Source organism: Symphalangus syndactylus, chromosome 5, assembly GCF_028878055.3.
Source record: "Symphalangus syndactylus isolate Jambi chromosome 5, NHGRI_mSymSyn1-v2.1_pri, whole genome shotgun sequence".
In the NCBI taxonomy this organism is placed as follows: domain Eukaryota; kingdom Metazoa; phylum Chordata; class Mammalia; order Primates; family Hylobatidae; genus Symphalangus; species Symphalangus syndactylus.
In genome coordinates, this window is record NC_072427.2 from 87,832,599 (window position 1) to 88,115,703 (window position 283,105).

Below are 283,105 nucleotides of genomic sequence, written 5' to 3' on the forward strand. Positions count from 1 at the left end.
TTGCTTTCTGAAAACACAAGCAAACAGACCCAAAGCACCCCTCCCCAAGCGTGTGTAAGATAATATTTCGCAGATTGCAGGATGACAGAAAACTGAGTTCTTTATCGGGCACAGTGGCTCACGCCTGTAATCCCAGCACTTTGGGAGGCCAAGGTGGGTGGACCACCTGAGGTCAGGAGTTCGAGACCAGCCTGGCCAACATGGTGAAACCCCGTCTCTACTAAAAATACAAAAATTAGCTGGACATGGTGGTGCGCACCTATAATCGTAGCTACATGGGAGGCTGAGGCAGGAGAATTGCTTGAACCTGGGAGGCAGAGGCTGCAGTGAGCTGAGATCGCACCATGGCACTCCAGCTTGGGCAACAGGATAAGACTCTGTCTAAGAAAAAAAAGAAAACCAAGTTCTTAACAGGCAGGAAAATTCTGTTCCTTTATTTTTCTTAGCAGTGGAGCCCTTGCTGGCATTTTCTCATTTGGGTAATTTGGATCTGAGAGCCCGGTGGAGTGAGGAACGCCCAGTGCCTTCACCTGGACATGGTCTCCAGTGGCTCAGCTGCAGGCGCCTCCCCTCAGAAGGGTCCCTCTCTGAGGTTGCAGCTGCCTGGGAATGGCTGTTGTCAAGATCCCCAGCTTTGAGGGACCATTTCCTTTCTCTTCTTCTGTTCTCTCATTCCCTTTGGATTTGCTTTCTAGGCACCGTCTAACCTGCGGCCTGCACAGTCGTGTGCCTTCCCCTCCTCTGGTATGCGTGGGGTGGGACAGGGGTCTCTGGAGTTCAGTCCTGGATGCCCCAGTCCTCAGGGGCAGGCCCATTCTCACCACCACCTCGACGTTCTTAAATGAGGGGAAACACTGTTCTGGACCAGTTTAGACCAGGAGAGGCTGCAGTGTTTCAAAGAAGCGTCTACTGAAAAATCACATAAGGTGGGAGATGGGGAAATCTCAAGGATTTGCCAAGGCGAGGAAGCATGAGGAGGAGACAACCTGTGCCTGGCCAGGACTCCACCAAGGCCAAGCTGAGTGAGGGGTCTTCCAGCCCCTGGGCCCCACCCAAATTCAGACAATAGCAAAAACACTCAGTGAGTCTGGATCAGGGTGAGGCATTGGCTCAGAAGCTGGGAGTCGGGATCAGGAGCTGGGGCTACATGCAGCCGGGCCTTAGCTCCGAGGAGCTTACTGGCAGACAGAGGAGGGAGGTATGTAAATGAGAGAAAATACCCTAGCCCCTGGCCACCCAACCCTGCACAGCCGCAGGACATGACAAATGCTATCTCCAAAAGAGGTGTGCAAAAACTCCATCAGTAAATAAGACAAGCCCAGCTCTACCAACCTGGGACTTATATTTTGGTGGGGAGATCAATTGATAGATGTCTAATGTCAGGGCAGAGATAAGAGCTCTAAAGGAAAAAAACAAAGCAGAGAAAGGGGATAGAGAATTTCTGGAGCTGCTAGTTTAGATACTGCGGTCAGGGCACGCATCGTGGAGATGACATTTGAGCAGAGAGGTGAGTCAAGTGAATGAGGAGGAGACTCTGGAAGAGAAGGGCCAGAGGCAGCGGGTGCTGGGCAGGGAGACGGTTGAGAAGAACAGCCAGGGACCACAGCGGGTCAGTTTTCTCCGGGTTGGGGTTCTGTTCTAGGCATGACAGAAGCCATTGGAAGTGGCAAAGGCATGGAGTGAGTGGAGCCCACTTAGATGCAGGTGCACAGAGAGGTCTGTGGGGTGGCTGCGCCAGCCCGCCCTGGGGTCTGAATCCAGCTCTTACCTGCTCGGGACACTGGATACACCCCTTAGCCTTCCTGTGCCTCAGTTTTCTTCTCTGTAAAATGGAGCAGTAGGGCCCTGGCAGGGATGATCTGGTATAAAGTGTGGAGAGCATTTTGCCCCCACAAATGATGCTGTTATCCCGCCTTTGCTCCCTTCTCCCTGCCTCCTTTCCTGCTTTCTAACATATGAATAGAATCTGGGCTGCTTTGTGGTGGCCCTGTGAGGTCCGCATTCTGTGTAACAAGCACTAGATCACTGTTGCCATGGCAGTTGCAATTTCTTTCCCCCTCAGCAGCGTAGGTTTACGAATTGCTGAAGAGGCCCCTTTAGAGTGAGTCGAGCACTCTAGAGAAAATTTCTGCTCCCTATCAGGGGAATTGCAATCATTTCTGGAGCTAATTCCACGTCAGGCATCTGGCTGTTGGGAGGAGGATACTCCGGGGGCAGCTGAAATCTCTGAGAAGAATTGCAGAGGCCTGGAGCGCCCTCCCCCCATGTCATTCCTTGCAGCCTTCATGGGTCCTGATCACCCCACAGCCAAAGCGTGCACTGGGCTGCCCTGTGGGCACAGAACGAGCACCCTTCCAAGGCTGTCTTCCTGGCAACCCCAGTCTACATTTATTTGACATTTGTTCGGGAGTAGCTCTGTGACTGTGCTTCTGAGACACATCGGGGCGGGGGGCGGTCACGGCCATTGCTGCTTTCATACAAACTCCCTTTCAAAGCACAGTGGTAGGAGCAAATCTAATAACCCACCAGCAAAACGTTAGTTATTTTAAGGCAAGCCGGTCCTCAACCATCGTAATAAACAAAGAACAAGGAGCTTTGGCCACTGCACACAGGGAAGGCCGGTGCTTCAGAAACAAACTGATTTGAGCTTTTCACCGATGAGGTGCCCGATACAAATTTCAGTTCGTTATTGGATGACACCATACATGGCTCTCCAAAGCTTTTTTCTTTTCCTTTCTAAAACACAGGACTAGCAAATCTTGCTGGTCCCTCAGGTGTGTGAGAATGCTTTCAGCTACAGAAGAAGGAAGCTCAGGTCAAATAAACTTAAGCAAAGGCAATGTTTTGACTCATAACTAAATAGTCCAGAGATTGATCTGGCTTTAGATGCAAGTAGAATCAGGGACTCAATTTCCCTCTCTCTCCTCCCCTCCCCCAAAGGCCTTCCCCTCCCATATGGCCAGTATCAAGGTTGGCTGGCTGCCCAGAGCTCACACCCTACCAGCCTCGTAACCTTGGTAGAAAGAGAGTAACTTCCCGAAAACTTGATGTTCTGGAAAGAACCCTGAGGGCTGAGCTGAGTCCCCCGTGAGCCATTTCAGTGGGGGGACTGGGTGCCCTGACTGATATGCTGGGGTCCCCTCTGAGCAGTAATACCCAGGAGTTGCAGGTTTAATTCGCTAATTATATTTTTAAAATCAAATTTTTATTTTAGAACTATTTTAGATCTACAGAAAACTTGCAAGGATAGTGCATGGAGTTCCCACAGACCCCACCTCAGTTTTACCACCTTCCTTCAGGAGGGTACACTTGTTAAAATAAATGAACCAATACTGATGCTTTATTATTAACTAAAGCCCATGTTTATTCAGATTTCCTGTTTGTTAAAGATGTCCTTTCTCTGTCTCAGGATCCCATCCAGGACCCCACATGACATTTAGTCATCCTGTCTCCTCAGGTTCCCTTTGGCTGTGACAATTTCCTGGACTTTCCTTGTTTTGATGATATTGACAGTGTTGAGGAAGCCTAGTCAGGTACTTTGTAGACTGTCCCTTAGTTAGTATCTTCCTGATGTTTTTCTCATGATTAGACTGGGGTTAAGGGTGTTTGAGGGGGAAGACCACAAAGGTGCAGGGCCATTGTGGCCAAATCATGTCAAAGGCACACACTTCCAAAGGAGTCATTCCTGTTAACGTTGACCTTGGCCACCTGGCTGAGGTGCTGTGAGTCAGGCTTCCCCACTGTAAGGTCACCCTCTCTCTCCCTATCTCCAGGCCGTGTGCTTGGAAGGGAGTCACCGTGCACAGCCCACGCTTAGGGCGGGGGGTCCACAGCACCTCCTCGAGGGGGCGTCTGCCCAAGTCATTTGGAATCTGGCATGGGACATTTGTTTCTTCTCCCCCATGTATTTGTCTCTTCCACCATTTTTGTTTATTCCGTATGGACTCATACTTTGGGCTACAATTCCATACAACTTTACCAAATGTTGCTCCCCGTGTTCCAGCATTGGCCGTTGGGAGCTCCTTCGGTTGGCTCCTGTGGCTCTGTGACACACCCCATCAGTGAGCCTCTGCTTCCGTTCCTGTTTTTTTGAGCACTTCTTTTTATTCTGGTACTTACAGGGCATTCCAGGCTCATCTTGTATATTTCCTGCCCCAATTGTAGAATCAGCCATTTCTCCAAGGAGCCCAGGTTCCTGTTCCTGGAGAGGGTATTAAAAACCAAGGCCTGGGCACTAGGTGTGCTTGTTGCTACTGGGTGTCCCTGCTTCTAGGCCCTCTCGGCTGACAGAGCAAGAAAGCATTGCATGTACACTGACAAGGGTATGTACACATATCCATAACCAATTCCACATATGGCCTCCGTGTATGTATATATATATTATTTTTTGAGACGGAGTCTCGCTCTGTCGCCCAGGCTAGAGTGCAGTGGCACAATCTTGGCTCACTGCCACCTCTGCCTCCCGGATTCAAGAAATTCTCCTGCCTCAGCCTCCTGAGTAGCCGGGATTACAGGCGCCCGCCACCACGCCAGGCTAATTTTTCTATTTTTAGTAAAGACGGGGGTTTCACCATGTTGGTCAGGCTGGTCTCGAACTCCTGACCTCATGATCCGCGCACCTCGGCCTCCCAAAGTGCTGGGATTACAGGTATGAGCTGCCATGCCCAGCCTCTGTGTGTATATTAAGTCAGATGTGAGTTCATATTGGTCCCTTCAATTCTAATCCATTGCCACATGGACCATCCCAGCCTCCTCTTCCTCATCTGTTACTGCCCACCCAGAAGTGAAGCTGCTGACCAAGCCACCTGCCATGCGGTGCTGAATTGTTTGGTTCCAACTTTCATGTGCATGGAAGTTTGGAGAGCCAGCCAGCCGGGGGGTAGGCTCACAGGACCTAGCCACCTGGATGTGGCGGTGAGGGAGGGTCGGGGGAGGGGCACATCGGATGTGACTGCTTCCAGCTGGGGAGTCTGGGTGGGACCCTGTTCCCGGCTCCAAGGCCATGGCTGCAGAACAGTCCCTCCTCCCTGACCAGGAGGCTAAGCCCCAGCAGTGTTGGAGGGGCTAAACACTCCATGAAATTCACGGACAATTGAGCCACTCCTCTGCAGAATGTTCCATAAGGGGCCCGGAGAGATGCTCATTTCCTCCTCTCAGCCCAGGCTGCACGCCGCGGGTCTGCTTCGAGGCTCAGATGATAGGAAGGATGTTTTCACGTGTGGGAGGCGAGGAGCGTGCCCAGCTCCACAAGCCCGCAAAGGCTGCGAGAAAACACATAAAGACACTGGAAGGGGCTGTCAGATCAGCCAGAGAGAATCTTTAACCCAGAGGGGGCATGAAAAGAACAGAGACCCTCCATGAGCTGGAAGAGGAACACGCGTTAATTTTGAGTTAAGCTGTGAGCCTCTTGACGAGAAGCCCAGGGTTAAAACGGCACTTGCAGGCACAATGTTGAAAGGCACCTTGTCCTGCCTCTCATCCAAAGTGACTGCCTCTTTGAAAAGCCCCCAAACCAGACTGAGGGAGCCTGGTCAGGGCCCCCGGAAGTTCAGCCGGTAACACTGGTGCATTATTAAAGTATTGGGGGCCGGGTCCGCTCCTGGAACAGGGTTCCCTCTGGGGTAGCGCTGAGGCTCTTCCTGTTCGCTTTGTCCTCCTGCAGTGGGGCTGGGCGGGTGAACGTGGGGACAGGCTGCCCTATTGGCTGGGGTGGTCCTGCACCGTCAGCTGCAGCTGTAGCCAGGAGCCCCTCTGCCTGAGGCTTGAGAGTCAGTGGAGCTGGCCTGGGTATTTTGGTCAAAAGTTGCCCAGCACGATCCATCAGGGAACATGTGACATCCTCGTGCTATGTGACCCTCAGCATCAGTTGTCTGTTGACATCCAAGCTGTCCTCTGCCGATTGCTGAAGGGTGAAGAAACCGTCTGCCTCCTGCATTCCCTATGCCTCTCCCCTGCAGCCAAGACGCTACGTCGCCTCATGGTCACACGCCCCCTTCCCATCTAGGAGACGTCGCTTCTTATCAGAATTCGCAAGTGAGATCAGAGCTCAGTGCTGTGGTACTTCTGAGAAGGAGGTGTGGGTCACTGGAGTCAGCTTTCCTCATGTGTGTGCACACACGTGTGTGTATGTGTGTGCATGTGTGTGCGTGTGTGCATGTGTGTATGTGCATGTGTGCATGTGTGTGTTTGCGTGTGTGCATGTATGTGTGCGTGTGTGTGTGCCTGGGTGTATGTGTCTGTGTGTGCGTGTGTATGTGTGTGTATGTGTCTGCTGGTGTGTGGGTGCGTATGTGCGTGTTTGTGTCTGTGTGTGTGCATGTGTATATTTGCGTGTGTGTGCATGTGTGCGTGTGTGTGTGCATGTGTGAGTGTGTGTGCGTGTGTATGTGTCTGTGTGTGTGCATGTGTGTGCTGTGGAATGCCATGAACGAGCTGGTTTAGCACCAGTGGGAACTCGACACGAGTGTCTTATTCTGGCTGAGGCTGATTAAACTAATCCCACCTACAAAACACATACAGCCTCCGAGGCTTACTCCATGAAAATCTCGTAATTGTGGCTTAAGAAAATGCATAGTCCGTTAATACTTTAGAAATATTCCTTTGTCTTATTTTGCAACTTAGATTGATCCTTTTAAGAGATGCTGTGATCGGGCACATGGGCCTGATGTAATTATGTGCATGGGCTGCATGGTAAAAAAATGATACCAACCCATGCTCACAATAAATGCCATTATTTGTCCTGCTTGACAGGTTGGTTTAATACGCTGGCCTTGTGCTTTAGAAAAGAAAAGACAATGGTGTCTGAAATGGCACAAAACTGAAAAGGCAAAAACGTCTTTGGAAAATTGTGCAAGGCTTCTTTAGCTGGGTTATGCTGTTTGTAGGCTGTAATTAATATATTACACAATAGTACATTGTTACACTATTAGTGTTACAGAACATGAAAACAACCATTTGCTTCAGTGGAAAAGCTACTCACCGTTGGGAATTTATCACTCTGTGGAGGAAATATCTAGTGATTTGACTCGATGTAAACCTTTCCACTGACTGATCTGATGATCTGTAGACAGAGCTTTAATGAATCACTGTTAAATATACTTAGCTGCCTCATGGAGGAAGGAAAAGAACTGTCTTTAAATAAACAAAATGAAAACCAGGGAATATGCACTAAGGTTCCCTGTGTTCTAATCTCTGCTTTAACTGAGGGGCAAATAAGAAACACTGCTGTGGCCAGCGAGGGTTGCCCTGCCTGCCTGCCCCTGGGGGATGATGTGAGGATGGTCCCCTCGGCCCCTCTGGCCAGGGAGCTGTTTTGCCCCGGGTGAGGAGGCGATCTGCGCAGACCTCAACAGGAGGCAAGACTTTCTCAGTCTCAGCATTTGCAGCTCAGTGCCACTCTGTGTGTTTCTGCATGAGCCTCTGGGAGAAGAAGCCAGGGAGAAGTTGAAGAGGAGGTTAATGTTACAAGCCACAGGCATCTGATGGGAGGATGCTGGTGCTGAAAGAAATAGGAGAACTTATTAATTTATCTTAAATGGGCAGGTTAATGGATTGATGGACTCATGGATGAACGACTCATGGATGCATGAGTGATGGATAGGTGGATGGATGCTCAGATGGATGGACACATGCATAGATGTGTGCATGAATGCTTAGATCTGTGCATATATGAATGTATATATGTAGCTTGGGTGGATGCATGGGTGGGTGGACAAATAGATGGACAATGGATGGATGGAGAGATGGATGTGTGTATGAATGCTTAGATCTGTGTATATATGGATGTATATATCTGTGCTTGGGTGAATGCGTGGGTGGGTGAATGAATAGATGAACAACAGATGGATGGAGAGAAGGATGATGAATGGATGTGTATATGAATACTTAGGTCTGTATATATGTATGCTTAGATCAGTATATGTATATTTGTGTGCTTGGATAGATGCACACGTGGATGGAGGTGTGCACGAATGCTAAGATCTGTGCATATATGTGTGCTTGGATGGATGCAGGGGTGGGTGGGTGAATAGATGGACAATGGATGGAAAGAAGGATCATGGATGGATGGATGTGTGCATACGTGGGTAGATCTGTGTATACATCTATGCTTGGATGGATGCATAGGTGGGTGGATGAAAAGATGGACAATGGATGGATAGAAGGATGATGGATGTATGTGTACATGAATGCTTAGATCTGCGTATATGTCTATGCTTGGATGGATGCATAGGTGGGTGGATGAAAAGATAGACAACAGATGGATGGAGAGGAGAATGATGGGTGGATGGATGTGTGCATGAGTGCTTAGATCTGCCTATATATGTGTGCTTGGATGGATGCATGGTTGGGTGGATGAACAGATGGACAATAGACGGATGGAGAGAAGGATGATGGATGGATGAATGTGTGCATACGTGGTTAGATCTGTGTATATGTCTATGCTTGAATAGATGCATAGGTGGGTGGATGAAAAGACGGACAATGGATGGCTAGAAGGATGATGGATGGATGTGTGCATGAATGCTTAGATCTATGTATATGTCTATGCTTGGATGGATGCATAGGTGGGTGGATGAATAGATGGACAATGGATGGAGAGAAGGATGATGGATGGATGGATGCATGAATGCTTAGATCTGAGTATATATGGATGTACATGTGTGTGCTTGGAAGGATGCATGGGTGGGTCGGTGAGCAGATGGACAATGGATGGAGGAATAGAAGGATGATGGATGGATAGATGTGTGCATGAGTGCTTAGACCTATGTATATGTGTATGTATATATGCGTATGCTTGGATAGATGCATGGAGGCATACAAGTCTGGGTGGATGAATTAATACATGACGATGCAGCTTTGGGTCAGGTAAATGTCAATACATTCAGTCACAGAAGTCAGCAGGCAGGCAGACACACACCTGTCAAGCACTTATTTTATGACCGGCACCATTTCTGATGTTAGGAGCACAAGGCTTCTACCTGTATGAGGCTTCCCTGCTGGGGGATGGGAGTCACTGCTGGTGGTAAAGGGTCAGGAAAGCCACCAGGGAGATGGCTTCTGACCTGAGCCTGCTTGAGAAGGCAGCAGCCTTGAACAGGTAAGCAGAGCACCCCAGCAGAAGGAAGAACTGCTGTCGAAGCTGCTGGTAATGGGGTTAGACTTCAGGAAGGCCTGCAGGCTGCAGCACTGTAATATATATAGATGGCATGCACCTGTAGTTCCAGCTACTATCTATCTATCTATCTATCTATCTATCTATCTATCTATCTATCTATCATCTATCTATCATCTGTCTATCATCTACCTCATCCATTCATCTATCTAGCCATCTATGCTATCTATGCTATCTATCTATCTATCTATCTATCTATCTATCTATCTATCTATCATCTATCTCATCCATTCATCTATCTATCTAGCCATCTATCTCATCCATCCATCCACCCATCCACTTATCCATCTATGCATCTATGTATCTATCTATCATCTATCTATCATCTATCTATCTATCTATCTATCCATCCATGCATCTCTCTCTCATCCTTCCATTATCTATCTATCATCTATCTATCTATCTATATCTCATCCATCCATCCATGCATCTATCTATCTATCTATCTATCTATCTATCTATCTATCTATCTATCATCATCTATCTGTCTATCAAAATGGTCATAAGAAACACTTGAAAATCCTAAAGAAGGCAAGAAAGGAGAAAAACTGTACAGAGAATAGCGGACAAGTGGAAAACAAATAGTAAAATGGTAGGCATAAGCCCAAATATATCAGAAATGATTAAATTAGATGAAAAAAGTTCTAAAATCTTAACAGAAAAAAATGCACTCTGTGGGCATTTTTGACGTGAGCCTGAAGTTAGAGGTTCTGCTTCCGGCTTTGCGCCAGTCCTTCCTTGTTCCACACAATGTTATGTCTCAGTGGGAGTCAGTGGGATGAGGATCGCCCACCTGTCTCAGCCCCAGCCTGGTCTAGGTTCCCTCTGAGAAGAGCCTGAGTTGACGTGAACTCAGTGGCGCTTGTCAGTGCTGGCAGGTGTGGGCCAGAGACAGGCAGCCAAGCACTTTGAATAGCATGTTCAGGAGGAGCGCCAGGCTCACAGCTGAGTGTGAAATGTGTCTAAATGTCTATTCTTCCTGCCTGCATCTGACAAATAATGCTGTACTGAAGAAGTAAAGACAAGGCAGAAAAAGAGGAGTTCAGAGCTGAAGGAACCAGCGCTCACCTCCAGCAATTGTTTTCAGGAAAAGAGGAAAACTTTCATGCCCAATGGCAAACAGGGCTCGTGTGTGTCTCCTCAGTGATTGGCCCACCTGAAGTCATGGCTGGCATTCTCTTCAAACCCAGTTCCCGTCCACTGAGGTTGAACTGGGACACTTCTCCCTGCGTCTCCTTCTTCGAATGATTCAGGTTTCACAGCCTTCAACAGCACCTGCCTCTGCACTGTGACTTCTGCAGCTCAGATCTCATTGCAAGGAGCTTTCAAGTACAATGGGGAAAGTTGGCTTTGCCAGCCTTTCAGGAACAGCCCTTGGAAGATAAGGTAGATCTGTGTGTGCTTCAGAACTGCCACCATGACTACGATCACACCGGCATTGGGGCTTGCTTTGGATAAAACCTTAGGAAGACAGAAAAGCCTTCTTTCTAAAGGTTGTTCCACTTTGCTTGTCCACCTGCATTTATTTCATTATTGTATTGACCATTGGACCCCAGGTTCCAAGAGACGGGGACTCACTCTGCCTTGCCCAAGCCTGGACCTGGCATCCCGGACAGCAACCTTTCAATAAATGCTGGATAATGAAATAAAACAAAAAACGATTGAAGACCTCAGGGACCTAGAGAGCAATGTACAACTCTAATGGAAACCTGAACTCCACAGAGGAGACAGTGATGTCCAAGACCCTTCTCATTAGGAACCTATGGCACATATACAACTTTCTGCAGGCACCATTCACTTAAAGAAGAGAGCAGAGAGAGCGCGCTCTGGGTAGTGAGCAGCCTGTGGGCTAAGTGCTAGCACTCCAGGAGCTGAGGGCCCCCTGTGTGTGGCTGCACCCCTCTGGCCCCTCTGCATTGCTGGAAAAGGCATGAAATGTCCCCAGGACTTCCCATGCATCTGGGTTCATCCATGAATCGATCCACAATGTGGGTCAGCTTGGCCTGACGTTGGGTTTTGAAGATGGGGTTGGGGTGATAACACCAGGAAGTTACTGGAGCCAGACCTGGGAAAGCGCTAATTACCTGACCAATGGCTGACCTTCACTACACAGCAAAAGAGAAGCATTGCTAGGGAGAGAAGAGCATGGCCAAGGTGTGTCTCAGTGTGCTCTGGCTGCCATAACGAAAACCACACAGCGGGGGCTTAAGCAACAGAAGTGAACTTGCTCACAGAGCTGGAGCCTGGCAGCATAAGACTCAGGGCCCCCCTCCTGGCTTGCAGACGGCCGCCTTCTCACTGTGTCCTCACGAGGCAGAGAAAGGAGGAGAGCTTCTCCCATTTCTTCTCATGAGGGCCGCATCTTATCATGAGGGCTCCGCCCTCAGGGCACCATTTAATCTTAATGACCTCCTTACTACAAATGCAGACACACTGGGGGCTAGGGTGTCAACGTATGAATTTGGGGAGAGAAGATACAATTTAGTCGGTACCAGGGATGACGTGCTCTGTGTTCCGAAAGCTCCTGCCACAGAAGGCACAGCCGTGTCTTGGACCTGACCCCGAGGCTGTGCTGGTCTGTGACTTACCTCGTAGAATTGGAAGGGCTGATCCCTGGGCCAGGTGTTTGTGGGGTATGTGGGAGCTTAGCCTGTTTGTGTCCAAACCAGGCTCCTCAATGTGGAGCAGAGTTCCTTCCACCACCTGTGGTGGAGCCCACACCTGGGAAGAGCGTGTGCACACTCATTGCTTCACAGATGCTGAGAATGTCACTAGGCACACAAACAACCTTGGCTGGTGTTACATGACTAGTGTGTATGACTATTTTACACAAAATTTCACCTTAGAAATTGGTGGATATGAAAAACAGCCATTTTACTAAATTGTTTTGGAAAAGAAATAGTGGCTTCTCCTGTGAAATAAGCTAAATTATTTCAAACATTTCAGAAAAAGTCAGTTTCTGAGGAAAGATGTTTGCGGAATGTGCTCCAGAGCTGGGTAAAAGCGGAGCCCCGGAGAAGAAAACTGTCTAGGGCTCCGAGTCCCCTGTTTAGAAAGTGCTTCAGCAGAGCAGGGACTCCTGCAGGACTCTGGATGCCTGTATCTGCCGGGGAGTGTTAAAAATGCTGATGCCTGGGCCCCAGCCTGGACCAAATGGATCAGAATCTCTGAGGGTGGGCCTGGGAATCTGCATTCTAAAGAACCCACAGGCTCTTCTCCCCTTATATTGAACTTCCTGCTTGCTGCAAATTCAGGATACAGCTGGGGGCCAAGAGTGTTGTGGCTGGGGCTAGGGTGGGGCTGCTGCTGCAGGGTGAGACCTCCTGCAATGTGGGTCCAGCCGCCACTTCAAGGCCCCGGGGAAAGCCCCCATTCTCTTTGCCGCCTGATCAGGATAATCCGGGATGCTGACAACCACAGGAAGGCATGAGGGGTGCTGAAAGGAAGGTTATAAACCTGGGGAACGCTTACAACCAGTCCATCTCCTCAGCATCTCAACGTCACAGGCTCTCATTAGCTCCTCATTAATATCAGTCATGTATCCAGCTGTCCCTAGATTAGCCTGTGCATCTCCACGTGCATTTCAGGGAGACAGTGACTGACAGCTTGTCCCAGGATGGCAATGCAGATAACAGAAGCCTGATCAAAATAGAATGGGCAGGATTTTTAAGACCCCACACACTTCAAAGCACAGCTTGTTCAGGAAAAAAAAAGCCAAGTGGTCTTGGATGGCTGAGCGAGTCGAGCTGTAGAAAGTGACTTGGCCCTGCTGGGAGTGCTTCGTCCCCTTGAACCTCTTTTTCTGGCTGTCCCCTGACTCTGCTGGTACAGCAGGGTTGTAGACCCAGAAAATCTAAGGCAGGTCTCAGTTAATTTAGAAACTTTATTTTGCCAAGGCTGAGAACGCACGCCCGTGACACAGCCTCAGGACGTCCTGGGAACATGTTCCCAAGGTAGTCGGGATGCAGCTTGGCTTTATACATTTTAGAGAGGCATGAGACATCAATCAAGTACATTTGAGAAAGACATTGGTTTGGTCCAGAAAGGTGGGGCAACTCAAAATGGGGGGCTTCCAGGCTATAGGTGAATTTAAACATTTTCTGGATGACAATTGGTTGAGTTTGTCTAAGGACCTGGGATCAATAGAAAGGAATGTTTGGGCTGCAATAAGACACTGTGAAGACCAAAGTTTGATCATGCAGGTGAAGCTTTTAGCTGTCAGGCTTCAGGGAGAACACGCTGTGAAATGGTTCTTCAAGTCTGTGTTGAAGTTAATGCTGGAAAGGTAAACATAATCAGGCATGTCTGACCCCTACTTCCTTCATGGCCTGAACCAGGCTTTCAGGTTAAATTTAAGACTGCCCTGCCTGAGGAGGGAGTCCGTTTAGATGGTTGGGTGGGGGTGGGGGTGGGGGAGGGCCTTAGGATTTTATTTTTGGTTTACAGGATCTAGATGTGGTTTTTCCCCTACTGGACCACAAACTCCTTGAGGACTGGGAGTATATAAGATATATAAGATATAAGATTTCCCTCTGTAATTGCCGCAGCACCCAGCATGATGCCAGACAGACCATAGAAATTCATTTGTTTTAAAGGAAGGCATGAATAAAGGCAGCAGTGTCTGGGCGGTAGATGGGCTCAGCCTTCTAATGAGAGGCACATGGCGCCAGACGCTGACGGATTCCTCCTGCTCTGCGGGATGACCAGGGAGACAGGGGAGGCCAGCTGGCATCTCCGATATGGCAGTGACCCACCCTGCACCAAGTTCAGTCACTGGCAGGCCGGTACAAGAGTGGAGCGAAGTGATGCCTTCAAGTTCACCAGCAGTGGATATATGACAGTGGCTAAATCTTGAACCCAAGAGCTCTATGCAATGCCCTTGTGAAGAATAATAGCAAATAGGTTGATGCACCATCTGTTCACTCATTCATTCAGCAGTATGATTTTGAATGTTGATATGTATTGGGCACTGAGCTGGGGCCTCGAGATCCAGGTTGAGAAACCACAGCTCGTCCTCATAGAGTCCTGGTGTGGAGACGGACACGGAGCAAAGAACTCCAGGGAGGGACTGGACTGCATGAGGGCACCAGGGCTTAGGGAAGAAGCACAGACCCTGTCTGGGGAAGAAGAGCAGCCCCCATTGGTGGACATCACTCATCTAGAGGAATGTGGGCAAGCACCGGGGTGTTCTTTCTGCTCTCTGGTGTTCTGACCACTTGTCATTCTGGCTAAATGGTGTTGATGTTAAAGGAAAGTAGAGAAGGATTGAAGTGGGAACTGTCTATACTTTCAGAGCATCTGTGCAGCCCGAATGGAACGGCCAAACAAGAGTGTTGGACTCACAGTTTATTTTATTTTTTATTTTTCTTGAGATGGAGTTTCAGTCTGTTGCCCAGGCTGGAGTGCAGTAGTGTGATCTTGGCTCACTGCAACCTCTGCCTCCTGGGTTCCAGTGATTCTCCTGCCTCAGCCTCCTGAGTAGCTGAGACTACAGGTGCCCACCACCACAACCGGCTAATTTTTGGATATTTAGTAGAGATGGAGTTTTGTCATATTGGCCAGGCTGGTCTTGAACTCCTGACCTCAGGTGATCCGCCCTTCTTGGCCTCCCAAAGTGCTGGGATTACAAGTGTGAGCCACTGCACCCAGCCTTGGATTCACAGTTTATAAGGCAGAATAAAACATCTACCTTCTACAAAGCTATTTAGAAGGCTGCTAAATCACTCATCTTGGGTAACAAGAACAAGTGCATTTTTCCTGATTCCTGACAGTCAACTATAGCATAAGCTGCTTGAGGATGGAGATCAGGTGTTTCATAACCTATCTGGCACCTTTACTATTTAACCCATTTCTTGTTTACAATAAGTTCCCAATAAATTGCTGACAATGGACAGATGAGCTTAATGCCCACGCTTACCCTATGCTGTGACAGGGGCAGCTGTCTTTGTAAATGTCTTTGTGTTTTAATAGTAGATGTTTTCTTATTTTTAGCTTTTAATTGCATTTCTTTCATATACTAATACAAAAAATGGTATAAATTTCTGGATGTGCTTTAACTCATCCATATAGAAGATGGGATGTCTTGGACAGATGTTTACATTTATTCCTGAAATCTATGATTTCTGCCAGCTTTCTATTGCCAGAGCCAGTCCCTTATAAGTTTTTGAAGCAGGAATGAATATCACGTTTTACACTCGCATCACACACAACATAAAAGTACTGAGGGGAAAAAGATGATTTGACTTAAAGGGCTTACCTGTGCCTGCTGGCACCATTTTCAACCTTTTCAACTTTTGTCAAGTTGACAATAATTCCTGTGAGCCACGCCTTAATTCACCTTCACCTTTAGACCGTTTTGGACAAAGATTGTAGCTCTCTAGAGTTTCTGCGTTGAATGAATCATATTCATGTTAGGAATTTCCACTGCAGGCCACCCCATGGTGACAACAGGTCAAATCTGAGCATTGTCCTAAGAGAACACGAGACAGTGTGCCCTGCCAGCAATGAGGACAAGAGGAGGGCTTATTCCTCATAGGGGTATGAGTAGATTTTTCCTATTTCAGAAATCTCAGTAAGTACATACACCAGTTTGAGATTTGTGTCTGTATACGCGCTCAAGAATTCTCCGTGAGGTCCTGTCTGGGTATAAGTTCCCATTGTTTTAAAGACAGCAACTTATAATAACTTAAAATGTTTGTTTTGCCTGGGCCCACCATGGAAAGAATTGAATTAACCTAAAGAGAGTGTTGCCGTGAGTGGTGTGAAGTATAAATTGCTCCCTGAGAAAGGGATTTGGAAGCCCCTGAAGATCTTTTCAAATAGGATCATTGTGTGAAACCCACTTTCCATGCCACTTAAGCCCTCATGTCTTCTTTGTAAAAGTTTTTCAAGAGGTAATGGCTCATGGAGAAAATACAAGCCTTCGGAAGATGCTGGGGGAGTAATGTGCTGCGAGGGAGTCGTTGGCACTGAGATGTCCTGGGAAACAAGCGGTGATTTGTATGTGGGAAGCAGTTAAGGACATGGTCTGTTTCCCTCATTTCTGGCAGGCAATGGTGGGTTACCTCTTTCAGATGCAAAAATAATCATTGAAAGAAGGCCCCTATGTGACAACAATCTCTCTTGGGGAGTAAGAGAAATTGGCCATGGCCTTACGATGGGTCTGAAACTAGAAATAAAAGCAGAGATAATTGTTTCAGCATGTCAGTAAGACTGGACCTACAAAGACTGTGTGCCAGCCAGGGTACCAGCTCAGGTACCAGTCACATGTTAGCTCAGGGGTATGTGCCGGGAGTACAGTCAGGGATGCCTGCCTGGTATATGGTCGGGGGTATGTGCCGGGTGTACAGTCATGGGTGAGAAAGACAAACCCCTAAGTCCACCAACTGACTGAACAGACTTCTCTCGGCCCAGAGGAACTCCAGGGAAATCAAGTTCCTGGCCCTGATGGGATGGGAGGTCAGATATAACTCATTATGCCCCCTCCCATGTTAACTTCCCTTGTTTCTTTCCTCAAGGCTAAACAGAAACCAGCCTTTTCAACAGACTCCACCTGATACCCACCCACCGCTGGACTCCGCCCCTCCCTTGTGTGCTTTCAACAAGCAACCGACCAGCATTCGTGCCTGACGAGAGGCCGTGGAGTGGATCTAGATGGTCTACAGGGGATGCCCAGTGAAGGTTCATGCACTCAGCTTCACCTTTTGATGTCAGAGGGCCAAACACTCCACCCTTGGATGGTGCTAATGCTGCCATTTTTTTTGTTTTTCTTTTCTTTTCTTTCTTTTTTTGAGACGGAGTCTTGCTCTGTCACCAGGCTGGAGTGCAGTGGCGTGATCTCAGCTCACTGCAACCTCCGACTCCCTGGTTCAAGTGATTCTCCTCCCTCAGCCTCCTGAGTAGCTGGGATTACAGGCACGTGCCACCATATCCAGCTAATTTTTGTATTATTAGTAGAGACATGGTTTTGCCATGTTGGCCAGGCTGGTCTTGAACTCCTGACCTCGTGATCCACCCGCCTTGGCCTCCCAAAGTGCTGGGATTACAGGTGTGAACCACCGCACCCGGCCTGTTTTTCTTTCTTGTTGTCACCCAGGCTGGAGTGCAATGCTGCGATCTTGGCTCACTACAACCTCCGCCTCCTAGGTTCAAGCAATTCTCCTGCCTCAGCCTCCCAAGTAGCTGGAATTACAGACGGCCACCACCATGCCCAATTAATTTTTGTATTTTTAGTAGAGACAGGGTTTTGCCATGTTGGCCAGTCTGGTCTTGAACTCCTGACCTCAGGTGATCTGCCTGTCTCGACCTCCCAAAGTGCTGGAATTACAGACGTGAGCCACCGTGCCTAGCTTAATGCTGCCATTTTTTTTTTAACATGCGCCCCATGGAGAGGCCTGAAGCTCAGTTGCACATACATGTGTTTCTCCTTGTATAAATAAATATTCATGGCTTTACTAGAGCTAATTGAATATATATATTTAGCCACGCCACTAGCATAAATTCCTCTTCCCTTTGCTCCTCCCTTGAGGTGCCTGTTTGTGTCTTCTGGCTGGAGGCTACGCTTCCCAGCCTGTCATTATGGCCACCGTGCAGGCTGCAACTCTATGAGAAATAAAACTCTCCTTCCCAAATTCATGAACCTCATCATTTGTCAGTTAACAGAGGTACCTGCCTGGAGTACAGCCAGGGATCCCATCCTAGTTTACAGTCAGAGGGTACCTGTCTGGCGTACGGTCAGGGTTTCCATCCCGGGGTAGAGTCAGGGGTCCCAGCCTCCTGTATAGTCATGGGAACTGGCCTGGGGTACTAGTGAGGGCCACCATCCCTACCTACAGCCAGAGGTACTTGCCCAGTGTACAGTTGGGGGTGCCAGCCCTGTGCACCAGTCAGCAGCACCTGTCAGGAGAGCAGTCAGGGAATCCTCCCTGGTGAGGGGCGTGGGCCTGTATTCCTGTTTTGAAACGACAGAAACCAGCCTCCCTTGAATAACCAACAGTCATGGGATTGAGGAAAAGCCAGAGAGCTGGCTGAGGAAAGGACAGGGACCCAGGCAGGTCCAGCATCTGAGAGCATGGTCAGATCACCCACGGCCATCTGCGACAACATTATTGCCTGCAGACACCGTCACAGCACAGCCACCTCTGAAGACAGCCCCGGCCCCTCTCCCGTTCCTGCAGTGCAGTCATGGATACCCCTCGCCCTTGCTTTGCTTTGCTCTCAGCAATTTATACATCACAGAACTCCCTGCAACACACTTCAGGTTAATTCAATTCTTTCCATGGTGGGTCCAGGCAAAACAGATATTTTAAGTTATTGTAAGTTGCTGTCTTTAAAACACTGGGGCCTTATACCCAGACAGGACCTCACAGAGAATTCATGAGCGGGTATACAGGCAAACATCTCAAACAGACGTGTGTACTTACTGACGTTTCAGCAAGTTGTCTGGCCGAGAGCCACAACTCCACATCTAAGCTTACAGGGAGAAGGGAAGAACTTCGTCTTTTCCTGCTCTTGTGGCAAAACTTGGGGGCCTTGCTCCCCAACTTGACGAGATTCCTCACCACAGGAAAAGTGTTGGGATACTGCCTGGTCAGCCGCATTTTAATAAAGATCACAGAATATCTGATGAAGAACCACCAGGTTAATGAGACATTATTAAATTGTGCATTGGTTTATTTCTTTGGAAGCTTGCTTCGTTCCTTTTATCTTCAACTCTATTATTGGTAATATTGCTTACATAAGGAGCCGGGATAAAGATCACTATGTCTATAATACTGTCTGAAATATCAGTGATAAGTACTTAACGAATGTTCAAAGAATGAATGAATTACAGTGTTGGGCAGTGAACAACCAGTTAATTATTTTGGATACCAAATATAGACCCTGAGATCAGCACCATCAAAGGTCCTTCCACCACCTGGTGACGCTCTACTCCAGCACTGGTTTAATTCTCTAAGGGTGGAGGGTGGCAGGCGCTGTTGGCTGCAAGCCCTTTGCTGTTGCTAATGAACCGCTGTTTTATTTAAGCAGTGATTTCCCGAGCCCCAGGATTAACTATTTTCTGGTGCAAGCCAACCATGGCTGTCCAGTCCACCTGTCCCTGTGAACAAGCCAGAAGTCTGCAGGTCACCCAGTTCTGACCGAGGAGACACGTGGAGAAGCCACCTAGAACATTTCTGGGAAGTATTTTCTTCCCTGATAGGAAAAGCAAGTTTTGTGAAAACGTCCTTTTGCATCTTCGTCCTTCCTGCTGTGGATTCTGTTGTGGGAGAACTGGAGGTTGGATGTGTGGCTTTTTGTTGTTGTTGTTTTGTGATGGAGTCTCGCTCTCTCGCCAGGCTGGAGTGCAGTGGTGCGATCTTGGCTCACTGCAACCTCCACCTCCTGGGTTCAAGCAATTCTTCGGCCTCAGCCCTCTGAGTAGCTGGAACTACAGGCACCCGCCACCACGCCCAGCTAATTTTTGTATTTTTAGTAGAGACGGCGTTTCACTGTGTTAGCCCGGATGGTCTCAATCTCCTGACCTTGTGATCCACCCACCCCGGCCTCCCGAAGTGCTGGGATTACAGGCGTGAGCCTCCACGCCCAGCCAGATGCGTGAAATCTTTTGGAAACTGTGTGGGGGGCACATTCTGACACCCTGGGGGTGGCAGAGCAGGAGTGCAGAGGGAGCAGAGCTCTGTAATCTGTCAGTCCCGGCAACGCTTGCGGGGAGGTGAGGAGGCGGGGTGGTTCGTGCTGGTTTTAACATCAGTGTTGGGTGCTTTGCTGGAAGCTTCTCAGGTCATCGACTCCTAAGGCCTCCCTATGCTAGGGCTTGACATCTGGGCTTTCTCTGCACCTGGAATGATTGAGGCCGTGCAAGACTTCACTAGCCACAGCTGTTTTAAACATATTTGCACCTTAGAGGAAGCAGTAGAAAGATATGGCAAGATCAACATAAATCCATCCCTATTTCAGGAAAAATGGCTGAGTGCGCGTCCACCGCCACTGTGGCTCAGGCTGCCTTCTCTAGACGTGGGGATTCCGCAGCGAGCAGCTCCCTATGGACGTGCTCAGCAGAGGCGCGGGGGAGGCAGGCGAGGCAGGGCAGGACAGGCAAGGGGGACACGGTCTCAGCTGAGGCTCGCCCCCAGCCTGGCCCACAGGCAAGCCCCGGAGTGAGGGAATCAGGAGCTGGTCCCCTACCTCGGCTGGGGACTGTCGTCAGTCACTGGGGACATCACCCGGGGGCGGGTGGCTCCCTTCCCACGGAGAGTGACCCCTTTGGAGAAGACTGCAGCTTAGCGGGCGCCATGGGATGTGCACACCGACCTGTGGAAGGGCTGGGGGCAGATACAGCACCCACCACAGTCTGCCCCCACACCATGCTGGGATCTCACATCAAGGGCCTCTGGCTTACCGTCGGGTGCTGTCAGATTTTTGTGGGTCACAATTTCTGGGAACACTTAAAAGAACAGAGCTGGAGTGATGGCTACGGCTCCGGGCGGCGGCGCCTTCCGGGCTCAGCAGGGCTCCCATCGCGCCTTCCTCTGCCATGTGCCGCAGGGCCTTGGCCGGCATCTCCGCGGGTGTGGGCGGCTGGCTGTGGTGCAGCCCAGATGCGTCCTGGCACCGCTGTGCCTTCACCGGGCTGCGCTTGTGCACTTGTCTGTTTACAACCAGAGCCGGCCGTGGGAGAGGCGAGGTGCCCAGGGGTCACACGGCTGCCAAACACGTCCCTTCCTCTACCTGCAGGCAGCAGCAGCCCCCAACTCCGTGTGACCAGGACACCCATCCCCGCCAGGGGGCCCGTGCCCGTATGAGGAGTTCAAAGCGCTGCTGCCACTGGCCTCTATCTCTGGGATCCCATCACCCTATTGTTCCTATGGCTGCTTGGGAGCCCAGGACTGCAAGAGCCCCCCCTCCAGCCCCACGGAGGACCCTGGCACTCTCAAGTGGAGCCCTTCATGGGTGCACGTCGAGGACATCTGGAGAAAAACATCACCAGTAACTGTGATAAAGACTTCGGAACAGTCGCACTAGGTGCACACAGAGGCTCTTTCAAATCAATGAAAGAGCTCTCCAAGGGCGGGGCGGATTCCACGGAGCTGCCGGCAAGCCAGCGAGCGTGGACCTCACTGAAGTCCCACACATGCAACTGAAAAGAACGATGCGACACCGTCTTTCTCTATCAGGGGCAAAGATTGAAAAGAACTTTGGGTCTTTTCGTCCACAGGTTGCCTGAGGCTCCAGTGGGTCTGCAGACGGTGTCTCTGCACCTGTCTTTGCACCGGGTTTCTGTTTCCTGGAGGGCGTTTTCTCCTTTCTTCTTGATTGTTCTGTTTCTTAACTGCACCCATTAGTGAGCTTTGCTGCTTCACGTTCACAAATCGCTCTTCATTCCTTCTCTACACACAGGACGTAGGGTGGCCAATATTACCACCCCCGACATGATACCTACAGAACAACTTTGAAATAGAAAAATGCAGACACTTCCCTGATCAGAGCAGTAAATATTGGTAGAACCAGAAAAATTATTAGTGACCAATGCAAAGTTGGGCATGGCTAGGGGTCATGTCCGTGTGTGTGTGTGTGTGTGTGTGTGATGTGTGTGCTCGTCTGTGTAGTGTGTGTACTTGTGTGTGTCTGTGTGTATGTATGTGTGCAACTGTGTGTATGTATATGTGGTGTGTATGTGTGTGTGTGTATATGTGTGTGTGGTGTGTGTGGTGTCTGTGTATATGGTTGTGTGGTGTGTATGTGTGTATAAGTATGTATGTGTGTGTGGTATGTGTATGGTGTCTGTGTGGTGTGTATGTGTAAGTATGTATGTGTGTGTGGTATGTGTATGGTGTGATATGTGTGTGGTGTATGTGTGTTTGCATGGTGTGTGTATGTCTGCATGTGTGCATCTATGATACGTTTGTGTGTGTGGTGTGTATATGCCCCAACATATTTCTTAAATATACTTGATTGATGTCTCATGTCTCCCTAAAATGTATAAAACGAAGCTGCACCCTGACTACCTTGGGCACATGTTCTCAGGATTTCCCAAGGGCTGCGTCACGGACCACTGGTCACTCATATTTGGCTCAGAATAAATCTCTTCAAATATTTTACAGAGTTTGACTCCTTTTGTCCACCAGTTCTATCAGTAATGCCAAAAGGGAGGAGGGGATAATAAGGTATGTCTGGCTCTTGATTCCCATCACAGCCTGAACTAGCTTTTCAGGTTAACTTTGGAATGTCCTTGGCCAAGAGGAGGCATTCATTCAGATGGTTGGGGGGGCTTAGAACTTTATTTTTGGTTTACATTGGCTTATGATTAACATTCTGGGGAGGCCTCTAAGATTTCCAGTTTATCTACCACTCCCTGTGTAAGAACAGCTGCTTACTGTAGGTCCTGGCCTTAGGTCAAACAACCTTGACATCATTCTTCAATCATCCTGCACATTCCTCTGAACCACTCCTCCCTGTGCTATATAAGCTCTGGGTCTGGGGCTGAGGGGCAGGGATCCACCATCTCATCTCGCTGCCACCTGAGACACGGACATGGCTTCTCTTTGTGAGTCCCTATGAAACATTTCTTTCTAAGAAACTCAATGTGTCAGCCTCTCAGCTTCTTTGGACTTTGGGGCTGGTTTGCATAGACCTGCCCACTGTAAAACGTGGGCTGAGAGACCAAGAAATGTGCAAAGCGAATGAGGCATCTGTGGGAGAAATCCCAGGCAGCAGCCACTTCCACGTGGAGCAGCATGGTTCGCTTTTTAGATGCATGTGTGTGAGTGCAGTGATGCCCCTAAAATGCTGGCATGTTTAGAGCAATCATTAGCTGAGAGCCGTCCATCACACAGTGGTAAGGAAGGGCGGTGAGCAGCTACTGCTGTGGAGAGCTGCTTCTAGGGGCTGCCTGTTTGGTGATGGAGCCCAGCCGGCAGCAGAGGCAAAGTAAAATGGCTTTGGTAGGAATTACAATTGGGAAAAGGTTTTTAAAAGAGCTCGGCAGTCAAAAGGTAACTTGGTTCAATCTGCCATGTGGGTTGTATATGTGTGCACGCCTATTGCTTATTGCTTTTTTTTTTGAGACGGAGTCTTGCTCCGTCATCCAGGCTGGAGTACAGTGGTGAGATCTTGGCTCACTGCACCTCCATCTCCCAAGTTCAAGCAATTCTCCCGCCTCAGCCTCCAGGGTAGCTGGGACTACAGGTGTCTGCCGCCATACCCAGCTAATTTTTGTATTTTTAGTAGAGTCGGAGTTTCACCATGTTGGCCAGGCTCGTCTCAAACCCCTGACCTCAGGTGATTCACCCACCTCACCCTCCCAAAGTGCTGGGATTACAGGCTTGCACCACTGCGCCCGGCTTGCTTATTGCTTTACGGCCTCTGCTCTCTGTAAAACTTCTCAGTTGAGAACCCTGTCTGTTTCTCTGTTTGCTTCTGTCTGTCCCTCTTTCCTCTTGCAACCCTCAATGACACATGAGGGACCTAAACAAGGAAATTTCTGACAGCCTAGGATCCTTGGGGAACAGGGAAAAGGCACCAGTCTCCTCTCTTTGGGAGGAACCTGTTTTTCCTCACGGTATCTTAGGTTGTAAGCAGACAGGTTCCCCTCAGGTCTAGGGCTCTGCTCTCTTGTACTGTTACTGGGCTGGTTGGCTGTTTGTAGGGCACTAGAGACTGCTCGGCACTGTGAGAGGACTTGACCTCGATGTGTGTGATGGCTGGTGGTTGATGGTGGGTCAAAGCCACAGTGTTGGAGGCGGCTCAGGACAGTCGTGCAATGGAAACGATCATTGATACGGGGGTACGTGGGTCTTTGCACGTTTGAATAAGAAAGTCGTGGTTTAGGTCCTAAAACCTGCATGCTTTCTTGGTCCTGGTCCTTAAAGGGCTCTACCTTAAAGCTAGTAATCTAATTAAAAAACAAGCTAAATTGAAAAGACCGCCTATCGAACGAATCAGCCTTCAAAACGCTTTGTAAAGGAAATGTACATCTTTAGGGGAATCTCCGTTTGTAAGGGCATCTCTGTCTCCATACTGAAACCACCAGAAACCTTCTCTACGGAAAAGACAATGGCATAAAATTTACATAACAGACCTTGCTTTTGCTTAGATTGAAGTTCTGTTCCTTTCTACCTGTTTCCCCAGAGTCCTGTCTTGGGAGATGCAGATTTAGAATTTTCTCCCTAACATTTGTTTAGGGCATGAAACAGGAAATCAAAAGATTAATAGTCTAAAGTGAGGGAGAATCTTTAAAAAATGGCAAAAGAAAAATCTTATTAAATGTGTAAGATCTGCTGCTGTGTCTGCTACATCTACATATGTGTCATGCGTATGTGATACTTCACTACTGTAGAAAGTAAAAAGTTTCCTCTTCAAAGTTTCCCTTCCTGTTAAAGAATAAGTCATAAGTGTTAGAAATAATAGTTTCTTTTAAAGACTGACTTTCTTCAAGCCTCCTTGCTTTGTGCTAATAACTCTTTGTTAAGCCCTATCCTATGTAGCTGTTGGACATGCTCGCAGGCACGTTCCAGCTCGCAGCCTATGCCCCTTCCTTATTTGGAAATGTTATTGCTTCTTTAAATCTTTTGTAAGCAACTTCCTCCTTTCCTTTGTTCTCCCTTTGCCTTTACCTATTTAAGAAAGTTTTAGGTTGTTAGCAAGTCGAGTGTCAGTTTAGACTGTGAGGTTCGGCTCCAGCCAATGGATGCAGGACACAGCAGTAAGGATGACCCAAATACGTAAGGGATAAATACATCTGCTTTTCCTTTGTTCAGTGTACTCCTGTGGCAAGACTGCTGGTGAGTGCACCCTTTCTGCAGAAAGTGAAAATTGCCTTGCTGAGAGAATTAAATTTATGTTCAAGTGCTATTTCTTTTTTTTTTTTTTTTTGAGACGGAGTCTCACTCTGTTGCCCAGGCTGGAGTGCAGTGGTGCGATCTTGGCTCACTGCAAACTCTGCCTCCTGGGTTCACGCCATTCTCCTGACTCAGCCTCCTGAGTAGCTGGGACTACAGGCGCCCACCACCACGCCCAGCTAATTTTTTGTATTTTTAGTAGAGACAGGTTTCACCGTGTTAGCCAGGATGGTCTCAATCTCCTGACCTCATGATCCTCCCCCCTTGGCTTCCCAAAGTGCTGGGATTACAGGCATGAGCCACCGCGCCCGGCCCTCAAGTGCTATTTCTTTACGGCACCAGGGAACAAGCATTTTGCATTCCTAACACTACCAAAACATGTGAAAGAGAACATTTACATGCTTAAATCACATATTGTATCAGAAAAATAGATGGTAGCTCAAATGCCTTTTGGCACATGTGATTTTGGTAATCTTTGGTAAATAAAACCAGTTTCAAAATTCTCTTCAGGAATTTAAGATCTTGAAGTCATGTTATGTTAAATTAATCCTAAGGTTTTCAGCAGAAATTGGGATTACTCAGAGTGTGTTTGGTAAAGGTTATAAAAACGTGGTTTTTGCTGAAAGGAAAAGCAATTTTATCTAGAACAGAGGATATTTAAAGATTGTTTCAAAATGAAAGGAAGAGAATGCTGCGTTGGGCCTTGGGGCTGGACCAAGCTCAGATCCGGGTCTGTCTGAGCTCAGATGTGAGTCTGTCTGAGCTCAGATCACCAGCCTCAAAGCTACCCACAAAGGGGAAAATTATGCCAGGAACAGAAGAAATTACCTTTGAGACCTGTAGTTATCAAGAAGATAGTCAATGCTGGGGAAGGGAAAAACCAAGCAACTATTGAAACTAGAGGGGAGTGTGAAGGAATTGTTCCATTTTGTAGATCTGGATCATCAGCTCCCTGAAGAACCTTTATGAAAATGGATTGCGAGAGCGACTAATTTGGGAGCAGTGTCTCTGGTTTAAAATGCTGCAGAGGGAAAGAGCATGTTTGGGTTGATGCAGGACCCACACTCACCACTGAACAATTGCACCTGGGTATACACAATCCAGACACACAGGAGAGTATTCCTGAGGGAGCAGCCAGCTTGGGGGACCGGATAAAAGGCACTGGAAGGTCTGTTTACCCTGAGAAGGGACAGTCTGACTCCACTATAAATGCCAAGTGCAGCACCTCAGATGAAGCAGCTGACTTCTTCTCATGGGTCTTACAGATGCTGATAAAAACATGAGGCTAGTTAAGAGCAGGGGAAAGGCAAAAGGAAGAGTCAGAATCCATCAAAGGGAAGTGGACATTTTTAAATGGTTATTTAAAAATAAGGTAAATAGGCTGGGTACCATGGTGGCTCACGCCTGTAATCCTAGTACTCTGGGAGGCCAAGGCAGGTGGATCACCTGAGGTCAGGAATTCAAGACCAGCCTGGCCAACATGGAGAAACCCCATCTCTACTAAAAATACACACGCACACACAAATCAGCCGGGCATGTTGGCGGGTGCCTATAATCCCAGCTACTCTGGAGGCTGAGGCAGAAGAATCACTTGAACCCGGGGAGACGGACGTTGTAGTGAGCCGAGATCGCACCACTTCCCTCCAGCCTGGGCGAAAGAGCAAAACTCTGTCTCAAAAAAATAAAAAATATAATAAAAGTAAGGTAAATAAATTTTTAAAAATTGATAGATGAGGCTAAGAGGAAAGACGAGAGAGTCCTGGGGCTTATCCAAGGGTGGCAATCTTTAGATAATTACTAAGAAATGGAATGAATTGAGGACTTATTTTTTCTTATTTTTTATCTTGCCCAAATTCCTACTTAAGGGGTCTGGGGAATCATGCCCTACAAACCATAAATCCTCATCAGATGGGTTTTATTTAACCCTATATATTGTGACTTACTTTCAATCTGACTCTGGCATAACATTATGAGACAAGGAAAAAATAACCCCAAAATATATTTCCTTGCCATACCTTGAAATTGCCCTGCAAAGTCTCTTGTGGGAAAAATGCGCATTCTATAGAGAATACTCTTCTCACTTTGTTTTCCTTCCTTTTTTTTTCCAGATCCCAGAGATAATCAACTAGGAATCAGGCACCCTTTTAGGTCTGAAAAGAAACATTTTACAACCTGCTCTCTCTCTCTGAAGTCTGCTATCTGAGTGATTCCTCTGCACAATAAAACTTGGTCTCCACGATCCTTTACCTTAACCTAAACATTCCCTGCCATTGATCCCAGGTCTTCAGATAAACTCAACCAATTGTCAACCAGAAAATGTTTAAATTTACCTGTAGCCTGGAAGGCCCCGCTTTGAGTTGTCCCGTCTCTCTGAACCAAACCAATGTATTTCTTTTTTTTTTTTTGAGACGGAGTCCTGCTCTGTCTCCCAGGCTGGAGTGCGGTGGCGTGATCTCGGCTCACTGCAAGCTCTGCCTCCCGGGTTCACGCCATTCTCCTGCCTCAGCCTCCCGAGTAGCTGGGACTACAGGCACCCGACACCACGCCTAATTTTTTGTATTTTTTAGTAGAGACGGGGTTTCACTGTGGTCTCGATCTCCTGACCTCGTGATCCGCCTGCCTCGGCCTCCCAAAGTGCTGGGATTACAAGCGTGAGCCACCGCGCCCGGCCCAATGTATTTCTTAAATGTATTTGATTGATGTCTCATGCCTCCCTAAAATAGATAAAAACAAGCTGTGCCCCAACCACCTTGGGCACATGTTCTCAGGACCTCCTGAGGGCTGTGTCACAGGCCATGGTCACTCAGATTTGGCACAGAATAAATCTCTTCAAATATTTTATAGCAGCAACAGAATAAAATGGAAATTGATGGAGTTAAAAGTTTTTTTTGTTGTTGAGATTTAGTCTTGCTCTGTTGCCCAGGCTGGCACTGCACAATCTTGGCTGCTCACTGCAACCTCAGCCTCCCAGGTTCAAGCAATTCTTTTGCCTCAGCCTCTCGAGTAGCTGGGACTATAAGCATGCACTACCATGCCCTGCTATTTTTTTTGTATTTTTTAGTAGAGACAGGGTTTTGCCATGTTGGCCAGGCTGGTCTCAAACTCCTGACCTTAAATGATTCACCCACCTCAGCCTTCCAAAGTGTTAGGTAACATGGGGTACCTTAAAATGGCACCGTACCTTAAGATGGGGCTGGTTCCGGGTTCTTCTCCCCTCCTTGACCGGGCACTGTCTGAACCCGCCAAAGGAGGGCCAATCAGAAAGAAGCATCTCCCGCCTTCCCTTGGGCCCACCCCAGCCCAATCCACGTAGGCCCAAGGGATATAAAACCCAGCACACCAGCAGCCCTCTCTCTCTTCTCCTTGCGTGGTGCCGCTCGATACCTCCAATAAAGATCTCTTGACCGCGACCGGTGTAGTTTGGTCTCCACCCAGCCCCTTTCATTGGTGCCATGACTCGGATTGGGACTCCCCACCCCCCTCGGTGGGACCCCGATCCCTTTCGGGCTCAGTCCAGACCCTGGCCGGTCTTCGCTCATTCTCCTGTTCGCCAAGCTGTTCGCCCAACACCGGCCTCATCTCGGTAAGTCTTCCCCTCCGGGGTCTACCTCTCTAGGCAGGCAAGAGACCCCACGAAGTGCCTCGCCTCAAGCCCCGAAGGCCACGGTAGACCCCAAATAGCAAAACTGGCCCACATATTCCCTAGACAACCAAAGCAAATGGCCCACTTATGGGTCTCTCGATCCTAACATTCTCCAGGATCTCTACAATTATTGCGAGCGAACAGGAAAATGGGTAGAGATCCCATATATCCACGGCTGCTTTCTCCTACGGGATAGACCTAACCTTTATCTCCCTTGCAAACCGCAGCAGCTCCTTGCCGCTCTTAAACCGCCAACCTCTCCCTCTGCCCCTGACTTCAACCCAGCCGACGAACACCCCACATACCACCACCCTCCGCCGCACCCTCCAGCCACCACCCAACCGGAAGTCGCCCAGCCTCCCGCTGCCCCCCTCCTCCACGCCCTCAACCGCCTATCCCGTCAGCCCCGGCCTTCAGCCCCCCCCACTCGCTCAAAGTCACACCCCCCCGCCCCCCTTAGAGAGGTGGCAGGAGCCGAAGGTATTGTCCGAGTCCACGTCCCCTTTTCTATGGCTGACTTATCACAAATAGAAAAACGCCTAGGCTCCTACACTTCCAATTCTGCTTTATGTATCAAAGAATTCCAATACCTCATCCAAGCTTATAGCATTACCTTCCATGACATCTATATGATTCTCTCTAACACCCTCCTCCCCGAGGAGCGTAGGCGAGTCTAGGAACAAGCTCGAACTTATGCAGATGAGGTTCATCAAACAACCCCAGCCCTACCGCTAGGAGTGCAGGCAGTACCTGAGCATGAGCCCAATTGGGATTATGACACCCAAAATGGAGTATCAGCCCGAGACCATTTCGCTACTTGCATCATAGCCGGTCTACGGAGGGCAGCTCAAAAGGCAGTTAACTTTGAAAGACTTCATGAAGTCATACAGGATAAAAATGAAAACCCGTCCGCTTTTCTAGACCGCCTTACACAGGCACTCCAACAATACACCAACATAGATCCCGAAACCTCAGACGGTAGGCAACTCCACATATCCCATTTTTTTTGCTCAGAGTTTTCCTGATATCAAAGGTAAACTAAAAAAACTGGACAAAGGCCCCCTCACCCCTCAAACCGAGATCTTAGCAACGGCATTTAAGGTGTATCACAATCGAGATGAGAAGGCAAAGAGGCAAAAGTACCAGTTACCGGCACAAGCCCTTCAAGCCTCCCCTCGATCACACGGCCATAAGTTGTTGTCTGCCCATCCATCCCAACGTCAGCCCCCAGGGCCCTGTTTCAAATGCGGAAAGGAAGGGCACTGGGTCCGAGAGTGCCTAAATCCCAGGCCCCCAACCGGCCATGTCCTAAATGCCACCAATCTGGCCATTGGGGCGTAGACTGCCCCGGCTCCCGAAGGGGGGCCGGGCCGGCCACCATCCCAGCTCCCGATCTTCTAGGCAAGACTGACGGGGCCTTGGGACTTCCTTCCCGACACAAATCATCACCACACAGGAGCCCAGGGTCTCTTTAACAGTGGATGGACGTCCCATCACCTTTACCTCCATCACCTTCAACCCAATCACCCTCCTGTAATCCACCTCACTCATTGCCTTGGTGGCGAGTTCCATAGATTCGCTCCCAGCCAGCGTCCTTAAAACCCACACCACTTCCCCAGCCAACCCCAATATCCTCTCCCCGTCTCCAGCCTGAAAGGATTACAACCAACCTCTTAAGAAAAGGGTTCCCCAGGCCAATCCATTCTCCATTTAACACCCCTAAAAAAACCCAATGGTAAGTTCCGCCTCATCCAAGACTTCAGCTCTTATCCTCTATTCCTCCTAGTGCCACACATTTCTCAGTCATAGATCTTAAAGATGACTTTTTCACCATTCCCCTCTCCCCTCAGTCACAAGACCTGTTCGCCTTCACTTGGACTGACCCAGACACTAAACAGTCACAGCAGCTCACGTGGACAGTGCTTCCCCAAGGGTTCAGAGATAGCCCCCATATCTTTGGTCAAACTCTTGCCTCAGACCTACAAGAATTACACTTTCCCCAGTCCACCCTCCTACAATACGTTAGTGACCTCCTCCTATGCAGTCCCTCTCTAACTGTCTCACAAACTGACACCACTTCTCTTCTCAACTTCCTTGCTGACCGAGGCTACCGAGTATCCCCCCAAAAGGTCCAGCTCTCCCTCACTCAAGTCACCTATCTAGGAGTCCTCCTTGCCCATGACCCAAAGGCCATCATCCTAGACCGAAAGTGCTTCATTAGAAGTCTTCCCATCCCAAAAACCAAACAAGAGATACTCTCCTTCTTAGGACTAGCAGGCTACTTTAGAACTTGGATCCCCAACTACTCTTTATTAGCAAAGCCGCTATATGATCTCTCCCGAGGTACCCCATCTGAGCCTGTAGAGGCCATAGTCAAGCAGCCCTTCCTGTCACTCCAACAGGCACTACTCAAAGCCCCAGCCCTACATCTTCCAGACTTACAACAACCTTTCATTCTATATGTACATGAGCACAATGGCTTGGCTCTTGGAGTCCTAGGTCAGATGCACGGACCTACCTTTGCAGCAGTTGCATACCTATCCAAACAATTCTGAGAGCGAACTCGGCCCACAGGGAACTGAGTTTTCTCCTTTCCCTCTTCACTCATCCGGCCTGGGTTTCCTCCCTTCTCTCGCTCAAAAAGTCCTGGTACCAGGTAACCCATGGCCCTCAGCCTTACAGAGGCCCATCAGTTCTTTCATTTCGGTGACGACCGGCTCAACGGTTCTGACTCGCAACATGGCCATTGGCTACTAGGGGACTCCCTGTCCAGCCAGGCGCTGTATACATATACCCCTCCCTCTCTCACCATGGGAGGCTCTGCATCCCTGCCGGCTGACTAGACCCCACTGTGCGAGGGTGGGCCCCCTGCCTTTGTGCCCTGGCTGCAGCCTACCTACTACTTCAAGAGTCAAAGAAATTAATGTTTAGGGCAGCTGTTGTCATTACCTCCCCCCATCAACTCAAGGAACTCCTGACCTACAAAAGTCTCCACTGTAACTTTCCAAACATGTGCACCCCTCAATCCCACCACCCTCCTGCCTGTCTCTCCTTAAACACAAACCCACAAACCCCTCTAAAGCCAGGCATGCCCCGTACCCCACAACCCTCTCAAAGTTTGCATTTCTGAAACGCCCTCCTTTCCTACTATTCCTAAGGCGTAAGCTGCCGCCCTCATGCCTGCTTCAAGCCTGCTCTTCTGGCTCTCCGCCTCTTACATCTTCTTCTATGGACCCTCCTCCGCCAACAGGCCCCCTTCACAACCCTACTACCTGTTCACCCTCAAAGAAATCTACAACGCTAACCGGAGGTCACACACCAATGTCATCAGTTACACCCGATGCTCCATCGATGCATCCTCAGTAAACCTTCCCCTCCCTAAACTCACCATAACAAATAGCGGTTAGGACCCTTATTTCCACATGTTCCACTTTGCCGTTTGCTTTCCACACCAACAATCCTGCAGCGCCTGTAAAACTGAATGGCCCCAAAACTATGGGTGTCCCTGGACCAGCTGTGTTATGAATTAAATCACCAAAAAAAAAAAAACAGACAGACAGACCCCATTCATATATTAAACACCTCTCAGGTCCCTACTTCTGATTGTTTCTTATGCGCAAACGTCAACAAACCCCCTCTTGCTGCGGTTCCACTATCTAGCTCCATAAACACAAGCAACTCCTCCCCGCCGACCACCGGCTTTGTAATCTCCCATGTCCCCCTCCTTGCCAACCTCAGCATCCCTATTCCTACCTGTTACAACACCAGCTACCACCCCCCATCGCCCCACAATGTAACATGCAAACAAACTGTCACCCCCCCCAACTTTCCAGCTCCAGACGGCCTTTTCTTTTGGTGTAACGGCCATTAATTCCTCTATCCCTGGCCCCTGCATACCCACCACACCAGTCCCTCAACTCACATTGCTCTCCTTCTCTGAAGGCCTTCAGGCCTATCAGTTTAATCACCCTAAACCCAACTCTCCTGAGGACCATCTCTAACAACCTCTCTCATAGGTATACAGCGTATCCCAATTTTCAGACGGCCATTGAGGAAATGGCTCAGTCTCTAGCCGCCCTCCAACGACAAATCACATCTCTAGCTGGTATCACCCTTCAAAACTGCCGCGCCATCGACCTACTCACAGCTGAAAAAGGCGGTACTTGCATCTTCTTACAGGAGAACTGTTGTTATTACATTAATGAGTCCCAAGTAATCGAAACTAGCATTAAAACCTACATCAGATAAAACGTAAACTAATGAATGCTAGCACTACTCCCTCCCTTTGGGAAACCCTCAAAACCCCCCTCTTAGCTTGGCTCCTTCCCTTTTTAGGCCCCCTAATGGGTAACCTCTCTTTCTGCACACTACTTCCCTGCCTCATTAAGTTTCTCTTCCATATCTAACCAAACATTTAACCAGCTTCTCCTCAGAAACTACCAACTTTTAGCCACCAGCGAGGATGGGACAGATTCCACAGACGGGCTCACAACCTGCTAACCCAAGCCAGTCATGACAACCGCCAACCGATTCCACAAATTTCTCAACCATCTCCGTGCCGACAGCTGGCTCATTGCCAACCCATCCCTGCCCCTCAACTGGCTCATGGCACTGGAGGATCTATACCTACAAGGAACATTACCCCATGCACAACCCTGACAGTTCTCCTGTGCCCTCTCCCCACAGCGCCCCCCACTCAGCAGGAAGCAGCCAGATGAACCACGACACCCATTTTCCCCCATTTAAGAAAACAAAAAGGGAGGAATGTTAGGTAACATGGGGTACCTTAAAATGGCGCCGTACCTTGAGATGGGGCCGGTTCCGGGTTCTTCTCCCCTCCTTGACCGGGCACTGTCTGAACCCGCCAAAGGAGGGCCAATCAGAAAGAACCATCTCCCACCTTCCCTTGGGCCCGCCCCTAGCCCAATCCACTTAGGCCCAAGGGATATAAAACCCAGCACACCAGCAGCCCTCTCTCTCTTCTCTTCCTTCTCCTTGCGTGGTGCCGCTCGATACCTCCAATAAAGATCTCTTAACCGCGACTGGTGTAGTTTGGTCTCCGCCCGGCTCCTTTCACAAAGTGCTGGGATTACAGGCGTGAGCCATCACGCCCAGCCAAAACAAAGGTCTTAATTAACACTGTCAAAAGTTGGGTGAACCAAAGGAAGCCTCCACTGGCCCCACAATGTTAAAGGGCCCCAAACCAGTTTTCTGTATTTATCCCAGATTGGATAAATTAAAAAAAAAAAAATCAGGCGGCAAAGATTGCAATGAGAAAGCTGAGCAATACTTGCCTAGGGCAATGCTGATGCAGATAAGTCCAGATTAAAGTTTGGCAAGAGAGACCCTTGGCTCAACCCCTGCTGGGAACCTAAATCTTTTTTACAAGAGAGGGAAAAATGGTCTGGGGGTTGAAAAAAGAAGTTCCTGGTGCTGTTACAGGTGTAGTTAGACACTCATGAGCAGAGGGAGGAGAGAGCTCTTCTCCCACCCACTAGGAATGTCAGGTGATAGTTTGGCAATGATCGCATTGTCTCTCTAAAAGGGATAAATTGGCAGCCGGCACCAGCGAGAGGCCATTTCCTGATGGTCTACACCTGTTGCACTAAAGTGTTCATTGAATGCAGGCGCCAGGGAGAAGCACCTTCCCGGCCACGTGCATTAAGAGACAAAATGGCAGAATGTGACCTTCCAGGGGCACACCACAGGAAAAGGGAAGAAAGCCTCAGAGGGGCATGCGTACCACTTCCTAAATACACTATGTGTGCTCACCTCCCAAGGGTAAGGAGGGCATGTGCATGCGGGCAGCCCATCCTAAGAGAAGAACCATGGGAAATGGGCCATCCTGTAAAGCCCTAGGATCACGGTTAAACACTGCACTTGACCTTCATGTGCCCACTTGGGTCTCTTCCAAGTGTGTTTTCTTTCTTTCCTGTCCTAAAGCCTTTTAAAAGAAACTTCCATTCCTTTTCTGAAAGTCGCCTCGGTGTCTTTTTTTGCCTTATGCCCCTCAGACTAATTCTTTCTTCTGAGGAGGCAAGAATTGAGGTTGTTGCAGACCCATAAGGATTCACTGCCAATAACTCAGATACTTCCACTGGTAGCATATTTGGTACCATGAGACTCAGATGTTTTTCACCCCAATAGGACCACAGCATACAAATGAAAAGTTGACAGGATTATGTAAGTTGAAATGTTTAAACAGGATTTATGCAAGCTGTTGTGACTCAGTTTTGCTCTTAAGGAGCTGACGGATAGGGGTGGGGGTCTTCAATGTATCTCTAATTTACCAGGCTGGCCTCTGCAGAAATAGGAGACTCCTGGAGGAATAGAGTGGACTTCAGCAAGCTGCACCAAGGAGAATCCACAGTGGCAGCTGCCCTGCCAGGCGTGGGATCTTGGTCAAGGTGGATCAACACAGCCTCAGGTGTGTGCTCTGCCCCACTGAGATGGCAAGTGCATTCTTTTCTATTCCTATGAGGAAAGAGCATCAGAAAGAGCCTGTATTCACATAGGATGAATAACAGTGGACCTTGGCTCTGCCTCAGTTTTATGTGCTAATAAACCATGTGTTCTATGCCCTAAGGAAGCCCAGAGAGAGCTGGACAAGCTGGATATCCCAAAGAGCATGACGCTGGCCTACCACATTGATTACATTGCGCTGGCAGGGTGCTAACCAAGAAGCGGCTAACACACTGGGAGTCTTGGTAAGATGCCTGAGTGCCTGCAGCTGGCAGACAAATCCTACAAAGATTCTGAGAACTGCCACTAATAACACTCTTGGTGGGGAGGTCCCATAACCAGGAGGATACTGGGTCTCCCGTCCACAGCAAAGAGCCAATTATTGCATCTTGCATCTCCCACGACCAAGAGAGACAGACAATGCCAGTACGCCTTCTGGAGGCAGCACATTCCACACACATGAAGACCACTCCAGCCTACGTACCATTGATACGAGAAGCTGTCAGCCTTCCCTGAGCCTGCAGCAGGTCGAGGCTGCAGTGCAGGCAGCCCTGTGACTCAGGCCCTGCAGCTGGTCAGACCCTGTGTTATGAGAGGTATCAGACATGAGAAAGCAATGCTGTGTGCTTATGGCAAGCCACTATGCCAGAATCACACTGCAGGCCTCTGGGATTCAGGAACAAAGCCATGCCATCTGTGGCAGAGGATTCTGCAAAAAATTCTGAAAAGTCCCTGCTGATGTGCTCCTGGGGCCTGGGGTGATGGCATACCTGATTGTGCATGTAGACCTGCTCAGATGAGCTGGATTCTGTCACACCCCTGGGTCATGAGGTTGGGGACTCAGAAATAACCCATCACAGGTGGGAGTGTGTGTGTGGCAGCAGCAGAAGCAGGAGCAGGAGGCCAAGCAGCGGCAGCTGCCCGGTACCCCGCCACCCTCCACAGCAATCCTCACAGCCCCAGTGGAGGAACCTTCCGGTGAACTGAGGAAGGAGGGACAAGCCCGGCCTCAGTTCATGGAGGTGTCTGCTCTGCCTGTGGGGCCAGCCCAAATCACCTGGCTGCCATACGCCAGCCTCAGCAAGCTGCCCTTTAAAGAGGGTGATATGGTTTGGCTCTGTGTCCCCACCCAAATCTCATCTTGAACTGTAATCCCCAGGTGATGAGGGTGAGACCTGATGGGAAGTGATTGGATCATGGGGGCGGTTTCCCCCATGCTGTTCTCGTGTCGGTGAGGGAGTTCTCATGAGATCTGATGGTTTTATAAGTGTCTGGCAATTCCCCTGCTTGCACTTATCTTTCTCGCCCGCCACCACGTAAGACGTGCCTGCTTCCCCTTCTGCCATTATTGTAAGTTTCCTGAGGTGTCCCCAACCATGCAGAACTGTGAGCCAACGAAACCTCTTTTCTTGATAAATTACCGAGTCTTGGGTAGTATCTTTATAGCAATGTGAGAATGGACTAACACAGAGGGTGATGAGGGAACATTTTCCCAGTGGTCATCCCCTCTATGTAAGTGGCTGTGAGGTTAGAAGATCTCTGAACCCATGGGCAATGGCCGACTTTGCCAGCTGTACCCAGAATGGGAGCGATGTGGAGAGTGGGGATGGGCAGTCAGGGCTGAGGCATGGGGTAGACATGGGGCAGTGGGCAGGAGGTGCAAAGATCTTTGTGTAAGGTCAGGCATGGCTGTTTGGGCCAAGTGTGATGGGCCGGTTCTCTCTCTCCATGGGGGTTCAAGGCTGCCATCCTCTCTCCCTGTGCCATCCTCTGCTGCCTCCTTTCCACGACCCTTGACCACAAGGGAACTTCACGATGAGCCTCCTGCCTGCTAGGTTCCGAATCTGAGTCTGTTTCCTGGGGACCCGCCTACCACACTGCCACCCTCCCAGAGTAGAGAAACCAGAAGTAACTGAGCAGTGCTGGCGTCACATGGCCATCCCAAGGTCAAGCTTCTTCCCCTCACGTATGAAGAACATTCTCTCTCTCCCACCTGAAGTTCCCGCCAGTCCTACCTGAAGTTCCCGCCAGTCCTGCCCAAAGTGCTGTGGCTGCCCTGGCGATCTAGGTGGTCTCTCCATTGTGGGTGGTGCCCAGTGGTCCTCAGTGGGTCTGGACAGGCCGTTTCTGGACTGGAGACCTATGAAGTGGAAAGACAAGTCATTCACTTTTCCTACCTGTTTACTATGAAATGCAAGAGCAGAGACAATAGCAACCAGCCCCCATTCAGAGAGGGGCAGAGTGGCAAGCACATGGCAATCGTGGAGTGTGGCCAGCCTGAGATCCCGGTATGGTAGAGGACACTCCTCGATGTGGCCCCAGCTCTCCTCCCTAGGCAGGCCCCAGTCCATGTTCTCGGTGGCAGTGACTGGCTCTTCCTTTGGTCTGTCCCCTGGGCCACCTGCATCCCAGGCACTGGAGAGTCCCCACTTTCTCAGCCTCTTCTGCCACTCCTCAAAGAATGGGAGCCCTGGGTTATTCTCAAGTTCTCAAACAACCACAAATACAGTCTGTGAATTCACCCGCTGGGGAAAATGCATTTGTAACCCCCACATCAATACTAGGGGCACTCCGGGTCACTGGACACACACAGGGAGGGGGAAGTTTGAGACATAGGATGTGCACGCTCCCAGCTGAGGTCGCACACAGTGACATTCTGCCTTCTCGTTCTAGCTCATCCTGTAAACACGGGTCTTTCCATGGTCTCCTTAGTGACATTTTTTAATTTTTTTTGGTGGTTTTGCTGTCTAAGTTGGCCCAAGCATAGTGCTGAAGTGGTCCTAAGCACAGGGAAGCCACGTGCCCTGGGCCAGACAGAGAAAAAAGGCATCTTAGAGAAAGCTTCAATGTTAATGAGTCAACAATATTACACAGGTGTCTTTAAACAGAAATACACATAAAACAAGATCGTGTGTGGACTGATGAAAATCTAGTGACCAGAGCTCTCAGGAATCTTAACCCTGTCTTTCTCCTAGAAGCATGGCTCATTCATCTCTAATTCTGCATTTACAGTGACTTTTTAGAACACGAACTGCTGCCGATAATGATAATCGATGATTTTCTTCTGGGTTTATAGGTCCTTTGGTGTTACCATCCTCTTAAAAATGCGTTTGTTTGGCTTCTTACTGAAATTATGGAGAGAGACGATTACAGGCCTCTCAAGGCGACAGAGCTTACATGAGAATGCCATACCCTTTATCTGTTTTTCCCGAGCCATTGTGTCCACCTGACATGATTCACTTTGGTCCATTCAGACATTGTAATATTATATATAAAAAATATATATATATAAAAATGTGGACAAAACCCCATATAGATGTATATACATATACGTATACGTATACGTATATGTATATATACATATACCTATACGTATACGTATATGTATATATACATATATACACATATGGCTTAATATATGCATATATGATTGTATATATATGTGTGTGTATATATATGTGTGTGTATATATATATATGGGGTTTTGTCCACAGTTCCTGGCTCATAACTCCCACAGCCCTAACAAACAGAATCTCTCTCCTTGACCTTCTTCTGCCCTCTTTTCACCTGCCTTGGGGAGGTGGAACCCTAATCTGCTTGTGGGTCATAAGCCCCTCATTCCAGAGGGGGTCCTACCCCACACCCTGGAGGAGGGAATGCTGCCCAGAAAAGCCAAGAAGAATGTGACCAGACAGCCTCGCCGGGTTTAGACCATATCCCTTTGGGCCAATCACATTTCTACATGGTTGTCAATCATGCCCACCCCATGCATCTCCATGAAAGGCCCAAGAGGACAGGGCTCTTCAGGATGGCTGGACACTGACCACACAGAGGCTCCTGGAGGAGGGTGGCCCCTGGGGAGGGCATGGAAGCTCTGCACCCTTTCCCCCATACTTTGTCCTATGTGTTTCTTCATCTGTATCTTTTGCAATGTCTTTTATAACAAACTGGTAAACATAAGTGTTTTCCTGAATTGTATGAGCTGCTCCAGCAAATTAATTGAACCCAAAGATGGGGTTGTGGGAACCCTGATTTATAGCCAGTTGGTCAGAAGTTCCAGAGGCACCGGCTTGCAACTGGTGTCTGAGGTGGGAGAGGGGCAGTCTTGGGGATGGAGCCCCCATCCTGTGGGATACCAGCTCTCTCCAGGTAGAGTGTCAGGATGGAATTACAGGACAACCAGATGGTGTCTGCTGTAGTGCTGACTGACTGCTTGCTTGCTGGTAGGGAGAAATCTCCACATATTTTGGGGTCACAGAGGTCTCCTGTGTGTGAGAGCAGAGAAAAAAAGATTTGAGTATTTTCTTAAGAGACGTGGTGGAAGTGGACATGAGGCCATGGCTTGATTTCCCTGTTGAAGACGTTGAGCTTTTGTGGCAGCTGTTGCTTCAGGCATCTTTCCATTTTACCATTTTGCTGTTGGTATTTGAGGAGCTTCTGTCTAGTCCTGAATGTTCCTGAATTGAACTCTCCATTCCCTTTCATCCTGGCTTACAAACCACATAATTATTTTCTGAGTGCATCATTTCCTTATAATGTCTTTCTAATGAAATCCAAAGGCAACCAACACCCATTACTACTAACATCGTTTCCAGGCCCCTCCTCCGGAGTTGCGATTTTGTTAGGTGTGAGGTCGGCTTCCCACAGCGTCACAGGCACAGTGTTGTAAATGAGCCACCTCTGCCCACTGAGCACCACCCCAGCCTCCCCATGGCCGTCCTGTCACATTGGTTACCCAGTTACTGGGGGGCTACTGGGCGGGGGACTGTGCCTCACACTGCCACGCCTGGACTAGGCTCACTGAGCAGCCGACGTGTTGGACATTGCCAGTCCCCATGGCTGAGGGGAAAGGGCTCTGCCACATGACCCATGCCCAGCCCAGAAGGTTCACGTGTCAAAATGTTGGCCAACATGGTAGGAAGCTGGGTGTGGAATTGCTGCAGGAGCCTAGAAGGGGCGAGAATTGGAAATACTTGGCAGAAAGCATTAGTGACTGTTACAGAGGACTACAGAGATGGGGCATTCTTAGAGGACTTGAGGGGACAGGGCTGCTTGATCCATGCCCCAGGGTGAGGCAGACTGAGCCTGACAGCATGGGCCTGCAAGGTGGTCTGGAGGGCAAACGCCGTCTCTCAGTCCTGCCCTGCCCCACTCTGCTGCACAGGGTGGTGTCTGGATGGTGGCAACTCTCAGCTCATGGGCAGCATGCAGCAAGCCTTGGCGTGGACGTGGTCATAGACCTGAGAGGCCTCAGCATTCCCTCCAGCACCCCGCTCCGAGGATCCCAATTCAGGTGGGAGTCCTGGATTTCGGCTCCAGTGTAGTTTGGGAGCCCTGGACGTGCTCAGCCCGGCCTGCTTCCCACGCTGTGCTTGCAAATGGCTGGGAAGGCTTCGGAAGAGAGCCGGGTCTTTCCTGCAAGGTGACAGCAGTGCCATCAACTTGCCGCCCAGTTGAAGGGCCTCCAGGAGTTCCCTATCCTGATTGAATCCCACCCCAGCTCCTGTGAGTCATTGGCACTTGGGTGGTTTTCTTGCATTTCATATAATTTGGAGGCATGGATTTATCATTTCCCCCACTCGGCAGTCTGGAGGCATTCATTTTTTTTCATTTCATACTGCGGTTTCTAAAAATAACGTTAGTGGTAACTTCAATTTCTTACTCATTTCTCTCCTTCTTCCGTAGGAGGCGAGGGGATTTAGAGAGTCCTGCTGCTGAGGGGACGCCAGGGGACAGAGCACCCGTGGCTTGTTCCTCTCACAAGGGTCCACCCTCCTGCCTCATCCCGGTGGCATGCGTGTGATCACCTGGGGACAGTCCAGGCAGGGCTCATTCCCTCCTGCCATGCCACCAGGCACAACCAGCATCCCCAGAGGGCTCTGATCAGACCCTGATCCTGGGGGCTGCGCTGTGCCAAGTCACACGGCCTGTAGGGGCGTCAGTGGCTTCGTTCGTCTGGAAAGTGGAGAAGCCTGGCGATCTTCATCCACAGAACAGGAGGCTGGACAAATGGCTGTGTAACACAGCAGCATTGTTTGGGTGCAATGGTATGATCCAATAATTTGCTTAAAAATACATAATGAGGCCGGGCGTGGTGGCTCACCCCTGTAATCCCAGCACTTTGGGAGGCTGAGGTGGGCAGATTACTTGAGTCCAGGAGTTTGAGACCAGCTTGGCCAACATTGTGAAACCAACATCGTGAAACCCCATCTTTACAAAAATACAAAAATTAGCCAGATGTGGCGGTGTGAGCCTGTAATCCCAGCTGCTCAGGAGGCTGAGGCAGGAGAATCGCTGGAACCCGGGAGGCAGAGTTTGCAGTGAGCCGAGATGGCGCCACTGCACTCCAGCCTGGGTAACAGAGTGAGACACCAGCTCAAAAAAAAAAAAAAAAAAAAAAAGCAAACCATATGAGATAAAATGAAGGCTTACATGGTGGGATAGATTTGAAGCAGGAAAGGCAGGCTGTTGACAACTGTCAAGGCTGGGGGATAGGAAGTGGCACTTATTACGCTGTCTATTTTTATGTACCCACGAGAATTCCCATAGTAAGAAAATGTGAAAAGAAAATCATAAAATGAAATTACAAGGAAGGCTGGTTTGTTGCAGCCTTTTTTGGGTGGGATTTGGGTTGAGTCTAGGCTTCCCAGCAAGCTCGAGGAAAGCACAAAGGTCGGGCTTGTGGCCTGGGTCCTGGCCCTGAGCGTGGAGTCGAGTGAGGCTGGCTCCCACCCCTGAGCCATGGACGTGGTGCCTGGGTCCTGACCCCGGTCAGCCACAGCATGGCTTTGGGAGCTGAAGCAGGTCACCCTCTGTGAGGCTGTTTCTCCACTTTTTACTAAAAGGTGGGGACAGCAAGGCCTCGGAAGGAGTGCTGGGAGGAAGGGGTGGCAGATGGGTGGGGAGTGGGTGCCCCACGAATGTCCTCTTGCCCCCATCCTCCCTCCTCGGCCAGCCCGTCCCCAGAGCCCCCACTCCTGCCCTCCCCTTCTATCCTAAAGCCCAGGCTGGCTCTGGATACATTTGATTTCTGATTCGTCATTAAATGTGACAAGCGAAGCCAGAGGACCCTCTGACACCCAGGACTGAGTGCAGCCCCAGGAGGGGCTTGCCGGGGTGTGGTGGAGGGGGCAGCGTGGCCCAGCTGGGGCAGGGGTGGGGCCAGGGCCGGGGTCTCCGGAGCTCTGGATATCTGAGCTGCGGACGGGACAAGATACGCTCCTCCTCGGGGAGGGCCTCAGTAAGCCGGGGCTGGGGGGCCCTCTTGTGGCAACAGAGGGCCTGGGTTCTATGTAACAAAGCAAAATCAAAACGCAGCTCGCCGGTCCCCTGAGGCCACCAGCCCAGCAGGCTGCAGGGAGCCTGGATCTGCAGGCGGTGGCCGAGGCCGTGGTACAGCCCACCCAGCGTTCACCCTGCGGTCCGTGGCGATGGCCAAGGTCCTGGAGTACTGGAGGTGCCCTCCTCCCAGGTGCCAAAAGGAGCCTCCGCAGACACAGTTCCGTGTGCAGGGCTCCTGGCAATCGAAGCGCAGGGCCGGCCTGGGCCAGAGCACAGGTGAGTGCAGACATAGGCTGCCTTTACAGAAGGCACAGAGCCGTGGCTGGAACCCCTGGGTATGGTCTCCACCGCAGCTTTTGGGGCCTTAGTTTCCTTATCTGTCACATGGCCTCTGAAGCTGCTGTCGGCTCTAAATTGTGATTATTGGACCAAAGTTGAACCTGTTACTCTTCTCTGAGAAGTGGCTTTCCTTCTGGTCCTCCCATTTCTGACTCTTCTCACTACAATTTTCCGAGGGCACCTCCCTCCAACCCCTTCAGTATCCATTGTGAGAGTCACGCCCTAGGGCTCGTCATTGGCCACGCCCGCCGGTCTCCAGAACCTCCGCTCCCAGGACCTCACCCACCTCCCATCTGGCCAGATCAGCCCCCAGCGAGCCTTCCAGCCACTGGGACCACTCATTCCCCACTCGCTCCATCATCCACCTCTTCACCAGCCTGAGACCAGGCTTGGGTTTCCTGGGGCACCAGCCTCGCCTCTCCTTTCACGCTCCTGTCCTTGCCCCTCCAGCCTTACTGGTATGGAAAACCCTGATCCTGGTGAAATTGGTGAAATCAGTGACCCTCTGTGGCCTGTGCTCCTGAACTTCCTTCCTGGACCTCCTCCAGGGTCTGGAATGGCCTTTCCCTAGATCTGCAGGGTTCATTCCATCACGCCCTTATCCCATCCTCGAAGACGACCGTCAATACACAATCACACACCCCCCGCTCCTGCCCTGGACTGTTTACTGTTCCTTTGTTAGTCGTCTATTGCTTCTCCTAGACTCGACTCCATGGGGCCGATTTGGCTTTTCCGGTTTATTACTGTATCCCTGCGCTTATTCTCAGGGATTGGCGATACGAGTGTGCTGAATGAATGAACAAGCAAATGAATGCCGCTCTTCTACCGTCAGGTTTGGAATCATGGCTCTGGATTTGGGTAAATTTTACAACACCAGGCACCCAAGAGGTGTCTTCATGGGGCTGGCTGCAGAGTGGGCCGTTCTGAAGGCAGAGCTTCTAGAGCTGGTGACCTTGCTGTCCCTAAGGCTGTGGTAGGATGCGGGGCTCACACAGAGTGGCTGCAGCAACTGTTGGGAAAATGTGTTAAAAACACAACTGTCCCAGGAAGAAACAGCCCCGGAATAGAGTGTTTACATTCTTTTTGGTACTCACCTTGACTTTTAAAATGAACTTAATTACTTCTGATTTTAAAGATAAGACAGGTCCCTGTAAAACAGGTAGACAATGCAGAAAGACGATGCATCCTCCAGGTTCAGCCAGAGGAACATAACCAGTCGGAGATCACACACACACACGCACACACACATACACACACATGCATGCACACGTGCACACACACACATGGATGCACACACACGCATGCACATGTGCATGCACACATGGATGCACACACATGGACACACATGTATGCATACACACGTGCACACACATGCATGGACACACACATGCGCACACACGCACACACACATGCACATGTGCACACACAGATTCACTTCAAGGAACTGACTTATGTAACTGTGGGGGCTGGCTAGGCAAGTCTGAAATCCAGGGCAGGTGTCAGGCTGGAAAGTCTCAGGCCGGAGCTGAGGCTGAGTCCACGGGTGGAATATTCTCCTTCCTGGGGGAAGCCTCAGGTTTGCTCTCAAACCCTTCAACTGACTGAACCAGGCCCACCCAAGTTATGGAGGATAAATCTCCTTCAGTTAAAGTTGATGGATTGACGGTGTTAAGCACATTTATAAAATGCCTTCACGACAACATCCTAAGTAGTGTTCACTTGAATAACTGGGTCCTAAGGCCTGGCCAAGAGGGTGCAGAAAACTAACCCTCACAGACGTGAACGGAGCTCAGAAGGTACTGACACAAATTAGTTAGAAAGAGACAAATGGCCCAGTAGGACAGTGGGCAAAGGCTGTAAAGGGGAGAGGCGTGGCTGAGGGGATCCACATGGCCCACCAGGTAAAGTCAGTTAAAACCCCCGGGGCCAGACTGCCGTTTCCTCATAAGGGCTGTTTCCGGAGTGCTGGTGACATCTGATTTCCTGCCCGGGAGAGCGGTTGCATGGGTGTGCAGTCACAGCTAGTTATTAAACTGTGCGTAAAGGCTCTCGGGGCCCTGGGGGCAGGCTCTGAGTTCTCAGTAAGCGAGTAGGGGGACCACAATGCTGGCACTGGATCCTCAGGGTCTGACCACAACAGGCTGTGGGGGCGTCCTGCAGCCTCACCCTCCTGAGCAGGATGCCTGCCTCTCAGGTGTCCACCAAAGTACCCCGCGCTTGTGACACGGCGCCCTCAAGTCACACTGGTGATTGCTGCTGCTGCCCAAACCCACTAGCCGGCCAGAGACACCTTTGGCAAGGCACGTCTAGGCCAGGATAATCGGCAAGTTTCAAGGCCATAAGCTTTTTTTGCCTAAAAGCAGTCAAATTAGTCTAAGGCAGTCCATCTGAATTCCAGGGAATTCCTGCACACTCACACACACGTGTGAATGCCTCAGAGCCCTAGGGGAGCCATTTGGTGCTATCAGGAAGTCATCAATAAAATACCCGAAGAGAAGACAAGGAGAAAGGATGACTAGGCCAAAGCTAGCGAGGCCTCTGGATTGAAAAGGCAAGAGGAAAATGCAGGCGTAGATATAAACACGGTGGCAGGCCCGATGCAGGTAAGGGGAAACGCATGCATAGATATAAACACGGTGGCAGGCCCGATGCAGGTAAGGGGAAACGCATGCATAGATATAAACACGGTGGCAGGCCCGATGCAGGTAAGGGGAAACGCATGCATAGATATAAACACGGTGGCAGGCCCGATGCAGGTAAGGGGAAACGCATGCATGGATACAAACACGGTGGCAGGCCCGATGCAGGTAAGTGGAAACGCATGCATGGATATAAACACGGTGGCAGGCCCGATGCAGGTAAGGGGAAACGCATGCATGGATATAAACACGGTGGCAGGCCCGATGCAGGTAAGGGGAAATGCATGCATGGATATAAACACGGTGGCAGGCCCGATGCAGGTAAGGGGAAATGCATGCATGGATATAAACACGGTGGCAGGCCCGATGCAGGTAAGGGGAAATGCATGCATGGAGATAAACAGGGTGGCAGGCCCGATGCAGGTAAGGGGAAATGCATGCATGGATGTAAACAGGGTGGGAGGCTCGATGCAGGTAAGGGGAAACGCATGCGTGGATGTAAACGGGGCGGGAGGCTCGATGCAGGTAAGGGGAAACCCATGCGTGGATATAAACGGGGCGGGAGGCTCGATGCAGGTAAGGGGAAACGCATGCGTGGACATAAAAGGGGCGGAAGGCTTGATGTTGGTACCCGCTTCTCAGTTCTGTCCTGTGGCTACTCGGCCCTGATATTGGTCAACGTGCTGAGCTTGGCACTTCTTTTCCCCACTGCTTCTCCTCAGGTGCTGACTGCAAGGGGCAGAATGAGTAAGGTCCTTCCCACGGGGTTCCCTTCCCTTCCTGTGTCTCGGGCCTGTTTCCCGGAAAGCTGTTATTCTGCCCACTAAGTGGTGCCGAAAGCGTCTGATGGACTCCAAACTCCTCTTCAGGCTTATCGTGAGCTGGTGTAGACAGAGGTGTTTCCATCCTTTAACCCAACCCTTCTACTCATGTACCATTCCCAGCAGCTCCAAGAGCAGCCAAGGCCCCAGCTAAGGTTTTTGTTCTTACCAGAAGTAAATACAAAGAAATGTTGGTAACTTGCTGAGACACAGAAAGTGTGATGAGAGTCAGATATGCTGCATCCTGCTGCCCCAGGAGGCTGGGGTGACTCCTTCCCGTCTGCGGACATTTGGGGACACACCACAAGAGCCTCAAGGCTTCGCTGCCAATAGCAGGTGGACGATCAAGGGGTCATGGGGATGTGGAAGAAGAAAGCCTTATTGAAAGCTGGTGCAAAAGGGAAAGAGAGGCCAAAGCAGCCCCAACCATGGCCTGCCTGCCGGGGACCCTGCTATGGCCTGGTGGCTTCCGGACCGTGGCCTGCCTGCCGGGGCCCCTGCTGTGGCCTGGTGGCTTCCGGACCGTGGCCTGCCTGCCGGGGCCCCTGCTGTGGCCTGGTGGCTTCCGGACCGTGGCCTGCCTGCCGGGGCCCCTGCTGTGGCCTGGTGGCTTCCGGACCGTGGCCTGCCTGCCGGGGCCCCTGCTGTGGCCTGGTGGCTTCCGGACCGTGGCCTGCCTGCCGGGGCCCCTGCTGTGGCCTGGTGGCTTCCTGCTGGACATTTGTTTCCTGGGAGAATTCTTGGAGGTCTGGTCCCTGGTCCGTAAGGACGCATAATTCTCAAGCCATGTTTCCACTGGAGATGCTAATTGTGAGTGTAGGCTCCTTCCCTGCGTTTCTTTAATGCATCAATGGCTTAGCATGGAAGGAGAAGTGGGGTCTATTTTTCCACCTTGCTCCAGAATTGTAGTGCTCACAGGCACCCTGGGCCCAATCTCCTTGAAAACTCTCATTTTTAATGGGAGGGAAAGGGAGTGATCACTTACCAGGTTCGAGTGACCTTCTGGAGTGATGAGACGTGTTGACCTCGAGAGAGCTGGTGGCTGCACAACACTGTGGATGCACCAAATGCCACCAACCGTACGCTTTGAAATGATTATTTGCATGTCATGTAAATGTCACCTCAGTTCCAAAAAAATTAATAATAATAGCCCTTGAGACCGGGAGAGGCTGCCCCTCCAGAGCCACTAGCTCCTGCTTTTGGGCTCCAGGATGCCTGGGTGTGGCTGCCACTTCGCCGTGGGGTGCAGGGACTCCTTAAATGCACATGCCATTTTTCTGCATCTCCACTCCAAGTTCCTTTTAGAGGCAGGCAGGGTGTGGATTTTAACAGTAACAGAATGTCCAATGCCTGCCTCATTTTAGAATTTCAAAGAGAGACAGAACCGTCTTGGTTATTACCAAGTCAAGGAAGAAGGGAATGGAATATTCAGGATCAAGATGCCTTCAAAGTCCGTGTTCACTGTTGGCCCAAATGACACATGACATCCACTCACCGATCCTGTTTTGGTCAAAAATTGGCCTGGCTGGTCGGGCTCAGTGGCTGATGCCTGTAATCCCAGCACTTTGGGAGGTCGAGGCGCTTGGATCATGAGATCAGGAGTTTGAGACCAGCCTGGCCAACATGGTGAAACCCTGTCCCTACTAAAAATACAAAAATTAGCTGGGCATGGTGGCTCGTGCCTGTAATCCCAGCCACTTGGGAGGCTGAGGGATGACAACTGCTTGAACCCAGGAGGCAGAGGTTGCAGTGAGCTGAGATGGTGCCACTGCACTCCAGCCTGGTGACAGAGCGAGATTCCGTCTCAAAAAAAAAAGTGGCTGTGGGCGTAAAAATCACAGGATGCCCAAACTTCTTATGCCAAAGGGAAGATTAAGCCTGGAGTGAGAGTCATGCAACACTGCATCCATATGGACAGCTGTCATGAGTAGGATGCATCAGCCAGGTCCCCATAGAAAGGTGGAGGCCACAGCCGTCTTCAAGCGCTCCCACAGACCTTTCATCAGTACATTCTTTGCTGGGCTCCCATAAACAAGGACAATCGTAACTTTAGGTGTGCAATCTAAGTCCAGCTCCTAAAACGAGAGTCTGTTCCATTCCATGCTGATAATGTCCTTTACAAGCTTGTCTTCCCAGGGGCAGGCTAAAGATGAGATCAAGTGTTCCTCCACCTACCCAGAGAAGTCTGCAGAATGGATTCCTCCTTTGCTCCCTTCTCCTCTTCAAATATTTACCTATGTGAAATGCAGATTTACTGGGTGCTAACTGAAGTCTCACAAGAATGTCACCATTCACCTCACCTCAGTGTCTAAATACCAAACCTCCTGTAAGCCTCTTTAGGAAAACAGCCACAGATGTGTCTCGCACCTGCGCCCGAGGGTGGGTTGAGTGCTCCACCGTGGCTGTGTGGAGATTCTGAGAAGTGCTCTCTTTGCATCTGTGGTTTGTAAGGGAAGTCCAGGGGACAAATGGAGCCGGCACTGAGGGACTGGAACTTTGGCTCTTACGTGATTCTGACTTCACCACCTCCCCAGGAGGGGCCTAGGTTGTGCTCCCACCTCAGCCCCCCTCCCCACCCTGGGAAGTGACCTGCCTACTGCCCGTGGTGGGCCTGGCAGCTGCCCCTGCCTTGGCAGCCAGTGCTACAGCCTCTTCTACTGCCCTCCAGGGACCTGGGGTGTCCTGTGCAGAGACTGTGGGTCAATGCGGAGCCTTGGGAAGGGAGGTGGCCTGGCGCATCGGAGCCCTGTGGGGGACAGCCTGGGTGCCTTGTGGGCACAGCCTGCAAGGGACACAGTGCCCTCACACCTGCTTCTCACCTGGCCCAGCTGTGCTCTGCTGAGTCAAGACTGGAGTGGTCCTGTGGCCATTTAGCAGAGTGGTTTTTGTGTCTGTTGAATGATAAAAAATCAGGGCTCATTTTTTTTCAGTTCGTAGTTTATCAAGCAATTTAGTTTTCTTGGATTTTACAAGCTGGCGATGGGAAAGCTGGCTCTGGTCTGACTGAGACGCACCGTATAGGAGCCACCAGGCATCTGTACTCGCGGCAGCTCTTGGACTCTGAGGTGCGTTCACTGAGGTGAGCTTCCAGGAGTAGTTTTTCCTGCCTACAGACAGGCTGGAGAGCTGGAGTCCCACCCTGAGCTCTTTCGTTGGCCCTGTCACCAGCTTGTGTTTCCATCATCTGGCATTTGTCAACATGAATAGGAGAGTCTTAAGTGATGTGCCATGCTTCCACATGATGGCAAGTGCAGACATGCGTGACAGGCAGAGCCATGCTTCCACAGGACGGCAAGTGCAGACGTGCTTGACAGGCAGAGCCATGCTTCCTCATGACGGCAAATGCACACGTGCGTGACAGGCAGAGCCACGCTTCCACAGGATGGCAAGTGCACATGTGCATAACAGGCAGAGCCACACTTCCACATGACAGCAAGTGCAGACGTGCGTGACAGGCAGAGCCACGCTTCCACATGACGGCAAGTGCACATGCGTGACAGGCAGAGCCATGCTTCCACATGACAGCAAACTCAGACGTGCATGACAGGCAGAGCCACACTTCCACATGACAGCAAGTGCACATGTGCGTGACAGGCAGAGCCATGCTTCCACATGACAGCAAGTGCACATGTGCGTGACAGGCAAAGCCATGCTTCCACATCACGGCAAGTGTAGACGTGCGTGACAGGCAGAGCCACGCTTCCACATGATGGCAAGTGTGTGTGTCTCCGAGCTGGCTGTTTGCAGATGGAAAATACCTCAGCTATGCCCAAATGAAGATGTATTTTTATATTGAAATCATGTACTTTTTTCCTTAAAAGTCATGATGAAATCTTCCATCCATGAATCAAGGTGAATTTCCACTAAATTGCTTTAAAGAAATAGCTGTGTGTATACTCTTCGTTTTAAAAAAAAGGATCGACTCTCCATTTCCAAAGGTTCTCAGGGTTTAGCTCAGAGGGTTCAGAAATCGGAAACTGCTCTCCCTTTGTGAGTTGTGGGAGATTTTCTTCTAGTACTTTAGTTCATTGAGTTGGGGAAATAGCGATCGCCACCTCAAAGCTGCTGTGCTGAATGCTGGCTGGTGGCTATGGGCTGAGGAGGGTCTGCTCCGGCCCACCAGTCTGGGCCTCTGACTAGATGAGGCCTCAGAGGGGACAGTTCTGGAGAGGCAGGGGGCAGTGAACGCAAAGAATTTTGTTTATGGAAAAAGCCCTCTGTGCATTCTGTAATGATACTGTGCCATCTGCCTCATCCCTCACTTGTTCACCCCACGGATACGAGTGCTGCACACCCGGAGGGAAGAGGTGCCCTGTGGTCAGCACGGGGCTGGTGCCCGTCCTCAGGGATGGCAGCCAGCAGGGACTCAGGGCAGCCCAGGCCACTGTGACACCAGCAGGAGAGGGCTGGATTGGTGCCTGGAGCCCGGTCAGGGAGAGAGGGAAGGTGGGAGGCTCCCGGGAGCGTGCGCCCGGGCGGGGGAAGCACTGGGTGGGGGACCGGGAAAGGCCAGCGCAAGCTGAGTGCGCTGCATGTGTGGGAAACACACTCCATCCATTTGGTGTTTAGGGAATTTCTTTTTTAGCAGAAAGCTTTTAAATGTATAAATAACTTGCCATTAAAAAGAGAGGGAGCCAATCTGGTGGGGCAGCTGGCATGCAGAGGCCGCCACAGCCAGGTCTGTTGCTCCTTGGGCTTCTCTGCAGAGCTCGGGCAGGAGGCCCCTGAGAACCGAGGGGCACACAGTGTGTTGCTTCTGACCTTTGCCCTGCTGCTGTAAGAGGTCTTCAAGTGAACTTCCACAGCACTCCATCCGGAGGAAGCCCGCACCATGCACACCTGGACGGTCAGCATTCTGAGGACGTTTGAAAGCCTGGACCCCACCATGTAGTTCCCAAGGTCAGCACCTTCCCCCACTGCCACGGGGTGTGACATCTCCTCGTCAAGGACAAATCTTAGGATATTCTTTAAACTGTGTGATTTATAAAATATCCAGATGGCTGTTTACTTCAGCTTGGCCTTCTGTGCAAACAAGGGACCGAGAGGTAGACCCCTTTTCTGCTGGAAATGGTCTTTTCCCAATATGTGTCCAAACCTGAGAAACCTGAATGTGTCCAAACCTGAGAAAACCCAAAACACACAACACGATTTGGAAGTTCCCTTTTTTAGCATAATGGAAATGTGGGCAGAAATCATCACCATTCTCTGAGTGTTCTGAGATTTTTTTAACAAAAACATTTTATTTCAAAGGGCAGGTAAGTATTTTGCTAGACACAACTGAAAACAACGGCCAGAGAACAATCGGAGTTTGTCTTAATAACAAAATGCCATTTCTGTTTCTTACACTTCATATGACACAATACACATCTTAAATAAATAACCCACTCTGTTGCTATGTATTAAAAACAGTCCCAGGTGTGGTGTGTGTTGTGGAGCGAAGCCAGTTGCTGGGCTTGGACCCGCCAATCCCAGTGCTGGTGGGGAGGCCGCTTCCCAAGCCTCCGCCGTGCCCCTGTGCCTGAGCTGAACAGCAGCGCCGTGGCCCCGGAGGGCAGCAGGAAGGCCAGGGGCTGGGATGACGGTGACTTCGGGGCGCTCTGTGGCTAGCACGCCTGGGTGCCTCCAACCAGAGGTGCTTCCTGCCTCCTCACCCCTGGCTTCTCGACAATTAGTTTTCAGGTCAGTCCGGAACATCGTGGGTGCTGGAAAAGCCTCTGGGTTGATGTGGTGGGTCTGAGCTCCGGCTTGGTTTCCGACCTGGTTGTCGGCCTTCTTGATGTCGTGTGGCACTGGCTCTCTGCTTCTCTGCTGGCCGGCACTGTCTCGTGGGCTCTGGTGTCCTGTTTTTCCACACGGCACATACAGGTTCTCTGAAGCCACAGCAAGTGTGGCCCTCGCTCACGTTGATGTTCTGTGGCTGAAATGCCTGAGAGGGTCGGGGCTACCTGTGCACCCCCCACTCTCCCGGCCTTGCTGTCACACATGCATTTGGGTGGCTGCATGCGCACACGCCTGCGAGGCCAGGGCCAGCCGGGTCTTCCGTCCTCTGGCTCGGCTCAGGCAGCAGTTCCTGCAGACTTTTCTCACTGCTGTTCAGCTCTATGTATCCTTTAAAATAGCACCAGGAGTTCTCAGGTTGGCTTCTGTGTCTTTTCCAGGTGCATGTGCAAAAGGCAAAGGGAGGTCGCTCTTTCCATGCAGGGTCCTTTGTCTGAACTGTCCTTGAAAGGCAGTTGTGAAGGGAGGGCCCAGACCCCCTCCACGGGACTGGGGGTGGGGTGTCACTGTTCCTTAAATCTGAAAGGATGAAAGAAGAGCTGCTCTAACAGCCAGCAGTGGCTCCGCAAGAGATGCTGAACCTCACACACCATGCGCAAATCCCATGGGGAGCCAGCTGCCCTCCCGGCCCAGCGGGGAGCCACCTCCTCTCCTGCAGGGGTGCTGGACACTGGATAAACCCTTGCACCTTTCCCACAGCCTCCTGGGGGCCAGGAAGGAGTGAGAGGGAGAACCAAGGAGGGGAGGGAAAAGAGGAGGGAGGGAGAAGGGGGCGAGCAGGAAGGCAAGGAGAGCTCGAGGGGCTGCAGCTCCAACAGAATGCCAAAGACGGCAATTCCTTCACATCTTCCACTGACGGTTTGAGGAGAGATTACCACTAACCCATCCAAACAGAGGTATTTATTAGAAAAGAAAAAGCAAGACTGAAGGTGGCGTGCCGTGAAACGATAAGCCACACGTTTTCTTTCTTTTAGGGAAAGCCAGGTGGGGAAGGCAGATAGGACAGAAGGCGCCCTGGAGCCGGCTTTCACGCACGGAGACAGGGCCCAAGTGGGACTTACGGAACTTGGTCCCCCGTAGCCGACCCTGGGCAGCTCAGCTCCTTGTGTATGAGGCGGATCAGGAACTGCACCAAAACAAAGGTGAGCCCACCTGTTACTGGAGCAGGCACAGGGCGGCCCGCGCTGTGGGCACCGTGAGGACCTGGCCTGCAAGGCCTGGGCAGGTGGCTCTCTCCCCACAGCACCTTCCCTGGGGTCACCTCCCTGCAAGAGCAGTGGGGCCGGCATGCTCAGCCCGAGGCCGTGGCTCCTGTGGGCAGGGCTGTCTGATGAGGGCCCACGAAGAACCAGGAGTTGCCCTGAGAACAAGGCTTTTGGGAAAGATGCAGCCTGAAACACTTCTGGGTTCAAGTCATGTTTAGAATAAAATTAATCCAATCATAAAGTGTCCACAGGGGGAAAAAGAAAATAAAGACAAGAGGACCATAATGCTGGTGGCCCAGGGGGTGGACCTGTGAGCTTCTCAGGCGACTCTAAAGCCAGGTTAGCGTCTCCTCTGATGCCACCCCGGGGTCTGAAGAGGCTGTCATAGGACAGCTGCACCCCACTGGGAGCCCCTTGGAGGCCAGGCCTGGCCAGGGCCCAGGGCTTTCCACCAACATCACTGCCTCAGCCTTGGCTCCTCTCTGGACCTAGAGCTTTAACTCCGTGCCCTTCACATGTTCGAGGGCTCAACGCCAGCCCGCAAATCCAGACAAATGATTGTGCTACCTCCAGTTTAACTAGTGCATTTTCCAGTGTGGATCCACTCTCTCCCCAAGTGTGACATCAGCCCACAGGAGGGCTCTCCCTGGACGTGGCCCCTCATTCTTAGAGGCAGCAGATGCCCTCAGACCCAGGGTGGATCACTGGTCCAGGGGAGGCAGGGAAGGGGTGCTGGAGGGTCTCGAGGGGCTACTTAAAAACCAAACACATGGCCCCACCCCCAAGCCTCAGGTCAGAGCTCTAGAAGGCAGAAACTCTTCTATTTCCTTAGGTGCTTATGGTTCAAGTAGGAGCTTAGGAGTCCCTTGTATGAAGTGAGTTCAAGCTGGAGAGAACAGGGGCCCCTCCTACAGATAAGATGAATCCAGCTGCTCTGCTTGGTGCATGAAAGGTGTTTGCGACAATTAGGTGGTAAAGGTCGTGGGAACACGGCAGGTACTAACAATAGTGCTGGTGGCAATAGCAAGATTTTTGTTAAATAAATCCATCTGTGTGAATCTGAACCTCTAGCTCCAACTATCGGCACAGGCTTGTTGTTTGAGCCGGTACCTTACCCACATCTACATCCTGCCAAGTGTGATGTATGAAAAGTGCTAGCCCGAAGAGGCCTATGATTATGAAAAGCCGATCATTAAGAGAGAGAAAAAGATGAAGAATGTAGTAGCAAGTGTTATCTGTGGGTATGGGATGAACTGTAAATGATAACAGTTCTGAAGAACAGAGATCCAATTTCAAAACATGCCCACGTGTTTGGCTCACGCATGCAAGAATGACCAACAAGGAGGGGCCCTGCCAACTCCAGGAGCCCAGGCGACACGCACTGGAGACCTGAGTCTCCAGGGCATGGAGTTAAAGCTCTGGGTCCGGAGAGGAGCCAAGGCTGAGGCAGTGATGTTGGCAGTCCTGCAGGCCCCGGAGCTGGCCATCAGTGTGCGTTGTGAGGCAGGAAGCATGGTGCCCTCCGGCCCCCCAGGACACCTGCTCAGATCATGGAGGTTCTCAGCCCCAGAATTGGGAGGAAACACTTGTCTATTTTGGTGAAAAGATACCAAAAAGCATGTTGATCAGTGAAGAGAAAAAGGTATGTCTAGTTCTTAGGTTTGAAAAGCCCAACTCAAGCTCACGGGCCTGCTGCACATCCTGGTACAGTTCCTTCTCCACTGCAACAAGCCCCCATCTCCCAAGTGCTTCAACTTTAGGTCTCTTTCTTCCAATGCAGCAAATCCAGCTTCCTCTGGTTATTATTTACCTGTCGTGTACTTTCCCATTCTTTTACTTTTGTCTTTTCGGAATTCCAGCGTAGCAGGTGTGTTTCTTGTAAATAACCAGTGCCTGTATTTTTAAAAGCAACCTGACAATCTCTGCTCCTAACTGATGAGTTTAGTTCATTTATTGTTCCTGTGTTGCTGGTTTGCTGGGATCATTTTCATCCATGTTGCTCTGTATTTCTGTATTTACCCTGTTTTTTCTATGCTTCCCCTGACCCTAGGTTCTCTTAGATTAAGTCTTCATTTCCCTGTATTGCCTTGAAGGTTATACATGCTCTTGCTATTGGCTTGACAATATAAGAACTGCAGTGTGCTGGAACTCTCATTGTCCCACTTGTACCTTACATTTTCAGTATTTCAGTTCTTTTTTTATATTGCCCAAATTCGTCATTATTGCTGTTGTTTTAAACTAAGAGTCAGAAAGCTTTTTCTGTAAAGGTCTAGATAGTAAATATTTCAGGCTTTGCAGCCATATGGTCTCTGTTGCACATTCTTTTGTTGATTTTTTAAAGACATATTTAAAAATATAAACCATTCCCAGCTGGAGCATCATACAAAAATAGGCCACAGTTAGCTGGCCCCTATTTTATATGGTCAATACTCATTTAGATTCATCCTTAGGAATATCACTTTTTTTTGCTTGCATTTCTCCTTGCATCTCAGACTTTCCTTCTGGATCTATCTTCCTTCTTTAAATACATTGTTTAGCAATTTTTGCTGGGAGCATCTTTCGTTAAAAATGTTTTCACTTCACCCTTACTCTTGCATGCAAGTTTATCTAGGTACAGAATTCTAAGTCATTTGATTTCTGAATCTAAGAATGTTTGTCTTTCATGTATCTGGAAAATTCTCAGCTATTTTCACTTAAAATATTGCTTCAAATCCAGTCTATTATCTTCCTCTGGAATTACTTTCAGATAATATTAGGCCATCTCATTTGGTCCTCCATTTTATATTTAATTTCTCTTTAATATTTTCCATCTTTTTGTGCTGAATTCTGGATAATTTCTTCATATCTATATTTCACTTCAGTAATCTTCTCTTCAGCTGTATCTAATTTGCTTTTCTAACCCATCCATTGAGTCTTTTTCCAGGCTAAAGATCACATTTTTCATTTCTATAACTCCTGTTTGGTTGTTTTTGAAGCCTGCTCTGTCTTTTTGATAGTGTCTTGTTCTTTTTTCATGAGGTCAGTTCCTTTTTCTTATATCATTAGTAACATTGCATAAATTTATTTTTAGTTTATATAACTCTTTTATCTGCAGTTTTGGGGGAGTCCAAGTCCACCATTTTTTTATGTCTGTTACTGTCATTCAAAGTGGATTGCTTCCTTATGTTTCATGATTTTGGATTGTGAGCTCATCTTTAGTAGGGTGTTAGCTACAGAAATCCTATGCTGCAGGGTTGAGATTTGTCCCTATTTGCTTCTGCATTATCACTGCCTAAGGACCAACTTTGCTCATTTAAAATATATTTATATAAGCTCAAAGATTAAAGCTGACTGTGCAGAGGTCTATGGCTAAATATGTTCAAGGGAGATTTTTTCCCCATAATCTGGCTAAGATGGGCAGATTCCCATTATCTTCCTGTGCCAGTGTGCAGATATCATCTAGTACACTCCTTCACTGCAAGCATGGCTCTTTGAGGGTCCTGGCTCTATGACGAAGTCTCCAGTTCCAAATCTTCATCTTGTGCCAACCTAACGCCTTGTCTCTTACCCAGTGTGGACACAACCACCCCAACCCGTTGATTCCTGAGATTGTGTATTTATATTGCCTTTACAATTCTGGCTCCTGGGGAATTCCTTTACTTTCTTATGAGTTTGGCTAAGCATCAAAACAATTTTCAATATATATTACCAGATATTTCTGAAGAAGATATTTCAGATTCTCTGAACAGTTGTAATGACAGGAATTTTACTGCTACTTAGTGGAAATCCATCTGGAGGCTTCATTAGAACATTCAGGCATTAAAAAAACCCACAGATGATCCAAAGAACAGCCATTGAAACCTAGTAAATTCATAGGTTGACAGTTGGTATTTGATTTTGTATGTGGTGGGGAAGTTGAGTTTTAGAATTTCCTGGAATTAAAATATAAGACTTTAATTGAGTTGATATTTCTAAAATTCTCAACTCATTTTTATTGGGATCAGCCTAAGGTTTTGTCTGCTGAAGTGAGAGGAGAGGCATGGCTGTGGGTCTGGGGACTTTGTGGCCAGGTGACTTGTAAAGATGTGTATGCGCCCCTCACAAGTGCACATCTATGTGACTGTGACATCATCACTGGTCTTCCCTACCTAGGGGAAAACCTCAAACTTTCTCAACACAGGAGGGCACAGAAGCAGGAGCCCAGAGAAAAGGCGGCAGAAGCCAGAAGGCAACTCGGCGTCTGCACTGGCAACCTCTTCCCTCCTTTATTCTCTCCCATCCCTTCAGGTGAAAGAAGTTGGGGCCACTCCCGCCGTCTGACAGCATGGCTGCAGGAGGGACACCAGGACACTGATGACCACTGGGAGGCCGGGCTCTATGTATCATCTGCTTTAATTCCACAACAATCTTGTCACTGGGTGCCATTATCATGCCCATTTTAAAGCTGTGGAAGCTGTGGAGCAGAGGTTATGAAACCTGCCCAAGTCACACACATGACAGGTGACAGGCAGGATCCAGAGCCACAGAGCTCTGTGCTCCTGGCCTTTGTGCTATCCCGCCCAAGGCTGCAGAGCAAGACTGTCCTGCTTCTGTTTCTGACCTTTTCTAATCAGAGAGAGAAGGAGCTTTAGACCATGCATATTTAGAAAAGATGGGAAGACCCACACCTCTCTGACAACTCAGGAATGCATGGGAGAAAGTTCCACCAGTGTTTGGCCACAACCACAGAGATCTGCATTCAAGGTGGATTGGACTAAAAATAGGCCGACTTACCAGTAAGGCACAGGCATCTGCACACATCAGCATGTAAAACACATTGCTCCAGCCGGACGGGGAGAGGAGCCCAGCCAGCAGGGGGCCCAGGGCTGCTCCTGAAATCAGGCAAATGGACACACATGGTGCTGTTTAGAGACCACACAGAATGGGGCTCAACACCTCACTCACAATGAAAGGAAAACATGGAACTACACTACCTCGTCCTGACCTATCAGATTGGGAGCGGGTAAAAGGCCTAGTGTAGGGTGAGCCTTTCAAATCTGAAAACCTGAAATCCAAAATGCTCCAGAATTCGTAACTTTTTGAGTGCCGACACTCAAAGGAAATGCTCGCTGGGGCATTTCAGAATTGGGATTTGAGATGCTCAACCAGTATAATGCAAATATCCCACAATCTGAAAAAATAAAAAGACATAACCACTTCTGGTCCCAAGCACTTCAGATAAGGGTACTCCACCTGTACGCCTCAGTACTGGGAAGGCAAAGCTGGTACAGCCTTTTCCCAGAACCATCCTAAAAATGTGGGTTGACATTGCAATGTTCATTCTTTTCATCCAACACTCCCATTATTTTCTTGAGTACATGTAAGGAAATCTGAATTCAGTGCACAATCTTAGATATTCTTACGCCATAAAAACGTAACTGGGTAAAATTTGAATAAGATTTGTAGATACTAATATTCTTTCAATGCTCACTTTCTGATTCTGATCATTGCACTGTGGTCTGTCATGGAATTCCTTGTTTTTAGGAAGTACGTGAATAGTTATGAGTAAAGGGGCAGCATGTGTGCATCTTACTCTTAAGTGGTTCAGAAAAATTATGCATGTATGTGTGCATATATGTGTGTGTGTGTAAAAACACGAGGGGTGCATGATGAACCACATGTACTAAAATGTCTGAATTCTTTGAACTATTTCTGCAACTTTCTTGAAGTCTGAAATTATGTCAAAATGTTTTTTTAAAAGATGAAAAAAAAATAAAGTATCCCCCTAAATGCCCAAGGACTGCTGTTTAAGAATGTGTTTTGTAGCATCTGATGCATTTTACCAAGAGGGACTGAAATTAATTCTGATACACATGTAGGATGGCCTGTTTTGGTAGATGCATGGGAAAAAGCATGAAGAATGCACCAAGCTATAAACTGACATTCGACTCTGAGAGGTAAGATAACCAGGGTCTTTCATGCCCTAGGCACTCATTTTTTTCAAGTGTTCACAAAGTGCACTTCCTATTTTATAATCCCAGGAGCAATTGTATGGTTTTTTTTTTTTTTATTCTCAGAACTTCCAGGTAAACATGGTCGGCTACTCATGTGTTATCTCCACACCCCCCAAGCAACATGAACTGCACCATCACTAACTTCTAAAGGTGATAAATCCTCCCACCGAAGGGCACATAGTTTTGGAAGATGGACACAGAAGGGCTGACAGCTAACACAGCCTCCAGTGTTCCCTGCTCCACTGAGCATCCTCAGAGGGAGACAGCACAGGGACACCTGGAGCAGAGCGAGGCCCAGCGGAGCACAAGAGACAGGAAGAAGGAAGGAGGAAGGCAGGGGGAAGGGAAGGGGGTCAGCAAGAGAAAAAGGGTGCATGGGTTGAGTCTTTTATCACAAAGTGTGAGCTACATTCCCTCTGCCGCACCTCGGATCCCAGGTCTCTTTTCTCATCCTCACTAATAAAGAGACTCCTCCTGACGCCCCGTGCAGGAGAGCGCAGCTTAACCCGTGGGGACACTAAGCCCAGTGCAGGACAGGGATGCTCACCTAACAGGCAACGGGGGATCTGGGGAAAGACACCAGCTTCCACCAAGCAGCCACCCATGGTTCCATGCCATGGCAAGGATGTCGGCAGCTGGACCCAGGCTCCCCTGGGCACTGAAGGAGTCTCCTCCTCCAGGTTCCGCAGGGTCCCACTGCCTGGAGACCAGCAGCCAGCACACCGTCCCCACAGAAAGACTTCAAACCACTATGCAGGGCCCCTTCTTCCATGGGAAGTGATGAAGGGGCAACCAAGGTCTGCCCTGTGTCTGGGGAACGCCCCAATGCGAAAGCAAGCAAGCTGGGAGGAGGGAGCCTGGAGGAGAAGAACATTCCCAGAGCTCATAGCACCCCCAGAGAGCCAACAGAAGACTAAGTTGAACCTCAGGACACTCCCCCCTCCCCCTTTTTTTTGTGGCTGAAAACCTGTTATCAATTTCACATGATTCAGTCTAACATGAAATAAAACAGGACGCACTGAAAGGGCAGAGAAACATCAGTAAACATTGAAAATATGGCAGGAAAAGTAAAATGGTCGATACAAAGGTGGAAAATACAGTCAAGAATCTCCCTGAGAAAGTATGAGAAAGAACAGGGAGACAGGCAGGAAGGGAAAGAAAGAAAGGAAAGTTGAAGGATTAATCCAGAAAAGCCTACATCTGACTAATACATTTTCCAGAAAGAAAAAACAAATCAGAAAATGGTAGGAAAACTTATCAAACGAATAGGGGCCCAATTCCCCTAAAGTGAAGGGCAGTTGTTTCCAGACTGAAGGCGCCACCAGGTGCCCAGGACAGTGGATGAAGAAAGGCTCCAGGGGTAAGGAAGGGAACCTGGAGATTTCTAAGAGAAAAAAGAGAGGGTCAGAAAGCAAGGCTGGGGTCAGAATGTCTGTGAACGTGTCAGTGATGGCAATGGGGGCTGGAAGACGGGGGTTCTGAAGAGAAGGTGTTTCCACGTCCACATTGCCTCAGGCGAGAGCAGAATCCAGCCATGACGCACTTGTAAGCTTGCAGAACCCACCTCCCCTGACTCAGGAAGCTGCGGAGACAGTTTCCACCACAGGAATGGTAAACAGGGGTCTAGACTGCTAGGGCTGTGTCGCAGGCAAGAGAGGAGGGACTCCCAGCACCGTGGTGACAGGTGCTCTGGGGCCAAGCTGCGCAGTGGGCGGAGTGAGGCTGATGGTGTGAAAGGGGTGGGGCAGGGCAGGATGGCGACCACGGTGCAGGGAAGGAAGAACTTTGTCGGAAATGTAGAAAAGATGAGATGTTTACTTACCTGGGAGAAAACAAGATGTATCTATTGAGGGTGCATAACTAAAGTTTCTTTCTTGGCTGGAAAGTGAAGGGCAGAAGCATGGCCAGTATAACTGAGGAGGGGGGGTAGGCAATGTCGGGGTGGAAGGGAGCCAGGTCCCCTCTTCCGTAAGAGAAGCACAGCTGATGATGTTAAGATGATGAACCAAGAAACATGCAAATACGGAGGTAAGCGGAGAGAGGCAGCTGAAATTGGCTGCCTCTAGAAAGAGAGGGCTGGGGAGGGGGACGGAACGCCGCTGTACAACATAATAAGCTTGTAGGACTGTCTGGCTTCTAAGGTACATTATATTTTACTTTAATAAATAAAAATTAACTTAAAAAAATGCAGTGCTCTATTTAATTGCTCTGCATGAAATGTACAGAAACGGCAACCTCTGCGATTCTAAGCACTGCGAAGGTCCCAGGCGCACACCGTGTCAACCAACCGTGTGGCACTTGGGAGAAGGCAGGGGTGATTTACGATTAGTCATGCTTTGCCTCCACCCGAGTCACTGCCAAGGAGTGGACAGTGGCACTAAATAAGCATGCGGCAACTCCCTCGGGAAGGGACTTGGCTGACATGGTGGCCTTCCCACTGGAGCCTGTACTTTGTCTTGCTGGGCAGCACTCATGGAAGGAATCATGACCGAGGCGTGGTGGTGGGGGTGGGCAGGCCTGAGCGCCGTTTCCATGGTGACCATTTACTGAGCAGGCAGCAGGCACTGATGGGCAGTGGAGCCTGGAGGAGTCGGGTCCTGGTCCTGCCTCTGGTGTAACGCAGCAGCCATCAAGGTGGGCCCGGCAGCTCCACGGACAGTCAGGACTTGGTGCAGGTTAACAGAAGGCCAGAGGGGGTCCGGTGTGTGTGCCACCTTCCTTGTGAGGGGCCGAAGGCATTCAGAACTGCGCCTCCCTCCACCTGCTCGGGGGCAGTGGTGGGCAGTGGCCTCTGTTCACAGATGCAGGGTCTCCACCCTTAGCCACACACTTCTGCTTCCCTCTCATTTTGAGAATATGAAGAAAAATGTGTTTTTTCACCTAGCTCATGATTTCCTTCTCTCTTTTTACGCTGATCCTCTGCTTTTAAAAACAGCCATTGGGGTTGCCAGTAGAGCGCCAAGTTAGCTTTAAGAACAGGGTTTCACAGCGGAGTCAGACTGAATCACAGACCGCAGGCCACTGGGGCACAAGGCCAAGAGAACGCTGCGTAGTCACAACGTCAATCAGAAATGAGCTCAGCCCCGCAGTGCCCCGACTTCCTACCGAGATGCCCAAGACAGAAGATCAGAGGGGTGACCACTGCTGCCACCCAATACACTCAAAGCCCCTCTGGATCCAGTGAAAGGAAGGAACCAACATGAAGGGCAGAGACGAGGCTGGTCTGGTCTCACTTTGGTGAACAGCAAAAGCCAAAGCGTGGCTTTCTGAGCGACAGCCACCCTGCCCACCGCTTCTCAGAACCAGGCTGTGTGTCACATGACAACGGCCACCCTGCCCGCCACTTCTTAGAACCAGGCTGTGTATCACACAAAGCCAGCCCTGGCAATGCAGCAGCAGCCCTGCCCGCCGCTTCCCAGAACAAGGCCAGAACAAGGAAACGCAGAACAAGGAAACGCAGCAGCAGTGTGGAGCTGGGGTTCCCACCACCCAGGGCTGGGCAGGGGCGCCTGGGGCCTGTCCGGCCTGGCTCCTCACTGTGCAGTCAGCTGCCTGGGCCCTGGCTGCGATTCTAACTGTCTGGGAGCAGCTCATTCAGTTCACTGGGATACAGCAAAGAAGCAGGCAAATCCCGTCCTCCTGGAGCTTCCGTTCCAGTGTCAGGAGACAGAGGAGACAAAGCAGAGGAGTGTACCAAATCCCACTGCGGATGGGGAGAGCGCTCCGGAGAACAGACCTGGGAGAGGGGCCTGGAGGCCAGGTTAGAAGGGTTCACGTGTTCTCAGCAGGGTGGTCCCAGGAAGTCTCGCTGAGAGGATATCTGGGCAAAGACTCAAGGCAAGAGGGAGTGCGGCTCGAGGTCACCTGTGGGGACCTTCCCAGGCACGGGGCGTGGCCAGAGCAAAGCGCCCGCACAGGGGCCAGCCTGGCCTTCGGAGGAGCAGCAGGGAGGCCATGTGGCGGGAGGGCTTTGCATTCTGCATCACTGAAACAGCAGTGGGCACCCAGAAACGTGCTGTGATGTTGCCACCTGCTGGCACCAAGGCCAGGGGCAGCCAAGAGCAACATCAGCTCCCTGCACGAGCCAGCAGGAAGGCTCCAGCACCAGGTTCTGGCTGACCTGGGTTTACTGAGCCACCTTCATCTAGCAAACACTCGGCTTTACTGGAGACCCCCACGCAGCAAGTGACACACCAGGTTGGCACCCCAGACCCTCCTTATTAGCTGTGAGAGCCACACCAGGCAGCCCCCCATTACGTCCCCTATGTAGGAAGGACCCTCCTGATCTTTACCTGGCAGGTGTGGCAGCTCCTGATCTTCGCCTGGCAGGCACAGCCACTGTGGGTGCTCCCCATACAAGGGCTCAGGGAAGGCCACGGCCGTGCTGTCAGGCTGCACATGGGCGAGGAGACTGGCGCTCTGCCAGCTCCCACCTGCCTGCTCCCTAAGGGGATGGCTTGCTTATTCTGCCACCTTTTTAAATTCCAGAATATGCCACTGAATTATCTTCAAGAGCTTCGATGATGCTGGTAACACTCAGAACCCTGTATGCTTTTGGACCAATTAGTTTTTCTGTAATTTAAATAAGATTCTGCCTTTCTTGAGATGAAGGCAATAAATAATGAGTGGACTTGAGTTAGCCCATGGGCTGTAGTTTGCCAACCACTGCCTCGGGTGAAAACCTGGACACACACAGCTAGTCACACACCCATCTCTTTGAAGCCACCCAGGCATGCATGACCATCTCTGTGTGCCGATGTCCCCTGCTCATCTGCTCGTATAGTAAGAAGCCGGCCCACCCAATGTTATAGATGCAATTGGAACCCTGGGCACCTGTTCACAAGCATGTGACAATGTGATTTCCCCCAAGACACCAAACCTCCCAGAGCTAAAACTCTCGGCGCACCTACAGAGCCGGTCCCGTCGATGATGGCCGTCACGGTGGAGAGGGCGTGCGCGTTGCCTTTCAGACTTTTATGAGTCCCCTAGAAGAGAGGAAAAACAGATGTGCAGCTTGTCGCTGCAGCATGAGAAGTAAACCCAAGCCTCTGTATGATCATTTACTCAAACTGCTCTGCAGAACAACTCATCATGAGGGTGTTTCCCATTATTTAAACTCCACCCCAAGCTTGCCTTGGAGAGTTAAAACATCAAGGGGTTTTAAGAGTCAAAAATCATCAGAAATGCTTGGTTCTAGTAACAAGAACTCTTAGGATTCTCTTCAAATAAAAAGTTTGTTCAGCACAGTCCTGCTCCTCCCTGAGGCCCCAGAGCAGCGAGCGTGAGAGGCATGAAGATGCGTGACGCACGACACCGCCCTGAGCTGCGCCGGCCTTCCTTCCCAGACACATCCACGTGTCTGCTGGATTCCTCGACAGCCGGGGCCTTCCTGGGACCCCTGTCAGATGTCTCTGCAGGACCTAAAATTCAACCTGATCGATAGCAAACGCCAGGGGAAGAAGGGAGGAGGGGAGAGCTGAGAAACCAAGGCTGGTGCAGGTCCTCAGTGAGCAGCCGCCAGGAGCTCTGGTTTTGAAAATGTTGCATGGATAACGGGAAAAAAGCACAAATTGAGGACAACGGGAGGGGAAAAAGATCAGGGGAAACAGTGCCTGGAAGCCTAAAACTATAAAAATGAACCAGCGTCCAAAAAAAAAATGCTTGTATATGCATGTAATATGTATATAAAATAAAGAACACACAATATGAAAATCATACAGAACCTATGTATTTTGAAGTCTAAAAAATAAGTGAAAGTCTCTCCTCTGCCTCTACCCCGTGAAGGCTGACCATTGCTAATGGTCTGATGTGGATCCTTCCAGAATTTTCCATGCCCATGCAGACACAAGTCTGCATGCTCACGCACACTCAGGCAGTTTCAGGACACGCCCAACACAAAGGTGACCAAGGCAGGGCATGGTACCTGGATGAGGAGGGCCAAATCCCCCAGCGCCTCTTCGTGGCCCCTCTCTCTCTGCAGAGGCGTCCAGGACAGGACCCCCTCCCCTGCCCCCTTGGATTGAAAAGGCACCTGAGTCATGAGGATGGCGCCCAAGAGCCTTTTGTTGTGCTGAACGGTGAGTTTCGCACCAACCTGCCCATGATTCTAGGAGAAGGGTGAACGGGGGGCAGGTGCAGGAAGGCTGGAGACCACAGGTGTAGGTGAGCTGCCAAACATGTGCTTCTGCAAATGCGGTTTTACTAACGGTAATGGAGGCCACTTTTGTCATGAATGGCACAGGCACATGGCAGGGTGCCCACAGGGCTAGTGTCTCTCCTGGTTCTACTCACCAGGTCGGCGGAGACGGCGGTGGTGATGAGTGCGTAGGGCCCGCTGACCAGGGCTCCGCTGAGCAGCAGCATGGCTGTGGGAGGCAGAGAGGCAGAGAATGGAAATGCCCTCCGGAGAGCCCCGCATGCATAGGAGCAGCCTGAGGTGGGCACCTGGGGAGCACAGGGAGGGGGTGCAGCAGAAACAGCTTCCTCTAAACTTGTCTAGTGAGGAGCTAAAGCAAATCGTACCCTCCCTAAGACTCAGGCTCATCTACCCTCGAAGGGCAGCAGCTGCCGCCACGAGGGAGTGAGCACAGGCCGGACCGTGGGCCTGACCCTGGGCCTGGGCTGACCCCTGCTTCATCTGCAGCAGAAAGGCCTTCCTCTCCTCACCCACAGCTGCTGCAGTACTCGCTGAGGGCAGACCCCCACCCTCTCTCTGGACCAGGTCACTTCCTAAACTCTCCTCTAGGTTCACACTCAGGTGAGGAAGCTTCTGGCCTGAGGGGTCACAGGAATTTCCGCTTCCTCTCCTGTGGGCAAGTTGCCTTCTGGGTAACGTTTAAGGGGACCACACACATCCCCACTGCTGGCTCATTAGGACAGAAAGCATACTTCTAAGTGCTGGAGGCAAAATTTGATAGCACTGCCTGCAGGGTGTTCAAAATCGTCCTTCAAGGTTATGCAACTGCTCCTGGAGGGGCAGCTGACAAAGCTGGGAGGAGGTGGCTGGGGGGGCCGCTTGCCCTGGCTCCTGGCGGGACCCTGTTCAGGTCACACCACCAGGTTCCTGGCTACCTGATGCGGCCCAAGAGCCAGCCTGGGCTGCTCTCACCACCAGGGGTGCAGGGTGCAGGTGGCAGGTCGCAGGCTGCTGCAGCCCCACCAGCCCCGCCAAGGCCCCAGGAGGGGCTGCCCTCAAGGTCACATCTGGCTTCTCCACTGAGCGCCCAGGGCCACTGCCCCAGACCAGGCTTGCACTCTCCCAGCTCACACTGAAACCCACAGACTGGCAAGCCTCGCACTGGGGAGAGGAGACCCCGGCCTCTGCAGATGGCTGTGCCCAAAGGAGGACATGGGACAATTTTAGCCACACCATGTGCTCCAGTTAAACCAGCTCAATGCACCTGTTGATTTTAATATTTCATCTGGCCAGTTGTGTGAACTTTAAAAACGTGTGTGAAAGAAAAGCAGGAAGGCCTCCATACTCACCGATGGTGGCCTCAAGCCCCATCTTGCTGATGGTGGAGAAGATGTAGAGCTGTGGACATCAAGACACAAGGTCAAAGCCATGGCTGGCTGCAAGCAGTGCGAGATTGCTGGAAATCTACTTCTCAAAAGCTTGGCGGGTGATTCTCAGGCAGCCATCCCAAGAGTGGAAACCCCTAAAAAAGAGTGACGGCCACACCCCCTCCCATCTCAGGCACTGAGCCTTGTCCCCACCACGAGAGCTTTGGACCAAGCACCCCAGGCGACCTGGGCAAGTCTGCAGGGTGCTCCCACTCTACACCCCCAGCCAAGGGCAGCCTTCCTGAGCTCCTGCCCAGCCAAGGGGCTGCCTTCTTGAGCTCCTGATTTGTGAGTCTGACTGCCAAGTCCTCAGGATGCCCACCCCCAGTGGCAGCAAGGGGCCCACCCAGGCATTTCTTCACTCAGCATTCTTTCAGGTTCTGTGTTGGGCCATGTCCAGGACCCCAAGATGGCTGAAAGCCAGGCCTTGTTCTGGGGCTAGTGGAGAGGCTGACGTGCACAGAGCTACACCGTCCACTGACAAGCCTGTTACCTCTAAAGTTACGATGATAAAAACAGTGATGATGTGCATTGTTTCTAACCCACTGCAAGGTGGTGATACTGACATCCCATTTTCCAGATGAGGGAACTGGGGCATAGATGGGGGTGTCACAGCCCAAGGTCAGGAGCTACGAAATGCTTGAAAAGTACTATGCACCATGCATCATGATGGGAGGGGTCAACGATGCCTAAGAGGTGGGGGAGGTGTTGCGGATCCCAAAGGATGGGCAGGAGCTTGTCTGGGGCAAGGGGGCACCCCAAAGAGAGGAGCAGCTTGCGCGCAGCCCATGCTAAACCAGCAGCAGCTGTGCATGTACGGGAGGGAGCCTGGTGGAGACCTGCAGGTGCCAAGGGAGGGGTCGGGGGGACAGGAGGCATGAGAGGGAATGAAGTGGGCTTGTCAGGAAAGTGGAGCATGGGCCAGATGGAAGGATGCTGGCTGGTGGGGAGCACAGTGGGGGACTGTCCGCAGGCTTTGGGGCCCAGGGAAGGCAGCAGGGCTGACCGTGGGGGCCGCGAGCAGCAGCATCAGGCCGCAGGTGGAGGCCCTTTTCTCCAGTCGGTCTGAGATCACACCTGCCAGGATCCCACCTGCAATGGAGAGGCGGGCTTCAGGCGCTGACGTCCCGGGGTATGAGCCCACAGGGAGGAAGTAGAACTGCAGGAGCTCGGAGAACGGCCTCCTCCTTTCCCAAGCCCCTCTCTCCATGCATCACGGGCAGGCAGCCTTCTCAGAGCCCTGACCTCCCCACAGGCCTCCATTGGTTGTGGTCAGATGTGAGAGTCTTGGAGACATCTGCAGGTTCAGGTTTTAGGCCAGCCTCGAAGCCCCTTTACCTATCAAGGTACTAAGGTGGCCAGTCTGTCACCTGCCCAGGAGGCAAGCTGCTGCTTTTTTTTGTTTTAGTTTTGAGATGGGGTCTCACTCTGTCACCCAGGCTGGAGTGCAATGGCATGATCACGGCTCACTGCAGCCTCAACCTCCCAGGCTCAAGCCATTCTCCCATCCCAGCCTCCCAAGGCTGGAACCACAGGCTCGAGCCACCACGCCCAGCTATGTTTTTTTTTTTTTTTTTTTTTTTTTTGTAGAGAGGGGTCTTGTGTTGTCCAGGTTGGTCTTCATAACAAGAAGACCTCAAGCGATCCTCCCAACTGGGCATCCCACAGTGCTGGGATAACCGGCATGAGCCCCTGAGCCCAGCTGGCATGCTATTTCTAAGGGAAGCTGTTCAAGTGCAGTCAGGGCCCTGGGGAGGGAGGCAGACCATAAGACCACCCCCAGGTGACGGCCTGACCCTTTTGGGCTGGGTCCACTCAGGGGATATGAGACCTTGGGGAACCCTGTTCCCTCTGAGCAGTGAATCAACTCAGAGATCACGCGCCTTGCGAAATTATTGTTGCAGCAGAACAAGTCTTAATGAACTCACCGAAGATTCCGCCCACGTCAAACAGGGTGGAGAGCTCCCCCGCTTTTTTGGCATCAAGGTGATCTATTAAAATGACAACGGAGTGTGAAACAATGAGGATCTCTTTCATGCATCACAGCGACACACCATGGCAGAACAGGACCCATGCACGAGACTCTGGTTCCATAGCTTGATTTATACCAAGGAGCAATTAGTGGTTAACTCAATTTAAAAAACAACACAGAAAGGATGAAAACACTCTTAACCAAAATCCGTGGCCTTCCTCTGCTCAGTCTAATTATCCCACCTTTGGTTCAGAGGCCCCCCAGGGGCCCCTCTGCCATGAAGTTAGATGAACGTAGGACAGAAGTGGGGTGTGGAAGGCGCCTGGATGCTCGAGCATCCTGTCACACGTGCTGTCTGACCACATGGCTTTAGAGCTGCAGATGAGGACACAGAGGCCTCCCGGCACCAGCTCAGGGTGCCCTCCACGAGGTTTTGTACAAGTTCTGGGCTTTAAGGTGGACTGAGCCGGCCACGGCGTGAGAAAGGAGACTGGGCTTAAAGGTGGACTGAGCCGGCCGGGCGTAGGAGAGGAGACTGCGAAGCATCTGGGGCGTGGGTCAAACCCAGCCGTTCCGAATCATCAATGGCATGGACAGGAAACTTTGCTTTTTTCAAACAGACTGGAAATGTCAGCAGTTCAAGACTCAAGTCCTGAGAACGTCACCCCTTTTGCAACCACAGGGGAAGAAGGGAGAAAGAAGGCCCAGCTGTGTGCAGCTCACTGGCCGAAGTGAGGCGGGGGTCACGAGGCAGGGAAGGAACCTCAGGATCCAAGGGTGCTCCTTGCTGCCTCCCCAGTCACTGGCCCTTGGGCAGGCCCTGTCCCTGCTAGGCTGTGGGGCAGTCCCCAGACCACCTCCCCAACTTCCCTCCTGGGGTATTCAGCCTCCAGCCTCGTGCTGCCAGCATTCTCCTCTGGTGGGATCTGCATCCCCAGAATAGGTGGTCTGTGCTCCTCAGCCTCCCGCATTCTCAAAGGCCTCCTCTTTGAGACATCGCCGGATCCTGCCCCTCCCTGACGGCCCAGTGTGTGTCTTCTCCTTCCTCTCGCTCTCTCTGGCTCCCTGGGCGAAGAGCCCTCCACGTGCTCCTGGACCATCCCCGCTTCCTCTCAGCCAGGGTTCGGGTTTCCCCACTCAACGGCCCCTTCCCTTAAGCACTGTTCATGCCCTCTTGTCTGTCCTGTGGTCACACATGACATGGGGGGCATGTTACTATTTCACTGGCACATTTTCTGATAATCTATAGCTGTGGCCACTGCGGGGCTTCTGAAACATAAAGCAAACTGTCGGCCCTGCCAAAAATGAGAAGCTATCTCCCAGAAGCCATTTCCAGGTCAGAGTATCAGAGATTTCTTCTCTCAGGTCTCCAGAGGCTTTGCTTCTGCTCACTGGCTGCTATGATCCAAAGTTCAGTGTAGCCCACATTTAAACGCAGGCTGCCCCAGAACAGGAAGTACCTCATGAACTGGTAGACCTAGCTGGGATAGAACGTGTCAAACGTTAAGCCCCATAAAGTTTACCATTATGGCAATACAATTTGCATATCTGAATTCTTTTTAGCCTACGTTTCATCATAGTACTTTATTCAAAAGTGTGCCTCTCAAATCACCTTTCGTGACCTTGTGTTTCCAAGACTCTAGAAGCCAGCAGATAGAAGAGTTCAGACCCCCGTCACTGTGCGGAATTTAATGTGTTCTAGCGGTGGATACTCACCCACATTCGTGATGTACAGGGGCAGCCAGAAGAGGAAAGTATAGCTGACCAGCTTGGCGAACAGCAGACACAGCGAGAACTCTATCACGCCCTGAAAGACAGAGCAGTCGGGCGTCTCCTCCAAATGTGGAGTCAGCAGGTGTGTAAATACGCAACAGAGTTAAATACGACTTCGCTCCCATAAAGACATCCTGTCTCTGGGCTGGCTTTATCACCTCCAGACACGTACTGGGGAGGGTGCTGCACCGCTGTGTGGTGTAGTGAGGACCCGGGAACAGTGGAGGGCTCACCCCAGCAGGGGCACCAGGGAGGGGCGGGGCCCCTGAGAAGGGTGGGGCCGTAGCTGCAGCTCCTTGGCCACTGTCACATGGGGTGCAGGACCAGCATGGCCAGATTTTCTGCTTTCCAAGTGAAGACAGGAAGCCCTATTTATCTATGAAACTTCTGAATTTCAAAATGGAGACTACCTTTTAGGAACAAAACCCAGTGTCTTTACATCAATGAAAACATGTACGGGTTTGATTTTCATACTACATCGCCTGGAAAACTTAGCTATTAAAGGAGTTCTCGTATAGCCGGGTGCAGTGGCCTGAGTATTGAATGGCTCTTTCTTCTTCCCTGGAACTGAAATTGTAAATTATCAAGCCACCTGGAAACACACAGATCAAACAATTCCGACCATTCTGTCAGCACACAGGCGTACAGGCTACTGAATCCCGCCTTGTGAGTACTACAAACCAGTCCATATCAGGGAAAACAATGAAAAGAGACACGTAGGTATGAGTGAGGAAATCGAGTGGTGGGTTCTGTAAAATGCCTGTTTGTGTTTGTTTTACATCTACTTTTAAAAAGAGGTGGCACTTGTGAGATAAAAATTCCAGATGCCATCTGAAAATTCAGAGTGAGAAATCCAGTAACTCTGTGGCACTGAATCCCCCAGCCGTCTGTGCACTGAAAATCAATCAAAATGGGGGCTGGGGGAACCCAGCGCTCTACTTCGCCAAGTCATTCTAAAATGAAACGAGTTGATGTCTTCACAGTTCATGAGGATGTGTACGTGTAATTTACCATATGCCTTTCACGGGCCTGGCATTGTGTTTAGTTGTCATTAAATGACCTCACTTCATCCTCAGAACAACGAGTGGTATTACCCCAGGGATGGAACCCGTGTGACAGATGAGGACATGGAGGCTCAGAGTGTGCCACACTTGCCTGGAACACTCAGCTTGGCGGTGGCAGGGGGAGGCTTGAGTGGGACCTCTGAAGCCCATACTGTCTATACCTCCACTATATAAACACCTGTATTTTTATACTAGTGTGCACCCTACTTTTAGTACAAGTATTTGGGGGTAGCTACAGAGGAAGGTATAGCAGAAAAGGTCACTAGTATTAAGGACACAATTAAAAACAAATCTTTTTACTTAAACCCAGCAGCTTCCACAGGCCGGCATGCACAGCCCTTTCCCCATGAGCTGGTGCCCAGCCTGGGCTGGGACGTTCTCCTCTGGCTGAACACTGGCTCCAGGGTCCGCCTCTGCAGGCCCAGTTTCTCCTGGGCACTGGAAGACTTTCTGTTCTGAAGCCGAGGTTCTCCCCAGTCTTTAATTTCCGTGATAGGATTCTGAGGTCTGGGTTGCATTGTTTATACTTCCAGCCCTGACCTGCTGAGGGGCCTCAGGCCTGTGCCCCTGACCCTCTGCCTTTCTCTAGGTCGTGTCAACAAGCGAGAGCTGTGTCTGCTCCCTGGTGCTGTGGCTGTCAGTGCTGGAGGGCACGGCCTGGACAGCTCCCCCTGGACAGCACTCCCTGGACAGTGCCCCCTGGACAGCGCCCCCTGGACAGCGCTCCCTGGACAGCACTCCCTGGACAGCGCCCCCTGGACAGCGCTCCCTGGACAGCGCTCCCTGGACGGCCCCCCCTGGACAGCACTCCCTGGACGGCCCCCCCTGGACAGCACTCCCTGGACAGCGCCCCCTGGACAGCACTCCCTGGACAGCGCCTCCTGGACAGCACTCCCTGGACAGCCTGGCCAGCCCACACAGCAGGGTCTGGTCTCCCTCCCACGCCCCTGCTCTCAGCTCTCTGCCCCCATCAGAAGAATACAGTGTCTCCACACCCTGTGCACGGCTCCTTAGATTCTCTGCTGAGGGAGTCCATGAATGTAATAAAAACTGAAAGCAGCAAGAAATCTCCCTACAGTGCCCCTCCCGCTCATCTGCTCCAAGTCACCTTGTTCCTGATACTGATCACCCACTGAGGGGCACAGTGGCGCCCTTCTAGTCTGGAGGCAAGGCCAGCAGCACCACCGAGGACCAGCCCGGTCCAGATTCTGAGGGCCCCAAGGCTTCTCCCGCCTGTGCTGCTCGTTCTTCCCTTGGTCCCCGCATCCTCCCCCTCACTCTTGGCATCCTCTGCTCACATGCAGGGGCAATCAGACCATGGGCTGTGGCACTGAAGGCACTTTTTTTTTTTTTTTTGAGACAGAGTCTTGCTCTGTCGCCCAGGCTGGAGTGCAGTGGCACAATCTTGGCTCACTGCAACCTCTGCCTCCCGGGTTCAAGTGATTCTCCCGCCTCAGCCTCCTGAGTAGCTGGGACTACAGGCGCCTGCCACCACGCTCAGCTAATTTTTGTATTTTTAGTAGAGACGGGGTTTTGCCATGTTGGCCAGGCTGGTTTTGAACTCCTGACCTCAGGTGATCTGCCTGCCTCGGCCTTCCAAAGTGCTGGGATTATAGGCGTGAGCCACTGCGCCTGGCCTAAAGTCACTTTAAAGGGAAAGAGAATCCAGCCGGGCTCGCGAAGGCCACGGCACGGCACTCAGTGACAGCGCCTCCCATGGGCTCATGCTCAAGGCCTGTGGGAGGGCAAGTGCACCGGGGAGGGGCCGGGACACAGGGGCCAGGTGGCAAAGTAGTCAGGGCCTCAGTTCCCCAACCTGTCACGTGGGGGCAGGCCCAGGGCGCCAGGCTTTCTGTTTTTCCAGTGAAGGCAGGGAGCCCCATTTTTCTATGAACCTTCTGAATTTCTACATGGAGAAAACGAATTTCAAAGAACATTTAAATATGGTATGAGGCAAACCAAATATCACTGCAGACATATTCAGTCCCGAAGCTACCACTGTGCAGCGTCTAGCTTTGGCTATGGATTCGAATCCCCTGGTTCTATAACCACAGATTTCTTTTTAAGCTTAATCATCAACCGACCAGACTTCCTACAGCCAGCACACCAGCCCTTTCTGAAACTCCTCCTGGGCACGTTTACTTACTGGAATTTTCAAGGCCCCTGTGAAGCTGATGGCGGCTGTGCCACTCCCACCGTCCCCGGGGAGAATGACGACGTGGTTCGGGTGGATGGAGCCTTTCCCATCTGAGAGCAGCAGGCACTGCATCTCTGGGTCCTGGAGGCAAATCCATTGGGAACAAAAAGGAAAGGTGTTACCAGCCGGGCAGTCTGGGTGAAGTGGGGCCAGGCTTCCTAACGACGAGGGTGCCTGGCGGCTCTCTCTTCCACTGCCTTGGAGACATCCTGGGTGACATTCCCACCTGGCCACTGCGTTAGAATGATTAGCATTCATGCATTTTCATGAACGGCTAGGTACACAGATCCTCTGATCCAGAAATTCTAGGAATCTATTTGCAAAAAATAATTTGAAAAGTAAAAAGATACTTATAAAGTAAAATGGACATCACATCATCGAGAAAAATTAGAAAATTCAAATACATCCATACGAATGACATCTTGTAAAAAAAAGGTTGGGAGATTTTAATGACAGGAAAATGCTTACGACACATTAAATAACACATCATTCAAAACTGCATGTCACTGTAACCTCAAAGAATGTATAAATATCTACATATATAACTAGGCAACTATAGGATCTATTTCTAGAAAGAAAGAAGCTAAAATCTAAGCCAACAATGGTTGTCACCAAGTGGTAGAATTACGTGTAATTTTTATCGAAATGCTAATAAGAAATTCTTTACATGATCCTGTATTTTTTAGGAGTTCACAATGGCCATATATGACCAGAAACAACATTATTTTAAAATACACCAACATTATTTTAAAATACACCTATTCTGATATTTAGGAATTCTGATTGTCTATAGACGTTCCTAAAGGACAAAGTGTACATTCATTAAAGCAAAGAAGAGTGATTCCCCAACCTAGAGTGGGATTTCAAGTCAGAGCAAGGATAACATAAAAATAATCTTAGCCTGGGCCACACAGTAAGACCTAAAAAAAAAATAGTGGAATGTGGTGGTATGCGCTTGTAGTCCTAGCTGCTCTGGAGGCTGAGGCAGGAGGATCACCTGAGCCCAGGAGGTTGAGGCTGCAGTGAGCTGTGATTGTGCGGCTGTACTTCAGCCTGGGCAAGACCCTGTCTCAAAAAAGAATGAAAATAAAATAAAAATGCTCTTCATGAGTGAGCTATGAGGTTCAAGGTCTTACAAAGAAATGCTTCTAGGTATCTCAGACCTTTCACAAAATCAAACAGGCTTTGTGGTATTCATCTCACTATAACCTGTTATAAGTTGGACTAAAAATGTAGTTTAATATAAAAAAAAAGAAAATTGTAATGTATTCCACATTCCCCTGCCCCTTGATATTCAGAATATTTAGAATTCTCTTCCAGTGGAAAACGGACATTTGGAAACTGAGTGGCAGGTGGCACCGAGTGCAGCCCAGTGTGGGCACCCAGTGGGTGGCCTCGGGGGCAGCCCAGCATCTACATCCCCCAGGAAGCCTGGCTTCACGGCTAGGACTCTGGCATGGAGAGTGGGTCTCTGATGAAGATATTAATATGTGGCCACACAGTCAGGTGCTCTGGAATGAAGATGACAAGCCTGAGTGCAGATGCCTAACATGCTCCCGATGATAATTCCATCACGGCCCTTTGTGAAAGCAAAGAACAGCGACTCGAGTTTCGGAATAAACTTTTCTCTCATGAATTCTGCTAATCGTCCAGTTTAGGAAACTAAATCAGTAATGCTCTACTGTGGCTAAGCACTGGAATCTCCTCGGGGGGCTTTGAGAAGCCCCGAATTCCCCCAGCCCCGCGGAAGCAGTCCCTGGGGCAGCCCCAGGCAAGTTCCACTCATAGCAAGCTGAGGGCTACAGGACTTCACAGGCTGTTCCGCAGGAAACAGGCTAAGCAGTGGGTGAAATGCAGCCAGCTGGAGAAAAGTCAAGTGGAACGAGGCCGCTTAGCCAGGAGAAGCGCACCCTCCGACCCACAGAGAAGTGACCACAGGTGGACACAGAAGACCTACTTGGCCTCAGGTAGGACCCAGATGCCCAAGGGCCACCCACAGTCCTTGCAGGATTTGTAAAGTGCTCCAGGGTCCACTTGCTGGGCTGGTTTAAAGCCACAGACACAGATCCTCTGCTCCTTATCTAAGCAGCAAGGAGCCCCCTAGACAGACAGAAGGCTCTGTCTCTGCTGAGAACAGGCCCTGTGCTCAGAGCCACTCATCTTAAACAGGGCTGGCAGCCACCACACCCCAGTTGTTTGCTCCTGGAGGAGATGGGAAAAAGTGTGAGGCCATGGCTGGTTTTCCAAAACAAACAGGGGGCTGCTGCTGCCTCCTCCTTACGCAGCAAACAAGAAGCCACTGGGTGGACCAAGACAAGGCTGGAGGCCAAGAGGCACCTCTGCCTCTAAACAAGCAGTTTCCAGTCTGTGTCCCAAGAGCCCCAAATGGGATCTGTGGAGCCCCTGGTGGGTGTGGGGGCTTCTGTGGCCAGTGCGCTCCACGCTTACGGCTTACACTTTCAAAGAGAAAAGGGCTCCCTCTACTAAAACACACACACACAACAAAAATACACACAGAGGCATGTGGGGGGACTGTGTAATAATGATCGCTCTATCTAAAAATGCTAAGCTCACCCCGCTACCCGATGGTGTCTGCAGCTTCCCTTTGGGAAAAGCCATCACAGAGAGATTTGTGGAGCCCCACTTGGCGTGCAAAGTGCATGGTAGAGTCACATTCAACCTCCAAATACCCACTCCGCGCTCATGCCGTGTTTGGTGGGCCCAGCAGTTCTTGAGCCACAGCCAGTCAGAAGGATCCTCAGAGATGTCAAGGAGGAAAAGTGACAAGTGACTACAGGGAAGGCAAGCGCGACCATCCCCAAGACAATCCTCTAAAATGCCCATGGGGACTTGCGGGCGTGCCACGTGGCCAAGTGACAGCAGAGCCTCCTTCTCTTTCCCACATTTGCTCCCCGCCCTCCCAGCTTTCTTTACATGTCTCTTCAAGAGGCCACTCAGAAAGTGCCTGCTACGTGACATAATGTAGCAGCTCTGTCTGAAAAGGAGTGGAGGTCAGGGGCTGGGTGACACCCCACTGAGCCCAGCGGTCACTCTGGGAAAGGGGACATCCAGAGTGTGCAGCCAACCTCATGGGGCACTCTCCCCGCCTACCTGATCCAAGAGCAATGGCAAGCCTGCCGAAAGGGGATGCCACATAAGCGAGGCCAGCATGCGCCTGGTCGTGGTCATCTGAAGCATCACCCTCGGCCTGAAACCAGGCCTGCCAGTGCCTTTACTTACGTAACTGGCTCCTTGATGGCAAGTTTGTAAATAGCCTTTCTTAGAGGGCCGGAAAAGGAAAGAGAGAAGCTATACTCAGAAGCCAAGGCTAGTTCTATGGGTCAGTTACTACACCAGAAGAAAGGGCCTGTGGTCTTGATTCAGAGCAAGTGGCAGGCTTCAGTATCATCAGAGAGGGGTGACAGCCTTTTGGACACTGATTGGGACATGATTTGTTTAAATGTGAATTCAGAAGTAAGTACAGATTTTAAAGCATTTTGGTTGAATTAGTCACTGCCTACGGTCTCCCTAAAATCCAAGAACCCAGATGCATGAGACATCATTTTTCCCTTTACTAATATTTCAGCCACTACAAATAAATTTCTCCAGTCAATAAAAAAGTGAGATGCATGTTTAGTACATTAATCCTTTAAGCTATTTAATTTACAATGATAGGAAGAGCAACCCCTCACACATGCCAGAGGGGTCTTTCTCGCAGAGGAGAAGCCCTGTGTCTGCTATAGAAGGTTAAACCTGATTTAGAGGCTGGGTGCGGTGGCTAAAGCCTGTAATTCCAGCACTTTGGGAGGCTGAGGCGGGTGGGTCACCTGAGGTCAGGAGTTCAAGACTAGCCTGGCCAACATGGTGAAACCCCATCTCTACTAAAAAAATACAAAATTCAGCCAGATGTGGTGGTGGGTGCCTGTAACCCCAGCTACTAGGGAGGCTGAGGCAGGAGAATCACTTGAACCCAGGAGGCGGAGGTTGCAGTGAGCTGAGATCATGCCACTGCACTCCAGACTGGGCGACAGAGTAAGATCTTGTCTCAAAAAAAAAACCCCAAAAAAACCTGATTTAAAAAAAGAACAGCTTATAACTTCAATGATTAAACTCAAATCTAAAATGCCCGCTGCAGCTCGGTGTGGTCAGCTAAGCAGCAGCAATGTGAGGAGCTTCTACAAGGATCGAGGATGGGAAGGGTAGGGGACAGGAGGCCTGATCAGGTGCTAGGGGTGGGCCAGACCTGCACTGAGGCCTCCCTGCTACCGCGGATGACAAGGCAGATTAACTTAGCATTTCTGTGTCCCGAATTCCTCATCTGTGACATGGGGGAGGGGGAGATGCCTCCTTCTGTTACCTGCTTCTCCCTTACCTTTTCTTGGTCCCATGATGTCAGTTTTCTGTGTGCACCTCACGTGGCCAGCCCACCGTGTGCCCCTCACCCTGACACCCTCTGTGCTCAGGCACCTGCAGACTCTCCCTCCAGTCCCGCACAGCTCTGTTCCAACACTGCCTGCCTAGGGAAGCCTCCCAAGGCCAGCTGAAAATACAGCCTGCTCAGCCTGTCTTCCTGGCCCTTGGCACCGCTTGGGGGATGTCTCTGCCTGCTTTCTGTCTATGCCAGCACCGCCCCCAACACCTGGAATAGTGCCTGGGACATTGAAAGCTGCGGAGCTGCTGAATGAATGAATTGGTTAAGTATAAAATCCAAAGAGAGCCAATAAGGGCAAACTCAAACTTTACTGAAGAAATAAAATGAGACACAATTTTTTTAAGACCTGGATGTTTGTGACACATGTCACATAGGCAGAGGGACAGAGAGCCAGCATGGCTCAAAGGAGTTTTCCTGCAGCTCCGACATTCTAGGAAGTGGAAGTTGTGTGTGACTTACCAGAGGCTTGTTCTTTTCGCTCTTCAAGATTTGCTTCTGGAGTCTCAATCTGTTTGTACCATTCTCATAGCCTTTTGAGTGCTGGGGAAAAAAAAGTTTCATTAGAGCAATACTGATTGAACAGCTAGAAATTAAACCTGGCTTTACTGTAGCAAGGATACTTACTATCGTCCCAAAAAAGCTACCAAGAGGACATAAGACAACTGATTTAAACAGAATAATGGTTGATCTCAACACTCCAGACTCTCAGATAATAGAATGTGAAAATAAAATCCTCTCTTGAAGAAAGAGCTAAGACAGAGGTGTAACCAAATGTAAAAATACCCATTAAGCCAACTTAACTTTTCTGAATGGCTGTGAGATTGTTTCAACGGTTTTGAAATGAAAAGGCACAGACCAATCTTTCCCTTTAACCTGTGAGGAACACCTGCCCTCCCTAGGTCAGCCGGATGCTTCTGAAGGAAAAAGCCCGTCTCTACGGAAGGAGAGTGTGGCTTGCTCAACAGCCCCAGAATGTGGACCTGCCGCTAGGGGGCAGGGAGGTGGAAGGACTGCACTGATACGCTCCAAAACTCAAAATCCTTTCAAAATGATCTCCTGTTACCAAGTGAAAAGTGAAGAAATGAAGGCAGTTTCTTGGGCACTGGAATAAAGGTACCATTTCCTAATCATTATTTCTATAGGGCTCTATGTAGAACCCCTTTTGAAGATAATTAATGGTATAAAAATAATTGTTGAAATTCTCTAATGGTAAAATGTCATTGTTGTTGATGAAATAGTCCAAACAAACTTCCTTTAGAATAAGGAATCAGTCTGTACTTAGAAAGATGTTATTCATCCACTCTAGTATAAATCATAACAAAACAATTTCTGAGGCTTAGAGGGGCCCAGACGATTTAGATTTCTGGCACTAGTGCTGGATGCATTTGAGAAGAAAAACCACCAGGCTTGCACGCTACCTATGAGATCTGCAAGTAGAGATCTATGGGGCCTCCAAACGGTGGGAAACACGGGGAAGACAGAGCATGGGTTAAACTCCGTTCAGATGGACAGTTGGATCCCACCCTTTACATTTCGAGGCATTTCCCCTGAAAAGGTTTCTGAAGGTTAAGAAAAACTATTGATCTTATTACCTGAAAATGTAACAAAATACCTTTAAAAATACATTTGCTTTGTGCTCAGAGGGAGGGCAAAGCCTGCCAGGCTAGGGGCGATTATCTTGCCAGTTTATCACCCGATCATTCCAGGCAGAAGCAGAGATGGGTTCCTGCTCCCCAGCACTCGGGCCCCCCACGGTGTGCAGAGGCTGCCAGCATCACCGGGGCCCTCTTCTTCCTGCTTTTCAGCCAGGAACGTGGGTGCTCAGGCAAAGCCTATCTTACAATTCCTTTTCAGCTTGATATGGTCAGCTAAGCACAAATGATGTTAGGAAATGCTAGGAAGTCTCCTGAAAGAGAAGGGGCCTGTCCCTGATGTCCTTTCCCTCCTTCCTGATGGCTGGAATACAGATGTAATGGCTGGAGCTCCAGCAGCCACTGACCAATCATTCACTCACTCATTCAACAAATAATTATTAAGCATCAACTCTGTGCCCAGCACTGTTCTAATTGGTTGGAATATATCACCTTTGGCATGAAGCCACGCACAGGGGAAGAACGAAAAGACAAGAGGAGTCTGTGTCCCTGACACTCAACACACACACCCCACATCATCCTGGGCTGGCTCTCTCCAGATTTCCTGAATAGAAGACAGAAATACCTTCCCATCTTGTTTTAGTCACTGCTTGTGGGCTTTTCTATTGCTTGCTGCTGAACACAACCCCAACTAATCTGAAGATATTAATAAAAAGCATTAATTCTGACACAACTGATACAGGGTTTTGAACCCAATGAGGTCCTAGATTAGGGCACAAAATAGATATCCTAAACCTAAGTAACCTAGGAATCAAATACAAATCAAAAGAACAGGTTCCCATGGCTCTTCAATAGCACAGGGCAGAAGCATAAAGAGACATTCTTATTAGCACCCTCAGACTCAAGGCAAATGGTAAAGAATTGAATACTCTCTTTCATATTAATTGTGATTCATTTGAAACAAAAACTAATTAGAAAAATCAAATCTGGATCAGATCAAGGTTTCCAGTTTCCAGGAGATACAGGGGATAGAGGAACACGTGAAACACACCCCAGGTACAAGGTCAGCAAAGCCTCAAATGTGGGAAACTTCGTAGAAAAAATGACCATTTTTTATTTTGACAAAAGCAATTCAAAGGAGAATAACACCACACCAAAAAAACAAAAACAAAAACAAAAACACTGAGGTCCTATAAATTAGAAGAGGCTTAAGAGGCATATTAAATTAACCAATCAGAAGGAGTGGACCTTGCCTAGGCCTTGCTTAAACACCGTGCAAAATCATTTATAAAACAATCAGCAGATCTGACCATTGAGTAGTTGTGTGATAATAGAAAGGATTATAGATTTAAAAAATTTGTAATAGCATTGTTGAGACAGAATTCACATACTGTACCGTTCACTCATTTAATGTTCACAGTTCAGTGGTTTTTAAATTCAGAGTTTTGCAACCATCACTACAATTTGAGAACATTTTCATCACCTCCAAAAAGAAACCCCATACCTGTTAGCAGTCATCCCCCCTTTCTTCCCACCCTAGTCCCTGACAACCACTCATCTCCTTTCTGTCTCTAGGTTTGCCTATTCTGGACATTTCATATGAATGAAATCATATAATATGTGACCTTTTGTGACTGGTTTCTTCTGCTTCGCATAATGTTTTTTGATGCTATTGTAAATGAAACGGCCTTAATTTCATCTTCGGATTGTTGATTGCTAGTGTATAGAAATACAGTTGATTTTTGTATACTGGTCTTGTTTCCTCAACCTTGCTAACTTGTTAATTCACTCTAACCATTTTTTTGAGGACTCCTTATGATTTTCTGTATAAAAGATCATGTCATCTCCAAAGAGAAGTAGTCTCACTTCTTGTCCAATCTGCATGCCGTTTATATCCTTTTCTTGCCTAACTGGCCTGCCTGCATTACAACGGTAAATAGAAATGGCAAGAGCAGGCCTCCTAGTCTTGTTCCTGATCTCAGGGGGAAAGCACCCAGTCTTTCACCATTAAGCAATGCTGTGAGGTGTGGGTTTTATTAGATGCCCTTTGTCAGGTTAAGGAAGTTGCTTTCTATTCCTAGTTTGTTGAGTGTTTTCACATGAAAGGGTGTTGGATTTTGTCCAGTGCTTTTCCTGCTTCTCCTGAGATGATCATGCAGCTTTTGTCCTTTATCCATTCATATGGTGTATTACATTAACATTACCTGTTAAGCCAACTGTGTATTCCTGGGATAAATCCCACTTGATCATGGTATATAATCCTTTTGTAGGTGGCTGAATTCAGGTTGCTGCTATTGAGTTTTGCATCTACATTCATAAAAGATACTGTTGTACAGTTTTCTTAAGAGGTTTTAGTCTTCTTTTGTTATCACGATAACACCTCATAGAATGAATTAGGAAGTTTCCCCCCACTTTTATTTTTTGGAAGAGTTTGTGAGTAATTAGTATTAACTCTTCTTTCCATGTTTGGCAGAATTTACCAGTAAAGCCATCTGGTCCTGGGATTTTCTTTGAGTGAAATTTTTAAATTAACAATTTAATTTCTTTACTTGTTTTAGATCTATTCAGATTTCCTCCTCTCTTGAGTCAGTTTTGGTAGTTTCTGTCCTTCTATGAATTTTTCCATTTATTCTAAGTTTTCTAATTGGTTGGCATATAGTTCCCTCATAATCCATTTTATTTCAGTAAAGGTGGCAGAAATGCCACCTTTCCTGGTCCTGATTTTGGTAATTTGAGTCTTCCTTTATTCTTGGTCAGTCTAGGTGCAGGATGATCAATTTTGTTGATCTTTCCAAAGAACCAACTTTTGGTTTCATTGATTTTCTCTACTGTTTTTCTATTCTTTGCCATTGGTTTTTAAGTGTGATAATGGTATATTACATTTTGTTTCACATAAAAGAGTCCTTATATTTTGGAAACATGCTGAAGTAGTCAGAGACAAAATATTAAGATGATTGCAATTTGCTTGCAAAATACATCAGCAGGAGGTGGGAAGGGACAGTATTAGAAGGGGCGTTCATAGAGTCAGATTGGCCAACTGTTGGAAACTTGGGTAATGGGTACACAGGGGTTCATTATACTGTTATTTTTACCTTTTTATATGTTTAAAGTCTCCATAACAAAAACTTTAAAATATTGGAAAAAATTAGAACTTTATCCTAAAAATAACACTTCCACATGGGAACTTCCCAGAACAAGTCAGCACATCTGAAATCTCTTACAAATGCATTTTGCTTTGCCCCAAAGCTCCCATTTGTGATAAAGGGAAGATACTACAGAAGGACAGCAGCTGATGGGACATTGGCCAAACTGCCCTCGGCTTCCTCGGGAAGGCCCGTGACAAGGGTCTTGTCGGTGTCCTGCACAGAGCAGGTAACATTCCTGCAGGAAAAAGAACTTTGGGGCTGTTTGCAGAAGATCCCCAGATATCAGCCATCTCTCCTTCTGTGACCAGCCAACATGGAGAGGAAAGAGGACAAGAAGCTGTTTCTCTGGACCACCTGCCTCATGGCACATTGGGGACACCTGGGCACCATTAGATCTCAGTGAACTGCTTGGAGAGGATTTGAACAAAAAGAATGAGACACAGGCTTCAGCCCCAAACTCATACACACAAGGAGCAGAAGCAATGACTCTCGCTTAGATCTCAGTGAACTGCTTGGAGAGGATTTGAACAGGGAGAATGAAACACATGCTTCAGCCCCAAACTCGTACACACAAACAGCAGAAGCAATGCCTCTCGCTTAGAAGTGCTCTCATATTCCTAAAAGCTGTGTTGAGGAAGACCTGCCCCTCCCCAAAACCTCCTGCACGCCTGCTTCCTATCCTCAGGCCTGGCCGCCCCTGGGTGGGAAAAGCTCTTCTTAGAGGACAGAAGATGTTCCAGGGCGGAAGGTGTGTGCCGAAGTTCTCCCCAGTCTCAAGATGGGTGGTCCAGGCAGCTTTAAGCTACTTCACAGCACGACTGTACAAGCTTGGAAATTGAAATTCATGCTCATAGCAGGAACACGGCTTTTTAAAACACTTTAAAATATCAACCATAGTTTTAAAAACATCATATGGTGCTTGACCTTCCTGAAGGCACTGGTTTTCAAACTTCATTTTGTTTCTTTGTTTTTGTCATCAAGTATCAGAACCCTTCTTTCCACATGAATCACACCCAGGAGCCCGATGGATTAAAAGACAGAAAAAGGACTCTGGCGCCCTCTCCTGCACGAGGCCAGGTGGTGCTCCAGGCGCAGGGACCCAGTGATGATCCAGGCCCGAGGGGCTCGCACCCTTCTGTGAGGGTGACCAGAGATCAACCAGATAAACTGGTGAGGATTTCACATGGGGTGACATGGAGCCACTGGACTGTGTTATGCAAGGGCTGATGTGCTCTGACGTCTGTTTCAATGCAGTCTCTGCAAGTGAGGTGTGAAGAAGAGATTCTGGGGAGCAAAAGTGGATCGTTCTAGGAAGCTGATGAGCAGTGGCTCGGAGGAGAGCTGATGGTGGTGACGGGGACCAGGGGGTAGAGGTGGAGGAGGTGAGAGGGTTTCCATTCCACACCCCCTCACAGAACAGAGCAGAACTGACAGAACACGGCCAAGGAGGGGGTGCGGGGCTGAAGGGAGGCGGTGTTGGGCTGGCTCCTCAGGTCTGGCCTGTCCACAGCGTGGACAGCAGCTTCCTGACCGAGGTGGGGGATGATGGGGGATCGGCGTGTTTAGGGGTAAAATCAAGAGATCTTCTCTGGTTGTGTTAAGTCTGAAGGACACTCAGACATCTCCGTGGGAAGGTTGAGTGGTGGTGAGATCTCAGATTGTGGAGCTCAGGGGAGGGGTCACTCTGGGGACAGCATGGTGACTCGACATCAATGCACCTGGGGGCGCTGAAAGGCTCGAGCGCGCTCTCCTGCAGTGAGCGGGCAGACAAGGAGAGAGGAGGCCGCAGAGCAGCCTGGGGGCACCCCCACATCTGGGGTCTGACACTCGGCACAGACGTGACTAACATGTTAGCCCAGGGAGGGGAGCCTTTCCCAGAGGGAGGGAAGCCTCGGGTCAGATGCGAGTGACAGGTCCAGCAGGGTGAGGCCAGAGAGCTGACCACCCTATGTGTCCAGGTGACGTTGCTGGGACCTGGATGGGCTGTTCCCATGAGGTGGTGGTGGCCTGCAGACAGGAGGGGTGTCATGCCAGTGGACATGCGGAGCGGGGCGGCTGGGAGCAGGCATGAGGGCCAGAGGGACTTTCTTCCAGGACAGCCATCAATACTACATGAGTGTGCCAGGAATGGTATTTGGGGCAGGGGTGTGTCTGCGGGAGTCAAGCCCTGGGCCATGAGAGGGAGGGGACCGGTACCACGGGAGGGCTGGCCTTAGCCAGATGGGGAAGTGGCCAGTGGTGACTGGCTGTGGGTGGAGGCAGCTAGGGCAGGGCTCGTTCATGGCAGCCAACGTGGTCAGCAATCCTGCCTGCAGGGCCTACGCTGGCTGGGCTAGGCAGGGGTACAGAAGAGAAGGAATCGCGTGCTGGGCAGACCTCTCGGCCACCTGAGACATGCAGCCACCAACTTAAGTGATGGCAGCCAGCTGACACATGCATTTTTCCCCAGGCACGCTGAGGCCCCTGGGGAAACCAGGAGGTCTCCACTCCTGAGGAGGCCTGGCCAGGACCCAGCCTTTGGTTCCCCTTAGCATGAAGTCCTTCATCTGGACAGCATTGAACCTCTTGTCTGGGTTTTGTTGATAAGGTTATTATCAGCAAAACCCAAAACAGAATATTCTCTATTCTTAGAACTGCCAATATTTTGAGGGTGGGACTTCTGTCTACCCTGTGTGTTTCTGTCTGACAGTGCACAGGCAGGAGCAGGCTGGGGAAGTGGTCAGAACTGCACACTGTTCTAGAAAAAGACAAGAAAACAGGGTCCTTACCGTCACCAGGGTGGAGGAGCACCTGACATCCTTCGGATCTGAAAGAGCAAACACGAGTCCAGGCTGAGCAGGTCTACCACCATGGCAATGCCAAGTGAGCTACGTGACCCGAGGGCAGGGCAACACGGGGGCACCGGCGGTGAAACTGGACTGTGTGCAGGAGTCACGTTAAATGAGTGGATTTGAGCTGCTCTTGCCACAAAAACAAAAGCGGCAGCTGTGAGTTGCGATGGCTATGTTAACTTGCTTCACTTTACTAGTAACCTTTTTACTATCTCTATGTATCTGTAACACCATGTTGCATACCTTAAATATACACAATAAAATTTATTTAATAAAACACAAGATGCCCTCTTATACCTTTACTAAATCGGCATTCGTTTCAGAAAAAAGCCATCGCCATAGCATGCCAGGTAAGGGCAAGGGCACAGCTTGGCTGGCCCACCAGTGACTCCCACACACACCCCTGCCTGTCCCCAGTCACTCGGCCTGGCAGCCCACTTGTGTGCAAGGGGGGTATGGCAGATCACCGCCAGCCAATGCCAACACTGTGAACGTGAACGCTACTTTAAATATGGAAAATACTTCCCGGCGTGGCCAATAATCACAAGCAGAGCACGCGGATGCTGTGCGGACAAGCCCGTGACTCTCATTCAGAGGACAAGCTTTTCAGAAGAAAAGCAAAACCAGGAAAAGCACATCAGGGGAGCGAGGCTGGAAGAATGTCTGTAATGAGGTATTTCATGTTATGAAATTCATTAGAAATAAAAATGAGTGGAGACAAAACATCTATCTTGATATGGAACAAACATCTTTGTGTAAACGCAAGGAAGGGAGGAAACTTGAAAAGGAACAGAACCAGAAGTGAGGCTTCAGCGTGTCCTTTACAGACGCCAGCAACCTGCCCCGAGCAATGCGGGAACCCAGAGCCAGACCCCAGGCCTCTAGGCGCTGCGGGAAACCAGCCCTACTGCTTCTCGCTCCATCTCTGCAGCCCCCTCTGACTACCCAGCACCTTGGTCTCTTTATCACCTTGGATGAAACTGGTTACTGCCTTGCAACCCAAACGAGCTACAGGGCTGCAGGCTCCCCCCGGCCAAGTCCATTCCCACACAACACAGGGTGACATCATAGTGGGGCGTGCAGCTACCGAGCACACTCCTGCTGGCCTTGAGGCCAGCATCGAACCTCTTGTCTGGGTTTTGTTGATAAGGTTATTATTGACACGCTGTAGGGCCAGGTGGGTCTGCACCCAGAGGTCCGTGGCTGGCTGCGGGGTGCGTCGCCCTCCTGTCCTGGGCACAGCCCATAGGGCAAGGCCACTGACCAAGGACACATGGTTGGCATGTTGGGCAGTCCCAATGGTCCACCTGTGATGTATGGTCACCAATTTAAAGGACATGAGCCAACTCGCCCCATTGGTATCCACTCACAGTGTGATGCCCCCAGGGGCAAGCCAGGGGGTTCCCCTGATATGGCTCTTCCTGGACTTTCACCTTCAGGGACTTGAGCACACACGTCCCTTGGCTGGGACACATTTGAGAACAGCTTCAGAAAGGAGACTCAGAGAGGCCTGAGAAAGGAGCAGGGGATGCCTTGTCCTTTGGGGCTCACCCTGGGCAGGAGACAGGAGTGAAGGAGCAGCAGAGAAAGCCACATCCTCTGTTGACTGCAAGAATGGCACATCTGATGCCTTTAGTACCTGCCCAGGGTCAGTGATTCGGGACAAGGAGGGGGCAGAAACAAACCAAGGGGCACTTGATGTTTCCTCCCTATCTGCAAAGAGCTCCTGTCCTCAGACTCAGCATCCAGCCATTGTTGTCACAGCTGGGTCTCATCATTCAGACACAGTGCACCTCCCAGGCACAAGGGGAAAGAGTGTCAGAAGGATTCCCTGGGCAGAAGGTTCTGGTAGTTTGGTTTTGTTTGGCTAGAGATGAAGCATGCAGCCCTCCTGTAGGTGAGTGGGCCTGTGGCCAGAGAGCACCCAGGGACAGGGGGCATCTGGCTCATTGCTATCTGCCTAAATTGGATCAGGGAGGCTTATTCACAAGAGCTGAGCTCTCTCTGCTTACAGAGACAAGCATCAACATAGGGCCCTGAATGCCTGGAGCGGGTGCCGAGGTCCCAGCCATAGAGCAAGCTCCTTTCCCTTCCACATGTCCTCTTCTCCCCAGAGCCAGCCCCTTTCCAGTTACGGAAGAGAAGAGAAGACCCCATGGACTCTACCCTCAGGCAGGAGACACCCAGGGGCCCCTGTGTGCTAACAAAGAGAGGCACATTGTTCTCTGGATGGCTGGTGTCTCAAACACCTGGAGAGCAGGGGCACAGAACTCCAGGTTCTAGGAACCAGAGCGGAAGAAAACAGGTGGTGGAAACGGCCTTTCTCAGAACTGCACTGACACACGAGCCAGAGCTGAAAGCCACATGTTGGCCCACTGGTGAGGGAGCCAGAGCCCCACCCATCCCACGAGGTCTCTGCTCAGGCTATTTGGGGTGTGGCCGAAGGCTTACTCAGCCTCTGCAGAAGAGGGGAAAGGGGAGCTGAGTGCAGCCCGGGGCCCCCACTTTTTGCTCACACCAATGGGTGTGTCTGGACGTTCCTCATGTGAATGTTTATTTCCATTTTCACCACATAGAAGCGTGGGGTGAGAGTCTTCAAACTCACAGCGTGGCCAGATGATGGTTATCTTAAAAATTAAAAGGTTAGCTTTTGCAAGACAAAAAAAGTGAGTGACTAAATGGAATATGGATTAACTTCTGCATGCAGAGCTGAAGTGATCTGCAATGCCCAGCGTGACTGGAGGGAGCTGGCTCTGAGTGTCCCTACCTGACAGGCAGCAGGGGGGAGCTGTCTCCTGCCATGTGGTTTCACTGTGGTTTAAACTCAATCAAAGAACTAAGTGTTGAGTACAGCTTATCAGAATGGCCTGCGGGATTCGAGCCCCTGTCGTGTGACCGCCAGGGCCACCAGGGTATCTCTATTCTTGCTGTAACTGTCCTGAATCTTCTCAGCACCAGAGCCTGCTGGATCTCTACTTCAGAAATGAATTTCAAATTCAATTAAATAAAAAGTTTGCTATTGAATCTGAAATGGAATAAGAGATTTGATTTTCCAAGAGATACTTTTTACCCAGTTAAGATATTAAGAAAGTCTTTTATAACCAAGATATATCTTATCAAAGGCAAAGAGCTGACTGGATCCAATTCAGGTTGTGGTGGCAAGATGGGCATGAGAAGGAACAGCCTGTGGGAAGATGGAAGACTCCCAAGCACAAACGCCTGATGCTGGGGCAAGGGAGGGCAGGAGGACAGGAGGAAGGAATGTGGACATGGGTCACTCCAGAATCAGGGGAGAGTAGAAAATCCAGCAAAACCAGGAGAGAACCGGCTCCCCGGAGAAGTCTCCCTGGTAAGAAGAGCGCTGAGGCAGCCACGGGCAAACAGGGCACTAGGCCACGCAGCTCTCACACTCACCCCCAAGGCCCACCCGGGCAGGGAAACCCGAGGCCTCCCTTGGTGGGTGGTCTCCAAGGCCACGTGCACTTACGTTCAATGAGGAAGAGAAAGCACACTATCCCCATGGCTGCCACGATGGCTCCAGGCACGACGAAGGACAGGCCCCAGCACGTGGACACCCAGTAGCCAGCGATCAATGACCCCAAGATGTTGCCCACAGAGGTGTGGGAGTTCCAGACCCCCATAATCAAACCTCTCCTGCAACACAACAAAACAGAAGACAGAAGATGGAGCTGAGAAGCTGAAACGAGTCCAGCAGTGCAGGGCGCAGCAGTGCCTGTAAAGTAGGGAGTCGGCGCAGAATCAACGAGGGCCGTGCAGACTCTGCTTCTGTGCCGTGCAGGACTCGAGATGCTCATGAGAGCTGATGTGTTTATGTGGCCTCAGGCTGTGCCAGCACCCATGCCACCTCTCCCTCTGAGCGCATTCTGTACTCAAGAAGAAGAAGAAAGAGGCCCTTTCCCTGAAAGTCTTGGAAGGCCTGAAATTAAAATTTGTGCCTCTACAATCAATTAATACATACAGTCACCTGATGAACTGTCATTTGAACAAAACTCATGGACGCACACACCAGGTGAATAAGGCACAGTATCTAAGACTTAAGACCTGATGACGCTGGTGTTCCTGTTTTAGCTTCCGCATCTTGTTTGTGATCTTCCACCATAAATAAGCCTTTGGCCTGGCTGAGCTGAATTTTACACAGCCATTTACAAATAAATCTGGACTCGCCAGGCTGGGTCCCAGCTCTGCTACTTTGGTGCTGTGCGCTGGGTGATCCAGGTCGGGACTTCCCAAACTCCCATGTTAACATGTAGCTTCGGCTTCAAAAGGCCTGGGGCAGGGTCCTGGATTCTGCATCTCCCACAACACCTGGAAGGCCAGATGCAGCTGTCAGAGGAGCCGTCAAGTGACACAGACTCCACTGGGCCCACAGTGGGAGGGCGGAGCTCCCCTGTCTCATGGGACACAGGCCATCTGAATTTCAGCAATTCAAGCCCCAGAGGTTTCAGCCATCTTATTTTAAAGAGAATACTAAAGTGTTTTTGCTGTAATCAGTCTACAGAAAAACTAAAAGTAAAATGGTCTAGTTTTCATCTGCTATTGGAAACAGGGCTGCTTTTTCTCACCTTCCTTTTCCAAACCAGTTGCCGAGGCAGGTGACGACGCTGGGCCAGCCGGTGGTCTGCACCAGCCCGTTGATGACCTGCAGGAGAGGCCAAAGGAGAGACTGACCCATGGGAAGCAAGCCCGGGACAGTGCCACAGGGAGGTGCACAGAGCTTGTTCCGCTTACACAAAGCAGGGGGCACGACAGCCAGAGATGGACTGTCAATTGTATTATTTATATACAGTTTAAACTACATATGTATTTTTAAACCGTGTATACAGGTATCTATATATTTTTCAAAATAAAAGCAATGCATGCTTATTGTGGAAATTTTAAAAGAAGTAGAGAAAAGCAAGAAAAAAAAGCCAGCCAGAACCCCACCACCAGGAGGTCACACCTCATAACAGTGTGGGGCCAAGCTTCCCGGTCTCTTCTGAATCCAAAAACTTCATAGAAAGAGGCTAGGGCAGTGGCTCATGCCTGTAATTCTAGCACTTTGGGAGACCAAGGTAGGAGGGTCTCTTGAGTTCAGGAATTTGAGACCAGCCTGGGCAATATAGAGAGACCCCCTTGTCTACAAAAAATTAATAATTAGCCAGGTGTGGTGGTGCACACCTGTGGTCCAAGCTACTCAAGAAGTTGAGGTGGGAGGATTGCTTGAGCCTGGGAGGTCAAGGCTGTAGTGAGTTGTGACTGCATTGCTGCACTCCAGCCTGGGCAACACAGTAAGACCCCATCTCAAAAAATAAATAAATACAAACTTTTTAAAGAGAGAAAACCTTTCTTCTCTTTATGAACTGTTTATAGAATTGTATGATAAACATGGCTTGTGAATTGCATGTTTCCCTTGCCATGCCATGGAGAAGTTACCGTTGTTAATCATTCTCTGGAATGAACACAAACTTAACTTTGTGCCTGGACAAAGTATCCCCGCACTTTTGAAGAATCCCTGACTTGAGTTTCATGAAGGGACTTGGGGAATGTATTGCTGAGGATGCTCTAGCGTTTTGAGACTCGGGGGTGGCTCTATGAGACTGCAGGAAACCAGGGCCAGCCTGGCAGCTCCGACCACCTCACTGCAGTAAGCCAGCTCTCTAGAGCAGGGTCCCCAACCCCAGGCACAGACTAGTCCTGATCCGTGGCCTATTAGGAACTGGGCCACACAGCAGGAGGTGAGTAGTGGGAGAGCGAGCATTGCCGCCTGAGCTCCACCTCCTGTCAGATCAGCGGGGGCATTAGATTCTCACAGGAGCGCGAACCCTACTGTGAACTGCACATGTGAGGGATCTAGGTTGTATGCTCCTTATGAGAATCGAATGCCTGATGACCTGAGGGGGAACAGTTTCATCCCCAAACCATCCTCCTCTCCCCAACCCTGGTCCCCAGTGGAAAGATTGTCTTCCACAAAACTGGTGCCTGGTGCCAAAAAGGTTGGGAACTGCTGCTCTAGAAGACACCTGGGAGCCGCTGGTCTACCTGTTGCTGCCTCTGGGCTGGCCGGGCTGGGCCTCCACTCCAGAAACATGCTGGGACTCTCGAAAATTGTTTTCTCCTCCCTTCTAATTTTCTATATTACTACACAAGTGTGAATTGCTTTTGTAATTAAAATAGCCAAACTTTTTCAAGTGTTATGGCAAAATCTTGAAAAGCAAAATTAAACACAATCTGCTTGATGGTTTTATAGAATTCCCCTGAGCTATCTGGGGAGCCCCAGAAGCAGCACAAAGCCCGAGATGAGCATCATTATTTCAGCAGCTTTCCTCAGCTGCTGAATACTGATCCACAGGACTGCTGGGAAGGGCAGAAGCCAGGAGATTCCAGAAGGGCTCCAGCTCCAAGGGCAAAGCCAGCGCGGGCTGTCCTCAGGCCTTCTCCCCTTCTGGCACCTTCATGATCTCTCCTGTTCTCTCCACTGACTGCCTCACACCCCCTCCTGCTGACCGACTCCGAAGTCGGCCCTTCCTTCCACGCTTGCATCCCTCTGTAGAGTCCTCAGGTCTCCCCCTTTTTCCTCTCACTGTGACCCACCAGCTGCAGGTTTTCCTTTGTAGGCTTGGACCCAAGTTGGTCCCTGAATACTCCTAGGCACTGATAAAGGTGTTTCAGTTGTTGACCCAAAACTTGGAAAGAAACTAACCCTGGCCCTGAGCCAAATTCCTTAAACCCTCATATAAACTCCATATGCCAATCCCTCACTGTGGACAGACCTAGGTGGAACGCCCTGTCCCGCTGTTGTGTTGAGACTATACGCTGCAGCCCTCAGTATGTAAGTTCCCCTAATACATGCTTTAAACTGATCACCCAGCATTTGCTGCTTTGTTCTTTGGAATCCCAGCCAGCCCCATCTTGGGATGGTTTGGGGCGCTCCCTGGTGGGAACTCCCTGCCACTGCTGTCAGGGTGACTGCAGCTGGGGCTTCAGCTGGAGGACACACCCTCCAACCCTTGAGTGGTCAAATCTTTCGCAAGATAAAACATCTCAAACTTATCCACATGAAGACACAGTGACTCCCAAGGGCTCTGCATGCCAGTCTCCCTGCCGGGGCACTGACAGACAGCATTCTTTACAAGGCAACTCCTGAAATTAAGGAAAACCTCCTGGTTGCTGGAATTTCTGAGCAGCAGAGAAAGGAAGGACTTTGTTACGTCAGCTGACCCTGACTTCCGACAGGACGCACTTCTGCCCCTTCCCAACATCTTGACAGAGGTGACGTGACATAAACACTCCACCCTATTCACCAAGGAGACCCCATACATGGTGAGCCACGGACCCAAACCCTTACCTGAGTTACCACGTAGAATCCAAAACTGTGGATGTTGCAGAAATACCCTAAGCCGAACAGGGCGGTGAAGACTCCACTGGCGAGCATCCCGAAGGTTAGGTAATACCTAATCGGCAGGCGTTCCCCAATTATGCCACTGCGGTGGAGAGAAGGAAAGACAAATAGGAATAACAAACACACCTGAATGTTAACAACCTGGTGGCTGTTTCTTGCCGGATGCTTTCACGCTGCTCTCTGAGCTTGGGGAACTCTCAAGCCTTACCATTTCCAGGAAGATTTCATACACCTATTTCCCTATGGGGCGTTTACTCACCAGAAACCAGAGACTGGCAACATCTTAGAAGATTTTATTTCTCGTAAAAGTCCTACCTGTCAAATAATAAAATTCAAACACTATGACTTATCTATGATAGTTGCCAACGAAAGGAAACAGGAACTTGTCTTGCTAGTTAATCCTGCTTTCACATAAACCATATCCAGTAAATGTATATAGTGTCTTAAAATTCCAATTGTCAAACTACACCAAATGTCATGAAAAGAGATCACTTATGACCCTGAGCAAGTCATTCGACCCCACAAGCTGTAATTAAGTCACCTGTGTTAACACACCTGGCTGGCTGGGCTCAGTGGGGAAGTGGCTTTCAGCTGCTTTGCCACTACCGCTTCCTGCCACACCGCTTTGACCTGATTTAAAGGCAGAAGATTTGTTCTATGGTAAGGTCTGAAGTGCTGGGGTGGCATCTCTCTGATCCTTCTGAACAGCAATGCGATTCATTAAACAGCTACCCTCTTTGGTGTCTTATCTTCTAGAGCTGTCTGGGGACCTGGTGGCATAAGGGATGCTTAGTGCCTCACTAAAACAGCCTCAAGGCAGGTGGTAAAGCACGTCTCCAGCTTCACAGCAGGGAACAGACTTAACAGTCTTTAGCTGCCATCACAGGACAATACCTAATGCCATCCAAAACATCCCTTACTGTTTTATGGGAAATGTCACTATGGACCAACTTAACATTGTGACTTATTAAGTAAACAGAAAAGCTGTAGAGTGTCACGGATGGACATGAGCCCTTCGCAAGCATTAGAGACTCTCTGGGTCTCACTTTCTTCTGTAGGGTCATTCTAGGAGTCAGATAAACAGGAAACCTAACACACAGTGACACCTGCCTGCCATGAACCCCACTCCGGGAGTCAGCTCCAATGTTCTCAGCTTTCATCTCAAAAACCTATGCCAGAGAGCTTTTCCTTCTGAATTCACCAAGTAAAACAGATCTACCTTGGATCATGCAAATGACCTTTTAAACACTAAAGCAGAAGAAAGTAACTTAAAATTATAGACAACATCCAGGTGAAAATTTCAGCTAAAACCTCACCACACACAGACTCAAGAGCATTCTAGAGCTAGAGAGTTACCAACTTCAACCTGCCCACTTCAGAGACCAGGAGATAGGTCCCTGAGAGGCTGGCTGACCTGCCCAGGTCACAGCACAGCTGGCAGAACCAGATGGGCTCCTGAGAGCTGGTGCTGCTGGCTAGGCTTAGAAGTATTCTCTAATCTTGCTACATGATTTGGGCCTACTTTGATCTCTACTGAAAAGCTTTAAAGAAAAGGTCTAATTGAACAAACACCATTTCACATTATATGGGACTCATACAGGGATTCAAGTCCACGCTGCACCTGCTTGATCCCACCAGGCAGTACCTGGGCTGAATGGCTGTACCCTCTCATATCTGATTTCATCTGACATAGCAAACAAAACACCACCCATCACTGAGACCTCAGGTAGGGACTGTCACACAAAAAGGCCCCTTCAATGCAGCAGCATGTGCCCTTGTTTTCAGTCATGAGTTTACTGTGTAGATGTCACATTAGACCAAATTTTGTTTTAATAACCTTACTGACAAGTTGCATAAGAATTATCTTTACCGATAAATAAGCAACAATAAACCAGTTTATTTACTTAGAGCAGGCTTTCTGAACCTCAGCACTATTGATACTTTGGCTCTGGTAATTCTGTGGCATTAGGGGCTGTCCTGTGTGTTGTAGGATGTTTAGCAACACCCTGGTTTCCAGCCACTAGATGCCAGCAACATCCCTTCCCTGGCCGTGACACCCACAAATGTCTCTAGACATTACTAAATGTCCCCTAGGAGACAAAACTGCCCCCAGCTGAGAACCAGATTTAAATACAGTTTTCTAGTAACTGAGAAAAACACACTCCCACTTTGGGTCTTTTTATACCACAGATTATTTGTGTTCAGTAAGACTGCAGTGTGGGGAATATAAACATTTGACCTCAAAATGGAGAAGGTCTGGCAGCCTGGCTGAGACCTAGGCCCTAAGGAAGCCCAAGGTACACACCACACTCTCTCCAGCTAGGTTCATGGTCTGCTGCACACCACACACTCTGGGATTCCAAATCTTTATTATTCATTTGTTCACTCAGACAAGTTCTGCAGCAGGAGGCAAATACACACGTTCAATACAGGGAGAGCTATGCACTCTCCTCCAACAGCAGACACTGCCTGACTGGGCACCAACCACCCACCAGGGCTCTGAGCGGGGTAGGGGGGCCCAGGTCTTGATGATCCCACACTCTGGGCGGGTCTCAGGGAAGCAGCTAAACATTTATGGGGATCCCTGGGGTTCTCCAGGCTGTAAAGACCTCTGTCTCTGAACAAGAGCCTCTTGGGACCACGTGCCTCGGTCCCTGGCTGTGGTTTGACTATGGTTGGTCTCCATCAAAACGTGTGTTGAGGCTTGGCCCCCAGTATAACTGCGTTGAGAGGTGCAGGGAGCTTTGAAGGGCATTTAGGTCATGAGGGATCCGCCTTGACGAAGGAATGAATCCGCAGGAGTGAGTGGCCGCACTCTCAGGACTGATAAGCTATCGTGAGAGGTGAGAGCTGGTTGCTATAAAGCAACGTCACCCCTGTGCTGTGTCTGTTTTGTATGCCCTGCTCACTGCTAACCCATCTCACAGGGGCCTCTGCTAGGTGACGCCCTCCACTACATTACAATGTGGCACAAGGCTCTTGCCAGATGCAGCTGCCCAATCTTGAACTTCCCAGTTAGATAAGAGCTAAATACACCTTTTTTCATTATAAATTACTCAATCTCAGATATTGTGCCAATAGCAACAGAAAATGGGCTAGAACATCCCTATACTGCCTTTAAAAAAAACCTGGCTGGACTGACACAATAGCAGTTTTTAATCGGCCAATCATATGTCCTATGACCCATATAATATTCACCACCTGTCTTGGTCAGTTCAAAGTGGGATCAAGAATGGGCTGGGCTGGCAGCACAGGCCAGGCACCATTCTGAGCTTCTACATACATTAACTCAATCTTTGCCCCAATCCTATGACATAAGAACTATTATCTTCTCTATGCTGCAAAGGGGAAACTGAGGCCCAAAGAGTTATAGTAACTTGCTCAAGGCCACATCCTAGCAGGTGGTAGAGCTGGGATTCAGATCCGAGCCAGTCTCTCTCTGGAGTTCCCCGCCCACCACGCAGAGCTGCCTCTGCTGCACTCAGAGCTGGGACTCAGATCCGAGCTGGTCTCTCTCTGGAGTTCCCCGCCCGCCATGCATGGCTGCCTCTGCTGTGCTCAGAGTTCCAGGTAGAGCTGTTCCGCACATCCTGTGTCAACTGTTCCGATCATCAGGTGAAATTCATTATTTGGGGCATGTAAACAGATGGCAACCTCTGAACCACAGGAGAGGTCGGGCTCTGCTGAACAGGAAACTAGTCCTCTGTTCCTGAATGACCACGTCCCAGGATCGGCAGGGCCAGGAAAGCTGAGGGCAGCCTGTGTCAATTGGCACAGCGCCCAGGACACGGAAATCCTCTGCCTCGAGGCCCTGTGTTGTGGGCACAGCACACGCACTTGCTCTCTCCTAAGCTTGGCCTCATCTTTGGGAAGGGAACAGCAGGGAAGCCAGTGGCAAGCGGGGGCCTCAATCCCGCGCGCCTGTGCGCTTGGGCATAGCGGATGTCTTCTCTGCACGGAGGGGCCAGGTAACCAGGCAGGGTCTGGAAAACTGAAGCAGACCTACCTGAGGTACATCCCCACGGCATAGGCGCACAGGAAGGAGTAGTCCAGGGCCCCAAGCAGCTGCTGATAGTTGTTCTTATCTATATGAATTTGAAAATCAACAGGAAAAGGTCAGTATTGTTTAGTTTATGTTCTAGAGTGCGGCTATAAAACACGAGCATCTGTTCCCGAAATCTGGGTGTACTTAGTGAAATGCGTGGTTTTCCACACAGAAAACAAGGCGGTGCATTTTCCGTTCAGTTTCTTGCAAAGGAAAAGGAAGTCACCGCAGTTTCAAATAATCACTAAATATAATACAGGCGTCATTCAGATGAGATAAAATCCCCATTGTGCATGGTGGCTGCACATTGGATTGATGCCTTTTGTTTTACGTGTCCACTGGCTTTTCTGCAGCACGCCTGCCTAGGCCAGCACCCACACCAGCCCCTCGTGTCTCTCTCTTTTTCCCACCCACAGAACTATGCCCTGCAAGTCCAAAATACAAAATACAAATGATCTTCAGCACATTTCCCCATAAAGAACCTTCTTTCAGGAGGAATAGCTCTGCACACAGGTGCTGTGGACACAGCGGCGGTGAAGTCATGTGCTTTTTGGCAGGAGAGGGCTGTCATGGAAATGCAGTTACATCTGGGAACAGCATTACTGCTGCTAAAATTATTAATAGCAAGGCTGGAAGGACCCTGGAAGGACAGCCGCTTCAGCTCCTGGACGACTGATGATCGACTTACCAAACGGTGCCCAGCCACAGTCGGTCTCATTGTCAGGGAGCTGGTGGGGGGCAACGGACCCAGACTTGCTGCTCTGGCTGCTGAATCTGACGTCAGCTTCATCCCAAGCAGTGCAATACTTGTGGAGCTCACCCTGGGACGTGATGGGAGGGCAGAAGCAAGGAGAGGAAGAGCCCTCAGTGAGGCTCAGCATGCGGCACAGAGAGGAACAGTCACCCCTCCTCTCCCAGCAGCCTGCCCAGGGCACCCGCACCCTGCCTTCTAAGAGGGACATGAGGCGCTGCTGGCGGTGTGTCTGCAGGACCCACAAGAATGCCTGCTGGTGCCGTTTCAACAGGACTCTCCAGCAACCCCACGCCTGAGCACACAACGAACATAAGCCGTCTTCATACGCCACCGGAAGACGAGCCTCGGGAGCAGTTTGAGTTCTAAGAGCTCCAAGCTGAAGGCCGACTGCCTGTCATCCTTGATCACCTGTCCACAAGGAAGAAGGGGTACATTTTCCTAGATTCACACAACTGAATGCTACACACCAGTGAAAAAGAACAAGTTACAGGTCCAGGCAACAATGAGGATGAACCTCACAAACACAACATGAAGTAGAAGAAGCCAGACACGAAAGAGTACAGACTGCAGCATTCTACTCATAGGAAGTCCAAGGATGGGCAACGAATCCATGCGGCTAGAGGTGAGAGTCACGGTTACCTAAAGGGGGACAGTGTGGGACAGGGGATGGGGAGCTGTCTGGGAGCTAGAAAGGGTCCATCCCTTAACCTAGAGGATGACTACCCCTATGGGCATGTACAGATCTGCCAAACTGTACACTGAAGATTTGTATACTTTACTAAAGTGTAAATCATACCTCAATTTAAAAATATCCCTGGGGCAGGGAACCACCCACCCACCAAACTGTCCACAGAACTAGCAAGCAGGGCCAGGGTTGGAGGCACTTGTCTGGGAGGTGGGAGGAGGGGAAAGCCATCGCCCTGGAGTTTGGTGACTGGCTGTGTGTGCATGTTACTTGCTGCCCCTGCCTCGGTCTCCCCCTCTGCAGACAAGGCTGCTGCCCAGTTACAGAAGTCATTGGGACCCGTGACGCTTTTTGCACAGAGCTTAGGATGGCACGGCTCTTGTGAAACAAACCCTGGGCAGAGAGGAAAGCTCATGTGTCGGGAGGCAGAGGGGCCTGAGTGGGTGCTTCTCATTGGGAGGCAGAGGCGCCTGAGTGGGCTCTTCCTCAGCGCATTCCTTGGGAAGAGGAACAACACTTCCAGGACAGCGCCACATGTGGCAGGGGCCCATCTCGTTGCAGGGGAAACTGAGGAAGACAGAATGTGCTCTGTGACTGTGTGTCCCTCCCTGGTGGCCTCTGTCGCTCCCATGCCTCTCTTCTCAGGGGGCCCTGTAGTGATCATTCTGCACTATTCAAGACTCAAAGGAGCTGCCCCATCAAGCGTGAGTGATGGCGGAAAGTGGAGTCCTTGTGGTCAGAGGGGTGTCCCTTAGGGGGATCGAGTGCCCATTCAGTGCCCATGATAACAGAGGGGTGTCCTCGTGAGCTGGAACCTGAGAGAGGCCAGGGGTCTGGAGGGCAGTGCACAAAGCTGGCTCCAGGTCAGGGCACAGAACGCTGGGCAGGGAGCCACCCCAGTCACCAGGCAGGCAGCAGCCGGAAGTCCTGTCCCCCTCTCTTCAGGAGGGAGTGGCCAACAAGGCTGGCCACTTTCAAAAGGCCAGGGCTTTTGAATCGGGGCTAGACACCCTGATTTACAGCTGGCAGCACGTGGGCCACGTCACTGAGTCCTGGCATGGCACACGGGATGCAGCTGCTCCACGGTCACGTGACTCTGTCGTCATCACTGGGCTGTTCTGCTATAATTAAACACTGTCCCCCAAAACTAGCCAGGGCTCTACTTTACAATAATGCAGAGTCATCGTCTGCCCAGCAGCTCCCTTGGCAGAGCTGGTCCTCCCTGGAGGCGCCATGCTGACCTCCCGGCATCTCAGGAAGAGAGCGCTGTCATCTGCTCGGGGCCCCCTGGCTGCTCCTGCTTGTGTTTTAAATTCTCCACCCAAGGTGGACGTGAGGGGCTGGGAGTGTGACCGTGAGACCCAGGGCGGGTGCCTGCAGCCCTTCGTCTCTGTATCAAGCTGGTATCTGCGGCCTTTCTCCATTCACCTGCCGCCTTGTTGGACACTTCTCCTCTTTGGAGCCAGGTGTTTCTGCCCACCTTTCCCTGCTGCCTCTCATGGAAGCCAATCTGGCCACACCCAAAGGGCCTAAGCATCGCCACTACCGTTCACCTCTGACTGAAGAAAGCCACAGCTAGGACAGGAGTACAGGACATTCCCCAGCTGAGGGAGAATCATGTGCAGGGAGAAGCTGAAGTTTCTAACATTAACCTGGCACAGAAGAAAGGAAAAAGAGATTCTGCAGGCCGCTGCTTAAAACAGAATTTTATATCCTTTGTGATTTAATATTTCTGGGGAGGAACCACCTGTGGAAAACATATTCGATTAGAAATGCTCCCTTTCTTTTATAAATAGGCAGAAAAGATTTTCTAGTTTTGTTATGTAATGAGTGGGGCCTCACATCCTGGTCAGGGATATAGGCTTCGGCAGCAGACAGGCCTGAGCTGGGATCTTGGTGCCTCTCTGTGGCTTCTGACCTTGGTGACATCACTTACACTCCCTGGCCATCAGTTATGGAGTTGGCATGACAATGCCTGTGTCCCAGGGTTACTATAAAGATGGACCATAATCGGAGCGTGCCTCTCTGGCCCTCCGCCCCTGGGAAGGGTCCAGGAAAGGGCCGCTGTGAGTCCGGGTACCTCTCTGGCCCTTCTCCTTGATGTTGGAAAGGTCACCTCCACCCGCACCCCGCAGCCCTGTTGGAAGGCTGCCGCCAAAGCCATCGAGATTTCATATTACTCCAGCACAAAGAGTGCTGAGGATATTTACACAACCACAGGCTTTCAACAACATTGCTATATTTCAGTATTTCTATGAGTTTTATCCCCCAAACCTGGTGTTCCAGAGACGATGCAAACTTAATTAGGTTAAGATGAACTGGTAAGCACACCCCTCGCCAGGTGAGCAAATTCTCACCAAAGCGCTTCAGGGAAGCACCCTCACCTCTGCATAGCCACACCATCCCTGCAGAAATACTTGGGGAGGGGGTCAAGTCCTTTGGGAAACGTCTGCTTTCATAAAAGCAGCTTTCTTCACACATTTTTACACAAGTGCCTTTCAACAAGTTACATACAAACTCAGTCAACCTGTGACATCGGGTAGCTATTAAAAACTGATCGGGCAAACGCCTCTGCAGCAACTGAACTCAACACTTACGCGAGGCGGGAGGCTGAGTGGGCCCTGTGAACACGCGGGCGTCACGGCTGCTAAAGCGTCCATGCAACACACAGAACAGCAACAAAAATAAACAGCAGACGCCATCGCGGGTGGAGGGTGGGGGTGGGAGAAGAAAGGTGCCAATCTTCTGGAAGAACACAGGAAACTGCCAGGAATCACAGCACGACAAGTGTGCGGGGAAGGCGACGGGGCCGGGAGTCACAGCGCGACGAGCGTGCGGGGAAGGCGGCGGGGCCGGGAGTCACAGCGCGACGAGTGTGCGGGGAAGGCGGCGGGGCCGGGAATCACAGCGCGACGAGTGTGCAGGGAAGGTGGTGGGGCCGGGAGCTGGCAATGTCTTCTGTCTACAGACGCCCTCGCCACATCCCGCCCTCCCCACCCCTCCCACTGGCAGCGAGAGTAAATCCCGTCCAGGGAGCAGCAGGCAGCTGCAGCGGGAATTTCATGACACTAGAAAAGACTGGACTCCTCAGCCTACACCTGCAGAGACCCACGCGGTCATTTAGGCACACACATTCACTGTATTAGCCTGCATTCCACGAAGGCTCCATTCTTTCCATGCTGAATTTGAGCCACTTCGCAGACAGAAACCACTCATTCCTGCCCTGGGTTCTCAGCCCCACCTAAGCTGCCTAAGACTACAGCCACGCGACACATTCTCTGCAGGAGGCACGTGGCCTCCAATAGAGGAGATTATCAGGCAGTCTGAAGGGTTCAGGAGCCACTGAAAGGCAACAGTGAGAGGACGGGACAGGAGCAGGGGATTTGGGCCTCACTGAATCCCCCTGGAGGACAGTGGGGTTTAGGTCAATTTTACTCCACCTTCAGCCAACACAGAGGGTGTGTGTGTGTGTGTGTGTGTGTGTGTGTGTGTACCATCTGCATTTGATGATCTGTCTAGTCAACTTTACGTGGCTCATTAGGCTGTGTGGGTGCACTGATTCTAACTAGTCCTTCACATTCTTTTTATAAGGCTACAAGAATTCTCCAAAGCATTATCTAAGTCCTGGAAGAGCAATTAAAGTTTTGGTACCAAAAGTAGGAGCGACCAGCCAGGGTCTCCCCCATGGACAACAGCACCTGCCCATGGCCAGCCTCCTGCGATGAGTCACAGGTGCCATGTGAAATGCATTATACACACTCGGGCACAGACACGCAAATGCTCCACTCATGAAGGATACAGAAATAGATGGAGGAGCTTCTTGGTCATTGTTTACTTCTCAAAAATGGAATCATTCTATACATCCTTATGCACATGTTAACTTCTTGCTCAAAATACCTCCTGGAAATGTTTCTGAGTCAACTGGTTTGCCTCTGATAAATTCTTTTAGGGACCTGCACATTTCATAATATGGACTTGTCATAATTTATTCAAACTTTTACCTACTTATTAGGTTCCCTTGATATCCAGCACGGGTTTTTTTCCTTTTTGCTTTTTTTGGTCACTACGAAGCTGCCATAAAGATACTTATGAAGATATTCCTAAGTAAGGTGCTTTTATTTTTAGGGTAAAATTCCCAGAAGTATGTCTGAAGGCTGTAGTATTTTTTATTTCACTGGGTGTCACCAAAAGGTGCTAACACTTGACATCCCATCAAGAACGCATGAAAAGTCCTCTCCCCTCACGACCAGTGAACAGCACCTACTGCCGTGGGCAACGCTGTGCCAGCCCTTACTGCCCTGGGCAACGCTGTGCCAGCCCTTACTGCCCTGGGCAACGCTGTGCCAGCCCTTACTGCCCTGGGCAACGCTGTGCCAGCCCTTACTGCCCTGGGCAACGCTGTGCCAGCCCTTACTGCCCTGGGCAACGCTGTGCCAGCCCTTACTGCCCTGGGCAACGCTGTGCCAGCCCTTACTGCCCTGGGCAATGCTGTGCCAGCCCTTACTGCCCTGGGCAATGCTGTGCCAGCCCTTACTGCCCTGGGCAATGCTGTGCCAGCCCTTACTGCCCTGGGCAATGTTGTGCCAGCCCTTACTGCCCTGGGCAATGTTGTGCCAGCCACTGAGCAGTGTTGCCTTAATTTGCTTATGGAATACCGGCAGACTTGAACACCATTCAAGTATTTCCCAGTGATCTGAATTCCATGTCTGTGAACTGCCTGTTCATCCCCCTTGCCCGTTGTTTCTTTGGGTTTCCTAACTTCACACTCGCTCCTATGATAAACATAATTTTCTTCTTGGATTTTTACTTTTTGTGTTTTACATTCATGTTTTTAATCTATTTATTTTCTTTTATTTTTTTGAGATGGAGTCTCACTCATGTCACCCAGGCTGGAGTGCAGTGGTGTGGTCTCGGCTCACTGCAACCTTTGCATCCCAGGTTCAAGCGATTCTCATGCGTCAGTCTCCCAAGTAGCTGGGATTACAGGTGCCTGCCACCATGCCCAGCTCATTTTTGTACATTTAGTAGAGATGGGGTTTCAAAATGTTGGCCAGGCTGGTCTCGAACTCTTGACCTCAGGTGATCCACCTGCCTCAGCCTCCCAAAGTGCTGGGATTACAGGCGTGAGCCACAGTGCCCGGGCCATTTGTTTTTATAAAATAGGGATTCAATATTTATTTCTTCCTGACGAATAACCAGCTGTGCCGACACCATTTATTAAATTTATTAAATAAGCTCTGTCAAATATTCCATATTTTCTAATCTATTCTACTGACCTTTTTGTCTATTCTCATGCAATATTATAATTTGATTATGGTATTAAAATATGTTAATCTTTTGCATATTTTCATATCATAAAATGTTATCTTTACACTTTTCTTGATAATTCCTGGACATTCTTTCATACAAACTTTAAGATTATTTTATTCAATTAAAAAAAACCCTGCTAAGATTTTCACTGGAGTTGCATTTTATTTAAATATTAACACTGGGAGAATTGGAACTTTCCAAATAACAAGTTTCCCATCCATGGTACATACTTCCAGCTTATCAGACTTTGTTTTCTGTCTACCACTGAGGATTATTTTATTTCATTTTTTTTGAGATGGAGTTTCACTTTGTCGCCCAGGCTGGAGTGCAATGGTGCGATCTCGGCTCACTCGCCTCCCGGATTCAAGTGATTCTCCTGCCTCAGCCTCCCCAGTAGCTGGGATTACAGGCGCCTGTCACCATGCCTGGTTAATTTTTTTTTGTATTTTTAGTAGAGATAGGGTTTCACTATGTTGGCCAGGTTGGTCTTGAACTCCTGAGCTCAGGTGATCCGCCCACCTCGGCCTCCCAAAGTGCTGGGATTACAGGCGTGAGTCACTGCGCCCAGCCAGTTTTCTCCTTTTAAGTCCTGTGTGTCCAGAAAGGGGTGGGCACACTCACATCCAAATCAATGCTGCCATCCCCCTGGCTCCAGGGACCCCTGCAGTTTAAGCTTCTCTGGGAAGCATCTGCTTTCAGGTTTCTTTTCTGGCCCAGTCCAGGGGGAAAGAGTTCCCACTAAGATCTCTGCTGGGAGAGTGCAGACCCACCTGTCTACCAGCTTGGGCAGACGCTTGCCTTGAGTCCTGAGGCTGGGCCACAGCTGGAGCAGCAGGTAGAAGGGACAGGGTTGCATTTATAACACCACTATCCTCCCAGCCCTGGTTTTATCATCATCATTGAGAAAAATACAATTAATCAGCAGTGATCAAAGGTAAGTCTAAACATTCCATTTAACTAACTTACATGTGACCTGGTGTGCCGTGTCATTTTATAAATGACATAACAGAATGAGAATCACTTTCTAATTCACAGCCTCTGGTTCGATTTCAAGTAAGCAAATATATTTTGCTTTGGTTTTGCTTACAATATTCTAGGAAATGCGGGCTATGAATAATCACTCAACTGTTTTGTGGGTCAACAGAATCACTACTACTTTTGGTTTCGTTGATGCCATTTATATCATGAGCTCAAGCACCCGGGCGCTTCAGAAGGCACTATAAAGTTTAGTTCTGATGTGGTGTGATGTTCTGATCTATCTTGAAAGGTAAAGAAACCCACAGGATTCAGCATCAAGCCAATCCATGCCCAGGCACATCACAGCTGCTAGGTCAGGAAATCTGTGCATTTAGGAGGCTCTGAGGGTGATGCTGGGACTGTACTCAGGTAATTAAACCCGGACAGACCCTGGGACAAACCCGGACAAAAGCACAGAGAGGAAGAGTGGGGGCCCTGGAGGCAGCCTGACCCACAGGGAATTCTCGAGTGCATGGCAGCCCTGCCTATGGAACGAAGCCCCGAGCCTCAGTTTCCTCACAGGGGCACTCGCAGGGTTGTTGTGAGGGTCACGGGGGTAATGTATGTGGCACTTTGTCATACCCCAGGGCTCTGTAAGCGGCAGTTATTTATACTGTTACTTATGACACTGAACTAAGAGCTGACCCTGACGCCGCCTCCTTGGAAGCCCTAAGCCCTGAGTGGCCTGGACACCACCACACACAGGAGTCAGGGGCGGGGGCTTTGAGATGGACTACCAGGGAAGCTGGGAGAGGGACCGGGACAGGGCTCCCACTTGCTCCTGGCTCACAGGGGCCCTCATAGTCATCAGGTGGACCCTAACAGCTGCGGCCTGACAAAGATTCCCCCAAGGGCCAGCCCACCTTACACGCTACATCTGCCCCAACAGCCCCCCAGCCCATCAGTTGGTGGCTTCATGGAGATGCCCATCCCTGCACATAGTACTCAAGGCAGTTCTCCCACCTGCAAAGCTGTTTTTCTTCCCCTACAATCCACACCCAACCTTTCCAGGTCAATCCTGAAACCCCACGCAGGCTCCCCGACTACACCAGATCCTTCAACTCCAACACGCTCACCAAGTCTCTTTAATAGTCACTTCCATCTTTATAATTTACCATTTTCTTGAGCTGTTTGTATACTTCTCTAACCAGAAAGACAAGAAGTAGTAATATTCAGATTTATAATGACTGGTTATTGGTACCGATTTACAGCGGCTGGTTATTGGTACTGATATGAGAGTCTCTTGTCAAGCGGATGAGTATTTCTTAAGGCCCACCACCTCTTTTCACATTCTTCTCTCTTAAAAACCACATTTTTAAAGGTCTGCAAACGTTTTCCACAGTCAACAACTTGAGAGGCATGGAAGTTTCTTTCTTACCAGGGGCCAAGGGGGAATTTTAGAATCTTTTGGGTAAATAAATGTTTAACAGCCCCTGAAAGCTGCTGGAGAGTGGGGAACCTAGGACTGTCACAAAAGAACCAGCCTCTGCATCGCCTCTGCCGACCGGGGCTGCAGAGGGCAGCCACCCAGCACTCAGCCACCGGCAGGAGTGGAGGAAGCACAGCTCCAAAGGTCACAGAATTGCAGTCCTGGAGCTGGGTCCCTGCCAGCTCTTGGAGAGTGAGCGAGGGGCCATCGGGCTGTGAGTGTGCTGCCTCTGGCAGTGGATGATTTCCTCATTCCTTCTACGATAGAGACTCAAATGCCTCTCAGGCCCCTGATGGTCTATAGGCAGGGTGACGTAATCCCAATGAGGGTAAGAAAATTATTCCTGCTTTTCTCCAGGTTGTAACTGGTGATTATGTAGGCTTGTCTGCTTTAATCTTCTTTTCTCAAAGTCTAGTAGAACACCTGCTTAACAACTTCCTGCCCACCCATCACTCAGACAAAAATGCAGTGTTCCAAGAACAACAGAGAGCCACCTCCGTGGCTAGACCTGGGGTCGGATCGAAACAAAAACGCAGCATTCCAAGAACAACGGAGAGCCACCTCCACAGCCAGACCCAGGGCTGGATCACACGAAGAGCTGGAATTTGGGGAACCACTTAAGACTGGATACATTTGGAAGGAACAGTCACATAAGATAAAATAAATATTTAGCTAAGCTTTCAAATTCTGGAACTGTCAACTAATAAAACTAAAAGTCTACTACCTCTGAAAGTAGAAATCCGAAAAACATTTAAAAGACTTTAATTTTAGAAAAGGGAAACTGAAAAGCCAAAGCAGCAGACTAACTTGTTTCTACATAATCTGTTTCCCCATGTACCTGCTACCATCCCCACCCTCTGCCCCACAAGCTCTTCAAGTGACGAACTCCTCACAGAGATGACAGGCAGTGCTTTCCATGATTCTTACCTTAACTATGCTGATAGGCTTTCGAGATAAGTGAAAACTTGCATACAGCAGAAATGTCAAAATAAAAATGAAGGCTCTGTACCTGAAACACAAAACAGTGGGAGAGGATGACATGAAATAAGAGAAGTTGTGTTAGGAATACATATCACTGTGTTCTGAAACGTTCTTATGCTGTGTATTATTCATTCAGTTCTACAGCCATTACCAATATTACTTATGTCACTATAATATTGGAACATTAAAAAATATTGCCACTTTTGCTTTGTCCAAATGGAAACTAAACACTGTAAGAGACAGGAGAAACCAGACTGCTTTTCCTACCCTCATGCACAACACACAACATACCACACTTCTAACATCACATGTGTAGGGGTTTTCCCCATATACCAAGCAATTCTCCAGCTGACACTGGATGGCCTCTGAGTGAATTCAATTATCACACTGTCTTCCAGGAGTCAGCATCAGCTCCCACAGGGTGGGGCTCCGGCCGAGGCTGCCCCGCTTCACATGCCAGTGGCAAGCCCCAGGTTGTGACCTGCTCCTCCGACCAACTGGCTCTCAGGGCGGTTCCCAAGAACCCCTTCTCAGGTTCGATTAATTTGCCAGAGCAGCTTGCAGAACTCAGGGAAACACATTTACTGCTTTATTATAAAGGATGTTACAAAGAATACATACAGATGAAGAGATGCACAGGGCGAGGTATGGGGCAGGGAGCTCGGAGCTGCTGTGCCCTCCCCAGGGCTCCACCCTCCGGGAACCTCCCCGTGCTCAGCAGCCTGCAAGCCCTCAAACCCTGTCGTTGAGGGAGTCTGTGGAGGCCTCATTACACAGGCATGATCGAGCAGATCACCGGCCACTGGTGATCCACTCCACCTCTGCGGGCTCCCTCCCCTCCCCAGAGGTCCACGGGTGGAGTCCCAACCTCTAATCACGTGGTTGGTTGCCCTGGCAACCAGTCCCCCAGGAGGCTGTCCTGGAGCCCCAGCCACAGTCACCTCATTAGCAAACAAAAAGACACTCAGCACTAAAGGTTGTAGGAGCTGTGTGCCCAGAGCCAGGGTCAGAGACCAAAGTATGTTTCTTATTATTATGTCACAATATCAAAAACATTCATTTATTTAAAGAAATCATAACCAAAGGGAAACCTGGGACTCGAGAGGCACACTTGAGTTTACAAAGCAGAACAAGCATGGTGAAATGTTTAGTTTACAACAAAACTAACCACAAGTTTCTTGCGTAGCTGCTATCCTGGGCAATCAAGATCATATTTATTTTTGGCTCTTTGGTTTCTATGCAACTTTTCAGAACCACACAAGCAAGGCAGACATATAAATATTTCATGGCCCTCAAAGAGAAAAAGTCAGTGACGCTGGCAGGCTCTCAATAGGCCAATGACAGAAACACTGGCACACAGCCCCTCGCTCAGTTTGGCTGGGAGAAAAGCAGCCGTAAGAGTAAGCATGAGTGTGAGGAAGAAAGAAGAAAAGAAGGTGCCTTAGAAAGAAGATAAAGGGCAACTCCAGTCTAAAAGTCTCAACCACCGCATAGAAAAATACTTTTCAGGGCAACAAAATGGGTTGGGAGAAAGAAGTATTTGACAGGAGTGGAAGGCGAGGGGCAGCTCTTCTGTGTCCTAGGCACACCTCCCTACCCTGGAGAACCTGTCCTGCTTGTGGCCTGGGAAGAGACTTCAAATGGTGCCACCAACAACCTGAATCAATAATTACCTAAGGCGGTGTCCTACACAGGACAAAGAAAGGCAGCGTTTCCGGGAGGCCCTGGGATAAGGGGTCGCTTCTCCCAGCTGTGCATCTACATTTTTAATGTTGTGATTTACTCCGAGGGAAGCTTTCCGTGAGTAACTAAAATCGTAACACCCCAGAGCTGCCTTCTTCTCTGGTCAACAGCTAAAGTAGGGGTCAAATAAATATTTCCAGATTTTTCTTAAAAAAAAAAAAATGACCATATTTCAGGTGGGAAAGAAAGGTTGGGTGGCTCCGTGTGACTCAAAACTACAACCTTTGGAATGCCTGTGCCTTTGGGGAAGGAACCAAACCAAACCAATTCACAGAATACCTGCTGACTGAAGACAGAAATTCCCTAGCGCTCTCTTCTTCATCAGGGAACTATCTTCCAATGGCCTTTCTCCAATTCTTCCTCTGCAAGCCCATGGCAAGGGCCAACTGGGAAAAAAGTGAAACTCTAAAAGGCGAGCCTATCATTTATCCCAAAGCCCAAAGAACAAAGGCTATGTGGGTACAGCGGATCTGCTCCAGAAGCCCTGGCCTCTGTCCTCTTGTTTCTGAAAACCACCCTTTCCGGCAAGGAAAGAAAGTCTCAGCGCTTTGGATGAAGCTCTCTGTTAGGCCACCGCTGCTTCTCGCGCCTTCAACTGCCGGTACAGGAAGATTCCAGGCCACTGGGCTGCATCGGCCCTCAGTGCTCACTTGTCCAGCCCACAGCTTGACAAACTGTCACTTCCACCCCACCTGCTGCAGCTGACTAGGGTGAGTAAGGCTGATGGGTGACCCTGATCGGCCCTCATTGGAGTACAGGGGTTTCCTTCTCCAATCTCCTCAAAACAGGTGAACAAAGTTCTCAGGCCAAATTCCCTCCAGCACCTCCCCAGTCAGTCTCAGACAAGTCCATGGACCATCTCTCCTGCTCCATGCAGGAGGATTCTCCATCCACAGTGCCAGTTCTACAGGTGTTATCACCCAGCTAGGAAGGATTTTGAGAAGAGCAGCTCTGTCCTATGGGCTGTGGGTTCATATCTCCACTCTCCACCCAGACAGCCCAGAAGGAAGGCTGTCTCCCTTTGTCGGGCTAAGGTCTGAAGAGTGCTGAGGCCCCAACACACACCGCATTCCCGATGGTCAGGGCTGCTTGGGTGATCAGGCCCTGGCAATGAGTTCTGGGCTCCTGCCATCCTCTGAGGGGTGACTCCCGGCTGGTGCTCACAGCACACACCCAGAGATGCCCTGAGAACACTGAGGAGCACACAAGGGGCAGCACATGCCTCTGGAACCTTCAGTTCAGCCTTGTGTGCAGGGAGACGCCTTAATGAGTGAGCCCCTTTGGGAAGAGTCACTGCCACGGTGTAGCCGGGCTGAGAGAAGCTGTCCTGTAGAATTGGGTGGAGGGTCCATTTACACAGCAAACTGGAATGTTCCTAAAGACTGAAGAGGAAAACGCTGTATTTATTTAGCTGTTGTCAGGCCAACTCTACTTCCATTTCCAAATTCGTCTTTCCTCTCTCATTTCTTCACCTTCTGTACTTAGGACTTGGGGCTTGGGGACGGGGGAGGCAGTGGCTGGAGGCTGGACTTTCCTCTTTGAAAGGTCTGACTTCAGCTCCCATGACTATTGCTAAACCGCGGCAGCCACACTCGGGCCGCTGCCTTGCTGGTGGTCACCCTGACACACCTGGCCTCTGGGTAGGCAGACGCTTCACTCTGCAGCATGGATGGGCTCAAACCCCCAGAAACCAAACAGCCCTCCCGAAGTCCTTTCTTATTTCGTAATTCTATCTACGTTTTCTTTATCATTTATAAAGCAGATGTTTTGGATGATATTTGTTTCCTTTTATTCATTTTGTACTGGGTTGAATAACGTCCCCCATAATTTCATGTCCATCCAAAACCTCAGAATGTGACTTTATTTGGAAATAGGGTCATGTAGACATGATTAGCTAAGGTGAGGTCATATTAGATAGAGTGAGCCCTAATTTCAATGACTGGCGTCCTCACCAGAAGGCCACGCAAAGACTCAGAGACAGGAAGGGAGGCCATGTGGCCACACAGGCAGAGACTGGTGTGATGCAGCCACCAGCCAAGAACGGCGGCAGCAGCAGGAGCTGGAAGAGGCAAGGAAGGGTCTGTCCCCGGAGCCTGCACAGGAAGCGTGGCCCTGCTGACACTTTGACTTTGGACTTCTGACCTCCAGGGATGTGACAGGGTAAATTCCTGTTGTTTCAAGACACCCAGCTTGTGGTACCTTGTTACAGCAGCCCCAGGAGGCTAATATAATCCTTTCATTTTTGTTTTGTGTTACGTTTAGACTTACGAATATAAAACAAATACAATAAAAAATGATCTAATCTATCTGTTCCTCTGTGTTCCGCTTACTTATTGCAGTTATGACTACTTATAGCATGCTTGGCTTCCACCGATACGAAAAATCCCACATTTCTAGCAAAAAAGCAGGTCTCAGCAACGACAGCATCAGATGGGGGTGCCCCTCTGGGCCTCCTCAGAGATGTTCTGGAAGATCACGTGTCCTCAGGTGAACGGCAGCCTGCTTAGGGTGAGAGGATCCATGCAAAATATCTGTCTCCTTGTTTGAGTGTTATTACCTCAATCATATGCAAATAAGGAATAAAGAAACACTTTTGAGAATTACTGAGTGATATGATTTGGTGCAGAAATTAGTCCAAAGACATCCTCTGCTTCACTCTGCAGCATGGATGGGCTCAAACCCCCAGAAGCCAAACAGCCCTCCCAAAAACCTTTCTTATTTTGTAATTCTATCTACGTTTTCTGAGACAGAGAAGCGATGCCACGTCCTGTTCAGAGTATCCTGTCAGAAGGCACAGGATGGCAGTGACACTGATGTTGGTCATTGGTTAAAGTGCTGTCTGCCTCATAGTTCCTCAGTGAAACCACTACGTTTCCCTCTAAGTAATGAATATGGAATTTCTGGGAACCTGCTTTGAGATAATGTAGATATCCTGTTCCTCAAGCTGCTGCCCCACGGGGTGCATCCATGGCGTTCTGTGCCTGCGCTGGGTACCCTGCAGCGGCTCCACATCCCCGCTCCACCTAGCGGCCAGCTTCCACTGTACGGAGAGCGTGCATTTCTCCTACTTATTTAGTTATATCAGTAGGACTCGCCAGAATCTTACGCTATTTAACGGGCTATCATTCATGAGTCTCATTTATTGTAAATCTCAGATTGTCCTAGATTTGACAAGTCAGAGTCCCTTTGTTTGTAAGCACTTCCTTATTTTCTGGCACAAGACGTTCCGGGCTCTTTTCCTTGCCCTGCCCCAGTCCTGGCACTGGCCAGGTCTCCAAGGACTCCTGGCTCCTTTTAGTGGGAGATGCCACGCAGAAAGCAAGATCCCGGACCAAAGTGTGCTCACTTTGGTGCTCTTACTGTTCCCAGGACCTCCTAGCGGGGTGCATTTTACACATACACACCCACACACACGCACACGCGCACCCTTCTCTATTTCTATATCGACCATCACCAGTTTATCCCGAGACCTTTCATTCCAATCCAACCTCACTCAGTTCCTTCCAGTTCCCCTCCCTCTTCCCATGTCTGTAGCTCCTTCTCCATTAAAGAGAAAGCTGCCTCATTTCTATAGGATTTCCATCAAAAATGCATAATCTGAATCTAATCATGAGGATGAGGAAATAACAAAGTTAAACTGTGGCACATTCTATAAAATAAGTGGCTTGAACTCTTCAAACATAACAAGGCCATTGTCTCAGAAGAAGAAGAAAAAAAAGCCAAGGTCAGAAAAGATGAAAAAAGGCCGAGGAACAGTGCTGGATGAAGAGACGAGACCCACAGGATAATTAAGTGCAATGTATGAACCTGAACTAGATCTTGAACAGAAGAAGAAATGCTATCACAGATACTTGACATTGATATCGTTTTTAACATGGACTGTGGGTTAGATAACAGTATCTTATCAGTGTTAAATTTCCTGATTTTGATCTTTTTGCTGTGGTTTTATGAGAATGTCTTATTTATAGGAAATACACACAGAAGTATTCACAAATAAAAGGGTATGATGTCTGCAACTTACTCTCAAGTGGTTCAGAAAAGTGTGTGTGTACAAACATACATCTACACACATGCACACACACACACACACACAAACACTGTGGAGGGGCAGGGAGAGAAGCAGATGAGGCTAAATATTAATCTTTGACATACAGCGGTTCTACAGGAACATTCTTACAGATGTTAGTAAGTTACGTGAGTTTGAAATTGTATCAAAATAAACTTACAAAATGAAGAAGCTACACATTCACTAAATAAAACCTAAGTGTTCAGGCACTTGTGGCTAGACTCACAGCAGACATGAAATAAGTCAAGAAGAGAAGCAATCTGGCTGAAGAACACAGATGCCCTCAAATCAAACCTGAGACACCCTGTGGATGCTCCACCAACCAGCAGGGCTGAGAAGCTGCACAGGGCTGGGGGCTGCCAGGGGGTTGGCGTGGAGGAGATGAATGGGCCCAGAATCCGCCGCTGTGGCATCAAAATCATTTTGAGCAGAAGGCATTTGCGCTCCTGAATTCTCTTAGCTACTGAAAAGCAGAGTTCCCCAAAAGAATTCGAAAGAATCCATCTGCTATAAACCCTGCCCCTTAGGAGCAGCCAGGGAGACTGGACTCTTACCACTGGAGGTGAGAAGCCTCCACGCAGCACTGAAACAGGAATGAGCACAAAACTACCACGTCGCCCATCTGTTCTCTGTTCTCTTGAGGGCCCACTTGTCTTTCCAAAAACCCATTTGTTTGCCCACAGGTGCCTTTCTCTCACTCCCCTTCCCTGTGAAGGACGGACGGCGCACAAGCCCAGAATTCTAAATGCCCCTTTGAGGGACACTTTTCTATGACCTCTCGTACATAAGTGGTGAAATCTGTCTCTTCTCTTGCTAGTCTGTCTTTTGTCTGTTTAACTCCCAGGTCCCCCAAAACAGAACCTACGAGGGTAGAAGCAAAGTTTTTCCTCTCCCAGAAGAGGTGAGCAGGTTAGAGGCCAGGGAGCCCAGCTTCAGACTCTGGGCTCGTCAACTGTTTCCTTCAAGGAGAGCGGAATTATTGAGGCCACCTAAGAGAAGGAGTCTCAGAATATGCAAGCGGAGGCGCTCTCTGAACGGAAAGCAGCATTCTGGGCTGCACCAGAACATTTCATTTTCTCTCTGAAAGTTGTGCCCCGGCGAGGCCACTCACCTGATCTCAGAGTTGTGTAACTTATATATAAGTTATGTGCTTATTTCACCACAGCCGTCTGCTAACCCTGCTGGTAGTCAGGGGTCATTTTTCTGTAGGGACCATGGTTCTTAGAGAAACCACTGGAGACCACGCGGAAGCCCAAACACTATCTGACAATGCCAGCACCAAGGACAAACGACACCTCAGCGCTGTTCCGGGTCACGGCTTCCACCACCAATAAGCAATTCAACGGTTATGGGCGAGGTCAGTGATTCAAGTTTTACGTGTTTTATAATGAAACTGGGGCAACACAACTACCTGCATGGTAGCCCTCACCTATACACAGCTCCATGCCAAGGGCCTGCCCCACCAGGACTCACCACTGATCCCTGGAGAATGAGATGATGAAGCGAATGCCAGCGGGGAGTCGAGCCATTTACGTCGCCACTGACCACCGAGCCTTGGTCGCAGAATAAGATGCTTCATAAACGGGTCATTAATCCCGGCTCCAGGTTCCCTCTCTGTTGCCCCTGCCGCTCCCACAGGCTGGAAAGCATGGAAAGAAGGTGTCCTGCTGGGTCTTGTCCCCTTCCTTCTGGCAGTGGCTCTGCTCTCTATAAGGAGGAGGAGAGGCATTCAGAGTCCTGTGTCGTGACATTCACACCTTCAGCATTACTGGCAGAAGTAACCACACACATGTACAGTAGCAGTACCCAGTCCTGATCAAAGCTGCATGTCTGATACAAGCAGGGGCCCCCACCACGAGTGTTACTAGGAAGAGGGGGAGTGAGGTGGAGTATCTACCCTCGAGGCGGTTTGTTCTGAGAACCCTGAAATGAATTTCGAATAATGTTCTGATGGTGGATAAAAAGGAACCAAGGACTCATCTCTACCTGGGAGGCATCTAGAGATCAACCCATTCACAAAACCAAATATGTGTCCAGCAGCCACACTATGTGCCCAGATATCAGGGCAGGCCAGGGCACTGGACTGCCTCAGTTCCACCCCTATGGACCAGGCCACCTTTGAACCGTAGTGACAGAGAAATGTGGGCCTAGACAAGAGGGCAGATCAAACCAATCATTTAATTGTGACTTTGCCATTTGAATCCAAAGGAGGAATGAATTTGCCTCTGTCTGACTCTTCATTTTTCATCTCCTGTGGTCACCTCAGAGGTCACAGAAAATGATCTGATTATGAAGTCAGGGCTGAAAGCAGAGCAATATAGGAAGGAATGGGGAGGGAGGCCTGAGAACTGAGAAGGGGCCCAGCACAGCAGGCAGGCCTGATCTCCCATCCCAACGTCAAACTCATGACATTCCTGAGTCACTGCATCCTCCAAAGCCAATCGGTTCCCCACATTCACTTTTGCCTCCCTCGAGAGTGAGCTTCCAAAAATGCACATTCTCCAAGAATTTTCCCTTATACCATCTTTTACAAAAAGATTCAAAATGCCTGCTGAGCTTTCATCCCAGGAGCCGCCCCTCATCTCTTCTATCTGCTCCAGCCAGAACTACACCTTTCTCCTAAGTCCTCCAGGGCCTGAACAGGTGGGATTCACCCCACTCCAATACCTCCTGCTTCCAAGGCTGACCCTGGGCTGTGTAAGCGGAGGCAACTCACTTAACTTTTCTGCTCCCTCTCCTTCCAGGCTAAACAATGGGGATGATAGCGTCTACATGCAATGAGATAACCTATGGGAAGCACTTGATAAGTGGCCTGGTATGTAGTAAATGCCCAACAAACACTAGCTGATATTATCCTCATTGTAAATTCAAAAGAGGAAGGCCCGGGACTGCAGGGCAAGGTCCTATTTCCATCTCCTTTTCCAGAACCTAGCAGACCACGTGCTCAAGAAACTCATGTTGAATGAACAGCCACAAACACTTCAAAACCACATCTGCTCAGACCTCTAGGTTTAAGCAATATTTTGCTCAAAATGGGTGGGCTCCAGAATGGGTCTGGATCTACTCTGGGAAATGACTTTGTGATGACAACTTCAGAGTAAAGAATTTGGTTCAATAGTGTCTGGAAACGGATGGTCAGAAGCAAACGTCTTCCTCTCAAGTGCCGCTTCTCCATGTCCAGCGTGTCTGGAAACATTCCATTGCCATCTACTAAATAAATCAAAAACTTCCAATTCTGATAAAACCTGTGACAACAACATCAAAGGCCCAGAAGGAACTGACAAATCAAGAGGGGGAAAAAAACCTCTTTGATTTCTTTTTAAAAGAATGATGGATTCTTTTCCCTGTAAAATGGGTGAAAGAAAAGTGCTATAAATTCTCATAGTGAGTGCAGTTAAGACGTGCAAAGACAGTGATTTTACATTTGGGATGTTAAGAGCTCAACTAATGAGGCCCTTCCTCCCTAGCCTGTGCAGCACCGCTAAAGACCACTTCATTTTGAGTGGGTCAAGACCTCTGGCAGCACGAACCACGACTGACATGCTCTCATTTGAGCCCCGTGACCACCCTGAAGAGGCAGGGCGTTCTTTTCACAAGGGAGAAAAATGAGGCTAGGCGGCTCGCCTGGGTCAACTGGGTAAGTGGGGCAGATTCCAGTTTGTCCTGTTTCTCTGAGCCACCTCCTCCCTCCAGCCACTCTTCCTCCTGCCCATCCCCTGCAGAGGAAGGGCAGCAGAATGGCAGCAAATCACTTGGTTTAAACCCAGTTTTTGGCACACAGCCCAAGTACATAAAAAGAAGAGATACTTTTTAAAAAAGTCACTTTCTACAGGCGCTCCTGGAACTTACCATTCCAGGGAGGAAAAGCGGCAGAATGTCCAGTTTCATTGCACTGTCAAACACAGCAACTTAGGCTGGGCACGGTGGCTCATGCCTGCAATCCCAGCACTTTGGGAGGCAGAGGCAGGCAGATCACTTGAGGCCAGGAGTTCGAGACCAGCATGGCCAATATGGCAAAATCCCATCTCTACCAAAAATACACAAAAGAGCTGGGCGTGGTGGTGCACATCCATAATCCCAGCTACTCAGGTGGCTGAGGCATGAAAATCACTTGAACCCGGGAGGCGAAGGTTGCAGTGAGCTGAGATTGCACCACCACACTCCAGCCTGGGCGACAGAGCGAGACCCTGTCTTAAAAAAATAAAAAAGATAGTAACTTAGGAAACAGCCCATTAAAGCATCTTTATTACAACCTGTAAAACTTGCACATGTACCCCAAAACTAAAAGATAAAAAAAAACCCTGAAAGACACATGGTTTTATACCTATCTCTTCAAAAAACCCACCCTAGGCAACTGTAAAACAGAATGAGCGGAGGGAAAGAAACATTCACAAGCTCCACTCCCAGACCCACCCACATGTGATCTGTGCTGCCTAGAAGGTTCCAAGTAATCTGCAGAGACTCAAATAATGGGGATAGAAAGTGAGCAATAGCAGGAGTAAGGTTCAACAGTCTTTTTAGGGCTGAGGTGCCATTACACATAATCAAAGCGGCCCCACAGATATTTTAAATGATCTACTTCATGACTTTTTTTTTAACTGGGTCTCACTTTACAGGCAAAGATGGGTGAGAAATGCAATTCTCCTCCAAAAGTTTTCATGCATTTTTTTCTTTTCTTTTTTTTAATTATGAGATAGAATACAACTTCCTGTCCAGAGTGTGCTCTTTCTATGGCTTTTTGTTTTAAAGGCGCTTTCCATATTAAAGATGAATGAAAATGGTCACTATCTCTTTCCCCTTGGCTGAAGTACAAGGAACCTGAATTCCATTTGCACCACCTCCCTTACCTGCCCCCAACCCCCAACAAAGAGAACATCACAGGTGGGCTGCAGGAAACAGAACGTGTAAAAGCAGTTCCAAAATGACTTGGTGAATCACAGGTCTGGGGCCAGGGGTTTTCAAGCTTGCTCTCAAAGGGGATTAATAAAGAAACAACGGGGGGAAGTCTAAAACATTTATCCACTTACACAACTTCAGACAATTTAAGTTCAAGGGCCGGCAGGCAGGCAGGCAGGCACCTTCCAGGCAAAGAGCTAAGGGAGACCCGGAAAGGGCAGGCTTTAGCAATTCCTCCTTTGGAAATTCAAACCTGGGGCCGCGGGCTGGGGTGTTAGCCGGGAGTGGGGGTGGTAAGGGGCTTAGCCAGTATCCTTCGTTCAAATGCAAATCCTTAGACTGTACATACCTTCTCGGTCACCAGGATCACAGCGTGGGCCGTAAGGGCTGGAAGGCTGGTGGCCAGCGGCGAGGGGACTTTCCGGCGCGTCAAGCCCTTTATTATAAACCCAGAAGGTCGCTGTCACTCGCATTGGCCAGGAGGCCCACGGGCTCCGGGAACCAGCTGCTCAGCCGACAAACAACGCAAAGGCCCAGGGTGCCGGCGCTCCGAGCCAGCGTTCTGTGCCGGCTCCTCCCTGGGCGGCTGGTCCCCGGAGGAGGTGAATTCCGCGGGCACGCCCACGTCCCCATCGCGGCAGACAATGCGCAGGGTCCCCTCCTGCCGGCTCTCTGGACCCTCAGCTGTCACCGCGGCCCGCGCCGGGGTGGGCAGGGAACCCGGCCGGACAGCTAAGCTCGCCCCTGCCGGGGACTCCGTGGAGCGCCTGCCGGCCCCGTGCCCGCTCCCTCTGCCTCCACTTCCCCGGAATCCCAGCGTTGCCCCGGTCCGGGAACGCCCAGCATTGTCGCCGAGGGTCACTCTTCTAGATGTCGTATTTCAAAGACTTCCCTCCGCGAAAACAGCTTGAGACCGTCCCCGGCTCTCGAAAAACATCCAAACCAGCCCCCACCTCTGTCCCCGAAAAAAAAGAAAAGGAAGGAGGAGAGGAGCCGAGCTCCGAGTGCGCAGGGCCGCGCGCCCGGCTCCCTGCGGGTGCCGCAGGTGCTGAGCGGCTGCGGCGCCTGAGCGCCTGCGGCCCCGCAGGTGCGGGCGGTGGGGCTGGGGGTCCCTGCCTCCCGGTCCGGCCCCGGCCCCGCGCCTCACCTGCGCTGCCGAGGCCCGCGCTCCGCAGCCCGGCCCGGCCGCCGCGGGCGCTTCCTGCTCGCGACTTCCTGGAGCGGCGCGCGGGAGGCCCCGCCGCCCTTTCACTTTCCCTGGCCCGCGGGGCGCCGGCGGAGCCGCGCGGCTCCTCCCCCTCCCCGGCCGCCGCGACCCCCGGCTCCGGCCCCGGCCCCGGCGTGCCCAGGGTAGCACCAGCCCCGGGGCCACCGGGCGGGGGCGCCCCCACGCCTTGCGGCACTGCTCGGCCTCTGCGGGCGAACCCGGGTCGTGGCCCGCGCCTTCCCCGGCTCCGAGGGCGCACGGGCTTTCGCTGGCGCGCTCCCCACCAGCCTCTGGGCAGTCCCAGGCGGCCTCTGCACCGCTGGCGCTGTGTCCTCAAGGCAGGTCTTCCCCACAGGCGGCGAGGGTCACATGCCGCCGCGCCCCCACCCCCAAAGAGGGCCTTTCCTTGGCCTCCCGGCTTTTATTCCTACTGTGTCATGTCAAGGGGCACAATCATGAAGACTAGCACTCCATAGCGTGGAAATGCGGCACGTGGATTTGGCTGTGTCGAACCAACTTGTAAGCCAACTTGTGTCCCACCTCGCAGGCACGTGACAGAGGCAGCTCCCTGTTAGGCTGCGGGAGCCCGCCGGGTTCTTACCCTTGCGGGCCAGTGCCTTGGCACACAGGCTCCCACGTCACCCCAGAAACAACTCTTCTCCTTAGGCAGCCCCAGGGAGGAGCCTGGCCAGTCCCCTAGAAGCTACTGCCGAACACCCACAGTGGACCCCCAGGATGGCTTCAGAGCAGAGGGGACTCCGAGCCCACTCCTCGGGGAAGAGCAAAGTGAGGCAGAGGGGAAATTTTCCGGGGAAAAAGCCTGCCCCCGGATAAAACAATGCTAAGGATAAAACCAACCCGAGGCCTGGCTGTAAATGTCCCAACAGACCAGTGCCCCTCGCACCCTTCCCCAGGCACGTTGAGCTTCCCTCTGGAGAATGGAGAGGGCATTCTTCCCCGTGTTTGGCTCCCCTGCCCTGTTAGGCCTCGCAGTTTCCCCCTGGGGCCCTGCTTTGTTTCTAGAACACTCTGATATCTGTGTCTCTCTTTGCTGAGCTGGGCTGCGTGAAATCCATCACTTTGTTAGGCATTTGAGAAGCCTTCTTCAGGCAGAAAGAAAACCTGCCCACTTGTTTGCCACGCAGGGTTCAGCCCCAGGAAGCCTGCTGGCCCCTCATTCCACAGGCGAGATGGCCGAGGGCTCCAGTCTTCTCTTTTTGGCCAGGTTTTCTTCAGACCTTCTTTCTCTCCGCAGGCCCCGTCTGCCAGTTCTTTCTCCTCTCTTTTCTAGCTCTCCATTCCCGGCGATAGCCCAGTGTGGCTCCCATCCCTCTCTCCAATGGTCTCCCCAGCCCTGGCCCTCGCCATTGGTTCGGCTCGAGGCTACTCCTCTCTCACTGCACTTGTGCAACAGCGTTCTCACTTCCAAGTTCTACCTCCTGCAATCCAGTCTTTAAGCTGCCTCAAATTGCCCTCCTAAAGCAAAATCTGATCTTGTCATTCCTGATTTTAAAATTTCGGGCATCCCATCACCTACAGGTTTTACACTTGAAAGGCGATAATACAAGCTCAGGATATATAGGACACCTCGGCCTCATATCGATACAGGTTCTTCCCACCCCCCTCCCCCGCCGCCCAGCTTTACTGACGTACAACTGACAAATAAAAATTACATAATTTGTAGTATAGGATGTGATGTTTTGATATATAAATACATTGTAAAATTATTGCCACAGTCAAGCTAGTATATCCAATCACCTCACATTTTTTTTTTTTGGTGGTGAGAATATTTAAGATCTATTCTCCTTGCAAATTTCAAGTATACAATGTATTATTACTAACTATACATTAGAGCTGCACATTAGCTCTCCAGAACTTTCATCGTTCCTAAGTGAAACTTTGTACTCTTTGGCCAGCGACTCCCCATTTCTCCCACCCTGCTGCCCCTGGTAACCACCATTATTATATGCTCTGCTTCTCTGAGTTCAAGTTTTTCAGATTCCAAAAATAAGTGAGGTCATGCATATTTTTCTTTTTTTGTTTGTTGGTTGGTTTGTTTTGAGACAGGGTCTTGCTCTGTTGCCCAGGTTGGAGGGCAGTGGCGTGAGTGCAATGGTCAAGGCTCACTGCAGCCTTGGTTTCCCAGGCCCAAGTGATCCTCCCACCTCAGCCTCCTGAGTATCTGAGACTACAGGCCCATGCCACCATGCTCAGCTAATTTTTTAAATTTTGTAGACACAGGGTCTTGATATGTTGCCAAGGCTGGTCTTGAACTCCCAGGCTCAAGCAATCTTCCTGCCTTAGCCTCCCAAAGTGCTGGGATTAGAGACGTGAGCTACCATGCCTGGCCTATATTTGTTTTTCTGTACCTGGCTTGTTTCACCTAGCGTAATGTACTCCGGCTTCTCCATGTTGTTGCAAATGACAGGAAATCCTCCTTTTTTAAGGCTAAATAGTATTCCATTGTGTAGATATAGCTATACACCACATTTTCTTTATAAACTTCCCTCCAGTACTGCTTTTGCTGCATCCATATGTTTTGGTATGTTGTTTCCATTTTCATTTGTTTCGAGGAATTTTCTGTTCCCTTTTGATATCTTCTTTGACCCCACTGGTTGTTCAGGTGTGTATTTAATTTCCGCATATTTGTGCATTTTCCAATTTTCCTCCTGTTACTGATTTCTAGTTCATATTATTGTGGTCAGAAAGGATACTTGATATGATTTTAATCTTCTTAAATTTTTTAAAACTTGTTTTGTGGCCTAACGTATGATCTATCCTAGAAAATGTTCTGTGTACATTTAAATGTGCATTCAGCTGCTGGTGGAAGGAGTGTTCTGTATGTCTGTTAGGTCCGTTTGCTCTAGAATGTTGTTCAGGTTCACTGTTTCCTTATTCATCTTCTGTGTGGATCGTCTATTCATTGTTGAAAAATGGGGTACTGAAGTACCCTGCTATTACTGTATTGCTATTTCTCTCTTGAGTTCTGTTAATATATATTTAGGTACTCTGATGTTGGGTGCATATACATTTATAATTGTTATATCCTCTTGATGAATTTATCTCTTTATCATGATATAGTGACTTTGTCTCTTATGAAGTTTTTGACTTAAAGTCTGTTTTGTCTGATATAAGTATCTTTTTTGCTCTCTATTTGGTAACCATTTGCATGGAATATCTTTTCCCAGGCGTTTACTTTCAGCCTATGTGTATCCTTAAAGCTGAGTCTCCTGCAGGCAGCACCTAGATTTTTTTTTTAATATCCATTCAGCCGCTTCTATCTTTTGATTGCAGAATTTAATCCATTTACATTAATTATTGATAGATAAGGACTTACTACTGCCATTTAAAAAATTGCTTTCTGGCGGTTTGTAGTTCTTTTGTTGCTTTCTTACTTCCTTACTATCTTCCTTTCTACTGTGATGATTTTTGTAATGTATGCTTTGATTCCTTTCTCTTTACATTTTGTATATCTACTGCAGGTTTTTGTTTTGTGGTTACTATGATGCTTATATAAAACATTTTAGGCCAGGCGCTATGGCTCTCACCTGTAATCCCAGCATTTTGGGAGACTGAGATGGGCAGATCATGCGGTCAGGAGATCGAGACCATCCTGGCCAACATGGTGAAACCCCATCTCTACTAAAATATAAAAAATTAGCCCGGCGTGGTGGCACGTGCCTGTAGTCCCAGCTACTCGGGAGGCTGAGGCAGGGGAATTGCTTGAACCCAGGAGGCAGAGGTTGCAGTGAGCTGAGATCGCACCACTGCACTCCAGTAATAAAACATTAGCTGCCTACAGAAATCCTCCACTTTAATTTCTCCCACCTCAACTTGTATGCCATCAACTTAAGGAGCAGACGTTCTCCCAGAGAAGGCCAAGGCAAAGCCGGTGACAGGCCTTGACTGACAAGGAACTGAGGTTTCCCTGAAGGGGGCTTTGAGGATACTGGGCTTCAGAGCTCAAGAAAATACCTCATGCTTAGAAAGCATTAGAGCATTAAGCGCTATTAGAGAGAAAGAAAAGGGAAAATCAGAACCTGATTATTTAACATGGAGAAAAGAAACTCATTTTATCTCCACTGATCAAAAAGCAAGAATTCTAACGGTATGGTGCACTGACTGGCAAGGAAGGGTGATTTATATTCAGTTACTAGTGTTGTTGATAAGAAATACAATGAAAAGCCTCTTATTATTAAGCATGCTCTGTATTCCAGGCATTGTGCTCGGCCTACGGATATAAAACTGACAAGAGTCCACACACTGAAGAACTATAACCCAATCCAGCAAACATAATTACGTGTGAAGGAGTAGGCCTTCCCAGTCCTACAGGAGCCCAGCGAGGAGACTGGCCACGCCCCCCTCCCCATGCCACACTTCCAGGACCCCAGCAAGGAGACTGGCCACGCCCCCCTCCCCATGCCACACTTCCAGGACCCCAGCGAGGAGGCTGGCCACGCCCCCCTCCCCATGCCACACTTCCAGGACCCCAGCAAGGAGACTGGTGTTTCCCACCCCATGCCACACTTCCAGGACCCCAGCGAGGAGACTGGCCACGCCCCCCTCCCCATGCCACACTTCCAGTTGCAGTACTTTTGTCTCGCTTCCTAGTCGATTCACGTATGAAAACTCTGTTTCTTCCAAAGCATTCTCCTCCTTGATCGTAAGAACAGGCAGCGGCCATGAACAACAATGACTGGGTCACCATGGGTGGGATAGACCTGTCAGTCCTACAGCATCAGGGGAAGTAGCAAGGGATGTAAGAAACTAGATGTTGTCTCTAAAACCAGAGGTCCATAGAAAAGCTTTAAAATTGGACATAAAAAACATAGTTTACTCGTATTATTTAGAAATGTAGGGAACTATCAGAAGAAATGGGTAAAAGAGTAGAAAATGGTAGGGGAATGAGACAGAGGAGTTGAAGGGATAAAGCCAGGCCCAACTGTTTGTTGTTATATACCTTTAGTATCATTTGATTTTAAAACTATAGGCATGATATTTAAAGAAATATCAACATAAAGACAGAAGGCCATGCTTAATTTAGGTAATGGCATTTTAGTGGTAGAATTTTAGACACTGTGATACTTGAATTAGAGACATATTTGGAGGAGAGGAGCTTTGCAAGTGTCCTGAAATAATAAAGGGACAAACACCCATTTATAAGGGTGGTTCTCTTTAAACTACCTGTATAAAATAGGCAAATTTTCTTGCTTCTAAGATTCCTTGGCAGTGTTTCCCAGCAGAGTAACTTTCTTGCTTTTCTTCTATATGTGTGGCAAGGGAAATAGTAACTGAGAGAGTACTCATGGCTCTTTGGGGAGTAAACTGGATTCTGACTGAAGTAGGACTTGATAAAGGCTTGAATCAGATTCAGGGACCTACATTTCTTTCAGTGAAGCATTCCTCTGTAGCTGAGCTCCACTCTGGGGCTAACTTGTTGCCTGAGCCCATCTGTTGTAAACTCTTGATTTTATGCCTATAGGTAGAATGAGGTCAGGTATGTGGAAATGGGAAATTGACCCATCAACTAAGGAGTCATTCTTGCAGTTGAGCTAGTGCAGATACATGAGATAGGCAAGTTGGAAAATTTTTATGGGGTCTGCAAAAAGGCATACTCTTAGGCCGGGCACGGTGGCTCATGCCTGTAATCCCAGCATTCTGGGAGGCTGAGGCAGGTGGATCACCTGAGGTCAGAAATTCGAGACCAGCCTGGCCAACATGGTGAAACCCTGTCTCTACTAAAAATACAAAAATTAGCCAGGCATGGTGGGGGGCACCTGTAATCATAGCTACTGGGGAGGCTGCAGCAGAAGAATTGCTTGAACCCAGGAGGCAGAATTTGCAGTGAGCTGAGATCGCGCCATTGCACTCCAGCCTGGGCAACAGAGCGAGACTCCGCCTCAAAAAAAAAAAAAGAGCATACTCTTCAGTCCAGTTATACTTTGGTAAACTATGTGGCTTACATCAAGGGGCTGTTCTTTAAAGTTCCCTCTGGGCCAGCATTTGATGATTTATGGACATGGTACTTTTCTTTTAAACAAACACTGTCTGATGGGAGAATGAAATTACTCATATCCTCTTTATCAAACTGATATTGTTTGGGTATTTGTCCCCTCCAAATCTCATGTTGAAACTTGACCCCTACTGTTGGAGGTGGGACCTAGTGGGAGGTGTCTGGGTCATGGGGGAAGATCCCTCAGGAAACCTCTTGGTGCTATCCTCTCAGTAGTGAGTTCTCACTGTATTAGTCCCTGTGAGCACTGATTAGAAGGAGCCTGGCACCTCCCTCCATGCTCTCTCTCTTCCTTCCACTCTCACTACGTGAGGCCTGCTCCACTTTGCCTTTCACCAGGAATGGAAGCTTCTTGAGGCCTTCGCAAGAAGTAGGTGCTGGTGCCATGCTTCTTGTTCAGCATGCAAAACCATGAACTAAATAAACCTCTTTTCTTTATAAATTACCCAGCCTCGAGGATTCCTTTATAGCAACCCAAAAGGACTAAGACACACACTTTAGTACTCTTTCCCAGGTTGCCTATCTATTCCCACCAGACATGGAGTCTGGGAAAGGATGGCTTTGGATGGTGAGGCTTTCTGCTCCATCAGCTTAACCTACCCTACTCACCAGTGGCTGACAGTTTAGGCAGCCAGTCCCCCTCACAGCCTACACTGAAGACCTCAGCACTCCCTGTGGCCATCAGAAGACGCATGCCCTGGGTTCCTCTAGGCAGCTGCTCCTTTCCAGTTAATTTATAGTTTTAACTCTTATGGTTAAGACCATTAGTATTTAACTCTTATATCTGAAATCCTTTCTAAAAAAGACTTATGTAACTCAATAATAAAAGCAACTTATTGGGCTGGGTGTGGTGGCTCATGCCTGTAATCCCAGCACTTTCGGAGGCCAAGGCAGGTGGATTGCCTGAGCTCAGGAGTTCAAAACCAGCCTGGGCAACACGATGAAATCCCGTCTCTACTGAAATACAAAAAATTAGCTGGGTGTGGTGGCATGTGCCCATAATCCCAGCTACTTGGGAGGCTGAGACAGGAGAATTGTTTGAACCCAGGAGGCAGAGGTGGCAGTGAGCTGAGATCGCACCACTGCACTCCAGCCTGGGTGACAGAGTGAGAGTCAGTCTCAAAAAGAAAAAAAAAGCAACTTACTGAATTTGATATTCTTTCCTGAATATTACTCAAGATCATCTTTTTGAGCATCAGTTATGATTCCACAGTGAATACTGACCTAGCAAAAAAAAAAAGGCATGGGACTTGGAATCTGGAGTGACAAGTTCAAATTGTGACCCCAAACTTACTATTTTGGGACCCTGTGAAAGTCACTTTACTCTCCTGAACTCCAGTTTTCCTAGTGTGACTCTGTGGGGTTGATGTATGGATGAATGGGGAAAGTAAGGTGTTAGAATGTAGGCACTATGAAAGCAGAGATTTTTTAACCGGTTTTATTCATCACTGAATCCTTATCACGTATAGAATCATGCCTGGCACACAGGAGACATTCAATAAACATTTATGCTAATATTCCTAAGGATGCTTTAGGAACTGTGAATTAGTGTACAAATGCTTACGGCTACTCTAATTATTGGAAAGCACAGCTAATTAGTATGAATATGTAATAAATCTAGGACTCATATCAGGAGCTGAAGGAAGGAGAGAACCACAAAGTCCCTTTTATTAGCTTATTTTGATTTGCTATTTTTCTCTAAAAATGAAGTTTGATCCCTCTCACCATCTTTAATATAAATCCTGTTAAGCTTTGATTATTTGACGCAAAGTTAATAGAGGTTTAAAAATCAAATATGCCTACAAAGTTCCTATATGTCACTTCACAGCTATCCTTCTGATGGCAAAGGAAGGAACATCTGTAAGAGTACATGGAAATGCCACTTTAAATTCCGGAGTATCAACATTGAACGAGGCCTGGGATGCCAGTGCTCATGTTCACCGTGCAAGTATACAAGGGAATCCTCTTACTGCCTGCGCAGCCTCCACTTCAACAACATTAGCCTTATTAAATGTGTCAGATGGGGGAACATTCAACCAATTTGTGCTCCAGTTTCTTCTCCTCTAATGTAGGGTCATTGAATGTTTTCATCTGTAAGACACTGTCCCTATCACAAAGATGAATAGGAGAGGTCCTCATTCTTAGGAAATGAACAATCTAGTTGGTACAAAACTACAGAGAGCCTCACATCACATAACTTAAAAATTCCCCTAAATCCTTAACCTGTCAGAAATTTTCTGGTTTTAACTTTTAGAAAACAAAATTTAAAAAGCTCTTTTAGAAAAAAAATCATGTTTTGGAGACTGTAATTTTCACAAGCCGATATTTTGCACATACCAGTAGCCTTGGCTGTGTCTCTGCTGTAGAGCTGAAGCTTAGTGGGTTCCCTACCTGCTGGGGGCTGAAGCCACAAGGATCTAGGTTGACTCTGAGGGGTCATGCCTCTCCAGCCTTCCAACTGCCTGACAGTGATGGAGTGTAGAGGGTTACTTCAGGGGCTAACCACCTGGGAGACACAGTCACCTGGAGGATACTGTGGACAAGGGTTGGGGATAAAGCCTGCCTATGGAGTTGTGTGACAGCTGAGCTGAGACCTGAAGAAGGCATCGAGTTACCCAAAAGAAGAGTGGAAGGTGTTCCAAGCAGAGAACGGCATGGGCAAAGGCCCAGCAATGCTAGAGAAAGTTAGGTTTGGGGAACTGAAAGTCATTATGGCCACAGCAGAGAGTGTGGTGTGTGAACATAAGGCAAGAGAAGAGGCTGGGGAGGGACTTAGTGGCCACGTCATTCAGAGCCTAATAATCGAATGAGGGAGTCTGGACTTCACTACTGAAAGATTTTAAACTGAAGAACAACGTGATTAGATGTGTGGTTTTAAAAGATTATTCTGGTCAGTGTGGCAAATAGATTAGAAGAGAGTAAGAGTAAGGGCAGGGAGACCACCTGGGCAGTTGGTGTCTTCTTGGCAGAAGACGATGGTGTCCTGACTAAAGAAGAAGCAGTGGGAATGGAAAAAAGTAGATGGATTTGGATAATTTGGAAGGAAGACTCTCCAGGATTTGGAGATTGGTTGGGGAAGGGCGAAGGAAAGAACTGGTCCCAGACATTGATGATGTTCAGATTCTGGCTTAGTAAACCGGTAACAAGTGGGCCCTTCATTAAGATAAGGAAATAAAGAGGAGAGAAGTAGTTCAGTTTTGCCCTTGTTGAGTTTGAGGTGGATGATAAAAAGGTCAGCCCAAGAAGTGGCTTCTTTGTGGGATCTGGAATGTAGGGGAGGAAGCATAAGCAATAATAACTTGAAACTGTTTTCACAACCCTTTTAGAGTCAATTAATTCATTTATTCTGGTAGTGAACTTGGGAGTAAGACGCCTGTCTTGCAGGGTAATGCTGGGCACAGGCAGGCTGATGAGTTCTTGCTCTGTCGGTCCTTTTTCTCCCTTGACTGTAAAAATTTTACTTTTTCTACTACATTACAATACATATCTTATATGTGCATGACTTAAAATAGTAACAAAAGAAAACATCATGACACACATAGAGAAGTTTCTACAACTAAACACATACCTGGATGTCCAGCTTGCTGCCAGTTAGCTTGAAAAGGTTTTCAGGATTAAGGGAAGAAAGCAACCTAATAAAGCCAAGCTGCCTCTTCACTCCAGAGAGTTTTCCTAAGCTATCACCCCTACTCTCTCTCCAACACACCTTGGAACTGAGACCAGGGCCAAGATGACCCAAAATGACCAGGCCATCTCCCCGTTTCTAGCCATCCTAAAGCCTGGTGCCCTTCTGGGACCCTCTTTAAATGTATTAATATAAAGAACTGCTAAAAAGAAAGCCACAATATTTTGAACATACCAAGATAACTAAGTAATCAAATAAATACATTAGTGAATCACATTCTAAATGAAACAATCTTCACTTATCTTGTTTAATAAATACGTATTTTCACATTTCCATTCTTGTTCAATGGAGAAACTCTTAGGGCCCCTGAACTGAGACTCTGTTCTGGGGTCATAGATAACAGCACTGAGCTGTTCTAGTACCACCCGGATGTGGTTTCCAGGGGCCCCATCTGGTCCCTCCCAGTGCAGGGCCTCTGTGGTCAGATAGCACAAAGCCAGCTCTGGGGAACCTAAAATTACCAGTCCAGTTTAAAACCTATTTGGCTTTCCTCTTTGTAGAGGGAGAGGGAAATGGTTCATTTAGCTCTTCTGATAACTATATTTGTTCCACAACTATTTAGAGGCTTGTCCTAGTAACTAGATAATTAAAAATGGGCTTGAGGAGAGGAGAAAGGCAATTCAAACAAGCAGGTATGCCAGCGCCACAAGAGGAGGACAGCAACCGTACCCAGAGCTGAGGAACGTCTGGTAGTCACCCAGGAAACATGAGGGAATGAGATACTGAGAAAAGACACCCGAAACAACATTGTTTTCTTTCTTTTTTTTTTTTTTTTTTTTTTTTTTTGAGACAGTCTTGCTCTGTCGCCCAGGCCAGAGTGCAGTGGCGCGATCTCGGCTCACTGCAAGCTCCGCCTCCCGGGTTCACGCCATTCTCCTGCCTCAGCCTCCTGAGTAGCTGGGACTACAGGTGCCCACCACCTAGCCCAGCTAATTTTTTGTATTTTTCGTAGAGACAGGGTTTCACCGTGTTAGCCAGGATGGTCTCGATCTCCTGACCTCGTGATCCGCCTGCCTCGGCCTCCCAAAGTGCTGGGATTACATGGCTCACACCTGTAATTCCAGCACTTTGGGAGGCTGAGGTGAGTGGATCTCTTGAGCTCAGGAGTTTGAGCCTGGGCAACATAGCAAAACCCTGTCTCTACAAAAAAAATACAAAAAATCAGCCAGGTGTGGTGGCAGGCACCTGTATTCCCAGGTACTCGGGAGGCTGAGGCAGGAGGATCACCTGAACCTGGGAGGTCAAGGCTGCAGTGAGCTGTGATCATGCCACTGCACTTCAGCCTGGATGACAGAGCCAGACCTTGTCTCAAAAAAAAAAAAAAAAAAAAGGAGTATAATTTCCTTAAGTAATACCCCTTACCTTGTTCAACTTTATATTAAACATTTTCATTCATCCTCTTATCCAACATTTGTGACATAATAATTTTGGTATATCCTTAAGGTGAAATACTATTGTCTTTAAAACACTTTGGAAATATTTTTTGACATGTTCACCATATAATGACATGTGATAATGTAAATGACAAATAGAATGATTTCAATTAAATAAACATATATATATATATATATATGCATTTTTTTTTTTTTTTTTTGAGACGGAGTCTCGCTCTGTCACCCAGGCTGGAGTACGGTGGCGCGATCTCGGCTCACTGCAAGCTCCGCCTCCCGAGTTCACGCCATTCTCCTGCCTCAGCCTCTCTGAGTAGCTGGGACTACAGGTGCCCGCCACCACACCCGGCTAATTTTTTGTATTTTTAGTGGAGACGGGGTTTCACCATGGTCTCGATCTCCTGACCTCGTGATCCGCCCACCTCGGCCTCCCAAAGTGCTGGGATCACAAGCGTGAGCCACCGTGCCCGGCCATATATATGCATTTTAAAAGCATGAAAGGATTCACACCAAAATGGCAGTAGTTATTATCTTTGGGAAGTGAGATTATTGGTTATCTTTATTTTCTTCATTATACTTTATTGTATGTTCCCAATTTTCTAAAAGAATTCAGTAATATTTAATAATTGGAGCATCTGGTATGTGTCAAGTTCTGTGCGAGACTGTGGGGTGGAGGCCTTGGGAGGTGCTTAGGGAGGCTGACCTGGAAACACATTACAGTTGTGTAGGGAATGCATCAGAAGCACAACCAGAGAGATGGTAAGAAGGGGCTGGCAGCAGTTAGAAACAGCATCCCTAGGAAGGTTACATCCCTAGGAAGGTAAGATATTAAAGTTGACAGATTGTTCACCAGGTAGAGAAACATGGGCATCACACTTCAGAAAGAGAAAACAACATATACAGATATATGAAAGTGGCCTGCAAAAAACTAATCTAAATAATTAACAAGGGTTATCATAGGTGAAGAATAAACATTTGGGGAAAAATGCATATCTTCTCAAATAATCGAGAAAATATTAATACAAACTGAAGTCACTATGAGACACCGCCTGTCCATCAGATTAGCAAAGAAGAAAAATAGGACTTACAGTAGGCAAGGGAGCAGTGAGTCACACACTTTGTTTTGGTGAGAGTGGGGATAGGTCCGGCCATTCTCGGAGGCAATGCAGCAACATGTATTTAGGCTCAGCAATTTCTCAGTTCTATAAAGCTGCAATCCAAAGAACTGAATTTGAGATGTGGACAAAGATCTATGCATTCAGCTGTTTATATTTATTTCATTCACTCACTCATCTATTTACTTTGGGCAGGGATTCACAGGTGTTCACTGTATTACTTTGCTGGCATATGTGAATATGTGTTCTTTTGTATGCATCAAATATTAAATAATTAAAAGATTTTAAAACCTGAGCTAAATACACACATTACATTTCTATAGCACTTCCAAATCATTTCATCCTCGTTATCTTATTTGATCGTGACCTTCCTATAAGTTGGGTAGGGGGAGCCTTATTCTGGGAAAATCATGGACACGTGGTTCAGCATGCCACCTCTTTCCCTGTCCCTTTTCTAGAAAATCTGATTCACCCTTAGACCTTGAAAAGTACAGCCCCATATAGCACAGGATCTCCCACCACAACTGCTGGTTAGAGTGAGGCTATCTGCAGCATCAAAACTAGAACCAACCTTACATATCCAGCAGTAGGAAAGAGTGACCTCCACTTTGGAATGAAGGATTAACATGTAGCCAGAAGGCATAACAGTTTTGGATTTTTTTTGAGATAGAGTTTCGCTCTTGTTGCCCAGGTCGTAGTGCAATGGTGCAATCTCGGCTCACTGCAACCTCTGCCTCCCGGGTTCAAGTGATTCTCCTGCCTCAACCTCCTGAGTGTCTGGGATTACAGGCACTCGCCACCACGGCCAGCTAATTTTTTGTATTTTCAGTAGAGACAGAGTTTCACCATGTTGGCCAAGCTGGTCTTGAACTCCTGAGCTCAGGCAATCCACCCGCCTTGGCCTCCCAAAGTGCTGGGATTACAGGCGTGAGCCACCGCTCCCGGCCCTGGTAATTTTTTTTAACAGTGTAGATTAATGTAGAATTTGCCCCTCAATGGGTCTGTAATTTCTTTCTCATTTCCTTGTAATCCCCTAGTACTCGACCTAGAAGACACTCAGACATAGTTAAGCAACTGATATCCTGAGAGAGCCCTCGGAAAATGGAGTGTGATTTAAGAATAAAAAAACAAGAAAAAGAGAAAAAAATTCACGTCAATTTTTCTCTTTTCCTAGTGCTGCATAAAGCACAGCTCTGTTGCAAAATAATATCTAACATTCAATTTGATAAACCTGTGTTGGTTGAGCACTTACTACGTGCCAAGCACTGAGCTATGTCCTTGAGTTGCTACCCAACGTGAAATTCAAGTCTATCCAGTTTTCTGACATCTCTTGTCTCCACACTGGTGTCCGCTAAACTCTTTTCCCTACTGGTTATGATGCATCACTGAATAATCTCACTTCCTGGGTGAAAAATAATTTACATTTCTCTCTTGACAACTGTGTTTCGATAGCCTTCCATTGACCTACATACCTCAGGTATGGGCGTGTGTGTATCTGGCATTTTCCTCCTTGCTGGGTGCCAATTTTATGAGACAGAATCCACAAACAGTTCGAATACCTACTTACACTTAAGAATCTACCTGCCTATATATTTCCAGAAGCTTCAGTCTCTCCCCACCCTTATGTATATTAGTGCTAATGAATATGAGCATTAAAACTAATCTGTTCATCACAGACTAACCTCTGATTGTCACAAACAACTATCTGACTGAATCATCTTTGGCAGTTTGATTCTTTTCAAGAAAAAAACACGACTGAAAACGATTAAGATAAACTTGAGTTAAAATTCCCCCCCAAACATACTGATAGACAAAAGGTGCTTAACCTATTATAAGATTAACAACAGTACAATTAATAGTAATAGCTCCCATTTACTGTTTTACTGTGCTAGGCACTATGCTACTCTCATTATGAATATCTAATTTTGACCTCACAACAGCACATTTTACAGATGAGTCGACTGACTTCAGAAAGAAGTATATGGAGCTAGGGCTCCAAATCTCGGGTCTGTCTCTATCTACTAAATGGCAATGTGTGATACTACCAACACTGTTTTAGAAAGTTTTCGATTCTACATGTAGATAGAACTTTTTCTATCTATATATCCTAATATGTTTGCTTATAAATATGCATATATATGAAATTGGTAAGTTTACCAGAGTACAATTATTCTAATAAACAACCTCATAGTTCTATAGTTAAGATGGACCTGAACTCATTTTGTTGAACGTCCCTGCTTTTTATCTGAACAGTGCCTACAAAAAAAAATCTGTTTGCATTTTACTGAAACCCCTCAGTTCTTAAGGCCTTTTCTCCACACTGTCCAGGACAGCTCAGAAGAGACACACTTAGGGACTCAGTCGTCATGGCAACTGCCAAGCTGCAGGGCCTCCAGCTGGGAGGTGGGCCTGGAAGGTTGTGGAAAATACAGAAGGCAGCCCCAGGGTGGTTTCAACAGTTTCCCCGGCCTGGGCCATCCCACCAGGAAGCAGAAGGCACCCTGACCAGCCCCTCTGCAGAGATCAACCATGGCCAGCCTGGGACTGTTTTTCTTCTTTTTGAAGGGGTTAATGGGTACAAGGAAATGGATCTCTCCATTTATACTTAAGAAGGACAAGAAGATCATTTCTTACGGAAGAAACGAAGTACAGAGGAACTGCGGCCACTGTTGCCCTCCACTCTCCCGAAGGCCTTTCCCTGGGCCCTCGCTCCTCCCTGCAGAGCCGCACTTGCGCGAACTTCCCGCTTGGGGGTTATGGGAAGGGCCTCTGTGGATGATGGGAAATCTCCGCAGGGGATAATGGGAAGGCCTCGCGGGGGATGATGGGAGACCCCTGCCAGAGGAATATGGACAGCCCCTCTTGATTTTTAAGCAGTGGAAGAGGATTTCCTCTCATTTTCCAGTAAGGAAAAACCTCCTGATGATGTCCTCATCTTTCTGCCTCTCATCTCCCTGCCACTCCCATGCCCCAGGAGAGGAGGAAGGTGGGCTGAGCAAGCATTTTGAGGGCCTTCAGGATTGGAAAGCGCTGCTTCTGGCATCACCAGGCATTTCCAGGTCACTGTGGGGTTAGGGGTCAGGGATCCTGGGGCTCTGAGTGAGGCATCGACTTGGCTTGATGAAGTCCTCCTGGGGCTTACTGGGTGCGCAGAGAGGTGCCCAGCGCTCCAACTGCCTCTTGGCAGTTGTGGCTCTCAGCTGGATCTGGGCTGGGATGCAGCTTCTTTCTGGAAGGAGGAATTTAGAATCCAGTCCAGGTGCTGCTGCAGGAGGTGCCGGGAGGTCCATCCTGTTGTTCACCCCTTCTTGCCTTTGGTGTCAATTATTTGGATAATTGCTAAACCCACAGTGTAGTGAAATTACTATAGATTGACTGAAAGATTTGGGAGGGAAGACCCTGGCTAATTTGTATGGGATAGAAATCAAATTGTAAACCTTATGATTTAATAGCTATAGCTAGACGTCTAGCTGCTAATGATGTGATCCAGAACAGGGTTTGCTTAACCATGTGGTTTGCTTAACCATGTGGTTTGCTTAAGCCACTCTCTGGTGTTTGCAATCCAAGGCATTTGAACCAGTGGTCCTCTGCATGGTAGATGGTTTACAGTCACTGCCAGAAAACTGTAGTTATTTCTTTATATCACAGATCTGGGAGGCAGTATAGTGATGGGCAACAATTGCTCTTGGGTCACATGGCTTGATTTGAATCCCACTAGCTGTATGATCTTGGGCAAGGATCTTAACTGCTGTCGACCAAAGTTAAGGCTGTTGAGGCAGAAATTGATAAAGGCTTATTGAAAGCCAAATTTGAAGATTGAATGGGGAAGACACACCAACAAAGTTGGGTGTGTTCCAAAGTCTATTACAAGTTGCAATGCTTTTATAAGAAAGTTGAGGAATGGGAAGGGGACTCCTCATGTTGGAGTTGTCTTTTTTCATTGGAGGGACAATATAGAGTTTACAGTCGTTGGCTATGGATGACAACATACAGGCTAAAATGTTTTCTGCATATGCACAAGACAATCAGTGAAACGTCATGATTTAGAAACAAATCAGTATCCTTTTCAGTGCCAGTAGTTTATGTATTAATTAGTACATCAACAGTCTGAGGAACTCATGATAAGATTTGAAAGATTCACAGTAAGATTCTTTCCTCAAGTATAGGATGTAAAACATGAATCATAAGACCTTCTCCAGGTAGTTAAAACATAGTTTATTCTTTTAAGTATAGGGATGCATGACTTAACTAGTGCCTAGCATGGCCTTAGGTCCTGTTTATAAGTTGGTATCTTACTGCCACAGCATCCATTCTGTCAGTCTTATGATCTCTATTTTAACATTAATGCTTGTTAGTTGTTGTGTCTAAACTGCAAAAGGGTATTAGTGAGGCATGTTCGACCTCTCACCCATTATGGCTGAGAACTCAGTTTCTAAGGTTTCTGGGGCCCCCTTGGCCAAGAGGGGGTCCATTCAGTCAGCTGTGGTGGGGCTTAGGAGGTTATTTTTAGTTTATACCCCCCTATAACTCCCTTTCCTTAGATGTTCAGTGGAGAAATGATAGTGAGGATTTAATAAGATAACTCATATAAAATTCTTAAAACAGTGCCCGCACACAGTGTCAGAACTTAGTAAACATTGGTTACTGTCATTGTTAGGACAAATTTGAAAGCTAAATTTCTGACATTTTAAATGTAAAAAACGAGTATTTATTTGCATATACTTATGTTACCATTCTAGATTTCTAACATTTAAAATGCTTTTGGCATTTTATTGTAAAAATAGGACATGCTTAATTGTAGTAACTGGGAAACTGCCAATATGTAGAGAAGAAAATGATAATCATCTGTTATCCCTAACTCCCCACTTTTCCCCATAAGAAAAGCTGTTCAATTTTGGTGTTTACAACATTTTTATCTCTGCAACTAAAAAACGACATACTTTTGGAATCTTGCGTGTTGCTTGTAACTTGTGTATTTATTCAGTAAGTAATATATTTGGGCCTGATGATGGGTTATGGTTGTAACCTTTCATATTAGCGTTGGGAAGAATCTCTAGCGGATGTGTGCTCTGAAAGATCAGCAGCTTATTCACCGCGTGGATTTGGCTTCTGGGATTCTCCCATCAAGACCAAATCCTATGGTTATTCAGTCACTCATCCCCAGCTCCTGCAGCAATAACAAACAACACAGCTTTGCAGTCTGGGATGATGGCAGAGGAAATGGGAGATCGTGAGGGGCCTTGGGCAGGCGGGGTGAGTCGGGTGAAGCAGATTTCCAAGCCTGCCCGTGTACATGTGTGTGCGTCTGTGATTGTGTGGGTGTGTGACAGTGGAGGGGAGCCAGGAGCGAGAGGAGAGGACAGGAGATCGTACAGGACACCTGAGAGTCAGAGGCCCGAGGGGGCTGGGACTCATGTCGAGGTCGGGGAAGGATGTAAAACCCGGACGGACATCAGTGTAGGCCGCACCTGCTGAGAGGCCAGAGCTGCCTCCTTGAGAGTGAAGTTGTTTACAGACAAGAGAAGAGATCTTGGTGGACACATCTCTGCTAGCCGCGAATCCCGAAGGGTCAGCAGAGCCTAGAAAGGTAAGTGGGGGTGGGCAGCACCCCCGGAGGGGCCTGCGAGGCCCAGGGGCGGAAGGGAGCGGGCAGTGCCCGCACTGGGCAGGGGTAAAACCCTCTCGAGAGTTGGCTCGGACGCGTTTCCCGCGTCCTTCCTCTTGAGGGCCCAGTACCCAGGTGGCTCCTCGTTGTGGCGTCACAGAACAGCTGACTAAAGTGATGGATTTCAGGGGCCAGCGACGGCGAGGTCCAGGTCAGAGAGCCGGTGGGCAGCCAGGCACGGAACCCACCCAGGCCCTGCCCAGTCCCCGCCCCCTCCCTTCCCGAGCAGTGATTGGCCGAGGCGGCCCCTCGTTGCTATGACGGCACCCGAGTGCTGCCACTGGCTCCACCTCGTCCCTTCCGCCCCGCCCCTCCGTATTCCCGGGCGGTGATTGGTCAAGGTGCCCTTCCCGTTGCTATGACAGTACGCAAAGGCTGCCAGTGGCTCCTCCCGCGCCGTCCGCATCGCCTGTCCCCATTCCCCATCTTTCGGACCGGGAGGGAGGCGGGGCCGGCCGCGTCTCCATGGCGACGCGGGACGCGGCGGTGGAGGCGGTTGCTACCCACCTGCTAGAAGCGCTGCGGCTGGGATCCAGGCTGGGTCGAGACCATGTCGGACCTGGGCTCGGAGGAGTTGGAGGAGGAAGGAGAGAATGATATTGGGGTGAGAGCTCCTGGTGAGAAGGGGCTTCCCAGGGTGCGCAGCGGCGGCGGAACCTCGAGGTTGGGTTTGGAGAGTGAGGAGGCGCAGAAACCAGAGGTCTGAGCCACAGCTCCCGAGGATCCCCGGCAGGGACGAGGGCCACGCCAGACACACCTGCGTGCGTCCTGGAAGTTGATGGTGAAAAGTGAAACGCTGTGACGTCTGGTTACCACATCCCGCCTCGTTGTTCCCCCACCCCCATCCTGCCTCCCATTAAAGGCAAAGATTTCCCAGCAGAAGGCTTTGGAAGTTTCCTCCTCCCTGTGTTAATTCCCATCGAGGCAGTTTTCTTGGATGAGCAGATGATCCCACGCTGCCATGCTGCCCTTGAATAAGTCATTTCTGTAGCTGAGATTTGCTCCCCCGGCATTTAGATGCATGGAGGATAGTTGCTCCCTGGCAGCCTCCAAGAAATGCTGAGGAGGCCCTGGGCTCAGGAGAGGGTTCCTGAAGATATTACCTTATAGGCCTATCCTCACGTGTGCTTTCTTCAGTCCCCATCTGAGCTGACCCAGGTCTTTGGAGTTATTTCCTGACTTAGGCAGCAGAGAGGAGAAAGAGCTGCACATCCAGCCTGTGAGCTGGGTTCTGTGTGGGAATATTTCTACTACAGTAGTTCCTCCCTACTCCAGAGGGTGACCGCTCCATGGCTGACAGGTAGGGAACCTCAGAGGCTGTGGTCTGCATGCACAGTACAGAGTTGAGGTACTTTCAGAATTAACTGAAAAATCTAGCGACTCTGCAGTGGTGCTGTCAGTGCCTGCCCAGACCTTTTTGCTAGCTCTGGGCACTCATCTCCCAGCTTCCGCCTGACTTGCTACTCAAGCTGGCACCTCTGTGCACTGGAACTACATGCCCTGTATGGAGAGCCAGAAGTGCCTGAAATTCACATCCGGCCAGACAGCCAGTAGCTAGTGCAAGAAGCAGGACAAAGTCTGAAGTGCAATTGATGCCACCAGAGTCCCTGTTGGATTAGGCCAAGTCTGGGACTTCACCTGCAATGGCATCCTTCCTTAGCTGCCTGCCCTTTCATGTCTACTTCCCTGCCCTCTTTACTACTTTCTCCCAGGAGAGCACTTAAAAAAATCAGGCCAGGCGCGGTGGCTCACACCTGTAATCCTAGCACTTTGGGAGGCCGAGGTGGGCGGATTGCCTGAGCTGAGGAGTTTGAGACCAGCCTGGGCAATACGGTGAAACCCTGTCTCTACTAAAATACAAAAAATTAGCCGGGCATGGTGGTGGGCACCTGTAATCCCAGCTACTCGGGAGGCTGAGGCAGGATAATGGCTTGAACCCGGGAGGCAGAAGTTGCAGTGAGCCGAGATCGCGCCACTGCACTCCAGCCTGGGCGACAGAGCGAGACTCCGTCTCAAAAAAAAAAAAAAAAAAAAAATCACTTGTTCAGGGTCTGCTTCTAGGTGAACCCAACCTGCAACACTTGCCCAGCAAGCTTTCTAGTTTGTCTCCTCAAATGGCCCCACTGATTTGTAACTTTTTAGTGCCTATAATTTTTAGGTTCAGGTCACATTTGGGGTCATTTTAAAGGATTTCTGTCTTATTCAGCCACCCCAGCGGCTCAGTGTTGGATGTATTGGGAAGCCTCTTTAATGGAAGGAGGGGACTTTTGTACATTTTGATGTAAACTAACCCTGAAACAAATCTGTAAGGTCACAGATTTTTACCTTATATTCTAGGCAGGTATTAGTGGGCCAAACAGTGCTAGAAAAGGGCAAGAATTGCACAGATGTTTATTTCTGAAGTCCTCAATGTAGTGTGTGTCAGTACTTGTGTTATAATAAGTCTATATACATCCAATTCCATTTTTTAATTTTAATTTTTAATAAATTTTATTATGTATATTTAAGAAATACAGTGTGATGTTATGAGATACCCATGTTAAATCATTACTGGATGCTTTCAGCATTTTATTATTTACTATATTCACTCTATACCCACGTATTAGGTGCTAAGGAATGTTTATTTTCTGAAGGATAGGAAAATTGCAAGCTTCGATCACATTTTTTATTGATTTACTTTTAAGATAGACACACAATTGAGCTGGCATGGTGGCTCATACCTGTAATTCCAGCACTTTGGGAGGCCAAGGTGGGAGGATCGCTTGAGTCCAGGAGTTTGAGACCAGCCAGGGCAATATAGTGAGACCTTGTCTCTACAAAAAAATTTTAAAATTAGCTGGGAATGGTGGTGCATGCCTGTAGTCTCAGCTACTCAGGAGTCTGAGGTGGGAGGATCACTTGAGCCTGGGAGGCGGAGGTTGCAGTGAGCTGAGATTGTGCCACTGCACTCTAGCCTTGGCAACAGAGTGAGGCCCTGTCTCAAAAACAAAAACAAAAACCAACCACAGATAGATACGTAATTATTGCAGCATTGGGTCATGAGTATTTGAACCTTAAGTCTCTTGCTAGGGGTTTTAAAAATAAGATAAACTTAATCGACAAGGGAGCCCTGTGTACTCCTCAGTGCCCTCCAACCTGTCCCTTCCATCGGAAATTCCTTGCAGGGCAAAGGTCTCTTCAGGCCACACCCCGCCCCAGGGATCATTTGAGGGAAGAGTTGCTTCTCTCAGGGCATTTGCCTTTGAAATCCTGGATTACCGAAGGAAGCAAACGGGGAGGTATTTGTGTGGACTTGAACTGTTCTACCCGCATGTGCTATTTCAAGCATGTTCCTACTAAGAACACAGCTTAGAGTATCTAGCATTTTTCACAAATTGGTTAACCTTGCTTACAGGGTAAAAGATTATCACGATGAATTGCAAGCTCTGTGTTGGAGGGAGGGAATGAGGCTTCCGCCCTGGACATGTGCTGAGGTGTGGCCTTGGACCAGTGCCTCATCCAGCCCAGGCATGGTTACCTACCTCAACTTTAAGGTGGGAAAGGTGGGACAATTGAGTATAGTGCCGGGGGTTTAGCATAGTGGGATGACTTAAGGGTATGATATTTACAAAATGCCTAGCACCTGGTTAGCGCTTAATGAATGGTACCTGTAACTGTGTCAATTTTCATTACCCAGGAATATGAGGGGGGTCGGAATGAGGCAGGCGAAAGGCACGGACATGGGAGGGCACGGCTACCCAACGGGGACACCTACGAAGGCAGCTACGAATTCGGTAAAAGACATGGCCAGGTCAGAACCGTTGACTTGACTGGATGGTTTTCTCTATTTAATGCTCTGTTAGCAAATGCTACATTCAGCAACGATATGAATGATTTAATCCATGTGTTTCAGGGGATCTACAAATTTAAAAATGGTGCTCAATATATCGGAGAATATGTTAGCAATAAAAAGCATGGTCAAGGCACGTTTATATATCCAGATGGATCCAGATATGAAGGTAAAATGTTATCACTAAGCAGATTTTCGTGTTACAGAAGTTTGTTTTTCTTTCTTTGTGATTGAACTTGTCTGTGAATACTGACATGTATGAGAAAGCTTAAAGTGCTCCAGATTACTCATTCAACGAACACAGATTGTGTTACTATATTCACAGGGTTGATGCAGAAATGTGAAAGCCTTGTAATTAATTAACTCACTAATGAATCTGTAGTGGGAAATCCATCCCTATGGCCAGCACGTCCATGTCCTGGGAGCAGACAAAAGGGAGGCTGCTGGGTGGACGCAGGCCTCGGAGCTGGTGGACCCACGGCTTCAGCTGCTCTGCGGCATTCATCTTCCTGAGCCTGTCTTTGCATTTTCCATTTCTGACCAACCCCGCATCTGACGGATGTGTTATTTCTTTAGATCGAGTGTTTCCTTACATCAGGGCTTCCTGTCTGGGAGTCTTCCTGCCTTGTTAAACTGACTTTTCCTATCTGTGCCATAATTCCTCACAGGCCAACGTTATGTTTGAGGAGGATTCTTTTTCCTTTATTTCCAAGAGCCTCCCTGCCACCCCTTGTGCCATTGTCACCTGGTGTGACCACAACATTAGTGATATCCCAAACCTGGGAAGGGGGACCAGCAGGGAGCATGTTGTGAGTCTTCAGAAAGTGTATATAAAATTCTGTGTTCTGGGCTTTTTGTTTTTTCCCCAGGAAGAAAGAAATTGTCTGGTTTTCTTCAGATTTCCGAAAAGATCTGTGACCCTAACCTTGGACTCTGGTGACAATAGGTGTAACCTTGCATAGGTGCCTTCACATCTCCTTGCCTCAGTTTCTCATCTGTAGCATGAAGATTCAATGGATAAATACAGGGAGACACCTGCAACCTTGCCTGATCCATAGTGAGCACTCAGTAACTGGGGCTAGGACTGTGATGTACCACTTGTGACAGCATCACTTCTTAGTGAGGAGGGCATATTCTTACAAAGTGCGAGCTATAGTTGCTTGCTTTGCTCCTAGATAAAATAAGAACCAGTAGGTGGTTCTTATTTTAATAGATGTCAGTGATGATTCTGTCCAATTCTGAGACCAAGATGGAGGGTGTTAATACCATCCATCCCTGTTAGATAGAATTTGTTTTGTTTTGTTTCGTAAATCCCAGAAGGCTTGCTCTATAAGAAGCACCATCTGCTTTTTAAATCAACTTTAAACAATTCAATTTGGGGCTTAATTTAATTCTTTCCAAGCCCTTATGGACCTAATCTCATCCTTGTCACTTTTGATTTTAGTGTAGATGTTGATACAATTTGAACAACACACACACGAAGATATTTAGAATAAGGGATTTAAGGAATTTTGAATATGAAGGTTAAAAAGGGGTAACTGTTTCTCTGACACCAAATGCATGGATTTTCCATGCTATGTACTTCTCCAGTCTTCTGTGGACACCAACTGAGTTTCCAATGATGCAACTCCATTCTGACACCACCCAGAGTTAGCACAGACCCCACAGGTTAAGGGCTCAGTTTCCAAGACTGCCCCAGTTCAGATGTCCACCTCAAGTTGTGGATCCCTAGGGTACCCACACTTCTATCTGACTCGGCTACAAATTGGGGGTTCCTACAACACCCTACTCAGGTTTGATATGTGCCATAGAGGCTCATAGGACTCGGGAAAACACTTTAATTAGGTTTACTATAAAGGATATTATAAAGAATATGGATGAACAGCCAGATGCAGAGGTACACAGGGCAAGGCCTGGAAGGTTCCCAAGCACAGGAGCTTCTGTCCCTGTGGAGGTGGAGTGCACCACCCTCCTGGCACGTGATACGTTTATCACCCCAGAAGCTCAACAAATCTTGCTCAAGAGTTTTTATAGAGTTTAATCTCCAGCCCCTTCCTTCTTCTTTCCCAGAGTTGGTGGGTGGGGCTGGAGGTTCCACCCTTCTTATCACTTGGTCTTTCTGGTGTTCAGTCCCATCTTGAGGCCATCCTGGGTCTCATTTGCATAAGTTCAGGTGTGGTCAAAAGAGTCGCATTTTGAATAACAAAAACATTTCTATCAGTCAGGAAATGTCAAGGGTTTTAGCAGCTCTGTGCTGGGAACCAAAAATAAAGACCAATATTTCTTATTATGCCACGCTAACATATAAAGCTCATCTGGTAATAGTTGGGATTTTTGATTCTCCAGATGGCTTTGTATCTTAAAGCGTGCAAGATTTAGCCACTACCCAGAGATTTCTTCTCTGACAAAAGCTTAAATAAGTATCTTACTTCATTAAGGCAGCAATGGAAACTGAGGTCAAAAGTTATAATATTAATTGTAACATAGTAAGCCAATACTCTTCCAATCACAAAATCTCAGTTAATGTATGGCTGAGTTATTCATAACAGTGTATCTTGGCTGTCTGCCATCACAATGGGCCAGAATGGTTTTGTGCAGGGCAATGTGTTCAACGTCAGGACCCTGCGGCATAAAGCCCAGTACCCTACCTGTCTCCCAGTTGGTCAGACAAGTCCAATTAGGGAGTCCAGGAACCAGCAGAGGCTACAGTGCTGCAGGACAGGAGTGGGGAGACGGTCCTGGGTGGCGGGTGACTTGGATACAGGCAGGAAGGCAAAGGTTTTTAGGGGTAGTGGGGGATGAGATGCCAGATGTTGGGGAGGCCTGGACCCCATGTACTGATGCTGAGGGTTGGGGGTGTAGGGCCAACTGAGGACTCTGAGGTTAAGGAGGAGAAAGAGCATCTCTATTCCCTGCTGGCCTTGTTGCCTGTCAAACAGAACTCATCAAAACAAAGAAGTTTAATAATGACATTGTGGAGAAACAAGAATGATATGGTAACTTGAAGCTGGGTTTTTTGGAAGCCCCCGAATGGCAGGAGCTGGAAAAAATGAGCACTTGACTATTGGGATGCTTGTGGAGAAGAGAGTGTGGTGTTAGAATCAGACAGACTCCAATTTTCATTTCAGTCTTGCTACCCACCAGCTGTGGGACCTTGGGCAATGCATGCAGTCTCTCTGCTTTTCAGGTTCTGCATCTGTAAAACCATATTTCAGCTCTTACACATACCAAATGCTGTGGCAAGTGCATGGAACCCTGCCCAGGGTCTGACACTGAGTGTTTCCCCATAAGTGTGGGCTCTTTCTCTCCTGTGTTTGGCTGACCCAGCAGTTTAGGGAGCCAACTTGGCAAGACCATGGGCCAGCATGGCAAGCCAGTGACCAACCAGCATTTGAGGTGGGAGGAGCATCTTGGAGAGCTTCTCATTTAAAATTGTCTTCAATCCCAAGTGCCAGACAAACTGCTTTACCCAAGGAGCACCTGCTCCACACCAACCAACTGACCCACCATCCAGCCGATCAAACAGCCAACCAATCAACCAACCAGCCAACTGACTAGCCAACCAAGCAACCAATCAACCAACCAATTAACCAACCAACTGTCTAACCAACCAGCCAATTAGCCAACCAGCCAACCAACCAACCAACCAACCAGCCAACCAGCCAACCAAACAGCTAACCAATAAAGAAATCAGTCAACTGACTAGCCAACCAACCAAACAACCAATGAACCAGCCAACCAAACAGCCAGCCAATCAACCAACCAGCCAACTGACTAGCCAACCACCCAGCCAACCAATTAACTACCCAACCAACCAGTTAACCAACCAGCCAGGCAACCAACCAACCAATCGGTTAGCCAACTAACCAACCAGCCAACCAACCAACCAACCAGTTAACCAATCAATTAACCAACCAACCAGTTAACCAACCAATTAACCAACCAACCAACCAACCATCTGGGAGTTACTCCTGAAAAGAAATATAGTTGGAAAAAACCTCAGTTGACAAGGTCAAGAATTATCAGAAAGTATAGGATTGGGGTAGAAAGACTTTAAAAAAAATTAAGTGCAAATTTAAAGCTACAATAATAAAGTTTACAAACGTCATTCACCTCAAAAAAGGAAACTTGACTTATAGCTGTTAGAGATGTGCCTCAGCAGGTGACTTTTATCTGAATTACCTTCTCTATTTGTGCAGGGTCCCTGTGGTGGCATTACAAAATGCTGGGCAGAGCCTCTTAACAGGTTTTTTAAGTAGATTGGGACTTTAAAAAATTTTGCTCACAGTCCTCATGGTGTGAAATTTAGTGTCTTTTGCAACTTAACTGTTCTCTTTTATTTTAGAAATTTTTCTGCAAAATATGTAATATATTTTTCTCACCATGACACCCTGGAGACCCTCTGACATGGCCAAGAGAGGAGGGATGTAATAATTTTGTCATGATGTTTTGTTGGGAAGAAACCAAATGATGTACCTGTTTCAGCTGAGGTCTCTATACCCCAGGGCTGTGCTGGAACCCCCTCATAATAGCTCACAAAAACCCATTCTGTGCATCTCTTCCCAGCTCCATGTGTAGCTTGAAATTGGCTACGGTGTGAGTATTTACACGACAGAAATTGGCAAATGCCACAAATCCAGGCACATCACTGCCCCTTAAGACCCAGACAAATCCCTCTAGGTATTTGCACATCCTCATGGTTAATTTAGGTTCAGGGACCTGAAGTATTTTTTACTGAATTATCTCAATTTGGGGATCTTCATCTCTTTTGTTCATGTTGTTCCTGTCACACATCACATCATGGGACCTAGTCCTCTTCCTTAATTGTTAGCAGTTGCCACCTTCCCTCTCTCCATGAATTTTTGGTAAGCCTGCTCTTTTCTGAGTGACTACCCACTTTTTGAAATTGTGCCATGTAGCTTTTTGTGCTGCCTTCCCTGTCCTCGGCTGCTGCTCAGGTGCCAACAGTCCATCCCCAGGCTGGTGCTGGCGCCCTGGGGACATGCACTGTCCTTTGTACAGCTGTTCGTTCATCTCACAAAGTGCCCAGGACATTGTAGGTGCTGAGTAAATACTGGAATGATTGAGGAAATAAATATGTAGAAATTCCTTCTGTAGAAAAATTTTGGGGTTTTTCACATAAACAAATATTACTTGAATAATTAGCATTTTCTTAGCCTATTGGGTATTCTTTATCTTCACGTGGAAGTGGGTCCAGTTTTTGTGTAAGCCAGAAGCTTATGTAAGTTTTGAGAACCCTCTTTAAAAAAAAGAAAATATAAAGTTGGTATAAAAGTGAATTTTCATTTGTAATGATAAATCAAAATAAGTTAAAAATTTAAAAATACCGCAAACATCACAGAATCTAAGTAGCCTGAGTTTTAATGTCTGACATTAAAACTAGAATAACTTTTCTCTACCTTTGTTAGCTAATACTCTTTGAATGCTTCTCCATATGGCAACCATTTTGTAATGTTTTCTATAGAGAGAATAGAAATATAATTCCTTCTTTTTCTCTTTGATCAACAAATTGATCAACATTTGCTTTTTATTATTCATAGTCCCCAAAATATCATTTAGCTTAATGACTTGGTGTAATATGCACATTTTTAAGAGCTGTCACCTTTGGGAGACCTCTGTTAAGTTTCTTTCCTAAGTGAGCTGTAAGATTTGAGGACGTTTTGAGTTTTCTAGTGCAGGGATTCATACTGTGGTTGACAAAAGTAGTTTGCAGTTGTCCACATCATGGAGTGGTATCTGAATTTTATGATATCCTTGCCAATTTCAGTACTGCCTACCAAGCCTATAAGGACTCAGCAGAAGCCTGTATGGAGGTGAGGAGGTGAGGGAAGAGTTCAAACAGAGGCATGGGTCAGCCATGGCATGGCACCAGCGGATGGAGCTGGTGTGCAGCTGCGGTTAGGGTGGCATATTGGAGTCAGATGATTGGGTGGGAGATAGACTGAAATGCTGGCAGGTGGCTGAGGATAGAGGGTCAAGGCCTGGAGTTGTTGCTGGATCTCTAAACATTTGCAAGGTAAATGAAGTGGTGTTAGGATCACTGGCAATGGGTCAGACAACCTTGGTTTGTCTCCCTCCTCGTTGCGTCTTCGTGGTGCCTCTGACTAACCTGTGAAATGTGCTTGTCAGTACATGCAGGTGGCTGTGGCCCACATCCATACACCTCACTCTGTACCCCGTGAACTCCTGACTCAGCCCTCCCTTAGGCCACTCTCCACCGTGGTTCAGCGCCTACGCCATCTGGCACAAAAGGAAGGAGTGGAGGGATGTCAGAGTGGAAACAGACAGCAGCCTTGGTCGGTGCTGTTAAAAATCTCTCTTCTGCAGGATTTCCTGAGCAGAAGGGGCCTGTGTGTGCTTGGGGACCCGAATGTAGCTTCATTTGCTTCACAACACATCTGCCTCTGCCATGGTTAACAATTTGAAGACATGGTACAGGGCATTGATCCCTTCTTCTCACCTGGGCTTGCCTTTGTGTTGTTCCTTTCAGGAGAGTGGGCAAATGACCTGAGGCACGGCCATGGCGTATACTACTACATCAATAATGACACCTACACCGGAGAGTGGTTTGCTCACCAAAGGTTCGGTTTCTGTCTTGAGTCTTCCGGGATTTGCTTATGTAATGAGAACACGATGTCTGCAAATTGTTTACACTTAGGAAGGATCAGAATCATAACAAAAGCCCAGTTACCAACTCTCTCAGGCAGGTCCAATCTTTCTATGGCTTTGAGGCAAGGATGCCTTTCTGTGCAGGTGCAGACTCAAGTAACTGACATCTGCACCTCAGTTGGGGCAGAGCACGTGAGTCTTTCACCCAAGAGCCCCAGGGAGTGGAGGGCACAGAAGAGCCACTGGGGGACCTGAGCCACAGCTCCCACTAGCTCTGCCTCTTCCCTGGGGAAAGCAGCTGACACACAGGAGGCTTGTCTCTGTCCAGCCGGCCTGTCCTCTGTGCCTCTGGCAATGTCCTGTACTTGGGGCACACTGAGCAGGGGGCACCTTCTGACTGGACACAGATACAGAAGCTACATCGCTTGTGAGCCTGCAACAGCCTGGGCCCCCCTCAATGTCAATGTCTGTGTTTTAAACCTGGGAGATTTTTCACCATGCTGGAATGAAATACCATGTTCCCCTTGTCTGAACCAGGCACGGGCAAGGCACCTATTTATACGCGGAGACGGGCAGTAAGTATGTTGGCACCTGGGTGAACGGACAGCAGGAGGGCGCGGCCGAGCTCATTCACCTGAACCACAGGTACCAGGGCAAGTTTCTGAACAAAAATGTAAGTCCATGGGAAGTGACATTTGCCAATGAAGTATAAAATAACCCCCTCTGGCAGCCTGTGCAAATGTGTGACCAGAGAATACCAAAAACTCAGAGAAAACTGAGTCCAGCCTATTCAAATGTGGGGAACAAGACAGCTGTGCCATTTGCTGAGCCTCTGAGCACACAGAGCACAGAATTGGGGCGAGGGAGGGATTGGCCCGTTTCTCTGGGTCTCAGTACAAACTCCCAGTGTCTTTCAGCGGGACCTGTTGCATTGTTAGATAACACAAGAGGGCATCTGAACCTCTTGTGTGTATTCCTTCTCATCGGTAAATCAGATACCAAATATCTATTTCCTGCAATTGAGCATGGGGTGTTTGGGTTTTGTTTCCCTGGAAGGGGAGGTGTGACATCCCTGGGGAGGAAGACCCCCAGCTCCCTCCTCATGCTACAGGCCAGCCTGCACGCTCCTAGTTGTGGTGGGAATTAAGGCTGCCAAGGGCCTGGCCCTGGGTCTGGAGGCTTGCCAGCTTCTAGCATCCACGGTGGGCCGTTTCTGTTTGGAAGACTTGGTGGTTCCTCTTGTTCTTGTTGTACAGAGAAACCTTGAATAATTCAGAAGCTAATACGCAGGCCATCATGGTAGCTTTGATCAGGGGTTGAGCAGAAACTTTCCTTGAAGAGAGAATTTGCTGAGCAAATTGATGGTGTTAGAAGTTGACAGAGGGAATGTTTAGCTGATTTAATGAAGTCTCTTCAGACTCTCTTAGAACCCAGTTTTCGTTTACATATAATTCATGCCCTAACCACAGATTTTACTTTTAGTCTTCATTAAAAGAGCACATTCCCCTCAAACCCATACATTGTTCATATAATTCCCAGCAAACTTTCTGTGGGTCTTTTTGGAGGAGATGGGAAGGTGGTTGCAGAGGAAGAGAATTTGATGAAAATGAATCTGGAAGAATCAATCAGCTTGTCCAACCTAAACCAGTCTGAAAAATCAGGGTAAAAATGGAGGCTTTGTTTTGCTAGTTAGTAAAAAACTTTAAATTATACAAATAATACACAAGTACATTCCAATTGTAAAGCATTTATACACTAGGATCCTGCCCCACCACCCTGGGCCCAATCCTTCCACACTATTTCTGTGTGTCATATAAGCACATTCTAATACAGTCATCTGACACAGAATTATTGTTTGGGGGTTTTAATTACATAATTAGGATCATACTGTGTCAGGATACAAAAATATACATAAAGGTACATCTTTGTCATTTTGCACATTTGGGACTATTATGTAGGTCAGATAATGGAATTGTGAAACCTTTGAGGATTGGCATTTAGAATCACAATCGGTAGTCCCATTTTCCTAAAAAGTGGTGTCAGTTTATACTCTTGCCAAGAGAATATGAGTCTCTTTATCATATATTCTCATCGACATTGGATATTCTCAGTCTTTAATGTTGTTTTTGTTTTTTTCCAATCTTATGGGTAAAAAATGTCATCTCATTGTTTTAATGTGTACTTCCCTGATTACTAGTGAGGTCAAACATCTTGTCACACGTTTATTGCTGGTTTATGTTTCTTCCTCAGAAAATTCCCTGTACGTGTTCTTGTGGACAAGTTATCAATACTACAAAGCTTCAATAATTAAAACAGTGTGATACCAGGATACACACACACACACACACACACACACACCAATGAAGCAAATTAGAAAGTCTGGAGATAGTTCTCAGTACATAAAATAATTTCACACACAATAAGGATGTCAAATTAACAAAGGGGTGATGGGAGGAGCCAAGACATAGTGCTAGGAACACTTGATAATTATTTGGGAGGAAAATAATAGTTTTGCCTTCACACAGATGAAGATACTTTCTAGAAGAAGTAAAGATTTAAATGTACCCTAGGAAATACAGAAAAAAATGTAGATGAATATTAACCTTGAAATGTGGAAAGAGAACTTTCTAAACAGAAATAGAAAGGAAAAACCAATAGGTTTAGCTTTATAAAAATAACTTCTTATAGATTAGAAAATGTTGTAAGGAAAATCTAAGAGATGACTGTTCAATGAGGAGAGAACATTTGCAACATTTAATATACAAAGTGTTTTATCAATCAATGTGATTTAAATGGCTAAAAATCTTGAAAAAAATGCAGGCTTACTAACAACTGAAATGAAGTGAATTAAAATTGTGAGACCCCGTTGTTTTATATAAAAAAACATGTAAAAATAGAACATTTTTACACTCCTAAAATCAAGAGTTTGAGGATCTGGGACTCTTTAAGTGCAGTTGTGGGAATGAAATGATTAGAGCCTCATCTAATCAAAACACATGTATGCTTTTGTCCAGAAATTCTGAGAATTTAAGGATGGTATCAAAAGCGTACATAAAGTTTTAACTTAGAGTACGTTTACTGCAGTGTTCTTTGTACAAAAAAAAAAAATCAGTATCCCAAATACCAACAATAGTAACTAAGTAATATAGGTTGCAATGCATAGATGAAATAAAATACCAGGTGGCAACTGGTATTAGGAAAGAATATTCGTAAATATGGGAAGTAGTTCATGCCATATTTCTCAGTAAAAATAGAGTATGAGTTAGTATGTACAATTATGATCAGATTTTTATTTAACAATGTATACTAGAAGCAAAGTTACAAAGAATGCATCAAAATATTAGCAGTAGTTCCATCTCTAGCTAGTTTGCCTATGGATACTGATTCACTGAGGTTTTCTGAAAATGAATACATCACTTTTATAAAAAAGTAAAATGTGGTTGAAGTTTTCAAAAGTAAACAAAACAGGGAATATAAGTCCCAATTCCATTAGCCACGAGTTCACAAAAGCATTCCTTAATCCATGTTACACTTTACCCAATTTTGTGATTTGAGGTGGGTATTGTGGTGGTGACATTTGTATTTTGTCTTTTCTGCTGGGTGTTGACACTTAAGAATGGTTTCTCTTTACTCCTAGCCTGTTGGCCCTGGGAAGTATGTATTTGATGTTGGGTGTGAACAACATGGTGAATATCGTTTAACAGATACGGTAAGTTGCAGAGCACGTATGGTTTTTTTACATTAACAGGCAAGTAGCTGCTCAAAAATATTGATCCTGCAAGGTTGGAGGTGATTCGCCTAAAAGTTATGCCAACTCTTAGGAACTTTCACATTTTCGTTTTTCCTTATTTGCATGTGTTAGTACAGAACTAAACTGCCAGAAGCAAACAATATCATTTCCCAGTTATTGCAGAACTCTAGACTTTGTTGATAGATACCGTTTTTGTCCATAGAAACCAATCCTGGCCGGGCACAATGGCTCACGCCTGTAATCCCAGCACTTTGGGAGGCCAAAGCGGTGGATTGCTTTAGGTCAGGAGTTCGAGACCAGACTGGCCAACATGATGAATCCCTGTCTCCACTAAAAATACAAAAATTAGCTGGGCATGGTGGTGCGCGCCTGTAATCCCAGCTACTCAGGAGGCGGAGGCAGGAGAATCGCTTGAACCTGGATGGCGGAGTTTGCAGTGAGCCAAGATCACGCCACTGCACTCCAGCTTGGGCGACAGAGTGAAACTGTGTCTCAAAAATGAACAAACAAACAACAAATAAAAAACTAATCCTGAGTGGGAGGGTTCTAGACAGTGTTAGGTCCCAGAAGTGAAAACTGAATCTGTAACTGGTGTTGCCACAGTTTGTCCAATGACTGTTAGCATGTCCAGTGTGCGGCATGCTCCTCTGAAAGTGCCGTTGGTAAGTCTTTCTCTCGTTTTTTCCTTTCCAATATCTAACATTAATATTAACACTACATTGACATTCCCTGGTTAATAGTAAAGCTAGTCAGCTAATATTGCCATTATAAGGCATCGAGATACGTGTATGTATGTTGAGGTGGGAATATCTGTGTTCCTATTCCTCTCATTATTAATGTCTGACCAATCCCTGTAGATAATTAGCAATTCAGTAACATTTCCTGACCCTGGTACTGGTTTTGATCCTTTTGACTTATTTGTTTAGCTGAGGTCATTCTCACTGTAAGAAGTTTTGAGTTTTATTTAAGGAGGAGCGTGAACCTGGCAGACACGCGTGGAATCATGCTTTTGTTTGTTTTTTGGTCTCTGAAGTTGTTGAGGTGTCCCTTCCTAGTGAGTTAAGAATATATTATTGTACACAAACTCTCCCATATCTGCATACTTTCTTTCTGAAGAAAGCTAGGGAACAGCTTGTTTGGGTCTACCATCACATCAGTGCCCTTTCAACCTGGGTTAGTCCTTTTTGTGCTGCTATAAAGGAATTCCTGAAGCTGGGTAGATTATAAAGAAGAGAGGTTTATTTGGTTCACAGTTCTGCAGGCTGTACAAGAAGAATGGCACCCGCAACTGCCTGGCCTCTGGTGAGGCCTCAGGAAGCTTCCACTCATGATGGAAGGTGAAGGGGAGCTGGCACCATAGCTCAAAAGAGGAGGAAAAGAGGGGAGGAGGTGCCAGGTATTTTTTTTTTTTAACAACCAGTTCTCGTGTGAACTAATGAGCAAGAACTCACTCATCACCACAGGGAAGGCACCAAACCACTCATGAGGGATCCGCCCCCATGACCCAAACGCCTCCCACCAGGCCCCACCTCCAACCCTGGGGGTCACATTTCAACATGCGATTTGAAGGGGGCAAACACCCAAACTATGTCACAACCTGAGCCAAGTCACCTTGTTTTGTTTTTTTGTTGCTGTGTCCCTCGTCAACCCCTTGGCATCACCCAGAGGCCCTGCTTTAAACCGACTCCTCGTCACCTTGGGCTCAGCTGTGACGCTGGGGAAAGCCACCCTTGGTCACAGGAGGTAGAAGCCACACTGTAGGGAGCTTGGAAGGCTGCGGGAGATGCTGTGCATGAGGGCCTGTCCCGCATCTGCTCCGTGCTACCCACTGCTGTCTCTACCTAATGCTCCATCCTTTCACTCCAAGGGCCTTGGCCTTGAATCCTAAGTCTAAACTCATCACTAATTTTTCAATTCAATGCTCTTCAATGCTCTCCAGACAGGTTTTTTTTTTTTTTTTTTTTTTTTTTGAGATAGAGTTTCGCTCTTGTTGCCCAGGCTGGAGTGCAATGGTGCAATCTCGGCTCACCACAAACTCCGCCTCCCGGGTTCAAGCGATTCTCCTGCCTCAGCCTCCTGAGTAGCTGGGATTACAGGCATGTGCCACCACGCCCGGCTAATTTTGTATTTTTAGTAGAGACGGGGTTTCTCCATACTGGTCAGGCTGGTCTCAAACTTTCGACCTCAGATGATCCACCTGCCTCAGCCTCCCAAAGTGGTGGGATTATAGGCGTGAGCCACTGCGCCTAGCCCTCCAGACAGTTTTTTTAACTTTTCTCATTTTTCTTCCTAGAGTCGGTTAGATTCTAAAACCGAAGGGAGTCTTTGAATCTTTATCCCTTAACCTCCCATGATCAAGTGACTGTCCATGCTCCGTTGCTGCCTCCCGAGTGGCCAGAGTCTGGACATCCCAGGGCTCTCGGCCCTGACCTCGGCCACCCTCTTTTCCTGATTCCTGCTCCTGCAATATTCTACTTTCTGCACATCACTCTGGCCACAGTTATTTAGTTTCCCCAAACAGCCCGTGGTTGCTCATGGTCCGCCTTCTTGGCTGACCAGAATCCTGTGTGGCCTCACAGTGATCTGTCTTCTTTGCCTCTTCTTCTCCTGCTTTGCTCCAGCTAAAAGGAACCACTGGCTAGGGGCACATCCCTAGCAAACCAGAAAACGAAATGGCCGAAATGCTTGATTTTGTTGCTAAGTATGAGGCCCTACCTCCTCTAAGCATGGATTCTTCATGGACCGCAGGGTGCTCTAGTCTGGGTGGAAGGCAGCTTCCTATAAGTCATCTGCATCTAACAAAACATAGAGACATTTGACATACCGTCCTCCCCCGAGGTTCCACTCCATTTTTGTGTGTATGTGTGTGTGTAACCTCCTACACACATAGTCAGAAGCCTAAGAAAGACAGTCTGCTTTAGGATTCGATTGTGACAGGGAGGTATTTAGTATTTTGCTGGGATTTCCACGGGGTTGGACACCTCTCACCTGTTCCCTGAAGGAACCTATTGGTTAAATTGATACATTGTCAGCACTGGTAATAACTTTAGGTTTACTGGTGATTGAGCAAGTTTTTACATTTGTGTAGTGATAAAAATAAAGCCCATCTTATTAAGTGCTTTGCAGCTTTAGACTCTACTGGAAAAAGTTCCTAGAAGTCAGTATTTCAGGATGATGAGGAGAAGGTAGAAAGAGCACCAGTAACATCTAAGGGAGAATTACTGATATCAGCCCCAAGTCCTGCTGCTGTTTAGGAAAAACCACCCATGAAATAATGCAGCAACAATCTGAGGGCTTTGTGGAAGGCCTCCCACTATGCTGTGGGGATGGAGTAGGATGGTGGTGGAACAGAAGAGCCTCCGTGTTCTCTTTCCCTAGTAAGGGGAATGTATCCCCTCTAGAGTAGGGGTTGCCAAGCTGCAGCCCGTGGCTCACTCCCTGTTTCTTTTTAAATTATGGTTTTATATGTACGTTTATAGAGTTTGAAATTTGCCATTTTAAAGCATGCTTTCAGTGGCATTCAGTACATTCAGTGTTGTGCAACTGTGAGAACGATGCATTTCTGGAGCTTGTCCGTTATCCCAGACAGAAACTCTGTACCTATTAAGCAACAACTCCCCATTCGACCTCCCCCAGCCCTTGACAGCTGTTAATCTACTTTCTTTCTCTATGAATTTGCCTATTCTAGATGTTGCATATAAATGAATTCATTCTGTATTTGTCCTTTTGTGTCTGGCTTCTTTCATTTAGCATGACGTTTTCAAGGTTCTTGCTTATCCATTCGTCTGTTGATGGACAATTGAGTTGCTTCCACATTTTAGCTATTATGAATAATGCTGCAGTGAACATTGGTGTGCAAGCATCTGTTCGAATCTCTATTTTCAGTTCCTTTGGTTATATACCAAGGAGTGGAATCGCTGGGTCATATGGTGATGCTGTTTCGCTTTTTGAAGAACTGCCAAATGTTTTCTACAGTAGCTGCAGCATTTTACATTCCCACCAGCAATGTAAGAGGGTTCCACCCCTTGGTTTTATACATAAAGTGGAGTGTGCTTCCCAAACTTGTGCTGTCAGCTTCACCTGGGAATCTGTTAGGAATGCAGCTTATTGGACGCTATCCCAGACCTGCGGAATCTGAAACTCTGGGGGTGGGGCTAGCAATCTGTCTTGTAATGCTTTCTGGGTGATTCTGATCTAAGTCAAGTTTGAGGACCCTGTCCTGCAGATTGGTGTCACCCTTCATGGGTGGCCATACTCGAACACTCTGAGACCAAAATAGAGAGTAATTGATTTACCAGTGACTCAGTGGAAGAGGCAGGTGTCTGCCCCTGTCTGTCACCGGTATTATCACTATGTGGCAGTGAGGTGTTCCATAACGATAGTGCTGATGCTCAGATCTTTGGAATTTTGTGATAGTCACAAAACTGAGAAGCAGGCAAAGATGCTTGGCAAAATTGGCAATGTTGGCTGCTCACCATTGTTGGAATTGTACATTTTTTATTACAAAGTGTTCCACATTCAGACTTGATGAACTCTCATTCTGCTTTCCTTGAATTTTATTTTTCCCCATAATCCTTGACATTAGAGCTTTCGTGTTTATGCAAATCCATATCCTATGGACATCTTAGGAACCTCTTAGGCCTAAGTCTAAAACAAATGACTGTTTCTTTTATTATTTATATAAAGAATAATATAAATAATTATGTTTCTACTAAGCTCAATAGACATATAGTTATATAATATAAGAATTTTTTATATTAGAGTTGCACAATGTGGCAGAACAATTGAAAAGACCACTTACTCCTGGTCACTCAGTTCTGGTCACTTAGTCCTGGCCATGTCTTAGCTATTGCAGGCGACTGTGACATGCTCATCTGAAAGCCTTTTATGGTGCCCATTATAAAGCTCGCTGGCCCAGCATTGCTCTGGAGACCTTAGTTCTCACCCTGGCTCTTTCAAGATCCGTTCTCAACCCTGAGATTATACCACGGATAGTCGGCAACTGGTCTGATTCCTCAGTGACGTCCTAAAAAGGCTGAAACACAAGCCAAAACCTGTCTTTCAAAACTTGTCCTTCCTCACTCACTTTTAATATTCCAGACCAAGATTTCACAAATGTTGGTAAATGTACATTTTTGCACTTAAAATAGGAAAGACGAGAAGAGGAAGAGGACGAAGAATTAGTAACTGTTGTTCCAAAATGGAAAGCTACCAAAATCACTGAATTGGCCCTGTGGACACCAACTCTCCCCAAAGAGCCCACCTCTACGGATGGACCTGGCCAAGAGGCTCCAGGAGCTGAGGGTGAGGGGCAGCCCCAGGCTGTGGGGTGGAGGGGGCAGAGGGTGTGGGGCAGCCCCGGGCTGTGGGGTGGAGGGGGCAGAGAGTGTGGGGCAGCCCCGGGCTGTGGGGTGGAGGGGGCAGAGAGTGTGGGGCAGCCCCGGGCTGTGGGGTGGAGGGGGCAGAGGGTGTGGGGCAGCCCCAGGCTGTGGGACACAGGGTGTGGGGCATCCCCAGGCTGTGGGATGGAGGGTGTGGGGCACCCCCAGGCTGTGGGACGATGGGTATGGGGCGTCCCTGGGCTGTGGGATGGAGGGTGTGGGGCGCCTTTGGGCTGTGGGAGTTGTGGACATCCTGTTTTCAGGCCAGGTGTGGTTGGACTCTCTGAAAATCAGATGCTGGGTCAGTTGAGTGTGCGGGATGTTATCAGGGAGAGCCTTTGGGGTTGGAGGACGCTCCCGGGGACCGGAGGGGAGAGGAAAGAAACAGGGTTGACTGGACAGAGGCGGAGGCGTGGCCTCCACAACCTTGCTTCATTCCGTGGGGAGCACTGTGGCATCTCGGGGACCTTTATCCCCTCACCTAGGTCAGTGAGTGAATGTGGGTGTGACCCCGGGCTGGCACTGACAGCAGCTGGGGGGACTGTCCTTCCCTGAAGAAGGGTCCGCATGGCGCCTCCATGTCCAACCCAGTGGTCCAGTGGGGAAAGTTGAAGGTGGCTACCCCGGGTGAGATCCCTTCCATGGCAAGCGGAGGAAAGCCAAGTCCGACTGGCATCCGTGAAAGAATACTCATGCTGCTAAGAATTTCTTGGCTCACGTCACTGGGAAGCTCCGGGACAGCCCCCCAGAATGGCCGGGCAGCCTCTGCCCTCTGTCCCAGCTCTCCTCTGTGCTGGCTCCCTGGCCGGCCGGGCAGCCTCCACCCTCTCTGCCAGTTCTCCTCTGCGCTGGCTCCTCTGGCTGGCAGGGCAGCCTCGGCCCTCTGTCCCAGCTCTTCTCTGTGCTGGCTCCTCTGGCTGGCACTCTCAGGAACCCCAGGCGACTTCTCTTTCTCAAGAGTCTCATCAACACCCTCAGGAATGAAAGTTATCAGACTACCTGCTCCCATCCCCAAGCCACTGACTGCAGTGGGGCCTGGGCTGCTCCCCTGGCCAGGCCTGGGCTGGGCTGGGTGGATGTTGAGATGGGGAACACGAGGTGCTGCCAGTGGGAGGTGGAGGGTGGGGGCACGACAGCCCAGGGGATAGCTGCCCTGCACAGGTCTGCAAGCTCCATTGTTCCCAGGAACTCAGGCTTCTGTCCTGTGTTTTATCTCAGGTGCAGGAGAACCTAGGGAGGAAGCCCAGGCTCTGCTGGAGGGCTTTGAGGGTGAGAGGGACATGAGGCCTGGAGATGAAGATGCAGACGTCCTCCGGGAGGACAGCCAGGAGTATGACCAGGAGCAGTTCCACTATGACATGGACGATGGTGAGGTCCCTGCGCAGGGAAGTGGGGCGAGGGCCCGCACACAGGGGCCACGAACAGTGGGATTCCCCTTCCCTCCACCAAGACCTGCCTTCAGCTGGGCCCCAGGGACTCGGGGAAGGCTTAGGGGGCTCCCTGTGAGCGCTCACTGGAGCCATCTCAGAACATTGCTCCCTCGCAGGCCGTCCTGCAAGCCTGGCTGCAGTGGGAACAGCCTGGGTGTGCAGCAGTGCCCATGCTCACTGTCACAAGAGGACCGCCCCAGGCTAGAGAGCCCCGTTAGACATGCAGAGCCTGGCTTTCTTTTCTTGGGTGATTTTTTTTTTTTTTTTTTTTTGAGATGGAGTCTTACTCTGTCACCCGGGCTGGAGTACAGTGGTGCGATCTTGGCTCGCTGCAACCTCCACCTCCCTGGTTCAAGCAATTCCCCTGCCTCAGCCTCCCAAGTAGCTGAGATTACAGGTGCATGCCAACATGCCCGGCTAATTTTTTTGTATTTTTAGTAGAGACAGGGTTTCACCGTGTTGGACAGACTGGTCTCGAACTCCTGACCTCACATAGTATGCCCGCCTCGGCCTCCCAAAGTGCTGGGACTTGCATGATTTTTAGCAGGGCTGACTCACAGGAGTATGGTTTAAGACTAGTGGTGTCGGGAACTAGCTTTTTTTCAATGGGTTTGGATGTAAGATTAATCTAGAAACTTCTGCCTCTGACAGCTCATAGGGCAGGGATTTGACCTCAGTTCTGACTGACTGAAGCTTCAGGTTCCTGGAATCTTTAAAAATCTTTCCCCAAGTGCTTGTGGGCACTTGCAGAAAGCCCGGAGAGAGGACTCTCTTCCCTTAACGCACTTTTCACATCTGACTGAAAGAGGGTGTCATGGTTGTGAGGGAAAGGGCCATCTGGGAACAGCCTGGGCACGGCGGCCTCAGGCACGGGGTCTGCAGTCCCATCCACTTAGTTTGTCTCTGTTGTAAATTAAGAATATACTTCCCATTCCTTTGAAAATAATACCTGAAATAATGAAATCACATAAAGCAGTTTTCTCTTAGACGCTTGAAGCACGCATAGACTTTCGTGATCGGTAATTCCCCTGAGCGCTGTAGCAATGCACCCAGTGATGCAGTGCTGAGGTGGAACGTGGGGTCAGGTGGAAACCTGGCTTTACAAGTGAGCATCGTCTCTGCTTCTCTGACTTGCACAGGGTGGACAGAGTGAGCCTGGTAGGTAGGGAGTCCACAGGATTCTGTTAGGACTGAGTGGCTAGAGTATGCACTGTGTTACAGCAGCATCCAGGTGTGCCCACAGATGTCAGTCCTTAGTCGCTGTGGAGGGGGAGACACTGGGTTTGATAGGCAGTGTGGAAGTGAGGGGCTGGGCTCTTGCCCTCCAGCACCTAATGGGAAGCTGGAATAAAGGATTCAGTGAGTTCCCTGCAGTGATAGGGACGTGTTACTAGGTACCCAGGAGAGGTGATAACTCTGGGGCAGGACCAGGAAACTCCAGGTTAGCTGGGAGGTAGGTGGCAAGGAATGGGTGAAACCAGGCAGGAAATTCCAGGCAGAGAGCAGAGTCTGACAGCAGAAGAGTGTGGGGGTGGGGAGGTGGCCCCTTTCCCTTGGAACCGGGTGGCCTTTGGACTTGATCCTGAGCCCGGTAGGCGGGACCTCTGGGGGCTGTGGGGATTGCCTGTGTCAGGCTTGCTCTCTGAGCTTCTCTGGGGCAATGAGGATGGGTGCCGTGGAGCCAGGCAAGGCAGGAGGCCCCAGAAACTTTGGTAGAGGAAATAACGGAGGGGATGGAGCAGGAGGAATCCTGAAAACCGGACTGGGAGAGATGGGGCCGAGTGGATGATGCCCAGTACCAGCGGGCGTATGAGACTGTGGGTTCATGTACCAGCCTTGGACAGAGGGAACACCCCCTTAACTCAGTGGTTTTGGGGCTCCAGGGGACATTTGGCAATGTCTGGAGACTTCGGAGGCTGGTGAGGGAGGTGCTGCTGGCATCTTCCTGGGTGGAGGCTGGGGACGGTGCTGAATACCCTGCAGGGCACAGGACAGCCCCCAGCAAAGGGTCACCCAGGCCACAGTGTCAGGAGGGCCCTAAGTGAAAAGGGAGTAATACAAAATAGGCTTAGTCGGCAGAACATTTATCAAAATAATGCAAGTTCAGCATGTATTCATCATGAATCCCACATTACATTGGACATTTACCCTGCTAATTTCTTCTTTAATATACCCAACAGTGAAAGTTATAGAGTTTAATTAATAATAAAAAATAACTCTACCTTTCACAAAACATTTAAATATAGCATCTTATAAGAATGTGGCAAATTTCTTTTTTCTTTTTTTTTTTTTTTTTGAGATGGAGTCTTGCTCTGTTGCTCAAGCTGGAGTGCAATGGCATGACCTCAGTTCACTGAAACCTCTGCCACCGGGTTCAAGCGATTCTCTTGCCTCAGTCTCCCAAGTAACTGGGTTGACAGGCATGCACCACCATGCCCAGCTAATTTTTGTATTTTTAGTAGAGATGGAGTTTCACCATGTTGGCCGGGCTGGTCTTGAACTCCTGACCTCAAGTGATCCACCCGCCTTGGCCTCCCAAAATGCTGGGATTACAGGCGTGAGCCACTGCACCTGGCCTGCTTTTCTTTTAACTAACAGCCAAGCAATTACATGTTTTATCCACAAAGCTGGCTGTTTTGGACAGGTGTGCAGGCATAAGAGAATTACTGATGTTACATGGATAGTCTTGTCTTAGCATTTACTTTGAGTATTTTGCTTATTTTATTTCTGGTACCAAAAGAAAAAACTGTTGAAGTGCGTATGAGATAAAATTTAACATTCCATTTTTGACTGATGAATATTCAATAGTTATAATAATTCTTATTTGGCAAAAGATCTGTTAGTGAATAAAGACTTTAAAAATAGAACAGGCCGGGCGCGGTGGCTCAAGCCTGTAATCTCAGCACTTTGGGAGGCCGAGGTGGGCGGATTACGAGGTCAGGAGATCGAGACCATCCTGGCTAACATGGTGAAACCCCGTCTCTACTAAAAATACAAAAAATTAGCTGGGCGTGGTGGCAGGCGCCTGTAGTCCCAGCTACTCGGGAGGCTGAGGCAGGAGAATGGCGTGAACCCGGGAGGCGGAGCTTGCAGTGAGCCGAGATCGCGCCACTGCACTCCAGCCTGGGGGACAGAGCAAGACTCCGTCTCAAAAAAATAAAAAATAAAAAATAAATAAAAATAGAACAAAGTAAATATGAGATATAGTCATGTTTCTCTTTTCTTTTCAGGAAACATTAATTCTGAAGAAGAAACTAGGCAGTCAGACCTCCAGGACTGAGATGAAGTGAGCCGAGAGGAGATCGTATCATAAGAATGCTTCTGTCATTAGCCTGGTGCGGTGCTGCGTGTATCTAGTTCCAGCTACTTGAGAGGCTGAGGCAGGAGGATTGCTTGAGTCTGGAAACTGGCAGTTGCAGTGAGCTGAGATTGCACCACTGCACTCCAGCCTGGGTGACAGAGCAAGACCCTGTCTCAAAAAATAAACAAAAACAAAACGCTTCTGTCAGTTAACAATCTTTATTAGAGGGTTTTTAGTCTTTCTTTCTCAGCTGTGTGTTAAGTTGGTTGACAATTGCAAATAAACCTCTTTATTATCCTTTTTTCTGAAATAGCCTCTGCTTCAAGTTCTGTAAACTGAAGGTTACCAGGTGGTTTTGCCATGGTTTTTCAGTGGCGTCTTCTTCTCCTCGGATAGAGAAAACTAACTCTGCGGGAGATGGTGAATGGAAGTTTGGCTTCTGGCTGAGCTAGGAGAGCAATTCTGTACCCAAACCTCTCTCTCAGATTTCCCACAAGGGAGGTAGAAAGCGCTTAGAACACGAGGATTGCTGTGTGCAATGCTCTTCGAATGCAGTGTGATGGGTACATGGCCGGCTTGGGTAGGAGACCGCCCGCTGCCCCACAGGGCTCCCTCCCACTCCTTCGCCTCTCCGTGTGGAGCCCAGGCCCACTGTGGGGGCCCTGCAGGTGGCTGGGGAGAAGGGCCGCCCGCAGGCCAGGCTTTGGCCTGTTTTGTAGACGCTTCGGTTTCTTAGTGTGCTGGAGGCTGCCACCTGCACCTCGTTCACATTTCCTGAGGACTGTCTCAGACTCTGCCTCTCCTTTCTCTCCCCAGTGCCAGGCCAACCCCTTGCTCCTGGGCAGGTAAGCGAGGACCTCCCAGGGGAGCCCGACTCCCCATCTTGCATGGCTCTCATGGCTCTGCTTCACGCACCCCCCCTCCCCTGAGTTACTGAGAGGACAAGTGTCTTCGGTTCACCCCAAAGTGTCCTTTAGAGTTAGTTTAACAAATGTCAAGGACATTTTCAGTTCATCCCAGACATCTTCAGTTCACCCCGAAACAGTTCACCCCAGACACTATCAGTTCACCCCAAAATGTCCTTTAGAGACATAATCTGGGGGCTATGTCTCTAAACAGGGGGCCCATGGAGACAAAAGTGGCTCCTTCTTGGATGCTAACCCACCATGTTAACGTCTGATCGGCCCCAGTCCTGTGAATGCCTCCTCGTGTCCGCTTTATCTACTGCCTCTAGTGTAAGAATGTGTCAACCTTGACGTTACCGCACAAATTAGAGGCCACAGTGCACATGGCATTCTTGCTGTCCTGAGGAGTTGCCTTTGTCTTGCTGGAGTGTGTACGCCCTTTCCCTGCTGTATATAAGCCCCAGGTCTGGGGAGTAACAGTGCAGAGAGCCACCTGTCCTGTGGCTGCCCGGGGCCACGCTTCCATGTGTAAGTTCCCCAATACATCAACCAATATCGACAAACTGGATTTGTCTGCCTTCTCCTTTGGTTTCTTGGCTCCTTTGGCATTTGGGGTCTACTTTGCATACATGGCCATTTCATGGAACTGGGTCTCTTTAAGACAAAGCACACAAGCCGGGTTTGGTGGCGTCAGCCTCTAGTCCTAGCTACACGAGAGGCTGCAGCTGGAGGACAATTTGAGCCCAGGAGTTTGAGTCTAGCCTGGGCAAAATAGTGATACCTATCTCTAAAGAAACACATTTTTTTTTTTTTGAGATGGATTTTTACTCTTGTTGCCCAGGCCGGAGTGCAGTGGTGCGATCTTGGCTCACTGCAACCTCTGCCTGCCAGGTTCAAATGTTTCTCCTGCCTTAACCTCCCGAGTAGCTGGGATTACAGGCACCTGCCACCACACCCGGCTAATTTTTGTATTTTTAGTAGAGGCAGGGTTTCTCCATGTTGGTCAGGCTGGTCTCGAACTCCGACCTCAGGTGATCCGCCCGCCTCAGCCTCCCAAAGTGCTGGGATTATAGGCGTGAGCCACCGTGCCCGGCCTAAAGAAATACATTAAAAAAAATCTAAAAAAGAAAGTGCATACAGCATTATGAATATAAAATTAGGTTAAAACAAATGTTTATTTAGAATAGGAAAATAAATTACAATAAAATTGCAAATGAAAAGTGGACAAGCAGCACAAAATCTAGAAAACTATCAGAATATTGTTATTAATTCACTGCTTAATACAACTCTGTAATACGTCTTTTCCTGCATTTTTTTCCAGCATACTCTTTTTACGACTATTTTGTAATATTTTCTATAGGGATATTAGCAAGATAATTACACTTTTTCTTTGGTTTATTCATTACTGACAATTGAGGGGCATAAAACATTCATCTTCACATACAAACATAACACCGTGCACAAAACTGCTACAGGATTGCGAATGACAAACAGGCGTGCTAATAAATCCAATTGCATGTGATTCTCATCCAAAATTAGATATGATAGGGGAAGGGCACTGTGGCTTACTTCTATAATCCCACCACTTTGGGAGGCCGAGGTGGACGGATCACTTGAGGTCAGGAGTTCGAGACCAGCCTGGCCAGCATGGTGAAACCCCGTCTTTACTAAAAGTACAAAAATTAGCCAGGAGCGGTGGCATGCGCCTATAATCCCAGGTGCTCAGGAGGCTGAGGCAGGAGAATTGCTTGAATCTGGGAGGTGGAGGTTGCAGTGAGCCGAGATCGTGCAACTGCACTCTAGCCTGGGTGATAGAGCAAGACTCAATCTCAAAAAAAAAAAAATTATATATGATGGGCTGGTCACGGTGATTTACTTCTATAATCCTAGCACTTTGGAAGGCTGAGTGGAGGATTACTTGACCACCAGGAGTTCAAGACCAGCTGGGCAACATAGCAAGACCCCATCTCTACAAAAAATACAAAGATTAGCCTGGTATCCCGGCTACTCAGGAGGCTGAGGCAGGATGATCACTTGAGCCCAGGAGGTTGAGGCTGTAGTGAGCTGTGATCGCACCATTGCACTCCAGCCTGGGCAATAGAGTTGAGACCCAGTCTCAAAAAAAGAAAAAAAAAGTATATGATGTATCATTATGCCCCTGACAGGAGATATTCTGGTTAGAAGCAGGCATCAGTGCACTCTTACAGTTTTCCACGTCTAATGATTGAAATAATCGCCATAGCACAGCTTCTGACTCAGTGCACTTCGAATCTAATTTCTTCTACACTCCCACGTGCAATGGTGCTGGAGCTGGAGGACAGGTTCATACTGGGATTTGAAGTTTGACCCTGCACTTACGTGTCCCAATTCTAGGTAAGCAGCAAAATGGGTGTTAGAAGTATTTCTGGAAGTGATACTACTCCAGGACAGGTGGCAGAAACTGTACGACATGAAAATTACTGCAAACAAGTGGCATACACAAATACTCTCCGGAACCCAAACCACCACATCCACCCTTGATTCAATTTAATTAGTGCCCCTGAAACAGATTCTAAAAGTGCCTGTGGCCGCTTCAATGCCCTTCCACCTGAGGGGGCACATGTCTGATTGAAATCAGAGGGGAAAGTGGCAGAGGCACGATTATGGTTAAAATCCTTCACTAATGCAAAGTAGACGAAACACAGGGCCAGGTGGATACCCTGTCTGGACCTTGGAAGGGGCCTGTGCCTGTGCAGAGTCTGAAGCTGGAGGCTGGTAGCTTCGTGGAAATCCCTGCACCCCATTCTTTTCATTCAGTGCAGTCCTTTTCATGTTGCTGGCTTTGAAGGGACTGGGCGGGCTGCCTGGAAGAATATCTCATCTTCTGGGCTTGTCTGGGCTCTCTTGTTCTTCAAGCTCTGGGCACTTCTTACTGCCAAAGAAGCCGGAGCTAAAGGTTTGGTGGATTCACGGTAATGTTCTTAGCTGGAATTCACATTTGTGGTGCCACAGACTTCCTCCTTCATTACAGCCTAAGGCATAGCCTATCTGGTTGATCCACTGTTAGCAGTTAACCCCAGATAACGATTAGGGCCTGATATCTTTGCGGTCATGATTCAGCCCCACTACAAGTATGGTTTGCGAGATGGTGTTTTTCCAACTCCACTGTTCCTTCAGAATTTATTAGGCTGTAAATCACGGATTTATTTGGTTCCCATGAAATGCAGCTCCTCCTAGAAAAACAGAATAAAACCTTTCATTCTTTCCCTTGAATGACCAATTTTATAAGCGAGGAGTTAGTTTAGCAGATGCTTCAAAGGTGTCAAGTCCCTTTGTTCTGGATCTTTTTTGCGTAGTCACCGTGGACTCGTGGATGTCACTGAGTCAATGCATTTCAATCCACTCCAATCACTTTTCTTTATGATGCAGAGACAGTCGCAACTTTGGCCAGTGGTAGCTTCTTCATGCCACTGTTTTGTCCGGTTGACAAGACCCCATTGGTCCTTGAAAACTTCAGTACTTTTTAGTGTTTTTGATGTTTTGTAATTTATTTTTGTATAATTTTAAACTTAAAGAAAACTTGCAAGAATAGAGAATGAAACTCCTCCATACTCCTTAACTAGATTCAGCAATTATTTGCATCTTGCCCTATTTGCTTTATCATCTTGCTGAGAGAGACAGAGAGAGAGACAGAGAGAAAATAGCATGTAGAGAAGGTATAAATACACAGTAGACATACACCATTTCTCACAACCTTTTGAGTATGATATGCCTATTTCAGTATCTATTTTGTAAAAACAAGGATATTCTCTTATATAACTAGAGTAATTATCAAATTAAGAAACTTCACATTGATATAATTTTTGTAATCCATAGTGCATATTCACATTGTACCAGTTGCCCCCATCATGTCCTTTTTAGCTAATATTAATGACATTAGGCATTATTCATGTACTTATTGAAACTTCCTTTGGGAAATGCCTGTTCAAATATGTTTCAAGTTTGTATTGCGCTGTCTTGTTCTTTGGATTGTAGAAATCCTCTACATTTTCTGTCCTTTGTCAGAAGCAAGGTTTTGCTTAATCTTGGCTCAACAACAAACTGTTGCTGTTTTCTCAACTGCATCCTTGATGAGAAGTTTGAATATTGTTTGTTTGTTTTAAAAAGACCTTGGTATTCCACTCTGAGTTTCAATTAGGACAGCTGGGAGCGGTGGAGAGTCGGAGTTGGGGGAAGAGCTCCGCCCAGTGCCTGGAAGTCTAGTGCACTTGGTTTTTGTACTGGGAATGCTTACTTTCCATTTCGCTGGGAAGATGTGCAGATGAGGGCTTCTGTCACCAAAGGCTGAAGTTCTGATGATCTAATGAGGGCGGCGTTTGGCCACAGGATTTGAGGCTCCTCCTTGTGGCCTTTTCTGTCCTGGGTGCTCACTTGGTTTTTATCAGCTGCAGCTGCCATGAGCTTAGTCCACTGACTCTGCAGACCAGAAAGGCTGTGGTTTTCTGTTTTCCTTTGGTCACTTGTCATGGCTACTGGTCCACAGCCTTCATGACAGAAGCTCCCTGCTGCCCTCCTCTCTTCCAAGTGTCAACTCCCTTCCAGAATTGGTTGCATCTTGTTCACTCTCCGCTGGCATCAGGCAGTTACTATTTGTAATTTCTCCAGCATGGACAGCTGCTGTCTGCAGAAGGGTTGGCTCTGGCAGGAGCTGACCAGATATGGAGCCTACAGCATGTGACTCTGGGTAGAGAAAAGTTTCGATCACCAAATGTCTTTATCATAAGCTGAACTATTAAGATATTCATCTTGATCTAAAGATGTGCGTGATTCCTGTTTCGGATATCCCTACAACCTGGGGCTATTCCCGGCCTTTGCCAGCTCTCTTAAGTCTCCTTGGCGTCAGCATCCTCAGAGCAGGCCCCCTGCCAGTGTAATCGTCCGATAGGCTCTTCCTGTCCACTGCACAGACAAAATCAATTTACCGAGGCCACGGCAGTAGAGAAAAGGTGTCACTGACACGAGGCTGGCCCACGCAGAAGAACTGAAGTTACTACTCAAATCATTCTCCCCAAAGGCTCAGACACTAGGGTTTTTATGGACGGTTTGGTGGGCAGAAGGCTAGGGAATGGGTGCTGCTTATTGGTTAGGGATGAAATCTCAAGGGTGCAGAAAATGGTCCTCATGTGCTGAGTCCACATCTGGGTGGGGCCACAAGACCGGTTGAGTCATGAGTCCCAGATCCCCAAAGGGTCAGTCTGGAAAAATAATAATAATTAAAAAAAAAAAAATCCACTTAGGCTTTACAATAGTGATGTTATTTATAGAAGCAATTGGGAAAATCACAAATCTCCACATGGCCCCTGGAAAGAAGGGATTATAGAAACTATGCCTACATTTTAGCAGAATTCAGGTCCCTCCTATAATCCTATCCTTGTGGCCTTTCGTTAGTCTTACAAGGTGGCTTTCAGTTCCTGAGCACGGATGGGGTTAGTTTTAGGAAGGGACTGTTATCCTCCTTGCTTTCAAGTTAAACTATAAGTTCTCCCCAAAGTTAGCTTGGCCTATGCCCAGGAATGACCAAGGATGGCGTGGTAGTCAGAAGCAAGACAGAGTCAGTGATGTCAGACTTCTCTTACTGTCATAGTATACTGCAAAGGCAGTTTCACTGGAGCCTGTCTAGGGGATATCTAGCACCACCCTGCCTCAATGCCTTCCTGAGCGGGGATTTTGGGACCTCCACCTTGGAGAAACCCTTCAACTCCACCTGCTCTTCCCCCAGCTGGTGTGAGGGCTGGCCTTGACCCCGGATAACTTCTCTGTTCTCCTGCCCTGAGATCGCAGCCTCAGAGGACACTCTCGTTGGGTCTGCACACAGCAGTTTGTGGTTATGGTGGTGGTTTTGAGTGGGCAAGTGGATAGTGGAGAAAGGGGAGGAACTGTGGTCAGGGCATCATTAATAGAGGGAGGCAGGGAAGGGACAGAAGGTAGAAAAGGGTGGAGAAAGAAAGGTGGAGGGTGAAGGAAGCTGCTGCTGCTATCTGAAATCATGGTGGAGTCATGGTTCAGGGTTAAGAATAGTTCTGGTCAGAAATATCGTTATAATTAAACATTAATCAGGCTGCACTTTGACCCACTTCCTTGTAAGGGAAAGTCTCATAGCATGAGATACCAACCATCTGCACCTCACTGTTCCTCTAGACAGGAACTTCCCTGCTGTTAAAATCCTAAGGCTTCTGTTTCAGAATTGCTTAAGCAGATCCTGAATTCCAGCAGAACAGCTGATGCCAATTCGTTTGAAGATCCCTACAACAGGAGCCGAGTCGGCATGAGAACACCACTTTTTCCATCTCCCTGTCCACGGCTTCATTCCACTCTCCAACCTATCAACCATCTCCACACTGCAGCCTACGCTAAAAACCCTTAAAAACCCTAGCCCCACACTCCTTGGGGAGATGGAGTTGAGGTTTCCTGCCATCTCCTCTTCTGGTAGCCCCACGATTAAGCCTCTTTCTCTGCTGTAGCCTGGGGTCTTGGCATATTGATTTGCAGAGTGCATCGGGCAATGGACCTATTACAGGTACAGGGGAATCACACTGTGCGAATGCTTTTCTTTCTTTTTTATTCTTTCTTTCTTTGTTTTTTTTTTTAGAGATGGGGTCTCACTCTGTTGCCCAGGCTGGAGTGCAGTGGTGTAATCACAGCCCACTATAGCCTCAACCTCTTAATTCAAGAGATCCTACAACCTTAGTCTCCTGAGTAGTTGGGACTATAGATGAATACCATCACGCCAGGCTCATTTTTTTGTTTTTTGTAAAGACAGGGCTTGCTATGTTGCCCAAGGTGGTCTTAAACTCCTGGGCTCAAGCGATCCTCCCGCCTTGGCCTCCCAAAGTGCTGGGACTACAGCCATAAGCCACCAAACCCAGCTGAATACTTTTATTTCTAAACCTAAAGTAGCATGCAGCACTGGAATTCTGGAAGCCCTCAAGCAGGATTACAGATCCCAGGCCCTGCTGGAGCTGGTCAGCCACTGCTCTCCTAAGTCACTCTTCCTTAGTGACACATGAGGGCTGCTGGCCTGTGTTTACTGCTGTCTCTGTCCACCGCTGCTGCTCTGTGGTTTACAGAGACAAGCGTCATTGCAGCGCCCACATCATCGCGCCTTCCCCATCTCCACCTTGCTGCGCTCCTGCCTCACACTCACATGTGGTGCCCTCGCCCGACCTGACCCGTACTTTCTGCCCCATACTCCTCTTTTCCTCAGCCACTTCCTTCCATTTCACCCTGCTCAGAGGCCTTCCCCGCCTCTAGACTCTTTAAGGCCTCTCTGGTGTCCTCTTTCCTAGCTCTTTTGTTTTTCTGTATGCTGTTAAACCAGGTTTAGCCTGCGTACATATTTAAGTTCAGCCTAAAGATTTCTCTGTAAGTCGTCAACACTAACAATAGGAGGTGTAAGCAGATTGGCCTACACCTGTGCCAATCACTGAGTTTTAGCCAATCAAATGCAACCAACTGTTCGAACTGTATCCAAATAAGGCAAATGTCAAGCTGTAATCAATCCAGCTGCATCCCTACCTCACTTCTGTTTTCTGTACGTCACTCTCCTTTTTCTGTCCATAAATATGCTTCCATCATGTGGCTGGAGTCTCTAAGCCTACCCTGGCTCAGAAGGCTGCCTGATTCACAAATCATTCATTGCTCAATTAAACTCCTTTAAATTTAATTTGGCTGAAGTTTTTTTTTTTTTAACCAATGCCACTTACCATAATTTGCAATTCATCCAGTCAATAACTATTTCTGGAAAGCTAAGGGTGTGCCAGCCACTGTGCCTGTGGCTGGGGTAGGCCAGGGAAGCCCTCCAAGTATTCGTTATTCAGACCCCGTATTAGAAAGCTGGTAGAGAAGCAAAAGTGGTCAGACTGCCTTGAAAATATTTGCCACAAACGCACCATTTAAAGGCTGCACCCTCACTGAACACCTGCTCTGTTTAGCGTGAGCATCTCTCTGCTTCTGACCATTGTGTCCATGCGCTTGGCAATCAGTTTTTCTGATTGTCAAATTTTCCACAACTCAATACAAATATAACACCAATGGATGGCAAAGGGAAATTTTCAATCTTGCAAATGCTGTAAGGTTTCATGGAATTGATTGACATTATGTGGGGGACTGCTCAAATTATACACAAAGCTACTGACAAAGGAGGTTCTGGAAAAATGAGACTAAGTAACAATAGGGTAGGAGACTGTCAACAACTAGTCCTTTGTTTCCTTACTTAGGGGGATAAAAGAAAAAACAAGCAAACAAACAGAAACAGACCAGCCCTGACAAAACAAGTAATTTAATTCAAAGGATGATGAAGAGCTCTTGGGAAAATTAAAGGCCATACATATTTTTGTAAAAATGACTCTCTTGCTGAACACATGATGTATTATTAAGTCAAACATGAAGTTAAAAATGTTGCATTCTGCTCTCATAAAACACAGTCAGAAAATGTATAAGAACTCTACTGCCACCGTTAATGTTGACTTACTATTATTTTAAGAATTTGGGCATTGTTGCAATTTTGCCTAATTTACCTTTTTAAAACACAAGGTAAAATGGACCAATGTTCATAATTTTTAATTGATCAAGATAGACTCTAAATCACACCCTACTTCTCACTATTTACTTTGTATTTTGGTTTAACAGGATGTGCTGTGCATGACTTTGTACTGTTTATCTCCTGATAAGAAGAACTTCCTGCTGTATTAATTTGCATAATTACCTTTGTGCTGACCCTCCCCCTCACTGAAATGTGAGGTCTGTGAAGGCACCATCCTCTCAGTCAGGATCCCAGCAGGAAACAGATGGCCTCTCACCATAAGAGTTCAAGGGCCCTCATGTTGGAACCCTGTGATAAAGGTTGCAAACCGCCTTAGGTCTGGTGCCTGGGATTTAGCCATGAGGCAGGATTCTTCTTAGCAGACCTAGGCTTTTCCCACCTAAATATGTCAAGCAGCACTTAGTAGGTCTCTGTCTCATGTCTGGGGTGCCTGTGACCAAGGACCCATTGCCATAGACAATTATGGGTCAAAATACTGTTACCTGCAATCCCTCGCTCCTTGGGACATTGAGACCTGCCTTGTCTCTGATGGTTAAGAGCCACCCCTACTCTGGTACTTAGAGTGGCGCTGCCTCCAGCCCGCAGAGGACAGACCACAGAGCTGGTAAAGGACTCACCAACGCATTTCCTCTCTTCCTCCGGGCCTCTTGGGGAAGAGGCATATTAGGGAAGGTCTGAGTCAGCTGCAAATAGTAGACGCCTTTCTACATTTCTATTTCCTTGAGCCTTTGAGCTCTGTTCTCTAGAGCATGCCAGGATTTCAAGCTTTTCGATCTCATTAACTTTGTCCAATTAGCCAACCTGGAAGATTATTAACCACTTTCTTAGGGTTTGAGCCAACATATTAAATGCTGAAATCCAGCCTAATCCAGGCTTGCTCTCTTCCACATGGGGCAGGCACTGTCAGACTCCACCCCACGCTTGCTCCCAGGCTGTAGCCGCTACCTGCTAGAGTGAACCTACAGCTCCATGTTGAGGCAGTCTCCTCCCAGGGGGGTCTTGGGCCCTCCTCACCCTGCCTGTGCTCGTCTCAACTGTTTTCTGGGACTGGAGGCAATGAGAGGTGTGAGGTGGGTCCTGGGGAAGTGGCATCAGCTCAGGAGGCAGCTTCCCCAGGTGCAGTCATTGCAAGGCTTTTTAATAGAGGAGTGTTGGCTTCCATGGGGGATGGGAGGTGAAAGGAGGAAAAGAGGGCAAAAGGGAGGGGAAGGGTAAGGAGGAGAGAGGAGGGGAGAAAAAGAAAGAGAAGGCAGAGCAAAGGGGAGCCGCCTCTGTAGACAACAGGGGTTCAGGGGAATTGGCAGCTCCAAATTTCCAGCCTCTCTTTCATCTCTGCCCAAATCTCTCCATTGTGTCTTTCCCCATGGACACTTTGTATTAGTCTGTTCTTGTACTGCTATAAAGAACTACCTGAGACTGGGTAATTTATAAAGAAAAGAGGTTTAATTGACTCAGGGATCCGCAGGCTGTATAGGAAGCATGGCTGGGAAGGCCGCAGGAAACTTACAATCATGGCGGAAGGCGAAGGGGAAGCAGGCACGTCTTACAAGATCAGGGCAGGAGGAAGAGAGAGAAGGAGGAGGTGCCACACACTTTTAAACCAGATCTCGTGAGAATTCTATCAGTAGAAGAGCAAGGTGGAAATCCACCCCCATGATCCAGTCACCTCCCACCAGGCCCCACCTCCAATACTTGGGATTACAACTGAACATGAGATTTGGGTGGGGACATATCACACCCTTTCCTTGTAAGAGATCAAGGGTTGAGATCAGGATGCGTGGAGTCAGGCTTGGGCAGGAGTAGGGGTGGCTAGGTGGAAGGAGCATGGAGTAGTAAACTCATGTTGCATCCCTGCAACGTCATGGCAAGATATGTATGTGAGTAAATAATAATAGAGCAGCCAGGTGCGGTGGCTCACGCCTGTAATCCCAGAACTTTGGGAGGCCAAGGAGGGTGGATCAGGAGGTCAGGAGATTGAGACCATCCTGGCTAACATGGTGAAACCCCATCTCTACTAAAAATACAAAAAATTAGCTGGGCGTGGTGGCGGGCACCTGTAATCCCAGCTACTCCAGAGGCTGAGGCAGGAGAATGGCGTGAACCCGGGAGGCAGAGCTTGCAGTGAGCCGAGATCGCGCTACTGCACTCCAGCCTGGGTGACAGAGTGAGACTCCGTCTCAAAAATATAATAATAATAATACAGGACAGAATGAAGGGAGGTGTGTGGAAGAGGGACTGGAAGGGGATTGGTGGCTAAGGGATGGAAGAACCAACCTGAGCTCATGTAATTACAACCGTAGACTTCCCGTGCCACCTCAAAATCTGGCTCCTGCACTGTGCAAACCTGGTAAGAGTGTCGCTTTCAACCAATGCCCCAAGACGTAGACAACTCAGAAATTAACAAAATCATCCAAATACTCTAACGTCATAAAGATATATGTAAAGTGCACCATCAATTGCCATTGGCTACGGGTTCAGGGAACATTGGCCTCTCTGTGCCTCAGCCGGTGGGTGAGGTGGAAAAATTGTCTTCCACGACACTTGTCCCTGGTGCCAAAAGGCGGGGAACTGCTGCTCTACGAGAGGGCCAGCTGCTGCTGGGCTGTGAAACCCACTGAAAAGAAGGACAAATGCCAGGCTCTTGGTAACGGGAGGACATTACCAGGGCAGAAACGCCCAATGCGAAGCTCAATTGCATGTGTGAATTTGACTGGGCCGCAGGGTGCAAAGACGTTTTGACCCAGTGTCACTCTGGGGGTGTGTGAGGAGGTTTCTGGATGAGATGAACATTCGAATCAGGAGACTGTCAAGCAAACGGCTCTCCCCAGGGTGGGTGGGCCTCGTCTAATCAGTTGAAGGTCTGAATGGAACAAAAGGCTAAGAGGAAACTCCTGGTGTCTGACGGTCTTTGAACTGAGGCATTGGCTTTTTCCTGCCATTGGACTTGAATGAAAACATCAATTCTTTCTCGGTCTCGAGGCTACTGGCCTCCAGACGGGAGGCCAACAGCTCCCACAGGCCATGGGGCTTCTCAGCTTCTGTAACAGTGTGAGCCAATCCCCCTCTCTCCTTCCCTCTCCCAGCCTGTATCTGTATGTTTGTATCTATATGGATGTGGGTCCTGTTTCCTACTGGCTGTTTCTCTGGAGAACTCTGGGTCCTGCACTCTGCTTTGTTGTTTGTGGCTCTAAGTCACGGTGTGTTAAAGTTCAGGTTTAAGAGTATGCGGGCTGCCATGTCTAAACATGTGGGAATAAGTACAAAAATCCTTCACATCATCAGATTGTGTTTCATCATATGGGCTAATTTCTTCCCACAGGCTAAGCTGCAAGTTCTTGTCTGGAGTCGAAGGACCAATAATATCGCCTTCACCTGCCCCTTCCTGGTCCACTCACCAGGACGCCAGGCAGGACTTTTGCTCCACCCTGACTGTGAGGCAATGCCCTGGGGATCCTGCTAAGACACAGCTACTGACATGGGAGACGGGGGTGCCTGAGGCCCTGCATTTCTAACAAGCTCCCAGGCAATGCCCGTAATCCTGGTCCTTGGGTCAGAGTTTGAGAAGCAAAAAAATAAATAACTTATAGGGCCCCTTGCCTTTCCTCAAAGTCTGGTTATATTTTCTAGATAATAAGTGCTATCAGTATGTGGCAAGGAGAATAAAATGGTTCAAGGATAGCTGGAGGCAAAGAAAATGCAGTGTGTCTTCCAAAATCACTAACTCAAATAAACGGGCTGCCTCTCCGGGGAGGCGCCTGGGAGGACAGTGCGCCTTCGGTGAGCTCATTCGCAGGCGTTTCTCTTTCGGGATTTACGTTGCTTTTGTGCTGTAGCGTCTTTGGAAAATTGCTTGGTTTATTGTCCTAACACAGTTTTGTCTCATTATGGGACACAATGAAAGAGAATGAGTTAATGGTTGAAAGAAATACATTTTGGAGAGAGAAGGAGAAACATGACATTTCCAGATCATTAATTTTTTAATGACTTCTTGGAAAACCTTCTTTGAAGACTTCACCAGGAAGATTGCATGCATTCATGTGTGTTTCTTAATTTATTTTTGTGGCCTTAAGTCCTAGGAAAAAATGGTACTGGACAGCTAGAAGTGGCATTTACTCAGAACCACACAGGAATAAGTACATCATAATTCTGGGAGTTTGCTGTGGCAACTTGCTAAGGCCTTTCACACAGCTAGACCCCTCTCACTTTTCATGAAGAACCCCCATGCACCAGCAGACAGCAGCTCCACACACATTCAGGAGATTGCAGGAAATTAATTTCCAACAGCAAATGAGACATTAATTATTCAACGCAGATAAACATCAACAACAGCGCTTCATCCGAAGGAATTCCACTGGGATCTGGGTTAAAGCTCAGTTTGGTCCTCTACTCATGGTGACCTCAGACACAATCTCTGTGTGCCTCGGGCCCACCGTTGTAAAATCATGTGGCCTGTTGATGGGTCCACGTCACTTGCAGCATCTTAGTTCTCATTCTGGAGGACGTGATGTGCCCTCTTAGCAGCGAGCCTTGGAGGGGCTGACTCGCAGCAGTGTTCGCCTGTTCCTGTGGTGTAAATGCTCCCGCCAGGGCTGATTCAATTACATCTCTAGCAGTGAACTTCAGCTGGATGGACTGACCTTCCAAGCCTGAACTTCAAGGTGAGTGTGTGAAGCATGCCGGCTGTGTCTTTCCTTGGAGAGTAGGAGGCTCACCCCGGGTGACTGAGGCGATGACACAGGGAGGAGCAGGAGTGGGAACATCCAGTTGAATAGCAGGGCTGGAGACAGGCGAGAGCTTGGGGCCTCTCTTCAGGTGTGCTCCAGCTGCCAGAGTAGCTGCTGGCCAAGGATCCCGGAAGAGACACAGCTCGGGATGAATTCCTGGAACCAAAAGTCTGTCCAGTGCCCCACAGGGAGCAGACAGCGTTCCACTCAGTGCCCCTGGCCTGGCTTCACCCACTTGTCTTTCCTAGACCCAGGGACTTGGCCTCCTCTCTCTCCTGACCCCACCTGCACGTGGGCCTCAGCCCTTCTGTCCTTCCATCCTCTGTAGAGAGAATGTTGTTTCCTTTTACAGGAAGAGGCACCGGCCTGAAGCACACAGCTGTGATGATCCCAACAGGTCTGTGCAGCAGCTCAGCTGGCCTCTTCCTGCAAACTAACATTCGTGCCTGCTGCAGGGGTGGGCTGGGGTGGCTCATATCAGCTCAAGAGAGCTGAGTTTTAAATTTTCACGCAGTCTGCAAATCAGTTGTCAAAACACTGGCAGCCCAGAATCAGCCCTGGTGCATTTACATCATGGAAACTGGAAAACACAGCAGACACTGAGATCAGCTCCTCCAGGGCTCGCTGCTAAGAGGGCACGTGTCCTCCAGAATGAGGACTAAGATGCTGCAAAGTGACGTGGACCCATCGACAGGCCCCATGATTTTACAGCAGTGAGCCTGAGGCACAGAGACTGTCTGAGGTCACTAGGAGTAGAGGACCGAACTGAGCTCCACCTCAGAGCCCCTGGATCCAGTGGAATTCCTTTGGATGAAGCGCTGTTGTTGATGTTTATCTGCATTGAATAATTAATGTCTCATTTGCTGTTGGAAATTATTTCCTGCAATCTCCTGAATGTGTGTGCAGCCACTGTCTGCCAGCCTTGGGAATGAGGGGAGAGGAGAAGCATGAGACAGGGTTGAGGAGAAGCGTCTGTTGAAGAATTATTGTGTCAGGGCTGCTCCCAGCTGGGCTAAAGGACTGGAGTCCAACAGTGTGGAGCCTCGTGGTGTCCCCGGTGCACTTAAGTGTTCTAGAATTTGAGTGTGGGGCCAGCCAAGAGGACTACGAGGCTGGACACAGGGCTCAGCTGCCATCACAGCACGGCCACCACATCACACGGAGGCAGTGGGGTCCGTGCAGGACTTGGTCCCATCTCCGCATGGCTCCCCCTGCCTAGGCCCACACCTACGTCCAGGGGCAGTGTCCGCAAAGTTCCAGTGCTACTCGGACTTCCTCTGTAGCAGCATCACACAAGTATTCAGCTCGCGATGTGCACCGATTCCTTTCCAACCTTCGTCTCCATAGGGGACTGTCTGCTTAGCAGGAGTGCACATGTGTGACTCCAGACTCCTGACACAGCTGTGCCCGTTTGCGCTACACCCGAGTGCCCTGGTGGGAGCCCTGAGGCCAGAGTTCCATGTGGCCCTGTGAAGGAAATACATTGGTACTTCTCAGCTGGGGACGATCCTGCTCCCCCAGGGACACTTGGCAACATGTGGAGACATTTTTGGTTATCACACCCCTGGCGGGCTGGGGTGAGGGACGTACTGCTGCTTCAGTGGGAGAGGGCCAGGGATGCTGCTGGACATCCCACAATGCACAGGGCGTCCTCTGACAAAGATGTATCTGGCCCCAAATGTCAATAGTGCCAAGGCTGGGAATCCTGGCCTATAGCAGCAGAGAAGCTTTGCAGGGGAGTCACTGGTCCCACTGGACGCGGGGCTGCCTGGAAGCCTGGCACATGGTCACTATTGCAACCCCTGGGACGGAGCGACAGACAAGACGATGAGTGACAGCAACAACAGGACAAGGCAGATATGACTGACATGAATTGTGCAGAGGATGCCTGAACTGGGATTCAGGGGCAGCAAGGTGGGCTGGCGGCCAGGAGGGCTTCCTGGAGGGGGTGGGCTGGAACTGGGTAGCATGAGAAGCACACAGCTTTCCCAGCTTACCTTTTACTTTTTAGCTCTATGATAGTTTTTATTTTTATTTATTTATTTATTTTGAGATGGAGCCTCACTCTGCCGCCCAGACTGGAGTGCAGTGGTGTGATCTCGGCCCACTGCAACCTCTGCCTCTCAGGTTCAAGTGATTCTCCTGCCTCAGCCTCCTGAGTAGCTGGGATTACAGGTGCCTGCCACCACGCCTGGCTAATTTTTGTATTTTTAGTAGAGATGGGGTTTCACCACGCTGGCCAGGCTGGTCTCGAACTCCTGACCTCAAGTGATCCACCTGCCTTGGCCTCCCAAGTGCTGGGATTACAGGTGTGAGCCACTGCACCCAGCCCATGATTTCTTTTTTTTTTTTTTAATATTGAAATCTTTGATTTTTTTTTTTTTTTTTTTTGGTATAAGGAATGAGGAGTGATTCCAACCTTCTTTTCCCCAAATGTGATCCAGTTGTCCTGGCATCATTTATTTAACTTCCCCCACTGCTATGACTGCTCCCTTTACTGCATATACCTACATAAGAGCAGGTACTTACCATAGGTCCTGCCCTGAGGTCAAGCGACCTCGATGTTACTGTACTTTAGTTGTCCTGCACATCCCTTCTGAACCACCTCTCCCTTATGGTACATAAGCTCTGGGTCTGGGAGTGATGGGTCAGGAGGCACCCATGTTCTGATGAACCCCAGTTCTGGGAAGGCCTCTAAGATTTCCAGTTATCTGCTGTTTCTGTGTAAGAGCAGGTGTTTACCATAGGTTTATATATGGTATGAGGATATGAGGATACAAAAAATACCCTGTTTATAGGGTTAGGGTTAGGGTCCCTCCCCCAACACTGGGGATTACAATTCAACATGAGATTTGGGTGGGGACACAGAACCAAACCATATCAGTCTCCAACATAGCTTTTTAGGGAGACACAATTCAGCCCATGATAGTGGTTCTCACCATGTCCTGTGGGCCATCCAGCCCTAAATTCCTCCGCAGCCACTCCCAGGCACCTGGGGCCATCTTGGGATTTCTGGCTGTGCATTTGATGCTGCCATTTTCCTTTCTTCCGACCTCTGATCCTTGCAGAATTGTTGGCTGGTTGAATTTGGGTGGGGGAGGGAGCATTCTACTCAGCCCATAATATGCACCATATGAATCACGTCTAAAAAAATCTCAAATTTGGTTCTAAAATAAGATGTACTTTGGTGGACGGTTATGATAGCTCTTTCTTCGTGGATGAGTGCAGCAGTGTTTGCCAGGGGCAGTGCTTGGTTTGGTGGCCCCAGGCCTGTCCCTAAGCTCTTCAGCACCACAGGCTGTAGCCTGGAGACAGGCACTGGCTTAGGCCTTTGGCCCCTTGGCTGCCCAGCTTGAGGCCAGCTCCACCCCCTTCTCACCACTTTCCACCTTTCCAAAGAACCAGGTCTTGGAGGGGAACCTTAAGCTACAAAACAACATTGTCATCCGCTCAGCCTCAGGGAATGCCGGTAGAATTCCCTTTCAGGCTTGTTTTTTCCTTTTTCTTTCTTTTTTTTTGAGACGGAGTCTGCTCTGTTGCCAGGCTGGAGTGCAGTGGCGCGATCTCAGCTCACTGCAACCTCCGCCTCCCGGGTTCGAGCGATTCCCCTGCCTCAGCCTCCTGAGTAGCTGGAACCACAGGTGTGCACCACCACGCTTGGCTAAGCTTTTGTATTGTAGTAGAGACGGGGTTTCACCATGTTGGCCAGGGTGGTCTCGATCTCCTGGCCTCGTGATCTGCCCGCCTTGGCCTCCCAAAGTGCCGGGATTACAGGCATGAGCCACCGTGCCCTGCCCAGGCTTGTTTTTTTTTCAAGCACTCAGTGAGGAAGTCAAAAAGAGAATGTGGGTGGGGCATGGGTTGGGATGGCACTGGTGACAGGACGGCCACTTCCAGACGGTGTCAGCAGGGGTCAGACTTGGCTCACAAACACCAAAGTGACCCACCCAGGGAGAGGAAGGAAGAAAGAGTGAGTCTCGTTTTCTTTTTTTGGGATTTCCTATTGGTTCGTAGAGTGGACAGTTTGCACCCAGTCATGATAATCCCACCAGGCATTTCCGTCTCTGCCCTTTTCCAGCCCAGCTCTGTCCCCAAGTCTCAGTCCATACAGTGAATGGTTCCTTCTGGAGGAAAAGAACCACGGAACTGGGGTCCTCTGCCATGGTGGGGGAATGAGGGTCTGACAGAACCAGAATCATAGAATATCAAGAAAATGCTATTTCTTGCACACTAGATCTGGAGATCTGAGATTCAAACCCATCTCATTCTCCTTGCAAAACCTGTGAGCAGCCCAGCAGGATGAGAGGGGAATTACCTGTGTCTGGCTTTGCCCAGGGTGGGGGACCTGGAAGCCTCACCCCTGAGAAGGTGAGTCCAGAGATTCGTTACAGACCACTCGAATACATGACTGTGATTTCAGTGCCATACCTTGACTTGCAGCACTTTAATTCATCATCATGATTAGCGAGTGCGGCACTGTGGTATCCAGGAGGGACTTGGACCCAACCACACACTTGCCGAGGAGAAAGAAGAACCGCCCAGGTGCCCAGTGGTGGGGCGTACTTGTTGCAGGATGTACTGCCCATCCGCCTACATCCCAGTGAATCCATCTCTTTTCTAGTCGGTATCTGCTGGGATGCGTCTAGAACAATCTCCCTGAAGACGTCATCTCGGTGTGGCCTGGACTCGAAGTAGGCCTGTGAGTGGGGTGCACGCTCTGCTCTCTGTGGCTGTGTCAACTTCAAACTTCTTTATGTTTGGACACAGAAAAACTACATCATTAGTGAAATAAAACAAGGGACAGACAGATGTGTCTTTTTCTCAGGAGGTCGTGTTTGATTGACTAAAACAGCGAGGAATCTTTTATTGGGTCTGGCCTCCTGTGCATCCTACACAACATGGGCCGTTTTTGTCACAGTTCAGGGTGTTCACCGTCTTTATTTCTACAAGAGCTCCCTTTGTGTTCTGCCCTCCACTTGCCTGGGTGCTCACAGGGGGAGGCTGAGGGTGCAGCATGGGTCCTTCCTGCCCTGTCTCTGCATTCACACTATAAAAGGCACTCACAGAGCCACCACCACAGCCCCAAACTGCAATCATGAAATAACATCTGCACTGGATCAGGGGTCTAGAAAAGATGAAAGACCAATGGACTGTCACTGCACCGTGCTGGGATCTCTGCCTGCAGCATGAGGCACCACATGTGTGGGCTGTGGGAGCAGGTGTGACCTGTGGGCTGGGGCACGAGACTCCCCACTGGGGAGACCCCATCCCCTGCTGGACCAGCTTCCTCAGCATCACCATTATGGACAGACTCCACTTTGATTGTGGCCCTTCTTTTGGGGCCCTGTTAAATCGGGGGAGTCTACTTCTCCCACTGGCAAAGTCCTCTTCTCTCCTCTACGTGATCAGAAACAAGAATAGAAGAAGCCAAAAAAGGCCTGCAAGGGGAGTGTCTCAAATCCCTATGTCTGAGGCCCTGTACGGGCAGCTCTGCTGTGCTTGGAAGGATTGGGGTATGCTATGGCAGGCTACAGGATAACCCCCAAAGACGTTCACGTCCTAATCCCAGGGACCTGGGAATATGCAACTTTATGTGGCAAAAGGGACTTTGCATGTGTGGTTAAGGCTCTTGAGATGAGAATTGATCCTGGGTTACTGGGTGGGCCCAGTGTCAACGCAAGGGCCCTTGAAGGAGGGAGGCAGGAGGGTCAGAGGCAGAAGGCGATGTGGCTGTGAAGGCAGAGACTGAGAGAGCTTCGAGGCTGCTATGCTGCTGTCCTTGAGGAGGGAGGATGCAGGTGGCCTCTAAAAGTGAGAAAAGGCAAGGACCCTCCCCTGGAGGCTCCAGAAGGAACATAGCCTGCTGAGAACATTCCGACCTCCAGAACTGTAGGAGAGTCAGTGTGTGTGTATGTGCATGTGAGCATGTGTGTCCCTGTGTGTTTGTGTGTGTGCATTGCATGTGTATGCCTTTGTGTGCGTGTGTGCGAGTGTGTGCATGTGTTTGTGTGTGTGCTCATGTGTGCATGTATGTGTCTGCATGTGTGCATGTATGCATGCACGTGTTTGTATGTGTGTGTGCATGCTTGTGTACCTGCGTTTGTGTGCATGTGCGTGTGCATGTGTGTGCACATGTGTATGTGCATGTGTTTGTGTGCATGCAAGTGTGTGCGTGTGCCTGTGTTTGTATGCCTATGTGTGTGTGTGTATGTGCCTGTGTGTGTGTGTGTGTAAAGTCTGTGTTCTTTCCATGACCCCCAGGTTTGTGGTCATTGGTTACAGCAACCAGAGAGACATAGTAACATGAATGTTGACAGCACGGAGCAGCAACCCAGTTTTGATCTGATGGACGGTTTTCTGGGACCATTTTATTGACTATTACACCCGTTTTAGCCCATGTGGATATGGCTAAAGAGTGATGGACGTAGAAAAAGAAAAAACGATTGGAAATTTAATGATCAGACCATGGAAAATGAAGTGGTTAGATCCTTCGTGTGTGGTGAGTCTTTAATTCCTGGAAGTTAGAGTCCTGGGCAGTTGTGTCCCCAGCTGCAGACACTTGGTGTACATGCTGCAGGGCAGCATCCTCACCCAGCCACCTGCCGTGTGCTCCCCACAGCCGGGCTGGTGGACGATGGGGCCACAGATGGGAGTTACAAAGGCGAAAGCTGAAGGGAAATATTCCAGAATATAAAAGTGCGTCTTGTGCTTCTGCAAATCACATTGGGTGAGACTAAGACGCCTCTGGAAAGAGCAGCATCTCCCAGCCCCGGCACGTGGTCTCTGCCTCTCCACTCTGAGGTTATGAGAACATCACCGTGACTCTCAGCTGCCTGCGATCCAGTTCCTCCAGTTAAATGCTGCGTTCGCCCCGTGGGTCAGCGTCTTCACCGGTGGGTTCACCAACTCCCATTTTCCTTCCTCTTTATTTTCTTCACAGAAGCACATGCCCAGGGAAGGGATCTAGAACACAGTTTTAAATCACTTGTTAATATCTTACAACAACTCCATCAATTTCAGACTAGCTCCAAAGCCAACTGTCAGGCGCTCTTCTACTTTGGAGGGTCTGCGACTGCCCAGGCTGGCACTGCCACCATCAAATGGCACCAACATCTGCCCAGGCGGTGCCCCGTGGGGGATGTCCCCTAGCCAGAGGACACTGGGTAATTCTGGAGACATTTCTGATTGTCACAACTGAGGATGGAGGTGCTGCTGACACCTAGCAGGTAGAGGTCCTACAAGGTGGCACATCCTACAGTGCGTAGAATGGCCCCCACCACAAAGGTCTGCAGGCCGAGGTGGAGATTGCCGTCCACCACTTAAGGAGTGACTCATATTCTCACATTCAGCATCACAAAAAGACACAGACATTGAGTTTTCACACCCAAAAGAAAAGCACAAAGTGAACGTTTAGACCTCCATCCCTTCATCTGTGAAATGGATGTGTGGGAACAGAGCTTTGTGGTGAAGGCTTTTTTGCTTTTGTCTTTTGCTTTTCTTTCTTTCCTTCCTCTTTCTAATGTCTAGAAATTCCTCAGGCAGATGAAATTTACAAAAATGCCAACTGGCAGGGGGAACTGAGTGAGGCTGGTGTTGACTCTAGCGTGATTCTCTCCTCGTGCTTGTAGAGGCTGTGGGTGGGGGACAGTGATGGGCTGGCTGGGGAGGGTCCTGAGTGCTCCCTTTCCAGCTGCCCTGATTTGGGGGCCCATCATTTGGTAGAGCCCCCTTTGTATTTTCTGACATGCATGAGCAAGTCCAGCTTATTTTGGGGTGGGGGGAGGGCAGGGTGAATACCACGTGACCAGCATAAGAAAGTCCAGGAGTTTGGAAGTTCAAGATTGGCATCTATGGAAGGGGGTGAAGGGTCCAAGGAGGGGGTGAAGCTTTGGCCACAAGGGCTCATGGGTTTGGGGAAATGTCAGCAGCTGGTGTGTGCAGTGCTGCCACCGTTGGTTACATGGACCCCCAGGAGCGCCTGGGGCTGGAGGCTTGGTATGTGTATATGGGGCTGTGGGAAGGGGGGAAGGGACAGGAGGGATACATCAGAGCACGTGTGTGGGAGACCCATTTGCAGAAGCAAGAGCAACATTTTGGGAGCAGGTGGTGCCGGGGCTGCCTTGGACAGTCCCCAAGAAAATCCATGCAGACTTCTACCAGTGTGGCCTGAGGGGGTTGAGCTGCCCTATTTGGACAATGCTCACCTGGTGGCTCAGGAAGCCAGGGCGCTCGGAAATGTCTGGATCATAATTGGGACACACCACCCTGGAGACATTTTGCAGGGGAAACATGTTTTTACTCGGGTGCAGGGGAAAATGGAGCAAGATAGGGGGGTTCAGGTGTCTGATGCCTAATTGCTGAGGGACAATGACCCATGGCAGGCATGCTCTTCGTGTGTGTAACCTCTCATCCAGCTGCTGAGGCAGGCTCAGCTAGAGAGCTAAGCCCTCCTGCAGGCACCTGGCTGGTGTCACTGGGCTGGGCCTGGGAGTTGGGCTCCTCTGAAGCCCCCGACCTCTTGGGGGGACTCAGCAACCCCCTCCTGCCCACAACTTATGGCAAACAAGCTGTGGCCAGTGTGGTCCTGTGGCAGTGCTATACGAAGAAACCAGGTCAGGGCCTCAAGCACCTCCGATGACAGGCATTGTCTATGCTGCACGTGCTGCCTGGGCACTGACCAATGGACTGATGAATTTCATAAAAAGGTCAGGACTGTGGCGAGTCCACCCTTGAGTAGATCTGCAGAGAATGGCTGGAACTGGGGTGGACTCTGCATTCCTGAGTTTGCCTGCCTCAATTCACCCATGGACTGGATGTCACCCTCTGGCTTTACTGAGTGATAATCAAGGTTGTCCAAGATGCCACGTGTGCATTATCCTCTGTTTGTCATTCACAAGGCCCTTGCCAGCACCTGAGCACTCTGGCAGCTACAACCAGCTCAAGCTTCTTCTATGCTGGGTGACTCGAAGGGCAAGAGGATTGAGGGGCTCCTTTTCATCCATCAGCTGCCCTGCCCCAGGTCCCCAGAAGAGGCCAGAATCGAGTCCCACAGTCGTTTCTTCCCTCCTCATCTAAACTGCTTACTCCTTCCTGGACCGTCTGTTTTTCTACCAGAGCTGCAAGGGGTTATGGCGTGAGCTGACTGGTAAAAAATCGGCAAGTGACCAATGATGATGAGGATGACCAACCTATCCACCAGCCCCAGCCCGAAGTCGCCCTTTGCACAAGAGCACGTGGGCACAGTCTCTGGGGGCACGTGGATCCTGGTGGCCCTGGGTCAGCCGGACCCTTGTTTTCATTCTGAGAAGTGGATGTGATAAACCTGTGTCTTCAGGGTGCATGATTTTGTGGCCCAAAGAGCCAAGAGTGGGCATGTACCTTTCTCACGAGTTGGGCAAAATCCCCGCATTCCCGGGGCGGCAGCCCGAGCAGTGGCCGCGTGCAGGAGTCCAGAGTGGAGCCGTGACTCACAATCAGGATGACACCCGCTGTGGAAAACAAGAACACCTCCAGGTCAAAGCAGCCCCAGAGAGCACCTTTTATTAGACTGGGGTCCCCAAAGTGGTGGGGGCAGAGCTACCTCAGAGTGCCCCGAAGCCTGGCGAGACCCCCGAGCTAGACGTAGTGTGGCTGGTAACGGCTTAGTGATGCCTGCGTCCCACCCTCGCTCATGGATTCCTCTGCACGCAGCAGCTGCCCACCAGCCACAGGGAGGCCTAGGAAGTGAGCTGAGCCACACCCCGTGGTCGCCGGCTGCCTGGGCACCGTCAGCCACAGACTGGGATGTAGCGGTGGCTGACGCCCAGGCCAGACCCGATTCACTTTAGAAAGGTCAGATGGTTGTTTTATCACACAAGCCTGCTACGACTCCTGCTTTAGATAAGAACACCCGGAGACCACAGGCCAAGTGGGCCTCCCTCAGGTGACACGCGTGTCCCTGCCAGCTCGGGGGAGGGTGTGGGAAGTCAGCGCTTCTGTGTGTGCTTCATCCAGGACAAAGCAACATAGGAGGGTTAGGAGACCCGCATGACGGGTCAGGAAGGGGGCTCCACCTGGAAGTTGGTTGTTCTTTCTCTCTGTCTCTTGTTTCCCAGGAAGCTGACTCGAATCCCTTGGACATGGGTGATTTGTGCTGACCCTGCTGGCCTGGGTCCCATCAGCACTCAGTCCCAGGATGGGCGGTCCCAGGGCCTGGGCGGCAGGGGAGTGCGTGTCTGTGCACCCGGTTACTGCAGCAGCAGCAGCAGCAGCGATGAAAACTTTGTTGCTGGAGAATTGGGGGGGCGGGGGGCGGGCAGGGGAAGTGGGGGCATTCATAGGCTCAAAAATCGGCCAATTTCCATCTCAGAGATAATTCCCCAAGCCCAAGGGGCTGGTCATACTGAGGATAGTGAGGCACTTACTGTCCTGCGGACAGGTGTTGATGATTTGCACCACGCTTGCTGTGCACCTGTCCAAGTACTCCTGGTAGCTCTCGGCCGGCATGAGGGCAGACAGGGGAAACGCGGGCCTGGAAGGATGAGAAGGAGAGGCTGCTGCCCTGGCCCTTTGGTAGGGATTAGGAAGGCTCAGCTGCAGTTAGCTGCGGAAGGAGAATGTTCTTCCAGGATGGCTCTGCCTCAAGGCAGGCTCATGGTCAGCAGGGAGACTCCAGTTTTGTGCTGAAAACTGGCAAAGCACTGACAGTCAATCTCCAGCACACATTCTTACTCAACACCAAGAGGGCTCTGTGATGGCAGAGTCAGACATGGGTGGAGGATGACAAAGACTCTCTCCTTGACCAAACCCCAGTCCAGCTCCTCTGAACCTTCCTCTCGATGAGGTCTTGACCCTTGGGCTTCTGTGTCTATTCTTGCAGAGTGAGTTTAGCAAGAACCTCCTACCCTCGATATCTGATCAAGTTCCTTGTCCTCTACCACCCCCCAGGTGATGTCTGATCACCTTGGCCCGCCTTCAGCAAGAGTCCTCATTTAGGTCAGTTTAGCAAGAATGACCCACCTTCTCAGGAATTTTTCATCCACTGACCCCCACCCTGCTCTGTGGCTATAACTCCCCCTTTTCCTTGTATTAGGAGTTGAGCCCCACCTCTCTCCCCTGCTGCAAAACCCTACTGCAATGGTCTCTCTTGAATAAAGTCTTTCTTACCATTTCAACAGTGTCATGAAATTTTTCTTTAACAATGACTGGAAAAGCCCCAGTGGCAGAGAACTGCAGAGCAGCATACCTGTAATCAGTGTCGATGTTGAAGTTTGCCTCTTTCAGCTCTTCCAGGCTCATGAGGGTTGGGGTGGTTTTGCCAGCTTCCCATTTTGTCCATTCAAAGATTCCAGGTTCCACTCGTATCTTGATTTTTTTCTCCAGTTTGAGTTCTGGATTCAACAGAATACAAGTGTTTATCATCCTCAACATCCACCCTGACTTTGCATAAATGAGTCTCCTTTTATATCTCAGACCGTCACACACAAGTCTAAATCATGCCTTTTAAACAGTGTGATTTTCTTCTTGGCAAATACTGTTCTGTGATTAGGCATAGCCGTCTTATTTCTGAGGTCAAAACTGATGAGCAGTGGGAAGGTATCAGAGGAGTGATGGCCCCCTGTGTGCCAGGAAGGGCCAGAGTCTCCCAAGAGCTGGTGAGTGTCCCAGGCAGCAGGCTCATGCTGGGGCTCACCTGGGCACCCAGCACAGCTCCACCATGAAACCAGCCCACCGGCTGCATCCTCCAACATGGCAGACCCAATGATCAATGGACAAGATGTGACCCATCACGAAGAATGTCGGCCTCATGAGGCACTTTCCCGATAAACACTTACACAGACTGGGCAAGAGGTGAAGAATGGAAGGAGCCATCTTCTGGAACATTCTGACTCCCTGCGACTCACATTTCCTAAGCATTTTATATTTTGATTAAAGGAAGAGCCATAAAGTAAGGCCATCTCTTTTTGAGTGGAAAAAAAGACCTGAATGTTTTCCCACAGTCCCTGCCCCCACTTTCCGCTGGTGGCCTGACTTCCTAGGTCTCTGAGAAAGTCGAGGCAAGCCCTGTCCCCCATATTTGCCCTCCTACTGCATCTGCGTCTGTGTGCTCTGCCCTCTCCCCTGTCACCATGGAGGTGACATGCCCTCTCGCATGTCACTCATGCTCCTGGTCACGGCCAGTCCCTGCCTGGGGACCTAGATCTTATCCCTCTTCCCAAAGAGGAGCAGGACAGGGTTCAGGCTGAAGGCAGAGCCCAGGCCTCTGGGACAAGCTGCTCTCCTATGGGCAGGAAATTTCTTCTTCCCATAGGTGGGAGCTGCAGAAGGGTCTGCCCAGGACTTCCTGACACACATCAGCCCTTGAGGATGCTGGACAGCTCCACTGGCCCAGTGGATTGCCCTGGGAAGGGCCGTGCAATTCAGACTTACAAGGAACCGTAGCAGTTCCCAACTCTCAAGGTTTTCGAATGCCACTTTCCAGGTGTATTTTAAAAATGCCTAGCTGATGGAGGCCAAAGAGAAACAGTATGAGGACAGGACCTGGCATTTAGCTACACCAGCCCCTACTGGTCTGACGGTCCTGGTATTCCAGACATGCTCACGGACCCAGCATGCCTGCCAGCATCCTTGGAGGGCTGGCTCGTACCTGCCTGACGACTTTGGTGTGGGCATTCATTGCCAGTCATCTAATTCCACCTCCACTCCCTTCCCACTCCCCTTGGAGAATAGCCCCAAGGTCAAGGCAGTAGGAGAGGCTCACCGAGGTTCTCACTGACCTTCCAGGATGAGTTTGGCCGTCTGCACACAGCGGAGGGCTGGGGAGGCAAACACAGAGCTGATTCTGATACCACTGTCCCGTAGCGCATCCCCTGGAAAATAGTGAAAAAGGCAGAAAATGCCCCTTCATAATTCTAGCCTCCAATGGCAGATGAGCCATGTGCTCCCTGTGGTAGGCAGGGTCCTCAAAGGGGCCCGGATTTCCACCCCCTGGTGTGACACACCCTGCACAGCCCCCAAGTATGGGTGGAACTCGTGACCAGGATGGTCTGTTGCTCCTGGGACCATTACATCCTATGGCAGAAGGGAGGGGATCCAAGGTGGGGCTGACCAAGTTGGTGAGCCCATTAAAAGCAGTGATTATCACCAGCCAGTCATGGAAAAAAGTCAGAGAAGTGTGAAGTGAGAAAGATTCAGCAAAACATTCTCAACTGCTGGCTGCAAAGATGGAGGGGACAGCATGGCAAGGAATGTGGGCAGCCTCTACCAGGGCTGGGAGCAGCCCCCAGCTAACAGCCAGCAAGGAGCAGACCTCAGTCCTCCCACTGCAAGGATCTGAATTTGGCCAACAGCAGAATGAGTCTGGAAGGAGACTTGAGCTCCCAATGAAAACTCAGCCCAGCAGATACCTTGACTTCAGGCTTTAAGACCCTCAGCAGAGAAGCAGCCCTGGTGGGCCTGGGCTTTGGATCTGCACCACTGTGAGCTCAGAAATGGGTGGGGCTTCACATTTGTGGTCATTTGAGAAAACTCAAGACCAACTGAAGCTCGTGGAAGGACAAGCCTGTACACTGCCTTTCCCCCTGTGACATTGGAAGCCCTGCTCTCAGGGAAATATGGGAGTCCCTACAGCACAAAAATTGCACAGCCCAAATGCTGATGAGCGAGGTTTCAGTGGAGGCTCTTCTGGGTTAAACTGTATCCCCTTCCCTGAAAAACATGTTAGAGTCCTCACCCTTGGTGCCTTAGAATGTGGCTCATTTGGAAACAGGATTTTTACAGAGTGATAAGTTAAAATAAGGGTGTGCACCTCAATCAATTAAATTAGGGTGGGCTCTAATCCAGTATGACAGTGTCCTTCTAAAAGGGGAAATCTGTGCACAGAGACAAGCAGAGAAGAGGAGAGGGAGGCAGAAAATGTCACCTACAAGCCAGAGACAGAGGCCTGGGACCACCATCTCCTTCCGACTCAGTGTCCTGGGAGCTCACACTGGGAGTCTGGAATCAGCTGTCCAGGAGTGCAGTATTCTCACCACTGCACTCAGCAAGTGCTATAACTCTATGACTCTATGACTCTAACTCTACAACTCTGTAACTGACTCCTCTATAATTCTATGACTCTATGACTCTATGACTCTATGACTCTATGACTCTATGACTCTATAACTCTATAACTCTATAACTAACTCTATAACTCTATGACTCTATAACTCTATAACTCTAACTCTATAACTCTATGACTCTATGACTCTATAACTCTATGACCCTATAACGCTATAACTCTAATTCTATAACTCTAACTATGACTCTCTAACTCTGTAACTCTATATCTAACTCTATAACTCTATGACTCTATAACTCTATGACTCTAACTCTCTAACTCTATAACTAACTCTATAAATCTATGACTGTATAACTATGACTCTATAACTCTATAACTCTAACTCTATACCTCTATGACTCTGTAACTCTGTAACTCTATGACTCTATAACTCTAACTCTATAACTCCATAACTCTATAACTAACGCTATAAATCTATGACTCTATAACTCTATAACTCTATGACTCTGTAACTCTAACTCTATAACTCTATGACTCTATAACTCTGTAACTCTATGACTCTATAACTCTATGACTATAATTCTATAACTAACTCTATAACTCTATGACTCTATAACTCCATGACTCTGTAACTCTATAACTAACTCTATAACTCTATGGCTCCATAACTCTATAACTCTACAACTCTATGACTTTATAACTCTATAACTAACTCTATAACTCTATGACTCTATAACTCTATAACTCTATAACTAACTCTATAACTCTATAACAACTCTGTAACTCTACAACTCTATAACAACTCTATAACTTTATAATGCTATAACAATTCTATAATTCTATAACTCTATAACAACTCTATAACTCTATAACTAACTCTGTAACTCTATAACTCTAACTCTATAACTCTATAACTCTATGACTCTTGAACTCTATAACTCTATGACTCTATAACTCTATAACTAACTCTATAACTAACTCTATAACTCTATAACTCTATGACTCTTGAACTCTATAACTCTATGACTCTATAACTCTATAACTAACTCTATAACTCTATCACTAACTCTATAACTCTGTAACTCGGACTTCCCACTCTGCCTGGAGCAGGTGGGTAAACATTTCCGAGCACACCCCTGAGTGGGGTCCTGGGTGAGTGGGCTGTGGGGGCCTCTGCAGTTAACCATTGGTGTAACTTGTTTCTCTGGATTCCATTTTCTGAATTTAGGAAATGAAGACTCAATGAACTCAATGGTCTCTTCTGTTTAAATAAACTCAGTTACATAGAAGCAGAACCGCCAGACATGAAACAAAAGCCCAAAGTGACAGATTTTGAAATAAAACCAATGAGAGGATGTGGTTTTCCATTTGTAAAGTGAGCTCCTTAGAGCTCCTTGGTTGTTGATTTTTCCTCCCCTCTCTTGTTTTTTTCCATGCCTTTCTTTCATTCCTGCCAACTTCCTGAATCATCCATTCCTAGATCAAACTTCTACACTGCCACTTTCTTGCTGTGTGACCTTGGGCCAGTTGCTTAACCTCTCTGTGCCCCAGCCTCCTCAGCAGACTGGAAACAAAGCTAACACTGTATCAAAGGGTGTGTAGCTAGGGCTCAGGCTAGATGCCTGCTAACCATAATCACTGTTGCTGTTATTGTTACCTTTCCTACTAGACAGCCCTCAAACATACCTGCAATTCTGGACTGGAAAACGCCACACGATGATAATGGGGGATCATTTTCAAAGTCTTTGATCCCACGACTCCGTCTGGGCAGACTGCAAGGGAAATTCAAGTCTGGCCTGTAGTATTTCCCTGAAGTATAAATAAGCGTCAGACGTTCAGTTTCATCAAGTTAGTACAGATTTGTTCCACAAAACTCCCAAGACCAAGACCCACTCTAACAGCAATGTTATTATTGAAATTATTGTCAACTGTGTTGTTTCTGAACATGCTCTGCAACGTGGCTTCAATTTGAGAAGAAAGTGCTGCTCGGCTGTGCACACAACATTTTCTCAAATGCAGAAAACTTAGGTTTCAGCCCCAGGAACTATGCAACCCTCTTTGTCCTCCCAAAATGCCCCACGAAGATTCACTCTTACATTTTCCTGATAAAGAACCTGATACAGTGTCTCTATGACTAGTTTAGTGTAACTCGGTAAGAATCTGAAGTTGGCATCAATGATCCATCCCCCTAGCTTTAAACGTGTCCTTCTTGATCAGGGGACAGAGTGCTCGAGCTGGCGATGCCTGTGTTGTGCATTCTTTAGTCAATTGCTTGAAGCCAGGCTGGAAGTCAGGTGGGCTCACTGGGACTCTCTCCCACCAGAGGCTGCCTGGTGCCAGGGTTCACGTGGAGTTTGACCTTGAGTTCTAAGATCTGACAGTCTGGTAGCAAATCCTGGCATCACCATCTCCTCACTGTGCAGCCAGAAACAAATGACTTCATCTCTCTCGTCAGTAAAAAACAGGGAAAGAGTAGCGATTGCAAGGAGTCAGTGAGGTAACGCCCACAGCCCAGCGTCCGACTCGAGAGGGAGTGGCCAACGAGTCAGGGGGCTGGTCTCATGTCAGGATGACGGATTATCCTCACACAGGACACCACGACACACTGCGCCCTCCAGTGCACTCTGGTTTGCCTTCACATTCTCCAAAGGGACCCCAAGCCTCCCGGCTATTAGGAGGTTCCAGCAGCCACACTGACCTTCCTGAGACCTGCTCTGCCATACATAGCAGGCCCTGCCCTTTGCACCCAGGAATATGCCAGGCCCCTTCATCCTGGCCCACAGCCTTGCACAAACCCAGAGTCGGGGGGCAGTGGGAGGCAGCTAGGGGTCAGTGGGGGGCAATTTTTCATGCTTGTGTTTTTGGTTCCATATAGGAGTTTTCTGAAGACTCCCTCCCTGGGATTTCCATGGGCAGAGAGTCTTGTTTGAACCCCGCATTTTAGAGGTGTTTATTCAATGCCAACATTAGTTGTTGGGAAAGGTAGTTTTAAAATCAGAGAGAAAGTCCGTCAATTTCATTGTATTCTCAAAGGCATCTGTGATCCCCCCCAAAATGTCAAGACACTCCATTTAGGTATTTTGCTGTCATTGCCACTTCAGCTGTGATCACTCTGGGGGCAGAGGGCAGAGCTCAGGAGAGGACAAGGATGTGGGGCAAGGTCAGGTCCCGATGGGAGCAGAGTCTGTGTGGAATATGGGGTGAGGTGAGGGGCCCTGTGAGGATGTGAGTGCCTGGGCCAAAAGTGAGCCGAGCTGGGGAGAGGCCAGTAGAGCCCCCCAAATCTCTATTGTGTCCCCTGAGGTTGGTCACCTTGGGGGAGGATGTGGCTATACCTCCTTGTGATTTATTAAACCCTGCAATATACAAAATTCAGACAAACTAGATGTCATTCTTCACTTTGTCAAGGGCCTCTTTACCTTGGGAAAAGATCCACCAGGAGTTTCCTTTCAGTTGGGGATTTCCAGTGCCTTTAAAATATTTTCCCTTATAAGTGACTTGATTTTTGTCCAGATGACCAAATATTTTTTCTTTTTCTATGAAGTTCAATAACTGTTTTTGGTGTTGATTGTTTTGTATTGGTTCTCCCCACCATGGACAAGGTGTGTCAGTTCAATCTATAGTTTCAGTAATTCAATAGCTAAAAAAACTGTTTTATTGAAGGAAAGTTTCCTACATGTTTGTTAATGCATCCTGATAGCCACCTATTGTCTTATTGTTGCTTCTTTAAGCTCTTGTATCTTTACTTGATCTTGTTTTATAGAGGCGACCATATTATTAGCTCTGTGAGTTCTTGGAAATATGTTTGATCATGATGTTATCTGCTCAGAACGTTTTCTGATGTGTGATTGTCACCTGCCAATGGTTTTCCCTACTCATTTCCCACTTTCTTGGGTCTGCTGGGCTTCTGGAGGGGGATCCCAAAAGGGTTCAGCTAACCTAGCAACTGTGAATTGATTTTGTCACTATGTTCAATGCCTTAATTTATGTAATAGGTCATGGCTTAGAAATTGTGACACTACAGGCTCCCTATTAGGAGATGAGCATTGACGTGGACATTGATCCTCAATACAGAGGTTGGCTTGTGGGTATATGTATTTATAAGCACTGTTCTTACTTCCTGGCATTCAGAGGAGAAAAGCTGGGGTGTGCAAGAGGCATGTTCAAGAATACGTCCATCTCTTAAGCAGCATAGCCAAAAATTACAGCAGTTAAGATTAGGTTGGAGAGGTTCAGAGATGAGACTGAGAGGTATAGCGTGTGCCAGAAGTGGCATGGTCAGAGACCACAGGTCAGGGTGCATTCACTAACGAAATGACATATATGTGCTGCTGGGATGAAAAGACCTGTCCAAGCATTCACACCAGCAGAACTGCTTCCTGTGGAGAACCATTCCTCCGTCATCCACAGAGGAGTTGATGGAAGATTCTTACAGAAAACACACACACTCAAATGCATACATGGAACACCCCTGGAGGAAGATGTAGCAGGCACGTTTTCCACATATACAGTCTACACATGGTCATTCTACAGAATGGTGCCTCAGGGGATCTGGTGCCATGTAAGGTCATTGAGAAGGAGATCTCATTGGTCAGATCTACAGTGTTTCTGTCCGTAGACCTGCCTGAGCATGACCTACCATCAGGAGTGGAGCATTGCTGCAGCCACGACTTCCCGAAGATCTGATCCACTCTCTCCCCATGGCGAACAACCAGCACGCTCTTCCTTGCAACGGTGGCCTGGGGGGTGGGGCAGGAAGCAAGGCACATGCAGTTTAACATCCAGCTCACCAGACTTGCACCAACGGCAGCTCTCCCAGTCACCCAGCAACTGGGAGGGAATCTTTTCCTTCGTTAGTCAATAGCACAGCCCATTTTGCCCAAATCATTAGAATGAAAGAGGACGTGAAATTGGCAATCCCTTCAATTTCTTCCAATGTTTTATTTTCTGGGCATTCTAACATCAAGGAAATGAAAAGAGACAGGATTGGCCCCTACCATGACATCTGTTTTTCTACTTTTCTGTCTTTTCAAAGTCCTTATCATTCCCATTGAGCCGTCTTAGGACATTATCCCTATCTATATTATAACATGTATTGTTATAGTATAGATTATCTATCTTTATATCTAATCTCCTCTCTTGCTGGCACACTTCTTCTGAGAAGCCCTCCAGGACTGCCCTGGTGTTGACACGTTGAGGGGCCGTCCTTTTATGGCTCCCAGGTATGAATTCTGCTTCTGAGCACCAAGGGGAGAGGCCCTCATCCATCCCCTTGCTGTTTTCCCATAGCTCGTCATTCTCTGTTTGGCTGAATGCTAGAGGAAAACAGTACTTTATAGTTTATTTACTTCTTCTTGGCATGAGACTGGCCTTGGCGGTGGCCAGCAGCTTCGAGCCAGGGACGGCAGCTCTCCGGCACCTTCCTCCCTGGCCTCAGGCAGCCCCAGGATGGCCTTGGAGACTCGCAGTCACAGGGCTCACGCTCGCCCTGTTTCTGGGGAGCCTGTGCTTTGGAGAAGTAGCCCAAAGGTCACGCTTGGGGCAGCGAGGCCGGCTATCCTTTGGGAGGGGCCTCCTCTGTGTGGGATGGTGTTGTGGGGGGCTCTGTCCTCAGGGGGCTAGGCACCCTTCTCCCCATGCTGTGCAGGGCTGATCAAGTGGAGGGACTGGCCTTGAGAGGAGCCCACTGCAAATGAGATGAAGAGAGTGTATGAGAGCTGAGGATGCCCCCCCTGGGACCAGAGAGCAGAATGCTAGGGGCCAAGCCAGCTAGAGGCCACCAGGACAGCTGCGTGGCGCATAAGCCTTGCACCAGGACACTGGAGGGAGACACCAGGCTCGGCTGCTTCCCTGGAGGGCACTATTGTGCCAGCTGACATCGGCCCTTCACCTACATTCCCAGCCACAGAGCCAGGCCCATGTTATCCAGGGGGGTCCATTTCAGAGCAAGAGGTGGGGAACCCTGCAGCAATACAGGCCCAGTGGTGCTGCCCTCTGGCACCCAGGACTCATGCCTCAACCTCCCTGTGACATGGCACCGCAGGAGGGAGCATGTCACATGCTGGGCCATGAAGCTGCAGTCCACAGCATCCCTGCTTTAGGGAGCTACAGGTCTCCCTGGGCCAAGGGATGAACATGGAAAGATGAGTCATCAACAGAGATGGTGGGGGCAGAGTGAACAGGGCCTGCCACGGGAGGTGGGCTGGGGGGCCTTCTGGGGACCAAATCCTGCCTGGAGCCGAGGCGACCAGGGATGGACAGGGTAGGGAGGACCTCTGGGCAGGAGGCAGCTCAGACAGGCGCTATCCCTGCCCTGCTCCCTCTTGGCCACACAGCTCTCTCTGGGCTAAAATGAGAGGGCGGCTCTTGTGTGTGTTTTCCTACGGAGCAGGGTAAGGAAGAGAGGTGAGGAGAGGTGAGCCTTGTCCGCATAAACCCTCATACACCAGCCCCAGCATCGCCCTGATTCCCTCCAAATCCTAGAGAGGAAAATGCAAATGCCTTTAACATCCAAACACCCTCGAGGAGGAAGGGACTCATTTTCCACCTGGCCAGTGCAGCTCATCATTCCTGTCTGGACTTGCTTCTGTGAACAGTGATCCAGTCTCAAGGGTCTGCACTAACTGGCCACTCGCTCCGGCAAGAGTGGTCCCCAGGGGTGTCCCTGAACCTTGGGAAGTGATTGGAAACTACTGGGAAGGAAGGGACACCAGAAGGTAGGGTGGGCCAATTTCACCTGCCTTGCAAGCGTTCTTGGGGTCAGCACCACGGGCAGCTCCTGCCAGATTCCCATGGATCCCTTGTGAAGTCCACACTGGCCTGGACAATGCAGACTTTCCAGCTGCTGAAATCTATCAGGACCAGACAGTTCTTGGTGGCCCTGACTACATTTGGTAGGTGCATAAACTGTGGGATTGGTGAGCCGGTGAGAACGCTTGCAGTCGCCATGCAAACACTTTCTTAGGGTCACCGGGCTGAGTCTTCAAAAAGGATGTACGGTAAGGCCAAGTGAATAGTATTGCTTTCCCTTATTGGAGAACTTCAGTCGTTTGTTTCAGGATAGAAACACGCATCTCCCGGGGAAGATCTTCAGGGGAAGGTTTGTCTTGCTGTCTTGCTCTCTTGCATGTGAAGTGTGATTATGCAGAGGTGGCCTACGCTGACACCAAGAGGCAGCACCCACCGCCCCTATCCCAGAATGAATATTAAAACATCCTAGCCCATTCTCCTGTAGAGAGCTGATCTGCAAGTAGATTGCAAAGCATGCATGCACATGGAACCTCATTCTGCCTAGTAACAAAGTCCCTGAAGTTTTCAACTTGTGGGCTGAAGTTTTGGATTTGGGGTATTTTCTTCCTGGAAGAGCTCAGAGCATTTTAAATGTTCTTCTATGGAGCTTTGCCACAGGAATATGATGATAAAGCAAAAGAAAGCCCGGTGGGGAGTGGAACGGACCAACCCCTGGGATCTGTGGAATGAGGCAGGGCTGCACCAATTCTCTAGACAGAAGGTGCTGCATTGGTGTCCTGGGGCTGCCATAACAGGCTGGGTGGTGCAAAGCAACAGACATTTATTCTCTCACAGCTCTGGAGGCTGGAAGTCCAAAGTCAAGGTGTTGGCAGGGCCATGCTCTCTCTGAGGTTCTAGGGGAGAATTTATTCTTTGCTTCTTCCAGCTTCTGGTGGCCCCAGGTGTTCTTTGGCTTGTGGCCACATTGATCCAGTCTCTGCCTCTGTGGCTGCATGGCCTCCTCTGCTGCTGTATCAGATCCCCTCTGCTTTTCTCTCGTTAGCACACTCGTGACGGGGTTTAGGGCCCTCCTGGGTAACCCAGGATCATTTCCCCATTTCAAGACCCTCCACTCAATCCCATCTGCAGAAACTCTTTTTCCTAACAAGGTCACATGCACAGGTTCCCGGGCTTAGGGCATCATCTCTGGGGCCATGATTCTACCAGACCTGTGGCCAGTTGTCTTTTCTTACTATAGGGAAGGGGTGATATCCCTATAGAGAAGACCATGTGAGGGGGGCCAGTTCACAGGCAGACGCATGTTCTGTTTTCAGCCATTGAAAGCATGGTTTAGACACAGGCTGAGCTATGAGCGGAGACTTCCGTTCCAGGCTCTCCCCCTACCCCATACCTGGGTACTTCTCCACAGTACCCAGGTATTGGGTCAAATGTTATTTTAGATGTCACTGTGAAGGTATTTTTTTAAAATGAGATTAATATTTAAGTCACTAGGCTGAGTCAAACAGAGACCACCCTCCAGATGATGGGGCTGTTGGACTCCATGGTGCTGGCTCAATCTTTTTAAATAGCTCAAAGTCCTTATTTAAAACATTTAAAGATTTTTAAATCAGCTTTTTAAATCCCCAGGCCACAGCCCTGGGGAGTCTCAGCTCTCCCAAGTCTGGGCCTTTCTCACATGGTGAATGCTGATCGCCATTTCACATGGACCCAGCTTCAGAGACACATTCTTGATTTCTCAAGAAAAGACCTCCTCACCTAGCCACCAAGGCTGCAAAGACCTGCCAAGGCCACTTAGCTTTGGGCTGATTTGCACCAGTTGCCACAAGGTGCAAATGGCGACAGGGACGCTGTGTGTGGGTTGACTGTTTAGCTTCCACAGCAGAACTTTGCTCTCCCACAGTCTTGGAGGCTGGAGGTCAGAGATGACGTTGCTGCCAGGGCTGGTTCCTTTTGAGGACTCTCTCTGGGGCTTGCCGGTGGTGTCCCCTCCCTGTGTCCTCACAGGGCCATCCCTCTTGTGTGTCTGTTTCCTCATCCCCTCTTCTTATATGGGCAGAGCTCAGATTGGATCAGATTGCATCACCTGTGTTACCTCATTTAGCCTTAAATACCTCTTTAAAGGCCTTGTCTACAAATACAATCACATTCAGTGGGACTGGGGGTTAGGACTTCAAGACAGGAATTTTGGAGGCACACAATTCAATCCGTAACAGAGGGTGAGCGTTGACCTTAGGGTGAGCCAGTGACAAGTCCCGGCAAGAGCCTTCCTTTGGTTGTTCTGGAGATTTATGGACCAGGCACCAGGCTGGGCGCTGGGGACTAGGGAATAAGCCAGGCTACTGCGACCCCACCCTCTGGGCACAATAGTTTCTCCGCACCAGGGGCCTGGCTGTGGTGGGCACTGGATGGCCCATCTCATATAATCCTCCCAACAACCTGATGGGAGGGTGGTTAGGAGTCTGTGTGCTCTCTGACAAGCTTCGTAGCCTCCACGAGCCCCAGTTTTCAGATCTGTAAAATGGGTAGGGGGCAGGAATAGTGCCTCCTGTGTCGATTGGGGATAGCAGGGCACAGGTGGACGAATTTGGGAAGAACAAGGACAGAGAGGCATTTCCACTACTGTGGCAACCAGACAAAGGCCAGCAGCAGGTTCAGCCCCTTCTTGAGGGCTCCTCTGTAAGGAGTGTGGAGCTTCAGATCACAGGACAGGGATCAGGGATGCGATGTCATTTGTTTGCCTTCAGGGAGGGGCTGCCTGCTCCTTGGTGTCCCTGCCTGGCAGCCTGCACTCCTGGATGTGTCCCATGAGGGTGGTTGGCTTGGGGTGCCCTGTTGTGCCCTGGACCCTGGCCTGAGTCTGCTGACCCCCAGGTTATAGAGAGTTTTGCCTCAAAAGATGAGGGGCCAAGGCACCGGGGCAGGTGACATCTTGGGGGCCGCTTGGCTCATGAGTGAGGGAATGGGATGAGAACTGAGGATTCAGGGCAGTGCTGCGTCCCTGCCTCTTCCTTGCCCCGTGTGCTAGTGCCATGACTGAAGCTGCCTTGAGGAGATCAAGGTGGGGCACTCTGCCATGGAGGGGTGGCTCCCTGTCTGCCCAGAGCAGACAGACCAGGGCAGGACCCCCTGGCACCTCAGCACCGGTGGGAGGCCCCCTTGCTGACCCACACCTGGGTCTGTGCTCTAGGGCAGCAGGGAGGATGTGTCTGTGGAACAAAAACTACACCTACGAAGCTGCGTCCACCATGAAGTTAATACAAAGTGTGGTTTTGCTTAGTTTACTTAAAAGAAAAAAGGGAATGTTCTATTACCTGCAAGGCCTGTAAGCTGCTAAGACTCCTTGCGGTGTGTGGAAGAAATTCCCCGCTGCACCTGCTGCTGGCTTCACCATCCTTTCTGGAGTTCAGGTCCGTGGCTAGACTGAAGGTGTACATCCTGCGGGGGAAGGAAAGCACGGCTTGAACAGAGGTGAGACCATGTTGTTGCCATGGAGACCCAGCATCTGGTCATGTATGTACTTGAGAATGTCCGGGACAACCTCAGCAGAAAGGTTCCCATGAACACAGAATGAAGTAGCGTGTGCAAAGTGCTCAGGACTCAGGAAGTGTGGATAATGTGGTTGTTTTATTACAATGATCACCGTCTATGATGGATAATTTTATATGTCAGCGTGGCTAGGCCATAGTACCCAGGTATTGGGCCAAATGTTATTTTAGATGTCACCATGAAGGTATTTTTTCAGATTAACATTTAAGCCACTAGGCTGAGTAAAGCAGAGACCACCCTCCAGATGATGGGGCTGTTGGACTCCATGGTGCTGGCTCAATCTTTTTAAATAGCTGAAAGTCCTTATTAAAAACATTTAAACCTTTTTAAATCAGAAAATGGTCCTTGAATGTCTCGACGCATCACTGTGGGTGGGTCTCATCCAACCAGTTGAAGGCCTTAAGAGAAAGCGAACTGGGGTCCCATGAGGAAGGGGAAATCCGGCCTCCAGACCACCTTTGGACTTGAGCTGTAACCTCAACACTTCCCAGGGTCTCCCATCTGCCAGCCTGCCCTGCAAATTGTGGACTTGCCAGGCTCACAGTCTTGAACCAATTCCTTCAACTAGATCTCTCTCTCTCTCTCTTTCTCTCTCGATCACTCTCTGTCTCTCTGTCTTTGTCTCTGGGGAATCCTGACTAATACACCATCCCCTTTGATCCACTCTGGGAAGAACTGACACACCGCCACAGTTGACTGTTCTCAGCCATGCACAGGCATGTTTCTATTTATCCAGCCCATTTGCAAATGTTTGCATTTCTCCCATACAGGTCTCAAGTCCCCACATTCTCATAAAACCAGCAGTAGCTCCCACGCCTCCACTGAGACCCGTCCAGAGCCAGGAAGGGCATCTTTTCTTCTGCATCTCAGCACCTGCGTTGCACCTGATCTTCTCACACTATTGCCTGCCCTGTCTCCATCTATAAACTGTGGCAGGTCCAGGCCAATTTACTCTGCATCTTCTCAAGCTGTCAGATGCCAGTAGATAGGAAACCACACTTGAGTTGATCCTAAGTAGACCAAGAATATAGATAGTCTCATTGGAACAATCGACAGTTTCCTCTTCAAATTAACATGCTCAGAGCGAGGCACAATTCATAGCCCCACATTAGCACAGGAAATGTTGGTTGGTTTCCCCTTCCTGAGGGCAAGGTGAGGGCACCCACACCCTCCCTGCGGCTCGCTCTGCAGACAGTAAGGCTTTGCTATCAACTGATGACATCTGTGAGGTTTACAGAGAGAAACGGAGTGCATTTTGCTAGTCTTTCAAATGAAATACGATCAAGATTACGCTGTGAACATGGGTGATGGAAGGAGAAAGAAAAGAGCTTAGCATTTTCACATTTCCATTTTTCTCTTTAACTTAAGAGAGCCTCTTGATGGTAACTTACACCATGAAACAGATGTGTTTGAATTCTCCCTGGTTCTTAAAAGGACATAGCTGCCACTGGGGTTGCATCACTATGTCCCTGTGTTCATTTCCTGGGGCAGCCATAACAAAGTCCCACAGCTGAGCGGCTTCAACGACAGCCACAGATGCCCTCGCAGTCCTGGAGGCTGCGAGTCTCAGGTCAAGCCATCGTTGAGGCTGGTGTCTCTTGAGGCCTTTCTCCTTGGCTTGTAGACAGGTACCTTCTCCTCGTGTCCTCACAGGCTGTCCCTCTGTGTGTGTCTGTGTCCTCATTTCTTCTTATAAGGACACAAGATATATTGGATCAGGGCCCACTCTAATGCCCTCATTTGAACGTAGTCACCTCTTTAAAGACCCTGTCTCCAAATAAGGTCACATTCTGAGGTGTTAGGGGTCAGGACCTCCACATATGGATGTTGGCAGGATGCAATTTAGCCCTTAATTGTACCTTTCTTATGTCTGAGATATTTGCTGTAAACTTGCTCTGAGGTTTTTGAAGTGATCTGCTGTGTCTGTCTTCAGTGTTGGGAATGTCCTCATCTTGACTGGGGGATGGCACTTATTCTCCCGAGCCGTCACACTCAAGCCCCCCGTTCTTTGTCCCACAGGGGCGCTCCCTCTGCTCTCCTGTACAGAGGATTGGAAGCTGCTGTGGTTTGTGAATATGGTCCTCCATCACCAGTCTCTCCAGGCCATCTCTGATCTTCAAAGCAGTGGACAAACATCATAGTGTGATTTTGTGGTAGATAAGTCCAAAGAATCCCTGCACTGTCCGGCACGGAGGCTGAGGCTGGGGTCGTTATAGTGGTGATGGGTGACTGATGTGTTAATTGACAGGTACTACACGTCAGAGCTGCAGACTCGTACCTGGAAAGGTGCTCTCTGTGGCGGGCAGGGGGATTCCCGCTGGTGCGCCTGCAGGTCTGTTTCCAGGCACTCTAACGCCAGCGGTTCTGCTGCTTGGATCGCACAAGTGTGAGTCCTGACCAGGGCTCGTAGGAAGTAATTATTCAACATCCGCACAGCTATCTGTCAGTCCATGGGTCAGTTGGCCTCTGGACATTGCAGTCTGACCCCATTTTCCACTAATGAATATGTCAGTGATGTGTGGAGACATTCAAGGATCATTTTCTGATTTTGAAAGCTTTAGATGTTTAATAAGGACTTTTAGCAGTTTGAAAAGATTTAGCCAGCACAGTGGAGTCCAGCAGCTCCCATCATCTGCCTCACTGGCTCATAAGCACAGATCACAGCTTGTCAGGGTGTCTTGCTGCTCCCCCAGCCACAATGAGGGTGCTTCCAAAGCAGGACCAATCAGACAACCCACAGCACCTAGCCCAGTGCTTATTTCTCTTTCTTTTCATTGCAATTTTCGTTAATACTGATTAATTCTCAAGAGAAAGTTCCTCTGGAAAGAATAGTCCCAGAAATGTCAGGCATAAAAGCTGGAATGGTTACGTTGATGGCAGGTGTCTAATGTATTAATTGTGAAGTGAAACGTATCATAGCCGCTGACTCATCTTCTGCAGTCTTTGGGGTTCCTCTGCGACAGTGAAACTCTCCCTTCCTGGGCAGACAGCGAAGGACATGCTGAATGATGCAGGGCCACAGGGGAGCCCCAACCCTCCTGAAATTGAGATGGTTAGTTACGGTATAGCCAGCATCTCCTCTCTATTCCTTAAACTGTTGATTGGATCAGGTGATGAACTGAGCTTGCAAGAGAGCAAGAGCTTCCTTGATTGTGCAACGTCACCCGGCCTCCTGGGCCCAAGTCTTCTCAGCTCTCAAGCAGGGGAGTTGCCTTCGGTTATCTCTACAATCCCTTGTGGCACCCACATCCTGTGATTTTGATGTGGCCCCTGGACCCACGGACATGTCTATGTCAGCAAATTGTGTTTCTCCTGAACCGCTGGTCTGCACGCGTCTGGGATGGTCATGACTGTTGGTTGAACGTGTGTCCGTTTTCTCATTGGATGTGGGAAAGCTCGGAGCTGGGAGCTCACAGTGCACGCCATGGTGCGGACAAACCTCAGCCCTGGCTTTGTCTAGCTTTTCCACCTTTACTCTCCCTTTGACTCAGCTTTCTTATATTCTCTTCTTGAAATTTAAAATGGATTAATTTATGTTTTGAGTAAGTAATGCATTTATATGCTTCATACATTTAAACATTATGAAATGATCGTGTTTGAAAAGACTCCCTCCCATTTCTGTTCCATTCTCCTGGCTCCCACTCCCAACACCCACCGGTAACCATGGTTAGAAGTTTCTAGACATTCTCCCTTCCAGGGAAACTTTAGGCATACACATGTACAGAAATACATACTGTGCACATGTATTTACAGACAGTTATGTGTTTCTCTCCCCTTCCCCCACAAGTATATCATGCCATACACATCGTTCTGCAACTTATTTTTTTCATTTATCAGTAAATCTTGCATATTTTTTCAAATCAATATATACAATTCTCTCTTTTAATTATTTTAAAGCTGCAAATATTTTACTGTATGGATGTGTCATAATTTAATTTATGGACTTATTTTTAAATTTTAATGATCTCTTCTATAGGCAGTTGAGGTCATAGTTGAAAGCCCAAGCATGGGATTAGGTATAAGACTGGAATCCAGCTTCCTCTGCTCACTTGCTGTGTGAACATAAGCAAGTGAGTTGGTCTGTTTGTGTCTCAGTTTCATCAACTATAAAATGGAGCAATAAAAGTGCCTATCCCGGGGGTATTGGAGAAGTAAATCAGTTACTAAGGGAAACGCATGGCACAGTGCCAGACACATGGGGTGATGTTAGTGCGCAAAGCTATAGGACATCTCTTAAGCTGCCTTAAAATAGAGTTAAGTGGATTAGGAGTCAACACATCAATAAATAAAGACATGTGACTACGGCTGCATTTTTCATCCCATATTTGCGTTTTGTGGTCCTCAGTTCTTATTCATTTAGGGTAAGAAGTTAAATGGTCTCAAGAGAAGATGATATGGAATGTCATGTATGCACAGCTGTGGGGCTTTGGCTGGAATCTGCTCTCTTTGAGTGTCAAGTGGCTATTATGTTTAGTGGGGGAGCCCAGGGACATAGGTGCTGTCCCTGGCTCGTTATACAAATCTCAGTGTATGAATAATTAGCAAAAAGAAATATAACACCTAAAGAAATCAGCCATAGTCACCAAATCTCCTTTCATAAATATTTCAGACAATACTTCCATTATTTTTACTACTATTTCTTGCAAATTCTAATCATTTCACCACGAGCTTCTGTCAGGTACTATTAAACCATCTTTTCTTTTCTTTTTTGGGGGATTTGGATAAAAATGACCAATATGCAATCATTTATTTCAGCTCTTCAAAATATATTCTTTCTTAATTTACTCAAAATGCTAGTCTTATTAGATATCCATATAGCCTCTGACAATTTTTAAGTAGCTTTTAATGACTACTCAAATAAAATGTCACAATTTTTATAGTTTTGCCTTGTGTATGAACCTCATTAGGAAGGGTGCAGAAAATAATTCCCTGGATGTATAGATGCTGGAAATAGATGTCCACAGCAAATGTCCAGCACAGATCTGAAAATCTGTAGATTCAGTAGATGCTGATACATCTGTGTTCAGCTTAATGATTTATTTGTCGGGGTGGTGGTGGGGAACCCTAGAGAAGCTGTGGAGCATTTTAGGAGAGAATTAAACAAGTGAGTGAAATATAAAATGGTTTTAAGGCCTCCTGCCTGGAGACAGAGGGATGGCCATGATGGTGCTTTTCCAGGCTCTCTTCCCCAGCCACACAGCTCTGAAGGTGCCAGGAAGCTCAGAACCACAACATAGGGTTTTTCTGTGTATTTCTGCCCTTCTCCTCCCACTTTCATCATTCAGTTGTTCCAACCATCAGTCTTGACACCTGCGAGAGCTCCACCCCAACATGCACGCCCATGAGGCTGAGCAGCTTTTCTCTTTTTTCACCATGTGTACTCTGACCTCTGCCTGCTCTCTCCACTCTCCTAACTGGAACCTGGGAGAAGAGAGTGAAAAAGCTCACGAGAGCCACCTTAACACTTTGCAATGGCTTTACGGTGTGGCAACTTGGCCAGACTGAACGACAGTTCCTAGACTTCCTTTTCAGCACATGTCTGATCAGGGTGGGCTACAAGAGGCATTCTCATGAGAGCTGGAGGATGGAAGGGAAGCAGTAGTCATCCTAAGCATCACACACAGCCTTCCCAGCTATCCCATCAAATGCTAGTCTAGGTGCTGCTGGAAGGAGATTTTACAAATGTGACTAGAACCCCTAATCAGTTGAACTTAAATTAATCAAAGCAAGGTTATTCTGAGCAGGCCTGACTTATGCAGTTGGAAGGCATTTTTTAAAAACTCAGGCTTTCCTCACACTCAGAGACTTCAATAGCAGCTGTGTCTGTGACTGCTCTCCCATCACCCGGGTGGTCCTTCCAACTGCCACATGTGGACAACAGGCTTCAGCTTGCCCATGGGTTTTCAGCCTGAGTAGGACCCTCCCTTCCTGCCTCTCTACCCTTGCTTAGCTAGCCCCAGTAATTCCATAAGGCAATTCATTGTAGTAAATCAATATAGATGTGTCTATACATATATACCTTTCCATATATATATGTGTGTGATACATGTGTATATAATATAAAATATTATGTATGTACAGTCAGCCCTTTGTATCTGGAGGTTCTGCATTTGTGGATTCAACCAACTGCAGGCCAAAAATATTCAAAAAATTAATCGATAAAAAATAGCAATACAATGTAAAAAAATACAAACAAAAAACAATACTGTATAACAACTATTTGCATAGTATTTATATTGTATTACATATCACAAGTAATCTAGAGATGATTTAAAGGATACAGGGTGAGGTGCATAAGTTGCATGTAAATACTACAGCATTTTATATCGGGGACTTGAAAACATGAGGATTTGCGTATCTCTGGGGGTCCTGGAACCACTCCCTTGCAGATTGCAAGGGACAACTGTACATATATTTGTATGTATTATATATTGTATGAAAGTGGCTGGTTCTGCATCTCTGGTTAAACTTTTACTAAATTTGGTATCAGGAATGGGGTGCTGTTCTAACAAACAGGGGATGCTCTTCAACTTCAGATGGGGTTACGTTCCAACAAACCCATCATACATTGAAAATGCGTTTAATGCACAGCTTAACCTACTGAACATCGCAGCTTGGCCTAGCTTACCTTAAACACGCTCAGAACACTTACAGTAGCCTATGATAGGGCGGAATAATCTAACACAAAGCCAATTTTATAATCAAGTGTTGAGTATCCCATGTAATTTGTTAAATGTTGGACTGAAAGTGTAGCACAGAATGACTGTATGGGCACTTGAAGCACAGTTTCTATTGAACTCATATCACTTTCGTACCATTATGAAATCCTAAGCCGAACCATTGTAAGTTGGAAAACTTCTGAACTTAAAATGTGGAAACAACTTTGGGACTTGGCAGTGAGTAGAGGGTAACAGACTTTTGAGTAGCACGGCAGAGAAAGCCCAAATCACCATGAACAGATTGCTAGCGGAAATAGGGATGCTAAAGGTGAATCCTCTGGGGAGAACTCAGAAAGGAATGCGACATGTGTTCCAGGAAATCGGAGCAAGGAGGATCCTTCCCATGTGTGCCAGAGAGTTTAATGAAATTGTCCATGGAGAGCAGGACTTGTAAGTGATGATGTTGGTCACATAGCTAAGGCTGTTTCCAAACAAAGTGTCAAGTGTATCACCTGGTTTCTTCATGTCATTTATAGTGAAGCAGGAGAGGAAAGAGATAAATTGAGGGAAGAACACTGAACAAAAAAGAACCAGTATCCAATGATTCTGAAAACCCTTAGCCTCACCAGATGATGCTAAAGGTGCTAAAATTAAGAGATTCTTCAGCTGATGAAGAAGCAACTCACCAGGAGCCCTACAGCTTCAAGGAAATCACTTCCACCAACAACTGTGTATGCTCAGGCGAGGGCGCGAAGCCTCAGCGGGGAGCCCAGCCCTGGCAGGCACCTTGATTACAGCCTTGAGACCCCGAGCTGAGGACCCAGTGGAGCTGGACTCTGACTCTCAACCCATAAATACAATAAGATAATAATTGCACTTTGTTTTAGTGGTAATTTATTACACAGTCATAGAAAACTAATAATACGCCCTAGGACTTTACAGTTCATACATGGAGCAGAAGAATAAATAAATCCAAGCTCAGGACCTCTGAGTATAATTTATTATGTTTGTGATAAGGAAGTAGTATTTTGCAATAATTTGGGGATTACCATCTCAAATTACTCTAATGCAGAGTAATTCATTCTTTTTTGAATGTTATCGTCAGAAAACCATGGATGAACCAAGATGTTTACTATATACCTGCAGGAATAATTTTGCCAGCATAGAGAATGCAATTTTACCAATAATGGAATGGCCTAGAAGCACACTATTTGCAGGTGGGCACTCTCACACAGTAACACAGAGAGAGATGACAGGGCTGCAGCCAGAGGAACACTCACCTGTGCTTAACCCACGTGTCAGACTCGCTGGCTCGATCCGTGTAGTTTTCTGGCAGGAAGCCCTGGCAGCCCGTCCGCTGTGAGATCCCAATCACCCAGCCCTCGCTGGCTTCGTCCTGCTGCGTGGGGTCCACAAAGATGTAGTCACCAGGACTTAGTGTCAGCTCATCCACGTTCTGGGGTTTGTACTGGAATAGGGCTCTCAGGGTCTAGAAAAGAGGCAAGGGGTTTCATGTCTCAAGCAAAGATTTACATTGGAAAATGGCAGCAATAGGAGGCCTATCACCTGCCACCTCCTGCTTTCTGCACCTCCAATGTATTCTGTGTCTCCAAGACACCATCCAAAGCTTTGTCTGGCAATATATAGCATAGAATATAACAAAACTCAGCATAGAATTATTTGGATAGATTTGGAAATACATTTTGGGGCCAGGCGCAGTGGCTCATGCCTGTAATCCCAGCACTTTGGAAGGCCGAGGTGGGTGGCTCACAGGGTCAGGAGTTTGAGACCAGCCTGGCCAATACGGTGAAACCCCATTTCTACAAAAAATACAAAAATTAGCCGGGCATGGTGGCGGTTGCCTGTAGTCCCAGCTACTTGGGAAGCTGAGGCAGGAGAATCACTTGAACCCGGGAGGCGGAGGTTGCAGTGAGCCCAGATCGCTCCACTGCACTTCACCCTGGGCGACAGGGTGAGACTCCCTCTCAAAAAAAAAAAAAAAAGAAATACATTTTGGGATCTATCCATCATCCATCCATCTAGGTACTTTTTTTGTCTACAAAAGATCTGAAGGCATAAGCAGACTTTCACATCCGCCTTCCTCGGTGTGAGGTTATTGACACCTTCTCATATGATACAGAACATGGTGGATTCATTCACACATGCTCTCTGGGTCTGAAAGGAGCATCACACACTTCGTTTCTAAACCCATCAATTCATGGGCAGGAAGTCCCAGAATGAGGTTTCACTCAAATCATTCTTTAAAGTGAATTGTGCTCACTTTGGCAGCACATATAACTAAAATTGGAACAATATAGAGAAGATTAGCATGGGCCCTACATTTAAAAAATAAATAAATAAAAAAGAATTAATAAGCAAAACATGTATTCATAGATCTTTACAATATCCTTTCCTTTCTGTCTTTTTTTTTTTTTTTTTTTTTTGCCAGTCTCGCTCTGTTGCCCAGGCTGGAGTGTAATGGCACGATCTCCACTCACTGCAACCTCCACCTCCCAGGTTCAAGTGATTCTCCTGCCTCAGCCTCCCGAGTAGCTGGGATTACAGGTTCGTGCCATCACGCCCAGCTAATTTTTTGTATTTTTAGTAGAGACAGGGTTTTTCCCTGTTGCCCAGGCTGGTCTCGAACACCTGACCTCAAGTGATCCACCTGCCTCGGCCTCCCAAAGTGCTGGGATTTTAGGCGTGAGCCACCTCACTCGGCTTCCTTTTCTAATATTGGAAATGCCTCTATTTTGTTTTGAAATGTCTGTGCATCGCTAACTCACATATAAAAGAATGCTGGTTATAAATTGCCCAAGAAAGAGAATGGCTTTAGAGAAGCAATAGACATTTTCCTTGCTACTAACATGTCTCCCTTGGAGGGCTCCAGGGGGTACGTGCTGTCAGGTGAGTGGCGGTTCATTCATCTGCTTCTTTTTTTGAGACATCTTGCTCTGTCGCCCAGGCTGGAGTGCGGTGGCGCGATCTCGGCTCACTGCAACCTCCATATCCCGGGTTCACGCCATTCTCCTGCCTCAGCCTCCTGAGTAGCTGGGACTACAGGTGCCCGCCACCGCGCCCGGCTAATTTTTTGTATTTTTAGTAGAGATGGGGTTTCACCATGTTAGTCAGGATGGTCTCGATCTCCTGACCTCGTGATCCACCCGCCTCGGCCTCCCAAAGTGCTGGGATTACAGGCGTGAGCCACCGCGCCCGGCCCATTCATCTGCTTCTTGTGAGCCCCTGCTCGGCTCTCTCACCTGGTAGTGCACAAAGCGCATGTCCCGGGAGTAGAGCGCTGCGGTCCACTGGCAGCTGTGGCCCAGGGGGATGGCTCTGGCCAGCTGCTCCAGCGCCCTCTGGTGGTGGGGGTAGAACTTGTGGGCCAAGGTCAGATGCAGCTGCTTGGTGCAAGGCTTCACAGAGCAGTCTGTGAAATCAGGGAAACACAGAGGGTGCCAGGGCACCGTTACCTAAATGCTTCCTTCCTCCGACCTCCGTGCTTCCTCAACAAGGCAAGGGCTCTCAGAACTCAGAGCTCGTTTGGCCCGCTCAGAACTCACATCATAAAGGAGATGGCTGGATCCCTGCAGATTTTTCCAGGAAGTAGAAAAGAGGAGGATATGGAGATGTGGGTTCAGGGTCTTGGGGGCCTATCAGTTTGCAGGCTAGCTGCCCGAATGCACGATTCAGATGCACAGAGTAAAACAGCTGCTCCATTCCCCGGGGGGTGCACGTTACCCAGTGGCCTGGACTTGCAGGCCCGAGCTCCAGTTCAATGGCTTTTTGTTTAATTGTAGAGTTTCAAGAAGAAAACTCTTTAGGCAACAAAACTATAAAACACACAGTGTCTTTAAGGTTCACCTTGTTTTGGTGAAGCAGGAAGTCCTGGGAGTGGCTGAGCCTCAGGTCTTTTTGGGTGTCCTCTGCCCCTGTGGCCCTAGCCCTCCCTGGTCCTGCAAGGGGCTCTTGGGTCAGTGAGCAGAGCAGCTGGCATCACTGAAGCAGCCAGGATCTGATTTCAGTTGAGCCACAAAGTATTTTATGTCCTAGGGAGGCGGTCTGTGTCTTGATGGGAACAACACAAACTTTGGTGTTTGGATAGACCTAGTTTTAGGCTGCACTATGCCTCCTTTTGCAGGGTGACCTTGACCGAGCCTCTGGGCCTGGCCCAATTTCTGCTTCAGCAGCATTTGCTGGAGGATGGCAGCACCTGCTCGCCAAGGCTGCAGTGGGAAATCAGCCTCCTAACCTAAAGTTTCCTGCTAGAGACGCTGTGTTGGTGCACAGAGGTCCCCTGCCCCCACTCCACGGCAAGGCACTTACAAACAGGATCTGCTCACCCCCTAAAAAAGGTCAAGGGTGATGCAAACCTTTCCCTGGAGCCCCGAAGTTGGGGCCCACTGCTGTCTCCCACGTGAGAGGTGAGCCTTTAGAGGCAAATGGGAAGCTCCCACGGTCTCTAGGAAAGCCGGGGCGCTGAGGCTGCGCAGCCCAGAGCGGCGTGAGCATGTAGGTGGTGGGGAAATTCCTTTTCTGACTTTTGTTTTTAGCAGTCGGGGAGGACCGCCTTGCCACGTGAGTGAGTGTGGCCTGGGAAAGACCCACTGCAGGTTGCTGACGTCAGAGTGAGTCACACCGACTTCTGAACGGGCCCTTGCGTTTCCTTCTCTCTGCAGACCTGTGCCTATGGGCACGTTTCACTGGGGAGGGCCAATGCGGGCAGGGGACCTCATGCATTTGCCCCAAGAGGGACCTCAGCCACTTCAGAGCAGTGACTGGTCACTCATCACTGAGAGAGGCCCCTCCACCCCCTCGGTGTCAGGCTGAGAGCATGGGCCATGGAAGGGCAGGACACAGCCTGCTCAGGGTCAGGGCGTGGATGTGAGGTCAACGCTGGCTCCCACAGGAAGTGGCACTGCCCAGCATGAACCCAGGCTGCATGGAGCAGGACAGAGCTGGGTTCAGGTCCGAGCTCCACAAGCCTGGTTAGGGGACTAGATTGATTTCAAACAACAGAAATTTATTCTCTCCCATTTCTGGAGACTAGAGTTTCAAAATCAAGGTGTTGGCAGGGCTGCGCTCTCCCTGGGAGTGAGTTGACTAATCCACAAAGACCGGGGGCGACTTTCTAATTATCCAGCAGATTCGATCTCCAGACTCACAAGCTGCCATCCAAGTGGAAGCCCAGGATTCACGGATGGATTTACAGGCCGGGATCTGTGTTTCATACACGTCTGAGCACAGAGACAGACACACTCCCAGAGAGAGAAAGTGGAGAGCCCTCCCACCAAGGCACCGCAGCCTCCTCAGATTTTAGAGTCGGCAAATCACGGCAATACCGAGTGCCTTCTGTGTCCTGGGAACTATGGCGGGATGGGCCACAGACTCAGGCAACATTGTTCTTGAAGAGTGAGAGCCCTCATTGTTTTGTAGAGAAAGAAAAAGAGACAGAGAGAGTGGACATGACTTGGTTAAGGTCACGCCACTCATCAGGGACACGGAAAAAAATCACATCTTCTGACGTCAAGTCCACAATCCTTTCCACTAAACCCCAGTGGCAGCCTTGGTCTCCAGACCAGGGCTGGTGTTTGGGGAGAAGGGAATTTTGATGATTCTCAATATGAGTCTAAATAATCTTTCCCCAGAGAGGCCAAGGAGAGGGCACTAAGCTCATACTGAAAATACAGAAATAAGTCACGTAGGACTTGTGTGTCTCCCACTCAAGGCCGGGGTGGGGAGGCCCTGACTCCCTGTGTGCACCAGCCTCCAACCCCATCACGGCCACCCACTCAGGCTTGATGCTTTCCACACCCTTCTGGGGCACTTTCCCAGGCTGTTGGCATATAGCTAAGCATTTTGAAAACCACATAATGAGAACGTAAGGCTATTCCTGCCTAAAGAGAAGACCAAAGCTGGTCCGGAAGCTTTCTAACAGCTTTTACATTGTTGAAGGATGTAGTGGCTCACGAAGGGGGATCAAGTTAAATTGTTCAGCCTCAGGTTAAGGCCATGTCCAGGCACCTGGCTGAAAAGCCAGAAGTGGGAAACGGAAGTGCCTGGGTGAGGGCAGGTGCAGCCACTGAGCCAGGAAGAAAGCCCACCCAGCCATCCCACCATTGCTGTTGGGCTCTGCTCCTGGAACCCACCCACTGCATCCATGTGCCGGGGGCTAGTCCCTGCCACAGAGGGCTCACTCACTGTGAATCTGGCCCTGTGTTTGCAACCGGCCAGGGCTGCCCACCTGCTAAGAGAGATGCTTCCGTGGCGAAGGTCATGGCGAATTCCCGGATGACGTCTGCGGGGCTGCCATTGACGAAGAAGCCGAGGTAGCTGACAGAGGAGTGGAGAGCCAGGGGCACGGCTGTGGGGAAGGAGCTCAGGAGCCTGTCTCCAGCTCTCTTCAGCGCCTCGTACAGGCACTCCACCTTCTGGTCTTCACACTAAGGGGACAGAGACAGAGCCTGTGTTTCCACACCTCTCATCAGAAGTCATCTATTAATTTAATTAATAACAATCAGGCAGCAATTAAAGTGAGACTCTTTTCTGTTCAAAGCACTGTAACATAATTTATCGCGTCCCTGTTTGCCTGGGGTTATGGATTTGTTCTATACCTGGACTTCAGTTTTTTCAAATATTTCAGGGAAGTTTCTTTGCAGGATGGAGTCTCCTTTAGGTGCCCAGGTTGGAAATGCTCTGGTCCTTGAACTGCATCCCCTCCCTCCATGGCACGTGCTCATCACCTGCCAGGCCCTTTCTTCAGTCCCATGGCCCACTGCTTTGCTCAGGTTTGCATGATTTGGCTTCTGGAGGTTTCTAGCAGACTCCAAGGCTGCCCAGGCACTGCTCAGAGCCTGCAGTGAGGGGGACTCAGCTGCACTTCCAGCTGCGGGGCCGCCCTCTTGTCCACGGCTGAGCCCTGAGTGGGGTTCCACAGGGGACTCCTCTAAGGCACTGAGGCTCTGCCTGCCTCCAACCCTCTCCTCCTCTTTTGCCTTCACCAGCAGTCTCTCCCCTGAGTGTCTCCTGCACTGAGAATTCTGCCTTGGGGTGTGCTCCCTGGAGGACCTGAGCCTGCACAGCCCCTGGCCCAGCCTCTCTGATGCCCCCTGAGTGGCTGCAGGACCCTCTTTCTGATGCAGCTCCCACCCGTGAGGCCGCAGGCTCTCTGTCACCTGGAGAATCCCTCAGGCCCACGGAGCCCGACAGGTGCTGGCCCGACAGCCTTGCCCATGGGGCTCCCACCCCCATCCTCCAGCCAGACGCAGCCTCTCCTGACATCTGGGCTTGGTGGCTTGGTGTTGCCTACCGCCCCGGGCAGGCTGCTTCCTGGGCTTGAAGACCTTCCCAGTGTCATTGGCCACATCGGACCACAGGGGAAACCCAGACACCACATCCTCCTGGCGGGAGATGGCCTGATCCCTTCTCTTCCCAGGACCGGGCTGCCCTCGGAATTTCCCACAGTGCTTCTTACAAGCCCAAGTATGAAGCCAGATCACAGTGTTTAATGCAGCTTCCATCTCCCTGTGGACAGGCTGGCCTGACATTCCTCCCTGTCTGTTTTCTCTGCAGCCCTCAACGGCACTCAACACAAAACCATCCAGTGAACTCATGTCCATTCCTGAATCCATCTCACATTGTGTTTCTTGGCCTCAGATATGTAATTTTCAAGAATAGTAATGTTATAAATGTAGCCGTGATCAATATCACACTTCAGAAGATTAGTGTTTTCATTTTACAGCATCAAAGGTACACAGTGAGTCTCTGTTATGCTCTTCTGCCTGCGAGGGGAGCTCCAGTAACCACGGCCAGGCCAGACCTGGGGTGGGGGACTGGGAGGAGCTAATGACAGAGGGAGGTGTGTGAGTGTGTGTGTGTCTGCATATGTCTACATGTGTGTGTGTCTGTGTGTGTGTCTGCATATGCGTATGTCTGTGTCTGTGTGTCTGTGTATGCCTACGTGTGTGTCTGTGTGTATGCATGCGTGTATCTGTGTGCATATGTGTGTATGTGGTGCTTATGTGTGTGTGTCTGCGTATGTCTATGTGTGTCTGTGTGTCTGTGTATGTCTATATGTGTGTCTGTGTGTATGCATGCGTGTATCTGTGTGCATATGTGTGTATGTGGTGCTTATGTGTGTGTGTCTACGTATGTCGACGTGTGTCTGTGTGTCTGTGTATGTCTATATGTGTGTGTGTATGCATGTGTGTATCTGTGCATATGTGTGTATGTGGTGCTTATGTGTGTGTCTGTGTGTGTGCATGGTCTATGTATGTGCATGTATGTGCATGTCTGTGCATGTGTGTGTATCTAATGTGTGTCTCTGTGTGTGTCTGTGTGTGTCTATGTGCATGTATCTGTGTATTCCTGTGTGTGTATATCTGTGTGTATCTGTGTGCATGTGTACCTATGTACATGTATGTGTGTATGTGTCTATCTGTGTGTGTCTGTGTATGTCTGTATCCATGTATGCATGTATATATGTGTGTGTCTGTGTGTATCTGTGTGTCTGTGTGTGTCTGTATGCATGTATGTGTGTATATCTGTGTGTGCCATGTGTACATCTCTGTGTCTATCTGTGTGTGTCTGTGTGTCTATATCTGTGTATGTCTATGCATGTATGTGTGTGTATCTGTGTGCATGTGTCAGTCTCTGTGTCAATCTGTGTGTGTCTGTGTGTGAGCTATGTGTGTGTCTCTGTGTCAATCTGTGTGTGTCTATGTGTGTGAGCTATGTGTGTGTCTCTGTGTCTATCTGTGTGTGTGTGTGCTTGCACCTCAGTGGGCTGGGGAAAGAGCGGGGGGCCAAGGCCTACTCTGATTTCTGAGCTGTGTCACATGGCTTGGGCTGCCTTGCCTTTCCCCGTTAGCTCCAGAGGGTGAGCCAGAAGGGAGTCAGCTTGTCACAAGTGCCATTGATGTCGATGTAGGGTGAAACTCTCTCGGTTTTTCTGGGGCTTTCCCAGTCTTAGTTCTGTGCTCTGGGGATCCCTGCAAGTCTCGGGCAACCCGGGGTGGTGGTTGGAGGCTTTGGAAGGTGCTGCTTCTCCTGGGACATCTTCCAGAAATCTTTTCCCTTCAGAGATTTGCATTCCTCCTTTCCATCCAGCACCGAGGGGCCTGGTGTTGGAATGGAGGGTTCCTTGGGCCCTGATGGAATTCCTTGAAATGGGTGGAACAAATCAGTTTGCCAACAGCAGAGTTGGGGCCAGGCCGCGGTAGCGGAAGTGGGTGTGCCCTTCCTCAAGCCCCTCTAGCGGAGCTGAGGACGGCAGTGGCTGTCTGTCCCTCCCTTCTCCTTCTTTTCTCCTGAGCAGCTCCCACATCCTTCTTGTCTTCCCGGTGCCCCTGTAGAGCTGCCCGCTGGGCCATTGTGTGCAGCTGTGGAGCTACCCACTGGGCCATTTTTTTCTGAATCAGACGGCTGGTCCCTGAGACAGGGAAAAGTTCTGCATTTGGGGGTAGCCAACAATCACCCATCCTTGAGTTGACTCACCACACATTTTGGAAGCGCAAACTCTGTTTTAGGGGCTGTGCTAGTTTCTGGGGGTGCAAAGATGAATGAGGCATCTGCCTTCCCTTGAGGGACTCGGTCTGGTGAGGGATGCGGTGCTGCACCAGACACATGGCCCATATGATACAAAGTGCCACTAGACACGTGAACAAGAAAATGGGCAGCAACTCCTTTTGCCTAGGGAGCTGGAGAAGACTCAAAAAGGGGAGAGGATAAATGAGTTGGGTTCTGAAGGATGAATAGGAGTTGACCAGATGAAGGCAAAGAGGAAAATAAAGGACAGCTCATATGAAGGTGCCAGCTAATGATGCAGTTCTGGACCATCCCATTTAAATAAGTCAACTTTGTCCCATCATGTCCTAGTTAGCACAGAAAAATGCCTCCAGCTGCCGTGAGCATTGAAGGCACACTGGGTTGACTCACCGTGAAGAAGTCACAGAGTGTCACGTGTGGGAAGACTTCATGGGCTCTGTTCTTTGCACACTGGCGCTTGCTCTCTCTCCAGAACTCCTGAAGTTTTTCCAGCAGAGGCCCCGTTGGACAGAGGAAAAGGGCATACTCCTGGGGGATGGGGTCGTCTAGGGAAGGGTCATTGCAATGATCGTGCAGCCTGCAACAGAGAGCAAACCAGCTTCACCCACTGTCACAACAAAAAGAGTTTTCCCCTTTGAGGACACACAACAGAATGACAATGATAGCAATGCAGAATTATAGGGCACACTGAACACATCATATATGCTCATGACATAAATTAATCTCACAGCCATCCTACCGGTGGGAGGCATAGCAGCAGAGCTGTGTGTGGCACAGACCTGGTTAGTGTCTGTCCTGCTCTCAGACCCACCTTAGTCTGATTCCAAAGTCCAAGGTGGAAAAAATGAAAGAAAGTTGACAGCAAGACCTAAAACCTGGTCTTCAAATGATCTGTGGGCCCAGCATCTCCTTGATGGTGTGGGAAAATTTTGTGGAAAAACCTCACATTCGTATTTTACCTCAAACTTCAAATTACATATAAAAACCAAAACCAAAAACCTAGACAAAATTTAGGTAGCTATTGCGTTTCTTTAGATTCAGTTATTTTATCTTATTTTATTTTGTTTTTGAGATGGAGTCTTGCTCTGTCGCCCAGGCTGGAGTGCAGTGGCACAATCTCAGCTCACTGCAACCTCCACCTCTCAGGTTCAAGTGATTTTTCTGCCTCAGCCTCCTGAGTGGCTGGGATTTCAGGCAGACAGTTATTTTAAATTAAAGGAAAAACGATGTATGACCCAACATAGGAGTTCATTGTCACTAACAATAAAAATGGAAATAAAATAGCTCCGAGGCAGCATTTTTCTCATCTGTCAAGTTCACAAAGATTTTTTTACTAAAAAGGATAAAAGTTCTGCTTAATGTGTGAAAGGTGCAGCAGGACTTAAGGACAGACCTTTCAACTTTTACGTGAAGCAATTTGCCAATAGGTATCGAGAGTCTTAAAATGCCCGCACTCTTTGAACTAATAATTCTACTTCCAGAAATTTCTCCCGAGGAAAGAGCACAAAGTACTGTATAGGCAAAACTTTACCTGTGAAACATTTATTTAGGGTTATTTAGAAGAAAGTTATTTAGAAGAAAGTTACAAGGTTATTTAGGGTTATTTAGAAGAAAGAAGAAAAACTCCATAACTGATAGCAAATCTATTTATCGTGCATTCATTAGAAATCATGGTTTGGAAGAATTTCTAATTACTCAGCAAAGTGCCTGTGATATAATTTTCAATTTAGAAAGTAGTATTCAATCACTAGAGGAAACAGAACTTATGCAAGACCATATTCTCTTCAATAAAAATCACAGAGGAAGTTACCTCTCCTCTCCATCGTGGTTCCCACCCTCCCCCTTTCCAGGGTTCACCCAGAGGGTGAAGCTGCTTTGTCTTCTCCCAGAAATTTAAGTAATGGACTTAGAGATAGCACTTGTTTTTCATAAATCATAAGCTGTTATTCAAATTATTCTACCACTGGCATTTTTCCTCTACCATGTCTTTTCAATTAATCCCTGTTGATACACACATGTCTAGTGAAGTTTGTCAGCGCGAATTTGTTAAAGGCTGTGTAATAATTCATCGTATACATATGCAGTGTTGCACTTGTTCATTCCCGCATTGATGAACATCTAAATTATTTTATTTTAAAACCATTTCATAACCCTGTAATCAAGATCTTTGTACACGTCTCTTTAGGCTCTTGCATTTCTCCAGGGAATCTGCTTAGATGCACGACAGAGGCTGGGGGGCTGTGCACATTGCCAAGGTTGGCAGATACCCAGCACTGCCTTCTTCAGTGACACCAGTGACGTGTGAGGCCCCCACTTCCCTCACCCTCATCAACACTTGGAGTTCCCTTGTTTGCTCTAATGATATCTTAATTTGCACCACCTCCCTGGTTACTAGTGAGAGGTTGGGGTGCTCTTGACTGAGTCTAGGGGACCCCATTGCCTCCCTGTTTTTTGATGGGGTTCCTAGTCTTATTGACCGGGTTGCAATGGGCAGGTGCCGGCCATGCCCCTCACAGCAGTGGGCTTGTTTCTGATCCAAAATTGGCAACTGGCTTTAGTGGAGTCTGTGAAGGGGTTGCCCATTTTGCCCGTGGCCTATACTTTCTGGAGGAGGAGGGGGCATCCCATTGGGAACACTGCATGTTCAGAGACCCAGGATCAGTATCTGCCCTCCTGCTTTGGGGAGGGCACTCCAGCCTCCCGGGACCTGGTTTTTGTTGTTTGATTTTCCCTGTGGCTATCTCAGGGCAGAGGATGAAGGACTCCCCACAGCACATCCAGGTGGGAGAGGGTTTTAGAGAAACGGTGGCCCTCCTCTCCATCCCCAGAGTAGAGAACAGGCCCATGGCACTGGGTGGCTTGCAGAATCACTCACGCAGCTGATACCTGGTGAGGTCACCTGGAATCAGAGCCCTCACCCGACCTACACACCTGGTGCCCTTAGAGGGCTTCATGACCTCCAGTAAACTCCCTTCCCCTCAGAGGCAGCCTGAGAGCATGATGGCCACTAGTTTCTATCAGCAAAGATGTCAATTATGTCTCGAATCTTTCCATCAATAAACACAAACATCCTCCTGTCTATGTCAATCTTATCCATCGCAGTAGGCAGTTGAGGAGGACTTAATCAAACACAAGTGTGTAAAATCCCAGCCTACTCTTCAATTACTCAAATAGGTTGAATATCAGCAGTACAAATATAAAACCCAAATGTTACCATTTTTAACCTGATTACTTTATTCTAACAATTACCCTCATTTACGTGCTTATCACAACACAACAATTATGTCTTCCCCATTTACTCAACAAAGCACATGAACCTGTTCTTCTTAGCAGTCAAATTGGATTGAATCAGGTTTGTAAGTGAAGAAAGCCTTGTTCAAAGTTCTCTCTTTCTCTTTCCATGGTTAACCAAAGCCCTGTGCCCCTCCCTCAGTGCACTATGGGTAGGCAGGGAGGTTATTTTGTTTCACTTCCGTAGTGACCCCATCCCACCCAGAGGCGCCCGGCTCTTCCTGGCGTCAACCCTGGTGGGAGGGAGTTGCACAGGGCATTCAGCCCAAACGCCCCTGGGTCTACAGGAGCAGCTGCACTCACCAGGCCAAGGCCTCTTCCGCCGTCTTCCTCCCTGTGGCTGCCAACGCTTTCAGCCTGCAGAAGAGCAGACACAGGCACAGAGTCACGTCGCCCATTCTTGGGAAAAGGGTCAGAGAGGCAGGGTGTAGCCTTGCACACCCAGGATCTTTGGGAGGTGCTCTGAAGAGGTCCTGATGCTGAACTTCCAGCTGGAAGTTCCAGTGCCTGTCCCCTGAGTGCTGCCATCATGGTTTTGGACAATGCTGACCAGCTAGCACCTCCCCCTCGCTTTCCTTCCCTGGCTACCCGCTTCAGCCCTTGGCACGGGGTCTCAGTGCCGAGGACCTGACCTCTGCCCGCTCCTGCAATCCCTCTCCCTGGCCTGCCCCTCCCCACTGCCTAGAGCAAATGGACCCACCTTGTGGAACGTGCCCCCGGCTTGAACACACGCTTTCCTCGCCCCAGCATCAGCAACTCTGATCCCCAGGCTCGCCTCCCACACCTCTCTGCTGGGAAACAGCCCTTTCCAAAGCACCCAGGCAGGCACTTGTCACGGCTCACACAGTCCCTTTGCATCCGTGGCTCTCCCCTGCTAGACCAAGAGCTCCCTGAACGCAGGGCTGAGTCTTATGCATCACGGTAACCCAGGACGTAGGTACATTGCATTGAATTGGGCAGAACTGGATCAAATGAAACAGAATGGAATATAGCTAAGGTAATTTATCAGGAATGCTGACTGGAAACAGCGGGCGTCCATGAGGAACCCACCACGTGATGCCGGATGCTGCTATTCGGGTGGGCACCGATGGGGCTGTGGCCACCTGGAGAGGTTTGAATGAGGCAGCCTTGGTGCAGGGCCCTTACTTTGAGGTGCTCTGGTGTGGGGAAATTAACACACATTTCTCTTCCTCCAACATGTGCTTAATGTTTAAACTGGAAGGAATTTTGAGTAGAAGTCCATGCTACAGGTTTAGTAGTAAAATCCAGTGTGGACTCCTTCAAAGGCATGGAGAGCTGGTTCGAGTCCCACCTCCGCCACTAATCCACTCTCTGGGCCCAGTGTCCTGCCTGCACTGGGTGGCGAGCAGTGGACAAAAGCTGCCTTGTCTGCGCTGCCTGGGCGGTGCCTGGTGGCCGCCCTGCACACGACTGACCCCACTCCCCATTCAAAGGGCCCTGGCTTAGCTTGAACATAACAGTGATGACAAAGCCCTGACTTGGGGAGAAGAAAGGGGTTTATCTAGCTTCAAAGTTACTTCAACCAATTTGGCCAAGCTTTTGTTATAGTGTGGAAGGAAAGTTTAGCTCCTTCCCCAACCCAAAGTTACCTAAAATGTGTTTCTGATACATTTTTCCATGTGAAAAAATGAATAGGTCAGATCTAAGGCACTGGCTTGCCATGAAAGCTGTGACCCAATGTTGCTGTGGTGTCCTCCCTCTCCGAGAGCGGTAACTCTGAAGGCTGAGCTCTTCCACATGCAGGCCTTTCCCTTGGGTCAGCAGGGTCGCGCTCACACTGTGTCTGAAGTTTCCTACCCATTTGTTTCGTTATCAGACACTCAAGGGATTCTCCCTGAGGACAAGTGGCTTTCCCCGGGCAGCGTGGAAGCACAGCCCTGCTGACAGTTGGTCCCAGTGTTAGAAACTCAGCGGGCTTTGGGGCCTTTCACGTTAGAGTTTGAACATCTTGAAATGCCACCTTCAGAGTCACTGAGCTGCACACAAAGAGATTAGGACCAGGCCCCAAGCTCCTCCAAACCCCCAAAACGGGGCACCCGGAGTAACACATGGCTTCTGATTTTCACAAATTTCAGGGTCCCCCAATCAGCCAACAACAGAGCTGGTCTTTAAAAGGTCAAGAATATCAGGGGTATTCTTTTGCCTCCCTGGGCCACACATAAAATACACTAACACTAATAATAGCTAATGAGCTAAAAAAAAAAAAACCTCATAATATTTTAAGAAAGTTTACCAATTTGTGTTGGGCAGCCAACACAAATTGAACAGGGCAGCCTTAGGAGGCTGAGGTGGGATGATGGCTTAAACCCAAAGCTGTCCTGGGCCACACGTGGGTTGGACAAGCTTGGTCAAGATCACCTCATTTACGAAAAGCAGAAGAGGGCCCTGTGAAGAGGCAGTGTCTCACCCTGCAAGGTGGTGCACTGCTTTGACAGGAAGCTGTACCCTACACCCCTGCAGCTCCATGCCGGAGGCCGCAGCAGGGTCTGGCTCCAGCCCCACTGGCTGGGCCCCAGGGTCTCTGGGCAGTACTCACGCGGTGTGCACCGGGAAGCCCATGGCCAGGAGGGGCTCCAGGAGCAAGGGGCTGCTGCGGCCCTTGAGCTTGTTGGAGACCTTGGCGTAGAGCTGCGTCTCCCCCGCTGCCATCTCTTCCTGCCCGCAGGCCAAGAAGCTCGCCTGCGCACAGAAATGAGGAGATAAAGCAAGAGGGGGAGAGGCAAGGCTGAGGCTGTGAAGAAAAACCTCAAGCTCTTTTTGATCTTTCTGACAAAAGTTGATATCCTGTTTGCATGAGATATCGGTCTTCAGAATTCTGTTTGCAGGATGCTGGGTGCAGCGTCCACCAATCCTAACTGTTTCCACCACGGGGGTTGGAGGCTAAAGGTCCAACTGAGCCCCTGCATGGGATCAGCCTCTATAGGGACTTGGCTAGTATTTGGGAGCAAGAATGTGTGAGAGCATGGGGGAAGGAAGTGGAGGAGAAATCAGGGAATGAGTTCCCTCCTGGATCCTGCTGGCCCCCTGCCCTGACCCACCCTGGATCCCAGTCTCCTTGTCTGTGAACAAGACATTAAACCCCACTCTATCTATTGTCTCAGATTGCTGGAAAACTTACTGGTTCTTTCAGTCATTTGTTGACTTGTTTTTTTTATTTTAAAAACTTTAAAAGCTTAATATGTGTATAGAAAAGTTCATGAATCATATGTGTATAGCTTAAGGAATTTCCATAAATGAGCCTACACCCCTAATTCCCCTATGACCCAAAATCAAACAGGGCAACCAAGGGAATTTTGTACCTCCTCCAACCAAGGGGACATTTGGCAATGTCTGGAGACATTTTTGTTTCCAAAATGAGGCGGGGGTGGTGGTGGGTGGGGTGGACATTGCTGTACTGGCACTAGTGGGTAGAGGCCAGGAATGTCACAGTGCCCTGGACAGTCTCCCCAACAAAATGTCACTAGTGCCAAGGTGGAGATAGCCTGCTCTGGAACATTCTCAGAACCTCAGATGCACCTCTGCCCCCTGCTCAGCCTCCTCCAGTTATCTCCTCCCTCCCCCAGAAAGTAAACTGCCATATCACTTGTGTATGAATTGTGCCTGTGTTTGAGCCTCATGTAAATAGAATCATATAGCATATTCTCTATCATATCTAGTTTCTTTTTCCTCAAATTATGCCTGTAAAATTTATCCACATTATTGCTTGTAGCCACAGTTAGTTCACTGTTATTGCTGTGTAGTATTTGATTAATAAATATACCCGCCAGGCATGGTGGCTCACGCCTGTAATCCCAGCACTTTGGGACTTTGGGAGGCCAAGCGGGGGTGGATCACCTGAGGTCAGGAGTTTGAGACCAGCCTGGCCAACATGTTGAAACCCTGTTTCTACTGAAAAATACAAAAATTAGCCAGGCATGGTGGTGTATGCCTGTAATCCCAGCTACTCAGGAGGGTGAGGCAGGAGAATCATTTGAACCCAGGAGGTGGAGGTTGCAGTGAGCAAAGATTGCACCACTGCACTCCAGCCTGGGACAGAGTGAGACTCCAGCTCAAAAATAAATAACATTTATCCATTTCTCTGTTGATATGCATTCAGGAAGTTTTCAGTTGTTTTGCTATTGTAACTAATGTTGCTGAGGACGTTCTTGTACGTGTCTTTGAGTGCCTTGTGCACGCATTTCTGTTAGGTGTGCATCTAGGAGTGGGGTTGTTGGATCACAGAGCATGTGAATCTCCATTAGGAACTGCTGAGAAGTTGTACAAAGCTCTATATCCTCATTCACACTTAATATTATCAGTCCCTAATTTTAGCCACTCTGTGGTGGGGGTGGTGTGTAGTGGTATCTCCCTGTGGTTCCCATTTGTATTTCCCTGAGGGATAATGATACTGGGCACCATTTCACAGGCTTATTGCCCATTTGAATATCCTCTCTGGGGAAGTTCCTGTTCAGGTATTCTGCTCTTTTTTTTTTTTACTAGGTTGTTTGCTTTTTCTTATCAATTTGTAGGAATACTGGTTAGAGTTTTCTGCATCCTGTTCAAGAGATTGTTGTTAATCCAACATTGATGAAGATCATCTATGTTTTGTTCTAGAAGTTTTGCTACTTTTCCTGTTCATATGTAGCTCTATGATCCATTTGAATTCATTCTGTGTATGGCGTGAGGTAGGGGTAGACTTTCATCTACTTCCGCATTGAAAAGGCCATCATTTGCCCAGTGAATTGCAGTAGGAGGCTTATTGTAAATCAAGTGACTGTATATGGATTAGTTTTTTCTAACTTTTATGCTCTCTTGTTTGATTTGTCCATTTTTGTGCCCATTCTACACTGTTTTAATCACTATAGTGCTAAATCTTCTGGTTTTGTCCTTTGCTTTTTCACAAACATTTACAAATCAGGTTGCCATGGTGTGTCATAGTGTGTCATTGGGTAGTGCAAAAAGATTCACACCTACAAGCAATTGATTTTCAACAAGGATGCCAATGAAATTCAATGGGGGAAAGGATAATGCTTTTGATAAATGGTGCTAGAGGCTCATGCCCATAATCTCAGCACTTTGGGAGGCCAAAGTGGGAGGATCACTTGGGCCCAGGAGTTTGAGATCAGCCAGGGTGGCAGACTGAGACTCCATCTCTTAAAAAAAAAAAAAAAAAAAAAAAAGACATGGTGGCATTAGTTCCAGCTACTCAGGAGGCTGAAGTAGGATGATGGCTTAAGTCCAAGAAATCAAGGCTGCAATGAACTGTGATTGCATCACTGCATTCCAGCCTGGGTGACAGAATGAGACCCTGTCTGAAAAAAAAAAAATTAGTGCTAGGAAAACTGCATATTGGTATGAGGAAAAACGAACCTCAACCCTTACCTCACATTATATACAAAAATTAACTCAAAATGTAAATGCTAAAACTATAAAACTCCTTAAGAAAACCTAGAATAAAATGTTTGCTATGTTGGAGTTTGCAAAGCTTTCTTAGGACATAAAGCGAATAAACCAACAAAAGAAAAAGTTGATGAACTGGACTTCACCAAAGTTGAAAACTTCTGTTCTTTGACAGACATCATAAAGAGTATAATAAGGTCAACCACAGACTGGGAGAAAGTATCACTATACATATAGCTGACAAAGGACTTGTATCTAGAATGAATCTTTTATAGATACTTATAACAAATAATAAGAAAACAAGCATCTATTTTAAGAATGGGCAAAATATCAAAAAAGATACTTTCAAAAAGGAGATATATACATAGACATGAAAAGATGCTCAACATCATTAGTCATCAGGGAAATGCAAATTAAAACCACAACGTGATTCCACAGCACACCCACCAGAAGAGCTAAAATGGAAAATACCAGTTTTACACAAGGCTGGGGAATAACAGGAGCTCTCACACTGTGCTGGTGGGAATGTCTAACTGCCCAACCACTTTGGGGAACATTTGGAGGGTTTCTTATAAAGGTAAATATACATGAAAATGTGTGTCCACACAAAGATTGGTCTATGAATGCTCATGGCAGCTCTACACATAATAATTCCTTCTATTTTTTTTGGCTTTATTGCACTGGCTTGGAACCCAAGTCAAATGTTGAACAGATGTGGTACTAGTGCACCTCCTTGTAGAACTCTCCATTTCAGAGGACAAGGTCTCAATATTTCACCATTAAATGTGAGCATATTATGATATTTATTTGTATAGTTTTATTTTCATTTTTTTGAGGCAGAATCTCACTCTGTCACCCAGGCTGGAGTGCAGTGGCGTGATGTAGGCTCACTGCAACATCTGCCTCCTGGGTTCAAGTGATTCTCCTGCCTCAGCCTCCCGAGTAGCTGGGATTACAGGCGTGCACCACCATGCCTGGCTAATTTTTATATATTTAGTAGAGATGGGGTTTCACTATGTTGGCCAGGCTGGAACTCCAGACCTCAGGTGATCCACCTGCCTCAGCCTCCCAAAGTGCTGGGATTACAGGTGTGAGCCACTGCGCCCCACCTGATTTTTAAATAATATTCTTTTGGGGCCGGGCGCGGTGGCTCATGCCTGTAATCCCAGCAATTTGGGAGGCCGAGGTGGGCGGATCATGAGGTCAGGAGATCGAGACCATCCTGGCTAACACGGTGAAACCCTGTCTCTACTAAAAATACAAAAAAATTAGCCGGGCATGGTGGTAGCCTGTAGTCCCAGCTACTTGGGAGGCTGAGGCAGGAGAATGGCGTGAACCCGGGAGACGGAGCTTGCAGTGAGCCGAGATCACGCCACTGCACTCCAGCCGGGGCGACAGAGTGAGATAGTCTCAAAATAATAGTAATAATAATAAATAAATATAATAATAATATTCTTTTTACTGTACGTATTTAAGGTGTACATTGGGATGTTCTGCTATATTCATAATAGTGAAATAAGCGCTGTCATCAAGCAAATTAACATATCTATCATCGTGCATTGTTACTTTTTTTACTTTTTTTTTTCATGGTAACTGAAACTAAAATCTGCTCTGGGCAAATTTTCAGTATTCAATAAAATATTATACCTCTGGTTGTCAGCTGTACCTTCCGTCTCTGGACTTCCTCATCCTACACATCTGCAACTTTGCACCCTTTGACCCACACCTCTCCATTTCCTGCCCCCACACCCTCCCCTGAGAACCCCACTTTATTCTCTATGTATTCAACTTTTTTTTTTTTTTTTTTTTAAGATTCCACATATAAGTGAGATCATGCAGTATTTGTCTTTCTCCGTCTGGCTTATTTCACTCAGCATAATGTCCTCACAGTTCGTTATCCTTTTTCTTTGAGGAATTCAAAAGATGAAATAATTCCACAATCAAATGATTTATCTTGAATTTGAAAGTCTGCAAATAGAGAAAGCTTGTGACCCAGAGGGAAAAAGTAGATTTGGGTGTGAAATATAGTCTCTACTCAAGTACATTTTTCTCTTCTAAATAATAAACCCTGTTTTGAGCAATTGTATTATGTTAATAACATATTAAAATGAAAAATGCTTCTATGCATTTCTCTTAAAAAAATCTTATTTGTGTAAGCCAGAAGATGCCCTGTCTTGCTTCATCCTGCCTTCCTAACTTGAAAAGTTCTCTTCCAAGCCCATCAGGGAAGAGTCTACCGGTTTCCTCCCTCACTTACTGAAGAGAGTGTGCCTGTAACTCAAGCTGTTTGCAAATCGTTACTAAAGCTTCAGGAGGCTCCCAGGAGACATCAGGATAGGATAAGGTGCTCATGCCCTGAAACCAAGTCTGCTTATGACACTGGCTGTGTAACTATCACGTGCTGGGCCCGAAATAAGCTTATTTGTTTGGTTCCTCAAAGTTTTAGTTTGAGCTCAATGGAATTGATTTGTAGGTAAACTTTCTGAGAGGATATTTGATAGCAAAGAAGACCAGCCACCCGAGTGGGGCCTCGCCCTGCTACCCCCTGGGGAGCTGGCTTGACCTTTGACCTACATCTGACACACGTGTTAACATGCCCTCGTAGTTGGTTATTGCATGTCGATTTGGTGTTATTTGTCCCCCCAGCGTTTATGATCAGCTCATCCACGCATACAGGGCCCCTGTCACACACACATGGCTGTGCTGGGCACGGCGGGGTCTTAGGAGTGAAGGTGCTTTCCAGACTCTGTCCCCCCAGAGCTGTACTCCAGTGGCGAGCATCTCCTATAACACACAGGTAAAAGCGAAGAAAGAATGACATGTTAAATTTCCTGTCATTGCCTTTGAGGGCAAGCATTCGTTGAGGGACCAGAAAGAGTAGTCAGGAAATAGGTGAAGGAGAGATGTGTGAGCTTGAAGGAAGACTGTAGATCACAGCCAAAGGCGCTGACAGGTGTGTGGGCAGGTACCTACTGGGAGGGAGAAAGTAAGACTGTCTTAATCAAGGACTGCCTGGACGCATCTCTCAGGCGTTTGCCGTCAGCACATCCTGCCAATTCTGCCTTCAAAATCAACCTCAGGCAGCCAGTCCTCACCGTCATCACCACTCGTGCCGAGTCATGGCCCTTGTGGCCCATGAGGTGCAGCCTCCTTGTGGCTGTCCTTGTGTCCCCCCATCCTTACTCCACTTTATGCCCTGCCTGTCAATCCGAATTTGCCCCATCCAGATCGCCCAAGGCTTTCCACACATCAAAGGCAAACCAGAGCCCTTCCCATGCCCCTGGGCCGTGGGTTCTGCCATCGGCTACTCCCTGTTCCCGGCTCTCTAGGCTCATGGCCCCTCTTGGGACTCCTCAAACACTCCAGCGTGGCCTTTTCCAGGCTTTGGAGCTGGTGGTCGCCCTCCTTGGAAGAATTTCACAAGACTCACTTCACTGGTCACCAAGGTCTCTACTAAAACATCATCAAGGTCCCTGCTGAAACATCACTCTCCCTAGAGGCCGTCCTGTACCACTCTGCCCTCATCTCTCTCAGACCCTCCCCAGCCTAATCTCTTCCTAGCTCTTATCATCTGGGGCCCCATGGGAGCACTTTGTTTTTCTTGCTGGCTGCGCGGTGTCTAGAGTCTGGCTCATGGCAGATACTTGCTAAATATTTGCCAAATAAATGTATGGATTCGCGATTTGCCATCCACAATGGTAAATTCAGCCCTTCAAAGACGCTCAGCGCTCTGGTCCCCACAGCAGCAGTTAAACCCCTTTAAGCGGTGCTGTGTGCAGAAGCCTCTTGGGATGCAGAGGCCCCCGAGGAAGGAAACATGATGTGTCTTTTGTGGAGCGCAGGCTGCGATGAGCATCTTCAGGCTCCCTATCTTTTGTCTGCAGGGGCAGCTGCAGAATTGAACTTGGGGGCTCAGTTACAGGGAGGCACAGAAACCCCCACCAAAGAGTATGCCTGCCCTCTTGACGGCCACACGCTCAGCACTGGGTAGAGCCTACCCCTTCTTTCAAGTAAAAGGAGAGCCTGTGTTCCGATCACTCTCTGATGCAAAGCTTCTGAAAAGGTTTGCTCACCTTACTGACTAATTAAAGGGAAGCCACATTTTTCCCTCCCTGGTCTCTGCAGCCATACCACCAAGGGCTACTTGATAGGCGCACGCAGCTTGGGTTACACAGATGCCCACGATAATGCCATTTGCTGCGATGATTGAGTCGACAAGGCTGAATGACTTGGGGAAAGTATTCCCCGATCGGGCTAACCTGTTGGCGGCCTGCTTACCATCACACTTGTTTTTATAATGAAAAAGGAAATTATTTCTGCTTTTAATGATGGCAGCTCCAGAAATGGTGAGTAAAATGGGTGTGAAGAGAGAAGATGCTTCTCAACATTTCTCAATGTTGTACAGCCTGCCAACCACAGCCTGTTTGGGAGGGGAGGTTCTCACCCAGGTTCCATCTTTCAGAAGCCATTTGCCCACTTATTCTTTTTACGTGGTTAAACTATGTAATTTTCTACATGCTGATAGTAAACAGAGGTATCAGCAGGAATGAAAGCCAAAAAATGGCCCAACATGAACTTCTTGCTTTTCTAAGATACTCTTTCAAGCTCTTCTTGCGATAGAAATGAAATAAAAATTTTTGGCACAAAACTCTTGTTTAGATTTTACTATGATCTTGAGAAACACAGTTTGTTTCAAATGGCTTACTAGATCCCTTTGGAATTTCAAACGTTACAACAGGTAGTCACAGAGGGAATGAAAGCGGATGATCTGAGTATCTGTGTTGATGTGCCTGCTGGAGCCCCTGTGGATTTTAGCCCTTGGAGGAAGCAGGTTCCCAGAGCAGCCATGCCTGATACCTGGGAGAGGGAACTAGAATTTAATTGGGAAACTTCTGCTATTTCCCTGCTTCCTCCGCCCTCTCAGAGTTACAGGGAATGACTTAGAAAGGTCTCTGGTCTCCTTGGCATTGTGATAGGTGGAATTCTTTCATAGGAAACACAGCCCCAGGGTTATTTTGATGCAAGCCGTTGGTCCAAAGCCACTCCCCACTTTGCTATGTGGGGGAAGGATTGGGCACCGGACGGCTTGGATACTTTCGTTCTTAATTAGGTCATGCCCGTGTGAGCCAGGAAAGGGCTGTGTTTATGGGAAGCCAGTAATTCTGTGGCCTACTATCTCTTCCGTGGTGCCATCTACATTTTTGGGACTCGGGAATTATGTGAGTACCGAAACTACTTATGCTTGTGGTAGGTGTACCATACGCACAGGGAAAGAATTGCGTTTATGTGGGACAGGTGAAAACAACCGCAAAAAAGCGATGGGAAGGGCTTTGAGTGTGATTTATCTTCTGAAGAATAGCAATACGGCAACTTCTAAATGGTGAGAGGGAATCTCTCTAAAGCAATCGATTTGAAGATTGGTTGGACAAACAACGGGAAAGTCATTGTCTTAGCAGAATTAAGTTCATACTTTTTTTTTTTTGCTAATTCTAGAAGCTTTTCTGTTATCTCCTGTAGCTCAGCCAAAAATGCATTCTCACCAGACGACTGTTTTTCGTTAATCGATACTGAATGCGCTTTGTGTGGACTGTCGAATTTCAAAGATTACCGTATGACCAAGACGCACCTGATGTTACAAGTATAAATAGGGGAACAAATGCTTTCTGTTCTTCCTCGGCTAAGGAGGTAGAGGTGGAGGTGGAGCCGGATGTCAGAGGTCCTGAAATAGTCACCATGGGGGAAAATGATCCGCCTGCTGCTGAAGCCCCCTTCTCATTCCGATCGCTTTTTGGCCTTGATGATTTGAAAATAAGTCCTGTTGCACCAGGTAAGTTGACCCAGGTGAGGACCCTGTGATTTCTGCCCATACCCTCATGTAGGTGACCAATGTGACTGACTGTCCCTGTGGGGGAAATATCTCCCCAGCCATTCTGACACCCACAGGCTGTACACCTGCACTTCCCTAGATCTGCGGAATCTCGGGGAGAAGGGGCATTGGAGAGGGGATGGTTTGGTTAAGCCCCTTGCTCTCTCCCTGGAGATGGGTGTTTTCTTCTCTTGTTGGAGGTTTTCAGAGACTGGGGCTCCGCAATTGCCCTGTCAATCCTGAAGGAGGTCAGATCCTGGCCAGGAAATCTCTGAGTCCTCCAGGAAGTCCTGAGAAGCATGGCCACCAGTCCCTCCGAAAACTCAGGATAAACTGGATGTAGCCAAAGATATTAGAGGCCTAGATTAAAATCCAGCAGCAGATGACAGAGTGTCTCCTAACAACTGAAGGAAAAAAGTTGGTTTTGTAAATAAGTCACAAATGCCTGGTGAAACAGTGGACTCTCTAGCAACCTATACGGGTAGGATCTTTTTGACCAGAGATGGTCAGGACTGGTCAAAGGGAGCTGTGGGGTTGCTGGTTCTGGAAGTCAAGGCTTGGACGCAGGCAGATTCCTGACACACTGGTGCTAGGGAGGAACCACAGGAGCTCTGCCTGAGGTTCCAGAAAGTGGGAGTGGGGGTCACCCTAATGATTTCTTTTAAACCACCTGGAAAATTGGTTTGGAGGACGTTTGGAAAGGATGGGAGGTGGGAGAAGAGGTTTCAAGTAACTGAAAAGACACACATTTAAAAATATGGCTCAAAATTAGCTAAGTGTCAATGAAAAAAAAAAAAAACCTTGCAATCACCTGACCCCCAAAACTTACCTGGTTTTTATGGCTGCAAAGTCTCTTCCTGCTTTTGCCCGTATGTGTGGTTTCATGCACAGTACAGATATAGGCAGGTGGGTTCTTTCCCATAAAAGGTTTTTATAATTTTTTTCTTATGGAATCACAGTATTCCATCAAGTAGATATGCAATTTACATAGCCATTTGGTCATAGTTTGACCTATAGTTGTTCCTAATATTTTATAATATAAATAATATGAATATTAATAGCACTATAATATTCCTTTCTCTTACTTTTTGATTATTTTGCTATGACTAAGTAGTGGGGAGGAACAAAAACTTTTCCTCGTAAATAGAGTAATGTATTGTTCATTAGAAGAACAATTTAGAAAATACAGTTCATTGAAAAGATTTTTAAAAAATTACCCACAATGGCACCATTACTCAGAGATAATCCTATTAGCAATTTATTATTGAATTTCTTGCCTTTTTCTATCTATGTATCTATATTTCCTTTGGAAGTAACATGTACTATTTGTATTATTTTGAAGCTTTTAAAAAATTTTAACAATATCACCTTCACCTTTCTATGGCATTAAATAATTAAATATTTTCTAGATGTTGACAAATTATGGCTGATGGGTCAAATCTGGCCCACCCCCTGCTTTTGTAAATAAAGTTTTATTGGAACGCAGACATGCTCATTTGTTCACATACTGTCAGTGGCTGCTTTCATGCCATAACAGCAGAGTGGGGTCGTTAGGACAGACCACATGGCCCATAAAGTTTAAGTGCTGTATTTACTATCTGGTCCTTTACAGAAAATCTCGCCACCCCTTTTCTATATCATCTTGTCCTCCTATAGGTATTCATTATATATGTACCTCATTTGTTATTTCATCCGTTCTTTTTTGTGGATAATTTGGTCTGTTTCCTGTGCATCAATATTATAAATGCCATTCTTCTAAGTGTCCTTGGGGGTAGATATTTGCATATATCTATGGTGACATTTTAGGATAAATTCCTAGAAGTGGAACTGCTAGGTCAAAACTTTCATCTGTTTTTGAGCTTTCCGGTGTCTAAGTTTACACAGTTGGGAAGTTTACACAATTTCTACCCCTGTGACTGTAGGTAGGGGGCCATTTCCTTTCACTTCATGTGAACCATTGTGAAGTTGGTATGTAGTTATGTCTCATTTGCATTGTTTTCATTTCTCAAGAAGCTGAAAGCTTTTTTTTTTTTCTTTTTCTTGAGACGAGATCTCGCTCTGTCACCCAGGCTGGAGTGCAATGGCGTGATCTCGGCTCACTGCAACCTCCACCTCCCGAGTTCAAGCGATTCTCTTGCCTCGGCCTCCTGAGTTGCTGGAATTACAGGCACGTGCCCCCACACCCAGCTAATTTTTGTATTTTTAGTACAGGCAGGTTTCACCATGTTGGGCAGGCTGGTCAAGGAGTTGAAAGCTTTTTCATACTTGTGTGCCATTTGCATTCCTTCTTTGGAGAAATGCTGTACATTTCGTTGTTTATTCCGGGCAATGTCCTCAAGAACCAAGCACAGAGGAGGCGTGGGGCCCCTGCAGTGCCCTCAGGGCAGCCTGGCAGAGAAGCAGGGCAAACGGGAATTGATACAAACTTTCGATTAAATGCCAATCTTTGATTTGACAATTTCGGGTCATTTTCTAAATCCAACTTAAATACAGAGCAGCTGGAATGTGAAGATGTCATTCCTGGGGTTCCTGCAGCTTTCTAAGTATAAGACGGAGGGTGGGCATCCTCATAGAGGAGAATTGTTAGTGTGTGGGGGATCCAGGTGTGAGGGTGGAGAGAGGATCCTTTCTGCCAGCTCACCACCACAGATGGGCTGTCCTGGAAGGACTTGGTCTCAGACCCTGAGTTAAAACGGCCTTCATTATCATGATGTCATTCACTCATTCATCTAGCACATTTTTATCAAGGACTACTGTGTGTCCCCTGCTGTTCTAGGTATGGATAATGCAGCCTCAACAAACCACTGAGCTTGTCCAGGCCTAAAACACAGAGCTTGCCACGGTCTCTCATCCTCCCTCACTCTGCGTTCCTCCAAGCCTCCACATCTGCGACGTGCAGCTCCTATTTCCCTGCTCTTCCTCCATCTCCGGCTCACCCTCTCCTCCGCACACTCTTTTCTCCTCGCATTCCACGTGTTTTCATCATTTTTGTCTTCAAATTCTCTTCTTTCTTAGGCAGCCTCAGCTGATATTGATCATTTCATAATCACACTCCTTATTACCAGAGGGTGAAGTTGTGGGCCTCCATGGACAGGCAGGGAAAGATCTTTTTACCTCTTCCATGAGAGAGCTCTCGGCTCAACATGTCTAAGACTAGGAGAAGAGAGGCAGGTGCTAGTCTCATCCTGGGCAATTGTGTGATCCTGGGCGGGCTTCTCTCCCCTTTCTGGATTCCAATCTTCCAAATTTTTAACAAAGACAACTTGGGCATTCATGTATTTTCTGGATTGAAGAGGAAATTTAGGTGAAATGGCCTGCTCTCCCCAGGAGGGAAGAGTGCTAGTGGGAATTCTCCTGCTGCCCAGAGAGGCTTATACTTCTGGCCAGGCATCTGGACACTCCTTACATATTGTTTCCACCAGATTTGTCTGGTTCTAGGGGCAAGAACTGTAAAGGGCCTGAGATGTCACCCTACTTGCAAGCCAAAATTTAGCCCGCCACAGTTTCATGGGTGCTTTGGAAGACACGAGAGTCCTGGGTCAGAGACAAAGGACTCTACTCCTCATGGTGCAGCAAGGGGCACAAGTATCCTGTATGTGCTGGCTGCCTTTGCCTTCTCAGTCCCACAGAGGCGTGTGGAGCAGCCTACGTGTATGCTGCATGTGCAGGCAGTTTGCATTGCTGCTGCATATCCTAGAGTTAAGGGAACCCTCATCTTCATAGTGGTCTGCAAGCAGACCTGTGCAAACTTTGCTCTGGAGGAAGGCATTATATTTGTTAAAATGGACAGTAAACAAACCTGCCTCTTGCTCTGGAGGGAGACGTTATCTGTATCTTCCAAGGCTGTTTGCTCTACACACATTCTTGAAGAGATGGTCTGGAATGAAAGCTGTCAGTGTCTGTGAACAGCAACTGTGGAGAATGGTGTATCAACATTCTGTCCTCGGCTGGACATGGTGGCTCACGCCTGTAATCCCGGTACTTTGGAAGGCCAAGTGGGGAGAATCACTTGAGCCCTGGAGTTTGAGATCAGCCTGGGCAACATAGTAAGATCCCCATCTCTATAAGAAAAAATTTAAACAAACAAACAAAAATCAACATCTTGTCCTTGCATCTCCTCTGGGAGATCCCAGCACTACCTCTGCCTGCAAGCCCCCCATGTGGGTTTCACCCCCTCCTCTGCAGGGGAACAGCCTTGGAAGTTGGGATGCTACATCCCCTCCATCTTAGTGCATAGGGCTGCTGAAACAAAGTCCCCAAAACTGGGTGACTTAAAACAACAGGAATTTATTGTCTCAGTTCTGGAGGCCAGAAGTCTGAATTCCAAGGTGTCATCAAGGCCATGCTCCCTCTTAAACCCACAGGGCACTGTGCCCTACCTCTTCCTAGCTCCTGGTGGTTTGCCAATTATCTTTGGCATTTCTTGGCGTGTAGATGCATTGCTCCCATCTCTGCCTTCATCTTCATGAGGCTGACTTCTGCCTGTGTCTCCTCCCATCCTCTTGCCTTCATGCATGTTTGTCCCTGTGTCCTGATTTCCCCTTTTTGTTTTTGTTTTTTGGAGACGGAGTTTTGCTCTTGTTGCCCAGGCTGGAGTGTAGTGGTGCGATCTCGGCTCACTGCAACCTCTGCCTTCTGAGTTCAAGCGATTCTCATGCCTCAGCCTCCTGAGTAGTTGAGATTACAGGTGCCTGCCATCATGCCCAGCTAGTTTTTGTATTTTTAATAGAGATGGGGTTTCACCATGTTGGCCAGGCTGGTCTTGAACTCCTGACCTCAGGTGATCCACCCGCTTTGGCTTCCCAAAGTTTTGGGATTACAGGAGTGAGCCACTTCACCCGGCTGTTTTCCCCTTTTTATAAGGACAACAGTCACGTTGGATTAGGGCCCACCCTAATGACCTCATTTTAACTAGATGACTCTGTAAAGACTCTCCAGGCCATCTCCAAATAAGATGCAATTCTGAGGTACTAAGAGTTAAGACCTCAACGTGTCTTTCTCGGGGATACTATTCAACCCATAGCACCATCCCCTCATCCCCCATGGAATAACCTGGTCAGAGGTGGAGCAGGTAGGACTGAACTTCTAGAGAATGTGCCCCTTGGTGGGTGGCCCTTTCCCTAATTTAGACACCTTTCTTTGGGCTGAGACTTCTCTGCAAAGAGGGGACGGGGAAAGGATAGCTAAATTTGTAAGTTTCATGCCACTCCAAGTCAAGTTCTGTGGCTTTCTGCTCTTCCTTTTTCTGGTTTTCAGATGCAGACGCCGTTGCTGCACAGATCCTGTCACTGCTGCCATTGAAGTTTTTTCCAATCATTGTCATTGGGATCATTGCATTGATATTAGCACTGGCCATTGGTCTGGGCAGTGAGTACAATTCATTATTTAGTAGGATCTCAAATACCTAGCCAAGTAGTTAAACTTTCATGAGCGCCCCCTCTCACCCCGGCATTTTGCTGCTGCCCAGCCTTAATTACTGGGGGCAAACATCCTTTTGGTTTGCTGACTTGAAGTTTTATTTGCCCACATGAATGTAAAGTCAGTCTGGGGTGCAGCGAGGGCTGCTGGCCATGCTCATGGCTTTGTCACCAAGGAGCCTGACCAGTTAGGAGTGGCCAAAGGCAGCTGATGAAATAGAATCCCGCAGGTGGGAAGGAGGCACTGACCGGGGCAGCAGGGAGAAGACAAAGAGACCCATTCATGCAATGCAGGCACGCCAGCTGTTTTTACAATAAGGTGCATGTGGCTTTTGAGAAAGTGGGTCATTTGGATGGAGGGTCTTTAATAGGGAACAATTTTTCTTTCAAATACCTGAATCACAGGTCAGTTCAATTCGCCACCTGCCCCACTGTGTGGTCCACAGTTCATTCACTTTCTGCCCTCGGTAAGAGAAATCGGGAAGGCCAAGCGGTTCTCAGTCAGGACTCCTTGCTCGGCTGGCTCAGCAGGTCGGCCCCCCGCCATGCAGTTTCTCTCTTGACCTTGAGCCCTCCAGAGTCTAAATTCACCTTGCATTGTGGTTCCCGGGCCAGGCCACATAGCGAGATAAAGTGGGGCACAGCAGCCCCACCCCTTGGAATTCAAAACAGAAACTGGGCTGCAGGAAACAGGCTGCTGACAGGGATGCAATTTCAATACAGGTTTCATTATTCACGGGCCAGCTCCGCGCTGTGTGGCAGGTGGACAGTTGTTAGTGTTGCACTCTGAAAGAGCTGTTGGTTAATTCCTGCCTTCCTCCCTTTTCCCAGTCCACTTCGACTGCTCGGGGAAGTACAGGTGTCGCTCATCCTTTAAGTGTATTGAGCTGACAGCTCGATGTGATGGAGTCTCAGACTGCAAAGACGGGGAGGATGAGTACCGCTGTGGTAAGGTCATGGCTGTTCCCTGGGGAAGCAGAGGGAAGCAGCAGAAGCTAACCCTGACCCTTCCCATCTGTAAAATGGGTCCAAGTCATTGCCATTTTTAGGTCATGTCCTCAGCTGGGATTGAACTGGCATTTGCCCAAAGACATGTTGGGCTGGGGGTCAGGGAGGGCCTTCCATGGAGCTCAGACTCACTTGGGGAGACCACATAAGCAATAAGATGAGACCTCCGAGAAGTCTCAGGGGTCCAGAGTCACTGCTCTGTGATGGGGAGGCTGCTGTGGACAAGAAGTGGGTCAGATTTGGCAGAGGAGGGGTTTGAGCTGGCTGTGGAGAAACCCCTGCCTGTGGTCTCAGGGTTCCACCGGCCACTAATGAGCCTTTCTTTCTGCGCATCGGCCAGTCCGGGTGAGTGGTCAGAATGCCGTGCTCCAGGTGTTCACAGCTGCTTCGTGGAAGACCATGTGTTCCGATGACTGGAAGGGTCACTACGCAAATGTTGCCTGTGCCCAGCTGGGTTTCCCAAGGTAAGTTAAAGAGCAATTCCAACCCATGGGCAAAACACAGTGAGGATAACAATGAAGAAAGACAACTACCATTTAGCTGGGCACTACTGGGTGGTTTAACACTCTCAGATTCCATCCTCACAGCCACCTTAGGATGCCCGATATCATCCTCACTTCACAGGCAAGCAAACCAAGGCCAGACAGGCTAAGTGACCCGCTCAAGGCACATGGGAAATGGCATGTTTGGGGGGTCTCAGGGCCAGGCCAGGATCGGAGATGCAAACATGCAATAAAAAGCTTCAAAGTAAAAAACAAAAAAAACAAAAACAAAACCAAAAAACCCTCCAGCTCCTCAGCTTGCAGCTCCTAGAGTAGCTTCCTGGACACTTTCCTGCTTGGTCCTGGTGGTCACATCAATGTCCATGCACGCTTCCCCAAGAACCCCACAGAGCCAATTGTCAAAAGTCAGAAATTTAATGAAGACACAATCATCCAGAACAATTGTTTAGCAACATGTAGAACAAAGAACTATAACAGTTGACCATTCACTTTTTAGTGTTTGTGTTGCCTACATTATTTTTTGCATCGGAGTGACATATTTTTGGCCTAGGCATGGGCCTCCTTCTCTCCCCGGCCCCTTCCTTCTGACTTCCTGCAGCCGCTGTACTTCCATGGGTTCCCCTAGCAGCCGCCTTACTCCCCTTTGCTCTCAAGTCTCAGCACTCAAAGCAGGCAGGCTGCATTCTGCTTTGCACTCAAGTAGATGGGGTCGTTAAAGCCACACTGCCCTGAGTCCTCCACAGAGTCTCAGTTTTCAAATTCCATGCATCATATTCTCGGCTGTCTTTCCCCAAAGCCGGTGGAAGCCAAAATGCCCTCCAGCCTCCAGCCCTGAGTTCTGCCTCCCTCTCCCTCCACACCAACTGAGATTCAGAAATGAGCCGTAATTCAAGTTCAATGAGAAGAGCAAAAATCATCCACACTAGTGTCTTCAGGAATGATGTATTACTCCTTAAAGACAAGGAGGAAGAGGTACATACACACATACACACACACACTGCACACAGCTGAGAGCTTCCCCATTGGGCATTTCTCTTCCCCGCTGAGCCTCTTCCTCTGACTCATTGGGTGGGGGGTGTTGAGGGGCCTCCTTTTCTCTTCTCTCTGCCCTCCTCTGTCCTGGAGGACCACCCCTCTGTCTGAGCAAACCCCAAGGCCTCTCTGCTCTGTCATGCAGAAAAACTCAGCTCAATCCCTCTCCTTCCCCACCCAGCAGACCAAAGTCAGGAGCCCCAGCTGTCCCAGGCACCAGGTAGAGGCCACCTCATGGTGGGGGCAGCCTTCCCGTCTCTCTTCCACCCCAGCGCATTTGGTAAAATATTCCTTGTCACCCTTAACACGCTCCCTCTACAAGGAAATCCAGGGAATGCAATGTCCCCCATCTCTCACCCCAATATCGCCTGCTTTATTCTCTATAGGCTTGTTCCTTTGTTCTCTATCCATTGCTTCAGTTTCTAAGATTTATTTCTGCATTTTGTTTTATTTTTTTAAATTCTCCTTGAAAATCCTTCTTTAATCTTCTCTGCTCTACTACATCCTATGTCAGATATCTGTGATTCAAAAATAAATAAATAAATAACCAAAGGACGGTCAAGCTAGATTGCTTGAGTTCAAATCCCAGTGTAGACTCAGGCAAGTTCGACACACAGCTCATGCCTCAGTTTCCTTTCTTAGAAAAGAGGGATGATAATAGCACCTGCTCTGAGGGGAACTGAAGTTCCGATGACCCTGTGAGTGTGGAAGGGCTTGGTGGACAAGAGCACACTGGGGGCGTGTGTGGTTGTGGCTGTCATTGTTACCATTTTGAGACTCGGACAGTTTATGGGGCTCCAGTTGCAGCACTGGGGTCCCCTTGCCTGGCACAAGCCCCGCCACCTGCACTGGGACCAAGCCATCCCAGCAACAATCGGCTCTTTCATGCCAGTGCCAGCGGAATCTGTGCATTGAGCGATCCCTGGAAGGGCTGTGAAGGTCATGCCCACCGCCTTGATTACATTTTCCTCAAAACTCAAAGTTGACTGAACTTTGTATTCTACGTACACATCCCCATAGCATTTACAGTAAGCTGAAGAAATCCTGTTGATAAGCTGGTGTGTTCACCATGAAAACAAGCCTACTGTACTGTGTTTTGTTCATTTCACAAGGGAAGGAGAACATAGCTGTTTATTCACCACCTTCCATCTTGTGACTCTCCAAACATGTGATTCTTTTTTAAAAACTTGCATCACTTTCACCGTTGTTCTCCAGAAGACCTGTGTCCTGGCACTGTGAACATGAGCTGGGCTCTGGTGTTCGTGGAATCGCTTTCTTGTATGTGTTCATCTCTTTCCAGTGGGACCCTGTGCTGGTCCTGGGCAGGTGACGGACGTCTCTCCTGTTCCTCCAACTCATTGTTCTTGGGGAGCTTGGTGTCCCTGCTTGGGTGCCCCCCGACAATACTGCACCTAGTTTTGTGCTCACCTCCCCTCTGGACTTGCTTCAGGCCAAGCAAAGGGCATTTCACTGGAATGTGCAAAGAGTGACTCAACCAAGGACATCAGGAGGTGGTCACTCACTGTGTGGCTGCAGCCCAGGGTGGGTGGACGGGGCCGTCAGGTGCAGGCCAGAAGTGGGGGTCATCCCAGAACACAGCAGGCCTGGACTGAATGCCTTGCCAGGGTGAGTGAACTTCATTCTCTTGGCAAAAGGAAGCCTTTGATGGGTTTGGGGGGACAAAATGACATCCCCCATGTACAATCCCTGTAATATTGTGACTCGCACATCGGTTGAATACTTCAAAGTGTAAAGTTACCACGTCGGGTCTGTGTTTCCAATGTGCTTGCAGCTATGTAAGTTCAGATAACCTCAGAGTGAGCTCGCTGGAGGAGCAGTTCCGGGAGAAGTTTGTGTCCATCAATCACCTCTTGCCAGATGACAAGGTTACTGTGTTACACCACTCGGTATATGTGAGGTAGGTGGTCAGGCGATGCTGTTGTCTGCACAGGTATCGAGTCACCTGCTGGATTTGTGACGCTATGCTCAACTCCACAAGGACTTAAGAGGCATACATGTGTTATCTCAGATGGAAGGTGGGAGTTGGCCACCTTGATGAGACTGGTGGATGCACCAGGCTGGGGGTGCTAGAACCTGGTGCCAACCGGGCAAGTATGGCCCAACAAAGAAAGGGAAGGAAATAGAGTAGAAGGGTAACAATGCTGTGTGTGTGACCAATGTACTGTCATGTGACAGGCACTCTGGATGTGTCTGGGGAATGAAAGCAGGCAAGCAAGAAGGGGGGTGGGGAGGAAAAGAGGAAGGGAGGGAGGGAGGAAGGAAGGAAAGAAGGAAAGAAAGAAGGAAGGAAGGGAGGGAGGAAGAGAGGGAGGAAGGAAGGAAGGAAGGGAGGAAGAGAGGGAGGGTAAAAGGAAGAAAAACAGAAATTAAGATAGAAATTTATCCTTCTTTGTTTACAAAGTATTTTAGCATTCATTATTTATTTTACATGTTTTCCCCAACAACTCATGGGGAAGGTAAAACCAGGTGTCCTTAAATAACCATCAGGTAACTGAAACTTACAGGGACCACTTGCCTTGCCCCAGGTTAGATGGTGTGCAGCAGATACAGCCGAGAGTTCTGAATCCAATTCCATATTCTCTCCCTGACACCTAGGCCCAAACCCTAAGATGTGCATTTTCTGCTCTGGGAGCAACAGGCTTGTTGGTTTGTCCACAAGGGAAGAATAAGCACCCCGGGACCCACATGCAGTCCGGAAGGACAGCTCATGTCTTGGGTGCTAAATCCACAGTCTGGTGACACTACTTTCTCTTGCATGATGAGCTGGGGCTCAAAAGGCAGAAAACATTACAAAGATTTTGGGATCCCTTTCCCTTCACTATGAGAAAAGCACACACCCTGGTCTCCACCTGTGTGTGGGGGTGGGGGTAGGAATGTCAATTTGGGGGCAATCACACTTTGTTGCTCTGGGGAAGAAGTCCTCTGCCAGGTGTGTGAACCCAGGCTACAAGGAATCCTGGAGAGCTTGCCACGCTGTCCCTTGGGCACTCTTGTGTCCCTAGGGGCCAGGAGGTGGAGAACATTGGGCTAAATCGCCATGCAATGACATCATGATATATTGATAGACTATATCTCCTCACACATCCTTTATCACTGGCTATCTAAAGCTTCGAAATACAGAACGGCCTTTGCATACACAATACTTCACTGTTAGTCAAGTGTTTTAGAATGAATTGTGTGACCTCATCCTCATGTTTGTTTTTTTTTTTAACATAGACTAAAATTGTAATCTATATTCAAGAGAGGGAGAAATAGAATTTATTTTTGTTACCCTAAGATTAAGTTTTTCAGAGTGTTCCTTTCACAGATCTGGGACATTTTTCATGGAGCCTACTTTTTCTCCGCTTTAGGGAGGGATGTGCCTCTGGCCACGTGGTTACCTTGCAGTGCACAGGTAAGAGTTCTAGAAAGGCAGGGGTCCAGGGGGAGCAAGCACATGCTGAGTCCTATCCCCTTGCCCTCAGTGTCCTCTCTCCCCATGGGGCTCTGTATCCCTTCCTCCTGGGTGCCAGGCGGGAGCTCTGTGTACCCCTACCTGCCGGAGGAGGAGAGCAGTGTCATCCTCACCAGTTGGCCTCACCTGTCAGGTGGGGGAGGCAGCCAGAGCAACTCATTAGCAGCAGACAGGACCAAGGCCCATGATGTCCCATCACTCTGTAGAGCCTTGAGTCCCTGACTGAGTTCCCACTTCCTCCTTACACGTGCACAGTGCCCACTCCAGGCCTTGGGCAGTGCCCCTCGTTCCTGGCAGAGGGGAGTGCTCACACCACAAGGGTGGGGTCTGAAGCAGTCAGGGAGGTGTGTGCACCAGTGGCAGTGAGGAGGAGGCTGCAGAAGATTCCTGCCTGCTCCTGACATCCCAGGGTGTTGTCATCACTGGGGGAATAGGATGGGGAGTGGCACTGCCAATGCTGGGCACTGACCAAGCAGGGCAGGTGCTTTTCCCACCACATCCCCCACAGCACCCACCATTCTCAGGTCTCCCCAAGAGTCTGACCACCTCCCCTGCTGAGCTCCCCCTTGCAACACTTGTCTTAGAGCTGCTGTGAGCTCTGGGAGCGGGGGCAGTGAGGGTGGGGAGAGAGGAGAAGGTGCATGGTGGTGACACCATGTCCCCCAAAGAAATCTGCAGGGTGGACCCACAAGCCTTTGCTCCCCTCCATAGCCTGTGGTCATAGAAGGGGCTACAGCTCACGCATCGTGGGTGGAAACATGTCCTTGCTCTCGCAGTGGCCCTGGCAGGCCAGCCTTCAGTTCCAGGGCTACCATCTGTGCGGGGGCTCTGTCATCACGCCCCTGTGGATCGTCACCGCTGCACACTGTGTTTACGAGTGAGTGCTGCTGACCACCTCCCCAGACCCCTGTTCACTCCTGGGTCATGTCGGGGTGGGGCTGCTTTGGGTGGTGAGAAGCAGGTCCAGAGGGAAGACAGAGAGACCAACCTCTAAGTAACGTCCAGTTGGAGAGGAGTCTCCAGCCTCACTGTGGACCCATCATCATCAGCTGGGGGTGACTTGTGACCCTGAGCTTGTTTTAAGGATTGTAGCTCCTACAGAAAGGGCAGACAGAAGAGGAAGGAAGCTCTTGTGCTGGAGGAAACCCACAAAAGTGAAAGGACCTAGACCTTCCCATAGCTAATTCCAGTGGACCATGTTATGGCAGAGACAGGGTGAGATGGTGGTGTGGGAGGCTAGAGGGAATATGTTGGGGGCCAGGTACTGGGTCTCTTCTTCTTAAAATCTCAAGAGCTTAGAGTGCAAGAAAACTACAGAAAAGACTTCCAAACACAATGGTTCTCTCTGATATTTTTACCCCCTATTTTGTTGCTGTTTGATGAAGAATGGGCCCTGATAGACTCCTTGCAGTGAGCAACGTTGAGTTCAGCCCTCAAATGCCAAGATGACCTCAGAGGTGCTGAGAGTGAGGCCTGTCTGGGAAACACATGGGGTATGGGTCTGTGTTTCTGCAGAGCGTGGCAGTGCAGTTGCATATACAGCATAAACAAGTGGGGTGATGGGACCACATCTTGCCTGATAACCTCTCCCACCATCTTCCTAGGTTTTCAGGACACCTGAGGTCAATGAGTTCAGTGGTTGGACTTTTCCTGTGCTTCACCTCTTGTTCTTCTCATTTCAGCTTGCACCTCCCCAAGTCATGGACCATCCAGGTGGGTCTAGTTTCCCTGCTGGACAATCCAGCCCCATCCCACTTGGTGGAGAAGATTGTCTACCACAGCAAGTACAAGCCAAAGAGGCTGGGCAATGACATCGCCCTCATGAAGCTGGCTGGGCCGCTCACGTTCAATGGTATATCTGGGTCTCTATGTGGTTCTGCAGTTCTTCCTTTGTTTCAAGAGGATTTGCAATTGCTCATTGAAGCATTCTTATGATGGCTGCTTTATAATCCTTGTCAGATATTAATAATTCCAACTCCTGATTCATGTTGGTGTTGGCATCAGTTGATTATCTTTTCTCATTAAAGTTGTGATGTTCCTAGCTCTTGGTATGACAAGTGATTTTCAATTGTATCCTGGACAATGTGGCTATCATGTTTGCAGACTTGATCTTACCTACATTTTCAATGTTACCCTGTTTAAATGTAGTTTGTAGATCCTGACCTACAGAATGAATGCACTGATGACTCTGCCAGGTAGATTGGTGGGCTGTAGTTCCAACGATAACTTAATTGTAGAGCCTTCGTGGGCTGTGTGCTTTGTCTGGTGCCACCTTCTCCCAGTTGGTGCCACTGGAGGCAGGAAGAGCTTCTTGAGGTCAGACCACCTGGGGCCTCTAGGTGGTGGAAGAGAGTCATCCATCTGTAGGGACAAAGAGCACTTTCCTGTCCAGGAGCCTATTGTGGAGGGGTCACCTCAGCCAGTGCCTCCCACCTGCCTGGTTTCTCCAGGTAGAGGGGCCATCTCGGTTGAGAAACAGAACCTCCCAGGCTGGCCAGGTGGTGTGGTGGAGTCCTCTCATTTCTTTACAAGCTGAAAGATGCTGGGCACCCTCAGCTCGCTGGAAGTACAGAAAAGTTCTCTCCCAACCAGCAGCTCCTAAAGACCCTGTTTCTTGAAAAAGTCAAGCCCTGCCCTCTGGACATTACAAAAATGCCAGAAGAGCCACACCTGATAAACTTTCAAACATCTCGTAGATGCAAACAGAGTACTAGGAGACTACTCCCAAATAAATTAAAGCCCTTTTTCCTTCTCAAGAAAGCAGGGAAAGCATAATAAATCGGTGAATTCCCTCTTATTGGAGCAGAATCCTGCCCCGAGACCAGCTGCAGGCTCTACCTAGCAGAGTCATTACTGCATCCATCACATGGACAAGTAATGCCCGGAAACAAATATTTCCAGAGAAGCAGGAAAATGATTATGGTGGTGCCAGTTTGCCAACTATTATTAATGATATTGGTTATAGGAAATGAGGTGCCAGCACTTGTACTTTGCCAAAGTTTCAAGTGAGTTCTTTTACTCCTTCTGTACCTCTCCATTACTGTTCTGCACAGAAAAGCTCGGGGAACCTCAGGGTGTGTTCACATGAAAGCCCGAGGTACTCGCAGGGCACTCTGGCTTTGGGGGAGGCCCACAGGACCCAGCCCTACACACAGGCAAACTTGTCGCCTCCAGATATCCCAGGAACCATAGCAATATTCATGGAGCCGTGTTCTATAAGCAGCACACGCACTGTGATCTAGCCAGGAGTGGGCACGCGCTGGCCTGAGAGCCAGGTTTGCCCCATCGTCTTTTGGTAAATAGACATTTTACTGGACACAGCCACACCTACGTGGGTACCTATCACCTGGGGCTGTCTTCGTGCTCCAATGGCAGCCAGAGACTGCACAGCCCACGAAGCCTAAAACATTGACTATTCAGCCCTCTCCACAAGAGGTGTGCTGACCCTGGTCTAGGCTCCCTCACCCTGCCACGGTGGAGGGCTGTTTTACAGTTTTAAGTGCTCTGGGTGTGGTGGATGGGGTAAGGGGCTCCTGCTGTGAGCTGATCGTTTTCAAGTAACCAAGGGCTTGACCTTCCTTCCCTTGGGAGATAGTTTGGGCTCCTCAGAGGCAGAAGCATAGATGAGATTGTTTTCTCGGACTCCTGCTTCAATTGAGTTGAGAACTATTGTTTCCCTTCAAACAGAGATGATCCAGCCTGTGTGCCTGCCCAATTCTGAAGAGAACTTCCCCGATGGAAAAGTGTGCTGGACGTCAGGATGGGGGGCCACAGAGGATGGAGGTTAGTGGGCTGAAGCCAAGATTCTGAGTCCGGGAGCTCAGAACCCAGAGGGCTGTGGAGGGGGCTCCCCCAATGTCCCAGTGTGATGTTCCCATGGGCTGCCCAGATACCCTGGCCAAGGAGTGCATGTCAACTGCTCAGGACACACAGTCAGCTGAGGAACTGTGGGTCAGGAGTCATGGTTCCATTGTTATGGGGACAACATGACCCTGCAGACCTTCTCAGGAGAGAGTTAGACCTTCTCGAACACAGCAGGTGTTTCCCTTCCCTTGCCCGGAACCCTGGCCTTGTTAACTGAGGACATACAGAGCCCACCTAGACAACCCTCCCAGGCTTCATTCAGAACTCAAAGATTCGTGTTTGTGAAGACCCTTTGCCTTGTGGGACTTTGGAACATGTGTTCTTTCATCCTACAAAGAGCAAGTGGAAGCAGCAGCAGATGAGATCGCTGTAATAATAAGGGAAGCAGGAGTGGCAGTAACCATAGTTCAAGCAAATGAAGCCTGGGCCGCCCTTTCCTAAGTGTGGGTACAGAGCTGGTCATGAGTCTTAGGTTTTTCCATCAATCACTTTCTTTGTTAGTAGGAAGAGGATTCATTTTCTGTGGCTGCTGTAACAAATTATCACAGTGTGGGTGGCTTAAAACGATGGAAATTGGCCAGGTGTGTTCACTCACACCTGTAGTCCCAGCACTTTGGGAGGCCGAGTCTATGTGATCCCTTGAGGCCATCAGTTTGAGACCAGCCTGGGCAACATAGAGAGACACAGTCTCTACAAAAGATACAAAAATTAGCCAGCCATAGTGGCATGCACCTGTAATCCCAGCACTTTGGGAGGCCAAGGCAGGAGGATTGCTTGAGCCCAGGAGTTTGAGACCAGCCTGGGCAACATAGCAAGACCCTGTCTCTATAAAAAAATTAAAAAAAATTAGCCTGGGGCGGGTGCGGTGGCTCATGCCTGTAATCCCAGCACTTTGGGAGGCCGAGGCAAGTGGACCATTTGAAGTTCAGGAGTTTGAGACCAGCCTGGCCAACATGGTGAAACCCTGTCTCTACTAAAAATACAAAAATTAGCCAGGCATGGTGGTGCACACCTGTAATCCCAGCTATTCAGGAGACTGAGGCTGTAGAATCACTTAAACCCAGGAGGCAGAGGTTGCAGTGAGCCAAGATCATGCCACTCCACTCCAGCTTGGGAGGAGTTCATTTCATTTCAAAACAAACAAACAGAAAAAAAAACAAAAATTAGCCTGACATGGTGGTCCCAGCTACTCAGGAGGCTGGGGTGGGATTGCTTGAGCCCAGGAATTCTAAGCTGCAGTGAGCCGTGATCATGCCATCATACTCCATCCTGTGTGACAGAGTGAGACTTTGCATTTAAAAAATCAAAAAAAAAAAAAAAAAAAAAAAAGAAGACATGGAGATTTATTTCCACACCCAGTTGAGGTGTCTGTTGTAGGGTGGTTTTCCTGGAGGCTCTGACCCCTTTCCTTTAGCTTCTGGTGGTGGTGGCTGCAGCTGCAGGGTCCACCCTAAACGCAGGGAGAACTCATGTTGAGATTCTTACCTTAATTACATCTGCAAAGACCCTATTGCAAACAAGGTTGGGCTCCATAGTGGCAGTTAGGCATATTTTGGAGGGGCCCACAGTTCAACCCAAAACAGGAAGTTCAGTGTTTTCCTCTCAACACCGATTACTTGAGCCCATCCCCGGCTGAAGGCACCCAGGGGCTGACCCGGGTGCTTTGAGTGTGCGGGGCCTACTTACCCCCCACACACTGGCAGTGCTGCCCACCCGGCCGAGGGTACCCACAGCTCTTTGTAGTTTCCAACCCATCCACATGGCCCAGGCCCAGTTCTGTGCCAGTGTGGCTGGTCCAGGGCCCTTCCAGCTTCATCAGAACCAGCACCCCTGGTGTGTGGTGGGAGCTGGGAGACCAATCTATGCTCCCCTTCCTCTCATGGTGGGCTCTCATTCAGGACCACCCAGCCCACCAGAGTCATTCTAACGACACTGGGCTCTGAAGAGGAGTCTGTGCAACAGCTTCATCCTCCCAGGAGATTCTCCATCCCGCTGCAGATTTGCTTCTCACTGTCAATCTGCTCTGTCCAATGCAAAAGGTCCGATGAGCCCCTGTCCTGATGTGGCTTCAGCCCCAGCCTGTGCTGGAATCTTCTCCCATAATGCATTGAGCTGTTTCGCCATGTTCCAGGCAGGAAGCTGAGTGTCTTGTGATACCATGTGCTCCTCAGAGCAGCCCCTCAGGGTCCTGTCATTGTGTGATTTTGTTGTCTCCATGGAATCTATGGAGTCTTTAAAACACCAAGATGCCTGGGTCACAAACCAGCTGAGTTGGAGGGGTCCATCCCTCAGTGTCGGGGGGGTGCTTGGCCCACTGCACGTGGATTAAGTCTCCTGTGACTGTTGCAACAAACGACCCCAAATTCATGCCTTAAAATGACAGAAAGATATCATCTCATAGTTAGGAAGGTCACAGGTCCAAACTCAGTCTCAGGGCGCTGGCGTCAAGTGTGGCTGGGCTGGCTCCTCCTGGAGGCCCTTGGGGAATCTGTCTCCTGCATTTCCCAGCGTCTGTGCTCTGCCCACACTGCTTGGCTCATGCCCCTCCTTGGTCTTCCGGGTCAGCAATGCCACGTCTTCAAATCTCTCTCTGACTCTCTGACTCTGGTCCCTGCTCTGTCGTCACAGCTTCTCCTCCGGCTCCTCCAAAGAACCCTGTGACTTCGTCGGGTCCACCCTCTTACTCGGGATCATCTCCCTACTCAAGGCCTGTCCCTCAATGCACCTGCAATGTCCCATTTGCCCTGTAAGGTGACACAGTCACAGGTTCTGGGGATTGGGGTGAGAATGCCTTTGGGGGTCATTTTTCTGCTGACCATCCCAGAGTTCACAAAGACGAGGAGCGAGTGACCTTCCTGAGCCTCAGTTTCCCTCCCATAACCTGGGGTGTTCTGATGGCTGATTGGGCTGGTGCCCTGGGGAGGTGCCTTGGCCACTGTTGCCCCCACTCTTCCTCCACTTTGGACACCTTAGGAGAGTCAGTGGCCCTGCCTTGAGGCAGAGTGGCCCCTTGCGGCCACTCATAGGTGGGCAAGCTCTGGGCTTGACATGCTTCGAGACAGTGGGAGTCTGCTCGTCCCACCCACGGGGCCCTGTCCTTTTCCGCCGTTGCATCACACCAGGGAGCATCCCCCTCGTCCCTCGTTCCCTCGTCCCCCTGGTCCCAGCACGCACCCTCTGTGTTCTGAGCCGAGCTTTCTTCTCACATGCATTCCCTCACTTGCTTTGAAGCAGGTGACGCCTCCCCTGTCCTGAACCACGCGGCCGTCCCTTTGATTTCCAACAAGATCTGCAACCACAGGGACGTGTACGGTGGCATCATCTCCCCCTCCATGCTCTGTGCGGGCTACCTGAAGGGCGGCGTGGACAGCTGCCAGGTATGGGGCCACGGCGGTGGGCGAGGCCGTGGCAGGGTGACTCAGCCCTTGGGACAGGCCGTTGCCAGCATTTCCCTGTGACGGAACAAAAAGTAAATTTACAGGGCGTGGAGAAGAAATTTGCTCAAGATATCACTCCTTTTCCTGGCTGCCAGGCCTGTGTTTACCTAGCGATCCGGCTCTGCTTGGGTGCCGGGTGGTGGGAGGGGTCTCATGCTGCTCCCCTCCAATTCTGACTTTGTGGGGGACCACAGGGGAGGCAGGTGGTGGGGAGGCAGGTGGCGGGGAACCAGTGAATCTGGCTCTCCGACAGCCACAGTGGGTGGGACTCCAGTTCTACCAGGTGGATCACAGGTCACCTGAGGGCCCTGGCCAGGCCGACCCTCCCTCTCACCAGCTGCCCTTGAGCTTCAGAGGGTCAGGGTCTGCATTCTGGAAGGGACACACAGCTGGAGGAAGCACCCCAAAGGGGCCGAGAGACATCCTCTCTTGGGGATGCTGTGTCTGGAAGGGCTGGTGGGTTCCCTTCTGTAAGCTGGGTCATCCATGGTGACGTCACGAAGGGGGATCCCAACTCCACAGCAAGCAGCCTCACACGGCAGACTGTCCACAGAAAGCAACCTCGCATGGCGGTGCCTGTCCCCCAATCTTTGCTTATTTCCTGTCACCCAGGGGGACAGCGGGGGGCCCCTGGTGTGTCAAGAGAGGAGGCTGTGGAAGTTAGTGGGAGCGACCAGCTTTGGCATCGGCTGCGCAGAGGTGAACAAGCCTGGGGTGTACACCCGTGTCACCTCCTTTCTGGACTGGATCCACGAGCAGATGGAGGTGGGTGCGGCGCCCTCCCCAGCTCACGTTGTCCCTGGCTTTTGACCCTAGGGTCCATTAAATGCAACCCTGGTCTTGCTATAAAAACCAGGGAGTGACCGAGTGGTTGTCAATTCAGCAGCAGTGATTTGGTGGCTCCAGGGTGTCAGAGGCTTGTGCTGAAAACAGAGATCACAGCTAGTCCTGGGCAGCTCTGGGTGGGTGCAGCCTGGCAGGCAGAGGAGCTGGGGCCGGGAGGAAGAAGGAGCCTCATGACATGGGAAAGGAAGAGGCAGCGAGGAGGAGCCCCTGCTGGGATGGGGATGGGTTGGGCGTGCCCCGTGTGCCAGGAGCAGGGAGAAAGTGGGAGGGGGCGGGGGGCTGAGACAGTGCGGGAGAGGGACCTTGCCTGCCTGCTGAGGGACTGGAACCTCGCTGGGATCCAGAGATGAGAGGCAGCGTCCACAGTCAGGAGAGGCCTGGGGAGCTCTGCATTGGTGGTGTAGGGGTGGGGGGTCCTGGAGGGGGAGGGATGGAAGTGGGAGGGGCCTGCAGGGGGGCACCCAACAGTGAGGCTGGCTTGGCAGGACCTGGGCATGGAGAGGAACCCTGAGACGGTGGAGGAGGAAGAAGGAGGCTTAGGGCTTCTCTGGGAGCCCGGCAGCTGCACGCTGGCAGGTGCACGCAGTGCCTTTCTCATGTGGGCGCTGGGGAAACATCTGCTGGCTTGATCTCAGCCGAAGTCTCTCACCCCCCTCCTTGGGGTGGTTTCAAACACAGGAGGTCCTCACTTAACACGGTTGATGGGATCTTGGAAACTGCAGCTTTAGAAGGAACAGTGCACACAGGCCCTCCAGCAACGTCCTTGCTTGCCATGTAATTTTGTTATAAAGTCAATTAAAAAAAATTGGTTTCATTATATATCATTTTGCTTAAAGTCGTAGTTTCCAAGAACTAACAATGACGTCAAAGTGAGTACTGTTTTTTTTCCTAATTCAGGTGAAATTTATATAACATGCAATTCACCGTTTTAAAGTGAACAACCCTGTAGCATCAGCACATTCCCAGGGCTGTGCAGCCACCACCTTTGTCAGTTCCCAGCATTCTCATCTCCCAAAAGACACGTGGCACCCTAGAAGCATGCAGTTACTCCCCACTCCACACTTCTCCCCAGCCTCTGGCACCCACCAGTCAGCCTTCTGTCTCCAAGGCTCAAAGACCTTTTTAAAAAGCTCATTTAATTTGAAACAATTGACCAAGAAAGGACATCAAATGCTGAGTGTGCCTCAGGCGTTAATTCCCATTTTGCTCTCATTGATTCTGTGCTTTAAATGAGAAACTACAGAATGGTGCCCACCGGCACAGGGTGAGGCCTGGGACTGAGACCTGGGCTAGTTTCACCTCCAGCACTGCTGCCCTGCAGCCCTGAGCACACCCTCGGGGCGTGGTGCGCGCTGTGCTCGGGCTTGGTGGAAAGTGCTTGCTCCTGCTTGCCTTGCTGGGAGAGGCAGCCTGGCCCCGTACTAGGCACTGAGTGGCCTGCAATGCTCTTCAGTATAAAGCTCAGCTCAGCCCGTCCGCACTGTAGAATCAGGACCAGGATGGACAACTGAATGGGAGACCTCCTCACTGTTCAGGGTGCTGTGGGAGCCTGGGGCACAGAAGGGTCACGTGGGTACAGAAGGCAAAGGGCAGGAAAGGAGACGCTGGTCCTCCGCACGGGTGTGCAGTACATGGAGACGTTCACGGGACACAGATCCCCAGGGGCTGAGCACTGAGCTGGTGATCCTAAAAGTCCCCCTTAAGACACTGAAGGCATAAGGCAGAGAAGCCCACTGCCACGTCTTCCAGCTGTCGTGGGGGAGCTGGAGACAAACGTTCAGAATCAGTCTGGGGAGCCCGCTCACAACGGTTCCACGACGGGGCCGCCTCAGCCCCTCCCATGTCAGCACCGTCCTGGGCCACAGAGCCTGTGACCCTCCCTGTACTACAGCGGAGGTGACCTGCATGAGGCCCCCCAGCTAACAAGGGCAGAGTGTGCGTCACATCAGATCCCCGACGTGGACCCAGTGTGACTGCACAGCAGAATCAACAGATCTCAAACTTAGGGGTGCAGAAGCCTCTCTCAAGCAGTTCGTTAAATGTGAAGATTGCAGGGCGTTTCTCTAGAGTCTGATTGGGAGGTCTGGGGTGAAGACCCTGGTGAATGTGTTGCATGGGGGCTTCAGGGCACACTGAGAAATGCTGGGAGGGTCTTGGAGGCAGTTTCCCCTGTTGTGGTGAAGCTGTGGTGGAGGAGCTCGTCTGTGACGCTGGCTCCGGCGATGCCTGGAGCCCCTGCTTCCTGCACAACGCCTTAGTCATCCGCTGCCTCCAACCCACCGGTGCATGTGTGAGATGCGCAGCCTCAGACACGCCCTTTCCCAAGTCCCTCTTCAGACATCCTAGGGGAGACCCAGAAGGGACTTCCTTTCCTGGGAGCTTTCCAGCGGGCCCGCTGTGCGTTTCAGTTGTCCATTGTGAGGAACGTCAACGTGAGGGCCTTCCGAGGACTCACTGTCTTGCGGGGAAGTGTCCCGTGTGCTAGCTGGTGGCATGCCCGCGGCCTCATCTTCATTTTCATCCAGCACTTTTCTCTATCTAGTTGGGGGTTTAAAACAAAATTGTTCTGACTCAAACCAGAACTTAGGAACACAGTGCCGAGACCTGGAAGGTTCCCATGGAAGTGACGGAACTGTCACAGGGCAGAGATGGGACCTGCGGATGCATTGCTGGTTGAAGCTTTTCATGCCTGCCTGGGATCCGCTCAGAGCTGGCAGCCCCAGGGGGAGGCCAAACTTGTCTTCACCGTGGAGAACAGCCCCACAATTCCCACAGGACAAAACGCAGGTGCCCGCTCCGTCATCATGTTGGACGGATGGCTGGAAGTGCTAAAAGGAATAACACCTTTGTTTTCATTTATAGAGAGACCTACAAACCTGAAGAGGAAGGGGACAAGTAGCCACCTGAGTTCCTGCGGTGATGAAGACAGCCCGATCCTCCCCTGGACTCCTGTGTAGGAACCTGCACATGAGCGAACACCCTTGGAGCGCTGCGTTCCGGCACCAGCACAGGCCCGAAAGACTCACCCTTCCATCTGATTCCAGCACACCCTTCCATCTGATTCCAGCACAACCTTCCATCTGATTCCAGCACAACCTTCCATCTGATTCCAGCACACCCTTCCATCTGATTCCAGCACACCCTTCCATCTGATTCCAGCACACCCTTCCATCTGATTCCAGCACACCCTTCCATCTGATTCCAGCACACCCTTCCATCTGATTCCAGCACACCCTTCCATCTGATTCCAGCACAACCTTCAAGCTGCTTTTTGTTTTTTGTTTTTTTGAGATAGAGTCTTGCTCTGTTGCCCAGGCTGGAGTGCAGTGGCGAAATCTCTGCTCACTGCAGCCTCCGCCTCCCTGGTTCAAGCGATTCTCCTGGCTCAGCTTCCCCAGTAGCTGGGACCACAGGCACCCGCCACCACGCCCGACTAATTTTTGTATTTTTAGTAGAGACAGGGTTTCACCATGTTGGCCAGGCTGCTCTCAAACTCCTGACCTCAAATGATGTGCCTGCTTCAGTCTCCCACAGTGCTGGGATTACAGGCATAGGCCACCACGCCCAGCCTCACGCTCCTTTCTGATCTTCACTAAGAACAAAAGAAGCAGCAACTTGCAAGGGCGGCCTTTCCCACTGGTCCATTTGGTTTTCTCTCCAGGGGTCTTGCAAAATTCCTGAGGAGACAAGCGGTTATGTGACCTCACGTGCAAAGCCACCAACAGCCACTCAGAAAAGACGCACCGGCCCAGAACTGCAGAAGTGCGGTCACTGCACGTTTTTCTCTCTAGGGACCAGAACCAAACCCACGCTTTCTACTTCCAAGACTTATTTCCACATGTGGGGAGGTTAATCTAGGAATGACTCATTTCAGGCCTATTTTCATGATTTCTTTGTAGCATTTGGTGCTTGACGTATTATTGTCCTTTGATTCCAAATAATATGTTTTCTTCCCTCATTGTCTGGCGTGTCTGAGTGGACGGGTCATGTGAATCAAAATCATCCACTGAATTCCAGAGGCTCCATTACTGCCATCTCTCCTGTGTGCATTGCGGACTTGGCATTCTTCTGTCGGAACAGCGTGCTCAGCAGATCAGCATCAGCTCATGTCATACACAAAACTCAAAAGTAGAGCAAGGCCAGGCAAAGTAGTGGGTGTGAGCGGTGGCCGGAGGGAGTGAGCCCTGTACAGAGGGAGTTAGCAGTGGCCGGAGGGTGTGAGCCCTGTACAGAGGGAGTTAGCAGTGGCCGGAGGGTGTGAGCCCTGGACAGAGGGTCTCAGTGGTGGCAGTAGTGTGTGAGCAGTGGCCGGAGAGTGTGAGTGGTGGCCAGAGGGAGTGCACGGTAGCCAGAGACCGTAAGCAGTGACTGGATGGTATGAGCGGTGGCTGGACGGTGTGAGCCATGGCCGGAGGTTTTGAGTGGCACCCGAAGGGTGTGGCCGGAGGGAGTGAGCTCTGGTTGGAGGGAGTGGGCAGTGGCAGGAGGGTGTGGGCAATGGCCAGATGGTGTGAGGGGTGGCCAGAGGGAGTAAGCAGTGGCTTGAGGGAGTGAGCGGTGGCCAAAGGGTGTTAGTGGTGGCCAGAGGGTGTGAGCGGTGGCTGAAGGGTGTGGGCTGTGGCCAGAGGGAGTGAGCAGTGATCAGAAGATGTGGGACCTGGACAGAGGGTTTGAGCGGTGGCTGGAGGGTGTGGGCAGTGGCCGGAGGGTGTGGGCAGTGGCCGGAGGGCGTGGGCAGTGGCCGGAGGGCGTGGGTGGTGACTGGAGGGAATGAGCAGTGGCTGAGAGGGGGACATGTCCTGTCCCAGGTGATCCCAGGAGGGATCCTGGAGGACAGCCCCCGATCCACTTCCTCCCAAACTCCTCCCTCCCACCGGGGCCACCTACAGAACCCCCTCCTGCCTTGGCACAGGTCGGGGGCAGCGGGCAGGTGGGGAGCATCAGGAGGAGACTGACTCCCCAACTGCGTGTCCCCCTTGTGGGGAATCTGGGCGGCTGCGGGGCCCCCCACTGAAAATGAGGGGCTCTTGCCAGACCGCAGGGAGATCGGCTGGGAGCAGGAAACAAGCAATGCCCGCACAGCCACAGACGCCCCCACAGCCATAGATGCCTGCGGGAGAGGGTCTGAGGTGAGGAGTCTTCAGATGCCCTGTGGCCCAGCCGCTGCGTCTTTCAGATAAGAAAACTAAGACCCAGAGCTGTGAAAATGCTGGCACAGGGTCCCCCACTGATGATGGACTGGCGCTCACCTCTGCATTCTCTCCCTGGCCACACTGGAATCGTCTTCAACAGGTTTTTATGGATAAGGTTATGTACGGTGTGGTCTTGGGTTCTGTCTACTCTCACAGGGATAAAGCTCTTGTCCCGAGAAACGGAGTCCCGGGGGCAGCTCCAGCCGCTCCAGCCCTAACGTGGGAGGCCAAAGTCCGGAACTTGGTAGTTATCTCACAGCTCTCCCAAGGAGACAGGAGCTGGGCTTTCCAAGAAAGCAATTGCAAACATGTACAGAACATGCTAGAAAAACACCCGTGAATCTACGCTGCCCCCCATTAATGGATGCTAACCTTTTTACCTTATTTCCCTCAGATTTTCTTCAACACAAGAAAACATTGTGGAGACATCGAAGGCCCCTTTGTACCCTACCCCGCCACCTTTTCCTGCTTCCTCCTTCCTAGACAGACCCATCGTGCTGAAGTCAGTGACTCCTTCCTGTCTGCACTGTCATCATTTTGTTCATCTGGATGCAGTTCCAACAGTATATCACATTGTTTCACATAGTTTGGAAATCTACATTATAAATGATATCCTACTTTACAAACCATTTTAACTGATTTTTTCACTTCGCTTTGTTTTCAATATTTCTCATTATTTATTCATTTTCATCTTCTGAAAGATACTCAAATACATACATATATAATATATGTAAAGTATAATACATGTATGCAATTAGTTCTCTGTATTCATGGGTTCTACATTCATGGATTCAAGTAATGTCAGATCAAAACTGTTTTAAAATCCAGCTGGGCACAGTGGCTTACACTTGTAATCCCAGCATTTTGGGAGGCTGAGGCGGGCGCATCACCTGAGGTCAGGAGTTCGAGACCAGCCTGGCCAACATGGTGAAGCCCCGTCTCTACTAAAAACACAAAAATTAGCTGGGTGTGGTGGCACATGCCTGTAATCCCAGCTACTTGGGAGGCTGAGGCAGGAGAATCACTTGAACCTGGGAGGTGGAGGTTGCAGTGAGCTGAGATCATGCCACTGCACTCCAGCCTGGGCAACAGAGCAAGACTCCATCTCAAAAAAAAAAAAAAGTATTTTAAAATCTTATTTACAACATTTTAAAGATCAAAACTTGGGTGTGCCACAAGTCAAGTACTATGCAGAATCTGCAGAATGAAGTGAGGTATAGGTATTGCATCAGGTATTATAAGTAACCTAGAGATGGTTAAAGTGTATGAGAGGATGCATGTGGTTTCTGCACACTATGTCATTTTATACCAGGGACTTGAGCATTTGTGGATTTTGGCATCCCTGAGGGGTCCTGAAACCAGTCCCCCAGGGGTACTAAGGGATGACTTCATTGTATTTTAAGTTCATTTTCCCTTTCCCTGGTTAATGAATATTTATTTTGCTTTTTTTTCCCTCCTTTCCTTCCTTCCTTCTTTCCCTGTTTCCAGCTGTTACAAACAATGCTAAAAAGAATATTTTTATCTGTGTTTTCTTCTTCCCAAGTATGAACATGTTTCTGGGATTAAGAGACCAGGCCTGGAACCAGCAGAATTTGCTGAGCTGTAAAATCTGTATGGCTTAAACCTCACCAATCACTGCCCACCTTTTCTCCAAATGATTGTGCAATTTACATCCCATTTCCAAGAGCCCCCATTTTGATCCGAGAAATTAGAGCAGGGAAAACCCCTGTCACCATGAGCACCACCCTGGGCCTGGTGCCCCCGTCCTGTTTTCAATAAACTTAAGCCGACCACAGAGGACACCAGGCCTTGGCCCCTTCCTGGGTCCTGCGGTCAGGCCCCTCCTGGAGACCCTGGCCCAGGAGTGGAGACCCCGGCCCAGGAGTAGAGACCCCAGCTCAGGAGTGGCAGCCCCGGAGGAGGGGCTGGGTCCTGGGATGGAGCGAAGGGGAACATGGCCGCTCCCATTCTGGCCTGGACTCCCCTCCCAGAGGGGCTGCAGAAATATACTGACTAGGTCACCCAAGAAACAAAGTACTTTTGTTAGGCTAGCATGCATTTTCCTCAGGGCCTAATTTCTCGCTGAAGAAGAAAAGATTTCTCCTGTTGTCCATTTCTTCCTGCAGCTCTTCAACAGCTGTTTCTCGAATGCCAATCAAAGCCACTGTGCTAGGGTCTGGGGCCACCTCAAGGCACTAGGAGACGAGGACCCCTGCTCCCATGTGCCCTCCCGTCTACTGCAGGGAGGAGTGCAATGAATAAACAACCAACATAATGTGTCAGTCACTTGTTTTATCCACCAGGAGGTAATAAGAGCTATGAAAGAGAAAGCCCCAAGCAGGGGAGGGGAGTGAGGCATGGTACAGGAGAGCACGACGCTGTCCTCTAAAATACAGGAGTACAGGGGACTAACTGGGAAGGCGTGGGAGGGGGAGGGAGGGAGCCCCGTAGACACTGGGGAGTGAACCACATTCACTTTGTTAGTTTTTGATGGCAGCGCGTATATACTATTTTTTTCTACCCGCTGCCCCCAGCCCCTTCCAGAAGGAGTGCAGTGGTGTGATCTCGACTCATTGCAACCTCCGCCTCCCAGGTTCAAGTGATTCTCCTGACTTAACCTCCAGAGTAGCTAGGATTACAGGCATCCGCCACCATGCCTGGCTAATTTTTGTATTTTTTTTTTGTAGAGATGGGGTTTCGCCATGTTGGCCAGGCTGGTCTCGAACTCCTGACTTTAAGTGATCCGCCCCCCTTGGCCTCCCAAAGCGTTGGGATTACAGGCGTAAGCCACTGTGCCAGGCCTACAATTTCATTATTAAAACAATTCCACTGTAAAAGGGAAAAGAACAGAAAAAGAATTAGCTTAGGCCTAGACAGAATGGGCTTCATGAGCTCCTTCCCTTCCCCCTGCAAGGTCACGGTGCCCACCCCGTGAGCCACTGTTGTCACAGCCAAGCCTTTTTCTGGCCATCTCTCACTATGAATCACTTCTGCAGTGAGTACAGTATTTACCGTGGCGGGAGGGCCTCTCAGATATGAGTAGGACCCGGATTAAGGTCAGGTTGGAGGAAACTCCCACGGGATAAGAGGCACTTTCTGAATCTCAGATCCCTCAGCCAAGATGACCTCACCACATGTCATCTCTCTCTATCAGCAAATCCTTCCATGTGGCTTGACCATGTCTAGGAAACACCTTTGATAAAAATCAGTGGAGATTAATGTCTCGGAGGATCCCCGGGCCTCCTTAGGCTAATGTTATCTAACGCTCTTTAAGCAAACAGAGCCTGCCCTATAAAATGCGGGGCTCAGGCGGCCTCTCATCCCTGACTCAGGGTCGCCTTTGGAGCAGAGAGGAGGCAATGGCCGCCATGGAGAACAAGGTGATCTGCGCCCTGGTCCTGGTGTCCATGCTGGCCCTCGGCACCCTGGCCGAGGCCCAGACAGGTAAGGCGTGCTTCTTCCTGCTGTGTGGGGCCACAGCCAGCTCGGGCAGCCTCCGCCAGGAGCCACTGTTTTACATACATATTTTTGAGCACCTATTTTGTGCCAGGTGCTGTTCTAGGCCCTTAAAAGTATATCCAATTTACAGGATCGGCAAAAGCAGATGGAGAGTGACACAGGGTGGCAGGGCCCCGAGAGACCTTCGAGAAGTGCGACAAGGAGGGGGCTGCCCTCAGTCGGGGCTGTTTTCCCCTGTTGGGAAGACGATACAATCCTCTCAAGTGTCATGTTTCAAAGAGGAAGTGTCAGGGTGGGCTCTCAGAATAGTGCTTCCGAGTGTTCGTGCCAACATCTCCCCCAGGGGCAGACCCTCCCAAGGCCCATCCAGATAGGCCCAAATGCCCATCCCAGTGGTGGCCAACTGGGAGACCCTCTCCCACAGATTCCCGGGCTCCCCTGGGATCCACGCTCTGGGAGTCAAAGCCACCTCTCTCATGAGTGCGTGGCTGGCACCCCCTATTCCCTGGTGTCGTCAAGTGGATCGGTTGCCTGGGTCCTTCTAGGGAGGGGAGGAGGAGGCCACTCTTGCTTCCTTGGGAAGTGTTTGCATCTCAACTCCTTTACCTGCAGAATGGATCAACAGTCTGCCCTAGGGCTGTCAGGAAATGCTGTGTGGCAGCATCTGCAACTTGCACTTTGCCAGCTGCAGAAGCTGAATAACTTATTTGCTGTTGTTAGGTACAGTTTCATGGTGGGGGCAGGAGAAAGGGCTTTCCACGTTTCCAAAGCAAGGGTTTCCAGAGAGGCCTGAAGAGGGAGCGCCCAGTGGTGGTGTCTGTTCCCCCACCACCCTCCAGCCACCTCTTGATCGCTGCTGTGGGGTACGGGGACTGAGGGGCGGGCTTGGGCAGCATAGAAGAGGAGCTGGCATCGGGCTGCAGTGGGAAGACCCCCAAGCCCATGGCAGGGAGCTGGGGAGCTTTGGAACCCAAGAGAGGAAGTGGCCTCGGTGTACAGAACGAACTGGATGGGTCCCCATGCTGGCCACCCCCAGGGCCATCTGCCTCCACCCTTGCCCCCAACCCAGCCCCCAGCTCTGCCCCCTGTGCTGTGGGATCACAGAGGCCGTGGCAAGCTCCCCTCCCCACCCCACACACCCTCTGGCTCAAGGCTCAGAGCGTCTTTGTGGGTCACTCAGGTCCATGATCCTGTTACAACAGAAATCTAGAAAATTGTGATTACAGTTTAGTGCATTCAAGTGTGTAAACCATTTCCATTTATTTCCATCATGCTACAAAGTGGGTGGGCAAGACAGAGTCTGCCGGGGGCAGAGCGCCGGGGCTGGAAATCTCCCTTCCTGTGGAGGAAACCCTCCCGACCCCCAGGATGATGGTCCTCTCTCACCAGGGGGCCTCTTTTGACCCCCACAGTGCCCTGGGGGTGGGCGATGATCACCTTCACTTCATGATGGATCCAGACCCCAGGAGGGCAAGGTTCCCATGGAAGCTGCTGGGCAGCGGGAGGTGAACACGGATCCTTCCCAGCAAGGCAGGAACACTTTCTCCAAAGAGAGCTCGAGACCGTCCCCCATAGCAAAGCAGACAAGAGAACAGCCCCTCTTGGCCTCCCCTGGGGCACCCTCACCTAAGCCAGTGTGGCCAGACTGAGCTCCTCCCCTCCTATGCGCCAAGACAGGAACAGGGACGGGGGGGTGGCGGGGTGCTCTGGGCTCCTCTTTCACCCCCTGCTGCAGGCTGTCAACCGCCAGATCTCAATAGGTTGCTTTCTGAGACTTTTGACTCCGCGGAGCTCAGAGCCTGAAGCTCTTGTGTTAGAACCTCTTGCATAAGATCCTGCGGCGGCCCCCAGCCAGCCCCGTCTGTCCACTGTCTTTCTCCTCTAGATCCCTTTCCTCTCTGCCCTGCTTCAAGCTGTTTCACAGCTTGTACCCTCTGTCGGCTCCTCCTAGACCACCCCACCCCGTCCTCTCACCTGACCTGCAACGGGCCTCCACCTCCTGAACACACCTGGGTCTCCGGAACGGCCTTTGCCCATGCGGCTCCATCTTCACCTGGTGAATCTCCTCCTGCAAGGAGCCCCCCCTGCTTTGTTCAGCCTGCTTGTCATTGGCCCCTCCTGGGAGTGCCCTGCCCCCATGGTCACCCTGGGCACCCTGGGACAACGGCCTCGCGTTGTCTCGCACATGCTGTTGCCTTTCTCCTCCACCAGATCCTTAGACTCTTTTTTTTTTTTTTTTTTGAGACGGAGTCTTGCTCTGTCACTCAGGCTGGAGGGCAATGGTGCGATCTTGGCTCATTACAACCTCTGCCTCCTGGGTTCAAGTGATTCTCCTGCCTCAGCCTCCCAAGTAGCTGGGATTACACACGTGTGCCACGATGCCCGCCTAATGTTTTGTGTTTTTAGTAGAGATGGGGCTTCACCATGTTGGTCAGGCTGGTCTTGAACTCCTGACCTCAAGTGATCCATCTCCTTCGGCCTCCCGAAGTGCTGGGATTACAGGCTTGAGCCTGGGCCCAGATATTTAGACTCTTAATCATGACTTCTCTGGGTTTAATTTCTGGGTCCCTCTCACCTGACACAGTCCCCGGCTTTTGCTGTGCTAGCTCCCGCTTCTCATGCGCACAAATGGTGCTCAGTAAATATCTACGTATTGAGTAAAATTTAATAATCATTTGTTGAAATTAAAAAGTGAATAAATAAGTTACCTAGAAAGACGCAAAGTCCACAAACCCGGGGCATCTTGCATTTTCCCTGAGCGTAATGTTTGCACATCAGGATGTGAGGACAACATCTCCCTCTCATGTCCTGAGGGTTTTATATCTGCCTCACCAGACGGTTGCTGATGTCATTGGAGAAGGAAGCTGGATGGGTGTGTGCATGATAACATCAAGGAATTCAACCCACAACTTACTTTGCTTCTTACCTGTGCACTTTCAGAGACGTGTACAGTGGCCCCCCATGAAAGACAGAATTGTGGTTTTCCCGGTGTCACGCCCTCCCAGTGTGCAAATAAGGGCTGCTGTTTCGACAACACCGTTCGTGGGGTCCCCTGGTGCTTCCATCCTAAGACCATCGACGTCCCTCCAGAAGGTACGGCCTTTTTATACCGTGGGTTCTGAAGATTTAGAATTAGTTAGGAAAGTCACTTAAGACTACAGAGGCTCTGATCAGCATCACCAGCTATGCCTTTACCCGGCGTCACGGCCGCAGGTGGTGGTGCAATGGGGTAGCCTGAGTCAGGCTGCATTCAGGTCTGGGAATAGAAAGGCAGGGCTAAGGGGCTTGGGAAGAAACCCGATTTTCCCCCAGCTTCTCTTCACATCTCTAACCAAAAGCTTGTGAAGAGCCACTGTTGGTAACGCTTTCTAGCTTGCCTAGGATAGAGGGGGAAGGCATGACAAAATCTGAAGACCGTTCATGTATTCTTTTTTTTTTTTTTTTGAGATGGAGTCTTGCTCTGTTGCCCCTGAGCTAGAGTGCAATGGTGCGATCTTGGCTCACTGCAACCTCTGCCTCCTGAGTTCTACCTCAGCTTCCTAGTAGCTGAGATTACAGGCATGTGCCACTATGCCCAGCTAAGTTTTTTTGTATTTTTAGTAGAGACAAGGTTTCACCATGTTGGCCAGGCCGGTCTTGAACTCTTGACCTCAGGTGATCTGCCTGCCTCAGCCTCCCAGAGAGCTGGGATTACAGGCGTGAGCCACCATGCCAGGCTGACAGTTCATGTTTTCTAAAGAATGTGCCTGTTGATGCTTTAAAGTAAAAACTCTATAATTGTTTAAATGTGAAAGAAAATATTTATCCTCACTAAAGCATCTCTTCCTCCCTCCCCCCTCACCCCTGTAGAGGAGTGTGAATTTTAGACACTTCTGCTGGGATCTGCCTGCATCCTGACGCGGTGCTGTCCCCAGCACAGTGGTTAGTCCCAGAGCTCGGCTGCCACCTCCACCGGACACCTCAGACACACTTCTGCAGCTGTGCCTCGGCTCACAACACAGATTGACTGCTCTGACTTTGACTACTCAAAATTGGCCTAAAAATTAAAAGAGATCGATGTTAATCTGTGCTGTTCATTCTTCTAAAGAATATGAATGATTTTCCTTTCTTTGAAAGTGAAGCGCAGCGTTTCATCCTGGGCTCTCACAGAGGTTCTGCATCTTCTGGGCTTCCTGAGCTGGGATACAAGTGGGCAGCTGAGGGCAGAAAGCGGGGACGGTGGGGTGTGCAGTAGGACGGTGGGGTGTGTAGTAGGATGGTGGGGTGTGTAGTAGGATGGTGGGGTGTGTAGTAGGATGGTGGGGTGTGTAGTAGGATGGTGGGGTGTGTAGTGGGATGGTGGGGTGTGTAGTGGGATGGTGGGGTGTGTAGTGGGATGGTGGGGTGTGTAGTGGGATGGTGGGGTGTGTAGTGGGATGGTGGGGTGTGTAGTAGGATGGTGGGGTGTGTAGTAGGATGGTGGGGTGTGTAGTAGGATGGTGGGGTGTGTGGTGGGATGGTGGGGTGTGTAGTAGGATGGTGGGGTGTGTAGTGGGATGGTGGGGTGTGTAGTGGGATGGTGGGGTGTGTAGTGGGATGGTGGGGTGTGTAGTGGGATGGTGGGGTGTGTAGTGGGATGGTGGGGTGTGTAGTGGGATGGTGGGGTGTGTAGTGGGATGGTGGGGTGTGTAGTGGGATGGTGGGGTGTGTAGTGGGATGGTGGGGTGTGTAGTGGGATGGTGGGGTGTGTAGTGGGATGGTGGGGTGTGTAGTGGGATGGTGGGGTGTGTAGTGGGATGGTGGGGTGTGTAGTGGGATGGTGGAGTGTGTAGTGGGATGGTGGGGTGTGTAGTGGGATGGTGGGGTGTGTAGTAGGATGGTGGGGTGTGTAGTGGGATGGTGGGGTGTGTAGTGGGATGGTGGGGTGTGTAGTGGGATGGTGGGGTGTGTAGTGGGATGGTGGGGTGTGTAGTAGGATGGTGGGGTGTGTAGTAGGATGGTGGGGTGTGTAGTGGGATGGTGGGGTGTGTAGTAGGATGGTGGGGTGTGTAGTAGGATGGTGGGGTGTGTAGTAGGATGGTGGGGTGTGTAGTAGGATGGTGGGGTGTGTAGTAGGATGGTGGGGTGTGTAGTGGGATGGTGGGGTGTGTAGTAGGATGGTGGGGTGTGTAGTAGGATGGTGGGGTGTGTAGTAGGATGGTGGGGTGTGTAGTAGGATGGTGGGGTGTGTAGTAGGATGGTGGGGTGTGTGGTGGGATGGTGGGGTGTGTAGTGGGATGGTGGGGTGTGTAGTGGGATGGTGGGGTGTGTAGTGGGATGGTGGGGTGTGTGGTGGGATGGTGGGGTGTGTAGTGGGATGGTGGAGTGTGTAGTGGGATGGTGGGGTGTGTAGTGGGATGGTGGGGTGTGTAGTAGGATGGTGGGGTGTGTAGTAGGATGGTGGGGTGTGTAGTAGGATGGTGGGGTGTGTGGTGGGATGGTGGGGTGTGTAGTGGGATGGTGGGGTGTGTAGTGGGATGGTGGGGTGTGTAGTGGGATGGTGGAGTGTGTAGTGGGATGGTGGGGTGTGTGGTGGGATGGTGGGGTGTGTAGTGGGATGGTGGGGTGTGTAGTGGGATGGTGGGGTGTGTAGTGGGATGGTGGGGTGTGTGGTGGGATGGTGGGGTGTGTAGTGGGATGGTGGAGTGTGTAGTGGGATGGTGGGGTGTGTAGTGGGATGGTGGGGTGTGTAGTAGGATGGTGGGGTGTGTAGTAGGATGGTGGGGTGTGTAGTAGGATGGTGGGGTGTGTGGTGGGATGGTGGGGTGTGTAGTGGGATGGTGGGGTGTGTAGTGGGATGGTGGGGTGTGTAGTGGGATGGTGGAGTGTGTAGTGGGATGGTGGGGTGTGTGGTGGGATGGTGGGGTGTGTAGTGGGATGGTGGGGTGTGTAGTAGGATGGTGGGGTGTGTGGTGGGATGGTGGGGTGTGTGGTGGGATGGTGGGGTGTGTAGTGGGATGGTGGGGTGTGTAGTGGGATGGTGGAGTGTGTAGTGGGATGGTGGGGTGTGTAGTGGGATGGTGGGGTGTGTAGTGGGATGGTGGGGTGTGTAGTGGGATGGTGGAGTGTGTAGTGGGATGGTGGGGTGTGTAGTGGGATGGTGGGGTGTGTAGTGGGATGGTGGGGTGTGTAGTAGGATGGTGGGGTGTGTAGTAGGATGGTGGGGTGTGTAGTAGGATGGTGGGGTGTGTAGTAGGACAGTGGGGTGGGCAGCAGGACGCAAGTCCAAGCCGCACTCTTGTCCAGGCATGAAAATGGACACCGACTCCCCTGACATTTCTTAACTACTCACCGTAGATGCCCCAGCGACCAAGTGCTACAAGTTACCTTTCCGTTTATTTGCTTTCCCAAATAGAAATTGGCGTAGGTGATGAAACCTGTAGCAGAATGTCTGAAAGCATGTGTAATAAAAATTGCGGAGGGTGGCATGGACTGACCCCTCCAGAAAAACCCCTCCCCAACCTGAGATCTGAATGAACTAGAAAATAGAACAGCAGGGGAGGGATACAGAAGCCAAAATGTCACTTTATTCCCACTGGCCCCTCTGTAGCTTGGCGAGGATTGGGAGAGGGTGTCCCCCCGACCTAGTCGTCCTTGCTCCAGGGACCTCAGCTCAGCAAGCCCCAAGCCAACTGCACCCTGGGTTCCTCCTCCTCCCACCTGTCCCTCCATCTGGTGCTCTTGTGCTGGGCACACGTTGCAGTTATACTGGAGATGGGGTCCCGGCAGCTCTGGAAAGCTCCTGCTCTCTGCAGCCAGACGGTTCCAGGGAGGAAGAGGGAGGTGCAGAATTGAGCGGGGCCAGCTCTTTCCACATTAACCAGTCTGGCAAATCATTCCCAAACTCTTGGCTACCAGATTCAGCATGTAAAGAGGCCTGAGAGGCCGGGAGACACCCACCGTGAAGAACCATCAGGAACGGGAAGCCCCTGCCCCCTGCACACAGCAGCACACAGCAGCACACACATGAGCCGTAATAGTACATATAGTCACATATGTGTCGGGGGGGGGGCACAGACACCTCCTCTTACCTCTCAGATGTGCAAGCAAGTTTTAGCTTTTCTTTTCCATCTATGGTATGTCTGATCTTACACTCAATGTCTGCTAATTACAGGTAAACAAGCTAACTTTATTTAGTCCAATTCCTCTTAAAATTCAGTTTGTCATAATAATTTGCACAGCTTCTGTCGGTCACAGTCTTTGGGGACGCATTGCTCAGTCTCTTACCTCGCTCCACCCCGTCTTGCCCTCTCTACCCCTGGGTGGGTTGAAGGAGCCCCTGGGTCTGCCCATGCCCTTTGGATTCCTGCTGGCCCACTGTGGAGCAGAAGCTGGGGGTTCTCAGAGCCCAGCTGGTGTGTGGCCTGTCCGTTCTCCCCACGGTTCCCCAGTGTCAGAAAGGTGGGCTTTCCACACAACATCTTGTAGCCGACTGTTTCCTGGCTGTCCACCATCCATTCCTTCCCTCTTTCTTACCTAACTTGCACTCTACGAAGGAAGGGGGAAAAAGAATTCACTTTCCCAGCCCCTCTTTTAGCCAGAAGTGGCTGTGCAATTCTATGTGGCCCATGAGACATAGGGGGCATCTACTTGAAGATGGGGTAGGCTTCTCCCTTGATGAATGAAGAGCGCCCTCTGGCTTCCTGGGCCAGCCTCTGCAGCCTGCCTTTAGGTGTTGTGGAAGGTGGGTGTGATGTGGTGTTGCAGGCAGCCATTATGTAATAATGAGGTAAAGCCCAAGAGCTAGAGCCTTAATAACCCTGAGCTGCTGATTAGATCCCCCCACCCACCTTCAGACATCATGTTAAGTAAACCTAAGTGTGCTTATGGGTTAAATCACTGCTGGTTTGGTTTCCTGTTGCATTTCAGTATGTTACCAAGGCCCATATCTTCCATCTACCATAGAGCAGTGAGCCTGTGGCCCAGCCATGATGGCCAGGAACAACTGCTCTCACCAAGGACTGCAGGCAGAGCCATTTAACAAGGTGGGTCACTGCCTTCCTGTGGTTTCCCTGGGCCTCCCCTCAGTGGAGCCTGGGCAACAGGGTAAAACTCTGTTTCTACTAAAAATACAAAAATTCGCTGAGTGTGTGGTACATGCCTGTAGTCCCAGTTACTAGGGAGGCTGAAGTGGAAGGATTTCTTGAGCCCAGGAGGTGGAGGCTGCAGTGAGTCAAGACTGTGCTACTGCCCTCCAGCCTGGGTGACAGAGTGAGACACTGTCTCAAAAAAAAAAAAAAAAAAGCGCCCTTCCACTTCAGATCTGCTCAATGGAGTTACGTGTCAGTTTACACTTTTCTTGTAAGCTGCTCCTTGGCTTGCAAGCAGCACCCTTGTGCTGCCTCTTCCCATGCTTCTCTGTCTGTATGTCTGGGGTCTGTGTGTCCAAATGTCCTCTTCTCATAAGGACACCAGTCAGGTTGGATTAGGGCCCACCCTAACAACCCCATTGTAACTTGATAAAAGAAAAACTTGGCCAGACGTGGTGGCTCACGCCTGTAATCCCAGAACTTTGGGAGGCTGAGGAGGGCAGATCACCTGAGGTCAGGAGTTCGAGACCAGCCTGACCAACATGGAGAAACCCCATCTACTAAAAATACAAAATTTCCCGGGTGTGGTGGCACATTCCTGTAATCCCAGCTACTCTGGAGACTGAGGCAGGACAATTGCTTGAACCCAGGAGGTGGAGGTTGTCGTGAGCTGAGATTGTGCCACTGCACTCCAGCCTGGGCAACAAGAGTGAAATTCCCTCTTAAAAAAAAAAAAAAAAAGAAAAAAAAAAGAAAAACTTCAGCTGAATTAAATTTAAAGAAGTTTAATTGAGCAAAGAACCATTCACAAATCGGGCTGCCTGCTGAGTCAGAGTAGGCTCAGACTCCAGCACAGTCACGTGGTAGAAGCAGATTTACGGACAGAGACAGGAAAGTGAGGCACAGAAAATTGATATGAGGCACAGAAACAGCCGGGCTGGTTACAGCTCCGCCTTTCCCTCATTGAACTCAGTTCGGACAGTTGGCTACATTTGATTGGTCAGAACTCGGTGATTGGCAGAAGTGTAGGCTACGGTCGGTTTACGCCTCCACCTGTTATAGTTCACGATGTACAGAGAAACCTTTAGGCCAAATTTAAAATACGTAAGGGGGAAGCTTTAGGCTAAACTTGATTTCACAATTTTAATCACCTCTTTAAAGGCGCCTTCTCCAGATGTGATCCCATTCTGAGGCGCTGGGGGTTCCGGCTTCAACATAGAAGAACAGAGTCGGGCCATAACAGTGGTATCTGTTACCTGCACCTAAGGAGCTCTGGCCAATGCAAATTATTACAGAGTGCTGCCACCATTGTGTGAGACAAGGCAATTCTGCTGTGGGTGGCAAGAAAACAAGTGGATTTTGGGAAACTGGAGGTGTTTCAGGTGCATATGGGGGCACACATTCATACGGAATATTCAAGGTGGACAGTGAAGGAGTGGTCCTCTGTGAGATATGCTGTGTGATGAGAAGGATGGAACCAACAAGAACGTCATGAGGGAGAGAAACGGATGAGAAGGCCGCGTCACAGGGAACTGATGGTGTGCTCTAAGCTGATGACGCCTTCAGCCCTGAACCAGTAGCTCACGGTGACTACCCACCGTGCGCTTGGCCCCGGAAATGCGCAGTAAACATGGGCTGCTCTGTGGATCGTGCGGGGCTGCAGCTGGGCTCAGGAGCCCTCACCCAGAATCTCTTAGACAAAGCAAGAGCATGTGTTAGCCCCAGGCTCCCTCCACCTCCTGGTCCCCAGCTGAGATCTCCATTACCACGACCCTGGTGGAGAAGGTGGAGAGACGGAGAGGACGCATGAGGGCCTCATGGCCAGAATTCAGGCGTGTGGTCCTTCTATCCTCCCACACCTCTATGAGGTGTTCACCTTCTCTTTCCCCTCATTTTCCACTAATCGATTTAATAAATAGCGGGTTTCACACCTTAATGTGGTCTACGCACACCCCTGTTCTGCCACTGGCTATGTACTCAGAGGCCACAATTGCTTCTAGATAATTTCCCACACAACAGCGTTCTGTTCAGGGCATGTATTGAACTAAAGGTCAGACCAGGAACTGATTCTCGAAGCCAAGCTGTGGCTTAGGTTCATATTTGTAGGGTCATTGGGAAAGATATTATTAACTTAAGAAAACTCCCTCACCTTTCTTTGCAAGTAGAGGGAGTGGTGGTTTGTTGCAATATTTAATTTTTATGAGTCTGATAGGAAACATCAGCTCATAAGAAAGAGACACACATCTGGCAGATCCCAGTCCTTGTAACTTACCAGAAGGAAGGGATGGCCATTAGGAAGAAGGGGCTCCCTGACTTAAAGGTCCAAGCAGACAGAAGACGCCAGTTGGTAACACAGGAATAAATAGTATTATTTTTAAAGGATTTCTGACTTGTTCTTTTCAGCTCTTAACAGTGCCCTGAGTTGGACATTTTTGAGGTAGCAAACAGACTAAATTAGACCAAATCATACATGCACACACATGCACGTGCTACAAGGGGACTAGTGAAGCTAAAGGCAAGTATTGGAAGGATTTTCTACATTTCATCTGATCTAGTCTATCAGTGTCGAGAAGTGGGAAGGGCTGAGCTTATTATATCCTATGTGCAAACTAGCAGGTGAGTCTGCCAGTTTCCTGTTTGCTGGCAGAAGACAGGAGATTCCTGGTTCAAAGATAAATGACTTTATTACTCATGCTACAGCAAGCGGCATGAAGAAAGGTTACTTGTGTTGGTTCTGTTTGCCTCCAAGACCCCCAAGGAACTGGGACCGGGAATGGGCTCAGATGGGTGCCTGCACACACAGTGGGTTGCCTTACAGGAGAGAAGCCCTGGACTTAGGGATCCAAGTGTTTTATAAGGGACACAGAATTTGCCTGCTCTTTGCTTCAGAGGGAGACACTTTATCCACTTTCCAAGATTGTTTGCGACACAAACATCCATGGAGAGATAGTCTGGAAGAAAGAACTATTTTAATTGCCTTCTATGCATTTCGTTGGTGAGGGGGGGATTTCACCCTAGGATGATGGGATGACTGAACACACCACCCCCAACACCACATAGGTGAGAACAGTAGCAGTTTGTGAGTCCCATATCCTTATAGCTCAGGGGCTGAGGACACTGTGCCACGTGGAGCCATACAGAGGTGGCATTCAGGAGCAGAGTGAATAAGCAAAGGCTGCGGGAAGCAGGCTTTGTAGTATCAAGAGGGCGTAGTGGCCAGTGGTTCCCACAGGAGGATGCAACTGGCTTGTTTAAATAATTCTGTGGGCTGGCAGAAAACTGAAATCTGCTACTCACGGATAAGAAAGCACGGTGCCTGATCCCTTGATAGGGAGGGTTGTTTGGCTAGGGGACCTTATCCATGGGAGTAGAGATGGGAGGGGAACTTTCGGTGAGGCTGGTTGAGGCCGTCTCTGTTTCACCAGATGTCAAGGCAGCACTTAATATTGTGCCTTAAGTTTAGGTCTTATGCCATAAGGATAGTCAGTTTCTTATTCACAGGATGTGCAGAAATGTGAGAAATTTATGGAGAACTGTCTCCCAACAACCAGTATACTAAATATCTTATTTTCAGGACAAGATTATAGAGGGAGGAAAAAGGATTAAGGCTCATTTCTGCAACATTTTCTTAAGAAAAATAGAATACAAATATTTCCCTCCATTGTTATTTTTAAATTTCATTTTTAGACAGCTTAAGACTATAATATAGGGGTATGTGCAACCTCTCCTGAGTTCAAGTGATTCTTCTGCTTCAGCCTCCTAAGTAGCTGGGATTGCAAGCATGAGCTACCATGCCTGACTAATTATTTTTATATTTATATTCTGCTTGACATGTATTTTTAGTAGAGATGGAATTTCACCATGTTGGCCAGGCTGTTCCTGACCTCAAGTGATCTGCCCACCTAGGCCTCTCTAAGTGCTGGGATTATAGGCGTGAGCCACTGCACCCAGCCTGGATTTTTTTTAAAGGGCTGGATAGTAAATATTGTAGGTTTTGGGGGCCTTGCAGTCTTTGTCACAATGAATCAACTCTGCAATTGTTTTGAAAGCATATTTTCAGAGTGTAGAACTTTTCCCTAGCACTTACACGTTATCCCATTGTCTTCTGGTTTGCATTATCAGATAAAAAGAAATACTTGATCAAGAATGAGTGTTGAGTAAATAATACTGCGTTATCAGTTATTATTGTTGTTAAGTTCTCCTCCATGCTGTATGTCTTTGTCTTAGCCCATTTTCTGTTGCTAAGTTGAAACTGGTCATTTATAAGAAATGAACTTCATCTCTTACAGTTCTGGAGACTGGGATGTCCAAGGTTGAGGGGTTGTATCTCTTGAGTGCCTTCTTGCTGGTGGGGACTCTCAGATGTGTCCCAAGGTAGCCCAGGGTATTCCGTGGCGAGGGCACTGAGTGTGTTAATGTGCTAGCTCAGGTCTCTCTTCTTATAAAGCCACCAGGTCCCCTTCCACGATAACCCATGAATCCATCATCCCATGAATCCATTAATTCATGAGTGGATTAATTCATTCATGCGAGCAGAGCTCTCATGATCCAATCACCTGTTAAAGGCCCCACCTCTCAATATGGCCACATTGGGGATTAAGTTTCGACATGAGTTTGGAGGGACAGTCAAACCATAGAAGTCTCTTCCTCCAGCTGCTTTAAGAATTTTTTAAATCACTGGATTTTCAACAGACGAATCATGCTGTGCCTTGATGTGATTTTTTTCGTGTTTATCTTCCTTGAAGTTCTTTGAGTCTCTAAGATTTGTAGGTTTATACTTTTCATCAACTTCAGAAAAATCTAATGAATATTTACTCAATACTCATCCTTGATCAAGTATTTCTTTAAAAGATTTTTTTCTCTCCTCTCCTACTGGTACATCAATTACATGTATGTTAGATTGCTTGACATTGTCTCACCGGTCATTGGAATCTTGTTTATTTGTTTAGCCCTTTTTCACTTTATGCTCTAGTTTGCATAGTTTATCTCGCACTGGCTTCACTTCATGTAAACTGACCGTTCCTCTGCAGCATCTTACAGTATCTAATCTAAAACCCATACAGTGTATTTTTCATTTCAGATGTTGTATTTTTTATTTCTAAAATTTGCACTTTGTTAATTTTCAGTTTCCATTTATCTACTGAGATTCCTTTTTGTTCCTTTATTATATTATGTTTTTCTTTCAATCTTTGAACATTTTATGCCATGTCTAAGTCTGTTTTTGTTCACTGATTTTTCTAATGATTATGGGCCATATTTCCTAGTTCTCTCCACACATCTAGTAACTTCTGATTTTCTGTTAGACATTAGGGATGTTGTGTTGTGTATTTAGGTTTTACTGTCTTCATTAGCAAAGTGTTGAAAGTGTTGCTCTCTCAGGTAGTGTTATCGGTTGAATTATTTCCCCCAAATTCATATATGAAGCCTTAAATTCCATCACCTAAGAATGTGACTACATTTGGAGACAGTGTCTTAAAAGGGGTAATCAAGTTAAAATGAGGCTTTTAGGGTGGTCCCTGGTTCAATCTGTCTGGTGTCCTTATAAAAAGAGAGACACCAGGGATGTGTGTGCACAGAGGAAAGACCATATGAGATATGGGAAAAAAACAGCCATCTGCAAGCAGAAAGAGTCCTCAGTAAAAATCAGATGTGCTGACACCCTATCTTGGACTTCTGGGCACTGGAATTGTGAGAAAGTACACTTCTGTTGGTTAAGTTACACAATTTGTAGTATGTTGTTACAGCAACCTAAGTGAACTAATACAAGCAGTTGATTTACTTGCAGGTTAACTTGATTCTTGCAAGACTTGTTCTAAAGTTTTGTTCGAATGGATTTAGAGTAGCTTTCCTCTAGAAAGATCAGGCTTCCTTTTATGGCATGGCCTTTATTGAATGCTTGAAGTGGTCAACACTTCTGGCTGCTCAGAGCTCAAACGCTTTCCAGCCCCACGAACCCTACACTAGTTGTTCAGTTCAGCCTCCCCAGTGATTGTTCTGTCTCCAGGAGCTGTTTAGCCTGGCCTTGTGGGCATGAACATCATAGTATTTGACAAAAAGCTCAGAGGACACCCTTTTATATTTCTGGAGCTCCCTTCTCTTACCCTGATAACCCGCCTGCCTCAGAAGCTTCCAGTTCCGGCCTCTGTCTCCTCAGCCCGATGGGACTGCAGTGCTATTCGGGTTCCCCTCCCTGTGCTGTAGTCTGGAGAGCGTCTCCAGGAAACCAAGGCAGCCGTGGGACTCCCCCTATTGTTTCCTTTCTCTCAGGGACCGCTGTCTGGCACTGCCTGCTGCTCAGCATCTGCAGACAGTTACTCATGTAGTTCTAGAGTTACTCATGGTGGGAGGCTAGCCTGGTACCAGTGACTCCATAGTCAAAAGCAGAAGTCCACATGGGTGATAGCTGAGGTGGTTCCCATTTGTTGACTTTCTATGTGAACTGATGGAAAGTATCATCCCCAAAGTGTGCAAAATGGAAGTGAGCAGGGGTGGAGAAGGAGGGCGCCAGCCCTGAGTGCCTGGATGGCGCTGAGATCATGCGTTGAGAGTGGCAACAATCCAAGGTAGGTGTCAGCCATGCTGGGCAGATGGCATAGGCACGGAGACAGTGTGAGACAGCAGTGAGGAAGACGTTGGGTGAAGTGAGCACTGTGGAAATCAGGCTGGAGAAGCAGGAAGGAAAGATAGACAGGAGGGGGCTCACAGGGGGATAGGGGATTGGAGGGCTTTAGGATTCAGACAAAGGGAGAATGTTAGGAGCTTAGGACATCCTGGGCAGAAAGGACATTTGCATACCCTCTTTCAGAGGTGGAGCTCAAGTTCTGAGTGTGGTCATGGGAGGGTGGCAGAAGTGGCAGAAGCGGAGTGGAGATGGAAGTTCCTAGAGATGAGGAAAAATAAAATCTGAGTGACTGTGAATTTGGATTAAACATCCACCACCATGTTGAAGATGCCTGGGATGTGACCAAGTCTTAGCATGACAAGGAACACAGTGAACTCAGTGCTGAAATTCTTAACGAAAGGGACAGGCTGCACAAAGGTCGGTAGATGACAGCAAGGCAGGGACTCTGGACATGGCGCCCTTCCCAGCCGGCATCTCCAAGGAGGATGGTTTTTGCATGAGGATGAAGACTTGGGGCTCAAAGTCAATGTCCAGCCCCCCAGTCTGAGCCCATGTGATGGGGACGTGGCCACAAGGTACAGTTGTGGAGGTTGTGAATAGCTCCACTTTCAACTAGCGATGCCACTTTATGGCAGATGTCCCATCTCGTGTAATGGTTTCCCAACTCTGTGGGCACTCAGTGTCCCTGCATGGGAGCCTGAGCAGGATTCCAGGGAAGCATCCCTAGGACAACACAGTCTTCCACCAGGGCCAGGAGAGTGCGAGAGGCCGAGAAGTGGTCTCTTTTGCATGGGTCAGGTGGTTGCAGCAGGAATACTAAAGGGGCTGCAGTGAGCAGTGGGAAGTCGAGTTGATGGGGAGGAAGCAGAGAGGAAAGGTGGGTGGGAATATGAGAGAAAACAATGACTCAGGCATTTATGTCATGATGGTGACTAAAGTGACGGGGATGTAGAACAAGGAAACTGACCTTGCTAGAGTCTTCATGGATTGAGTCCCTGTGGCTGCCCAGTGGTGAACAGTCAGCAGCGAGCCTGGAGGCACTTGACCCGGACCCAGAGGAGCCCAGGAGGATGGAGCCTGGAGGACGGGGGCCTGGAGGATGGAGCCTGGAGGATGGAGCCTGGAGGACGGGGGCCTGGAGGATGGAGCCTGGAGGATGGAGCCTGGGGGACGGAGCCTGGAGGATGGAGCCTGGAGGATGGAGCCTGGGGGAAGGAGCCTGGAGGATGGGGGCGTGTAGTATGGGGCTGCTCTCCAGACCCTGAGGACAGCCCTGTGGTGGACCAAGGATTTTGAGTTTCCTGCATCTCTGGGTCCCTGACTGCTCAACCATCAGAAACAGACTGGCAACCCCCTGTCATTTCCCTGGTGTGGGGAACTTCGCGTCCCCCTCTGTCCTTCCCACCACACCTTCCCCTCTTTCTTTCCGGGTGTCTACTCTCTGGCTTCTGTCTTCTCTGTCCGGTCCACAGACTCCTTCTCCAGCACATCCTACCCCAGGGAGGCCATGGGCTGGGTCCCAGGTGCCATCTTTTAGAAGATGTAGAGCATTCCCATGGAACAAAAATAACCCATTTCAGGGGTTGGCTGAAAAGGAACTTATTAAAACCTGCCTGTCACAGGCTGCTCCGCTGACCCTGTCAGCCTCATTTCCATGGAGAGCAGCCCCTCCTGCTGAAGATGGGACAAAGGGCATCGTGCTGTGGTTAGGAAGGTTCTAACCACAGCCCTGGGAGCAGTCTCTTACCTCCTCTGAGATTCTTCCCTTCCTCAGGGAGGGGTCTTTTCTGTGCTATCTGCTGGCCTGTTCATTTTCCCCAGTAAACTTGGCCCTAATATTTTCTAAATTCCTGTGGTCCTCACCCACTCTATCAACAGAAATGCAGGGCTTATCCCTTCCTGGGTGTGACCCTGTGTATGCCCAGCCCCAGACCTGCACGTGGCCTGTTTTCCACGCTGGCATCCTGGCACGACCCAACTCCCTGGCCAGGGCAGGAGGAGGTCTCACCGAGCAGGGAGAGAGTCACCCTGGCCCGGAAGCCTCGCCTGCCCAGGGCAACGCTGCCACTTGCCTCCTCTTCGCCTCCACAGTGGAAGGGCTGGGAACACGGGGCAGAGAAGAAAGGTTATCAAAGGGCTGGGGCCACGGGGCAGAGAAGAAAGGTTATCTGTGCTTGTTGGACAAACAGAGAGGAGATTATAAAACATACCCGGCAGTGGGTACCATGCATTCTGCAAGCCACCCTGGGGTGCAGCTGAGCTGGACATGGGACCGCGAGACACCCAGCTCCTGGCAGCGCTCCTCGCCCTGGGGCTATGTGCCCTGGCGGAGGGTGAGAAACCCTGTAAGTGAAGGAGAGGGTCTTTTTATGTGCTTTCTTTATTTCTCTTAAAAAAGCACAACCATAAATTAACTTGAGAGGGGAAATGGCTATAAAGGCATCTGGCAATGTGTGTTGTTCACATGGGATTTGCTGCTGCTCAGGAGGGTGGCTCCAAGAAGGGCCTCCCTCCTAGGCAAAGGCTGAGTGACGGCAGGTGTCAGCGGGCCCCGTGTCAGGCCAGGAGGGCATTCCCACCAAGGGTGCTTGGAGTCCCAGAGCACTCACCTGTCACCCGGATCTTGGCCTTAGGTCCATCTGTTCATCCTCCTCTAGAAGGGTTTTGTTTTTGTTTTTTTCTGAGACAGGATCTGGCTCTGCCGCCCAGGCAGGAGTGCAGTGGTGTGATCTCGGCTCATTGCAACCTCTGCCTCCCGGGCTCAAGTGATCCTCCCACCTCAGCCTCCTGAGTAGCTGAAACCACAGGTGTGGACCACCATGCCCAGCCAATTTTTTTTTTTGTATTGCTTGTAGAGATGGGGTTTCAACATGTTGCCCAGGATGGTCTTGAACTCCTGAGCTCAAGCAATCTGCCCGCCTCAGCTTCCTAAAGTGCTGGGATTATAGGTATAAGCCACCATGCCTGTCTTTTTTTTTTTTTCCTTTTAAACTAATATAACAATTTCAGCAAAGCCCTATCAGTTTCTCAGGAGGAAACTGCATTGCTTAAATATAGGCAAGATAAGACTTTGTGTTTCTCTATGTGGCAGCAAGACAGTAGAGGCATCCCCTAAAACCTCTGAGAGAAGGAGCAGTGTGGTCTGGGGTACCAGGGCGGGGCCGACTGAGGGTCTTTCCACAGCCGCCTGCCAGTGCTCCAGGCTGAGCCCCCAAAACAGGACGAACTGCGGCTTCCCTGGAATCACCAGCGACCAGTGTTTTGACAATGGATGCTGTTTCGACTCCAGTGTCACTGGGGTCCCCTGGTGTTTCCACCCCCTCCCAAAGCAAGGTAATCTTCCAGGGAATCTTCCTGCGCCAGCAGCTGGCAGCCCAGGACCCAGCTTCACAGGCGGAGCCCAGAGCAGGGGCTGGAGGAGGCCCAGTTGCTAGTCTAGGGTTAGCCTGGGTGGGTTAGTCCGGAGCTAGCCCCGGTTGGTTAGTCTGGGGTTAGCCCAAGTTTGTTAGTCTGGGGCTAGCCCATGTTGGTTAGTCTAGGGCTAGTGTAGGCTAGTTAGTCTAGGGCTAGCCCAGGTTGGTTAGTTTGGAGCTAGTGCAGGTTAATTAGTCTGGGACTAGTAGCCCAGGTTGGTTACTCTAGGGCTAGCATAGGCTGGTTAGTCTAGGGCTAGCCCAGGTTGGTTAGTCTGGAGCTAGCCCAGGTTGGTTAGGCTGGGGCTAGTAGCCCAGGTTGGCTAGTCTGGGGCTAGCCCAGGTTGGTTAGTCTGGGGCTAGCCCAAGTTGGTTAGTCTGGAGCTGGCCCAGGTTTGTTAGTCTGGAGTTGGCCCAGGTTGGCTAGTCTGGGGCTAGCCCAGGTTGGTTAGTCTGGAGCTAGCCCAGGTTGGTTAGGCTGGGGCTAGTAGCCCAGGTTGGCTAGTCTGGGGCTAGCCCAGGTTGGTTAGTCTGGAGCTAGCCCAGGTTGGTTAGTCCGGGGCTAGCCCAGGTTGGTTAGGTTGATTAGTCTGGAGCTAGCCCAGGTTGGTTAGTCTAGGGCTAGCCCAGGTTGGTTAGGTTGATTAGTCTGGAGCTAGCCCAGGTTGGTTAGTCTAGGGCTAGCCCAGGTTGGTTAGTCTGGGCCTAGCCCAGGTTGGTTAGTCTGGGGCTAGCCCAGGTTGGTTAGTCTGGGGCTAGCCCAGGTTGGTTAGTCTGGAGCTAGCCCAGGTTGGTTAGTCTGGGACTAGCCCAGGTTGGTTAGTCTGGAGCTAGCCCAGGTTGGCTAGTCTGGGACTAGCCCAGGTTGGCTAGTCTGGTGCTAGCCCAGGTTGGCTAGTCTGGTGCTAGCCCAGGTTGGCTAGTCTGGGGCTAGCCCAGGTTGGTTATTCTGGAGTTAGCCCAGGTTGGTTAGTCTGGGGCTAGCCCATGTTGGTTAGTCTGGGGCTAGCCCAGGTTGGCTAGTCTGGGGCTAGCCCAGGTTGGTTAGTCTGGGGCTAGCCCAGGTTGGTTAGTCCGGGGCTAGCCCAGGTTGGTTAGGTTGATTAGTCTGGAGCTAGCCCAGGTTGGTTAGTCTGGAGCTAGCCCAGGTTGGTTAGTCTGGAGCTAGCCCAGGTTGGTTAGTCTGGTGCTAGCCCAGGTTGGTTAGTCTGGAGCTAGCCCAGGTTGGTTAGTCTGGGGCTAGCCCACGTTGGTTAGTCTGGGGCTAGCCCAGGTTGGTTAGTCTGGAGGTAGCCCAGGTTGGTTAGTCTGGGACTAGTCTGGACTGTTAATCTAGAGGTAGCCCAGGTTGGTTAGTCTGGGACTAGCCTGGACTGTTAGTCTAGAGGTAGCCCAGGTTGGTTAGGTTGGTTAGTCTGGGACTAGTCTGGACTGTTAATCTAGAGGTAGCCCAGGTTGGTTAGTCTGGGACTAGCCTGGACTGTTAGTCTAGAGGTAGCCCAGATTGGTTAGTCTGGGACTAGCCTGGACTGTTAGTCTGGAGGTAGCCCAGGTTGGTTAGTCTGGGACTAGCCTGGACTGTTAGTCTGGAGGCAACCCAGGTCAGCCAACAGTGAGATGAAAATTTCCCACCTACCCCATTTCTACACCGTTAGTTCTTTCAACAGACATGTGTGTGTGGAGCCATCAGTTTTATTTCAGTTGAGAAAAAAAAAAAAATATATATATATATATATATATATATTAGGTCTCCTCTAGCTTTTGAAGTGTGACTTCTGACGAAGCTTCCATGGGGAAATGAAGGTATTTAATAGGACAGTAGTAACATAAGGGCTGACAGACCTCAAATGTTAGGGAAGGAAGTGAAGCCTTCTAGGGTTCTTTGGGAGTGAGTTTTATGTCAGTGCACGGGATCAGGACCCAAGTCGTAACGCCGACGAGTGCTCAAAGGAAGGTTGCGTGTGTGTCATGCACCTGTGTGCGTGGAACCGGGCATGTCCTCTGGAGAAGGGCGATTCTTCCCCAAGATTGTTGCTGGGAGGCTTGCTGGGCCCGGCAGGGAAACCAGGCAGATGGTGGATTGTTCACCAGCGCCCACTGAATGGCAGTGTCTTTGGGTATCAATACCATGTCCAAATGCTTTCCATCTTTCCAAGGTGCCCACACACCTTTTCTCATCTTGGCCCGGGGGACCACCCCATTTACTGAGAACACTGAGTCCCCAGAGGCAAAATGATTTCCCCAAGGCGGGGGACTCCAGAGCTTCTGACTGTGACCACCCCACATGGGCCCCACCTTCACAGAGGACAGGCCAGCCAAGTGTCGCTGGGGCCGACACTTCTACAGTCCCCGGGGGAGGCCATCCCAGGGGCCGACACTTCCACAGTCCAAGAGGGAGGCGGTCCCAGGGGCCGACACTTTCACAGTCCAAGAGGGAGGCGGTCCCAGGGGCCGACATTTCCACAGTCCCCGGGGGAGGCCTTCCTACGGCCAACACTTCCACTGTCCAAGAGGGAGGCCATCCCTGGGGATGCTGCCCCCGGCAGCACCTCATGATCCACGGAGGCTGCAAATCAGCGGTGCTCTCAGAGGAGGAAGGGGTGGAGCTTTCCAGGGCACAGCAGGCCTGACTGGGTCTCCGTGTTGTGCCTGTCCCATGGCAGAGTCGGATCAGTGCGTCATGGAGGTCTCAGACCGAAAAAACTGTGGCTACCCGGGCATCAGCCCGGAGGAATGCGCCTCTCGGAAGTGCTGCTTCTCCAACTTCATCTTTGAAGTACCCTGGTGCTTCTTCCCCAAGTCTGTGGAAGGTAAGATCGCTGTGGGACTCGCTGTCTGGTTCCCTGACACCATGATTCCTCCTCCCTCCGTAGAGGTGGGGTGCAGGGAGGGGAGCTGCCTCGCAGCCTCAATGCCATCGAGGCCAGGGCCCCTGCCTCCTATGGGATTCTGAAGGCAATTCCAGAATGTTCTTGGCAAAGACAGCGTCTTTTTATTAAGTTTATAGCCTCCAGCACTGCCACTGCATCATCTGTGATGGTTCTAGAAACAGCAGCTCATCCCTGTTGCCTCCCCAGGTGTTGCAACATTAAGAGGCGTTGCCTATTTTATTGCAAACCTATCTGCATTTGGAGGCTACTGAGTGTCTTGTGCCGTGCTGGGTACCAGAGAGGGCCCAACTCAAGCAGACCTGGCCCCTTCTCCCGTGGCTTCCCCATTCTCCCCCACATGACCCCGAATGACAAACGTCGTCCACAACGTCCTGCTCCAGGCAGTCCCGGGAGGGTCCCGCCGGCAGAGGTGAATGGGTCCACTTCTCCCACCTGCTTAGTGACAGTGTGTTCCTGACTCGGAGTGTGGCGAGGTAAAAAAAAGACCAGGCAGATCCAGGAAAATGGGGAAAGAGCTGCTGGTCCTTGAAGGATGCCTCTTCTTTTCCTCTTGTTAGGATATCAAAGCACTCCAAAGAGCAAAATATTTCATGTTCAGGATTTTCCGAGTGATTTTTTTATGTGACCTAAAGGTCCACCTAGAAAATGTTCACTTGTCTGGGGAGAAGGCGCCCCACGGAGGAAACTCTAGCCTGGGGTGGGAGGATTTGGTCCCTTTACACCCCCTCGCCGGGAAAGGGGCTCCTTCTTCAGTAGGAAGTTCCTGGGCAAAGGGACGCGCGCCCACCCCAGCTTCGCAGCCTAGGTGCCCCCATTTCTGGGGTTCCCTTACTAACCGTCTTGCATTTAAATTTCTAGACTGCCATTACTAAGAGGCTGGTTCCAGAGGACGCATCTGGCTCACGGGGTGTTCCGAAACCAAAGAAGAAGCCGCCTTCTTATCAGCTTCATATTTCATGAAATCCTGGGTTTTCTTAATCATCTTTTTATCATTTTCAATGGTTTAACACATAATTTCTTTAAATAAAATCCTTAAAATCTGCTACATTTCTTTTTGGTTTCATTAACACAGAGGTGGTGATGGTGGTGTGCGTGTGTACCCCTGTATGGGTGTGTGTACCCCTGTATGGGTGTGTGTATAGTGAATGTGCATATGTGTGAGTGTATATGCAGGGTTTTTTTTGTTTTGAGACAGAGTCTTCCTCTGTCGCCTAGGCTAGAGTGCAACGGTGCAATCTTGGCTCACTGCAACCTCCTCCTCCCAGGTTCAAGCTATCCTCCTGCCTCAGCCTCCCAAGTAGCTGGGATTACAGGTGCTCACCATCACACTGGCTAATTTTTGTGTTTTTAGTAGAGATGTGGTTTCACCATGTTGGCCAGGCTGGTCTTGAACTCCTGACATCAAGTGATCCTCCCAAAGTGGGTCACTTTAGCATCCCAAAGTGCTGGGATTACAGACGTGAGCTACCATGCCTGGCAGTTTTAATGTCCCTTCAATTTTTCTAAGAGAAAAAAATTCATCAAATACATTCAGGTTTCTTTAAAAGCAATAAAAACATATTGCATGTAAGAAAATTTCAGAATTCACAATCACTTTGTAACTCCCATTCTCAGTCCTTTTTATAAAAACTCAAATGACTAGCCCTAAAAACCTCTTGGAGTGATACGTGACTTCAGACTGCAATTGCAAAATCCTTTCTCTTTGACCAAATGCATCGCAGACCCCTTGATTTTGAGATGAGTGTGTGGCAGCCGGTCGTCTCCTATTTCTGAGGCAAGCAGGGAGGGGCCTTGACTAGATAGGCCAAAAATTCTCTCCCAACTCTTTGCTTCTGTGTTTTCTGGCCTCTGCCTGAGGGTAGCTTTGGTAATCTGCTAACATTTGAGGATATTCAAGGGAGGAAGTTGACAGCATTTCATTAAGGCAATGCCAGCCGTGGGGAGATCACTGTGAAAGATTCTTATTTATTCATTATTATTATTATTATTATTGTACTAATTGACAGGGTACATGTGCAATTTTGTTACACGTGTAGTTGGCATAGTAGTCAAGTCAGAGCTTTTAGGGTGTCCACCACCTGAATCAGGTACATTGTACCCATTAACTAACTTCTCATCATCCACCCCCTACCCGTCAGCCATCCGCATGTCCATTGCCCACCATTCCTCTCTATGTGCACGTGGACACATTTTTAGCATCCACTTACGAGTGAGAACAGGTGATATTTGACTTTCTGTGTCTAGTTCGTTTCACTTAAGATAATGACCTCCAGTTCCATCCATGTTGCTGCAAAAGACATGATTTAATTCTTCTTATGGCTGAATATTATTTCATTGTGTACACATACCACTTTTTAAATCCATTTACCTGTTGATGGACACTTAGGTTGATTCCGTATCTTTGCTATTGTGAATAGTGCTGCGATAAATGTACAAGTACAGGTATGTTTCTGATAGAATGATTTCATTTCCTTTGGATAGATACCCAGTGGGGATTGCTGCATTGAATAGTAGCTCTATGTTTAGTTGAAAGATTCTTTTGTGTCTCCTTTAAGAGGTCCTGGTGTCACTCAGCTCAGTGGTGGGAGTGCAGAGTGGATGATGCTAGGCCAGCCTTTCTGTTGCATCCCCCAACATCCCTCTCCCACCTCAAGCCAATTGGCTTAGCAAATGTGTCATCCAATAGCCCACTCCTGTCACCCCAGAAAATCCAAGGCCTCTGCCCTCCAGGGTGGGGTGGGGCCAGTGCCACTAGCTTCCTATTGGAAGACGGGAGTATTAGGAAGTGCTTCTTCAAGGAATGGATGTGGCCTTACATCAACTCTCGGGATGCCTGCTTTGGGGAGGAGGCCACATGCTGCTGTGGGTCTCAGCTGTGTCTCAATCTTACTTACAATGTATCATCAGCTCAATGAACAGTGGCCCTTGTTAGCAACACGGGGTCTCAGAAACACTCAAGATAATCAGGTGGCGGAGACGGATGCTGGTGTTTGTGAATTTATTCTTCCCAGACCGCCGTGTCCTCTCTCGTCTGTCCCCCCAGTACACTGAGTTTATGGGTTCCGGGGTCAGCCAGCCCTGGCCACACTGGCGGCAAGGCCAAAGCAGGCCAGTGGATTCCTGGAAAGGGTGGTTGGCATGCTTTCCA

General features: G+C 49.1%; 7 protein-coding genes, 2 long non-coding RNA genes and 1 pseudogene across 33 annotated transcripts; 7 read left to right on the top strand and 3 right to left on the bottom strand.

The window, feature by feature from the left end:
* The first annotated feature begins 28,432 nt into the window (after positions 1-28,432).
* LOC134736731 (ERV-BabFcenv provirus ancestral Env polyprotein-like) lies at positions 28,433-33,560 on the top strand. 3 transcript variants are annotated; one of them, XR_010120972.1, is made up of 2 exons: positions 28,433-28,594; positions 33,077-33,560. XR_010120972.1 is itself a non-coding variant. In XM_063639993.1 (2 exons), the coding sequence occupies exons 1-2, from the start codon at positions 28,464-28,466 to the stop codon at positions 32,900-32,902; spliced, it is 363 nt and encodes a 120-aa protein (XP_063496063.1). In that variant the 5' UTR covers positions 28,433-28,463; the 3' UTR covers positions 32,903-32,989. The 3 variants fall into 3 exon arrangements, 1 of the variants encoding a protein (XP_063496063.1); XM_063639993.1 differs by lacking the exon at positions 33,077-33,560 and adding an exon at positions 32,671-32,989; XR_010120973.1 differs by lacking the exons at positions 28,433-28,594; positions 33,077-33,560 and adding exons at positions 30,222-30,389; positions 32,671-32,989.
* Positions 33,561-51,416: 17,856 nt separating this feature from the next.
* Positions 51,417-134,213, bottom strand: SLC37A1 (solute carrier family 37 member 1). Of its 17 annotated transcripts, XM_063640572.1 has the most exons (22): positions 119,194-119,508; positions 118,396-118,482; positions 118,178-118,243; positions 114,624-114,857; positions 107,288-107,369; positions 97,854-97,986; positions 97,127-97,205; positions 93,067-93,202; positions 90,305-90,381; positions 89,209-89,375; positions 85,659-85,696; positions 78,612-78,692; positions 73,670-73,801; positions 70,403-70,493; positions 68,643-68,705; positions 67,721-67,806; positions 66,637-66,685; positions 65,443-65,516; positions 64,058-64,136; positions 57,932-58,029; positions 53,036-53,100; positions 51,417-52,493 (listed from the first exon to the last, which is right to left on the bottom strand). In XM_063640572.1, the coding sequence occupies exons 4-22, from the start codon at positions 114,677-114,679 to the stop codon at positions 52,478-52,480; spliced, it is 1,602 nt and encodes a 533-aa protein (XP_063496642.1). In that variant the 5' UTR covers positions 114,680-114,857; positions 118,178-118,243; positions 118,396-118,482; positions 119,194-119,508; the 3' UTR covers positions 51,417-52,477. The 17 variants fall into 17 exon arrangements, 16 of the variants coding, with proteins under 16 accessions (XP_063496642.1, XP_055135784.2, XP_055135783.2 ...); XM_055279809.2 differs by lacking the exons at positions 118,178-118,243; positions 118,396-118,482; positions 119,194-119,508 and adding exons at positions 131,431-131,552; positions 134,092-134,213; XM_055279808.2 differs by lacking the exon at positions 118,178-118,243.
* Positions 134,214-136,412: 2,199 nt separating this feature from the next.
* LOC129483045 (uncharacterized) lies at positions 136,413-137,298 on the bottom strand. The gene is made up of 2 exons (XR_008657880.2): positions 137,194-137,298; positions 136,413-137,036 (listed from the first exon to the last, which is right to left on the bottom strand). It is a non-coding gene; the product is annotated as an uncharacterized lncRNA (long non-coding RNA).
* A 128-nt stretch (positions 137,299-137,426) lies between these two features.
* On the top strand, positions 137,427-161,754 carry RSPH1 (radial spoke head component 1). Of its 2 annotated transcripts, XM_055279827.2 has the most exons (9): positions 137,427-137,726; positions 140,799-140,912; positions 141,015-141,120; positions 147,463-147,553; positions 148,119-148,254; positions 151,219-151,290; positions 156,483-156,636; positions 157,932-158,081; positions 161,374-161,754. In XM_055279827.2, exons 1-9 carry the CDS (start codon positions 137,673-137,675, stop codon positions 161,421-161,423), a joined length of 927 nt encoding a protein of 308 aa, XP_055135802.1. In that variant the 5' UTR covers positions 137,427-137,672; the 3' UTR covers positions 161,424-161,754. The 2 variants fall into 2 exon arrangements, with proteins under 2 accessions (XP_055135802.1, XP_055135803.1); XM_055279828.2 differs by lacking the exon at positions 140,799-140,912 and having other exon boundaries at positions 137,519-137,726.
* Positions 141,788-145,059, top strand: LOC134736825 (uncharacterized). The gene is made up of 2 exons (XR_010121181.1): positions 141,788-141,913; positions 144,401-145,059. It is a non-coding gene; the product is annotated as an uncharacterized lncRNA (long non-coding RNA).
* A 20,235-nt stretch (positions 161,755-181,989) lies between the features above and the next one.
* Positions 181,990-222,198, bottom strand: UBASH3A (ubiquitin associated and SH3 domain containing A). Of its 4 annotated transcripts, XM_055279785.2 has the most exons (14): positions 222,042-222,198; positions 219,788-219,841; positions 216,584-216,770; positions 212,892-213,090; positions 209,908-210,077; positions 207,928-208,136; positions 199,754-199,877; positions 194,332-194,431; positions 191,379-191,501; positions 188,410-188,502; positions 186,879-187,023; positions 186,058-186,164; positions 185,033-185,142; positions 181,990-182,617 (listed from the first exon to the last, which is right to left on the bottom strand). In XM_055279785.2, the coding sequence occupies exons 1-14, from the start codon at positions 222,152-222,154 to the stop codon at positions 182,480-182,482; spliced, it is 1,872 nt and encodes a 623-aa protein (XP_055135760.1). In that variant the 5' UTR covers positions 222,155-222,198; the 3' UTR covers positions 181,990-182,479. The 4 variants fall into 4 exon arrangements, with proteins under 4 accessions (XP_055135760.1, XP_055135761.1, XP_063495326.1 ...); XM_055279786.2 differs by lacking the exons at positions 185,033-185,142; positions 186,058-186,164; XM_063639256.1 differs by lacking the exons at positions 216,584-216,770; positions 219,788-219,841; positions 222,042-222,198 and adding an exon at positions 213,797-213,999.
* On the top strand, positions 208,921-209,017 carry LOC129483645 (uncharacterized; annotated as a pseudogene).
* A 7,794-nt stretch (positions 222,199-229,992) lies between the features above and the next one.
* On the top strand, positions 229,993-254,293 carry TMPRSS3 (transmembrane serine protease 3). Of its 3 annotated transcripts, none has more exons than XM_055279805.2 (12): positions 230,603-230,711; positions 236,007-236,117; positions 236,999-237,115; positions 237,516-237,639; positions 240,503-240,628; positions 242,082-242,125; positions 242,897-243,062; positions 243,868-244,037; positions 245,873-245,968; positions 249,281-249,426; positions 250,099-250,251; positions 253,195-254,293. In XM_055279805.2, the coding sequence occupies exons 1-12, from the start codon at positions 230,618-230,620 to the stop codon at positions 253,210-253,212; spliced, it is 1,365 nt and encodes a 454-aa protein (XP_055135780.1). In that variant the 5' UTR covers positions 230,603-230,617; the 3' UTR covers positions 253,213-254,293. The 3 variants fall into 3 exon arrangements, with proteins under 3 accessions (XP_055135782.1, XP_055135780.1, XP_055135781.1); XM_055279806.2 differs by having other exon boundaries at positions 230,618-230,711; positions 249,284-249,426; XM_055279807.2 differs by lacking the exons at positions 245,873-245,968; positions 249,281-249,426; positions 250,099-250,251; positions 253,195-254,293 and adding an exon at positions 229,993-230,103 and having other exon boundaries at positions 230,567-230,711; positions 243,868-244,226.
* Positions 254,294-258,511: 4,218 nt separating this feature from the next.
* TFF1 (trefoil factor 1) lies at positions 258,512-263,046 on the top strand. Its single transcript, XM_055276964.2, has 3 exons — positions 258,512-258,968; positions 261,924-262,076; positions 262,833-263,046. The coding sequence occupies exons 1-3, from the start codon at positions 258,821-258,823 to the stop codon at positions 262,847-262,849; spliced, it is 318 nt and encodes a 105-aa protein (XP_055132939.2). The 5' UTR covers positions 258,512-258,820; the 3' UTR covers positions 262,850-263,046.
* A 12,836-nt stretch (positions 263,047-275,882) lies between these two features.
* Positions 275,883-281,002, top strand: TFF2 (trefoil factor 2). The gene is made up of 4 exons (XM_055279783.1): positions 275,883-275,998; positions 276,837-276,986; positions 279,730-279,876; positions 280,816-281,002. The coding sequence occupies exons 1-4, from the start codon at positions 275,920-275,922 to the stop codon at positions 280,827-280,829; spliced, it is 390 nt and encodes a 129-aa protein (XP_055135758.1). The 5' UTR covers positions 275,883-275,919; the 3' UTR covers positions 280,830-281,002.
* Positions 281,003-283,105: the final 2,103 nt, after the last annotated feature.

What these genes read in the sequence shown, in the direction of transcription:
- LOC134736731 (XM_063639993.1), top strand. Translation starts at nt 28,464, where the DNA reads ATGACTCGGATTGGGACTCCCCACCCCCCTCGGTGGGACCCCGATCCC. An exon ending in CCAACACCGGCCTCATCTCG is followed by an intron (nt 28,595 to 32,670) that starts GTAAGTCTTCCC and finishes CCTCTCTCATAG; the next exon opens with GTATACAGCGTATCCCAATT.
- SLC37A1 (XM_063640567.1), bottom strand. Translation starts at nt 114,679, where the DNA reads ATGGCTCGACTCCCCGCTGGCATTCGCTTCATCATCTCATTCTCCAGG. An exon ending in GCCGTGGGGATGTACCTCAG is followed by an intron (nt 93,203 to 97,126) that starts GTAGGTCTGCTT and finishes TCTCCACCGCAG; the next exon opens with TGGCATAATTGGGGAACGCC. An exon ending in TGACGTGGGCGGAATCTTCG is followed by an intron (nt 67,807 to 68,642) that starts GTGAGTTCATTA and finishes TCTCCATTGCAG; the next exon opens with GTGGGATCCTGGCAGGTGTG.
- RSPH1 (XM_055279827.2), top strand. Translation starts at nt 137,673, where the DNA reads ATGTCGGACCTGGGCTCGGAGGAGTTGGAGGAGGAAGGAGAGAATGAT. An exon ending in GAGTGGTTTGCTCACCAAAG is followed by an intron (nt 147,554 to 148,118) that starts GTTCGGTTTCTG and finishes TGTCTGAACCAG; the next exon opens with GCACGGGCAAGGCACCTATT. An exon ending in AGAGGCTCCAGGAGCTGAGG is followed by an intron (nt 156,637 to 157,931) that starts GTGAGGGGCAGC and finishes GTTTTATCTCAG; the next exon opens with GTGCAGGAGAACCTAGGGAG.
- UBASH3A (XM_055279785.2), bottom strand. Translation starts at nt 222,154, where the DNA reads ATGGCAGCGGGGGAGACGCAGCTCTACGCCAAGGTCTCCAACAAGCTC. An exon ending in GACACGTGGGTTAAGCACAG is followed by an intron (nt 199,878 to 207,927) that starts GTGAGTGTTCCT and finishes CTTCCCCCGCAG; the next exon opens with GATGTACACCTTCAGTCTAG. An exon ending in GGCCAAACTCATCCTGGAAG is followed by an intron (nt 187,024 to 188,409) that starts GTCAGTGAGAAC and finishes TGTTGAATCCAG; the next exon opens with AACTCAAACTGGAGAAAAAA.
- TMPRSS3 (XM_055279805.2), top strand. Translation starts at nt 230,618, where the DNA reads ATGGGGGAAAATGATCCGCCTGCTGCTGAAGCCCCCTTCTCATTCCGA. An exon ending in ACTGGCCATTGGTCTGGGCA is followed by an intron (nt 236,118 to 236,998) that starts GTGAGTACAATT and finishes CCCTTTTCCCAG; the next exon opens with TCCACTTCGACTGCTCGGGG. An exon ending in TGGGCCGCTCACGTTCAATG is followed by an intron (nt 244,038 to 245,872) that starts GTATATCTGGGT and finishes CCCTTCAAACAG; the next exon opens with AGATGATCCAGCCTGTGTGC.
- TFF1 (XM_055276964.2), top strand. Translation starts at nt 258,821, where the DNA reads ATGCGGGGCTCAGGCGGCCTCTCATCCCTGACTCAGGGTCGCCTTTGG. An exon ending in CCTGGCCGAGGCCCAGACAG is followed by an intron (nt 258,969 to 261,923) that starts GTAAGGCGTGCT and finishes GTGCACTTTCAG; the next exon opens with AGACGTGTACAGTGGCCCCC.
- TFF2 (XM_055279783.1), top strand. Translation starts at nt 275,920, where the DNA reads ATGGGACCGCGAGACACCCAGCTCCTGGCAGCGCTCCTCGCCCTGGGG. An exon ending in GGCGGAGGGTGAGAAACCCT is followed by an intron (nt 275,999 to 276,836) that starts GTAAGTGAAGGA and finishes GTCTTTCCACAG; the next exon opens with CCGCCTGCCAGTGCTCCAGG. An exon ending in CCACCCCCTCCCAAAGCAAG is followed by an intron (nt 276,987 to 279,729) that starts GTAATCTTCCAG and finishes GTCCCATGGCAG; the next exon opens with AGTCGGATCAGTGCGTCATG.